Source organism: Sorex fumeus, unplaced genomic scaffold (assembly GCF_029834395.1).
Source record: "Sorex fumeus unplaced genomic scaffold, SorFum_2.1 ptg000200l, whole genome shotgun sequence".
NCBI classification, from domain to species: Eukaryota; Metazoa; Chordata; class Mammalia; order Eulipotyphla; family Soricidae; genus Sorex; species Sorex fumeus.
The window spans coordinates 142,887-431,244 of record NW_026606257.1 but is presented as its reverse complement, the minus strand read 5'-3'; the positions used below and the strand labels follow the sequence as shown (position 1 = coordinate 431,244).

The 288,358-nt window shown below is 49.3% G+C and overlaps 1 protein-coding gene across 2 annotated transcripts; it reads right to left on the bottom strand.

Moving 5' to 3' along the window:
• Positions 1-85,937: 85,937 nt before the first annotated feature.
• On the bottom strand, positions 85,938-279,880 carry LOC130017573 (testis-specific Y-encoded protein 3-like). Of its 2 annotated transcripts, none has more exons than XM_056108269.1 (7): positions 279,872-279,880; positions 95,748-96,026; positions 87,975-88,052; positions 87,724-87,835; positions 87,486-87,631; positions 87,306-87,390; positions 85,938-86,077 (listed from the first exon to the last, which is right to left on the bottom strand). In XM_056108269.1, the coding sequence occupies exons 1-7, from the start codon at positions 279,875-279,877 to the stop codon at positions 86,043-86,045; spliced, it is 741 nt and encodes a 246-aa protein (XP_055964244.1). In that variant the 5' UTR covers positions 279,878-279,880; the 3' UTR covers positions 85,938-86,042. The 2 variants fall into 2 exon arrangements, with proteins under 2 accessions (XP_055964244.1, XP_055964245.1); XM_056108270.1 differs by having other exon boundaries at positions 85,938-86,074.
• Positions 279,881-288,358: the final 8,478 nt, after the last annotated feature.

Below are 288,358 nucleotides of genomic sequence, written 5' to 3'. Positions count from 1 at the left end.
TCTGAATCTGCACTCCACGCAGGCTTTCGTTACACCACTGCTGAAAGTCGAAGTAATGCAATACTGGTTTTCAGTGGTCTGTTCACATTCGAAGCCGAGGCTTTTTACAGGCTATCCACTCAACACTGGTCAGCTCTTCATTTTCGTGTCCCCACAATCCAGATTTCAGAAATCATTGCAATCTCCACTACAGAATGTTCCATTCATTCACTGCGAGTCTGGAGTTTATCTGATTCTCCACTCCCGCCTGGTTAACATTACACCACTTGTGAATGTCCAAGTAAGCCAATGCTGGTTTTCAGAGGCCTGTTCATACTCGCAGCCGTGCTGTTTAATTGACAATTCACTCCACCCTGTTCAGCTCTTCATTGTCCCACCACACTACCAGCCTTCAGAAATCTTTGTTATCTCCACTACAGAATGTTCCATTCATTCACTGCGAATCTGGAATTCATCTGACTCTCAACTCCACGCAGGTTTTCATTACACCACTGTTGAATGTCCAAGTAACCCAATGCTGGTTTTCAGCGGCCTGTTCATATTCGCAGCCCTGCTGTTTACTTGGCTATCGATTCAAGCCTGGTCAGCTCTTCATTTTCCTGTCCACACAACACAGGCTTCAGAAATCATTGGAATCTCCTCTACAGAATGTTCCATTCATTCACTGCGAATGTGGAATTCAACTGACTCTCCACTCCATGCAGGTTTTCCTTACACCACTGATGAATGTCCAAGTAACCCAATGCTGGTTTTCAGCTGCATGTTCACACTCGCAGCCATGCTATACAATTGGCTTTCCACTAAATCCTGATTAGTTCTTGATTTTCCTTCCACACGACCCAGCCTTCAGAAATCGTTGGAATCTCCACTAGAGAATGTTCCATTCATTCACTGCGAATCTGGAATTCCTCTGAACCTCCACTCCCGGCAGGTTTTCGTTACACCACTGTTGAATGTCCAAGTAACCCAATGTTTTAAGTGTTTTCTTCACAAGCGCAGTGGTGCTGTTCAATTGGCTATCCACTCAACCCTGGCCAGCTCTACATTTTCCTGTCCACACCACAGAGACTGGAGAAATCATTGTTATCTCCACTACAGAATGTTCCATTCATTCACAGCGAATCTGGAATTCATCTGAATCTCCACTCCCGGCAGGTTTTCGTGACACCACTGGTAAATATCCAAGTAAGCCAATGCTGGTTTTAAGTGGCCTGCTCATACTCTCAGCCGTGCTGTTCAATTTGCTATCCACTCAACCCTCTTCAGCTCCATTTTCCTGTCCACATAACCCAAACTTCAGAAACAATTGGTATCTCCTCCACAGAATGTTCCATTCATTGACGGCAAATCTGAAATTCATCTAATTCTCAACTCCCGTCAGGTTTTCGTTACACCACTTGTGAATGTCCAATTAAGCCAAAGCTGGTTTTCAGTGGCCTGTTCTTACTACGAGACGTGCTGTTCATTTGGCTATCCATTCCACCCTGTTCAGCTCTACATTTTCGTGTCCACAAAACCCAGCCTTCAGAAATCATTGGAATCACCACTAGAGAATGTTCCGTTCATTCACTGCGAATCTGGAATTCATCTGAATCTCCACTCCCGGCAGGTTTTCATTGCACCACTGCTGAATGTTCAAGTAACGCAATGATGGTTTTCAGCGGTCTATTCACACTCGAACCCGTGCTGTTCACGGTCTAGCGACTCAACACTGGTGAGTTCTTCTTTTTCCAGTTCAGACAATACAAACCTCAGAAACCATTGCAATCTACACTACAGAATGTTTCATTCATTCAGGCGAATCTTGAATTCATCTTGTTCTCCACTCCCAGCAGGTTTTCGTTTCACCACTGGTGAATGTCCAAGCAACCCAAGGCTGGTTTCAGCTGCGTGTTAACACTCGCAGCCGTGCTGTTCAATTGGCTATCCAGTGAACGCTGGTTAGCTCTTGATTTTCCTTCCACACACCGAGCCTTCAGAAATCATTCTTATCTCCACTTCAGAATGTTCCATTCGTTCCCTGCGAATCTGGAATTCCTCTGACTCTCCACACCAGGCAGATTTTCCTAACAACACTGGTGAATGACCAGGTAATCCAATGCTGGTTTTCAGCGGCTGTTCACACTCACAGCCTTGCTGTTCAATTGGCAATCCAGTCAAACCTAGTCAGCTCTTCATTTTCCTGTCCGCACAACCCAGCGTTCAGAAATCATTGGAATCTCTACTACAGAAATTTCCATTCATTCACTGTGAATCTGGAAATACTCTGAATCTGCATTCCAGGAAGGCTTTCGTTACACCACTGATGAATGTCCAAGTAATGCAATGCTGCTTCTTAGTGGTCTGTTCACACTCGAAACCGTGCTGTTCATTGGCTATCCACTCAATATCGGTCAGCTCTTCAATATCCTGTCCAGACTATCCAGATTCCTAAATGTTGGCAATCACCACTACAGAATGTTCCATTCAATCACGCGAATCTGGAATTCATCAGAGTCTCCACTCCTGGAAGGTTTTCGTGACACCACTGGTAAATGTCCAAGGAAGACAATGCTGGTTTTAAGCCGCCTGCTAACACACTCAGCCGTGCTGTTCAATTTGCTATCCACCCAACCCTATTCAGCTCTACATTTTCCTGTCCTCATAACCCAACCTTCAGAAATAATTGGTATCTCCTCCACAGAATGTTCCGTTCATTCACTGTGAATCTTAAATTCATCTGACTCTCAACTCCCGGCGGGTTATCGTTACACCACTTGTGAATGTCCAAGTAAGCCAATGCTGGTTTTCAGTGGCCTGTTCATACTAAGAGACGTGCTGTTCATTTGGCTATCCACTCCACCCTGTTCAGCTCTACATTCTCGTGTCCACAAAACCCAGCCTTCAGAAATCATTGGAATCACCACTAGAGAATGTTCCATTCATTCACTGCGAATCTGGAATTCATCTGAACCTCCACTCCTGGCAGGTTTTCGTTACGCCACTGGTGAATGTCCAAGTAACTCAATACTGGTTTTCAGAGGCATGTTCAACTCGCAGAAGTGCTGTTCAATTGGCTATCCACTCAACATGTTTTGCTCCTCATTTTCCTGTGCACACAACCCAGACTTCAGAAATCATTGTAATCTCCACTACAGGATGTTCCATTCATTCACTGGGAATCTGGAATTCATCTGAATCTGCACTCCACGCAGGCTTTCGTTACACCACTGCTGAAAGTCGAAGTAATGCAATACTGGTTTTCAGTGGTCTGTTCACATTCGAAGCCGAGGCTTTTTACAGTAAAGGCTATCCACTCAACACTGGTCAGCTCTTCATTTTCGTGTCCCCACAATCCAGATTTCAGAAATCATTGCAATCTCCACTACAGAATGTTCCATTCATTCACTGCGAATCTGGAATTCATCTGACTCTCAACTCCACGCAGGTTTTCATTACACCACTGTTGAATGTCCAAGTAACCCAATGCTGGTTTTCAGCGGCCTGTTCATATTCGCAGCCCTGCTGTTTACTTGGCTATCGATTCAAGCCTGGTCAGCTCTTCATTTTCCTGTCCACACAACACAGGCTTCAGAAATCATTGGAATCTCCTCTACAGAATGTTCCATTCATTCACTGCGAATGTGGAATTCAACTGACTCTCCACTCCATGCAGGTTTTCCTTACACCACTGATGAATGTCCAAGTAACCCAATGCTGGTTTTCAGCTGCATGTTCACACTCGCAGCCATGCTATACAATTGGCTTTCCACTAAATCCTGATTAGTTCTTGATTTTCCTTCCACACGACCCAGCCTTCAGAAATCGTTGGAATCTCCACTAGAGAATGTTCCATTCATTCACTGCGAATCTGGAATTCCTCTGAACCTCCACTCCCGGCAGGTTTTCGTTACACCACTGTTGAATGTCCAAGTAACCCAATGTTTTAAGTGTTTTCTTCACAAGCGCAGTGGTGCTGTTCAATTGGCTATCCACTCAACCCTGGCCAGCTCTACATTTTCCTGTCCACACCACAGAGACTGGAGAAATCATTGTTATCTCCACTACAGAATGTTCCATTCATTCACAGCGAATCTGGAATTCATCTGAATCTCCACTCCCGGCAGGTTTTCGTGACACCACTGGTAAATATCCAAGTAAGCCAATGCTGGTTTTAAGTGGCCTGCTCATACTCTCAGCCGTGCTGTTCAATTTGCTATCCACTCAACCCTCTTCAGCTCCATTTTCCTGTCCACATAACCCAAACTTCAGAAACAATTGGTATCTCCTCCACAGAATGTTCCATTCATTGACGGCAAATCTGAAATTCATCTAATTCTCAACTCCCGTCAGGTTTTCGTTACACCACTTGTGAATGTCCAATTAAGCCAAAGCTGGTTTTCAGTGGCCTGTTCTTAGTACGAGACGTGCTGTTCATTTGGCTATCCATTCCACCCTGTTCAGCTCTACATTTTCGTGTCCACAAAACCCAGCCTTCAGAAATCATTGGAATCACCACTAGAGAATGTTCCATTCATTCACTGCGAATCTGGAATTCATCTGAATCTCCACTCCCGGCAGGTTTTCATTGCACCACTGCTGAATGTTCAAGTAACGCAATGATGGTTTTCAGCGGTCTATTCACACTCGAACCCGTGCTGTTCACGGTCTAGCGACTCAACACTGGTGAGTTCTTCTTTTTCCAGTTCAGACAATACAAACCTCAGAAACCATTGCAATCTACACTACAGAATGTTTCATTCATTCAGGCGAATCTTGAATTCATCTTGTTCTCCACTCCCAGCAGGTTTTCGTTTCACCACTGGTGAATGTCCAAGCAACCCAAGGCTGGTTTCAGCTGCGTGTTAACACTCGCAGCCGTGCTGTTCAATTGGCTATCCAGTGAACGCTGGTTAGCTCTTGATTTTCCTTCCACACACCGAGCCTTCAGAAATCATTCTTATCTCCACTTCAGAATGTTCCATTCGTACCCTGCGAATCTGGAATTCCTCTGACTCTCCACACCAGGCAGTTTTTCCTAACAACACTGGTGAATGACCAGGTAATCCAATGCTGGTTTTCAGCGGCTGTTCACACTCACAGCCTTGCTGTTCAATTGGCAATCCAGTCAAACCTAGTCAGCTCTTCATTTTCCTGTCCACACAACCCAGCGTTCAGAAATCATTGGAATCTCTACTACAGAAATTTCCATTCATTCACTGTGAATCTGGAAATAATCTGAATCTGCATTCCAGGAAGGCTTTCGTTACACCACTGATGAATGTCCAAGTAATGCAATGCTGCTTCTTAGTGGTCTATTCACACTCGAAACCGTGCTGTTCATTGGCTATCCACTCAATATCGGTCAGCTCTTCAATATCCTGTCCAGACTATCCAGATTCCTAAATGTTGGCAATCACCACTACAGAATGTTCCATTCAATCACGCGAATCTGGAATTCATCAGAGTCTCCACTCCTGGAAGGTTTTCGTGACACCACTGGTAAATGTCCAAGGAAGACAATGCTGGTTTTAAGCCGCCTGCTAACACACTCAGCCGTGCTGTTCAATTTGCTATCCACCCAACCCTATTCAGCTCTACATTTTCCTGTCCTCATAACCCAACCTTCAGAAATAATTGGTATCTCCTCCACAGAATGTTCCGTTCATTCACTGCGAATCTTAAATTCATCTGACTCTCAACTCCCGGCGGGTTATCGTTACACCACTTGTGAATGTCCAAGAAAGCCAATGCTGGTTTTCAGTGGCCTGTTCATACTAAGAGACGTGCTGTTCATTTGGCTATCCACTCCACCCTGTTCAGCTCTACATTCTCGTGTCCACAAAACCCAGCCTTCAGAAATCATTGGAATCACCACTAGAGAATGTTCCATTCATTCACTGCGAATCTGGAATTCCTCTGAACCTCCACTCCTGGCAGGTTTTCGTTACGCCACTGGTGAATGTCCAAGTAACTCAATACTGGTTTTCAGAGGCATGTTCAACTCGCAGAAGTGCTGTTCAATGGGCTATCCACTCAATATTGGTCAGCTCTTCATTTTCCTCTCCACACAAACCAGCCTTCAGAAATCATTGGGCTCTCCACTACAGACTGTTCCATTCATTCACTGCGATTCTGCAATTCATCTGACTCTCCGCTCCAGGCAGGTTTTCATTACAGCACTGGTGAATGACCAAGTAATCCAATGCTGGTTTTCAGCCGCCTTTTCACACTCGCAGTGTGCTGTTCAATTGTCTATCCACTCAAACCTGGTCAGCCTTTCATTTTCTTTTCCACAATATCAGACTTCAGAAATCATTGGAATCGCCAGTACAGAATGTTCCATTCATTCACTGCCAATCTGGAATTCATCTGAATCTGCACTCCAGGTAGGCTTTCATTACACCACTTATGAATGTCCAAGTAACACAATGCTGGTTTTCAGCGGTCTGTTCACACTCTAAGCCCTGCTTTTTACTGGGTATCCACACAACTGTGGTCAGCTCTTCATTTTCATGTCCAAACAATCCAGACTTGAGAAATCATTGCAATCTCCAGTACAGAATGTTCCATTCATTCACTGCGAATCTGGAATTCAACTGAATCTCCACTACCTGCAGATTTATCTTACACCACTTGTGAATGTCCAAGTAAAACAATGCTGGTTTTCAGAGGCCTGTTCATGTTCGCAGTCGTGCTGTTCAATTGGCTATCCACTCAACCTGTTTTGCTCCTCATTTTCCTGTGCACACAACCCAGCCTTCAGAAATCATTGTAATCTCCACTACAGGATGTTCCATTCATTCACTGGGAATCTGGAATTCATCTGAATCTGCACTCCACGCAGGCTTTCGTTACACCACTGCTGAAAGTCGAAGTAATGCAATACTGGTTTTCAGTGGTCTGTTCACATTCGAAGCCGAGGCTTTTTACAGTAAAGGCTATCCACTCAACACTGGTCAGCTCTTCATTTTCGTGTCCCCACAATCCAGATTTCAGAAATCATTGCAATCTCCACTACAGAATGTTCCATTCATTCACTGCGAGTCTGGAGTTTATCTGATTCTCCACTCCCGCCTGGTTAACATTACACCACTTGTGAATGTCCAAGTAAGCCAATGCTGGTTTTCAGAGGCCTGTTCATACTCGCAGCCGTGCTGTTTAATTGACAATTCACTCCACCCTGTTCAGCTCTTCATTGTCCCACCACACTACCAGCCTTCAGAAATCTTTGTTATCTCCACTACAGAATCTTCCATTCATTCACTGCGAATCTGGAATTCATCTGACTCTCAACTCCACGCAGGTTTTCATTACACCACTGTTGAATGTCCAAGTAACCCAATGCTGGTTTTCAGCGGCCTGTTCATATTCGCAGCCCTGCTGTTTACTTGGCTATCGATTCAAGCCTGGTCAGCTCTTCATTTTCCTGTCCACACAACACAGGCTTCAGAAATCATTGGAATCTCCTCTACAGAATGTTCCATTCATTCACTGCGAATGTGGAATTCAACTGACTCTCCACTCCATGCAGGTTTTCCTTACACCACTGATGAATGTCCAAGTAACCCAATGCTGGTTTTCAGCTGCATGTTCACACTCGCAGCCATGCTATACAATTGGCTTTCCACTAAATCCTGATTAGTTCTTGATTTTCCTTCCACACGACCCAGCCTTCAGAAATCGTTGGAATCTCCACTAGAGAATGTTCCATTCATTCACTGCGAATCTGGAATTCCTCTGAACCTCCACTCCCGGCAGGTTTTCGTTACACCACTGTTGAATGTCCAAGTAACCCAATGTTTTAAGTGTTTTCTTCACAAGCGCAGTGGTGCTGTTCAATTGGCTATCCACTCAACCCTGGCCAGCTCTACATTTTCCTGTCCACACCACAGAGACTGGAGAAATCATTGTTATCTCCACTACAGAATGTTCCATTCATTCACAGCGAATCTGGAATTCATCTGAATCTCCACTCCCGGCAGGTTTTCGTGACACCACTGGTAAATATCCAAGTAAGCCAATGCTGGTTTTAAGTGGCCTGCTCATACTCTCAGCCGTGCTGTTCAATTTGCTATCCACTCAACCCTCTTCAGCTCCATTTTCCTGTCCACATAACCCAAACTTCAGAAACAATTGGTATCTCCTCCACAGAATGTTCCATTCATTGACGGCAAATCTGAAATTCATCTAATTCTCAACTCCCGTCAGGTTTTCGTTACACCACTTGTGAATGTCCAATTAAGCCAAAGCTGGTTTTCAGTGGCCTGTTCTTACTACGAGACGTGCTGTTCATTTGGCTATCCATTCCACCCTGTTCAGCTCTACATTTTCGTGTCCACAAAACCCAGCCTTCAGAAATCATTGGAATCACCACTAGAGAATGTTCCATTCATTCACTGCGAATCTGGAATTCATCTGAATCTCCACTCCCGGCAGGTTTTCATTGCACCACTGCTGAATGTTCAAGTAACGCAATGATGGTTTTCAGCGGTCTATTCACACTCGAACCCGTGCTGTTCACGGTCTAGCGACTCAACACTGGTGAGTTCTTCTTTTTCCAGTTCAGACAATACAAACCTCAGAAACCATTGCAATCTACACTACAGAATGTTTCATTCATTCAGGCGAATCTTGAATTCATCTTGTTCTCCACTCCCAGCAGGTTTTCGTTTCACCACTGGTGAATGTCCAAGCAACCCAAGGCTGGTTTCAGCTGCGTGTTAACACTCGCAGCCGTGCTGTTCAATTGGCTATCCAGTGAACGCTGGTTAGCTCTTGATTTTCCTTCCACACACCGAGCCTTCAGAAATCATTCTTATCTCCACTTCAGAATGTTCCATTCGTTCCCTGCGAATCTGGAATTCCTCTGACTCTCCACACCAGGCAGATTTTCCTAACAACACTGGTGAATGACCAGGTAATCCAATGCTGGTTTTCAGCGGCTGTTCACACTCACAGCCTTGCTGTTCAATTGGCAATCCAGTCAAACCTAGTCAGCTCTTCATTTTCCTGTCCACACAACCCAGCGTTCAGAAATCATTGGAATCTCTACTACAGAAATTTCCATTCATTCACTGTGAATCTGGAAATACTCTGAATCTGCATTCCAGGAAGGCTTTCGTTACACCACTGATGAATGTCCAAGTAATGCAATGCTGCTTCTTAGTGGTCTGTTCACACTCGAAACCGTGCTGTTCATTGGCTATCCACTCAATATCGGTCAGCTCTTCAATATCCTGTCCAGACTATCCAGATTCCTAAATGTTGGCAATCACCACTACAGAATGTTCCATTCAATCACGCGAATCTGGAATTCATCAGAGTCTCCACTCCTGGAAGGTTTTCGTGACACCACTGGTAAATGTCCAAGGAAGACAATGCTGGTTTTAAGCCGCCTGCTAACACACTCAGCCGTGCTGTTCAATTTGCTATCCACCCAACCCTATTCAGCTCTACATTTTCCTGTCCTCATAACCCAACCTTCAGAAATAATTGGTATCTCCTCCACAGAATGTTCCGTTCATTCACTGCGAATCTTAAATTCATCTGACTCTCAACTCCCGGCGGGTTATCGTTACACCACTTGTGAATGTCCAAGTAAGCCAATGCTGGTTTTCAGTGGCCTGTTCATACTAAGAGACGTGCTGTTCATTTGGCTATCCACTCCACCCTGCTCAGCTCTACATTCTCGTGTCCACAAAACCCAGCCTTCAGAAATCATTGGAATCACCACTAGAGAATGTTCCATTCATTCACTGCGAATCTGGAATTCCTCTGAACCTCCACTCCTGGCAGGTTTTCGTTACGCCACTGGTGAATGTCCAAGTAACTCAATACTGGTTTTCAGAGGCATGTTCAACTCGCAGAAGTGCTGTTCAATGGGCTATCCACTCAATATTGGTCAGCTCTTCATTTTCCTCTCCACACAAACCAGCCTTCAGAAATCATTGGGCTCTCCACTACAGACTGTTCCATTCATTCACTGCGATTCTGCAATTCATCTGACTCTCCGCTCCAGGCAGGTTTTCATTACAGCACTGGTGAATGACCAAGTAATCCAATGCTGGTTTTCAGCCGCCTTTTCACACTCGCAGTGTGCTGTTCAATTGTCTATCCACTCAAACCTGGTCAGCCTTTCATTTTCTTTTCCACAATATCAGACTTCAGAAATCATTGGAATCGCCAGTACAGAATGTTCCATTCATTCACTGCCAATCTGGAATTCATCTGAATCTGCACTCCAGGTAGGCTTTCATTACACCACTTATGAATGTCCAAGTAACACAATGCTGGTTTTCAGCGGTCTGTTCACACTCTAAGCCCTGCTTTTTACTGGGTATCCACACAACTGTGGTCAGCTCTTCATTTTCATGTCCAAACAATCCAGACTTGAGAAATCATTGCAATCTCCAGTACAGAATGTTCCATTCATTCACTGCGAATCTGGAATTCAACTGAATCTCCACTACCTGCAGATTTATCTTACACCACTTGTGAATGTCCAAGTAAAACAATGCTGGTTTTCAGAGGCCTGTTCATGTTCGCAGTCGTGCTGTTCAATTGGCTATCCACTCAACCTGTTTTGCTCCTCATTTTCCTGTGCACACAACCCAGCCTTCAGAAATCATTGTAATCTCCACTACAGGATGTTCCATTCATTCACTGGGAATCTGGAATTCATCTGAATCTGCACTCCACGCAGGCTTTCGTTACACCACTGCTGAAAGTCGAAGTAATGCAATACTGGTTTTCAGTGGTCTGTTCACATTCGAAGCCGAGGCTTTTTACAGGCTATCCACTCAACACTGGTCAGCTCTTCATTTTCGTGTCCCCACAATCCAGATTTCAGAAATCATTGCAATCTCCACTACAGAATGTTCCATTCATTCACTGCGAGTCTGGAGTTTATCTGATTCTCCACTCCCGCCTGGTTAACATTACACCACTTGTGAATGTCCAAGTAAGCCAATGCTGGTTTTCAGAGGCCTGTTCATACTCGCAGCCGTGCTGTTTAATTGACAATTCACTCCACCCTGTTCAGCTCTTCATTGTCCCACCACACTACCAGCCTTCAGAAATCTTTGTTATCTCCACTACAGAATGTTCCATTCATTCACTGCGAATCTGGAATTCATCTGACTCTCAACTCCACGCAGGTTTTCATTACACCACTGTTGAATGTCCAAGTAACCCAATGCCGGTTTTCAGCGGCCTGTTCATATTCGCAGCCCTGCTGTTTACTTGGCTATCGATTCAAGCCTGGTCAGCTCTTCATTTTCCTGTCCACACAACACAGGCTTCAGAAATCATTGGAATCTCCTCTACAGAATGTTCCATTCATTCACTGCGAATGTGGAATTCAACTGACTCTCCACTCCATGCAGGTTTTCCTTACACCACTGATGAATGTCCAAGTAACCCAATGCTGGTTTTCAGCTGCATGTTCACACTCGCAGCCATGCTATACAATTGGCTTTCCACTAAATCCTGATTAGTTCTTGATTTTCCTTCCGCACGACCCAGCCTTCAGAAATCGTTGGAATCTCCACTAGAGAATGTTCCATTCATTCACTGCGAATCTGGAATTCCTCTGAACCTCCACTCCCGGCAGGTTTTCGTTACACCACTGTTGAATGTCCAAGTAACCCAATGTTTTAAGTGTTTTCTTCACAAGCGCAGTGGTGCTGTTCAATTGGCTATCCACTCAACCCTGGCCAGCTCTACATTTTCCTGTCCACACCACAGAGACTGGAGAAATCATTGTTATCTCCACTACAGAATGTTCCATTCATTCACAGCGAATCTGGAATTCATCTGAATCTCCACTCCCGGCAGGTTTTCGTGACACCACTGGTAAATATCCAAGTAAGCCAATGCTGGTTTTAAGTGGCCTGCTCATACTCTCAGCCGTGCTGTTCAATTTGCTATCCACTCAACCCTCTTCAGCTCCATTTTCCTGTCCACATAACCCAAACTTCAGAAACAATTGGTATCTCCTCCACAGAATGTTCCATTCATTGACGGCAAATCTGAAATTCATCTAATTCTCAACTCCCGTCAGGTTTTCGTTACACCACTTGTGAATGTCCAATTAAGCCAAAGCTGGTTTTCAGTGGCCTGTTCTTAGTACGAGACGTGCTGTTCATTTGGCTATCCATTCCACCCTGTTCAGCTCTACATTTTCGTGTCCACAAAACCCAGCCTTCAGAAATCATTGGAATCACCACTAGAGAATGTTCCATTCATTCACTGCGAATCTGGAATTCATCTGAATCTCCACTCCCGGCAGGTTTTCATTGCACCACTGCTGAATGTTCAAGTAACGCAATGATGGTTTTCAGCGGTCTATTCACACTCGAACCCGTGCTGTTCACGGTCTAGCGACTCAACACTGGTGAGTTCTTCTTTTTCCAGTTCAGACAATACAAACCTCAGAAACCATTGCAATCTACACTACAGAATGTTTCATTCATTCAGGCGAATCTTGAATTCATCTTGTTCTCCACTCCCAGCAGGTTTTCGTTTCACCACTGGTGAATGTCCAAGCAACCCAAGGCTGGTTTCAGCTGCGTGTTAACACTCGCAGCCGTGCTGTTCAATTGGCTATCCAGTGAACGCTGGTTAGCTCTTGATTTTCCTTCCACACACCGAGCCTTCAGAAATCATTCTTATCTCCACTTCAGAATGTTCCATTCGTTCCCTGCGAATCTGGAATTCCTCTGACTCTCCACACCAGGCAGATTTTCCTAACAACACTGGTGAATGACCAGGTAATCCAATGCTGGTTTTCAGCGGCTGTTCACACTCACAGCCTTGCTGTTCAATTGGCAATCCAGTCAAACCTAGTCAGCTCTTCATTTTCCTGTCCACACAACCCAGCGTTCAGAAATCATTGGAATCTCTACTACAGAAATTTCCATTCATTCACTGTGAATCTGGAAATACTCTGAATCTGCATTCCAGGAAGGCTTTCGTTACACCACTGATGAATGTCCAAGTAATGCAATGCTGCTTCTTAGTGGTCTGTTCACACTCGAAACCGTGCTGTTCATTGGCTATCCACTCAATATCGGTCAGCTCTTCAATATCCTGTCCAGACTATCCAGATTCCTAAATGTTGGCAATCACCACTACAGAATGTTCCATTCAATCACGCGAATCTGGAATTCATCAGAGTCTCCACTCCTGGAAGGTTTTCGTGACACCACTGGTAAATGTCCAAGGAAGACAATGCTGGTTTTAAGCCGCCTGCTAACACACTCAGCCGTGCTGTTCAATTTGCTATCCACCCAACCCTATTCAGCTCTACATTTTCCTGTCCTCATAACCCAACCTTCAGAAATAATTGGTATCTCCTCCACAGAATGTTCCGTTCATTCACTGCGAATCTTAAATTCATCTGACTCTCAACTCCCGGCGGGTTATCGTTACACCACTTGTGAATGTCCAAGTAAGCCAATGCTGGTTTTCAGTGGCCTGTTCATACTAAGAGACGTGCTGTTCATTTGGCTATCCACTCCACCCTGTTCAGCTCTACATTTTCGTGTCCACAAAACCCAGCCTTCAGAAATCATTGGAATCACCACTAGAGAATGTTCCATTCATTCACTGCGAATCTGGAATTCATCTGAACCTCCACTCCTGGCAGGTTTTCGTTACGCCACTGGTGAATGTCCAAGTAACTCAATACTGGTTTTCAGAGGCATGTTCAACTCGCAGAAGTGCTGTTCAATGGGCTATCCACTCAATATTGGTCAGCTCTTCATTTTCCTCTCCACACAAACCAGCCTTCAGAAATCATTGGGCTCTCCACTACAGACTGTTCCATTCATTCACTGCGATTCTGCAATTCATCTGACTCTCCGCTCCAGGCAGGTTTTCATTACAGCACTGGTGAATGACCAAGTAATCCAATGCTGGTTTTCAGCCGCCTTTTCACACTCGCAGTGTGCTGTTCAATTGTCTATCCACTCAAACCTGGTCAGCCTTTCATTTTCTTTTCCACAATATCAGACTTCAGAAATCATTGGAATCGCCAGTACAGAATGTTCCATTCATTCACTGCCAATCTGGAATTCATCTGAATCTGCACTCCAGGTAGGCTTTCATTACACCACTTATGAATGTCCAAGTAACACAATGCTGGTTTTCAGCGGTCTGTTCACACTCTAAGCCCTGCTTTTTACTGGGTATCCACACAACTGTGGTCAGCTCTTCATTTTCATGTCCAAACAATCCAGACTTGAGAAATCATTGCAATCTCCAGTACAGAATGTTCCATTCATTCACTGCGAATCTGGAATTCAACTGAATCTCCACTACCTGCAGATTTATCTTACACCACTTGTGAATGTCCAAGTAAAACAATGCTGGTTTTCAGAGGCCTGTTCATGTTCGCAGTCGTGCTGTTCAATTGGCTATCCACTCAACCTGTTTTGCTCCTCATTTTCCTGTGCACACAACCCAGCCTTCAGAAATCATTGTAATCTCCACTACAGGATGTTCCATTCATTCACTGGGAATCTGGAATTCATCTGAATCTGCACTCCACGCAGGCTTTCGTTACACCACTGCTGAAAGTCGAAGTAATGCAATACTGGTTTTCAGTGGTCTGTTCACATTCGAAGCCGAGGCTTTTTACAGGCTATCCACTCAACACTGGTCAGCTCTTCATTTTCGTGTCCCCACAATCCAGATTTCAGAAATCATTGCAATCTCCACTACAGAATGTTCCATTCATTCACTGCGAGTCTGGAGTTTATCTGATTCTCCACTCCCGCCTGGTTAACATTACACCACTTGTGAATGTCCAAGTAAGCCAATGCTGGTTTTCAGAGGCCTGTTCATACTCGCAGCCGTGCTGTTTAATTGACAATTCACTCCACCCTGTTCAGCTCTTCATTGTCCCACCACACTACCAGCCTTCAGAAATCTTTGTTATCTCCACTACAGAATGTTCCATTCATTCACTGCGAATCTGGAATTCATCTGACTCTCAACTCCACGCAGGTTTTCATTACACCACTGTTGAATGTCCAAGTAACCCAATGCTGGTTTTCAGCGGCCTGTTCATATTCGCAGCCCTGCTGTTTACTTGGCTATCGATTCAAGCCTGGTCAGCTCTTCATTTTCCTGTCCACACAACACAGGCTTCAGAAATCATTGGAATCTCCTCTACAGAATGTTCCATTCATTCACTGCGAATGTGGAATTCAACTGACTCTCCACTCCATGCAGGTTTTCCTTACACCACTGATGAATGTCCAAGTAACCCAATGCTGGTTTTCAGCTGCATGTTCACACTCGCAGCCATGCTATGCAATTGGCTTTCCACTAAATCCTGATTAGTTCTTGATTTTCCTTCCACACGACCCAGCCTTCAGAAATCGTTGGAATCTCCACTAGAGAATGTTCCATTCATTCACTGCGAATCTGGAATTCCTCTGAACCTCCACTCCCGGCAGGTTTTCGTTACACCACTGTTGAATGTCCAAGTAACCCAATGTTTTAAGTGTTTTCTTCACAAGCGCAGTGGTGCTGTTCAATTGGCTATCCACTCAACCCTGGCCAGCTCTACATTTTCCTGTCCACACCACAGAGACTGGAGAAATCATTGTTATCTCCACTACAGAATGTTCCATTCATTCACAGCGAATCTGGAATTCATCTGAATCTCCACTCCCGGCAGGTTTTCGTGACACCACTGGTAAATATCCAAGTAAGCCAATGCTGGTTTTAAGTGGCCTGCTCATACTCTCAGCCGTGCTGTTCAATTTGCTATCCACTCAACCCTCTTCAGCTCCATTTTCCTGTCCACATAACCCAAACTTCAGAAACAATTGGTATCTCCTCCACAGAATGTTCCATTCATTGACGGCAAATCTGAAATTCATCTAATTCTCAACTCCCGTCAGGTTTTCGTTACACCACTTGTGAATGTCCAATTAAGCCAAAGCTGGTTTACAGTGGCCTGTTCTTACTACGAGACGTGCTGTTCATTTGGCTATCCATTCCACCCTGTTCAGCTCTACATTTTCGTGTCCACAAAACCCAGCCTTCAGAAATCATTGGAATCACCACTAGAGAATGTTCCATTCATTCACTGCGAATCTGGAATTCATCTGAATCTCCACTCCCGGCAGGTTTTCATTGCACCACTGCTGAATGTTCAAGTAACGCAATGATGGTTTTCAGCGGTCTATTCACACTCGAACCCGTGCTGTTCACGGTCTAGCGACTCAACACTGGTGAGTTCTTCTTTTTCCAGTTCAGACAATACAAACCTCAGAAACCATTGCAATCTACACTACAGAATGTTTCATTCATTCAGGCGAATCTTGAATTCATCTTGTTCTCCACTCCCAGCAGGTTTTCGTTTCACCACTGGTGAATATCCAAGCAACCCAAGGCTGGTTTCAGCTGCGTGTTAACACTCGCAGCCGTGCTGTTCAATTGGCTATCCAGTGAACGCTGGTTAGCTCTTGATTTTCCTTCCACACACCGAGCCTTCAGAAATCATTCTTATCTCCACTTCAGAATGTTCCATTCGTTCCCTGCGAATCTGGAATTCCTCTGACTCTCCACACCAGGCAGATTTTCCTAACAACACTGGTGAATGACCAGGTAATCCAATGCTGGTTTTCAGCGGCTGTTCACACTCACAGCCTTGCTGTTCAATTGGCAATCCAGTCAAACCTAGTCAGCTCTTCATTTTCCTGTCCACACAACCCAGCGTTCAGAAATCATTGGAATCTCTACTACAGAAATTTCCATTCATTCACTGTGAATCTGGAAATACTCTGAATCTGCATTCCAGGAAGGCTTTCGTTACACCACTGATGAATGTCCAAGTAATGCAATGCTGCTTCTTAGTGGTCTGTTCACACTCGAAACCGTGCTGTTCATTGGCTATCCACTCAATATCGGTCAGCTCTTCAATATCCTGTCCAGACTATCCAGATTCCTAAATGTTGGCAATCACCACTACAGAATGTTCCATTCAATCACGCGAATCTGGAATTCATCAGAGTCTCCACTCCTGGAAGGTTTTCGTGACACCACTGGTAAATGTCCAAGGAAGACAATGCTGGTTTTAAGCCGCCTGCTAACACACTCAGCCGTGCTGTTCAATTTGCTATCCACCCAACCCTATTCAGCTCTACATTTTCCTGTCCTCATAACCCAACCTTCAGAAATAATTGGTATCTCCTCCACAGAATGTTCCGTTCATTCACTGCGAATCTTAAATTCATCTGACTCTCAACTCCCGGCGGGTTATCGTTACACCACTTGTGAATGTCCAAGTAAGCCAATGCTGGTTTTCAGTGGCCTGTTCATACTAAGAGACGTGCTGTTCATTTGGCTATCCACTCCACCCTGTTCAGCTCTACATTTTCGTGTCCACAAAACCCAGCCTTCAGAAATCATTGGAATCACCACTAGAGAATGTTCCATTCATTCACTGCGAATCTGGAATTCCTCTGAACCTCCACTCCTGGCAGGTTTTCGTTACGCCACTGGTGAATGTCCAAGTAACTCAATACTGGTTTTCAGAGGCATGTTCAACTCGCAGAAGTGCTGTTCAATGGGCTATCCACTCAATATTGGTCAGCTCTTCATTTTCCTCTCCACACAAACCAGCCTTCAGAAATCATTGGGCTCTCCACTACAGACTGTTCCATTCATTCACTGCGATTCTGCAATTCATCTGACTCTCCGCTCCAGGCAGGTTTTCATTACAGCACTGGTGAATGACCAAGTAATCCAATGCTGGTTTTCAGCCGCCTTTTCACACTCGCAGTGTGCTGTTCAATTGTCTATCCACTCAAACCTGGTCAGCCTTTCATTTTCTTTTCCACAATATCAGACTTCAGAAATCATTGGAATCGCCAGTACAGAATGTTCCATTCATTCACTGCCAATCTGGAATTCATCTGAATCTGCACTCCAGGTAGGCTTTCATTACACCACTTATGAATGTCCAAGTAACACAATGCTGGTTTTCAGCGGTCTGTTCACACTCTAAGCCCTGCTTTTTACTGGGTATCCACACAACTGTGGTCAGCTCTTCATTTTCATGTCCAAACAATCCAGACTTGAGAAATCATTGCAATCTCCAGTACAGAATGTTCCATTCATTCACTGCGAATCTGGAATTCAACTGAATCTCCACTACCTGCAGATTTATCTTACACCACTTGTGAATGTCCAAGTAAAACAATGCTGGTTTTCAGAGGCCTGTTCATGTTCGCAGTCGTGCTGTTCAATTGGCTATCCACTCAACCTGTTTTGCTCCTCATTTTCCTGTGCACACAACCCAGCCTTCAGAAATCATTGTAATCTCCACTACAGGATGTTCCATTCATTCACTGGGAATCTGGAATTCATCTGAATCTGCACTCCACGCAGGCTTTCGTGACACCACTGCTGAAAGTCGAAGTAATGCAATACTGGTTTTCAGTGGTCTGTTCACATTCGAAGCCGAGGCTTTTTACAGGCTATCCACTCAACACTGGTCAGCTCTTCATTTTCGTGTCCCCACAATCCAGATTTCAGAAATCATTGCAATCTCCACTACAGAATGTTCCATTCATTCACTGCGAGTCTGGAGTTTATCTGATTCTCCACTCCCGCCTGGTTAACATTACACCACTTGTGAATGTCCAAGTAAGCCAATGCTGGTTTTCAGAGGCCTGTTCATACTCGCAGCCGTGCTGTTTAATTGACAATTCACTCCACCCTGTTCAGCTCTTCATTGTCCCACCACACTACCAGCCTTCAGAAATCTTTGTTATCTCCACTACAGAATGTTCCATTCATTCACTGCGAATCTGGAATTCATCTGACTCTCAACTCCACGCAGGTTTTCATTACACCACTGTTGAATGTCCAAGTAACCCAATGCCGGTTTTCAGCGGCCTGTTCATATTCGCAGCCCTGCTGTTTACTTGGCTATCGATTCAAGCCTGGTCAGCTCTTCATTTTCCTGTCCACACAACACAGGCTTCAGAAATCATTGGAATCTCCTCTACAGAATGTTCCATTCATTCACTGCGAATGTGGAATTCAACTGACTCTCCACTCCATGCAGGTTTTCCTTACACCACTGATGAATGTCCAAGTAACCCAATGCTGGTTTTCAGCTGCATGTTCACACTCGCAGCCATGCTATACAATTGGCTTTCCACTAAATCCTGATTAGTTCTTGATTTTCCTTCCACACGACCCAGCCTTCAGAAATCGTTGGAATCTCCACTAGAGAATGTTCCATTCATTCACTGCGAATCTGGAATTCCTCTGAACCTCCACTCCCGGCAGGTTTTCGTTACACCACTGTTGAATGTCCAAGTAACCCAATGTTTTAAGTGTTTTCTTCACAAGCGCAGTGGTGCTGTTCAATTGGCTATCCACTCAACCCTGGCCAGCTCTACATTTTCCTGTCCACACCACAGAGACTGGAGAAATCATTGTTATCTCCACTACAGAATGTTCCATTCATTCACAGCGAATCTGGAATTCATCTGAATCTCCACTCCCGGCAGGTTTTCGTGACACCACTGGTAAATATCCAAGTAAGCCAATGCTGGTTTTAAGTGGCCTGCTCATACTCTCAGCCGTGCTGTTCAATTTGCTATCCACTCAACCCTCTTCAGCTCCATTTTCCTGTCCACATAACCCAAACTTCAGAAACAATTGGTATCTCCTCCACAGAATGTTCCATTCATTGACGGCAAATCTGAAATTCATCTAATTCTCAACTCCCGTCAGGTTTTCGTTACACCACTTGTGAATGTCCAATTAAGCCAAAGCTGGTTTTCAGTGGCCTGTTCTTACTACGAGACGTGCTGTTCATTTGGCTATCCATTCCACCCTGTTCAGCTCTACATTTTCGTGTCCACAAAACCCAGCCTTCAGAAATCATTGGAATCACCACTAGAGAATGTTCCATTCATTCACTGCGAATCTGGAATTCATCTGAATCTCCACTCCCGGCAGGTTTTCATTGCACCACTGCTGAATGTTCAAGTAACGCAATGATGGTTTTCAGCGGTCTATTCACACTCGAACCCGTGCTGTTCACGGTCTAGCGACTCAACACTGGTGAGTTCTTCTTTTTCCAGTTCAGACAATACAAACCTCAGAAACCATTGCAATCTACACTACAGAATGTTTCATTCATTCAGGCGAATCTTGAATTCATCTTGTTCTCCACTCCCAGCAGGTTTTCGTTTCACCACTGGTGAATGTCCAAGCAACCCAAGGCTGGTTTCAGCTGCGTGTTAACACTCGCAGCCGTGCTGTTCAATTGGCTATCCAGTGAACGCTGGTTAGCTCTTGATTTTCCTTCCACACACCGAGCCTTCAGAAATCATTCTTATCTCCACTTCAGAATGTTCCATTCGTTCCCTGCGAATCTGGAATTCCTCTGACTCTCCACACCAGGCAGATTTTCCTAACAACACTGGTGAATGACCAGGTAATCCAATGCTGGTTTTCAGCGGCTGTTCACACTCACAGCCTTGCTGTTCAATTGGCAATCCAATCAAACCTAGTCAGCTCTTCATTTTCCTGTCCACACAACCCAGCGTTCAGAAATCATTGGAATCTCTACTACAGAAATTTCCATTCATTCACTGTGAATCTGGAAATACTCTGAATCTGCATTCCAGGAAGGCTTTCGTTACACCACTGATGAATGTCCAAGTAATGCAATGCTGCTTCTTAGTGGTCTGTTCACACTCGAAACCGTGCTGTTCATTGGCTATCCACTCAATATCGGTCAGCTCTTCAATATCCTGTCCAGACTATCCAGATTCCTAAATGTTGGCAATCACCACTACAGAATGTTCCATTCAATCACGCGAATCTGGAATTCATCAGAGTCTCCACTCCTGGAAGGTTTTCGTGACACCACTGGTAAATGTCCAAGGAAGACAATGCTGGTTTTAAGCCGCCTGCTAACACACTCAGCCGTGCTGTTCAATTTGCTATCCACCCAACCCTATTCAGCTCTACATTTTCCTGTCCTCATAACCCAACCTTCAGAAATAATTGGTATCTCCTCCACAGAATGTTCCGTTCATTCACTGCGAATCTTAAATTCATCTGACTCTCAACTCCCGGCGGGTTATCGTTACACCACTTGTGAATGTCCAAGTAAGCCAATGCTGGTTTTCAGTGGCCTGTTCATACTAAGAGACGTGCTGTTCATTTGGCTATCCACTCCACCCTGTTCAGCTCTACATTTTCGTGTCCACAAAACCCAGCCTTCAGAAATCATTGGAATCACCACTAGAGAATGTTCCATTCATTCACTGCGAATCTGGAATTCCTCTGAACCTCCACTCCTGGCAGGTTTTCGTTACGCCACTGGTGAATGTCCAAGTAACTCAATACTGGTTTTCAGAGGCATGTTCAACTCGCAGAAGTGCTGTTCAATGGGCTATCCACTCAATATTGGTCAGCTCTTCATTTTCCTCTCCACACAAACCAGCCTTCAGAAATCATTGGGCTCTCCACTACAGACTGTTCCATTCATTCACTGCGATTCTGCAATTCATCTGACTCTCCGCTCCAGGCAGGTTTTCATTACAGCACTGGTGAATGACCAAGTAATCCAATGCTGGTTTTCAGCCGCCTTTTCACACTCGCAGTGTGCTGTTCAATTGTCTATCCACTCAAACCTGGTCAGCCTTTCATTTTCTTTTCCACAATATCAGACTTCAGAAATCATTGGAATCGCCAGTACAGAATGTTCCATTCATTCACTGCCAATCTGGAATTCATCTGAATCTGCACTCCAGGTAGGCTTTCATTACACCACTTATGAATGTCCAAGTAACACAATGCTGGTTTTCAGCGGTCTGTTCACACTCTAAGCCCTGCTTTTTACTGGGTATCCACACAACTGTGGTCAGCTCTTCATTTTCATGTCCAAACAATCCAGACTTGAGAAATCATTGCAATCTCCAGTACAGAATGTTCCATTCATTCACTGCGAATCTGGAATTCAACTGAATCTCCACTACCTGCAGATTTATCTTACACCACTTGTGAATGTCCAAGTAAAACAATGCTGGTTTTCAGAGGCCTGTTCATGTTCGCAGTCGTGCTGTTCAATTGGCTATCCACTCAACCTGTTTTGCTCCTCATTTTCCTGTGCACACAACCCAGCCTTCAGAAATCATTGTAATCTCCACTACAGGATGTTCCATTCATTCACTGGGAATCTGGAATTCATCTGAATCTGCACTCCACGCAGGCTTTCGTTACACCACTGCTGAAAGTCGAAGTAATGCAATACTGGTTTTCAGTGGTCTGTTCACATTCGAAGCCGAGGCTTTTTACAGGCTATCCACTCAACACTGGTCAGCTCTTCATTTTCGTGTCCCCACAATCCAGATTTCAGAAATCATTGCAATCTCCACTACAGAATGTTCCATTCATTCACTGCGAGTCTGGAGTTTATCTGATTCTCCACTCCCGCCTGGTTAACATTACACCACTTGTGAATGTCCAAGTAAGCCAATGCTGGTTTTCAGAGGCCTGTTCATACTCGCAGCCGTGCTGTTTAATTGACAATTCACTCCACCCTGTTCAGCTCTTCATTGTCCCACCACACTACCAGCCTTCAGAAATCTTTGTTATCTCCACTACAGAATGTTCCATTCATTCACTGCGAATCTGGAATTCATCTGACTCTCAACTCCACGCAGGTTTTCATTACACCACTGTTGAATGTCCAAGTAACCCAATGCTGGTTTTCAGCGGCCTGTTCATATTCGCAGCCCTGCTGTTTACTTGGCTATCGATTCAAGCCTGGTCAGCTCTTCATTTTCCTGTCCACACAACACAGGCTTCAGAAATCATTGGAATCTCCTCTACAGAATGTTCCATTCATTCACTGCGAATGTGGAATTCAACTGACTCTCCACTCCATGCAGGTTTTCCTTACACCACTGATGAATGTCCAAGTAACCCAATGCTGGTTTTCAGCTGCATGTTCACACTCGCAGCCATGCTATACAATTGGCTTTCCACTAAATCCTGATTAGTTCTTGATTTTCCTTCCACACGACCCAGCCTTCAGAAATCGTTGGAATCTCCACTAGAGAATGTTCCATTCATTCACTGCGAATCTGGAATTCCTCTGAACCTCCACTCCCGGCAGGTTTTCGTTACACCACGGTTGAATGTCCAAGTAACCCAATGTTTTAAGTGTTTTCTTCACAAGCGCAGTGGTGCTGTTCAATTGGCTATCCACTCAACCCTGGCCAGCTCTACATTTTCCTGTCCACACCACAGAGACTGGAGAAATCATTGTTATCTCCACTACAGAATGTTCCATTCATTCACAGCGAATCTGGAATTCATCTGAATCTCCACTCCCGGCAGGTTTTCGTGACACCACTGGTAAATATCCAAGTAAGCCAATGCTGGTTTTAAGTGGCCTGCTCATACTCTCAGCCGTGCTGTTCAATTTGCTATCCACTCAACCCTCTTCAGCTCCATTTTCCTGTCCACATAACCCAAACTTCAGAAACAATTGGTATCTCCTCCACAGAATGTTCCATTCATTGACGGCAAATCTGAAATTCATCTAATTCTCAACTCCCGTCAGGTTTTCGTTACACCACTTGTGAATGTCCAATTAAGCCAAAGCTGGTTTTCAGTGGCCTGTTCTTACTACGAGACGTGCTGTTCATTTGGCTATCCATTCCACCCTGTTCAGCTCTACATTTTCGTGTCCACAAAACCCAGCCTTCAGAAATCATTGGAATCACCACTAGAGAATGTTCCATTCATTCACTGCGAATCTGGAATTCATCTGAATCTCCACTCCCGGCAGGTTTTCATTGCACCACTGCTGAATGTTCAAGTAACGCAATGATGGTTTTCAGCGGTCTATTCACACTCGAACCCGTGCTGTTCACGGTCTAGCGACTCAACACTGGTGAGTTCTTCTTTTTCCAGTTCAGACAATACAAACCTCAGAAACCATTGCAATCTACACTACAGAATGTTTCATTCATTCAGGCGAATCTTGAATTCATCTTGTTCTCCACTCCCAGCAGGTTTTCGTTTCACCACTGGTGAATGTCCAAGCAACCCAAGGCTGGTTTCAGCTGCGTGTTAACACTCGCAGCCGTGCTGTTCAATTGGCTATCCAGTGAACGCTGGTTAGCTCTTGATTTTCCTTCCACACACCGAGCCTTCAGAAATCATTCTTATCTCCACTTCAGAATGTTCCATTCGTTCCCTGCGAATCTGGAATTCCTCTGACTCTCCACACCAGGCAGATTTTCCTAACAACACTGGTGAATGACCAGGTAATCCAATGCTGGTTTTCAGCGGCTGTTCACACTCACAGCCTTGCTGTTCAATTGGCAATCCAGTCAAACCTAGTCAGCTCTTCATTTTCCTGTCCACACAACCCAGCGTTCAGAAATCATTGGAATCTCTACTACAGAAATTTCCATTCATTCACTGTGAATCTGGAAATACTCTGAATCTGCATTCCAGGAAGGCTTTCGTTACACCACTGATGAATGTCCAAGTAATGCAATGCTGCTTCTTAGTGGTCTGTTCACACTCGAAACCGTGCTGTTCATTGGCTATCCACTCAATATCGGTCAGCTCTTCAATATCCTGTCCAGACTATCCAGATTCCTAAATGTTGGCAATCACCACTACAGAATGTTCCATTCAATCACGCGAATCTGGAATTCATCAGAGTCTCCACTCCTGGAAGGTTTTCGTGACACCACTGGTAAATGTCCAAGGAAGACAATGCTGGTTTTAAGCCGCCTGCTAACACACTCAGCCGTGCTGTTCAATTTGCTATCCACCCAACCCTATTCAGCTCTACATTTTCCTGTCCTCATAACCCAACCTTCAGAAATAATTGGTATCTCCTCCACAGAATGTTCCGTTCATTCACTGCGAATCTTAAATTCATCTGACTCTCAACTCCCGGCGGGTTATCGTTACACCACTTGTGAATGTCCAAGTAAGCCAATGCTGGTTTTCAGTGGCCTGTTCATACTAAGAGACGTGCTGTTCATTTGGCTATCCACTCCACCCTGTTCAGCTCTACATTTTCGTGTCCACAAAACCCAGCCTTCAGAAATCATTGGAATCACCACTAGAGAATGTTCCATTCATTCACTGCGAATCTGGAATTCCTCTGAACCTCCACTCCTGGCAGGTTTTCGTTACGCCACTGGTGAATGTCCAAGTAACTCAATACTGGTTTTCAGAGGCATGTTCAACTCGCAGAAGTGCTGTTCAATGGGCTATCCACTCAATATTGGTCAGCTCTTCATTTTCCTCTCCACACAAACCAGCCTTCAGAAATCATTGGGCTCTCCACTACAGACTGTTCCATTCATTCACTGCGATTCTGCAATTCATCTGACTCTCCGCTCCAGGCAGGTTTTCATTACAGCACTGGTGAATGACCAAGTAATCCAATGCTGGTTTTCAGCCGCCTTTTCACACTCGCAGTGTGCTGTTCAATTGTCTATCCACTCAAACCTGGTCAGCCTTTCATTTTCTTTTCCACAATATCAGACTTCAGAAATCATTGGAATCGCCAGTACAGAATGTTCCATTCATTCACTGCCAATCTGGAATTCATCTGAATCTGCACTCCAGGTAGGCTTTCATTACACCACTTATGAATGTCCAAGTAACACAATGCTGGTTTTCAGCGGTCTGTTCACACTCTAAGCCCTGCTTTTTACTGGGTATCCACACAACTGTGGTCAGCTCTTCATTTTCATGTCCAAACAATCCAGACTTGAGAAATCATTGCAATCTCCAGTACAGAATGTTCCATTCATTCACTGCGAATCTGGAATTCAACTGAATCTCCACTACCTGCAGATTTATCTTACACCACTTGTGAATGTCCAAGTAAAACAATGCTGGTTTTCAGAGGCCTGTTCATGTTCGCAGTCGTGCTGTTCAATTGGCTATCCACTCAACCTGTTTTGCTCCTCATTTTCCTGTGCACACAACCCAGCCTTCAGAAATCATTGTAATCTCCACTACAGGATGTTCCATTCATTCACTGGGAATCTGGAATTCATCTGAATCTGCACTCCACGCAGGCTTTCGTTACACCACTGCTGAAAGTCGAAGTAATGCAATACTGGTTTTCAGTGGTCTGTTCACATTCGAAGCCGAGGCTTTTTACAGGCTATCCACTCAACACTGGTCAGCTCTTCATTTTCGTGTCCCCACAATCCAGATTTCAGAAATCATTGCAATCTCCACTACAGAATGTTCCATTCATTCACTGCGAGTCTGGAGTTTATCTGATTCTCCACTCCCGCCTGGTTAACATTACACCACTTGTGAATGTCCAAGTAAGCCAATGCTGGTTTTCAGAGGCCTGTTCATACTCGCAGCCGTGCTGTTTAATTGACAATTCACTCCACCCTGTTCAGCTCTTCATTGTCCCACCACACTACCAGCCTTCAGAAATCTTTGTTATCTCCACTACAGAATGTTCCATTCATTCACTGCGAATCTGGAATTCATCTGACTCTCAACTCCACGCAGGTTTTCATTACACCACTGTTGAATGTCCAAGTAACCCAATGCTGGTTTTCAGCGGCCTGTTCATATTCGCAGCCCTGCTGTTTACTTGGCTATCGATTCAAGCCTGGTCAGCTCTTCATTTTCCTGTCCACACAACACAGGCTTCAGAAATCATTGGAATCTCCTCTACAGAATGTTCCATTCATTCACTGCGAATGTGGAATTCAACTGACTCTCCACTCCATGCAGGTTTTCCTTACACCACTGATGAATGTCCAAGTAACCCAATGCTGGTTTTCAGCTGCATGTTCACACTCGCAGCCATGCTATACAATTGGCTTTCCACTAAATCCTGATTAGTTCTTGATTTTCCTTCCACACGACCCAGCCTTCAGAAATCGTTGGAATCTCCACTAGAGAATGTTCCATTCATTCACTGCGAATCTGGAATTCCTCTGAACCTCCACTCCCGGCAGGTTTTCGTTACACCACTGTTGAATGTCCAAGTAACCCAATGTTTTAAGTGTTTTCTTCACAAGCGCAGTGGTGCTGTTCAATTGGCTATCCACTCAACCCTGGCCAGCTCTACATTTTCCTGTCCACACCACAGAGACTGGAGAAATCATTGTTATCTCCACTACAGAATGTTCCATTCATTCACAGCGAATCTGGAATTCATCTGAATCTCCACTCCCGGCAGGTTTTCGTGACACCACTGGTAAATATCCAAGTAAGCCAATGCTGGTTTTAAGTGGCCTGCTCATACTCTCAGCCGTGCTGTTCAATTTGCTATCCACTCAACCCTCTTCAGCTCCATTTTCCTGTCCACATAACCCAAACTTCAGAAACAATTGGTATCTCCTCCACAGAATGTTCCATTCATTGACGGCAAATCTGAAATTCATCTAATTCTCAACTCCCGTCAGGTTTTCGTTACACCACTTGTGAATGTCCAATTAAGCCAAAGCTGGTTTTCAGTGGCCTGTTCTTACTACGAGACGTGCTGTTCATTTGGCTATCCATTCCACCCTGTTCAGCTCTACATTTTCGTGTCCACAAAACCCAGCCTTCAGAAATCATTGGAATCACCACTAGAGAATGTTCCATTCATTCACTGCGAATCTGGAATTCATCTGAATCTCCACTCCCGGCAGGTTTTCATTGCACCACTGCTGAATGTTCAAGTAACGCAATGATGGTTTTCAGCGGTCTATTCACACTCGAACCCGTGCTGTTCACGGTCTAGCGACTCAACACTGGTGAGTTCTTCTTTTTCCAGTTCAGACAATACAAACCTCAGAAACCATTGCAATCTACACTACAGAATGTTTCATTCATTCAGGCGAATCTTGAATTCATCTTGTTCTCCACTCCCAGCAGGTTTTCGTTTCACCACTGGTGAATGTCCAAGCAACGCAAGGCTGGTTTCAGCTGCGTGTTAACACTCGCAGCCGTGCTGTTCAATTGGCTATCCAGTGAACGCTGGTTAGCTCTTGATTTTCCTTCCACACACCGAGCCTTCAGAAATCATTCTTATCTCCACTTCAGAATGTTCCATTCGTTCCCTGCGAATCTGGAATTCCTCTGACTCTCCACACCAGGCAGATTTTCCTAACAACACTGGTGAATGACCAGGTAATCCAATGCTGGTTTTCAGCGGCTGTTCACACTCACAGCCTTGCTGTTCAATTGGCAATCCAGTCAAACCTAGTCAGCTCTTCATTTTCCTGTCCACACAACCCAGCGTTCAGAAATCATTGGAATCTCTACTACAGAAATTTCCATTCATTCACTGTGAATCTGGAAATACTCTGAATCTGCATTCCAGGAAGGCTTTCGTTACACCACTGATGAATGTCCAAGTAATGCAATGCTGCTTCTTAGTGGTCTGTTCACACTCGAAACCGTGCTGTTCATTGGCTATCCACTCAATATCGGTCAGCTCTTCAATATCCTGTCCAGACTATCCAGATTCCTAAATGTTGGCAATCACCACTACAGAATGTTCCATTCAATCACGCGAATCTGGAATTCATCAGAGTCTCCACTCCTGGAAGGTTTTCGTGACACCACTGGTAAATGTCCAAGGAAGACAATGCTGGTTTTAAGCCGCCTGCTAACACACTCAGCCGTGCTGTTCAATTTGCTATCCACCCAACCCTATTCAGCTCTACATTTTCCTGTCCTCATAACCCAACCTTCAGAAATAATTGGTATCTCCTCCACAGAATGTTCCGTTCATTCACTGCGAATCTTAAATTCATCTGACTCTCAACTCCCGGCGGGTTATCGTTACACCACTTGTGAATGTCCAAGTAAGCCAATGCTGGTTTTCAGTGGCCTGTTCATACTAAGAGACGTGCTGTTCATTTGGCTATCCACTCCACCCTGTTCAGCTCTACATTTTCGTGTCCACAAAACCCAGCCTTCAGAAATCATTGGAATCACCACTAGAGAATGTTCCATTCATTCACTGCGAATCTGGAATTCCTCTGAACCTCCACTCCTGGCAGGTTTTCGTTACGCCACTGGTGAATGTCCAAGTAACTCAATACTGGTTTTCAGAGGCATGTTCAACTCGCAGAAGTGCTGTTCAATGGGCTATCCACTCAATATTGGTCAGCTCTTCATTTTCCTCTCCACACAAACCAGCCTTCAGAAATCATTGGGCTCTCCACTACAGACTGTTCCATTCATTCACTGCGATTCTGCAATTCATCTGACTCTCCGCTCCAGGCAGGTTTTCATTACAGCACTGGTGAATGACCAAGTAATCCAATGCTGGTTTTCAGCCGCCTTTTCACACTCGCAGTGTGCTGTTCAATTGTCTATCCACTCAAACCTGGTCAGCCTTTCATTTTCTTTTCCACAATATCAGACTTCAGAAATCATTGGAATCGCCAGTACAGAATGTTCCATTCATTCACTGCCAATCTGGAATTCATCTGAATCTGCACTCCAGGTAGGCTTTCATTACACCACTTATGAATGTCCAAGTAACACAATGCTGGTTTTCAGCGGTCTGTTCACACTCTAAGCCCTGCTTTTTACTGGGTATCCACACAACTGTGGTCAGCTCTTCATTTTCATGTCCAAACAATCCAGACTTGAGAAATCATTGCAATCTCCAGTACAGAATGTTCCATTCATTCACTGCGAATCTGGAATTCAACTGAATCTCCACTACCTGCAGATTTATCTTACACCACTTGTGAATGTCCAAGTAAAACAATGCTGGTTTTCAGAGGCCTGTTCATGTTCGCAGTCGTGCTGTTCAATTGGCTATCCACTCAACCTGTTTTGCTCCTCATTTTCCTGTGCACACAACCCAGCCTTCAGAAATCATTGTAATCTCCACTACAGGATGTTCCATTCATTCACTGGGAATCTGGAATTCATCTGAATCTGCACTCCACGCAGGCTTTCGTGACACCACTGCTGAAAGTCGAAGTAATGCAATACTGGTTTTCAGTGGTCTGTTCACATTCGAAGCCGAGGCTTTTTACAGGCTATCCACTCAACACTGGTCAGCTCTTCATTTTCGTGTCCCCACAATCCAGATTTCAGAAATCATTGCAATCTCCACTACAGAATGTTCCATTCATTCACTGCGAGTCTGGAGTTTATCTGATTCTCCACTCCCGCCTGGTTAACATTACACCACTTGTGAATGTCCAAGTAAGCCAATGCTGGTTTTCAGAGGCCTGTTCATACTCGCAGCCGTGCTGTTTAATTGACAATTCACTCCACCCTGTTCAGCTCTTCATTGTCCCACCACACTACCAGCCTTCAGAAATCTTTGTTATCTCCACTACAGAATGTTCCATTCATTCACTGCGAATCTGGAATTCATCTGACTCTCAACTCCACGCAGGTTTTCATTACACCACTGTTGAATGTCCAAGTAACCCAATGCCGGTTTTCAGCGGCCTGTTCATATTCGCAGCCCTGCTGTTTACTTGGCTATCGATTCAAGCCTGGTCAGCTCTTCATTTTCCTGTCCACACAACACAGGCTTCAGAAATCATTGGAATCTCCTCTACAGAATGTTCCATTCATTCACTGCGAATGTGGAATTCAACTGACTCTCCACTCCATGCAGGTTTTCCTTACACCACTGATGAATGTCCAAGTAACCCAATGCTGGTTTTCAGCTGCATGTTCACACTCGCAGCCATGCTATACAATTGGCTTTCCACTAAATCCTGATTAGTTCTTGATTTTCCTTCCACACGACCCAGCCTTCAGAAATCGTTGGAATCTCCACTAGAGAATGTTCCATTCATTCACTGCGAATCTGGAATTCCTCTGAACCTCCACTCCCGGCAGGTTTTCGTTACACCACTGTTGAATGTCCAAGTAACCCAATGTTTTAAGTGTTTTCTTCACAAGCGCAGTGGTGCTGTTCAATTGGCTATCCACTCAACCCTGGCCAGCTCTACATTTTCCTGTCCACACCACAGAGACTGGAGAAATCATTGTTATCTCCACTACAGAATGTTCCATTCATTCACAGCGAATCTGGAATTCATCTGAATCTCCACTCCCGGCAGGTTTTCGTGACACCACTGGTAAATATCCAAGTAAGCCAATGCTGGTTTTAAGTGGCCTGCTCATACTCTCAGCCGTGCTGTTCAATTTGCTATCCACTCAACCCTCTTCAGCTCCATTTTCCTGTCCACATAACCCAAACTTCAGAAACAATTGGTATCTCCTCCACAGAATGTTCCATTCATTGACGGCAAATCTGAAATTCATCTAATTCTCAACTCCCGTCAGGTTTTCGTTACACCACTTGTGAATGTCCAATTAAGCCAAAGCTGGTTTTCAGTGGCCTGTTCTTACTACGAGACGTGCTGTTCATTTGGCTATCCATTCCACCCTGTTCAGCTCTACATTTTCGTGTCCACAAAACCCAGCCTTCAGAAATCATTGGAATCACCACTAGAGAATGTTCCATTCATTCACTGCGAATCTGGAATTCATCTGAATCTCCACTCCCGGCAGGTTTTCATTGCACCACTGCTGAATGTTCAAGTAACGCAATGATGGTTTTCAGCGGTCTATTCACACTCGAACCCGTGCTGTTCACGGTCTAGCGACTCAACACTGGTGAGTTCTTCTTTTTCCAGTTCAGACAATACAAACCTCAGAAACCATTGCAATCTACACTACAGAATGTTTCATTCATTCAGGCGAATCTTGAATTCATCTTGTTCTCCACTCCCAGCAGGTTTTCGTTTCACCACTGGTGAATGTCCAAGCAACGCAAGGCTGGTTTCAGCTGCGTGTTAACACTCGCAGCCGTGCTGTTCAATTGGCTATCCAGTGAACGCTGGTTAGCTCTTGATTTTCCTTCCACACACCGAGCCTTCAGAAATCATTCTTATCTCCACTTCAGAATGTTCCATTCGTTCCCTGCGAATCTGGAATTCCTCTGACTCTCCACACCAGGCAGATTTTCCTAACAACACTGGTGAATGACCAGGTAATCCAATGCTGGTTTTCAGCGGCTGTTCACACTCACAGCCTTGCTGTTCAATTGGCAATCCAGTCAAACCTAGTCAGCTCTTCATTTTCCTGTCCACACAACCCAGCGTTCAGAAATCATTGGAATCTCTACTACAGAAATTTCCATTCATTCACTGTGAATCTGGAAATACTCTGAATCTGCATTCCAGGAAGGCTTTCGTTACACCACTGATGAATGTCCAAGTAATGCAATGCTGCTTCTTAGTGGTCTGTTCACACTCGAAACCGTGCTGTTCATTGGCTATCCACTCAATATCGGTCAGCTCTTCAATATCCTGTCCAGACTATCCAGATTCCTAAATGTTGGCAATCACCACTACAGAATGTTCCATTCAATCACGCGAATCTGGAATTCATCAGAGTCTCCACTCCTGGAAGGTTTTCGTGACACCACTGGTAAATGTCCAAGGAAGACAATGCTGGTTTTAAGCCGCCTGCTAACACACTCAGCCGTGCTGTTCAATTTGCTATCCACCCAACCCTATTCAGCTCTACATTTTCCTGTCCTCATAACCCAACCTTCAGAAATAATTGGTATCTCCTCCACAGAATGTTCCGTTCATTCACTGCGAATCTTAAATTCATCTGACTCTCAACTCCCGGCGGGTTATCGTTACACCACTTGTGAATGTCCAAGTAAGCCAATGCTGGTTTTCAGTGGCCTGTTCATACTAAGAGACGTGCTGTTCATTTGGCTATCCACTCCACCCTGTTCAGCTCTACATTTTCGTGTCCACAAAACCCAGCCTTCAGAAATCATTGGAATCACCACTAGAGAATGTTCCATTCATTCACTGCGAATCTGGAATTCCTCTGAACCTCCACTCCTGGCAGGTTTTCGTTACGCCACTGGTGAATGTCCAAGTAACTCAATACTGGTTTTCAGAGGCATGTTCAACTCGCAGAAGTGCTGTTCAATGGGCTATCCACTCAATATTGGTCAGCTCTTCATTTTCCTCTCCACACAAACCAGCCTTCAGAAATCATTGGGCTCTCCACTACAGACTGTTCCATTCATTCACTGCGATTCTGCAATTCATCTGACTCTCCGCTCCAGGCAGGTTTTCATTACAGCACTGGTGAATGACCAAGTAATCCAATGCTGGTTTTCAGCCGCCTTTTCACACTCGCAGTGTGCTGTTCAATTGTCTATCCACTCAAACCTGGTCAGCCTTTCATTTTCTTTTCCACAATATCAGACTTCAGAAATCATTGGAATCGCCAGTACAGAATGTTCCATTCATTCACTGCCAATCTGGAATTCATCTGAATCTGCACTCCAGGTAGGCTTTCATTACACCACTTATGAATGTCCAAGTAACACAATGCTGGTTTTCAGCGGTCTGTTCACACTCTAAGCCCTGCTTTTTACTGGGTATCCACACAACTGTGGTCAGCTCTTCATTTTCATGTCCAAACAATCCAGACTTGAGAAATCATTGCAATCTCCAGTACAGAATGTTCCATTCATTCACTGCGAATCTGGAATTCAACTGAATCTCCACTACCTGCAGATTTATCTTACACCACTTGTGAATGTCCAAGTAAAACAATGCTGGTTTTCAGAGGCCTGTTCATGTTCGCAGTCGTGCTGTTCAATTGGCTATCCACTCAACCTGTTTTGCTCCTCATTTTCCTGTGCACACAACCCAGCCTTCAGAAATCATTGTAATCTCCACTACAGGATGTTCCATTCATTCACTGGGAATCTGGAATTCATCTGAATCTGCACTCCACGCAGGCTTTCGTGACACCACTGCTGAAAGTCGAAGTAATGCAATACTGGTTTTCAGTGGTCTGTTCACATTCGAAGCCGAGGCTTTTTACAGGCTATCCACTCAACACTGGTCAGCTCTTCATTTTCGTGTCCCCACAATCCAGATTTCAGAAATCATTGCAATCTCCACTACAGAATGTTCCATTCATTCACTGCGAGTCTGGAGTTTATCTGATTCTCCACTCCCGCCTGGTTAACATTACACCACTTGTGAATGTCCAAGTAAGCCAATGCTGGTTTTCAGAGGCCTGTTCATACTCGCAGCCGTGCTGTTTAATTGACAATTCACTCCACCCTGTTCAGCTCTTCATTGTCCCACCACACTACCAGCCTTCAGAAATCTTTGTTATCTCCACTACAGAATGTTCCATTCATTCACTGCGAATCTGGAATTCATCTGACTCTCAACTCCACGCAGGTTTTCATTACACCACTGTTGAATGTCCAAGTAACCCAATGCCGGTTTTCAGCGGCCTGTTCATATTCGCAGCCCTGCTGTTTACTTGGCTATCGATTCAAGCCTGGTCAGCTCTTCATTTTCCTGTCCACACAACACAGGCTTCAGAAATCATTGGAATCTCCTCTACAGAATGTTCCATTCATTCACTGCGAATGTGGAATTCAACTGACTCTCCACTCCATGCAGGTTTTCCTTACACCACTGATGAATGTCCAAGTAACCCAATGCTGGTTTTCAGCTGCATGTTCACACTCGCAGCCATGCTATACAATTGGCTTTCCACTAAATCCTGATTAGTTCTTGATTTTCCTTCCACACGACCCAGCCTTCAGAAATCGTTGGAATCTCCACTAGAGAATGTTCCATTCATTCACTGCGAATCTGGAATTCCTCTGAACCTCCACTCCCGGCAGGTTTTCGTTACACCACTGTTGAATGTCCAAGTAACCCAATGTTTTAAGTGTTTTCTTCACAAGCGCAGTGGTGCTGTTCAATTGGCTATCCACTCAACCCTGGCCAGCTCTACATTTTCCTGTCCACACCACAGAGACTGGAGAAATCATTGTTATCTCCACTACAGAATGTTCCATTCATTCACAGCGAATCTGGAATTCATCTGAATCTCCACTCCCGGCAGGTTTTCGTGACACCACTGGTAAATATCCAAGTAAGCCAATGCTGGTTTTAAGTGGCCTGCTCATACTCTCAGCCGTGCTGTTCAATTTGCTATCCACTCAACCCTCTTCAGCTCCATTTTCCTGTCCACATAACCCAAACTTCAGAAACAATTGGTATCTCCTCCACAGAATGTTCCATTCATTGACGGCAAATCTGAAATTCATCTAATTCTCAACTCCCGTCAGGTTTTCGTTACACCACTTGTGAATGTCCAATTAAGCCAAAGCTGGTTTTCAGTGGCCTGTTCTTACTACGAGACGTGCTGTTCATTTGGCTATCCATTCCACCCTGTTCAGCTCTACATTTTCGTGTCCACAAAACCCAGCCTTCAGAAATCATTGGAATCACCACTAGAGAATGTTCCATTCATTCACTGCGAATCTGGAATTCATCTGAATCTCCACTCCCGGCAGGTTTTCATTGCACCACTGCTGAATGTTCAAGTAACGCAATGATGGTTTTCAGCGGTCTATTCACACTCGAACCCGTGCTGTTCACGGTCTAGCGACTCAACACTGGTGAGTTCTTCTTTTTCCAGTTCAGACAATACAAACCTCAGAAACCATTGCAATCTACACTACAGAATGTTTCATTCATTCAGGCGAATCTTGAATTCATCTTGTTCTCCACTCCCAGCAGGTTTTCGTTTCACCACTGGTGAATGTCCAAGCAACCCAAGGCTGGTTTCAGCTGCGTGTTAACACTCGCAGCCGTGCTGTTCAATTGGCTATCCAGTGAACGCTGGTTAGCTCTTGATTTTCCTTCCACACACCGAGCCTTCAGAAATCATTCTTATCTCCACTTCAGAATGTTCCATTCGTTCCCTGCGAATCTGGAATTCCTCTGACTCTCCACACCAGGCAGATTTTCCTAACAACACTGGTGAATGACCAGGTAATCCAATGCTGGTTTTCAGCGGCTGTTCACACTCACAGCCTTGCTGTTCAATTGGCAATCCAGTCAAACCTAGTCAGCTCTTCATTTTCCTGTCCACACAACCCAGCGTTCAGAAATCATTGGAATCTCTACTACAGAAATTTCCATTCATTCACTGTGAATCTGGAAATACTCTGAATCTGCATTCCAGGAAGGCTTTCGTTACACCACTGATGAATGTCCAAGTAATGCAATGCTGCTTCTTAGTGGTCTGTTCACACTCGAAACCGTGCTGTTCATTGGCTATCCACTCAATATCGGTCAGCTCTTCAATATCCTGTCCAGACTATCCAGATTCCTAAATGTTGGCAATCACCACTACAGAATGTTCCATTCAATCACGCGAATCTGGAATTCATCAGAGTCTCCACTCCTGGAAGGTTTTCGTGACACCACTGGTAAATGTCCAAGGAAGACAATGCTGGTTTTAAGCCGCCTGCTAACACACTCAGCCGTGCTGTTCAATTTGCTATCCACCCAACCCTATTCAGCTCTACATTTTCCTGTCCTCATAACCCAACCTTCAGAAATAATTGGTATCTCCTCCACAGAATGTTCCGTTCATTCACTGCGAATCTTAAATGCATCTGACTCTCAACTCCCGGCGGGTTATCGTTACACCACTTGTGAATGTCCAAGTAAGCCAATGCTGGTTTTCAGTGGCCTGTTCATACTAAGAGACGTGCTGTTCATTTGGCTATCCACTCCACCCTGTTCAGCTCTACATTCTCGTGTCCACAAAACCCAGCCTTCAGAAATCATTGGAATCACCACTAGAGAATGTTCCATTCATTCACTGCGAATCTGGAATTCCTCTGAACCTCCACTCCTGGCAGGTTTTCGTTACGCCACTGGTGAATGTCCAAGTAACTCAATACTGGTTTTCAGAGGCATGTTCAACTCGCAGAAGTGCTGTTCAATGGGCTATCCACTCAATATTGGTCAGCTCTTCATTTTCCTCTCCACACAAACCAGCCTTCAGAAATCATTGGGCTCTCCACTACAGACTGTTCCATTCATTCACTGCGATTCTGCAATTCATCTGACTCTCCGCTCCAGGCAGGTTTTCATTACAGCACTGGTGAATGACCAAGTAATCCAATGCTGGTTTTCAGCCGCCTTTTCACACTCGCAGTGTGCTGTTCAATTGTCTATCCACTCAAACCTGGTCAGCCTTTCATTTTCTTTTCCACAATATCAGACTTCAGAAATCATTGGAATCGCCAGTACAGAATGTTCCATTCATTCACTGCCAATCTGGAATTCATCTGAATCTGCACTCCAGGTAGGCTTTCATTACACCACTTATGAATGTCCAAGTAACACAATGCTGGTTTTCAGCGGTCTGTTCACACTCTAAGCCCTGCTTTTTACTGGGTATCCACACAACTGTGGTCAGCTCTTCATTTTCATGTCCAAACAATCCAGACTTGAGAAATCATTGCAATCTCCAGTACAGAATGTTCCATTCATTCACTGCGAATCTGGAATTCAACTGAATCTCCACTACCTGCAGATTTATCTTACACCACTTGTGAATGTCCAAGTAAAACAATGCTGGTTTTCAGAGGCCTGTTCATGTTCGCAGTCGTGCTGTTCAATTGGCTATCCACTCAACCTGTTTTGCTCCTCATTTTCCTGTGCACACAACCCAGCCTTCAGAAATCATTGTAATCTCCACTACAGGATGTTCCATTCATTCACTGGGAATCTGGAATTCATCTGAATCTGCACTCCACGCAGGCTTTCGTTACACCACTGCTGAAAGTCGAAGTAATGCAATACTGGTTTTCAGTGGTCTGTTCACATTCGAAGCCGAGGCTTTTTACAGGCTATCCACTCAACACTGGTCAGCTCTTCATTTTCGTGTCCCCACAATCCAGATTTCAGAAATCATTGCAATCTCCACTACAGAATGTTCCATTCATTCACTGCGAGTCTGGAGTTTATCTGATTCTCCACTCCCGCCTGGTTAACATTACACCACTTGTGAATGTCCAAGTAAGCCAATGCTGGTTTTCAGAGGCCTGTTCATACTCGCAGCCGTGCTGTTTAATTGACAATTCACTCCACCCTGTTCAGCTCTTCATTGTCCCACCACACTACCAGCCTTCAGAAATCTTTGTTATCTCCACTACAGAATGTTCCATTCATTCACTGCGAATCTGGAATTCATCTGACTCTCAACTCCACGCAGGTTTTCATTACACCACTGTTGAATGTCCAAGTAACCCAATGCTGGTTTTCAGCGGCCTGTTCATATTCGCAGCCCTGCTGTTTACTTGGCTATCGATTCAAGCCTGGTCAGCTCTTCATTTTCCTGTCCACACAACACAGGCTTCAGAAATCATTGGAATCTCCTCTACAGAATGTTCCATTCATTCACTGCGAATGTGGAATTCAACTGACTCTCCACTCCATGCAGGTTTTCCTTACACCACTGATGAATGTCCAAGTAACCCAATGCTGGTTTTCAGCTGCATGTTCACACTCGCAGCCATGCTATACAATTGGCTTTCCACTAAATCCTGATTAGTTCTTGATTTTCCTTCCACACGACCCAGCCTTCAGAAATCGTTGGAATCTCCACTAGAGAATGTTCCATTCATTCACTGCGAATCTGGAATTCCTCTGAACCTCCACTCCCGGCAGGTTTTCGTTACACCACTGTTGAATGTCCAAGTAACCCAATGTTTTAAGTGTTTTCTTCACAAGCGCAGTGGTGCTGTTCAATTGGCTATCCACTCAACCCTGGCCAGCTCTACATTTTCCTGTCCACACCACAGAGACTGGAGAAATCATTGTTATCTCCACTACAGAATGTTCCATTCATTCACAGCGAATCTGGAATTCATCTGAATCTCCACTCCCGGCAGGTTTTCGTGACACCACTGGTAAATATCCAAGTAAGCCAATGCTGGTTTTAAGTGGCCTGCTCATACTCTCAGCCGTGCTGTTCAATTTGCTATCCACTCAACCCTCTTCAGCTCCATTTTCCTGTCCACATAACCCAAACTTCAGAAACAATTGGTATCTCCTCCACAGAATGTTCCATTCATTGACGGCAAATCTGAAATTCATCTAATTCTCAACTCCCGTCAGGTTTTCGTTACACCACTTGTGAATGTCCAATTAAGCCAAAGCTGGTTTTCAGTGGCCTGTTCTTACTACGAGACGTGCTGTTCATTTGGCTATCCATTCCACCCTGTTCAGCTCTACATTTTCGTGTCCACAAAACCCAGCCTTCAGAAATCATTGGAATCACCACTAGAGAATGTTCCATTCATTCACTGCGAATCTGGAATTCATCTGAATCTCCACTCCCGGCAGGTTTTCATTGCACCACTGCTGAATGTTCAAGTAACGCAATGATGGTTTTCAGCGGTCTATTCACACTCGAACCCGTGCTGTTCACGGTCTAGCGACTCAACACTGGTGAGTTCTTCTTTTTCCAGTTCAGACAATACAAACCTCAGAAACCATTGCAATCTACACTACAGAATGTTTCATTCATTCAGGCGAATCTTGAATTCATCTTGTTCTCCACTCCCAGCAGGTTTTCGTTTCACCACTGGTGAATGTCCAAGCAACCCAAGGCTGGTTTCAGCTGCGTGTTAACACTCGCAGCCGTGCTGTTCAATTGGCTATCCAGTGAACGCTGGTTAGCTCTTGATTTTCCTTCCACACACCGAGCCTTCAGAAATCATTCTTATCTCCACTTCAGAATGTTCCATTCGTTCCCTGCGAATCTGGAATTCCTCTGACTCTCCACACCAGGCAGATTTTCCTAACAACACTGGTGAATGACCAGGTAATCCAATGCTGGTTTTCAGCGGCTGTTCACACTCACAGCCTTGCTGTTCAATTGGCAATCCAGTCAAACCTAGTCAGCTCTTCATTTTCCTGTCCACACAACCCAGCGTTCAGAAATCATTGGAATCTCTACTACAGAAATTTCCATTCATTCACTGTGAATCTGGAAATACTCTGAATCTGCATTCCAGGAAGGCTTTCGTTACACCACTGATGAATGTCCAAGTAATGCAATGCTGCTTCTTAGTGGTCTGTTCACACTCGAAACCGTGCTGTTCATTGGCTATCCACTCAATATCGGTCAGCTCTTCAATATCCTGTCCAGACTATCCAGATTCCTAAATGTTGGCAATCACCACTACAGAATGTTCCATTCAATCACGCGAATCTGGAATTCATCAGAGTCTCCACTCCTGGAAGGTTTTCGTGACACCACTGGTAAATGTCCAAGGAAGACAATGCTGGTTTTAAGCCGCCTGCTAACACACTCAGCCGTGCTGTTCAATTTGCTATCCACCCAACCCTATTCAGCTCTACATTTTCCTGTCCTCATAACCCAACCTTCAGAAATAATTGGTATCTCCTCCACAGAATGTTCCGTTCATTCACTGCGAATCTTAAATTCATCTGACTCTCAACTCCCGGCGGGTTATCGTTACAACACTTGTGAATGTCCAAGTAAGCCAATGCTGGTTTCCAGTGGCCTGTTCATACTAAGAGACGTGCTGTTCATTTGGCTATCCACTCCACCCTGTTCAGCTCTACATTCTCGTGTCCACAAAACCCAGCCTTCAGAAATCATTGGAATCACCACTAGAGAATGTTCCATTCATTCACTGCGAATCTGGAATTCCTCTGAACCTCCACTCCTGGCAGGTTTTCGTTACGCCACTGGTGAATGTCCAAGTAACTCAATACTGGTTTTCAGAGGCATGTTCAACTCGCAGAAGTGCTGTTCAATGGGCTATCCACTCAATATTGGTCAGCTCTTCATTTTCCTCTCCACACAAACCAGCCTTCAGAAATCATTGGGCTCTCCACTACAGACTGTTCCATTCATTCACTGCGATTCTGCAATTCATCTGACTCTCCGCTCCAGGCAGGTTTTCATTACAGCACTGGTGAATGACCAAGTAATCCAATGCTGGTTTTCAGCCGCCTTTTCACACTCGCAGTGTGCTGTTCAATTGTCTATCCACTCAAACCTGGTCAGCCTTTCATTTTCTTTTCCACAATATCAGACTTCAGAAATCATTGGAATCGCCAGTACAGAATGTTCCATTCATTCACTGCCAATCTGGAATTCATCTGAATCTGCACTCCAGGTAGGCTTTCATTACACCACTTATGAATGTCCAAGTAACACAATGCTGGTTTTCAGCGGTCTGTTCACACTCTAAGCCCTGCTTTTTACTGGGTATCCACACAACTGTGGTCAGCTCTTCATTTTCATGTCCAAACAATCCAGACTTGAGAAATCATTGCAATCTCCAGTACAGAATGTTCCATTCATTCACTGCGAATCTGGAATTCAACTGAATCTCCACTACCTGCAGATTTATCTTACACCACTTGTGAATGTCCAAGTAAAACAATGCTGGTTTTCAGAGGCCTGTTCATGTTCGCAGTCGTGCTGTTCAATTGGCTATCCACTCAACCTGTTTTGCTCCTCATTTTCCTGTGCACACAACCCAGCCTTCAGAAATCATTGTAATCTCCACTACAGGATGTTCCATTCATTCACTGGGAATCTGGAATTCATCTGAATCTGCACTCCACGCAGGCTTTCGTTACACCACTGCTGAAAGTCGAAGTAATGCAATACTGGTTTTCAGTGGTCTGTTCACATTCGAAGCCGAGGCTTTTTACAGGCTATCCACTCAACACTGGTCAGCTCTTCATTTTCGTGTCCCCACAATCCAGATTTCAGAAATCATTGCAATCTCCACTACAGAATGTTCCATTCATTCACTGCGAGTCTGGAGTTTATCTGATTCTCCACTCCCGCCTGGTTAACATTACACCACTTGTGAATGTCCAAGTAAGCCAATGCTGGTTTTCAGAGGCCTGTTCATACTCGCAGCCGTGCTGTTTAATTGACAATTCACTCCACCCTGTTCAGCTCTTCATTGTCCCACCACACTACCAGCCTTCAGAAATCTTTGTTATCTCCACTACAGAATGTTCCATTCATTCACTGCGAATCTGGAATTCATCTGACTCTCAACTCCACGCAGGTTTTCATTACACCACTGTTGAATGTCCAAGTAACCCAATGCCGGTTTTCAGCGGCCTGTTCATATTCGCAGCCCTGCTGTTTACTTGGCTATCGATTCAAGCCTGGTCAGCTCTTCATTTTCCTGTCCACACAACACAGGCTTCAGAAATCATTGGAATCTCCTCTACAGAATGTTCCATTCATTCACTGCGAATGTGGAATTCAACTGACTCTCCACTCCATGCAGGTTTTCCTTACACCACTGATGAATGTCCAAGTAACCCAATGCTGGTTTTCAGCTGCATGTTCACACTCGCAGCCATGCTATACAATTGGCTTTCCACTAAATCCTGATTAGTTCTTGATTTTCCTTCCGCACGACCCAGCCTTCAGAAATCGTTGGAATCTCCACTAGAGAATGTTCCATTCATTCACTGCGAATCTGGAATTCCTCTGAACCTCCACTCCCGGCAGGTTTTCGTTACACCACTGTTGAATGTCCAAGTAACCCAATGTTTTAAGTGTTTTCTTCACAAGCGCAGTGGTGCTGTTCAATTGGCTATCCACTCAACCCTGGCCAGCTCTACATTTTCCTGTCCACACCACAGAGACTGGAGAAATCATTGTTATCTCCACTACAGAATGTTCCATTCATTCACAGCGAATCTGGAATTCATCTGAATCTCCACTCCCGGCAGGTTTTCGTGACACCACTGGTAAATATCCAAGTAAGCCAATGCTGGTTTTAAGTGGCCTGCTCATACTCTCAGCCGTGCTGTTCAATTTGCTATCCACTCAACCCTCTTCAGCTCCATTTTCCTGTCCACATAACCCAAACTTCAGAAACAATTGGTATCTCCTCCACAGAATGTTCCATTCATTGACGGCAAATCTGAAATTCATCTAATTCTCAACTCCCGTCAGGTTTTCGTTACACCACTTGTGAATGTCCAATTAAGCCAAAGCTGGTTTTCAGTGGCCTGTTCTTACTACGAGACGTGCTGTTCATTTGGCTATCCATTCCACCCTGTTCAGCTCTACATTTTCGTGTCCACAAAACCCAGCCTTCAGAAATCATTGGAATCACCACTAGAGAATGTTCCATTCATTCACTGCGAATCTGGAATTCATCTGAATCTCCACTCCCGGCAGGTTTTCATTGCACCACTGCTGAATGTTCAAGTAACGCAATGATGGTTTTCAGCGGTCTATTCACACTCGAACCCGTGCTGTTCACGGTCTAGCGACTCAACACTGGTGAGTTCTTCTTTTTCCAGTTCAGACAATACAAACCTCAGAAACCATTGCAATCTACACTACAGAATGTTTCATTCATTCAGGCGAATCTTGAATTCATCTTGTTCTCCACTCCCAGCAGGTTTTCGTTTCACCACTGGTGAATGTCCAAGCAACCCAAGGCTGGTTTCAGCTGCGTGTTAACACTCGCAGCCGTGCTGTTCAATTGGCTATCCAGTGAACGCTGGTTAGCTCTTGATTTTCCTTCCACACACCGAGCCTTCAGAAATCATTCTTATCTCCACTTCAGAATGTTCCATTCGTTCCCTGCGAATCTGGAATTCCTCTGACTCTCCACACCAGGCAGATTTTCCTAACAACACTGGTGAATGACCAGGTAATCCAATGCTGGTTTTCAGCGGCTGTTCACACTCACAGCCTTGCTGTTCAATTGTCAATCCAGTCAAACCTAGTCAGCTCTTCATTTTCCTGTCCACACAACCCAGCGTTCAGAAATCATTGGAATCTCTACTACAGAAATTTCCATTCATTCACTGTGAATCTGGAAATACTCTGAATCTGCATTCCAGGAAGGCTTTCGTTACACCACTGATGAATGTCCAAGTAATGCAATGCTGCTTCTTAGTGGTCTGTTCACACTCGAAACCGTGCTGTTCATTGGCTATCCACTCAATATCGGTCAGCTCTTCAATATCCTGTCCAGACTATCCAGATTCCTAAATGTTGGCAATCACCACTACAGAATGTTCCATTCAATCACGCGAATCTGGAATTCATCAGAGTCTCCACTCCTGGAAGGTTTTCGTGACACCACTGGTAAATGTCCAAGGAAGACAATGCTGGTTTTAAGCCGCCTGCTAACACACTCAGCCGTGCTGTTCAATTTGCTATCCACCCAACCCTATTCAGCTCTACATTTTCCTGTCCTCATAACCCATCCTTCAGAAATAATTGGTATCTCCTCCACAGAATGTTCCGTTCATTCACTGCGAATCTTAAATTCATCTGACTCTCAACTCCCGGCGGGTTATCGTTACACCACTTGTGAATGTCCAAGTAAGCCAATGCTGGTTTTCAGTGGCCTGTTCATACTAAGAGACGTGCTGTTCATTTGGCTATCCACTCCACCCTGTTCAGCTCTACATTCTCGTGTCCACAAAACCCAGCCTTCAGAAATCATTGGAATCACCACTAGAGAATGTTCCATTCATTCACTGCGAATCTGGAATTCCTCTGAACCTCCACTCCTGGCAGGTTTTCGTTACGCCACTGGTGAATGTCCAAGTAACTCAATACTGGTTTTCAGAGGCATGTTCAACTCGCAGAAGTGCTGTTCAATGGGCTATCCACTCAATATTGGTCAGCTCTTCATTTTCCTCTCCACACAAACCAGCCTTCAGAAATCATTGGGCTCTCCACTACAGACTGTTCCATTCATTCACTGCGATTCTGCAATTCATCTGACTCTCCGCTCCAGGCAGGTTTTCATTACAGCACTGGTGAATGACCAAGTAATCCAATGCTGGTTTTCAGCCGCCTTTTCACACTCGCAGTGTGCTGTTCAATTGTCTATCCACTCAAACCTGGTCAGCCTTTCATTTTCTTTTCCACAATATCAGACTTCAGAAATCATTGGAATCGCCAGTACAGAATGTTCCATTCATTCACTGCCAATCTGGAATTCATCTGAATCTGCACTCCAGGTAGGCTTTCATTACACCACTTATGAATGTCCAAGTAACACAATGCTGGTTTTCAGCGGTCTGTTCACACTCTAAGCCCTGCTTTTTACTGGGTATCCACACAACTGTGGTCAGCTCTTCATTTTCATGTCCAAACAATCCAGACTTGAGAAATCATTGCAATCTCCAGTACAGAATGTTCCATTCATTCACTGCGAATCTGGAATTCAACTGAATCTCCACTACCTGCAGATTTATCTTACACCACTTGTGAATGTCCAAGTAAAACAATGCTGGTTTTCAGAGGCCTGTTCATGTTCGCAGTCGTGCTGTTCAATTGGCTATCCACTCAACCTGTTTTGCTCCTCATTTTCCTGTGCACACAACCCAGCCTTCAGAAATCATTGTAATCTCCACTACAGGATGTTCCATTCATTCACTGGGAATCTGGAATTCATCTGAATCTGCACTCCACGCAGGCTTTCGTTACACCACTGCTGAAAGTCGAAGTAATGCAATACTGGTTTTCAGTGGTCTGTTCACATTCGAAGCCGAGGCTTTTTACAGGCTATCCACTCAACACTGGTCAGCTCTTCATTTTCGTGTCCCCACAATCCAGATTTCAGAAATCATTGCAATCTCCACTACAGAATGTTCCATTCATTCACTGCGAGTCTGGAGTTTATCTGATTCTCCACTCCCGCCTGGTTAACATTACACCACTTGTGAATGTCCAAGTAAGCCAATGCTGGTTTTCAGAGGCCTGTTCATACTCGCAGCCGTGCTGTTTAATTGACAATTCACTCCACCCTGTTCAGCTCTTCATTGTCCCACCACACTACCAGCCTTCAGAAATCTTTGTTATCTCCACTACAGAATGTTCCATTCATTCACTGCGAATCTGGAATTCATCTGACTCTCAACTCCACGCAGGTTTTCATTACACCACTGTTGAATGTCCAAGTAACCCAATGCCGGTTTTCAGCGGCCTGTTCATATTCGCAGCCCTGCTGTTTACTTGGCTATCGATTCAAGCCTGGTCAGCTCTTCATTTTCCTGTCCACACAACACAGGCTTCAGAAATCATTGGAATCTCCTCTACAGAATGTTCCATTCATTCACTGCGAATGTGGAATTCAACTGACTCTCCACTCCATGCAGGTTTTCCTTACACCACTGATGAATGTCCAAGTAACCCAATGCTGGTTTTCAGCTGCATGTTCACACTCGCAGCCATGCTATACAATTGGCTTTCCACTAAATCCTGATTAGTTCTTGATTTTCCTTCCGCACGACCCAGCCTTCAGAAATCGTTGGAATCTCCACTAGAGAATGTTCCATTCATTCACTGCGAATCTGGAATTCCTCTGAACCTCCACTCCCGGCAGGTTTTCGTTACACCACTGTTGAATGTCCAAGTAACCCAATGTTTTAAGTGTTTTCTTCACAAGCGCAGTGGTGCTGTTCAATTGGCTATCCACTCAACCCTGGCCAGCTCTACATTTTCCTGTCCACACCACAGAGACTGGAGAAATCATTGTTATCTCCACTACAGAATGTTCCATTCATTCACAGCGAATCTGGAATTCATCTGAATCTCCACTCCCGGCAGGTTTTCGTGACACCACTGGTAAATATCCAAGTAAGCCAATGCTGGTTTTAAGTGGCCTGCTCATACTCTCAGCCGTGCTGTTCAATTTGCTATCCACTCAACCCTCTTCAGCTCCATTTTCCTGTCCACATAACCCAAACTTCAGAAACAATTGGTATCTCCTCCACAGAATGTTCCATTCATTGACGGCAAATCTGAAATTCATCTAATTCTCAACTCCCGTCAGGTTTTCGTTACACCACTTGTGAATGTCCAATTAAGCCAAAGCTGGTTTTCAGTGGCCTGTTCTTACTACGAGACGTGCTGTTCATTTGGCTATCCATTCCACCCTGTTCAGCTCTACATTTTCGTGTCCACAAAACCCAGCCTTCAGAAATCATTGGAATCACCACTAGAGAATGTTCCATTCATTCACTGCGAATCTGGAATTCATCTGAATCTCCACTCCCGGCAGGTTTTCATTGCACCACTGCTGAATGTTCAAGTAACGCAATGATGGTTTTCAGCGGTCTATTCACACTCGAACCCGTGCTGTTCACGGTCTAGCGACTCAACACTGGTGAGTTCTTCTTTTTCCAGTTCAGACAATACAAACCTCAGAAACCATTGCAATCTACACTACAGAATGTTTCATTCATTCAGGCGAATCTTGAATTCATCTTGTTCTCCACTCCCAGCAGGTTTTCGTTTCACCACTGGTGAATGTCCAAGCAACCCAAGGCTGGTTTCAGCTGCGTGTTAACACTCGCAGCCGTGCTGTTCAATTGGCTATCCAGTGAACGCTGGTTAGCTCTTGATTTTCCTTCCACACACCGAGCCTTCAGAAATCATTCTTATCTCCACTTCAGAATGTTCCATTCGTTCCCTGCGAATCTGGAATTCCTCTGACTCTCCACACCAGGCAGATTTTCCTAACAACACTGGTGAATGACCAGGTAATCCAATGCTGGTTTTCAGCGGCTGTTCACACTCACAGCCTTGCTGTTCAATTGGCAATCCAGTCAAACCTAGTCAGCTCTTCATTTTCCTGTCCACACAACCCAGCGTTCAGAAATCATTGGAATCTCTACTACAGAAATTTCCATTCATTCACTGTGAATCTGGAAATACTCTGAATCTGCATTCCAGGAAGGCTTTCGTTACACCACTGATGAATGTCCAAGTAATGCAATGCTGCTTCTTAGTGGTCTGTTCACACTCGAAACCGTGCTGTTCATTGGCTATCCACTCAATATCGGTCAGCTCTTCAATATCCTGTCCAGACTATCCAGATTCCTAAATGTTGGCAATCACCACTACAGAATGTTCCATTCAATCACGCGAATCTGGAATTCATCAGAGTCTCCACTCCTGGAAGGTTTTCGTGACACCACTGGTAAATGTCCAAGGAAGACAATGCTGGTTTTAAGCCGCCTGCTAACACACTCAGCCGTGCTGTTCAATTTGCTATCCACCCAACCCTATTCAGCTCTACATTTTCCTGTCCTCATAACCCAACCTTCAGAAATAATTGGTATCTCCTCCACAGAATGTTCCGTTCATTCACTGCGAATCTTAAATTCATCTGACTCTCAACTCCCGGCGGGTTATCGTTACACCACTTGTGAATGTCCAAGTAAGCCAATGCTGGTTTTCAGTGGCCTGTTCATACTAAGAGACGTGCTGTTCATTTGGCTATCCACTCCACCCTGTTCAGCTCTACATTCTCGTGTCCACAAAACCCAGCCTTCAGAAATCATTGGAATCACCACTAGAGAATGTTCCATTCATTCACTGCGAATCTGGAATTCCTCTGAACCTCCACTCCTGGCAGGTTTTCGTTACGCCACTGGTGAATGTCCAAGTAACTCAATACTGGTTTTCAGAGGCATGTTCAACTCGCAGAAGTGCTGTTCAATGGGCTATCCACTCAATATTGGTCAGCTCTTCATTTTCCTCTCCACACAAACCAGCCTTCAGAAATCATTGGGCTCTCCACTACAGACTGTTCCATTCATTCACTGCGATTCTGCAATTCATCTGACTCTCCGCTCCAGGCAGGTTTTCATTACAGCACTGGTGAATGACCAAGTAATCCAATGCTGGTTTTCAGCCGCCTTTTCACACTCGCAGTGTGCTGTTCAATTGTCTATCCACTCAAACCTGGTCAGCCTTTCATTTTCTTTTCCACAATATCAGACTTCAGAAATCATTGGAATCGCCAGTACAGAATGTTCCATTCATTCACTGCCAATCTGGAATTCATCTGAATCTGCACTCCAGGTAGGCTTTCATTACACCACTTATGAATGTCCAAGTAACACAATGCTGGTTTTCAGCGGTCTGTTCACACTCTAAGCCCTGCTTTTTACTGGGTATCCACACAACTGTGGTCAGCTCTTCATTTTCATGTCCAAACAATCCAGACTTGAGAAATCATTGCAATCTCCAGTACAGAATGTTCCATTCATTCACTGCGAATCTGGAATTCAACTGAATCTCCACTACCTGCAGATTTATCTTACACCACTTGTGAATGTCCAAGTAAAACAATGCTGGTTTTCAGAGGCCTGTTCATGTTCGCAGTCGTGCTGTTCAATTGGCTATCCACTCAACCTGTTTTGCTCCTCATTTTCCTGTGCACACAACCCAGCCTTCAGAAATCATTGTAATCTCCACTACAGGATGTTCCATTCATTCACTGGGAATCTGGAATTCATCTGAATCTGCACTCCACGCAGGCTTTCGTGACACCACTGCTGAAAGTCGAAGTAATGCAATACTGGTTTTCAGTGGTCTGTTCACATTCGAAGCCGAGGCTTTTTACAGGCTATCCACTCAACACTGGTCAGCTCTTCATTTTCGTGTCCCCACAATCCAGATTTCAGAAATCATTGCAATCTCCACTACAGAATGTTCCATTCATTCACTGCGAGTCTGGAGTTTATCTGATTCTCCACTCCCGCCTGGTTAACATTACACCACTTGTGAATGTCCAAGTAAGCCAATGCTGGTTTTCAGAGGCCTGTTCATACTCGCAGCCGTGCTGTTTAATTGACAATTCACTCCACCCTGTTCAGCTCTTCATTGTCCCACCACACTACCAGCCTTCAGAAATCTTTGTTATCTCCACTACAGAATGTTCCATTCATTCACTGCGAATCTGGAATTCATCTGACTCTCAACTCCACGCAGGTTTTCATTACACCACTGTTGAATGTCCAAGTAACCCAATGCCGGTTTTCAGCGGCCTGTTCATATTCGCAGCCCTGCTGTTTACTTGGCTATCGATTCAAGCCTGGTCAGCTCTTCATTTTCCTGTCCACACAACACAGGCTTCAGAAATCATTGGAATCTCCTCTACAGAATGTTCCATTCATTCACTGCGAATGTGGAATTCAACTGACTCTCCACTCCATGCAGGTTTTCCTTACACCACTGATGAATGTCCAAGTAACCCAATGCTGGTTTTCAGCTGCATGTTCACACTCGCAGCCATGCTATACAATTGGCTTTCCACTAAATCCTGATTAGTTCTTGATTTTCCTTCCACACGACCCAGCCTTCAGAAATCGTTGGAATCTCCACTAGAGAATGTTCCATTCATTCACTGCGAATCTGGAATTCCTCTGAACCTCCACTCCCGGCAGGTTTTCGTTACACCACTGTTGAATGTCCAAGTAACCCAATGTTTTAAGTGTTTTCTTCACAAGCGCAGTGGTGCTGTTCAATTGGCTATCCACTCAACCCTGGCCAGCTCTACATTTTCCTGTCCACACCACAGAGACTGGAGAAATCATTGTTATCTCCACTACAGAATGTTCCATTCATTCACAGCGAATCTGGAATTCATCTGAATCTCCACTCCCGGCAGGTTTTCGTGACACCACTGGTAAATATCCAAGTAAGCCAATGCTGGTTTTAAGTGGCCTGCTCATACTCTCAGCCGTGCTGTTCAATTTGCTATCCACTCAACCCTCTTCAGCTCCATTTTCCTGTCCACATAACCCAAACTTCAGAAACAATTGGTATCTCCTCCACAGAATGTTCCATTCATTGACGGCAAATCTGAAATTCATCTAATTCTCAACTCCCGTCAGGTTTTCGTTACACCACTTGTGAATGTCCAATTAAGCCAAAGCTGGTTTTCAGTGGCCTGTTCTTACTACGAGACGTGCTGTTCATTTGGCTATCCATTCCACCCTGTTCAGCTCTACATTTTCGTGTCCACAAAACCCAGCCTTCAGAAATCATTGGAATCACCACTAGAGAATGTTCCATTCATTCACTGCGAATCTGGAATTCATCTGAATCTCCACTCCCGGCAGGTTTTCATTGCACCACTGCTGAATGTTCAAGTAACGCAATGATGGTTTTCAGCGGTCTATTCACACTCGAACCCGTGCTGTTCACGGTCTAGCGACTCAACACTGGTGAGTTCTTCTTTTTCCAGTTCAGACAATACAAACCTCAGAAACCATTGCAATCTACACTACAGAATGTTTCATTCATTCAGGCGAATCTTGAATTCATCTTGTTCTCCACTCCCAGCAGGTTTTCGTTTCACCACTGGTGAATGTCCAAGCAACCCAAGGCTGGTTTCAGCTGCGTGTTAACACTCGCAGCCGTGCTGTTCAATTGGCTATCCAGTGAACGCTGGTTAGCTCTTGATTTTCCTTCCACACACCGAGCCTTCAGAAATCATTCTTATCTCCACTTCAGAATGTTCCATTCGTTCCCTGCGAATCTGGAATTCCTCTGACTCTCCACACCAGGCAGATTTTCCTAACAACACTGGTGAATGACCAGGTAATCCAATGCTGGTTTTCAGCGGCTGTTCACACTCACAGCCTTGCTGTTCAATTGGCAATCCAGTCAAACCTAGTCAGCTCTTCATTTTCCTGTCCACACAACCCAGCGTTCAGAAATCATTGGAATCTCTACTACAGAAATTTCCATTCATTCACTGTGAATCTGGAAATAATCTGAATCTGCATTCCAGGAAGGCTTTCGTTACACCACTGATGAATGTCCAAGTAATGCAATGCTGCTTCTTAGTGGTCTGTTCACACTCGAAACAGTGCTGTTCATTGGCTATCCACTCAATATCGGTCAGCTCTTCAATATCCTGTCCAGACTATCCAGATTCCTAAATGTTGGCAATCACCACTACAGAATGTTCCATTCAATCACGCGAATCTGGAATTCATCAGAGTCTCCACTCCTGGAAGGTTTTCGTGACACCACTGGTAAATGTCCAAGGAAGACAATGCTGGTTTTAAGCCGCCTGCTAACACACTCAGCCGTGCTGTTCAATTTGCTATCCACCCAACCCTATTCAGCTCTACATTTTCCTGTCCTCATAACCCAACCTTCAGAAATAATTGGTATCTCCTCCACAGAATGTTCCGTTCATTCACTGCGAATCTTAAATTCATCTGACTCTCAACTCCCGGCGGGTTATCGTTACACCACTTGTGAATGTCCAAGTAAGCCAATGCTGGTTTTCAGTGGCCTGTTCATACTAAGAGACGTGCTGTTCATTTGGCTATCCACTCCACCCTGTTCAGCTCTACATTCTCGTGTCCACAAAACCCAGCCTTCAGAAATCATTGGAATCACCACTAGAGAATGTTCCATTCATTCACTGCGAATCTGGAATTCCTCTGAACCTCCACTCCTGGCAGGTTTTCGTTACGCCACTGGTGAATGTCCAAGTAACTCAATACTGGTTTTCAGAGGCATGTTCAACTCGCAGAAGTGCTGTTCAATGGGCTATCCACTCAATATTGGTCAGCTCTTCATTTTCCTCTCCACACAAACCAGCCTTCAGAAATCATTGGGCTCTCCACTACAGACTGTTCCATTCATTCACTGCGATTCTGCAATTCATCTGACTCTCCGCTCCAGGCAGGTTTTCATTACAGCACTGGTGAATGACCAAGTAATCCAATGCTGGTTTTCAGCCGCCTTTTCACACTCGCAGTGTGCTGTTCAATTGTCTATCCACTCAAACCTGGTCAGCCTTTCATTTTCTTTTCCACAATATCAGACTTCAGAAATCATTGGAATCGCCAGTACAGAATGTTCCATTCATTCACTGCCAATCTGGAATTCATCTGAATCTGCACTCCAGGTAGGCTTTCATTACACCACTTATGAATGTCCAAGTAACACAATGCTGGTTTTCAGCGGTCTGTTCACACTCTAAGCCCTGCTTTTTACTGGGTATCCACACAACTGTGGTCAGCTCTTCATTTTCATGTCCAAACAATCCAGACTTGAGAAATCATTGCAATCTCCAGTACAGAATGTTCCATTCATTCACTGCGAATCTGGAATTCAACTGAATCTCCACTACCTGCAGATTTATCTTACACCACTTGTGAATGTCCAAGTAAAACAATGCTGGTTTTCAGAGGCCTGTTCATGTTCGCAGTCGTGCTGTTCAATTGGCTATCCACTCAACCTGTTTTGCTCCTCATTTTCCTGTGCACACAACCCAGCCTTCAGAAATCATTGTAATCTCCACTACAGGATGTTCCATTCATTCACTGGGAATCTGGAATTCATCTGAATCTGCACTCCACGCAGGCTTTCGTGACACCACTGCTGAAAGTCGAAGTAATGCAATACTGGTTTTCAGTGGTCTGTTCACATTCGAAGCCGAGGCTTTTTACAGGCTATCCACTCAACACTGGTCAGCTCTTCATTTTCGTGTCCCCACAATCCAGATTTCAGAAATCATTGCAATCTCCACTACAGAATGTTCCATTCATTCACTGCGAGTCTGGAGTTTATCTGATTCTCCACTCCCGCCTGGTTAACATTACACCACTTGTGAATGTCCAAGTAAGCCAATGCTGGTTTTCAGAGGCCTGTTCATACTCGCAGCCGTGCTGTTTAATTGACAATTCACTCCACCCTGTTCAGCTCTTCATTGTCCCACCACACTACCAGCCTTCAGAAATCTTTGTTATCTCCACTACAGAATGTTCCATTCATTCACTGCGAATCTGGAATTCATCTGACTCTCAACTCCACGCAGGTTTTCATTACACCACTGTTGAATGTCCAAGTAACCCAATGCCGGTTTTCAGCGGCCTGTTCATATTCGCAGCCCTGCTGTTTACTTGGCTATCGATTCAAGCCTGGTCAGCTCTTCATTTTCCTGTCCACACAACACAGGCTTCAGAAATCATTGGAATCTCCTCTACAGAATGTTCCATTCATTCACTGCGAATGTGGAATTCAACTGACTCTCCACTCCATGCAGGTTTTCCTTACACCACTGATGAATGTCCAAGTAACCCAATGCTGGTTTTCAGCTGCATGTTCACACTCGCAGCCATGCTATACAATTGGCTTTCCACTAAATCCTGATTAGTTCTTGATTTTCCTTCCACACGACCCAGCCTTCAGAAATCGTTGGAATCTCCACTAGAGAATGTTCCATTCATTCACTGCGAATCTGGAATTCCTCTGAACCTCCACTCCCGGCAGGTTTTCGTTACACCACTGTTGAATGTCCAAGTAACCCAATGTTTTAAGTGTTTTCTTCACAAGCGCAGTGGTGCTGTTCAATTGGCTATCCACTCAACCCTGGCCAGCTCTACATTTTCCTGTCCACACCACAGAGACTGGAGAAATCATTGTTATCTCCACTACAGAATGTTCCATTCATTCACAGCGAATCTGGAATTCATCTGAATCTCCACTCCCGGCAGGTTTTCGTGACACCACTGGTAAATATCCAAGTAAGCCAATGCTGGTTTTAAGTGGCCTGCTCATACTCTCAGCCGTGCTGTTCAATTTGCTATCCACTCAACCCTCTTCAGCTCCATTTTCCTGTCCACATAACCCAAACTTCAGAAACAATTGGTATCTCCTCCACAGAATGTTCCATTCATTGACGGCAAATCTGAAATTCATCTAATTCTCAACTCCCGTCAGGTTTTCGTTACACCACTTGTGAATGTCCAATTAAGCCAAAGCTGGTTTTCAGTGGCCTGTTCTTACTACGAGACGTGCTGTTCATTTGGCTATCCATTCCACCCTGTTCAGCTCTACATTTTCGTGTCCACAAAACCCAGCCTTCAGAAATCATTGGAATCACCACTAGAGAATGTTCCATTCATTCACTGCGAATCTGGAATTCATCTGAATCTCCACTCCCGGCAGGTTTTCATTGCACCACTGCTGAATGTTCAAGTAACGCAATGATGGTTTTCAGCGGTCTATTCACACTCGAACCCGTGCTGTTCACGGTCTAGCGACTCAACACTGGTGAGTTCTTCTTTTTCCAGTTCAGACAATACAAACCTCAGAAACCATTGCAATCTACACTACAGAATGTTTCATTCATTCAGGCGAATCTTGAATTCATCTTGTTCTCCACTCCCAGCAGGTTTTCGTTTCACCACTGGTGAATGTCCAAGCAACCCAAGGCTGGTTTCAGCTGCGTGTTAACACTCGCAGCCGTGCTGTTCAATTGGCTATCCAGTGAACGCTGGTTAGCTCTTGATTTTCCTTCCACACACCGAGCCTTCAGAAATCATTCTTATCTCCACTTCAGAATGTTCCATTCGTTCCCTGCGAATCTGGAATTCCTCTGACTCTCCACACCAGGCAGATTTTCCTAACAACACTGGTGAATGACCAGGTAATCCAATGCTGGTTTTCAGCGGCTGTTCACACTCACAGCCTTGCTGTTCAATTGGCAATCCAGTCAAACCTAGTCAGCTCTTCATTTTCCTGTCCACACAACCCAGCGTTCAGAAATCATTGGAATCTCTACTACAGAAATTTCCATTCATTCACTGTGAATCTGGAAATAATCTGAATCTGCATTCCAGGAAGGCTTTCGTTACACCACTGATGAATGTCCAAGTAATGCAATGCTGCTTCTTAGTGGTCTGTTCACACTCGAAACAGTGCTGTTCATTGGCTATCCACTCAATATCGGTCAGCTCTTCAATATCCTGTCCAGACTATCCAGATTCCTAAATGTTGGCAATCACCACTACAGAATGTTCCATTCAATCACGCGAATCTGGAATTCATCAGAGTCTCCACTCCTGGAAGGTTTTCGTGACACCACTGGTAAATGTCCAAGGAAGACAATGCTGGTTTTAAGCCGCCTGCTAACACACTCAGCCGTGCTGTTCAATTTGCTATCCACCCAACCCTATTCAGCTCTACATTTTCCTGTCCTCATAACCCAACCTTCAGAAATAATTGGTATCTCCTCCACAGAATGTTCCGTTCATTCACTGCGAATCTTAAATTCATCTGACTCTCAACTCCCGGCGGGTTATCGTTACACCACTTGTGAATGTCCAAGTAAGCCAATGCTGGTTTTCAGTGGCCTGTTCATACTAAGAGACGTGCTGTTCATTTGGCTATCCACTCCACCCTGTTCAGCTCTACATTTTCGTGTCCACAAAACCCAGCCTTCAGAAATCATTGGAATCACCACTAGAGAATGTTCCATTCATTCACTGCGAATCTGGAATTCCTCTGAACCTCCACTCCTGGCAGGTTTTCGTTACGCCACTGGTGAATGTCCAAGTAACTCAATACTGGTTTTCAGAGGCATGTTCAACTCGCAGAAGTGCTGTTCAATGGGCTATCCACTCAATATTGGTCAGCTCTTCATTTTCCTCTCCACACAAACCAGCCTTCAGAAATCATTGGGCTCTCCACTACAGACTGTTCCATTCATTCACTGCGATTCTGCAATTCATCTGACTCTCCGCTCCAGGCAGGTTTTCATTACAGCACTGGTGAATGACCAAGTAATCCAATGCTGGTTTTCAGCCGCCTTTTCACACTCGCAGTGTGCTGTTCAATTGTCTATCCACTCAAACCTGGTCAGCCTTTCATTTTCTTTTCCACAATATCAGACTTCAGAAATCATTGGAATCGCCAGTACAGAATGTTCCATTCATTCACTGCCAATCTGGAATTCATCTGAATCTGCACTCCAGGTAGGCTTTCATTACACCACTTATGAATGTCCAAGTAACACAATGCTGGTTTTCAGCGGTCTGTTCACACTCTAAGCCCTGCTTTTTACTGGGTATCCACACAACTGTGGTCAGCTCTTCATTTTCATGTCCAAACAATCCAGACTTGAGAAATCATTGCAATCTCCAGTACAGAATGTTCCATTCATTCACTGCGAATCTGGAATTCAACTGAATCTCCACTACCTGCAGATTTATCTTACACCACTTGTGAATGTCCAAGTAAAACAATGCTGGTTTTCAGAGGCCTGTTCATGTTCGCAGTCGTGCTGTTCAATTGGCTATCCACTCAACCTGTTTTGCTCCTCATTTTCCTGTGCACACAACCCAGCCTTCAGAAATCATTGTAATCTCCACTACAGGATGTTCCATTCATTCACTGGGAATCTGGAATTCATCTGAATCTGCACTCCACGCAGGCTTTCGTTACACCACTGCTGAAAGTCGAAGTAATGCAATACTGGTTTTCAGTGGTCTGTTCACATTCGAAGCCGAGGCTTTTTACAGGCTATCCACTCAACACTGGTCAGCTCTTCATTTTCGTGTCCCCACAATCCAGATTTCAGAAATCATTGCAATCTCCACTACAGAATGTTCCATTCATTCACTGCGAGTCTGGAGTTTATCTGATTCTCCACTCCCGCCTGGTTAACATTACACCACTTGTGAATGTCCAAGTAAGCCAATGCTGGTTTTCAGAGGCCTGTTCATACTCGCAGCCGTGCTGTTTAATTGACAATTCACTCCACCCTGTTCAGCTCTTCATTGTCCCACCACACTACCAGCCTTCAGAAATCTTTGTTATCTCCACTACAGAATGTTCCATTCATTCACTGCGAATCTGGAATTCATCTGACTCTCAACTCCACGCAGGTTTTCATTATACCACTGTTGAATGTCCAAGTAACCCAATGCCGGTTTTCAGCGGCCTGTTCATATTCGCAGCCCTGCTGTTTACTTGGCTATCGATTCAAGCCTGGTCAGCTCTTCATTTTCCTGTCCACACAACACAGGCTTCAGAAATCATTGGAATCTCCTCTACAGAATGTTCCATTCATTCACTGCGAATGTGGAATTCAACTGACTCTCCACTCCATGCAGGTTTTCCTTACACCACTGATGAATGTCCAAGTAACCCAATGCTGGTTTTCAGCTGCATATTCACACTCGCAGCCATGCTATACAATTGGCTTTCCACTAAATACTGATTAGTTCTTGATTTTCCTTCCACACGACCCAGCCTTCAGAAATCGTTGGAATCTCCACTAGAGAATGTTCCATTCATTCACTGCGAATCTGGAATTCCTCTGAACCTCCACTCCCGGCAGGTTTTCGTTACACCACTGTTGAATGTCCAAGTAACCCAATGTTTTAAGTGTTTTCTTCACAAGCGCAGTGGTGCTGTTCAATTGGCTATCCACTCAACCCTGGCCAGCTCTACATTTTCCTGTCCACACCACAGAGACTGGAGAAATCATTGTTATCTCCACTACAGAATGTTCCATTCATTCACAGCGAATCTGGAATTCATCTGAATCTCCACTCCCGGCAGGTTTTCGTGACACCACTGGTAAATATCCAAGTAAGCCAATGCTGGTTTTAAGTGGCCTGCTCATACTCTCAGCCGTGCTGTTCAATTTGCTATCCACTCAACCCTCTTCAGCTCCATTTTCCTGTCCACATAACCCAAACTTCAGAAACAATTGGTATCTCCTCCACAGAATGTTCCATTCATTGACGGCAAATCTGAAATTCATCTAATTCTCAACTCCCGTCAGGTTTTCGTTACACCACTTGTGAATGTCCAATTAAGCCAAAGCTGGTTTTCAGTGGCCTGTTCTTACTACGAGACGTGCTGTTCATTTGGCTATCCATTCCACCCTGTTCAGCTCTACATTTTCGTGTCCACAAAACCCAGCCTTCAGAAATCATTGGAATCACCACTAGAGAATGTTCCATTCATTCACTGCGAATCTGGAATTCATCTGAATCTCCACTCCCGGCAGGTTTTCATTGCACCACTGCTGAATGTTCAAGTAACGCAATGATGGTTTTCAGCGGTCTATTCACACTCGAACCCGTGCTGTTCACGGTCTAGCGACTCAACACTGGTGAGTTCTTCTTTTTCCAGTTCAGACAATACAAACCTCAGAAACCATTGCAATCTACACTACAGAATGTTTCATTCATTCAGGCGAATCTTGAATTCATCTTGTTCTCCACTCCCAGCAGGTTTTCGTTTCACCACTGGTGAATGTCCAAGCAACCCAAGGCTGGTTTCAGCTGCGTGTTAACACTCGCAGCCGTGCTGTTCAATTGGCTATCCAGTGAACGCTGGTTAGCTCTTGATTTTCCTTCCACACACCGAGCCTTCAGAAATCATTCTTATCTCCACTTCAGAATGTTCCATTCGTTCCCTGCGAATCTGGAATTCCTCTGACTCTCCACACCAGGCAGATTTTCCTAACAACACTGGTGAATGACCAGGTAATCCAATGCTGGTTTTCAGCGGCTGTTCACACTCACAGCCTTGCTGTTCAATTGGCAATCCAGTCAAACCTAGTCAGCTCTTCATTTTCCTGTCCACACAACCCAGCGTTCAGAAATCATTGGAATCTCTACTACAGAAATTTCCATTCATTCACTGTGAATCTGGAAATAATCTGAATCTGCATTCCAGGAAGGCTTTCGTTACACCACTGATGAATGTCCAAGTAATGCAATGCTGCTTCTTAGTGGTCTGTTCACACTCGAAACCGTGCTGTTCATTGGCTATCCACTCAATATCGGTCAGCTCTTCAATATCCTGTCCAGACTATCCAGATTCCTAAATGTTGGCAATCACCACTACAGAATGTTCCATTCAATCACGCGAATCTGGAATTCATCAGAGTCTCCACTCCTGGAAGGTTTTCGTGACACCACTGGTAAATGTCCAAGGAAGACAATGCTGGTTTTAAGCCGCCTGCTAACACACTCAGCCGTGCTGTTCAATTTGCTATCCACCCAACCCTATTCAGCTCTACATTTTCCTGTCCTCATAACCCAACCTTCAGAAATAATTGGTATCTCCTCCACAGAATGTTCCGTTCATTCACTGCGAATCTTAAATTCATCTGACTCTCAACTCCCGGCGGGTTATCGTTACACCACTTGTGAATGTCCAAGTAAGCCAATGCTGGTTTTCAGTGGCCTGTTCATACTAAGAGACGTGCTGTTCATTTGGCTATCCACTCCACCCTGTTCAGCTCTACATTTTCGTGTCCACAAAACCCAGCCTTCAGAAATCATTGGAATCACCACTAGAGAATGTTCCATTCATTCACTGCGAATCTGGAATTCATCTGAACCTCCACTCCTGGCAGGTTTTCGTTACGCCACTGGTGAATGTCCAAGTAACTCAATACTGGTTTTCAGAGGCATGTTCAACTCGCAGAAGTGCTGTTCAATGGGCTATCCACTCAATATTGGTCAGCTCTTCATTTTCCTCTCCACACAAACCAGCCTTCAGAAATCATTGAGCTCTCTACTACAGACTGTTCCATTCATTCACTGCGATTCTGCAATTCATCTGACTCTCCGCTCCAGGCAGGTTTTCATTACAGCACTGGTGAATGACCAAGTAATCCAATGCTGGTTTTCAGCCGCCTTTTCACACTCGCAGTGTGCTGTTCAATTGTCTATCCACTCAAACCTGGTCAGCCTTTCATTTTCTTTTCCACAATATCAGACTTCAGAAATCATTGGAATCGCCAGTACAGAATGTTCCATTCATTCACTGCCAATCTGGAATTCATCTGAATCTGCACTCCAGGTAGGCTTTCATTACACCACTTATGAATGTCCAAGTAACACAATGCTGGTTTTCAGCGGTCTGTTCACACTCTAAGCCCTGCTTTTTACTGGGTATCCACACAACTGTGGTCAGCTCTTCATTTTCATGTCCAAACAATCCAGACTTGAGAAATCATTGCAATCTCCAGTACAGAATGTTCCATTCATTCACTGCGAATCTGGAATTCAACTGAATCTCCACTACCTGCAGATTTATCTTACACCACTTGTGAATGTCCAAGTAAAACAATGCTGGTTTTCAGAGGCCTGTTCATGTTCGCAGTCGTGCTGTTCAATTGGCTATCCACTCAACCTGTTTTGCTCCTCATTTTCCTGTGCACACAACCCAGCCTTCAGAAATCATTGTAATCTCCACTACAGGATGTTCCATTCATTCACTGGGAATCTGGAATTCATCTGAATCTGCACTCCACGCAGGCTTTCGTTACACCACTGCTGAAAGTCGAAGTAATGCAATACTGGTTTTCAGTGGTCTGTTCACATTCGAAGCCGAGGCTTTTTACAGGCTATCCACTCAACACTGGTCAGCTCTTCATTTTCGTGTCCCCACAATCCAGATTTCAGAAATCATTGCAATCTCCACTACAGAATGTTCCATTCATTCACTGCGAGTCTGGAGTTTATCTGATTCTCCACTCCCGCCTGGTTAACATTACACCACTTGTGAATGTCCAAGTAAGCCAATGCTGGTTTTCAGAGGCCTGTTCATACTCGCAGCCGTGCTGTTTAATTGACAATTCACTCCACCCTGTTCAGCTCTTCATTGTCCCACCACACTACCAGCCTTCAGAAATCTTTGTTATCTCCACTACAGAATGTTCCATTCATTCACTGCGAATCTGGAATTCATCTGACTCTCAACTCCACGCAGGTTTTCATTACACCACTGTTGAATGTCCAAGTAACCCAATGCCGGTTTTCAGCGGCCTGTTCATATTCGCAGCCCTGCTGTTTACTTGGCTATCGATTCAAGCCTGGTCAGCTCTTCATTTTCCTGTCCACACAACACAGGCTTCAGAAATCATTGGAATCTCCTCTACAGAATGTTCCATTCATTCACTGCGAATGTGGAATTCAACTGACTCTCCACTCCATGCAGGTTTTCCTTACACCACTGATGAATGTCCAAGTAACCCAATGCTGGTTTTCAGCTGCATGTTCACACTCGCAGCCATGCTATACAATTGGCTTTCCACTAAATCCTGATTAGTTCTTGATTTTCCTTCCACACGACCCAGCCTTCAGAAATCGTTGGAATCTCCACTAGAGAATGTTCCATTCATTCACTGCGAATCTGGAATTCCTCTGAACCTCCACTCCCGGCAGGTTTTCGTTACACCACTGTTGAATGTCCAAGTAACCCAATGTTTTAAGTGTTTTCTTCACAAGCGCAGTGGTGCTGTTCAATTGGCTATCTACTCAACCCTGGGCAGCTCTACATTTTCCTGTCCACACCACAGAGACTGGAGAAATCATTGTTATCTCCACTACAGAATGTTCCATTCATTCACAGCGAATCTGGAATTCATCTGAATCTCCACTCCCGGCAGGTTTTCGTGACACCACTGGTAAATATCCAAGTAAGCCAATGCTGGTTTTAAGTGGCCTGCTCATACTCTCAGCCGTGCTGTTCAATTTGCTATCCACTCAACCCTCTTCAGCTCCATTTTCCTGTCCACATAACCCAAACTTCAGAAACAATTGGTATCTCCTCCACAGAATGTTCCATTCATTGACGGCAAATCTGAAATTCATCTAATTCTCAACTCCCGTCAGGTTTTCGTTACACCACTTGTGAATGTCCAATTAAGCCAAAGCTGGTTTTCAGTAGCCTGTTCTTACTACGAGACGTGCTGTTCATTTGGCTATCCATTCCACCCTGTTCAGCTCTACATTTTCGTGTCCACACAACCCAGCGTTCAGAAATCATTGGAATCTCTACTACAGAAATTTCCATTCATTCACTGTGAATCTGGAAATACTCTGAATCTGCATTCCAGGAAGGCTTTCGTTACACCACTGATGAATGTCCAAGTAATGCAATGCTGCTTCTTAGTGGTCTGTTCACACTCGAAACCGTGCTGTTCATTGGCTATCCACTCAATATCGGTCAGCTCTTCAATATCCTGTCCAGACTATCCAGATTCCTAAATGTTGGCAATCACCACTACAGAATGTTCCATTCAATCACGCGAATCTGGAATTCATCAGAGTCTCCACTCCTGGAAGGTTTTCGTGACACCACTGGTAAATGTCCAAGGAAGACAATGCTGGTTTTAAGCCGCCTGCTAACACACTCAGCCGTGCTGTTCAATTTGCTATCCACCCAACCCTATTCAGCTCTACATTTTCCTGTCCTCATAACCCAACCTTCAGAAATAATTGGTATCTCCTCCACAGAATGTTCCGTTCATTCACTGCGAATCTTAAATTCATCTGACTCTCAACTCCCGGCGGGTTATCGTTACACCACTTGTGAATGTCCAAGTAAGCCAATGCTGGTTTTCAGTGGCCTGTTCATACTAAGAGACGTGCTGTTCATTTGGCTATCCACTCCACCCTGTTCAGCTCTACATTTTCGTGTCCACAAAACCCAGCCTTCAGAAATCATTGGAATCACCACTAGAGAATGTTCCATTCATTCACTGCGAATCTGGAATTCCTCTGAACCTCCACTCCTGGCAGGTTTTCGTTACGCCACTGGTGAATGTCCAAGTAACTCAATACTGGTTTTCAGAGGCATGTTCAACTCGCAGAAGTGCTGTTCAATGGGCTATCCACTCAATATTGGTCAGCTCTTCATTTTCCTCTCCACACAAACCAGCCTTCAGAAATCATTGGGCTCTCCACTACAGACTGTTCCATTCATTCACTGCGATTCTGCAATTCATCTGACTCTCCGCTCCAGGCAGGTTTTCATTACAGCACTGGTGAATGACCAAGTAATCCAATGCTGGTTTTCAGCCGCCTTTTCACACTCGCAGTGTGCTGTTCAATTGTCTATCCACTCAAACCTGGTCAGCCTTTCATTTTCTTTTCCACAATATCAGACTTCAGAAATCATTGGAATCGCCAGTACAGAATGTTCCATTCATTCACTGCCAATCTGGAATTCATCTGAATCTGCACTCCAGGTAGGCTTTCATTACACCACTTATGAATGTCCAAGTAACACAATGCTGGTTTTCAGCGGTCTGTTCACACTCTAAGCCCTGCTTTTTACTGGGTATCCACACAACTGTGGTCAGCTCTTCATTTTCATGTCCAAACAATCCAGACTTGAGAAATCATTGCAATCTCCAGTACAGAATGTTCCATTCATTCACTGCGAATCTGGAATTCAACTGAATCTCCACTACCTGCAGATTTATCTTACACCACTTGTGAATGTCCAAGTAAAACAATGCTGGTTTTCAGAGGCCTGTTCATGTTCGCAGTCGTGCTGTTCAATTGGCTATCCACTCAACCTGTTTTGCTCCTCATTTTCCTGTGCACACAACCCAGCCTTCAGAAATCATTGTAATCTCCACTACAGGATGTTCCATTCATTCACTGGGAATCTGGAATTCATCTGAATCTGCACTCCACGCAGGCTTTCGTTACACCACTGCTGAAAGTCGAAGTAATGCAATACTGGTTTTCAGTGGTCTGTTCACATTCGAAGCCGAGGCTTTTTACAGGCTATCCACTCAACACTGGTCAGCTCTTCATTTTCGTGTCCCCACAATCCAGATTTCAGAAATCATTGCAATCTCCACTACAGAATGTTCCATTCATTCACTGCGAGTCTGGAGTTTATCTGATTCTCCACTCCCGCCTGGTTAACATTACACCACTTGTGAATGTCCAAGTAAGCCAATGCTGGTTTTCAGAGGCCTGTTCATACTCGCAGCCGTGCTGTTTAATTGACAATTCACTCCACCCTGTTCAGCTCTTCATTGTCCCACCACACTACCAGCCTTCAGAAATCTTTGTTATCTCCACTACAGAATGTTCCATTCATTCACTGCGAATCTGGAATTCATCTGACTCTCAACTCCACGCAGGTTTTCATTACACCACTGTTGAATGTCCAAGTAACCCAATGCCGGTTTTCAGCGGCCTGTTCATATTCGCAGCCCTGCTGTTTACTTGGCTATCGATTCAAGCCTGGTCAGCTCTTCATTTTCCTGTCCACACAACACAGGCTTCAGAAATCATTGGAATCTCCTCTACAGAATGTTCCATTCATTCACTGCGAATGTGGAATTCAACTGACTCTCCACTCCATGCAGGTTTTCCTTACACCACTGATGAATGTCCAAGTAACCCAATGCTGGTTTTCAGCTGCATGTTCACACTCGCAGCCATGCTATACAATTGGCTTTCCACTAAATCCTGATTAGTTCTTGATTTTCCTTCCACACGACCCAGCCTTCAGAAATCATTGGAATCTCCACTAGAGAATGTTCCATTCATTCACTGCGAATCTGGAATTCCTCTGAACCTCCACTCCCGGCAGGTTTTCGTTACACCACTGTTGAATGTCCAAGTAACCCAATGTTTTAAGTGTTTTCTTCACAAGCGCAGTGGTGCTGTTCAATTGGCTATCCACTCAACCCTGGCCAGCTCTACATTTTCCTGTCCACACCACAGAGACTGGAGAAATCATTGTTATCTCCACTACAGAATGTTCCATTCATTCACAGCGAATCTGGAATTCATCTGAATCTCCACTCCCGGCAGGTTTTCGTGACACCACTGGTAAATATCCAAGTAAGCCAATGCTGGTTTTAAGTGGCCTGCTCATACTCTCAGCCGTGCTGTTCAATTTGCTATCCACTCAACCCTCTTCAGCTCCATTTTCCTGTCCACATAACCCAAACTTCAGAAACAATTGGTATCTCCTCCACAGAATGTTCCATTCATTGACGGCAAATCTGAAATTCATCTAATTCTCAACTCCCGTCAGGTTTTCGTTACACCACTTGTGAATGTCCAATTAAGCCAAAGCTGGTTTTCAGTGGCCTGTTCTTACTACGAGACGTGCTGTTCATTTGGCTATCCATTCCACCCTGTTCAGCTCTACATTTTCGTGTCCACAAAACCCAGCCTTCAGAAATCATTGGAATCACCACTAGAGAATGTTCCATTCATTCACTGCGAATCTGGAATTCATCTGAATCTCCACTCCCGGCAGGTTTTCATTGCACCACTGCTGAATGTTCAAGTAACGCAATGATGGTTTTCAGCGGTCTATTCACACTCGAACCTGTGCTGTTCACGGTCTAGCGACTCAACACTGGTGAGTTCTTCTTTTTCCAGTTCAGACAATACAAACCTCAGAAACCATTGCAATCTACACTACAGAATGTTTCATTCATTCAGGCGAATCTTGAATTCATCTTGTTCTCCACTCCCAGCAGGTTTTCGTTTCACCACTGGTGAATGTCCAAGCAACGCAAGGCTGGTTTCAGCTGCGTGTTAACACTCGCAGCCGTGCTGTTCAATTGGCTATCCAGTGAACGCTGGTTAGCTCTTGATTTTCCTTCCACACACCGAGCCTTCAGAAATCATTCTTATCTCCACTTCAGAATGTTCCATTCGTTCCCTGCGAATCTGGAATTCCTCTGACTCTCCACACCAGGCAGATTTTCCTAACAACACTGGTGAATGACCAGGTAATCCAATGCTGGTTTTCAGCGGCTGTTCACACTCACAGCCTTGCTGTTCAATTGGCAATCCAGTCAAACCTAGTCAGCTCTTCATTTTCCTGTCCACACAACCCAGCGTTCAGAAATCATTGGAATCTCTACTACAGAAATTTCCATTCATTCACTGTGAATCTGGAAATACTCTGAATCTGCATTCCAGGAAGGCTTTCGTTACACCACTGATGAATGTCCAAGTAATGCAATGCTGCTTCTTAGTGGTCTGTTCACACTCGAAACCGTGCTGTTCATTGGCTATCCACTCAATATCGGTCAGCTCTTCAATATCCTGTCCAGACTATCCAGATTCCTAAATGTTGGCAATCACCACTACAGAATGTTCCATTCAATCACGCGAATCTGGAATTCATCAGAGTCTCCACTCCTGGAAGGTTTTCGTGACACCACTGGTAAATGTCCAAGGAAGACAATGCTGGTTTTAAGCCGCCTGCTAACACACTCAGCCGTGCTGTTCAATTTGCTATCCACCCAACCCTATTCAGCTCTACATTTTCCTGTCCTCATAACCCAACCTTCAGAAATAATTGGTATCTCCTCCACAGAATGTTCCGTTCATTCACTGCGAATCTTAAATTCATCTGACTCTCAACTCCCGGCGGGTTATCGTTACACCACTTGTGAATGTCCAAGTAAGCCAATGCTGGTTTTCAGTGGCCTGTTCATACTAAGAGACGTGCTGTTCATTTGGCTATCCACTCCACCCTGTTCAGCTCTACATTTTCGTGTCCACAAAACCCAGCCTTCAGAAATCATTGGAATCACCACTAGAGAATGTTCCATTCATTCACTGCGAATCTGGAATTCCTCTGAACCTCCACTCCTGGCAGGTTTTCGTTACGCCACTGGTGAATGTCCAAGTAACTCAATACTGGTTTTCAGAGGCATGTTCAACTCGCAGAAGTGCTGTTCAATGGGCTATCCACTCAATATTGGTCAGCTCTTCATTTTCCTCTCCACACAAACCAGCCTTCAGAAATCATTGGGCTCTCCACTACAGACTGTTCCATTCATTCACTGCGATTCTGCAATTCATCTGACTCTCCGCTCCAGGCAGGTTTTCATTACAGCACTGGTGAATGACCAAGTAATCCAATGCTGGTTTTCAGCCGCCTTTTCACACTCGCAGTGTGCTGTTCAATTGTCTATCCACTCAAACCTGGTCAGCCTTTCATTTTCTTTTCCACAATATCAGACTTCAGAAATCATTGGAATCGCCAGTACAGAATGTTCCATTCATTCACTGCCAATCTGGAATTCATCTGAATCTGCACTCCAGGTAGGCTTTCATTACACCACTTATGAATGTCCAAGTAACACAATGCTGGTTTTCAGCGGTCTGTTCACACTCTAAGCCCTGCTTTTTACTGGGTATCCACACAACTGTGGTCAGCTCTTCATTTTCATGTCCAAACAATCCAGACTTGAGAAATCATTGCAATCTCCAGTACAGAATGTTCCATTCATTCACTGCGAATCTGGAATTCAACTGAATCTCCACTACCTGCAGATTTATCTTACACCACTTGTGAATGTCCAAGTAAAACAATGCTGGTTTTCAGAGGCCTGTTCATGTTCGCAGTCGTGCTGTTCAATTGGCTATCCACTCAACCTGTTTTGCTCCTCATTTTCCTGTGCACACAACCCAGCCTTCAGAAATCATTGTAATCTCCACTACAGGATGTTCCATTCATTCACTGGGAATCTGGAATTCATCTGAATCTGCACTCCACGCAGGCTTTCGTGACACCACTGCTGAAAGTCGAAGTAATGCAATACTGGTTTTCAGTGGTCTGTTCACATTCGAAGCCGAGGCTTTTTACAGGCTATCCACTCAACACTGGTCAGCTCTTCATTTTCGTGTCCCCACAATCCAGATTTCAGAAATCATTGCAATCTCCACTACAGAATGTTCCATTCATTCACTGCGAGTCTGGAGTTTATCTGATTCTCCACTCCCGCCTGGTTAACATTACACCACTTGTGAATGTCCAAGTAAGCCAATGCTGGTTTTCAGAGGCCTGTTCATACTCGCAGCCGTGCTGTTTAATTGACAATTCACTCCACCCTGTTCAGCTCTTCATTGTCCCACCACACTACCAGCCTTCAGAAATCTTTGTTATCTCCACTACAGAATGTTCCATTCATTCACTGCGAATCTGGAATTCATCTGACTCTCAACTCCACGCAGGTTTTCATTACACCACTGTTGAATGTCCAAGTAACCCAATGCTGGTTTTCAGCGGCCTGTTCATATTCGCAGCCCTGCTGTTTACTTGGCTATCGATTCAAGCCTGGTCAGCTCTTCATTTTCCTGTCCACACAACACAGGCTTCAGAAATCATTGGAATCTCCTCTACAGAATGTTCCATTCATTCACTGCGAATGTGGAATTCAACTGACTCTCCACTCCATGCAGGTTTTCCTTACACCACTGATGAATGTCCAAGTAACCCAATGCTGGTTTTCAGCTGCATGTTCACACTCGCAGCCATGCTATACAATTGGCTTTCCACTAAATCCTGATTAGTTCTTGATTTTCCTTCCACACGACCCAGCCTTCAGAAATCGTTGGAATCTCCACTAGAGAATGTTCCATTCATTCACTGCGAATCTGGAATTCCTCTGAACCTCCACTCCCGGCAGGTTTTCGTTACACCACTGTTGAATGTCCAAGTAACCCAATGTTTTAAGTGTTTTCTTCACAAGCGCAGTGGTGCTGTTCAATTGGCTATCCACTCAACCCTGGCCAGCTCTACATTTTCCTGTCCACACCACAGAGACTGGAGAAATCATTGTTATCTCCACTACAGAATGTTCCATTCATTCACAGCGAATCTGGAATTCATCTGAATCTCCACTCCCGGCAGGTTTTCGTGACACCACTGGTAAATATCCAAGTAAGCCAATGCTGGTTTTAAGTGGCCTGCTCATACTCTCAGCCGTGCTGTTCAATTTGCTATCCACTCAACCCTCTTCAGCTCCATTTTCCTGTCCACATAACCCAAACTTCAGAAACAATTGGTATCTCCTCCACAGAATGTTCCATTCATTGACGGCAAATCTGAAATTCATCTAATTCTCAACTCCCGTCAGGTTTTCGTTACACCACTTGTGAATGTCCAATTAAGCCAAAGCTGGTTTTCAGTGGCCTGTTCTTACTACGAGACGTGCTGTTCATTTGGCTATCCATTCCACCCTGTTCAGCTCTACATTTTCGTGTCCACAAAACCCAGCCTTCAGAAATCATTGGAATCACCACTAGAGAATGTTCCATTCATTCACTGCGAATCTGGAATTCATCTGAATCTCCACTCCCGGCAGGTTTTCATTGCACCACTGCTGAATGTTCAAGTAACGCAATGATGGTTTTCAGCGGTCTATTCACACTCGAACCCGTGCTGTTCACGGTCTAGCGACTCAACACTGGTGAGTTCTTCTTTTTCCAGTTCAGACAATACAAACCTCAGAAACCATTGCAATCTACACTACAGAATGTTTCATTCATTCAGGCGAATCTTGAATTCATCTTGTTCTCCACTCCCAGCAGGTTTTCGTTTCACCACTGGTGAATGTCCAAGCAACGCAAGGCTGGTTTCAGCTGCGTGTTAACACTCGCAGCCGTGCTGTTCAATTGGCTATCCAGTGAACGCTGGTTAGCTCTTGATTTTCCTTCCACACACCGAGCCTTCAGAAATCATTCTTATCTCCACTTCAGAATGTTCCATTCGTTCCCTGCGAATCTGGAATTCCTCTGACTCTCCACACCAGGCAGATTTTCCTAACAACACTGGTGAATGACCAGGTAATCCAATGCTGGTTTTCAGCGGCTGTTCACACTCACAGCCTTGCTGTTCAATTGGCAATCCAGTCAAACCTAGTCAGCTCTTCATTTTCCTGTCCACACAACCCAGCGTTCAGAAATCATTGGAATCTCTACTACAGAAATTTCCATTCATTCACTGTGAATCTGGAAATACTCTGAATCTGCATTCCAGGAAGGCTTTCGTTACACCACTGATGAATGTCCAAGTAATGCAATGCTGCTTCTTAGTGGTCTGTTCACACTCGAAACCGTGCTGTTCATTGGCTATCCACTCAATATCGGTCAGCTCTTCAATATCCTGTCCAGACTATCCAGATTCCTAAATGTTGGCAATCACCACTACAGAATGTTCCATTCAATCACGCGAATCTGGAATTCATCAGAGTCTCCACTCCTGGAAGGTTTTCGTGACACCACTGGTAAATGTCCAAGGAAGACAATGCTGGTTTTAAGCCGCCTGCTAACACACTCAGCCGTGCTGTTCAATTTGCTATCCACCCAACCCTATTCAGCTCTACATTTTCCTGTCCTCATAACCCAACCTTCAGAAATAATTGGTATCTCCTCCACAGAATGTTCCGTTCATTCACTGCGAATCTTAAATTCATCTGACTCTCAACTCCCGGCGGGTTATCGTTACACCACTTGTGAATGTCCAAGTAAGCCAATGCTGGTTTTCAGTGGCCTGTTCATACTAAGAGACGTGCTGTTCATTTGGCTATCCACTCCACCCTGTTCAGCTCTACATTTTCGTGTCCACAAAACCCAGCCTTCAGAAATCATTGGAATCACCACTAGAGAATGTTCCATTCATTCACTGCGAATCTGGAATTCCTCTGAACCTCCACTCCTGGCAGGTTTTCGTTACGCCACTGGTGAATGTCCAAGTAACTCAATACTGGTTTTCAGAGGCATGTTCAACTCGCAGAAGTGCTGTTCAATGGGCTATCCACTCAATATTGGTCAGCTCTTCATTTTCCTCTCCACACAAACCAGCCTTCAGAAATCATTGGGCTCTCCACTACAGACTGTTCCATTCATTCACTGCGATTCTGCAATTCATCTGACTCTCCGCTCCAGGCAGGTTTTCATTACAGCACTGGTGAATGACCAAGTAATCCAATGCTGGTTTTCAGCCGCCTTTTCACACTCGCAGTGTGCTGTTCAATTGTCTATCCACTCAAACCTGGTCAGCCTTTCATTTTCTTTTCCACAATATCAGACTTCAGAAATCATTGGAATCGCCAGTACAGAATGTTCCATTCATTCACTGCCAATCTGGAATTCATCTGAATCTGCACTCCAGGTAGGCTTTCATTACACCACTTATGAATGTCCAAGTAACACAATGCTGGTTTTCAGCGGTCTGTTCACACTCTAAGCCCTGCTTTTTACTGGGTATCCACACAACTGTGGTCAGCTCTTCATTTTCATGTCCAAACAATCCAGACTTGAGAAATCATTGCAATCTCCAGTACAGAATGTTCCATTCATTCACTGCGAATCTGGAATTCAACTGAATCTCCACTACCTGCAGATTTATCTTACACCACTTGTGAATGTCCAAGTAAAACAATGCTGGTTTTCAGAGGCCTGTTCATGTTCGCAGTCGTGCTGTTCAATTGGCTATCCACTCAACCTGTTTTGCTCCTCATTTTCCTGTGCACACAACCCAGCCTTCAGAAATCATTGTAATCTCCACTACAGGATGTTCCATTCATTCACTGGGAATCTGGAATTCATCTGAATCTGCACTCCACGCAGGCTTTCGTGACACCACTGCTGAAAGTCGAAGTAATGCAATACTGGTTTTCAGTGGTCTGTTCACATTCGAAGCCGAGGCTTTTTACAGGCTATCCACTCAACACTGGTCAGCTCTTCATTTTCGTGTCCCCACAATCCAGATTTCAGAAATCATTGCAATCTCCACTACAGAATGTTCCATTCATTCACTGCGAGTCTGGAGTTTATCTGATTCTCCACTCCCGCCTGGTTAACATTACACCACTTGTGAATGTCCAAGTAAGCCAATGCTGGTTTTCAGAGGCCTGTTCATACTCGCAGCCGTGCTGTTTAATTGACAATTCACTCCACCCTGTTCAGCTCTTCATTGTCCCACCACACTACCAGCCTTCAGAAATCTTTGTTATCTCCACTACAGAATGTTCCATTCATTCACTGCGAATCTGGAATTCATCTGACTCTCAACTCCACGCAGGTTTTCATTACACCACTGTTGAATGTCCAAGTAACCCAATGCCGGTTTTCAGCGGCCTGTTCATATTCGCAGCCCTGCTGTTTACTTGGCTATCGATTCAAGCCTGGTCAGCTCTTCATTTTCCTGTCCACACAACACAGGCTTCAGAAATCATTGGAATCTCCTCTACAGAATGTTCCATTCATTCACTGCGAATGTGGAATTCAACTGACTCTCCACTCCATGCAGGTTTTCCTTACACCACTGATGAATGTCCAAGTAACCCAATGCTGGTTTTCAGCTGCATGTTCACACTCGCAGCCATGCTATACAATTGGCTTTCCACTAAATCCTGATTAGTTCTTGATTTTCCTTCCACACGACCCAGCCTTCAGAAATCGTTGGAATCTCCACTAGAGAATGTTCCATTCATTCACTGCGAATCTGGAATTCCTCTGAACCTCCACTCCCGGCAGGTTTTCGTTACACCACTGTTGAATGTCCAAGTAACCCAATGTTTTAAGTGTTTTCTTCACAAGCGCAGTGGTGCTGTTCAATTGGCTATCCACTCAACCCTGGCCAGCTCTACATTTTCCTGTCCACACCACAGAGACTGGAGAAATCATTGTTATCTCCACTACAGAATGTTCCATTCATTCACAGCGAATCTGGAATTCATCTGAATCTCCACTCCCGGCAGGTTTTCGTGACACCACTGGTAAATATCCAAGTAAGCCAATGCTGGTTTTAAGTGGCCTGCTCATACTCTCAGCCGTGCTGTTCAATTTGCTATCCACTCAACCCTCTTCAGCTCCATTTTCCTGTCCACATAACCCAAACTTCAGAAACAATTGGTATCTCCTCCACAGAATGTTCCATTCATTGACGGCAAATCTGAAATTCATCTAATTCTCAACTCCCGTCAGGTTTTCGTTACACCACTTGTGAATGTCCAATTAAGCCAAAGCTGGTTTTCAGTGGCCTGTTCTTACTACGAGACGTGCTGTTCATTTGGCTATCCATTCCACCCTGTTCAGCTCTACATTTTCGTGTCCACAAAACCCAGCCTTCAGAAATCATTGGAATCACCACTAGAGAATGTTCCATTCATTCACTGCGAATCTGGAATTCATCTGAATCTCCACTCCCGGCAGGTTTTCATTGCACCACTGCTGAATGTTCAAGTAACGCAATGATGGTTTTCAGCGGTCTATTCACACTCGAACCCGTGCTGTTCACGGTCTAGCGACTCAACACTGGTGAGTTCTTCTTTTTCCAGTTCAGACAATACAAACCTCAGAAACCATTGCAATCTACACTACAGAATGTTTCATTCATTCAGGCGAATCTTGAATTCATCTTGTTCTCCACTCCCAGCAGGTTTTCGTTTCACCACTGGTGAATGTCCAAGCAACGCAAGGCTGGTTTCAGCTGCGTGTTAACACTCGCAGCCGTGCTGTTCAATTGGCTATCCAGTGAACGCTGGTTAGCTCTTGATTTTCCTTCCACACACCGAGCCTTCAGAAATCATTCTTATCTCCACTTCAGAATGTTCCATTCGTTCCCTGCGAATCTGGAATTCCTCTGACTCTCCACACCAGGCAGATTTTCCTAACAACACTGGTGAATGACCAGGTAATCCAATGCTGGTTTTCAGCGGCTGTTCACACTCACAGCCTTGCTGTTCAATTGGCAATCCAGTCAAACCTAGTCAGCTCTTCATTTTCCTGTCCACACAACCCAGCGTTCAGAAATCATTGGAATCTCTACTACAGAAATTTCCATTCATTCACTGTGAATCTGGAAATACTCTGAATCTGCATTCCAGGAAGGCTTTCGTTACACCACTGATGAATGTCCAAGTAATGCAATGCTGCTTCTTAGTGGTCTGTTCACACTCGAAACCGTGCTGTTCATTGGCTATCCACTCAATATCGGTCAGCTCTTCAATATCCTGTCCAGACTATCCAGATTCCTAAATGTTGGCAATCACCACTACAGAATGTTCCATTCAATCACGCGAATCTGGAATTCATCAGAGTCTCCACTCCTGGAAGGTTTTCGTGACACCACTGGTAAATGTCCAAGGAAGACAATGCTGGTTTTAAGCCGCCTGCTAACACACTCAGCCGTGCTGTTCAATTTGCTATCCACCCAACCCTATTCAGCTCTACATTTTCCTGTCCTCATAACCCAACCTTCAGAAATAATTGGTATCTCCTCCACAGAATGTTCCGTTCATTCACTGCGAATCTTAAATTCATCTGACTCTCAACTCCCGGCGGGTTATCGTTACACCACTTGTGAATGTCCAAGTAAGCCAATGCTGGTTTTCAGTGGCCTGTTCATACTAAGAGACGTGCTGTTCATTTGGCTATCCACTCCACCCTGTTCAGCTCTACATTTTCGTGTCCACAAAACCCAGCCTTCAGAAATCATTGGAATCACCACTAGAGAATGTTCCATTCATTCACTGCGAATCTGGAATTCCTCTGAACCTCCACTCCTGGCAGGTTTTCGTTACGCCACTGGTGAATGTCCAAGTAACTCAATACTGGTTTTCAGAGGCATGTTCAACTCGCAGAAGTGCTGTTCAATGGGCTATCCACTCAATATTGGTCAGCTCTTCATTTTCCTCTCCACACAAACCAGCCTTCAGAAATCATTGGGCTCTCCACTACAGACTGTTCCATTCATTCACTGCGATTCTGCAATTCATCTGACTCTCCGCTCCAGGCAGGTTTTCATTACAGCACTGGTGAATGACCAAGTAATCCAATGCTGGTTTTCAGCCGCCTTTTCACACTCGCAGTGTGCTGTTCAATTGTCTATCCACTCAAACCTGGTCAGCCTTTCATTTTCTTTTCCACAATATCAGACTTCAGAAATCATTGGAATCGCCAGTACAGAATGTTCCATTCATTCACTGCCAATCTGGAATTCATCTGAATCTGCACTCCAGGTAGGCTTTCATTACACCACTTATGAATGTCCAAGTAACACAATGCTGGTTTTCAGCGGTCTGTTCACACTCTAAGCCCTGCTTTTTACTGGGTATCCACACAACTGTGGTCAGCTCTTCATTTTCATGTCCAAACAATCCAGACTTGAGAAATCATTGCAATCTCCAGTACAGAATGTTCCATTCATTCACTGCGAATCTGGAATTCAACTGAATCTCCACTACCTGCAGATTTATCTTACACCACTTGTGAATGTCCAAGTAAAACAATGCTGGTTTTCAGAGGCCTGTTCATGTTCGCAGTCGTGCTGTTCAATTGGCTATCCACTCAACCTGTTTTGCTCCTCATTTTCCTGTGCACACAACCCAGCCTTCAGAAATCATTGTAATCTCCACTACAGGATGTTCCATTCATTCACTGGGAATCTGGAATTCATCTGAATCTGCACTCCACGCAGGCTTTCGTGACACCACTGCTGAAAGTCGAAGTAATGCAATACTGGTTTTCAGTGGTCTGTTCACATTCGAAGCCGAGGCTTTTTACAGGCTATCCACTCAACACTGGTCAGCTCTTCATTTTCGTGTCCCCACAATCCAGATTTCAGAAATCATTGCAATCTCCACTACAGAATGTTCCATTCATTCACTGCGAGTCTGGAGTTTATCTGATTCTCCACTCCCGCCTGGTTAACATTACACCACTTGTGAATGTCCAAGTAAGCCAATGCTGGTTTTCAGAGGCCTGTTCATACTCGCAGCCGTGCTGTTTAATTGACAATTCACTCCACCCTGTTCAGCTCTTCATTGTCCCACCACACTACCAGCCTTCAGAAATCTTTGTTATCTCCACTACAGAATGTTCCATTCATTCACTGCGAATCTGGAATTCATCTGACTCTCAACTCCACGCAGGTTTTCATTACACCACTGTTGAATGTCCAAGTAACCCAATGCCGGTTTTCAGCGGCCTGTTCATATTCGCAGCCCTGCTGTTTACTTGGCTATCGATTCAAGCCTGGTCAGCTCTTCATTTTCCTGTCCACACAACACAGGCTTCAGAAATCATTGGAATCTCCTCTACAGAATGTTCCATTCATTCACTGCGAATGTGGAATTCAACTGACTCTCCACTCCATGCAGGTTTTCCTTACACCACTGATGAATGTCCAAGTAACCCAATGCTGGTTTTCAGCTGCATGTTCACACTCGCAGCCATGCTATACAATTGGCTTTCCACTAAATCCTGATTAGTTCTTGATTTTCCTTCCACACGACCCAGCCTTCAGAAATCGTTGGAATCTCCACTAGAGAATGTTCCATTCATTCACTGCGAATCTGGAATTCCTCTGAACCTCCACTCCCGGCAGGTTTTCGTTACACCACTGTTGAATGTCCAAGTAACCCAATGTTTTAAGTGTTTTCTTCACAAGCGCAGTGGTGCTGTTCAATTGGCTATCCACTCAACCCTGGCCAGCTCTACATTTTCCTGTCCACACCACAGAGACTGGAGAAATCATTGTTATCTCCACTACAGAATGTTCCATTCATTCACAGCGAATCTGGAATTCATCTGAATCTCCACTCCCGGCAGGTTTTCGTGACACCACTGGTAAATATCCAAGTAAGCCAATGCTGGTTTTAAGTGGCCTGCTCATACTCTCAGCCGTGCTGTTCAATTTGCTATCCACTCAACCCTCTTCAGCTCCATTTTCCTGTCCACATAACCCAAACTTCAGAAACAATTGGTATCTCCTCCACAGAATGTTCCATTCATTGACGGCAAATCTGAAATTCATCTAATTCTCAACTCCCGTCAGGTTTTCGTTACACCACTTGTGAATGTCCAATTAAGCCAAAGCTGGTTTTCAGTGGCCTGTTCTTACTACGAGACGTGCTGTTCATTTGGCTATCCATTCCACCCTGTTCAGCTCTACATTTTCGTGTCCACAAAACCCAGCCTTCAGAAATCATTGGAATCACCACTAGAGAATGTTCCATTCATTCACTGCGAATCTGGAATTCATCTGAATCTCCACTCCCGGCAGGTTTTCATTGCACCACTGCTGAATGTTCAAGTAACGCAATGATGGTTTTCAGCGGTCTATTCACACTCGAACCCGTGCTGTTCACGGTCTAGCGACTCAACACTGGTGAGTTCTTCTTTTTCCAGTTCAGACAATACAAACCTCAGAAACCATTGCAATCTACACTACAGAATGTTTCATTCATTCAGGCGAATCTTGAATTCATCTTGTTCTCCACTCCCAGCAGGTTTTCGTTTCACCACTGGTGAATGTCCAAGCAACGCAAGGCTGGTTTCAGCTGCGTGTTAACACTCGCAGCCGTGCTGTTCAATTGGCTATCCAGTGAACGCTGGTTAGCTCTTGATTTTCCTTCCACACACCGAGCCTTCAGAAATCATTCTTATCTCCACTTCAGAATGTTCCATTCGTTCCCTGCGAATCTGGAATTCCTCTGACTCTCCACACCAGGCAGATTTTCCTAACAACACTGGTGAATGACCAGGTAATCCAATGCTGGTTTTCAGCGGCTGTTCACACTCACAGCCTTGCTGTTCAATTGGCAATCCAGTCAAACCTAGTCAGCTCTTCATTTTCCTGTCCACACAACCCAGCGTTCAGAAATCATTGGAATCTCTACTACAGAAATTTCCATTCATTCACTGTGAATCTGGAAATACTCTGAATCTGCATTCCAGGAAGGCTTTCGTTACACCACTGATGAATGTCCAAGTAATGCAATGCTGCTTCTTAGTGGTCTGTTCACACTCGAAACCGTGCTGTTCATTGGCTATCCACTCAATATCGGTCAGCTCTTCAATATCCTGTCCAGACTATCCAGATTCCTAAATGTTGGCAATCACCACTACAGAATGTTCCATTCAATCACGCGAATCTGGAATTCATCAGAGTCTCCACTCCTGGAAGGTTTTCGTGACACCACTGGTAAATGTCCAAGGAAGACAATGCTGGTTTTAAGCCGCCTGCTAACACACTCAGCCGTGCTGTTCAATTTGCTATCCACCCAACCCTATTCAGCTCTACATTTTCCTGTCCTCATAACCCAACCTTCAGAAATAATTGGTATCTCCTCCACAGAATGTTCCGTTCATTCACTGCGAATCTTAAATTCATCTGACTCTCAACTCCCGGCGGGTTATCGTTACAACACTTGTGAATGTCCAAGTAAGCCAATGCTGGTTTTCAGTGGCCTGTTCATACTAAGAGACGTGCTGTTCATTTGGCTATCCACTCCACCCTGTTCAGCTCTACATTTTCGTGTCCACAAAACCCAGCCTTCAGAAATCATTGGAATCACCACTAGAGAATGTTCCATTCATTCACTGCGAATCTGGAATTCCTCTGAACCTCCACTCCTGGCAGGTTTTCGTTACGCCACTGGTGAATGTCCAAGTAACTCAATACTGGTTTTCAGAGGCATGTTCAACTCGCAGAAGTGCTGTTCAATGGGCTATCCACTCAATATTGGTCAGCTCTTCATTTTCCTCTCCACACAAACCAGCCTTCAGAAATCATTGGGCTCTCCACTACAGACTGTTCCATTCATTCACTGCGATTCTGCAATTCATCTGACTCTCCGCTCCAGGCAGGTTTTCATTACAGCACTGGTGAATGACCAAGTAATCCAATGCTGGTTTTCAGCCGCCTTTTCACACTCGCAGTGTGCTGTTCAATTGTCTATCCACTCAAACCTGGTCAGCCTTTCATTTTCTTTTCCACAATATCAGACTTCAGAAATCATTGGAATCGCCAGTACAGAATGTTCCATTCATTCACTGCCAATCTGGAATTCATCTGAATCTGCACTCCAGGTAGGCTTTCATTACACCACTTATGAATGTCCAAGTAACACAATGCTGGTTTTCAGCGGTCTGTTCACACTCTAAGCCCTGCTTTTTACTGGGTATCCACACAACTGTGGTCAGCTCTTCATTTTCATGTCCAAACAATCCAGACTTGAGAAATCATTGCAATCTCCAGTACAGAATGTTCCATTCATTCACTGCGAATCTGGAATTCAACTGAATCTCCACTACCTGCAGATTTATCTTACACCACTTGTGAATGTCCAAGTAAAACAATGCTGGTTTTCAGAGGCCTGTTCATGTTCGCAGTCGTGCTGTTCAATTGGCTATCCACTCAACCTGTTTTGCTCCTCATTTTCCTGTGCACACAACCCAGCCTTCAGAAATCATTGTAATCTCCACTACAGGATGTTCCATTCATTCACTGGGAATCTGGAATTCATCTGAATCTGCACTCCACGCAGGCTTTCGTTACACCACTGCTGAAAGTCGAAGTAATGCAATACTGGTTTTCAGTGGTCTGTTCACATTCGAAGCCGAGGCTTTTTACAGGCTATCCACTCAACACTGGTCAGCTCTTCATTTTCGTGTCCCCACAATCCAGATTTCAGAAATCATTGCAATCTCCACTACAGAATGTTCCATTCATTCACTGCGAGTCTGGAGTTTATCTGATTCTCCACTCCCGCCTGGTTAACATTACACCACTTGTGAATGTCCAAGTAAGCCAATGCTGGTTTTCAGAGGCCTGTTCATACTCGCAGCCGTGCTGTTTAATTGACAATTCACTCCACCCTGTTCAGCTCTTCATTGTCCCACCACACTACCAGCCTTCAGAAATCTTTGTTATCTCCACTACAGAATGTTCCATTCATTCACTGCGAATCTGGAATTCATCTGACTCTCAACTCCACGCAGGTTTTCATTACACCACTGTTGAATGTCCAAGTAACCCAATGCTGGTTTTCAGCGGCCTGTTCATATTCGCAGCCCTGCTGTTTACTTGGCTATCGATTCAAGCCTGGTCAGCTCTTCATTTTCCTGTCCACACAACACAGGCTTCAGAAATCATTGGAATCTCCTCTACAGAATGTTCCATTCATTCACTGCGAATGTGGAATTCAACTGACTCTCCACTCCATGCAGGTTTTCCTTACACCACTGATGAATGTCCAAGTAACCCAATGCTGGTTTTCAGCTGCATGTTCACACTCGCAGCCATGCTTCAGACTATCAAGATGACATGTGAGATCACTCATAATTCTTTGCTATGTGCCTTTAGAAATTTTAGTTACCAAAAGTCTCAGAGATCAAATAAAACCACTGGTAGGATAAGTTTTGCAACCAATTTATAACTCTAGAAACTCATATTTTAAAATAAACATGAACCTGTTTTTATGTACCACATTATTTCAACTCACAAGATTTTCTGGGTCAAATATCCTAATCCAATGCAGATACAAATATCTACATTGATATAACAGCATAAAACCTTTGAACCACCAATTAATATAAAACATGATAAAACCCTCTTTGACTTAATTTCAATAGTTCTTTTACCTTATTTAAAATAATGAGCTTTCTACACCAGATACTTTTAACAATTCCATAAGAATACAAACATGCTTTCAGACACATAAAAAGTCCTTTGTTTTTTTTTAACCAAACTTTGATATTAGCATAAGAAAATACTTGTATTGCCACTGTTTATGGAAACATAAGAAAACTTTATTTTGATGCCTTCTGTACCTCTGTTCTTTGGAATTTAGCAGCTAAATTTCTCATTACAATTGGCTGAGGAATTTTCCAGCTAAATTCCTCCTTACAATTGGCTGAGGCTTGTAAGATAAAGCCTTGCATTCTCTGAACTCTTATTTCACTTTAGTTTCAGGCTCTAGTTCCACAACTTTTCTAGATAGTACAGATTCTTAAGCTCAAAAGGATTTCAACTGTTACTAATCATTAATGTTCTTCTAATGAGAAATCTAGATTGAGAATTCTGCTTTCTCTGTAGGCTCAAACTTCTGATAAGAAATCTTCGTTTAAACCTTGTCTAGCAAGTTCCAAAAACAACTGTATTCCTTAAATCACTGAGTTGCCTATCACTGACTACTCTAGAATTTATACTTCTGATTTCAACCTGGTTCCAGCACTGGAGTGTTCCACACAGACAGACCGACAGACCGACAGACAGACAGACAGACAGACAGACAGACAGGCAGGCAGGCAGGCAGGCAGGCAGGCAGACAGACACGCAGCAAGCAGGCAGGCAGACAGACAGACAGACAGACAGACAATGAACTGACTAAAGACGACCACAAGTCTGCAGTTGATGGATCGATCTGATCCTTCAAAAATGGAAGGGAGAAAACTGATGGACTGAGAAAGGAAGGGCAGTCCCCAGAGCAAAGAAGCCCTGTGGGCCGATTGGGAACACTGCTCCCCGTTTCCCAGCCTAACCAGACAGTCTCCTGTTTGTTAAAAAATGGGTCAAGAAAGCGCACTTGTTGATATAAGCGGGCAAAATAAACTATGACAAAGCAGTGGAAACCTAAGGTTTTCAGATGTTACCAAATTTTGATCAAGGCTAGTTCTGAGGCAAGGAGCTGGTATCTTCTTACCAGACATAGGGATAGGCTGCATTAGTGACACACTTCTTTGTTTCTGATATCAAACAGTTAATCATATGATATTGCATTTCCCTGTCTCCTCTGCTTTGATAATCCTATTTCTTTGTTTACCTGCAAAGATCTGACTGCAAGATGATCCGGTAATGCAAACTGCCATTCACTGGCCATCTTTCCCCAAGTTCTAGCTTATACTCAGGCCACGTGGTGTTACAGTGGTCAACAAGACACTTCTTATTTAAACTACCTAGTTGCGGGCTCTTCCGGTGTTTTAACGAGCAACTCAAAAGAGAATACTTAGGTACTGATATAGAATTTCCCATATCTCCTAAGTTTCAGTAATAACCCATGAAAGGGAGAGAAAAGAAAAATCTAGGTAGAATAATTCCTTAGCAAGCTCTCCTCCTAATAGTTGATCCCAAGGGGCTTTGTCCCCTTCTTAAGTGTTGTGGTTCTAGAGAGTGTGCAGACATGCCCACAACTGCATGCCAGCCCATAGTGTTGTGGTTCTAGAGAGAGCGTGGACACGACCAAAACTGCATGCCGGCCCATAGTGTTGTGGTTCTTGAGAGTACGCGGACATGACCACAACTGCATGCTGGCCCATCAGAAAAATCTCTCCAGAAAGAACGTCTCCTTTAGAGAGTTCTGTGTCACACCAGGTATCCCTGGGGCCTGCCTTCCGGGCATCCACACGACCATGGCTTGTGGAGCCATACCTAGAGTGCCATGGGTTTCCAAGAAGCCTATTAAGGGGAGAAGAGAAAGGTTTTGCCTTTCTTGCTTGCCACATATTCCAATGCTCCCTGCTGACTTACTTTCTTCCACAAACTTTGTGCCTGTTTTTTTACCTTTTTTTTTTTGCCTCACTTTGCCTAGGGCTAAACCTGCTGACTGCCTCCATTAGCGTCTGAATTGACCTCTAGCTGATTCTGCTGGACTGCTTGGGGAAAGGAATTTCTACCTATAAATTGATCGGCCTTAGTTTCCCAGGATCTTCACACTATTGGGCTTTCCTCTCTTTCCTCCCATAGTGGATGGTGAAGGAGACAGACAAAGGAGGGGTGCCTCTTTGCAGAGACCATTCAGATGCTTGCCTGGCCGGTGGAGAACTTAGCCTTTGTGGTTCAGCGTTGTGACTTGCGACCAGCAGCTATGCCAGTGCCACGATTGACCATATGTTCTCTGAGGAATCGCAGGCAGCCCACTTGAGCTCTGTGACTTTAAGAGTGCCAGGTCATGGAGCTACAAAATCACGCCTGATAGGAGGACCTATCAGGGTGCTCATACACACATATTGACACAGATGTTATCACATTCCTCGCCCTTCCCCCCCTAGAGATTTCCGAGGGAGCATACCTCCACAGCAGATTTTCCACAGATTACCTCCTTCCTCGTGAATTTCTTCACTGCCAGTCCCTTCGTGGTCGCCATCTGATGTCGGTGGACCCCACAGGTGATGTATGTGAAGCGGGGAGGAGAAAGACAGTCACTTTCTCCCCACCTGCCTCTGCCACCCGGGACCCAGGGTTACTGGGTTCTTGTCTCGCCACACAGAAAGGAGTTTCAGGTGTAGACAAGCAGTGAAACAAATAGATTTTATTTGGAGGATTTTTATGTGCGGAGGGGCAGAGAGAGATAGAGAGTGAGAGAGAGAAAGAGAGAGAGAGGAAAGAGAGAGAAACATACTCAAGAGAGAACACAGGCTTCTCGAAGGGCTGAGAAGGCCTCTACACACATACCAGCATTAGACATGAAAGCAAGAAAGTACACATCTCAAGAGGGGAGATGCGGGCAACACATGTACTGGGGCACCACATGTGCTCAGCCACGTGGGCGTAAGCACAAATGGGCTCAGGCAGCATATGCATGCCCTTCCTTTGTTCAAGGTGGCCTTTCTAGGGTTTCTCCAGCCTGTCCCCATGTGGGGCCTCTTCCCAGGTAAAAGTCTGTTGCTAAGGAGCTTACCAGGGAGGTCCAAAAAGAGGAATTTCATGGGGAGGCCTATATCCTGAGGGTCTGCGGATAGTCTTATCAGACCTTTGCTTTCTGTATCCACAAGTTGGGTCATTCCTAGAATTCTTCTTCCATGAAACTTTGCTTCATAGCAAAGGGCCTTTCTCTATCTCCCCACCTACATTAAGCTGAAGGTTTTGATGGTGAGAACCTTGTCAGAGCATAAAGAAGAGGACAGGTAAATCAACTATCCTTGAAACTCGACCATCAAATCCCACCTGTGAAAGCATTGCTTGCAGGCAGAAGACTTTTCTTGCAAAAGTCCATTTCATGTGCGGCTCTTTATATCATGAAAGTACAGCTGGTCACTCTTGATGAAATATAAGTGGCTTTCACTTTTTTCTGGGCAGAAAGACCATTATGGAGCTAATCAGGGAAGCCCCATCTCTGTTATAACAGAGCCATTCTTTGCTCAATGTTCAGATACAGCTCCCTGGAGGGGGTTTGCAGCATATTTCCAGTGTGCTCTGAATTTTTGTTTCGCCTCATTGCATAGGCTGATAAACAGCATCTAGAAAATGTTCAGTGTCTGTGGGGTTCCATATAGGGTAAACAATCATGCCCAAAATAAAGGGAAATTCTCATTTGCAGTGTTCATGAGGAAAATGTGTATCAGCTTAATGTCCACTAGAAATCTTTAGCTTAAAGAATCTTGCACAAATGTCTCAATCCCAGCAATTTTTTCATTGCTGTCAACATGGTAATGAAGCAAGCTACTGAAATATAGCAGGTATATAGGGAAAGCCACCTTCCATCCCCAATCTCATCTCATCATGCATTTTTTGTTCCACCAGCCCTAAGGATTTAAGGGCCCACCCTGTTGATACAGGAACTAAAGCCTGATAAGACTTTTATCTGGCATCAACACAGGCCCAAAGGATCCCGGACCCACCCTCAGAGAGAAGCTCCAGCAGGAACAAAAGCCAGGGAATGAATACCAAAGAAGGCCATGAACAGCCATCCTAGCAACAGATCTAGGAAGGAAGGTCCCATTTAGGGCAGCTTGAGAGAAAAAAAAACCTATAAAAGCCAAGTTGAACAAAGGAAGCACACACATATGCTACCTGAAATAATGTGTTACTGTTGTGGTAAGTGGTGCCTGAGCATGTTTATCACTCACATGTCTCCTCTTGAGATATGTGCTTTCATACTTTACTGCCAAGGTGTGTACCAGGCTTCTCTTGGCTCTGGAGAAACTTGTATTCTCTCTTGAACACCTCTCTCTCTTTCTCTCTCTCTTTCTCTCTCTCTCTTTCTCTCTCCCTCGCCCTACCCCCTCCCTCCCTTTTTCTCTCTCACTCACTTTCTCTCTCTCCCTTAGAGCTTCTAAATAAAACCTGTTATAATTTACTGCTCCTCTCCTCCTGAAATTCTCTATGAGAGGCAAAGATGATGTACCCAAAGGTGTAGGTAAGGTCTAGAACTGACTTTCCTTTCCTGCAAAGAGGCTCAGAGCAGACTCAGTGATCCTAGATCCTGTAGTGGCAAGAGGTGCATAGAATGAAAATGGCAGACTTTTCTTCTCCTCTGGCACCTCTCCACTCCCCACTTCACATAAATCACCCAAGGACACTCACCAGCATCAGTACTAAGGGAAAATCGGTGTGTACAATAAAAAATGTACTCCCTAGACCACATGGCCTCTATGGTCAAGAGGGGAACATTACTCAACAAAGAAAACTATTACTCTACCAAAGAAAACAAATAAATAATTCCACACTTGGCAAAACAGCAATGCCTCTTGAGGGAAATCAAGCAATGAGTCATTTTGATTTATTGTGATTTTCTTTGTTTGCTCCTCAAAAAAGTTTCTTTTCCCTTGGTCTTAGTTGCCCAGCTTCAGGCTTATCTTTACTACGTTTTTCCCCATGCTCCATAATGCTCTCTCTCCTTGCAAATGGCAAAGTATTTCATGGAAGTTGTTTATATCCTATTTCTGAAAGGCTGATTATCTGAGGAAATGTGTGTGTGTGTGTCTGTGTATGTGTGTATAGACCAATACGTAAAGGAACATGATGGTCAGAAGTAAAACAGTTGATGCCATGATGATCACCTCCAATGGAAAAAACATGGGTGGATCACGTTTGTGAAGATTCACATTTTAGAACACTACTTATCAGAACATATTCTTGAATGTACCCTATGTCCCAGGGAATCTCCAAAATTCCCACTGGCCTTCCTCTTATTTCATCTTCCTAATCCCAGTGTGATGTACCCAGGAAAACCGTGTTTGCCTCTCTCATGCTGGCTTCAGTATGACTGGTTCCTGGTATACCGGAGAGACTCAGCATTCCCATGGACTGAAAATTTCTGAGTACCAAATATAAGGGAACATACAATGTATTAGATGGAACTCATGCCAACCCAGATGCAATGAACTCAACAAAAGAGGCCTACTTGGAGCATTAGGTTTATTTGTTTGCAGATATATCCAAATTTCTATATGAGATCTCAGTTCTCCTCTTATGCTGCAGACACGAGATCCACGCTCACTGTAGATGATTCATCTTCTCACGTAGCCTCTTACATTTTCCACTGCTTTAGGAAAAAGGGTGATTAATATCCTAATATCTTCAAAGATTCTGCATACACACACACACGCACACAGAATATACAGGCTTATTCATTCACTCACACTTCTCTGTATGGTTAGTACTTTGTTTTCCAGGACCATGTCCAGGCACCCTGGCCCTTTTCCCATTGGTAATCGTTCAGATTTTCTCCACTTCTGTAAAAGGCCTGAAAGAGGCCTCTATTATCTTTGTTTTATGACCAGTTTTCTAATAATGTTTATGGGAATGAAGGAGCAAACCAGAGAAATTTCAAAGAATTACTTTGAAGGCCAAAATGTAAGACATGGGGTCAAGTGGGTCAGCCTCTTCCTAGAGATTCGGACCCTCCTGAAAAAGCTGGAAGGTGGCTTGCTTCATTTATTTATTTGATTATTTTAAAATATTATTAAGTGCCATGGTTTATAGAGTTATTCACTGATAGGGCTTAAGTATACTATGTTCCAGCACCAAACTCATCACCAGTGTCATCTTCCTGCCGCCAGGGTTCCCCTCTACCCTCCGCCTGCCATTTAAAGACTCATTTTTGGTCAAATTTATACTATAGGACTCCAGCCTACCACCTTAACAGGCACAATTTTAAGCTTGGTGGCTGAAGTTTGGATCTCCAGTTTTTAATGTTGTAATCTCTGTGGTATGGATTTTTAGCCACAGCACTCCTTTACACCACACCAATGTACTTGGATACCCTTGGTCCCTGTTCCTCATTGCTTCCCTTCTATCCTTGAGTTTATACCTTCTACGTCTCTCTTTCCTTCACCCTAAACTCTGGAGCAAGGGTGATTTAAGCAATCTCTAGATTGCTTGCCAAACATTTCATTCAGGAGGTTAGCACTAATACATGATTTGAAATTTAAGGGAGTGGCAGAAAGACTGAGGGTATAAATGATATCCAGGTAAAGGTAGCTCAGGAAAGGGGATGGGGGAGTTACAATTCATCTTTCAGTGAGTGACTGAATGAATGTTCATGATGCCACCCATCTCTGGTGAGTCAGAGTCTGCACTATAAACTCTCCTTTAGTCAATTTACACTACAGGACTCCAGATCTCCAGTTTTCAGTGTTTCTGACTAATTTTCCCAAACTAAAAGACCAGATGTGAACAACTTAGATGCTCTGAAACTTACTTTCATAGTATAGGATGGTGCCTTAGTTTCCAGCTCACGTATTTCAACACACATCCCAAGAGATGCTCACCTGCCCTTCTCACACTTGCTTGTACTGGTATCCTCTTCTTTAGGTAGTACTGCAGAGGCTTGGGCCACAGGTCCTTACTGATGATCTGGTAAAGCAACACAGGCAGGTCAGGATTCAGAACCCAACCATGGTGGGTTAGGGGGAAAAGAAAAAAAGAATAAAGGGTGAAAGAAATACCACCTCTGCTATTCGGGTAGATCCTACAATGCTGTGGTCGTAGAACCAGCTGAAGAAGTTAAGGCTGCAGTTGTGGTGCCTGTGTCTATAAGCCCTGTGTTCATAACCATGGCACCACTGAATTGGAGTGGAATGAGATGGCCTCAGTCCTACATGAAGAATAATGTAGATCAGGGGCAAATCATTTTATTCCCTTGGCATAGAACACATTCCACCTACAACACCATGAAGTCCTTCTTACCACTAATGCCACTGACATACTCCTTGACAATTACATCATTCCGGAAATAGATGTTCATCCTAAAGAACAATGAGATCTTGCAGCAGCCATTGGGATACCTCTGTTCATCCACCTGGTGGAACAAAAAGGAATTGTGAAATCTTGTAGAAAATCTTGCCCTCAATGTATTCAACTCTGAATTGTCCCTCTTCCTTACTGTCGCACTCCCCACCCACAATCTCCACTCTCCGTTGCCATTTCTCTGGTCTGACCTGTAAATTAAACATGTAGCCTAGTAAGTCTTGATCTTGATAACTGATCATGACAGTCATATCACGGTGGTTCACAAACTGACTAAGTTAAGGAGCTTTCCAGTGCTGTACATAAAAGAACCAGGCAACAGGTTAGGTAGAAATTCATCAAAACCTCAATAAGATTAAATCTTACATTCTCCCAGCATTTGGTTTGAATCTCCAAATTGATTGAATGCCTCAGCCTTGTTAGAGCATGTCTGAGCATACTCTTCAACTCTTCGGGGGAGGTTTCCAGGCAGGGTACACTTCTACTCTTATAATAATCACTGTTCATCCTTTGTGCACACCATATAAATATGCAGATGTTCTGCTAGTCACTGCATGATAATGGAAGGACAGAATAGCTTTTTAAATTTTGTATTTGGGGAAGGGACACCGAGCATTACTTCTATGACAGGGCTAGATGGGCATTAAGGACCCAATACGGAGACCTTGGACTGCAGGCTCGGCGGACCCAGGGACAGAGCTTCTTGCTTGCTCCCACCACCACAGGTGACAAAGGGATTCTAATCAGGAGCCCCACCCTACCCTGCCCTGTCTACTTCCATCAACCACCCAGGGATCGAATTGTGCACAGGAGACCCACCCTACCCAGATAAATACCCCACTGGCAGATTTCCACTCTCGACACTACTTCCACTACAGAGACATCACCACACTCCAGGACGCTTTCCGGACCCGCGCGGCAGCTCCGGCCGAGACCCATGCACAACTGAAGACCCACAGAACAAGATAAGTGGAACTCTCTGAGACCTTGGACTCCAGGCTCGGCAGACCCAGGGACAGAGCTTCTTGCTTGCTCCCACCACCACAGGTGACAAAGGGATTCTAATCAGGAGCCCCACCCTACCCTGCCCTGTCTGCTTCCATCAACCACCCAGGGATCGAATTGTGCACAGGAGACTCACCCTACCAAGATAAATACCCCACTGGCAGATTTCCACTCTCGACACTACTTCCACTACCCAGCCGTCGCCACACTCCAGGATGCTTTCCGGACCCGCGCGGCAGCTCCGAGACCCACGCACAACTGAAGACACACAGAACAAGATAAGTGGAACTCTCTGAGACCTTGGACTCCAGGCTCGGCGGACCCAGGGACAGAGCTTCTTGCTTGCTCCCACCACCACAGGTGACAAAGGGATTCTTATCAGGAGCCCCACCCTACCCTGCTCTGTCTGCTTCCATCAACCACCCAGGGATCGAATTGTGCACAGGAGACCCACCCTACCCAGATAAATACCCCACTGGCAGATTTCCACTCTCGACACTACTTCCACTACCCAGCCGTCGCCACACTCCAGGACGCTTTCCGGACCCGCGCAGCAGCTCCGGCCGAGACCCACGCACAACTGAAGACCCACAGAACAAGATAAGTGGAACTCTCTGAGACCTTGGACTCCAGGTTCGGCGGACTCAGGGACAGAGCTTCTTGCTTGCTCCCACCACCACAGGTGACAAAGGGATTCTAATCAGGAGCCCCACCTACCCTGCCCTGTCTGCTTCCATCAACCACCCAGGGATCGAATTGTGCACAGGAGACCCACCCTACCCAGATAAATGCTCCACTGGCAGATTTCCACTCTCGACACTACTTCCACTACCCAGCCGTCGCCACACTCCAGGATGCTTTCCGGACCCGCGCGACTGCTCCGGCCGAGACCCACGCACAACTGAAGACCCACAGAACAAGATAAGTGGAACTCTCTGAGTCCTTGGACTCCAGGCTCGGCGGACCCAGGGACAGAGCTTCTTGCTTGCTCCCACCACCACAGGTGACAAAGGGATTCTAATCAGGAGCCCCACCCTACCCTGCCCTGTCTACTTCCATCAACCACCCAGGGATCGAATTGTGCACAGGAGACCCACCCTACCCAGATAAATACCCCACTGGCAGATTTCCACTCTCGACACTACTTCCACTACAGAGACATCACCACACTCCAGGACGCTTTCCGGACCCGCGCGGCAGCTCCGGCCGAGACCCATGCACAACTGAAGACCCACAGAACAAGATAAGTGGAACTCTCTGAGACCTTGGACTCCAGGCTCGGCAGACCCAGGGACAGAGCTTCTTGCTTGCTCCCACCACCACAGGTGACAAAGGGATTCTAATCAGGAGCCCCACCCTACCCTGCCCTGTCTGCTTCCATCAACCACCCAGGGATCGAATTGTGCACAGGAGACTCACCCTACCCAGATAAATACCCCACTGGCAGATTTCCACTCTCGACACTACTTCCACTACCCAGCCGTCGCCACACTCCAGGATGCTTTCCGGACCCGCGCGGCTGCTCCGGCCGAGACCCACGCACAACTGAAGACACACAGAACAAGATAAGTGGAACTCTCTGAGTCCTTGGACTCCAGGCTCGGCGGACCCAGGGACAGAGCTTCTTGCTTGCTCCCACCACCACAGGTGACAAAGGGATTCTAATCAGGAGCCCCAACCTACCCTGCCCTGTCTGCTTCCATCAACCACCCAGGGATAGAATTGTGCACAGGAGACCCAACCTACCCAGATAAATACCCCACTGGCAGATTTCCACTCTCGACACTACTTCCACTACCCAGCCGTCGCCACACTCCAGGACGCTTTCCGGACCCGCGCGGCAGCTCCGGCCGAGACCCACGCACAACTGAAGACCCACAGAACATGATAAGTGGAACTCTCTGAGACCTTGGACTCCAGGCTCGGCGGACCCAGGGACAGAGCTTCTTGCTTGCTCCCACCAACACAGGTGACAAACGGATTCTAATCAGGAGCCCCACCCTACCCTGCCCTGTCTGCTTCCATCAACCACCCAGGGATCGAATTGTGCACAGGAGACCCACCCTACCCAGATAAATACCCCACTGGAAGATTTCCACTCTCGACACTACTTCCACTACCCAGCCGTCGCCACACTCCAGGACGCTTTCCGGACCCGCGCGGCAGCTCAGGCCGAGACCCACGCACAACTGAAGACCCACAGAAAAAGATAAGTGGAACTCTCTGAGACCTTGGACTCCAGGCTCGGCGGATCCAGGGACAGAGCTTCTTGCTTGCTCCCAACACCAAAGGTGACAAAGGGATTCTAATCAGGAGCCCCACCCTACCCTGCCCTGTCTGCTTCCATCAACCACCCAGGGATCGAATTGTGCACAGGAGACTCACCCTACCCAGATAAATACCCCACTGGCAGATTTCCACTCTCGACACTACTTCCACGACCCAGCCGTCGCCACACTCCAGGACGCTTTCCGGACCCGCGCGGCAGCTCCGGCCGAGACCCACGCACAACTGAAGACCCACAGAACAAGATAAGTGGAACTCTCTGAGACCTTGGACTCCAGGCTCGGCGGACCCAGGGACAGAGCTTCTTGCTTGCTCCCACCACCACAGGTGTCAAAGGGATTCTAATCAGGAGCCCCACCCTACCCTGCCCTGTCTGCTTCCATCAACCACCCAGGGATCGAATTGTGCACAGGAGACCCACCCTACCCAGATAAATACCCCACTGGCAGATTTCCACTCTCGACACTACTTCCACTACCCAGCCGTCGCCACACTCCAGGACGCTTTCCGTATCCGCGCGGCAGCTCTGGCCGAGACCCACGTACAACTGAAGACCCACAGAACAAGATAAGTGGAACTCTCTGAGACCTTGGACTCCAGGTTCGGCGGACCCAGGGACAGAGCTTCTTGCTTGCTCCCACCGCCACAGGTGACAAAGGGATTCTAATCAGGAGCCCCACTCTACCCTGCCCTGTCTGCTTCCATCAACCACCCAGGGATCGAATTGTGCACAGGAGACTCACCCAACCCAGATAAATACCCCACTGGCAGATTTCCACTCTCGACACTACTTCCAATACCCAGCCGTCGCCACACTCCAGGACGCTTTCCGGACCCGCGCGGCAGCTCCGGCCGAGACCCATGCACAACTGAATACCCACAGAACAAGATAAGTGGAACTCTCTGAGACCTTGGACTCCAGGCTCGGCAGACCCAGGGACAGAGCTTCTTGCTTGCTCCCACCACCACAGGTGACAAAGGGATTCTAATCAGGAGCCCCACCCTTCCCTGCCCTGTCTGCTTCCATCAACCACCCAGGGATCGAATTGTGCACAGGAGACCCACCCTACCCAGATAAATACCCCACTGGCAGATTTCCACTCTCGACACTACTTCCACTACCCAGCCGTCGCCACACTCCAGGACGCTTTCTGGATCCGTGCGGCCGCTTCTGGCCGCGCGACACATCATAAGACACTAAATACCCATCTTCTGGAATTGTCGTACCATATTTGATAGGGTTCAAATATGGCAACACCTACAAGGGTGATTAGAGGTCACCCCAAGAGCCTCTCTACCTCTCGGAAAGACTGGCAATCTACCAAGAGTATTTCTCCCGCACGGAAGAGCCTGGCAAGCTATCCGCTGTGTATTCGATATGCCAAAACCAGTAACTACAACTGGTCTCATTCACCTGACCCTGAAGGCTTCAACGACAAGGCAGCACTGAGAAGGATGAGAAAGGAGAGGCCGACAAAATCTCAAGGCCGACCTAGGCTGCCACAACGAAGGAATTCAAAAATGATCGTCTGTACTTTCAATGCACGTACGCTAGCATCAGATGCATCCATCGAGGACCTGATGGTACAAGCGCGAATGATCAAGTACGACATCATTGGTCTGACCGAGACAAGAAGGCACGAATCTCACCATGCCGTTTTCGACACCGGAGAAGAATTGTTCCTCGGAACATGCGAAAAAAGAGGTGTTGGAGGCGTCGGTGTCCTTGTCAACACAAACTTGGCCAAGAGCATTGATTCATTCGAATGCCTAACAACCCGAATCGGACGTTTACATTTGAATAGATGTGGCTCACTGCCTGCAGTTTCTATCTTCGTTGTCTACGCACCAACATCTCATTATGATGAAAGAGAAATCGAGAAGTTCTACATGGAGCTAGAGAAGTTCTTTAAAGTAGACCACACCTTCTACAAGATCATTGTGGGTGATTTTAATGCCAAGATAGGACCGAGAAGATCAGCTGAAGAACTTCACATCGGGACCCATGGCCTAGAATGGAACAAACAGGGTGAGAGACTGTCTGAGTTCATCATGTCGACCAAGACCATTCATGGTAACTCACAGTTCCAGAAGGCAGAATCTAAACGATGGACATGGGAGTCTCCCGGTGGACGATTCCACAACGAAATAGACCACATCATATTCAATCGACGGTTTTGCCTGACTGATGTCGCTGTTGTCCCAAAATTTCGAACGGGATCTGACCACCGTCTCCTTCGTGCAAAATTCTACTTCACAGAGCGGGGAGAAAGGGCTGCAAAGTCCAAAAAGAGAACTCCCAGAATGACCACCAACTGGGAACTCTTTGGTACTATTGCGGCAACATGGGAAGATGCCATTGTTGACAACATTGACGAGGAATACGATCGACTGGTTCAGCACCTCCATGAATGTGCGAGGAACGCCAAGAGAGAGGTAGCCACAAAAAGTCGCCTATCTTCGAAAACTCTTGAGCTAATTCGCCAGCGTGGTTTGGCGCATGCCTCAGGCAACCGCAAGCTAACGTCCGAGCTCGCAAAGCAGTGCAGAGATGCGATCAAGGAAGACCTCAAAGAGAGAAGAGCAGAAGTACTGGTAGATGCGGCAGAAGCCGGGAAAAGTATTCGTAACGCCCGCCTGTCCTTCGCCAACTACAAGACCAAGATGACTGCCCTCCGACGTCCTGATGGATCCATCACATCCTCCAGAACGGCAATGGAGAAGATTATCCATGACTTCTACTCAAATCTCTTCGATAGCCATGTCCACTTGCCGACATACCAAATTCCACAGGATGGGTATATTGTTCCTAACGTTCTCCCTTCCAAAATCCGACACGCCATTTCGTTGGGAAAGAAGCAAACAGCACCCGGCCCAGACAAGGTCAGACCTGAATACCTGAAGAACCTGCCGTCAGTACTCATCAATACACTGGCTCGGCTCTTCACTCGCTACCTGTCTGCATGCAAGGTTCCGTCCCAATGGAAAACCAGCAGGACCATACTACTGTTCAAGAAGGGAGACATCCATGACATTGGCAACTATCGCCCGATCTGCCTATTGTCTGTCATCTACAAGCTGTTCACTCGAGTCATCCTGAATAGTATTGGCAGAACACTAGATGAAGGACAACCATGCGAGCAAGCCGGGTTCCGCAAAGGATTCAGCACCATCGACCATATCCACACGGTAACCAAGCTCATTGAGGTTTCTCGGGAGTTCAAGATGCCGCTCTGCTTAACGTTCATTGATTTAAAGAAGGCCTTTGATTCTGTTGAGACGGAAGCGGTCCTTGAAGCCCTAGCCAATCAGGGCATTCAAGCCCAATACATCAGGATCCTCCGTGAGCTGTATTGCGGATTCACTACCAGGATCTCACCATTCTACAAAGAAGTGATCGTTGATGTCAAGAGAGGGGTGCGGCAGGGTGATACCATTTCACCAAAACTCTTCAGTGCCACCCTCCAGAACATCATGCGACGACTGGAATGGTAAGGAATGGGAGTGAAGATAGATGGTCGGCAACTACACCACCTCCGCTTTGCTGATGACATTGTTTTAATAACACCAAACATCAGCCAAGCGGCACAAATGCTGGCCGACTTTGACCGTGAGTGTGGAAAGGTAGGACTACAGCTGAATCTTACGAAGACAATGTTTATGAGAAACAGCCTTGTTCCTGACGCCCCATTCGCTCTCAATGGAACGACCATCTCCGAATGCAACAGCTATGTGTACCTAGGTTGAGAGGTCAACATGACAAATGACCTGGCACCCGAGCTGCGCAGGAGGAAGAGAGCGGCTTGGAACGCCTTCAAGAACGTCGAAGAAATAGCTAAGAGGACGAAGAACCTCCGGCTCCGGGCACATCTCTTTGATTCCACTGTTCTTCCTGCATTAACATATGCCTCAGAGACCTGGGCCCTACGCAAACAAGATGAGAACGCCATTCAGGTCTCCCAAAGAAGAATAGAAAGAGCTATGCTTGGAATATCACGTTTCACTCAAATGAGAGAACGAATCCGGAGTTCTGACATCCGTCGACGATCAAGGATCAGGGACGCTGTCTCATATGCCAAGGTGTCGAAAATCAGATGGGCTGGTCACGTAATGATATTTAAAGATGACCGTTGGACTAGAGCTGTTACTGATTGGATTCCACGGGATGTCAAGAGACCGCGTGGCCGCCCACCTACCAGATGGTCAGACTTCTTTGTCAAGATCATGAACGATCGGTTTGAGGCCCTCCATGTTCCCGGAGCGAAGAGATGCCATTGGGATACACTAGCACGCGACAGGAACAAATGGAGACGTTACTGGCGCCCGCTCGAGCAAATCAACGACTAACGGGAAGTTAAGTGATTAAGTGATTAAGTGATGGCAGCAAGAATCCCCAGTGAAGCTGATCATATGAAGAACACCTCGTATCCATCCACACACTCTACTTTGGAATTATGAAGGGGACGTCTACTTTCCTTCCCCCAACAGGATTTTCTTGCGATTTCTATGCCGATTGTCAAGGCTCCCCCAGCATATCATGTTCAGAGGACCATGAGTGTCAGCACAATACACTTGATTTCCATAACCATTCTAGGCCTCCCAGAAGCACCTCTCACATTTCTTTATGCTATCCTTGCCATACTGGTGTCCCTGTAACTGCAAATTAAGGATACAACTTTGGTCCAGAAACCCGGGATGCTCTGGATAATGGTGCTTCTGTGTTCCAGGATGGGCAGGAGTCTCTGGCTCATTTTAAGCTTGAGACTGTTGAAGGTCCTGCTGGATTGCTTATTCACAAGCTCCAGTTCTAACTGAAGAGACTGCAGTGCCTCCAGTGAGGGTTGCTGGATCAAGCATCCCAGTGCAGGTTTCTCTTTCTGCTCCGCTTCTGGCTGTTCCTTAGGTTGCTGAATTGTTATCATCCTTCTCTCAGGCTCTTCAGCTGCTCCTGCCTGTGCAAAGACCACATAGTCTTTAGCTACTCTAAGTTCTAGATCCCTTTTGCTCCCTGGTATTTGGATGTTTGCAGAACATTCAAACAGAAGAAAGGCTCCACCATATCCCAAATTCCTCAAGTCCTGCGTGATTTCCAGGCTACTTCTCAGCCTAAGGCAACTGGAATTTCTGCATGCCCATAACAAGACTTACCTAGCCTCACTTACCATGAGGTTCTGGCTATGAGAATGGCAGTAGCTATAGCATCACAAGACAGTGAAAGCAGCAGTCCACAAGGCTAGGACAAGGATCCAAATCTGTAAAGCTATGAGAGCGAATTCCTGCTGCCCAGGTGAGTGGGGAGAGGAAGACATGGCCTGAAGTAGTAAGCCTTAAACTTGATCAAAAAGAGTCTTGCACTTCCCCCAGACAATCATCACCCATCAGGCTAAAAAGAGCTTAGCACCATGCACATTCCTGCCCGCACTCAAAGGAACCAATTATCTGTCTCCCTATCCATTTTGCCTGCTAGGGAATAGAGTCTCCAGGAAAGCACCTGGATCATTTTACCTTATTTCATTCCCACTGCTAACTCTCTGATTGGTCACGGAGATCCTTGCATCCAATATCTAGTCATCGTATTCTCCAGCATTTCTCCCAAAACTACACGTGTGACTTGGGAGATAATACATGCCGAAGCTGTATGTTGCGATGGTCATCACTTTTTTCTAGGACAGCAATGCTGTATTTCTAATATTTGCTCCATTCAATTGATTTATGTCATGAAGCATGTGCATCTATTTCTTTCTCTTTATTTCTCTGTATGGACCAGAAGGTAATCAGCAGATATCTAGAAAACCACCATTTACCATCCATAAATTAATAATCCCTATAAAGATGGAAATGTCAGTGAAGTGCACAGAGTGAGAGTAGATAGCCACTAGGTTTCCAAATGACCAGCTATTTATAATGCTGTTCTAAACACTAAAATGCACATATCTTCTGACCACATCAACCAACCTTACCTAGGATACTTTCCTGCAACAGAGGAAACAGTACTAATGAACTTGAAGGCTTTACCTCTATACAACCATAACAGCATGAGAAAAGAGTGCAAATATCCACTACAAGGAGAGGACGAAGAAAAGAGTCCCATATTCTCAACATGGGTTACCCACAAATATGATCTCTCTGATAAAGAATTCCGAGGATGTTCAAGGAAAGCAAGAATCAATGGAGCAGACATCCAAAAAACTAAAGGAAGAAATAAAAAAAAATAGTGGAATACAGTCAAAAACCACCATCAACCGACCTTATTCAGAATCCTTTCCCACGATAACAGGAAAAAGTGCTAGTAAATTCCAGGGCAAGACAACCAAAACAACATGAAGAAACAGCGCAAATTTCCACTACAAGGAGAGGATGAAGGAAAGAGTCCCGAATGCTCAACCGGGATTAACCACAAATGTGCACGCTCTGATAAAGAATACTGAGATGAAATGCAGAGGATGTTCAAGGAACTACTCAAAGAATCAATGGAGGAGATATGCAGAAAACTAATGGAACAAATGAAAGAAACAGTAGAACGGGTAGTCGAGAAAATACAGGAAGAAATGAGAGCAGAAATTTAAAAAAAACTACAAAAAGGAGTGTCACAAATAAAGGATTCGGTAGAGGAAATGAAAAACTCGGTAGATTCCCTCAGCAGTAGGATGAATACAGCTGAAGACAGGATCAGCGAGCTTGAAGATGAGCAACGGAAATCACAGAGATGGGGAAAGTCGTCGAAACAGCCCTAAGGAGAATCAGTGACCTAGGTGATGAAGCCAAGAGGAACAACATTAGAATCATTGGAGTAATAGAAGGACAGGGAGGCAACCCCAATGAAAAAACCAAAGTCAAAGAAATCATTGCTGAAAAGTTCCCAGAAATAAATAATGCAGACATACAGATCCGAGAAGCCAGTGGGTGACACCTAAAAGAGACCCTAATAAAAAAACACTTCAAGGCATATTATAGTAAGAATGATGGATGATGTGGACAGAGACTCAATACTGCAAGCAGCAAGGTCAAAGAAGAAAAAAAAAACAGCAGCTCAGGAAATAATGCACCAATCAAGAGAACCAGAGTGGCCAAATGAATACAGAAATTGAAACCAATATTCTGCTGTCTACAAGAGACTCATCTGAACAGTCACCAAACACAGACTCAAAGTTAAAGGATGGAAAACAATCCTGCAGCAAAAAGCTCTTAGAAAAGCTGGGTTGGCCAAACTAGTATCCAACAACATAAATTTCAGGTTGAAAAAGATTAGTCGGGATAGCAAAGGCCATTCTCTATTTATCAAGGGATACGTGCAACAGGAAGAAATCATACACTTAAATGTATACACACCTAATGGGGGACCAGCTAATTACTTAAGAGAACTGCTTACAGATTTTAAGGAGGACATTGCTAGCAACAGAATAGTAGTTGAAAACTTCAACATCGCCTGACCACCTCTGGATAGATCAACAAGAACAAAACTCAACCAGGAAACATTGGCTTTGAAGAAAGAAGTAGAAGAGAGAGGGCTCATAGACCTAGACAGGGCTTTACACCCCAAAAAAGAAAGAATACGCATTCTTCTGCAGTGCACGGAACATTTTCTAAAGTAGACCATAGACCTAGACCTTGTGCTAGATCACAAAACATGCCTCAACAAAATCAGGAAGATAGAAATTGTATCAATTATCTTTTCAGACCACGATGCACTGAAGATAAAAGTGAATCACACAAAGACACCGAGAAAAAAAAATCAAACAACCGGAAATTAAGCAACTCAGAGTTCAACAATGAGTAGGTCAGGAAAAACGTCAAGGAAGAAATCAAAAGACACCTGGATACAAATGGGAATAAAGACACGAGTTACCAGAACCTATGGGACACAGCTAAAGCTGTGTTAAGAGGAAAGTTAAAGCTTTGCAAGCACTCCTAGGAAAGAAGATACTTGACTTCACAACTCAGGAAAAAGACCAACCAAAGAAAGCCCAACCCGGATGACAGAAAGAAATAATAAAACTTAGAGAAGTTATTAACCATATGGAAACCCAGAAAACAATTTGTTTGGTCAATGAAACCAAGGGATGGTTCTTTGACAAAATAAACAAGATTGACAAACCACTAGCAAGACTCAAAAAGAAAGAGTGAAAAAACCCTAAGAAACGAATCAGTAATGAAAAATGAGACATCACAACAGAAACCAATGATATTCAAAAGATCATCAGAGACTACTCTGAGAGTCTGTATGCCATGAAACAAGAGAACCTAGAAGAATGGAAGAATTCGTGGATTCCCTCAATCTCCCAAGACTGAGCAAGAAGACTTGGAATACTTGAATAGACCCATTCTTATCAAGAAAATTGAAACCATAATCAAGTCTTCACAAAATAAAAGCCAAAGCCTTGATGGATTCACAAGCGAATTCTTCCAAATATTTAAAGAAGACCTGTTTCCAGTTCTTCTCAAGCTTTCCAAAGAAAGCTGAAAAAAACAGAAACTCTCCCAAACAGTTTATGTAAGGCACATATCTCCCAAAAACGAAAAGCAAACAAAGATACAGGGTGTTGTGAGGGCCCTCCCAGGGTGGGAGAAGCATGCTAAAAGTAGTCGATAGACCAAACATGATTGCCACTCAAAGCCTCTCTTGCAAAACACAGTACCCAAAACAAGAGAGGGAGAACAAGGGGGAATACCCTGCCACAGAGGCAGGATGGGACGGGGGGGGATGAGGGTGGGGGGGATGCTGGGACCCATGGGGATGGATGACGGGCACTGGTGGAGGTATGGGGACTTGATCATTGTATAACTGAAACCCAAGCACAAAATTTGTAAGCCTATAACTGTACCTCATGGTTTTTCACAAATAAAAAAAAGAAAAAAAATAAATAAAATAAAATAAAGATACTACTAACAAAGAAAATTATGGGCCAATATCTCTGAAGAACATCGATGCGAAGATTCTCAACAAAATATTAGCAAATAGAGTCCAACAACTCGTCAAAAAAGATCATACACCACGATTAATCCTGGGGATGCAAGGGCGGTTTAACATTGGGAACTCAATCAACATAATCCATCATATCATCAACAACAAAAAGATAAAAACCATATGATCATATCAATAGATGCAGAGAAAGCATTTGACAAGATCCAACACCGTTTATGATGAAAACTCTCACCAAAATGGGAGTAGAAGGAACTTTTCTCAAGATAGTCAAAGCCATCTATCCACAATGGGGAAAAACTAAGGGCCTTCAAGGACAAGACAAGGATGCCCATTCCCTCCACTTCAGTTCAATACAGTACTGGAAGTACTTGCAATAGCAGTTAGGCAAGAAAAAGATATTAAGCGCATCCAGATAGAAAAGGAAGAAATCAAACGCTCTCTCACTCTTTTCCGAATGATACTATATCTCGAGAATCCTAAATCATCTACCAAGAAACTCCTAGAAACGATAGATTTGTACAGTAATGTCGCAGGCATTAAAATCAATACCCCAAAATCCACAACCTTCCTATACACAAATGAGACAGAGGAAAGAGATATTCAAAAAGCAATCCAATTCACAATCGTGCCTCAGAAAATCAAGAACCCGGAATTAGCCTAACTAATGAGGTAAAGGACCTCTACAGAGATACATACAAAATACTATTCAGGAAATAAATAGGACACCCAAGAATAGTAGAAATAAGTACCAAGAGGTTTGCTCCATGGCTTGGAAGCTGGACTCACATGCTGGGGAAAAAGGCAGCTCAGAGAGAGAAGGGAACAAGTGTGGCTGGAGGTCCCTCTTGGAATGGGAGATATGTGCTGAACATAGATTATAGATCAAACATAATGGTGACAAAATACCTCTACTGCAAAACACAACACCCAAAAGGAGAGAACAAAGGGAATGCACTGCCACAGCGGTGGGGTGGGGTGGCAGGGGTTGGAGGGATACAGGATCATCAGTGGTGGAGAATGGGCACCATTGTGGAGGGGTGGGTACTCGAGCACTATCTGACTCAAACACAAGCACGAAAGTATGTAAATCTCTAATTGTACTTCATGGTGATTCACCATTAAAAATTATAAAAAAATAAAATTTAGTAGATTAAAATTATTTACAAGAAAACTAAGGTTCCCCATGGTAAAAGGTGTAAAAGTTACTCATGAATGTCATAATTTTCTTGGAAAATTGTGCCCTGGGACAAATTTCAGAAAAAATACTGACAAAACTGACGCTAGCACTAATAAGGTTGACAAAAATTTCTCAAAAATTCTGATTTAGCAGTATTTCCAAGAAAAAAATACTACTTAAGAAACATTAGTGTATCACAATTAAAAATAATAATTATATTTATTTAAATATGTAATAATTATTGCATGTTGTAGATTATTATTATATAAATATGTGCACTACTTTAATGTAATAAAATGGCATATGTTAAATGTTTTACATATATATGCCACATTACACAATTTTAATACGTTACAATTAATAACAAATTAGAGATTATTATAATTAACAGATAAGTATTGAGATTTAAGAAATAAACAAGTATTACTAATAGAGTGCAACAGTTCCATGCCTAATCTGAAACATGGGATATCGAATCCCTAAATCTTATTTTAGTCACACAGAATGCCCTAAACTACTGGAACTTTGGATGAGAGCAAAGAGGAACCATCCATTACATTGTAAGGGCAAAGATTCTTTAAAAAACATTGAATCTCAGGTCATGGAATCTTCAAATTTTTAATTTAATGTGCTTTAAAATGCGTTAGTAAACTTGACCCTTTTGTACATTTTTAGGTCAAACACAGCATTGTTCAAGGCTTACTCATGCCATGGCTTGGAGGATCATATGCAGTGATGGAACAGAACCCAGGTTTGCTGCGAGAGTGCAAGTGCAAATTTTGGATATGCTCAATTTACCTATATTTATGTAACCCCAATGTTCCCAATGTTCTCCCTTCCGAAATCCAACATGTCATCTCAACGATAAAGAAACAAAGATCACCTGGTCCAGACAAGATCAGACCTGAACACCTGAAGAACTTACCATCAGTACTCAACAACACACTGGTTCGGCTCTTCACACGCTACCTGTCTGAATGCAAGGTTCCATCCCAATGGAAAACCAGCAGGACTGTACTACTGTACAAAAAGGGAGACATCCACGACATTGGCAACTATCGCCCAATCTGCCTATTGTCCGTCATCTACAAACTGTTCACTAGAGTCATCCTGAATAGGATTAGCAGAACACTAGATGAAGGACAACCTTGTGAACAAGCCGGATTCCGAAAAGGATCCAATACCATCGACCATATCCTCACAATTACTAAGCTCATTGAGGTTTCTCAGGAGTTCAAGATGCTGCTCTGTCTAATGTTCATTGATTTAAAGAAGACCTTTGATTCTGTTGAGACGGAAGCAGTCATAGAAGCCCTCGCCAATCAGGGCATACAAACTCAATACATCAGGATCCTTTGTGAATTCTATTACGGATTCACTACCTGGATCTCACCATTCTACAAAGAAGTAATCATCCATGTCAAGAGAGGGGTTCAGAAGGGTGATACCATTTCACCAAAATTCTTCAGTGCCACCCTCGAGAACATCATGCGATGACTGGAATGGGAAGGTATGGGAGTGAATGTGGAAAGCTGGCCCTTTAACTGACCAAGGGCCTACGTGCCTGTGCTATGTCTGGTTATCTTGGGCTATGCGACCCTGCACAAGTGGGTCCTGACTAGTGCAAATCTGGTACTGCGTCTGCTCTGACCGCAGCCTATAAACTATGTATGGTTGTCTAAAAGAAAACATTTGTCACAGCTAGACCAAGAATAAGAAGTAAATGACACTGACGAATCAAGCACATGAAACATGTAGTTTTTGTAACTCTGCTAACAATATATGATATGACCTAGTGATGTAATTGCCTCCTGTGATGTAAGCATAGTTTCCTGCATCGTAAAGTATATAATACCCCTGCTGCCCTGAATAAAGTCCTATCTTGTCCTGTCTCTTTATCTCTATTTCTAAACTGTACTATGTCTCTTGTGTCTTGTGTCTTCATTCGGTTGGTCCCTCCTTGAACCTACGGATCCTAGGGCCACCTCCACGGGCCGGAGAGTGTTCTGGCGGGGCCCCCCCGCAACAGGCGCCCAACGTGGGGAGGTGTCTGGGAGACGACTGCTGAACTCCCCTTCAGGAAGCGGTGGCCACTGAGACGCACGGAAACCTAAGTGCGCACCTAATCTGGAAGTCCCTGTCTCATGATCAAAGATGAATAGGGCAGCATCAAGGGGAGAATTGAGTGCTCAGTCTCATAGAAGGTGTATGAGACAGTCACTGGGTTGGATAAGGCCCCCCCAAGCCTCTTTGTTGTGTCCTCTGTGGAATGTGTGTGTGAGTGAGTGAGGGGTCAGAGGTGCCCTCGCCTCTGATTCGAGTCTGAGGTTCCATGGCTGGGTCACCCTAATGGTTCCTGAAAGGCTAAGGAATCCGAGTGGGTTGTCTGCGATTCCACCGGAAACATGGTCCATGGTGGTGCTGACTTAGACATTGGCCGCAAGTCACCTTTGGCTGATCTACTAGGGCTGAGTTTCCCACTGGCCAGATGAGTACCTGAGTGGGCCCTTTTGTCGGGCATACCCCGTGTCTTGCGTCAGTTTCCCCTGGGTATTCGCATGGGGGTTAGCCTTCCAGTGACCCATCTCCAGTCTCGTCTCTACTCATGATTTTTCTTTTCTGCCTTCTAGTCCTCCTGTCTGTGTCACAATTGAGTGTTCAGTCTCATATGAGGTATATGAGACAGTCACTGGGTTGGATAAGGCTCCCCTGCGCTCCTTTGTCGTGTCCTTTGTGGAATGTGTGTGTGAGTGAATGAGCGGTCAGAGGTGTCCTCGCTTCTGATTCGAGTCTGAGGTTCCATGGCGGGGGCACCATTAAGGTCCCCGAAAAGGCTACGTAATCCGATTGGGTTGTCAGTGGTCCCACGGGAAACATATGGTCTACGGTGGTGCTAACTTAGACGTCTGTCGTAAGTCACCTTTGGCTGATCCACTACGGCTAAATTTCCCACCGGCCAGACCAGCACCTGAGTGGGCCCCTTTGTCGGGCCTCCACTGTGTCTTGCATCTGTTTCCCCTGGGTATTTTCATTGGGGGTTAGCCTTCCAGTGACCCATCTCCTGTCTCGTCTCTATTCATGTTTTTTCTTTTCTACATTCTAGTCCTCCTGTCTGTGTCACAATTGAGTGTTCAGTCTCATATGAGGTATATTAGACGATCACTGGGTTGGATAACGCTCCCCTGCGCTCCTTTGTCGTGTCCTCTGTGGAATGTGTGTGTGAGTGAATGAGCAGTCAGAGGTGTCCTCGCTTCTGATTCGAGTCTGTGGTTCCACAGCTGGGGCATCCTTAAGGTCCCCAAAAAGGCTACGGAATCCGATTGGGTTTTCTGTGTTCCCATGGGAAACATATGGTCTACGGTGGTGCTGACTTAGACGTCAGCCGTAAGTCACCTTTGGTTGATCCATTACGGCTAAATTTCCCACCGGCCAGACAAGCACCTGAGTGGGCCCCTTTGTCGGGCCTCCCCGGTATCTCACGTCGGTTTCTCCCAGGTATTCACGCAGGGGAAAGCCTTCCAGTGACCCATCTATGTCGCGTCCTCTTTCTCTTTCAAGTGAGTGTACTTCTCTTTCTTTTTTCTCTGTAGTTTTCTCTTTTTCCCTCTTTTGTTCACTATTGTCCCTTGGTCTGCCGTCAGTAGTCATGGGACAGACCCTGACTAAGAGGGAATTATTTAAGACTTCCCGTAAACATCACAGGAGTCAAGTTAAAGAAAAAGGACCTTATCGGTTTCTTTCCTCTTCTTGAAAATGTGTGTATAAGAAATGCTGGGGCCGTGTGGGAGACTGCAAAATCCCCGCCCTGACCTTTTCCTATTAGAACCTTATCAATGAATGCTGCAGGCAGTGAGCCACATCTATTCAAATGTAAACGTCCGATTCAGTTTGTTAGGCATTCAAATGAATCAATGGTCTTGTCCAAGTTTGTATTGACAAGGACACCGATTCCTCCGACACCTCTTTTATCGCATGTTCCCAGGAACAATTCTTCTCCAGTGTCGAAAACGGCATGGTGAGATTTGTGCCTTCTTGTCTCGGTCAGACCAATGATGTTGTACTTGATCATTCGCGCTCGTACCATCAGGTCCTCGATGGATGCATCTGATACTAGTGTACGTGCATTGAAATTACAGACTACCAAGATCTCACCATTCTACAAAGAAGTAATCATCCATATCAAGAGAGGGGTTCAACAGGGTGATACCACTTCACCAAAACACTTCAGTGCCACCCTCGATAACATCATGCGACGACTGGAATGGGAAAACATGGGAGTGAAGATAGATGGTCGGCAACTACACCACCTCCGCTTTGCTGATGACATCGTTCTAATAATACCAAACATCAGCCAAGCGGCACAAATGCTGAACGACTTTGACCGTGAATGTGGAAAGGTTTGACTACAGCCGAATCTTACGAAGACAATGTTTATGAGAAACAGCCTTGTTCCTGACGCTCCATTCGCTCTTAACGGAACCACCATCTCCGAATGCAACAGTTATATATACCTAGGTCGAGAAATCAACATGATGAATGAACTGGCACCTGAGTTGCGCAGGAGGAAGAGAGCGGCTTGGAATGCCTTCAAGAGCATTGAAGAAATAACTAAGAGGACAAAGAACCTCCAGCTACGAGCACACCTCTTCGAATCCACTGTCCTTCCTGCATTAACATATGCCTCAGAGCCCAGGGCCCTACGAAAACAGGATGAGAACGCTATTCGGGTCTCTCAAAGAGGAATCGATTGAACTATGCTTGGATATCACGATTCACTCAAATGAGAGATAGAGTCCGGAGTTCTGATCTTTGTCAATGCTCAAGAATCAGGGACGCTGTCTCATTTGCCAAGACATCAAAAATCAGATGGGCTGAACACGTAATGAGGTTTACAGACAACCGCTGGACTAGAGCCATTACTGACTGGATTCCACGGGACATCAAAAGATCACGTGGACGCCCACCTATAAGATGGTCAGACTTCTTCGTCAAGACCCTGAATGATCGGTTTGAGGCTCTGAATGTTCCTAGAACGAACAGATAACATTGGGCTATGCTAGCACGCAACCGGGATGAATGGAGACGTTACTGGCACCCGCTCGAATAAATCGATGAATAACGGGGATTAAGTGATAAGTGATTACCCGGATCTCACCATTCTATAAAGAAGTAATCATCCATGTCAAGATAGGGTTTCGGAAGGGTGATACCATTTCACCAAAATTCTTCAGTGCCACCCTCGAGAACATCAGGTGATGACTGGAATGGGAAGGTATGGGAGTGAATGTGGGAAGCTGGCCCTTTACCTGACCAAGGGCCTACGTGCCTGTGCTATGTCTGGTTATCTTGGCCTATGAGACCCTGAACAAGTGGGTCCTGACTAGTGCAAATCTGGTACTGTGTCTGCTCTGACCGCAGCCTATAAAATATGTATGGTTGTCTAAAAGAAAACACTTGTCACAGCTAGCCCAAGAATAAGAAGTAACTGACACTGACTAATCAAGCACATGAAACATGTAGTTTTTGTAACTCTCCTAACAATATATGATATGACCTAGTGATGTAATTGCCTCCTGTGATGTAAGCATAGTTTCCTGCGTCGCAAAGTATATAATACCCCTGCTGCCCTGAATAAAGTCCTATCTTGTCCTGTCTCTTTATCTCTCTTTCTAAACTGTACTCTGTCTCTTGTGTCTTGTGTATTCATTCGGTTGGTCCCTCCTTGAACCGACGGATCCTAGGGCCACCTTCATGGGACGGAGAGTGTTCTGGCAGGGCCCCCCCGCAACAGGCGCCCAATGTGGGGCGGTGTCTGGGAGACAAATGCCGAACTCCCCTTCAGGAAGCAGTGGCCACCGGGACGCATGGAAACGTAAGTGCGTGCCTAATCTGGAAGTCCCTGTCTCGTGATCGAGGATGAGTAGGGCAGCATCAAGGGGAGAATTGAGTGTTCAGTCTCATAGAAGGTGTATAAGACAGTCATTGGGTTGGATAAGGCCCCCGCCAAGCCCCTTTGTTGTGTCCTCTGTGGAATGTGTGTGTGAGTGAGTGAGGGGTCAGAGGTGTCCTCGCCTCTGATTCGAGTCTGAGGTTCCATGGCTGGGGCACCCTAATGGTTCCTGAAAAGCTAAGGAATCCAAGTGGGCTGTCTGCGATTCCACGGGAAACAAGGTCTATGGTGGTGCTGACTTAGACGTCGGCCGCAAGTCACCTTTGGCTGATCCACTAGGGCTAAGTTTCTACTGGCCAGACGAGTACCTGAGTGGGCCCCTTTGTCGGGCCTCCCCCGTGTCTTGCGTCTGTTTCCCCTGGGTATTCGCATGGGGGTTAGCCTTCCAGTGACCCATCTCCAGTCTCGTCTCTATTCATGTTTTTTTCTTTTCTGCCTTCTAGTCCTCCTGTCTGTGTCACAATTGAGTGTTCAGTCTCATATGAGGTATATGAGACGATCACTGGGTTGGATAAGGCTCCCCTGCGCTCCATTGTCGTGTCCTTTGTGGAATGTGTGTGTGAGTGAATGAGCGGTCAGAGGTGTCCTCGATTCTGATTCGAGTCTGTGGTTCCACGGCTGGGGCACCCTTCATTCATTCATTCATTCATTCATTCATCATCCTGTTAATCGTCGATTGCCTCGAGCAGGCCCCAGTAACGTCTCTTTCATCCTAGCCCTGAGATTATATTCAAGGCTTTTTAGGAGAATGAGACCCATCATTGTTACTGGTATTTGGCATATTTGGTGCGCCACGGGGAGTTTGCCAGACTCTGCCCTGTGGGCAGGCTATATTCGATAGCCTGCAAGTTTGTCCAGATGTTCTGATATATATATATCTGACATATTTATATATAGTCAGATATTACCGACTGGAAGAAAAGATGAAGTCATCTTGATTTCAGTCGAATTGAAATCAGCCATTTGCTGCTACCTGCATGGATTTGGAGAACACCACACTGAGTGAAGCCAGTAAAAAAGGGACAGATTCCGCAGGATCTCTCATCTGTGAGATATAAAGACACATAGTGGGGGGACAACATGCCCAAATAAGGGGCTGGAGAGAGAGCATAGTCGGGAGGGCATCTGCCTTGCTTGCAAATGATTGGGGTTTGATCCCCAATCCCCAACCTGTGATTCTCAAGCATAGAGCCAGCAGTTACCACTGAGTATCACCGGCTGTGGCCCCAAGCTAACACCCTTAAGGTGCCCGAAAAGGCTACGGAATCCGATTGGGTTGTCTGTGGTCCCACGGGAAACATATGGTCTACAGTGGTGCTGACTTAGACGTCAGCCGTAAGTCACCTTTGGCTGATCCACTATGGCTAAATTTCCCACCGGCCAGACCAGCACCTGAGTGGGCCCCTTTTCCGGGCCTTCCCTGTGTCTCACGTCTGTTTCTCCCAGGTATTCACGCTGGGGAAAGCCTTCCATTGACCCATCTGTGTCGCGTCTTCTTTCTCTTTCAAGTGAGTGTCCTTCTCTTTCTTTTTCCTCCTCTGTAGTTTTCTCTTTTTCCCTCTTTTGTTCATTATTGTCCCTTGGTCTGCCGTCAGTAGTCATGGGACAGACCCTAACTAAGTGGGAATTATTTAAGACTTCCCGTAAACATCACAGGAGTCAAATTAAAGAAAAAGGACCTTACCGATTTCTTTCCTCTTCTTGAAAATGCGTGTATAAGAAATGCTGGGGCCGTGTGGGAGACTGTAAAATCCCTGCCCTGACGTTTTCCTATTGGAACCTTACCAATGAATGCTGCAGGCAGTGAGCCACATCTATTCAAATGTAAACATCCGATTCCAGTATTTAGGCATTCGAATGAATCAATGCTCTTGGTCAAGTTTGTGTTGACAAGGACACTGATTCCTCCAACACCTCTTTTATCGCATGTTCCCAGGAACAATTCTTCTCCAGTGTCGAAAATGGCATGGTGAGATTCGTGCCTTCTTGTCTAGGTCAGACCAATGATGTTGTACTTGATCATTCGCGCTTGTACCATCAGGTCCTCGATAGATGCATCTGATGCTAGCATACATGAATTGAAAGTACAGACGATCATTTTTTCTACCTTCGTTGTGGCAGCCTAGGATGGCCTTGAGATTTTGTCGGCCTCTCCTTTCTCATCCTTCTCAGTGATGCCATGTCGGTGCAGACTTCAGGGTAAGGTGAATGAGACCAGTTGTAGTTACTGGTTTTTGCATATTGAATACGCAATGGATAGCTTGCCAGGCTGTACCGTGCGGGCAGAAAACTCTCGGTAGTTTGCCAGTCTTTCGGAGAGAGATAGAGGTTTTCGGGTCGACCTCTAAATCACCCTTGTAGGTGCTACCATATTTGAAGCCTATCAAATATGCAGCAAAAATTCCTGAAGATGGTTGTTTAGTGTCTTATGATATGTTGCACGGATGCGAGGTGGCTGTGCTAGTCCGGAAAGTGACCTGGAGTTTGGCGACGGCTGGGAAGTGGAGGTAGTGTGGATAGTGGAATTCTGCCAGTTGGGTATTTCTCTGACTAGGGTAGGTCTTCTGTGCGCAATTCGATCCCTGGGTGGTTGATGGAAGCAGACAGGTCACGGTAGGGTGGGGCTACTGATTAGAATCCCTTTGTCACCTGTGGTTGGTGGGAGCAAGCAGAGAAACTCTGTCCCTGGATCCACCGAGCCTGGAGTCCAAGGTCTCAGAGAGTTCTGCTTATCTTCTTCTGTGGGTCTTCAGTCGTGCGTGAGTCTTGGCTAGAGCTGCCACGCGGGTCCGGAAAGCGTTCTGGAGTGTGGCGACGGCTGGGTAGTGGAAGTAGTGTCTACGCACCAACATCCAATTATGATGAAGGAGAAATTGAGAAGTTCTATATGGAGCTGGAGAAGTTCTATAAAGAAGACCATACCTTCTACAATATCATTGTGGGTGATTTTAATGGCTAGATAGGACCAAGAAGATCAGCTGAAGAACTTCACATCGGGACCCATGGCCTAGAATGGAACGAACAGGGTGAGAGACTCTATGAGTTCATAATGTCGACCAAGACCATCCATGGTAACTCACAGTTCCAGAAGGAAGAATCTAAACGATGGACATGAGATTCTCCCGGTGGACGATTTGACAACGAAATAGACCACATCATATTCAATTAACGGTTTTTTCCAGACCGTTTTCGCTGTTGTCCCAAAATTTCGAATGGGATCGGACAACAGTCTCCTTCGTGCAAAATTCTACTTCACAGAGCGGGGAGAAAGGGCTGCAAAGTTTAAAAAGAGAACTCCCAGAACGACCACCAACTGGGAAATCTTGGGCACTATTGCAGCATATGGGAAGATGTCATTGTGGACAACATTGACGAGTAATACGATCGACTGGTTCAGCACCTCCATGAATGTGGGAGGAACGCCACGAGAGAGATAGCCACAAAAAATCCCCTATCTTGAGCTAATTCGCCAGCGTGGTTTGGCACATGCCTCAGGCAATCGCAAGCTAAGGTCCAAGCTCGCAAAGCAGTGCAAAGATGCGATCAAGGAAGACCTCAAAGAGAAAAGAGCAGAAGTAATGGTAGATGCGGCAGAAGCCGGGAAAAGTATTCGTAATGCCCGCCTGTCCTTCGCCAACTACAAGACCAAGATGATTGCCCTTTGACGTCCTGATGGATCCATAACATCCTCCAGAACGGCAATGGAGAAGATTATCCATGACTTCTACTCAAATCTCTTCGATAGCCATGTCCACTTGCCGACATACCAAATTCCAGAGGATGGATATGTCGTTCCCAACGTTCTCCCTTCCTAAATCTGACATGCCATTTCGTTGGTAAAGAAACAAACAGCCCCTGGCCCAGACAAGGTCAGATCTCAGCACCTGAAGAACCTGCCATCAGTACTCATCAATACACTGGCTCGGCTCTTCACTCGCTACCTGTCTGAATGCAAGGTTCCGTCCCAGTGGAAAACCAGCAGGACCGTACTACTGTTCAAGAAGGGAGATATCCATGACATTGGCAACTATCGTCCGATCTGCCTATTGTCTGTCATCTACAAGTTGTTCACTCCAGTTATCCGAAATAGGATTGGCAGAACACTAGATGAAGGACAACCATGCGAGCAAACCGGGTTCCGCAAAGGATTCAGCACCATCGACCATATCCGCACGATGACCAAGCTCATTGAGGTTTCTCAGGAGTTCAAGATGCCGCTCTGTTTAACGTTCATTGATTTAAAGAAGGCCTTTGATTCTGTTGAGACATAAGCGGCCATTGAAGCCTTAGCCAATCAGGGCATTCATGCCCAATACATCAGGATCCTCCGTGAGCTGTATTGTGGATTCACTACCAGGATCTCACCATTCTACAAAGAAGTGATCGTTGATGTCAAGAGAGGGGTGCGGCAGGGTGATACCATTTCACCCGAACTCTTCAGTGCCACCCCGAGAACATCATGCAACGATTGGAATGGGAAGGAATGGGAGTGATATAGGTGGTCGTAAACTACACCACCTATGCTTTGCTGATGACATTGTTTTAATAACACCAAACATCAGCTCAGTGGCACAAATGCTGGCTGACTTTGACCGAGAGTGTGGAAAGGCAGGACTACAGCTGAATCTTACTAAGACAATGTTCATGAGAAACAGCCTCGTTCCTGAAGCCCCATTCGTTTTCAACGGTACGACCATCTCCGAATGCAACAGCTACGTGTACCTAGGTCAAGAAGTCAGCATGACAAATGACCTGGCACCCGAGCTGCGCAGGAGGAAGATAGCGGCTTGGAACCCCTTCAGGAATGTGGAAGAAACAGCTAAGAGGACGAAGAACCTCTGGCTCCGGGCACATCTCTTTGATTCCACTGTTCTTCCTGCATTAACATATGCCTCAGAGACCTGGGTCCTACGCAAGCAAGATGAGAACGCTATTTAGGTCTCCCAAAGAAGTATAGAAAGAGCTATGCTTGTAATATCACGTTTCACTCAAATGAGAGAAAGAATCCGGAGTTCTGACATCCGTCGACGATCAAGAATCAGGGACGCTCTCATTTGCCAAGGTGTCAAAAATCAGATGGGCTGGTCACGTAATGAAATTTAAAGACGAACGCTGGACTAGAGCTTTTACTGACTGGATTCCAGGGGATCTCAAAAGACCGCATGGCCGCCCGCCTACCAGATGGTCAGACTTCTTCGTCAAGATCATAAACGATCGATTTGAGGCTCTTCATGTTCCCAGAGCGAACAGATGCCATTGGGCTACACTAGCACGCAACAGGGACAAATGGAGACGTTACTGGCGCCCGCTCGTGCAAATCGACGACTAACGGGAAGTTACGTGATTAAGTGATCAATGAATGCTGGAACCGTGTGGGAGAAAATCCCAGTCCTGGCCTTTTCCTACTGGCAATGAGACATAGAGACATTTTTAAAGGGTTACCACCCCTCTGCTCCACATTCCCGCAGCCCTTCTCAGTCTCTCTCTATCCCCTTCCTCCCTTCAGTCCAAATTTGTTTTGCGTGGCCTGGTTATTTGGCCAAAATTTCTCCCTCTCACTTTCTCAGTCACTTTCTTAGCTCTTTAACCCTGTTTCCCTTTCCCAGAGGTTCCTTCCTGCTGGCATGGGTCGAGCACTTAAAAGCCACTAGGGTGCTCGCCTCTAGAAGTCTCCCGTGACAGGATGAGGGGGTCACAGCCACGATTCCCAGAATAAAATTGCGTCCCCCGCAGAATAAAAAACTGTTCATCATTAGGTACTCGTTGGTTAAGCACATCCACATCTCCACATTTGAAAACGCCGCCTTTCACTCTCCCTCTCCCTCCTTTCTTATTAACGGACAGTGGGAAGTTCGCTTATAATAAAAAAATAAAAAAAGATTTTAAAAAAATAATTAATTAAAAAAATAAAATAACCTGGGTCCGTGTGGGGGAGTGCCTGAATGAAGCGCTGCTAATTAGCAACTTGATGTGCCCCTCCGCTAGTAACTCTCCCCTTATGAGCCTCCACAGGAATTCAGGTGTCCTTAGCTGTAAATCACAGGGAGGTTGGGAGACGAGGAAGATAAACCAGATGTCTGAGTTATGAGATACCCACTAGTCACAATGCCCATGATTTGGAGGCATATTCTCTGGGACATATTCATCTGATCTGGAAAACCTGGCACCAGGAGAAGACTTGGAGGAACTAAAAACCCTCCGGAGGTGAAAATCACGTGTACGCCCTTTGGTCAAGTTTGGGAATCCCAGTGTGACTGTGGTGAGTGTGGTGCACACCAGTGTGAGAGGAGGACCGGTCCGAGAGAGTGTAGGAGTGTGATCTGTGCGTGTGTCCGCAGTGTGTGTATTGTCTTGTTATCTTTTTCCTAGTTCTGTTTATTAAGATTGTTTAACATGGGTCAGAAACGATCGACCCCCAAAGTTTTAATTCTTGATCACTTCTCTGAGATCCACAGGAAAGCTCAGGATCTGGGCTTGAGGGTCAAGAAAGGTAAGTTTGGCATTTATTGTTCATCAGAATGGCCTTCCTTTGGTGTGGATTGGCCCCCATACGGTTCGTTCTCACCAAACCTTGGGACTCCAGTAAAGGAGGTAATCTGTGGAAAATCTGCTGTGAAGGTATGCTCCCGTGGAAATCTCTAGGGGACATGGAGAAGGAAAGTGTTAACCTCTGTGTGAATGGTCTCTGCAAAAAGGCACCCTTCCTTTGTCTGCTTTGCATCACCATCCACTATGAAAAGGATGGGAGAAAAACCCACTATTAAGAAACACTCTGGGAAATTAAGGCAGAACAATTTCCAGGCATGAGATCCTTCTCCCCACCCAGTCTCAGTCTAACTAGAAGAAGATCAGCTAGAGTTAAATTAAAATGCTAATGAAGGCAGTTCAGATGTAAGGTACAGAGAATTAAAGGGTAAAAGGCAGGTTAGAGGCCTGAGAAGAGCTGCAAGGCAGCAAAAAGTGATACGCTGGAAAGAGGCAGCAAGCTAAGAAAGGCAGAACTGTTTTTTAAGAAGCAGAGTTTTTAAGACCATGGCACTATGTTCAGCGGGCATACAGCTGTGGGTCTGCCCAACTCCAGGCCTACCCAGGTGGAGACATGCAAATCCAATGAGCCTCTGAGTAAAGGCCAACTTACAGGGGGTTAGAGTCCCCTTGGGAGAAGCCAAAGTGATAGACCTGGAGAAAAGTTTTGCCAAGGAACCATCCTTTTTCATAGATTATTGCTCCGCAATTAGATAAACAACCTAGGAGCTTCCAACTAGGTAGTTTAGATAAAGAGTATCTTGTTGACCTCTGTAACACCATGTGGCCTGAGTATTGTGGGGAAAGATAATCAGTGAATGGCAGTTTGCATTCCCAGATTATTTTGGAGTCAGATCTTTGCAGGTAACAAAAGAAATAGGAGTATCAAAGCAGCGGAGGTAGGAAAATGCACGATCTTATGATTAACTCTTTGACATCAGAAACAAAGAAGTGTGTCACTAGGCAGCCTATCCCCATATCTGATAAGAATCTCCCGGCCTCAGAATTAACCTTGGCCACAATAAGGTAACATCTTTGTCATAGATTATTTTACCGGCTTATATCAACAAAAACGCTTTCTTGACCATTTTTAACAAGCAGGAGACTGGCTGGTCAGGCTGGGAAATGGGGAGCAGTGTTCCCAATCGGCTGGTAAGATTTCTTCGCCCTAGGGACTGTTCCTTTGTTTCTCTGTCCATCAGTTTCTCCCTGTCATCTTTTGAAGGGTCAGATCGATCGATCAACTGCAGATGTGTGCACATGTACGTGTGGTGTTTTAGTCAGCTCATTGTCTGTCTGTCTGTCTGTCTGTCTGTCTATGTGAACACTCAAGTGTTAAAACCAGGCTGATATCAGAAGTAGAAATTCTCAAGAAGTCAGTGATATGCAACCCAGTGATTTAAGAATTGCAGTTGTTTTTGGAACCTGTCAGACAAGGGTTAAATGAAGATTTCTTATCAGAAGGATGAGCCTACAGAGAAAGAAGAATTCTCAATCTAAATTTCTTGTTAGAAGAACATTAATGATTACATGATTATTAACAGTTGAAATCCATTTGAACTTAAGAATCTGTAATATCTAAAAGAGCTATGGAGCCAGAGTCTGAAACTAAAGTGAAATAAAGTTCAGGGAATGCAAGACTTTATCTTACAAGCCTCAGCCAATTGTAATAAGGAATTTAGCTGTTTCATAAACAACAGAGGTACAGAAGGCGTAAAAATACACAACGATTTCTTATGGTTACATAAACATTGACAGTCCAAGTATTATTTTCTATGACAATATCAAAGGTTTTTTTTCTGTGTCTGAAAACATGTTTGTATTCTTGTGGAATTGTTAAAAGTATCTGATGTAGAGAGCTCATGATTTTAAATAACTAAGGTATAAGAACTATTGAAATTAAGCCAAAGAAGGTTTTATCATGTTTTATAAAATTTGATTGTTCATAGGTCTCATGCTGTTATGTTACTGTATATATTTTTATCTGCATTGGATTAGAATATTTGACCTAGAAAATCTTGTAAGTTAAAATAACTATGACACATGAAACAGGTTCAAAAAGTAATGGTTTAGTTTAAACATGAGTTTCTAGAGTTATAAAATTGGTTGCAAACTTTGTCCTACCAGTGCTCTATCTGATCTCTGAGACTCCTGGTAACTAAAATTTCTAGAACTACTAACAGTTTTAAAGTGGGTTAATCTCAGATATCAGCCTGTCCAGTGCTTGAAAGTACATGATACTATTTTTATAACTTTATTTCATGCAAAGTCTTGTCACCAGGTATCAACCTGGCCCTGTTCTTCAGAAAGCGTTGTACACAAGTGTGAAATACTTAATGTTTTACAATAATCTATAAGTGATTTACTCTTTTTTATTTGTGTTTTCCTGGAAATCAGAATTTTAAGATGTCTTCTGGTTAATTTCTAATGTAAAGTGATCTTTTGCCCAGTGGATATACATTGTAAGAGTTTTAATTATGAGCTTTTTAAAGGCCTTTTGAATATTTATGGAAGCACTGCAGAGTACAGTTTTGTCATGTTAAGATAAGGTCTGCACTACGCAGGTTGTCCCCTTTATTTTGTACTACCCAACTTCCACCCTTTATGATGACTGTTCCCCGTGCCTCACTCCGCCGATTCCCAGCGAGCCTGTCTCCGCCATTACCATTGCCATCCTGTTCACCCTTGGCCTTGCGGGCGCCGGTACAGGCATTGCCCCCCTGGCTTCTCAGCACTCTGGACTAGCTACGCTTTAAGCCACTGTGGATGCCGATTTAGAGAGCCTTGAATAATCCATCTCTCACCCCGAGGATTCGCTGACGTTTCTTTTGGAGTTTGCTCTTCAAAACCGTCGAGGACTGGATTTGCTCTTTATGAAATAGGGGGATTGTGTGCTGCCTTGGGGGCCGAGTGTTGCCTTTATGTGAACCACAGTAGAGTGATTAAAAACTCCATGGGATAACTAAGGGAAGTTTTGGAGCAGAGACGACAGGAACGTGAGTCTTCTAGCTCTGGGTGGGCCATGCACTCTCTACTCCCTTACCTGTTGCCACTCTTGGGTCCCCTGACTGCCCTTTTATTAATTGCTATTGTGGGCCCCTGGATTTTTAACCAGATTACCTTTTGTTAGACAACAGACAGCTTCTCTATCTGCCAACCTCATACAAGTGCAATACTACCACCTGGCAATGGAAGATGCTTCCCTGCACTATGCAGCCTACTGTAGAGGATGGTTCACGGGTCGTGGTTAGTTGGAACCAACCTTGAGTTGTTTATGGCCAGCTACCCCGCCCTTCTCTGATCTGACACTCTGGGTACGAAAGAGACGGACTTTACCCTATTCCATTTTTGTTCAGCCGCTAGGTATCTGGCAAAGCACTGCAAGGGAGGCCTCATGGCTGCTTTCGACTCCCTGTGGAGTACACTGGGCCTACATGGAGGTTTCCTCAGCCTAGACTGGCCTTTTTCCGCAGCTCCCCTCCGCTAGTAGGGTGAGCAGGGGAAATAGACTTTATTTACTCTCCTCCCCTCCACAAATCAGAGGTCTTCTTGATATCCTGGAAGGGTCCAGTCAATGCTCCCCCTAGCTGGCATCTTTTATAATAAATGAAGGGGGAGATGTGGGAAGCTGGCCGTTTAATTGACCAAGGACCTACGTGCCTGTGCTATGTATGGTTATTTTGACCTATGTGACCCTGAACAAGTGGGTCCTGACTAGTGCAAATCTGGTACTGCGTCTGCTCTGACCGCAGACTATGAGCTATGTATGGATGTCTAAAAGAAAACATTTGTCACGGCTAGCCCAAGAATAAGAAGTAACTGACACTGACTAATCAAGCACATAAAACATGTAGTTTTTGTAACTCTCCTAACAATATATGATATGACCTAGTGATGTAATTGCCTCCTGTGATGTAAGCATAGTTTCCTGCGTCACAAAGTATATAATACCCCTGGTGCCCTGAATAAAGTCCGGTCCTGTCCTGTCTCTTTATCTCTGTTTCTAAACTGTACTCTGTCTCTTATGTCTTATGTCTTCATTCTGTTGGTCCCTCCTTGCACCTACGGATCCTAGGGCCACCTCCACGGGCCGGAGAGTGGTCTGGCGAGGCCCCCCCGCAAGTGAAGATAGTTGGTCGGCAACTACACCACCTCCACTTTGCTGATGACATCGTTCTAATAACACCAAACATCAGCCAAGCGGCACAAATGCTGACTGACTTTGACCGTGAATGTGGAAAGGTCGGACTACAGCTGAATCTTATGAAGACAATGTTTATGAGCAACAGCCTTGTTCCTGGCGCTCCATTCTCTCTCCATGGAACCACCATCTCCGAATGCAATATTTATATATACCTAGGTCAAGAAATCAACATGATGAATGACCTGGCACCTGAGTTGCGCAGGAGGAAGAGAGCGGCTTGGAATGCCTTCAAGAGCATTGAAGAAATAACTAAGAGGACAAAGAACCTCCAGCTATAGCACACCTCTTCGAATCCACTGTCCTTCCTGCATTAACATAAGCCTCAGAGACCTGGGCCCTACAAAAACAGGATGAGAACGCTATTCGGGTCTCTCAAAGAGGAATCAAAAGAGCTATGCTTGGAATAGCACGATTCACTCAAATGAGAGATAGAATCCGGAGTTCCGATCTCCGTCAATGCTCAAGAATCAGGGACACTGTATCATTTGTCAAGGCATCAAAAATCAGATGGTCTGGACATGTAATGAGGTTTACAGACAACGGCTGGACTAGAGCCATTAATGATTGGATTACACGGGACATCAAAAGATCGTGTGGACGCCCACCTACAAGATGGTCAGACTTCTTCCTCAAGGCCCTGAATTATCGGTTTGAGGCTCTGCATATTCCTAGAACGAACAGATGCCATTGGGCTACGCTAGCACACAACCGGGATGAATGGAGACGTTACTGGCACCCGCTCGAGTAAATCGATGTATAACTGGGATTAAGTGATTAAGTGATAAATGTTGTAACCCCAACAACGTCCAGGATCCAGAGACTATAATACCAAGCTACCGGAAGAGAACAAAGCAGAGTGTCCTATCCCCATGCCTGACTATCCTCACCAGGGTCCGACAACTGAAGACCTCTAGGACAGAGGCAAAGCCATGCTGAGACCACTCTCCACATGCTTAGATGAGCCTTACGCATGAAGGAACCAGCAGAGGAACCCAGGTGTGCGGGACCTGGGGCTGAGATCTACAAGGCTTCTCGGTTTCGGACTAGGCCTTCCAGTAGCTAGACACTTACACCCACCACTGCCATGAAACTCCATCAATGGCCAGGATCCAGAGACTATAACACCAAGCCCCCAGAAGAGAACAAAGCAAAGTCTCCTACGTCAGATCCTGATTGTCCTCACCAGGGCCTGACAGATGAAGATCAGATGAAGATCTTAGGGACTCAGCCAAAGCCATGCTGAGACCACTCTCCACACACTTGTATGAGCCTCACACATGAAGGAACCAGCAGAGGAACCCAGGTGTGCGGGACCCGCGGCTGAGATCTCCAAGCCTGCTCGGATGGGGACTAGGCTTTCAGTAGCTAGACAGTTACACCCACCACTGCCGTGTAACCCCATCAACGGCCAGGATCCAGAGACTATAAAACCAAGCTCCCCACGTGACTGCTTCTTCTCTAGTTCTCGCTCTCAGAGAACCCGGCAGGCTACTGTGTTATACCAGCACACGTGCCTGAATAGGAACACCTGTAAAGTTTATTTGTGTTGTCAGGCTACCTAGAACATCCCAACCACATGGCAGAGCCTGGCAAGCTATCCATGGTGTATTCAATATACCAAATCTAGTAAATACACTGTGTCTCATTACCCAGACCCTGAACACGGCAGTGTTGAGATGGATGTGGAAGGAGAGGCTGATAAAATCTCAAGGCTGAACTAGGCTGCAAAAATGAAGAATGACAAAAATGACTGTCTGTATTTTCAATGCATGTACGCTGGCATCTGAAGCATCCATCACAGACCTGATGGTACACGCGCAAAAGCTCAAGTACGACATCATTGGTCTGACCGAGACGAAAAGGCATCATTTGCATCACGCCGTTTTCAACACTGGAGAAGAACTGTTCCTTGTAACACGCAACAAAAGAGGTGTTGGTGGTGTCGGTGTCCTTGTCTACACTAACTTTGCCATGAGCATTGATTCAGTTGAATGACTAACAACCCGAATCGAACGATTGCACTTGAATAGATCTGGCTCACTGCTGGCAGTTTCTATCTTCATTCTCTACACACCAACATCCAATTATGATAAAGGAGAAATTGAGAAGTTCTAAGTGGAGCTGGAGAAGTTCTATAAAGAAGACCACACCCTCTAAAAGACCATTATCGATAATTTTAATGCCAAGATAGGACCGAGAAGATCAGTCAAAGAACTCCACATAGGGACCCATGACCTAGAATGGAATGAACAGGGTGACAGACTGTCTGAGTTCATCATGTTGACCAAGATCATCCACGGTAACCCACAGTTCCAAAAGGCCGATCTAAATGTTGGATATTGGAGTCTCCCCGTGGATGGTTCCACAACAAAATTGACCACATCATATTCAATCAACGGCTTTGCCTGACTGATGTCGCTGTTATACCAAAATTCCAAAGCAGATTGCATCACCATCTCCTTCGTGCAAAATTCTACTTCACAGAGTCGGCAGAAAGGAATGCAAAGTTTAAGAAGAGAACTCCCAGAACGATCACCAACTGGGAGCTCTTTGGCTCTGTTGCGGCAACATGGGAAGATGCCGTCATTGACAACATTGATGAGGAATACGATCGACTGGTTCAACACTTCCATGATTGTGTGAAGAATACCAAGTGACAGATGATCAAAAATAAATGCCTGTCTTAGAAAATTCTTAAGTTTATCCACCAATGTGGCCTGGCACATGCCTCAAGCAACCACAGAGAATGTCCGAGCTCTCAAAGAATGCAGAGAAGCAATCAAGGAAGTTCTCAAAGAGAGAAGAGCGGTAGTGCTGGTTGATGTGGCAGAAGCCGGAAAAAGCATTCCCAATGCCCTTCTGTCCTTCAACAACTACAAGACCAAGATGACTGCCCTTCGACGTCCTGATGGATCTATCACATCTTCCAGAAGAGCAATAGAGAAGATTATTCATGACTTCTACTCCCACATAGAAGTTTAATAGCCACGTCCACCTGCTCACATACCAAATACTTCAGAATGAATATGTCATTCCCAACTTTCTCCCTTCCAAAATCTAACACGCCATCTCATCAGCAAAGAAACAAAGAGTACCTGGCCCAGACAAGGTCAGACCTGAACACCTGAAGAACCTACCAAGAGTACTCAACAATACACTGGCTCGGCTCTTCGTACGCTCCCTGTCTGAATGCAAGGTTCCATCCCAATAGAAAACCAGCAGGACTGTACTACTATACAAGACCGTACTAAATCCATGACATTGACAACTATTGCTCAATCTACCTACTGTCTGGCATCTACAAGCTGTTCACTTGAGTCATCATGAATAGGATTGGTAGAACACTAGATGAAGGACAACCATGAGAACAAGGTGGGGGTTCACAAAGGATTCAGCATAATTGACCATGTCCACACGATAGAGAAGATCACTGAGGTTTCACGGGAGTTCACGGTGCCATTCTGTCTGACGTTTATTGATTTAAAGAAGGCCTTTCATTCTGTTGAGACAGAAGTGGTCATCAAAGCCCTAGACAATCAGGGCGTTCAAACTCAATACATCAGGATCCTCCAAGACCTGTATTACGTATTCACTACCAGGATCTCACCATTCTACAAAGAAGTGATCATCGATGTCAAGAAAGGGGTTTGGCAAGGTCTTACTATTTCACCAAAACTCTTCAGTGCCACCTGGGAGAACGTCATGCGACAATTGGAATGGGAAGGAATGGGAGTGACGATAGAGGGTTGGCAACTACACCACCTCCGCTTTGCTGATGATCATTTTAGTAACACCAAACATTAGTCAAGCAACACAAATGCAGACCGAATTCGACTGTGAGTGTGCAAAGGTCACATTACAACTGAATCTCACAAAGACAATGTTCATGAGAAAGAGTCTTGTTCCTGATCTTCCATTCACTCTCAATGGAACGACCATCTCCGAATGCAACAGTTATGTGTACCTAGGTCGAGAAGTCAACATGACGAATGACCTGGCATCTGAGTTACATAGGAGGAAGAGAGTGGCTTTGAATGCCTTCAAGAGCATCGGGAAATAACTAGGAGGATGAAGAACCTCCAGCTCTGAGCACATCTCCTCGATTCCACTGTTGTTTATGCATTAACATACGCCTCAGCGACCTGGGCCCTATGAAAACAGGATGAGAACGCTATTCAGGTCTCTCAAAGAGGAATCAAAAGAGCTATGCTTGGAGTATCACGTTTCACTCAAATGAGGGAAAGAATCCGGAGTTCCGACCTCCATCAACACGCAAGAATCAGGGACGCTGTCCTGTTTGCGAAGGCATCAAACATCAGATGGGCTGGACACGTAATGAGATTTAGAGACGACTGCTGGACTAGAGCCATTACCGACTGGATTCCATGGGATGTCAAAAGATTGCATGGCCACCCACCTATGAGATGGTCAGCCTTCTTCCTCAAGAACCTGAACGATGGGAGCAATACCGGGACCCGTGGTGGTGGAAAATGGGCACTGGTGGAGGGATTGGTACTTGATCATTTATAACTGAAACCCAAGCACAAAAATTTGTAAGTCTTCAACTGCACTTCATGGTGTTTCACTGATAAAAATAATTAAAAAAGAAATGTCAAAAATAAATAAATATAATAAAAATGCAAAAAAATAAAATTAAATAAAATAAGCAAAAAAAAAGACCCTGAACGATCATTTTGAGGCTCTTTGTGTCTGAGAACGTGCCGATGCCATTGGGTTATGCTGGCACACAAACGGGATGAACGAGCTGTTACTGGCACCCGCTAAAGCAATTCGATGAGTAAGGGGATATTAAGTGATCAAGTGATCAATTTACCTGAATAGCAGGGTAATGGAAAACAATGCATAATGTAGGGGGGATGCCTAGATTATCCTAGAACCTGGTCTGACAATCTAAGGAGAGTAGACGGAAGAAAGTGGGGGTAGTGAGAAGCAAGCAGATGGAGGGTAGCAGAGGGAGGGAGTAGCGGGTAAGGGTCCCAGACACATTGGCGGTGAAGAGGTGTAACTATGTATCTGAAACATACAACCCAGAGACCTGAAAGGAGATCCAAACTGCAATAACCTAACTCTCCATTCACTTACTTATAGAAGACCCTGAAGCTTAACTCTTCACCACGTCTGTGTTTCTGCAAGGAGCCTTTAATTTCATCAAACTTTAGCTACCTGCTACCAGTTTCAGTCAGTCATGTTCACTCTTTTGTCCCTGGGACAAGAATTGAGATCTCTAGGACCCTATGGAAGAAACTCGTTCCTGCACTAATGCCTTGCATATTGTGAAAAATACAATGAACTCAAGTTTGACTGACACTGCAGGATCCATTAAACACCATCAGGAGTGATGCTTCAGTAAACGAAAGGGTGTAGTCTCCGGGTGGTTACTTATTTTATTATTATCTGAGTATCTTCCCAAATACACAAGCCAAGAAAGTAGTTAACCATAAAACAAGTGAAGTTTTCAAGTCTTCCAAAAGGAGACCAGAAGATATAATAAGTGAGACAGTATTATTTTAATTTTGAATGAAAAAAAGTAAAGCTAACTGTAATGGCTGGCTTCAAACAATTTCGCTATCACCATAAAAAGCATATGAATATGTTTCTGTTAATGCATTTACAATTCAGTGAATAGAACATATTTTTATGATCATGGAATTATGATTTATACATAAGTATATTCTTATAGATGAAAAGTAATCAAGAATTGTTTAGATATCAATGGTATAAATCCTGCAGTAAAATGAAGTTGAATCTGAACATTTTGAGATTTATGAAGATAATGCAACTTAAATACCCAAATCACAAATACATCCAACTTCACTTATACATCAGACTCCAAGTCACAAAGAAATGATAAACCAGTAGAAGAAGCAAGGTTTCTCCATTTATAGAGAGAGGAGAAGTCAAAATTAGAGTCATCATTGAAAATCTCTAAGTGAGGGACTAAATGTGTTATAGGACAAAACAAATAAATTTCCAGGCAATTTGACTGATGATGTAAAATGTTTACAAAGTAATTCTGACGAGAGTTATTTAGAGAGCAAATAAACTCTCTGCAACTTGGCACAACCTGCATCAACACTGCAGCAGAAATTGGCATCAGTAAAAATTAGTTGTGGTACCCCCAAGATAGTGCAAAGGGAAGAGCACAGACTTTGCATGGGAAAAGCCTGGTTTGGAACCCGTTGGAGGAAAGATCCGTCAAATACCAAAGGGATCTGAGCCTTCATTTGCAGCAGCAAACCAGGTGTAGCCCCTAGGCACTGCTGAGTGTGATCCCAAAACAAGAAGTAACCCACTTGAGAGGGAATATAAAGATTTGAAAAGATGTATTTGGTTGGTAGATCACTGACAGTGATGGTGGGATTAGAACAGTAATATAAGGTCGTTGAAGCTATGCTGTGAAAACTTTGAGTATTAAAATAAAATAAAAAAAATTATACCTGATGAATACAGATGCAAATATCCTCAACAAAATGCTAGCAAAGAGAATCTAATGACTCATCAAAAAAAATCCACCACCAGAAAGTAGGATTCATCCCAGGGTTGCAAGGACAGTTGAACATTTTCAAGTCAATCAACATAACACACCATATAGCAATAAAAGGAAAGATAAAACCATTGGATCATATCAATAAATGTAGAGAAGGCATTTTACAACATCCAGCACCCATTTATGATAAAACTCTCAGTAGCAAAATGAAAGTCGAAGGAACTTTCCTCAATATAGTCAAAGTTATCGACTAAAAGTCGACAGCAAGCATTATTCTCAATGGGGAAACACTAAAAGCCTTCCCTCTAAGATCGGAAATAAGACAGGTTTGCTCACTCTCACCACTTCTATTCAATATAGTAATGGAAGTGCTTCTCATAGTAGTTAGGCAAGAAAAAGATACCGAGAGCATCCAGACAGGAAAGGAAAAAGTTAGGCTATCACTATTTGCAGATGATATGATATTATACTTAGGAAATCCTAAAGGCTGTATGTAAAACTCCTAGTGACAATAATTTTGTATAGCACAGTAGCAGGTTACAAAATCAATACCCAAAAGTCAATGGCTTTCCTAATACAAATAATGAAAGAAATATTTTAAAAAATACCATTCACAATAGTGTCTCAGAAAACCAAATATCTGTTGGTGGGAATGCAGACTAGTCCGGCCTTTCTGGGAAACAATATGGATATTCCTTTAAAAACCGGAAAGGGAACTTCCATATGATTCTGCAATAGCACTTTTGGGAATGTATAACAAAAGTGCAAAAAATAAAGTAAAAATGACATCTAAACCTGTACATCTGTATGTTCATTGCAGAACTGTTCACAATAGCCAGAATCTGGAAACAACACAAATGCCCAAGAACAGACGATTGATTAAAGAAATTTTGTTATATCTACACAATGGAATACTATGCAGCTATTAGGAGAGATGAAGTCATGAAATTTCTTTAGAAGCGGATGGACATATAGAGTATCATGCTTAGTGAAATGAGTCAGAAAAAGAGAGAGACATAGGAATGCACTCATTTGCGGAACCTAAAATAAGACTATATGAGACTGACCCCCAAGGACAATAGACTCAAGGGCCCCATATTGCTCCAGAGTTGGAAGCTTGTCTCATGAGTTGGGAGAGAAGGCAGCTAGAATAGAGAAGGGATCAATAAAACAATGATAGTTGGAGGGATCTATCGGGATGGGAGATGTATGCTGAAAGTAGATAAAGGACCAAACATGATATCTGCTCAGTATCTGTAATGCAAACCATAATACCCCAAAATAGAGAGTTTTGGGGGAAATTATCTGCCATGGAGGCAGGGGGTGGGTTCTAAAGTTGGGTATACTGGGACATTGGTGGTGGAAAATATGCAGTGATGGAGGGATGGGTGTTTGATCATTGTATGATTGAAACTTAACATGAAATCTTTGTAGCTGTATCTCATGGTGATTCAATAAAAAAAGAAAGAAAAAAGAAGGAAGGAAAGAGAGAGGAAGGAAGGAAAAAAGGAAGGAAGGAAGGAAGGAAGGAAGGAAGGAAGGAAGGACGGAAGGAAGAACGGAAGGAAGGAAGGAGGGAAGGAAGAAAAAAAGAAAGAAAGAAAGAAAGAAAGAAAGAAAGAAAGAAAGAAAGGAAGAAAGGAAGAAAGAAAGGAAGAAAGAAAATAAGAGCCTGGAATAAGCTTAAATCAAAAGGTGAAGGACCTATACATAAAAAACAATAAAACACTGCTTTAAGAAATAAAAGTGGACACTAGGAAATGGAGACATACATCTCCTCATGGATTGGGAGGATTAACATTGTCAAAATGGCAATATTCCCGAAATTGTTATACAGATTCAATACAGTGCTTATAAGGATATCCATGACATTTTTCAAAGAGATAGACAAAACACTCCTGAAATTCATATAGAATAGCAACCCCTCACGAATAGCTAAAGCAATCCTTAGGAAAAAAGAATATGGTTGGCAAAACCGTCCCCAATTCTAAACTCATCCTACAAAGCAGTAGTAATTAAAACAGCATGGTATTGGGCTAGAAACATACCCGCAGAACAATGAAACAGAGTTAAATATTCTGACACAGCCTCTCAAATAAATGATCACTTCTATCTTTGAAAAAGGAGCACGAGATATGAAGTGCAGCAAAGAAAACCTCTCCAGCAAGTGGAGCTGGGAAAACTGCAAAACTGCATGCAAAAAAAAAAAAAAGAATTCAGACATCTGTCTAAGATCAAGTACAAAATTTAGATCAAAAGACCAAACATGATGGCCATTTACTCCCTGTATTGCAAGCTAAAATACCCAATAGGACAAGGAGAGTGAAACAATATTTCACTCCCTGCTTCAGAGGGAGGAGGTAGGAGGATTTGGAGGAAGTGGGATGGCAGGAGGGATATTGGAAAAATTGGTAGTGGAGAATAGGCACTGGGTACTCGATCAATATATGACTGAAACTTAATCATGAAAGTTTGTAAGTCTAACTGTATCTCACAGCGATTTATTAAAAATATTTTTAAACAATTAAATAAAGAAATAAATGTTTGAAAGAAAATAAAAGTGGATTAAAGACCTCAGTATCAGATTTTATCAGACAGTATCAGACAGCATTATGAATCCATAGGTGCATACATGGAGGAAAAGGTAGGCAGAGCCCTCCAAGTACTGAAACTAAAGGCATCTTTAAGAATAAAAAAGCACCTGGCAGGAGCAATAGCACAGCGTGTAGGGCGTTTGCCGTGCATGCGCCTGACCTGGGTTCTATCCCCGGCATCCTATATGGTGCTCCAAGCACCGCCAGGAGTGATTCCTGAGTGCAGAGCCTGGAATGACCCCTGAACATGTTACTCAAAAAGCAAAAGAAAAAAAAGAAAAACGAATAAAAACACCTGACCAAGCAAGTGGACAAACATAAACAAATGGGTCTACATTAAACTATAAAGTTTCTGCACCTCAAAAGAAACAGTGACCAAACTATAGAGAGCCCACAGAACGGGAAAAATTATTTACCCAGTATACATTAGATAGGGACTAAGTATCCAGGATATTCAAGACACTGGTAGAACTTTACAAGGTAAAAAACCTCAAACCCCATAAGAAAAATGGGGAGAAAAAATGAAACAGAAACTTTAAAAAAAATAAATTCAAATGGCCAAAAGACACATGAAAAAAATGCTCTACATTGCTGATCAGGACCAGAACCAGCCACCATCATGCTGAGACTATTCTCCACATGCATGAAGGTACTGGCAGAGGAACACAGGCATGCAGCTTACTGGAGCTGAGATCTCCAAGCCTTCTCGGAACGGAGCTGTGCATCCTCCACCCAGATCCTCCATGTTCCAGTGGGCAGGGGTCACACCCACCAACTGGCCCCCTGGCGCCTTGTAATTCCATCAATGGCCAAGACCCAGAGACCATAAAACCCAGCTCCCAGAAGAGAACAGCGCAGTGTCTCCTGCCCCCGTGCCTGGCTGTCCTCGCCAGGGCCCTTGGAGGGGAGCGGGTTGAGTTTTCCTCTCGCCCCAACCAGGGCTCCGGCAGCCAAAGATCTCCAGAAGCAGAGAAGCAGCCACCACCATGCTGAGACCACTCTCCACATTCACGAAGGTACCAGCAGAGGAACAATGGCATGTGGGTCCCGGGGCTGCAAGCCTGCTCCAATCAGGGCTGAACATCCTCCACCCAGATACTCCATATTCCTCCACTCAGATCCTCCATATTCCAATAGGCAGTGGTCACACCCACCAACCGGCCCCCTGGCCCTTGTAATCCCATCAATGGCCAAGACCCAGAGACTATAAAATCCAGCTCCCGGAAGTGCGGGGCGGCCGCATTTGCAGCCACGTGACATCTTTTTATCTCATTCTTACTTTGGAAAAACTGGCAGGCTACTGAATGTAACCTGCCCACATGGCAGAGTCTGGCAAACTCCCCGTGGTGTACCCAATATGCCAAATACCAGTAACAATGATGGGTCTCATTCTCCTAAACCTGAAAGATCCTTGAATATGGCACTTCTAAAAAAAATCTCAAAGCTAGATGAAGGAGACATTACTGGGGCCTGCTCGAGGCTATCGAAGAACAACAGGATCGTAGTGATCATGATCGTGATCGCTGATCATCAGGGAGATGCAAATCAAAACAACAATAAGGAATCATCTTACCCCACAGAAACTGGCACACATCATTAAGAACAAAAGCAATCAGTGCTTGCATGGATGTGGGGAGAAAGCGACGCATATTCATTGTTAGTGGCAATGCCAACTGGTCCAGCCTTTTGGAAAACAATACGGACATTCTTCCAAAAACTAGAAATTGAGCTTCCATATTCCCCAGCAATACCACTCCTGGAGATATATTCTAAGGTGCAAAAATATATATACAAGTAGAAATGACATTTACCCTTGAATGTTTATTGCAGCAGATTACAATAGAATCTGGAAAATAAAAAATTGAGTGACAGAGACAAATGACTGGTTTAAGAGACTTTGGTACGTGTACACAATGAATACTATGCAGCTGTTAGAAGAAATGAAATCGTGAAATTCTCATATAAGCGGATGCATATGGAGAGATTCATGCTAAGTGAAATCAGTCAAAAATTGAGGGACATACGTAGAAGGACTGCACTCATTTGTGGAATATAGAGTAGAATATAAGACTAACACCTTAGGACAGTAGCGATAAAGGCCAGGAGGATCACACCATAGTTTGGAAGCTGGCCCCTCATTCTGGGGGAAAAGAAGAAGGAACCACTGAATAAATGATGATTGGAGAGTTTTCCTGGGATGGGAATTGTGTGCTGAAAGCAGACAAAGGATCAAATACGTTGACCTCTTACTGTCTATATTGCTGATCATAATGCCCAAAAGTCGAGAGAGAGTAAGAAGGACTGTACCTGCCACAGAGGCAGGGAGTGGCAAGTGGGACACTGGGAACAATGTTGGAAAATGTGCACTGGTGGAGGGATAGGTACTTACACATTGTGACTGAAATGTAATGGAATGGGAATGAAAGTTTGTAATGGAATAGGAATGCAAGTTTATAACTAAGTTTATAACTATCTCAGGGTAAGCCAATAAAACTTATTTTAAAAAATATAGGATACCAGATGTACCTCATGGTGTTTCACTAATAAAAATTTTTAAAAAATTAAAGTCTTGTTATTAAAAATTATATAGGATGCCAGCTGAACAAAGAACAAAGTACTAGGTAAATTCTTTTGAAACAAACAAAATGAGATACTATGTAACACCTTTAAGAATCACCTGCAAAGATCAGAAAAAATGTCATCAAGGTGCGGATGAATGGACTGGCCTGTATTCTTATGATGGCAATATGAAAATAGTAAGGCAAACTCACAGTTTATTCAAAAAAGAACCTAGTCTATGGTTCAGCAATCCCGCTCCCTAGGTTTCTAATCAAAAGACAGCATCTCAAAATGTTATCTGGAGAGGATACCAGCATTTCCTCTCCAAGGGCACTGTCCCAGATTATGCTGTATTCCATGTGATAAAGAAATTGATATCTGTATACTAAAAGCACACATTTATACAAAATAAAGTATTTAATAATCCTCAGGCATTATAAAATTAATTTATGTGGCTTTATACGTGATGGTGCCCAACGTTTACTGCTGGCTCTGTGCTCAGGGATCACTCGTTTGAGGTATGGTATGTGGTGCCCCGGGATCGAACCTGAGCTGGCCGCCATGCAAGGTGGCCACTTGCATCTCTCCAGCCCCCAAATTGAATAAACAAAAGCAAAGAGGAGGGAGGGTGGGTGGGAAAAGGGGAGGTATACCGGGAATATTGGTGGTGGGGAATGTGTACTGGTGGAGAGATGGGTGTTTGATCATTGTGTGATTGTAACCCAAACATGAAAGTTTATAACTATCTCATGGTGATTTTAATAAAATTTTTTTAAAAAGCAAAAAGAAGCACACTGCATCAGATATACAAGCCAAAAAATAACGACAGATACAGTATAATATTATCTTAGACAGACGCAAGGCAAACCAAAGCAATATAGAAACAGATATTTTGGGAAAATTAGACCAAAGCAAAAATAGGACCACTGCCTCAGGTCTGATTGAAGACAAAGAAGGATTGGGTAACTGAATGGGTAGTGGTTCAATGGATTCCATTGGAGGAATGAGAAATGATAGCACGTGAAGAGAGTGATGGGCAGTGGTTGGACATGCACAATTTATGTAAATTAAGTGAATATACTTAAAGCAAGTGAAAAAAGCAGAACACACTTAGTTGTTTAAATTACTGTCTGCTGAATAAAATGATAATATTAATAGGATAACCAGACAAATACTTCAGAGGAAATCTAAAACACAAATAAGGAAAACTATATTTATGTTTGTAAGTTCTCAGAAAAAAGCATCCAAGCCATTGAAAACAATGTGCCAAAAAAGCATTTTCTCTTTTATACTTATAGACCACTTTTTTGCCAGTCAAACCAAAAGAGAAAATGATCTCAGTCATTTTGAAAATAAGTATTAATAATAATTATTTTCAATTTACTGAAGACTATCACTTGCCCCAGTGCTGGAGCGAAAGCACAGCGTGTAGGGCGTTTGCCTTGCATGAGGCCAACCCAGGATTGATTTCTCCGTCTCTCTCGGAGAGCCCAGCAAGATACCGAGAGTATCCCGTGCACACAGCAGAGCTTGGCAACCTCCCCTTGGCATATTGTAGAAGTCAAAAACAGTAACAAGTCTCCCAATGGAGACTGGTGGCTGCTCAAGCAAATCGATGAACAATGGGAGGACAGCACTACAGTGCTATCACTTGCCCCCAAATGCTTAAGACAAGGAAACCACGTTCTGCTTACGTGATCACCAATAGCCCTTCTTCACACACTATTTCAGTCCCTTAGTGACTCCTATCCTGGATATTAGCTTAAGCTATTGGAGAAAACATGTATAATAAGGACATAAAGCAGTTAATAATATATTCATTTTCCCTTTATTTTATTTTATTATTTTTTCAGTTGTAGATTTACAATTTTTTGTGCTTTGGTTTCAATTATACAATGATCAGATACCCATCCAACCACCAGTGCCCATTTTCCACAACCATGGATAATATCCCACCCCCCATCCCCCCATCCCCCCCTGCCTCTGTGGCAGGCAATCCCCTGTGATCTCTCTCTCCTTTTGGGTGTTGTGGTCTGCAAAAGAGGAAATGAGTGGCAAACATGTTCAGTCCATAGTCTACTTTCGACATGCATCTCCCCTCCTGGGAGGATCCTCCAAACATCCTTTATTTGGTGCTCCCTTCTCTATCTGAACTGCCCTTTCCTCTAGGATACCCGGCTGGCCTCTAAGTTATGGAGTACTCCTCCTGGTGCTGATCTCAGCTATTCTTGGGTATTAATCTCATACTTTGTTATTTTATATCCCCCAGATGAATGCAATATTTCTATGTCTATCTCTCTCTTTCTGACTCATTTCGCTTTGCATGATACTTTCCATATTGTACCACTTGTATGTAAATTTCATGACTTCATCTTTTCTAACAGCTACATAGTACTCCATTGTGTAGATGTACCAAAGTTTCTTTAACCAGTCATCTGTTCAGGTTTCTTCCAGTTTCTGGCTATTGTAAAGAGTGCTGCAATGAACAAACAAGTGAAGATGTCACTTCGACTATACATTTTTGCCTCTCTGGGATATATTCCCAGGAGTGGTATTGCTGGGTCAAATGGGAGCTCAATTTCTAATTTTTTGAGAATCGTCCATACTGTTTTCCAGAAGGGCTGAACCAGTGGACAATCCCACCAACAGTGAAGGAGGGTCCCTTTCTCGCCACATCCACACCAGCATCGAGTGCTTTTGTTCTTTTGAATGTGGGCCAGTCTCTGAGGTGTGAGATGGTATCTCATTGTGGTTTTGACTGCATCTCCCTGATGATTAATCATGTAGAGCATTTTCTCATGTGCTTTTTTGCCATTCGGATTTCTTCTTTGAGAAAGTTTCTGTTCATTTCATTGCCCCATTTTTGGATGGGGTTGGATGTTTTCTTCTTGTGGAGTTTAACCAGTATTTTGTATATCCTGGATATCAACCCCTTGTCAGATGTGTATTCGGTGAATATCCTTTCCCATTCTGTAGACTGTCTTTGTATTTTGAGCACTGTCTCTTTGGAGGTGCAGAAGCTTCTTAGTTTAAGATAGTCCCATTTATCTATCTCTGTTTTCACTTGCTCGGCCAGTGGCGTGGCATCTTTGAAGATACCATTAGCTTCAATGTCATGGAGGGTTTTGCCAACTTTATCTTCAATGTACCTTTTGGTTTCTGGTCTGATGTTGAGGTGTTTAGTCCATTTTGATCTTACTTTTGTACATGGTGTTAGGCAGAGTTCTGAGCCTATTTTTTTGCATGTAGCCGTCCAGTGATGCCAACACAATTTATTAAAGAGGCTTTCCTTACTCCACTTCACATTACTTGCACCTTTATCAAAGATTAGATGATCATATGATTGAGGGGAGATGTCAGTGGATTCAACCCTGTTCCATTGGTCTGCAGTTCTGCCTTTGTTCCAGTACCATGCTGTTTTAATTATTACTGCTTTGTAGTACAGTTTGAAGTTAGGGAGGTTGATTCATCCCATTTTCTTTTTCCCAAGAATTGCTTTAGCTATTCGTGGGGGCTTATTGTTCCATAAAAATTTCAGGTTTGTTTGCTCCGTTTCTTTGAAGAATGTCATGGGTATCCTTATAGGGATTGCATTGAATTTATACAATGCTTTCGGTAGTATTGCCATTTTGACAATGTTAAGTCTCCCGACCCATGAGCAGGGGATATCTTTCCATTTCCTCATGTCCTCTTTTATTTCCTGAAGTAGCGTTTTGTATTTTTCTTTGTACAGGTCCTTTACTTCCTTAATTAAGCTGAATCCTAGGTACTTGATTTTCTGGGGCACAATTGTGAACGGGATTGATTTTTTCATGTTGCTTTCTTCTCTCTCACTGTTTGCGTATAGGAAAGCCATGGACTTTTGGGTATTGATTTTATAACCTGCAACTTTACTATACGAGTCTATAGTTTCTAGGAGTTTTTTTGGTGGAGGTTATTGGGTTCTCTAAGTAGAGTATCATATCATCTGCGAACAGTGAGAGCTTGATTTCTTCCTTTCCTACCTGAATGCCCTTAATATCTTTTCCCTGCCTAATCGCTATTGCAAGTACTTCCAGTACTATATTGAACAGCAGTGGAGAGAGTGGGCATCCCTGTCTCGTTCCTGAACTTAGAGGGAAGGCTCTCAGTTTTTCCACATTGAGGATGATGCTTGCTGTACGCTTGTGGTAGATGGCTTTAATTATGTTGATGAAGGTCCCCTCTATACCCATTTTGGCTAGGGTTTTCATCATAAAGGGGTGCTGGATCTTATCAAATGCTTTCTGTGCATCTATTGATATGATCATGTGCTTTTTATCTTTTCTTTTGTTGATATGGTGGATTGTTTTGATTGATTTCCGAAAGTTAAACCATCCTTGCATCCCTGGGATGAATCCTACTTGGTTATGGTGTATGATCTTTTTGATGAGTAGTTGGATTCTATTTGCTAGTAGTTTGTTGAGGATCTTTGCATCTGTGTTCATCAGGGATATCGGACTGTAATTCTCTTTCATTGTGGTAACTCTGTCTGCTTTTGGTATCAGTGTGATATTTGCTTCGTAGAAACTGTTCGGAAGTGTTTTTGATATTTCAATTTCGTGGAAAAGCTTAAAGAGCATTGGGAGTAAGTCCTCTAAAGATTTGGAAGAATTCACTAGTGAATCCATCCGGGCCAGGACTTTCGTGATTGGGGAGACTTTTTATTACCATTTCAATTTCCCTGATGGTGATAGGTCTGTTCAGGTATTCCATGTCTTCTTGGTTCAGCCTTGGGAGTCTTTAGGAGTCTAGGAATTTATCCATTTTCTCGAGGTTTTGATGTTCCGTGGCATAAAGCTTCTCAAAGTACTCCCTGAGGATCCTCTGAATTTCCGTGGTTTCTGTTGTAATGACCCCCTTTTCATTTCTGATTCGGTTTATTAGGGTTTTCTCTCTCCCTTTCTTTGTGAGTTTTGCTAGCGGCTTATCAATCTTGTTAATTTTCTCGAAGAACCAGCTCTTGGTTTCATTGATCTTTCGGATTGTTTTTTGGGTTTCCATCTCGTTAATCTCTGCTCTGAGTTTAATTAGTTCCTTTCTCCTGTTCGGGTTGTGCTCCTTTTTTGGTCCTTCTCCAAGCTCTTAAGCTGTGAGGTTAGGTTACTTATGTGTGCTCGCTCCTCCTTCCTGAGGAATGCTTGTAGAGCTATAAACTTTCCTCTTAATACAGCCTTTGCTGTGTCCCATAAGTTTTGGTAACTCGTGTTCTCATTTTCATTCATTTCTAGGAATCTTTTGATTTCCTCTTTGATTTCCTGTCTAATATACTCGTTGTTCAATAGTGCACTGTTTAATTTCCAGGTGTTTGACTTAGTTTTCTGATTTTGTGTGTGATTTACTTCTAATTTCAGCGCATTATGGTCTGTGAAGATTGTTGATACAATTTCTACCTTCTTAATTTTATGGAGGCATGTTTTGTGGCTCAGCATGTGGTCTATCTTGGAGAATGTTCCATGTACGCTTGAGAAGAATGTGTATTCAGCTTTTTGTGGATGAAGTGTCCTGTATATATCTACTAAGTCCCTTTCTTCCATTGTTTCCCTCAAATGAAGTATGTCCTTGCTAAGCTTGAGTCTGGTTGATCTATCAAGAGGTGACAAAGCAGTGTTGAAGTCTCGCACTAGTATTGTGTTGCTATAGATGTTTTTTTCCAAATCTATGAGTAGTTGTTTTAAGTACTTTGCTGGTCTCTCATTAGGTGCATATACATTTATTATTGTAAGTTCTTCCTGTTGTACAGATCCTTTGATCAATAAGAAATGGTCTTCACTGTCTCTTATGACCTTCCTCACTCTGAAATCGATGTGGTCTGATATAAGGATGGCTACCACAGCTTTATTATGGGAGCTGTTTGCCTGTAGGATTGTTTTCCAGCCTTTGACTCTGAGTCTGTGTTTGCTTTGACTATTGAGATGCGTTTCTTGCAGGCAGCAGAATGTTGGTTTCAATTTTCTAATCCATCCTGCCACTCTATGTCTTTTAATTGGTGCGTTTAGCACATTGACATTGAGAGAGATTATTGTTATGGGATTTTGTCCCATTGTTCTGTTAAAATTTGGTGTATTTGAGGGGCCTTTCTTGCCTTAAAGTAGCCCATTTAGTTGTTCTTGTAACCATGGTTTTGAGTCTGTGAAGTTCCTGAGCTGTTGTTTGTCTGTGAAACTGTGTGTTGTTCCTTCTATTATGAGTGAGAGTCTTGCTGGGAAAAGTATTTTTGGGGAGGCATTTATTTCATTGAGTTTTTTCACTATGTCCCACAACTGTTTTCAGGCCATGAGGGTTTCATCAGAAAAATCAGCTGTGAATTTTAAGGATGCTCCTTTGTAAGAAATTTCTTTCTTCGATCTTGCTGCTTTCAGAATTTTGTCTCTGTCTAAGGTTTTGGTCACTTTGATCAGAATGTGTCTTGGGGTATTTTTATTCGGATTTCTTCTAGCTGGTACCCTTCGGGCCTCCTGAATGTGGTCACAAGTTTTCTTCAGCTCTGGAAACATTGTAGCAATGACGTCTTTGACAGTTTCTTCTTCATCAAGGTTTCTTCCTGTATCTCTGGGGCTCCAATAATTCTTATGTTACCCCTCTTGGCTTCATCACGATATTCACTTGTCAGCTGTTCACGAATTGTGAGTCTCTTTTCCATTTTCTGCTCTTTTCTGGAGAGTCTCTGAACTTCATCTTCAAGCTCACTGATTCTGTTCTCAGCAGCTGTTACTCTGCTGCTGAGGCCTTCCACTGAGTTTTTCAATTTGCCTAGCAGGTTTTTCACGTCTGATATTTCTGTTTGCATTTTTCTCATTTCTGCCTTCAAATCCTCTTGTCTTTTTTTTGGCATTGTTTTCCAGTGTTTCTTTTAGTTCCCTAAGCGTCCCAAGTAGCTCCCTTCTGAATTCCTTGTCAGAGAGGTTGTCTAACACTATGGTACGGTTGGTGTCTTCTTGAGTAGCCTTTTCAATAAGAAAGTTCGGTGGGATTTTGCGTTGCTTTACCATTATGAGAGGTGTGGTTTAGTCCTTCACGTTCACTTGTGAAGGGGTAGAAAACCGGCTTTATGTGGGCTGGATCTAGCTGCGCATGACCAAGTAGGGTCTCAGCCTCCTGGGAGCGGGCGGTACCTGTTTGGGATTGGAGATGTTCAGCTTTGTTGGCCAGAGCTGCGTCTCTGTGCCCGTTCAGCGCAGTTCAGGGATTGAAAACCGGCTATCTAGGGGCTGGATCTAGCTGCGCATGCCCAAATAGGGTCCCAGGCCCCTGGGGGTGGTTTGTACATGTTTGGAGTTGGTGCCTTTCAGCTTTGCTTGCCAGAGCTGTGCCTCTGTGCCCATGCCACGCAGATCAGGGGTTGAAAACCGGCTTTCAAGGGGCTGGATCTAGCTGCGAATGCCCAAAGAGGTTCCCAGGCCCTTGGGGCGGGAAATACCTCTTTGGATTTGGAGCCGTTCAGCTTTCTTGTGTAGAGCTGCGCCTCTGTGCCTGTCCCACTCAGATCAGTTGTTGAAAACCGGCTTTCTAGGGGCTGGATCTAGCTGCGCATGCCCAAAAATGGTCCCAGGGACCTGGGGGCGGGTTGTACCTATTTGGAATTGGAGCCGGTCAGCTTTGTTGCCCAGAGCTGCGCCTCTGTGCCCGTCCCACGCAGATAAGGGGTTGAAAACCGACTTTCTAGGGGCTGGATCTAGCTGCGCATGCACAAAGAGGGTCCAAGGACCTTGGGGGCGGGCTGTTCCTGTTTGGAATTGGAGCCGTTCAGCTTTGTTGCCCAGAGCTGCGCCTCTGTGCCCGTTCCACGCAGTTCAGGGTTTTAAAACCGGCTACCTAGGGGCTGGATCTAACTGCGAACACCAAAGAGGGTCCCAGGCCCTTGGGGGCGGGCTGTAACTGTTTGCAATTGGAGCCATTCAGCTTTGTTGCCCAGAGTTGCACCTCTGTGCCCGTCCCACGCAGATCAGTGGTTGAAAACCGGCTTTCTAGGGGCTGGATCTAGCTGCGCATGCCCAAAGAGGGTCCAAGGACCTTGGGGGCGGGCTGTACCTGTATGAAATTGGAGCCGTTCAACTTTGTTGCCTAGAGCTGCGCCTTTGTACCCGTCCTACGCAGATCATGGGTTGATAACCGGCTTTCTAGGGACTAGATCTAGCTGCGAATGCCCAAAGAGGTTCCCAGGACCTGGGGGAGGGCTATATCTCTTTGGAATTGGAGCCGTTCAGCTTTGTTGCGCATAGTTGCGTTTTTATGCCCATACAACAAAGACCAGGGGTTGAAAACCGGCTTTCTAGGGGCTGGATCTTGCTGAGCATGTCTAAAGAGGGTCCCAGGCCCTTGTGGGTGGGCTGTACCTGTTTGGAATTAGAGCCGTTTCACTTTGTTGCCTAGAGCTGCGCCTCTGTGCCCATTCCGGGAAGATCATGGGTTGAAAACCGGCTTTATAGGGGATGGATATAACTGCTCATGCCCAAAGAGGGTCCCATGCACTTGGGGGCGGGCTGTACCTGTTTGGAATTGGAGCCGTTCAGCTTTGTTGCCCAGAGCTGTGCCTCGGTGGCCCTTCCCACGCAGATCAGGGTTTGAAAACCAGCTTTCTAGGGGCTGGATCTAGCTGCGCATACCCAAAGAGGATCCGAGGACCTTGGGGGCGGGCTGTACCTGTTTCGAATTGGAGCCGGTCAGATTTGTTGCCCAGATCTGCGGTTATGTGCCCGTCTCACGCAGATCTGGAGTTGAAAACCGGCTTTATATGGGCTGGACCTAGCTGTGCATCCCCAAGAAGAGTCTCAGGCCTTTGGGGGCAGGCTGTACCTGTTTAGGATTGGAGCCGTTCAACATTGTTGCCCAAAGCTGCACCTCTGTGCCCATCCCACGTAGATCACTGGTTGAAAACCGGCTTTTAGGGGCTGGATGTAGCTGCGCATGCCCAAACAGAGTGCGAGGCCCTTGGGGAAGGGCTATAACTGTTTGGAATTGGAGCCGTTCAGCTTTGTTGCCCAGAGCTGCGCCTCTGTGCCCGTCCCACGCAGATCAGGGATAGAAAACCGGCTCTCTAGGGGCATGCCAAAAGAGGGTCCCAGGCCCTTGGGGGCGGGCTGTACCTGTTTGGAATTGGAGCCGTTTAGTTTTTGTTGCGCAGAGCTGTGCCTCTATTCCCTTCCCACGCAGATCAGGGGTTGAAAACCGGCTTTCTAGGGGCTGGATCTTGCTGCGCATGCCCAAATAGGGTACCAGGCCATTGGGGAGGGCTGTTCCTGTTTGGAATTGGAGTCGTTCAACTTTGTTGCCCAGAGCTGCGCCTCCTTGCCCATTCCCGGCAGATCAGGTGTTGAAAACCGGCTTTCTAGAGGCTGGATCTAGCTGCGCATGCCCAAAGAGAGTGCGAGGCCCTTAGGGACGGGCTATTCCTGTTTGGAATTGGAGCCGTTCAGCATTGTTGCGCAGAGCTGCGCTTCTGTGCCCATCCCACGCACATCAGGGGTTGAAAACCGGCTTTCTAGGGGCTAGATCTAGATGCGCATGCACAAAGAGGGTCCCAGGCACTTGTGCGCGGGCTATACCTGTTTGGAATTGGAGCCTTTCAGATTTATTGCCCAGAACTGCGCCTCGGTGCCCGTCCCACACAGATCAGGGGTTGAAAACCGGTTTTCTAGGGGCTGGGTCTAGCTGCGCATGCCCAAAGAGGGTCCCAGGCACTTGGGGTGGGGTTGTACCTGATTGGAATTGGAGCCGTTCAGCTTTGTTTCCCTGAGCTGCGCCTCTGTGCCCGTCCCACAGAGATCAGGGGTTGAAAACCAGCTTTCTAGTGGATGGTTCTAGCTGCGCATGCCCAAAGAGTGTCCCAGGCCCTTGGGCGAGGGCTGTACCTGTTTGGAATTGGAGCCGTTCAGATTTGTTGCCTAGAGCTGTGCTTCTGTGCCCATCCCATGCAGATCAGTGGTTGAAAACCGTCTTTCTACAGCTGGATCTTCCTGCGCATGCCCAAAGAGGGTCCCAGGCCCCTGGGGTTGGGCTATTCCTGTTTGGAATTGGAGCCGTACAGCTTTGTTGCCCAGAGCTGGGCCTCTGTGCCCGTACCACGCAGATCAGGGGTTGAAAACCAGCTTTCTAGGGATTGGATCTAGCTGCGCATGACCAAAGAGAGTCCCAGGGCCCTGGGGGCGGGCTGTACCTGTTTGGAATTAGAGCCATTTATATTTGTTGCACACAGCTGCGCCTCTGTGCCCGTTCCACAAAGATTCTGGGTTGAAAACCGGCTTACTAGGGTATGGATCTTGCTGCGCATGCTCAAATAAGATACCAGGGTCTTGGGGGTGGGCTGTACCTGTTGGGAATTGGAGCCGTTCAGCTTTGTTGCCCAGAGCTGCGCCTCTGTTCCCGTCCCGGGCAGATCAGGGGTTGAAAACCGGCTTCCTAGGGGCTGGATCTAGCTGCTCATGCCAAAAGAGGGTCCCAGGCACTTTCAGTCGGGTTGTATCTGTTTGGAATTGGAGCCGTTCAGCTTTGTTACCCAGAGCTGCGCCTCGTTAACCGTCCCACGAAGATCAGGGGTTGAAAAACAGCTTTTTAGGGGCTAGATCTAGCTTCGCATTCCCAAACAAGGTACAAGGACCTTGGGGGCTGGCTGTCCCTCTTTGGAATTGGAGCCCTTCAGCTTTGTTGCCCAGAGCTGCACCTCTGTGCCCGTCCACGCAGATCAGGTGTTTGAAACCAGCTTTCTAGGGGCTGGATCTAGCTGCGCATGCCCGAAGAGGGTCACAGGAACTAGGGGGCGGGCTGTTCCTGTTTGGAATTGGAGCCGTTCAGCTTTGTTGCCCAGAGCTGCGCCACTTTGCCTGTCCCACGCAGTTCAGGGTTTGAAAACAGGCTTTCTAGGGACTGGATCTAGCTGTGCACGCCAAAGAGGTTCCCACGCCCATGGGGGCGGGATGTACCTGTTTGAAATTGGAGCCGTTCAGATTTGTTGCCCAGAGCTGCACCTCTGTGCCCATCCCACTCAGATCTGGAGTTTGAAACCAACTTTCTAGGGGCTGGATCTAGCTGCGCATGCCCAAAGAGGGTCCCAGGAACTTGGGTGCGGGCTGTACCTGTTTGGAATCGGAGCCGTTCTGCTTTGTTGCACAGAGCTGCGCCTCTGTGCCTGTCCCTCACAGATCAGAGGTTGAAAATTGGCTTTCTAGGGGCTGGATCTAGCTGAGCCTGCACAAAGAGGGTCCCAGGCCCTTGGGGGCTGGCTGTACCTGTTTGGAATTGGAGCCGTTCAGATTGGCTTGCCAGAGCTGCACCTCTGTGACCGTTCCACGCAGATAAGGGGTTGAAAACCGGCTTTCAAGGGGCTGGATCTAGATGTGCATGCCCAAAGAGGATTCCAGGCGCTTGGGGGCTGGCTGTACCAGTTTGGAATTGGAGCCGTTCAACTTTGTTGCGCAGAGCTGCCACTCTGTGCCCGTCCCGCGCAGATAAGTGGTTGAAAACCGGCTTTCTAGGGGATGGATCTATCAGCGCATGCCCAAGAGGGTCCCAGGACCTTGGGACGGGCTGTACCTGTTTGGAATTGGAGCCGTTCAGCTTTGTTGCCCACAGCTGCGCCTCTGTGCCTGTCGCACGCAGATCTGAGGTTCAAAACCGGCTTTCTATGGGCTGGATCTATCTGTGCATGCCCAAGTAGGGTCCCGGGGCCTTGAGGGCGGACTGTACCTGTTCGGGATTGGAGCCGTTCAGTTTGTTGCCCAGAGCTGCGCCTCTTGCCCGTCACACGCAGATCAGTGTTTGAAACCGGGTTTTTATAGGCTTTATACAGCTGCGCATGCCCAAAGATGGTACCAGGCCCTTGGGTTCGGGCTGTACCTGTTTGGAATTGGAGCCGTTCAGCTTTGTTGCCCAGAGCTGCCCCTATGTGCCCGTCCCATGCAGATCAGGGGTTGAAAAACGGCTTTCTAGGGGCTGGATCTAGCTGTGAATGCCAAAAGGGGGTCCCAGGCCCTTGCGGGTGGGCGGTACCTGTTTGCAATTGGAGCCGTTCAGCTTTGTTGCCCAGAGCTGCGCCTCTGTGCCCGTACCACGCAGATCAGGGGTTGAAAACCGGCTTTCTAGGGGCTGGATCTTGCTGCGCTTGCCCAAAGAGGGTCCCAGGCCCTAGGGGGTGGGCTGTACCTGTTTGGAATTGGAACCTTTCAGCATTGTTGCCTAGTGCAGCGCCTCTGTGCCCATCCCGGGCAGATCAGGGGTTGAAAACCGGTTTTCTAGGGGCTGGATCTAGCTGCGCATGCCCAAAGAGGGTAACAGGACCTTGGGGGCGGGCTGTACCTGTTTGGAATTGGAGCCGGTCAGCGTTTTTACCCAGAGCTGCACCTCTGTGCCCGTCCCACGCAGAACACGGGTTTGAAACCAGCTTTTTAGGGGCTGGATCTAGCTGTGCATGCCCAAAGATGGTCCCAGGAAATTGGGGGCCGGCTGTACCTGTTTGGAATAGGAGCCGTTCAGTTTTGGTGCACAGAGCTGAGCCTCTGTGCCCGTCCAACGCAGATCAGGGGTAGAAAACCCGTTTTCTAGGGGATGGATCTAGCTGCGCATGCCCAAAGAGGGTCCCAGGCCCTTGGCTGCGGGCTGGACCTCTTTGGAATTGAAGCCGTACAGCTTTGTTGCCCAGAGCTGCGCCTCTGTGCCCGTCCCACGCAGAACAGGGGTTGAAAACCAGCTTTCTAGGGGCTGGATCTAGCTGTGCATGCCTAAAGAGTGTCCCAGGCCCTTGGGGGCGGGCTGTACCTGTTTAGAATTGGAGCCGTTCAGCTTTATTTCCCACTGCTGCGCTACTGTGCCCGTCGCACACAGATCTGGGGTAGAAAACCGGCTTTCTATCGCCTGGATCTAGCTGCGCATGCCCAAGTAGTGTACCAGGCCCTTGGGGGCGGACTGAACCTGTTTGGGATTGGAGCCGTTCAGCTTTGCTAACCAGACCTTCGCCTCTGTGCCTTTTCCACGCAGATCAGGAGTTGAAAACCGGCGTTCAAAAGGCTGGATGTAGATGCACATGCCCATAGAGAGTCCCAGGCTAAAGGGGGCGGGCTTTACCTGTTCGGAATTGGAGCCTTTCTGCATTGTTGCCCAGTGCTGCGCCTCTGTGCCCGTCCCGGGCAGATCAGGGGTGGAAAACCGATTTCTAGGGGCTGGATCTAGCTGCGCATGCCCAAAGAGGGTCCCAGGCCCTTGGCCGCGGGCTGTACCTGTTTGGAATTGGAGCCGTTCAGCTTGGCTTGCCAGAGCTGCGCCTCTTTTCCCGTTCCACGCAGATCAGGGGTTGAAAACCGGCATTCTATGGGCTGGATCTCGTTGAGCATGCCCAAAGACGGTCCCAGGCCGTTGAGGGCTGGCTGTATCTGTTTGGAATTGGAGCCGTTCAGTTTGTTGCGCAGAGCTGCGCCTCTGTGCCCATCCCATGCAGATCAGGGGTTGAAAACCGGCTTTCTATGGGCTGGATCTAGCTGTGAATGCCAAAAGAGGGTCCCAGGCCCTTTCGGGCGGGCGGTACCTGTTTGCAATTGGAGCCGTTCAGCTTTGTTTCCCTGAGCTGCACCTCTGTGCCCGTCCCACAGAGATCAGGGGTTGAAAACCAGCTTTCTAGTGGATGGATCTAGCTGCGCATGCCCAAAGAGTGTCCCAGGCCCTTGGGCGAGGGCTGTACCTGTTTGGAATTGGAGCCGTTCAGATTTGTTGCCTAGAGCTGTGCTTCTGTGCCCATCCCACGCAGATCAGTGGTTGAAAACCGTCTTTCTACGGCTGGATCTTCCTGCGCATGCCCAAAGAGGGTCCCAGGCCCCTGGGGTTGGGCTATTCCTGTTTGGAATTGGAGCCGTACAGCTTTTGTTGCCCAGAGCTGGGCCTCTGTGCCCGTACCACGCAGATCAGGGGTTGAAAACCAGCTTTCTAGGGATTGGATCTAGCTGCGCATGACCAAAGAGAGTCCCAGGCCCCTGGGGGCGGGCTGTACCTGTTTGGAATTAGAGCCATTTATATTTGTTGCACACAGCTGCGCCTCTGGGCCCGTTCCACAAAGATTCTGGGTTGAAAACCGGCTTACTAGGGTATGGATCTTGCTGCGCATGCTCAAATAAGATACCAGGGTCTTGGGGGTGGGCTGTACCTGTTGGGAATTGGAGCCGTTCAGCTTTGTTGCCCAGAGCTGCGCCTCTGTTCCCGTCCCGGGCAGATCAGGGGTTGAAAACCGGCTCCCTAGGGGCTGGATCTAGCTGCGCATGCCAAAAGAGGGTCCCAGGCACTTTAAGTCGGGTTGTATCTGTTTGGAATTGGAGCCGTTCAGCTTTGTTACCCAGAGCTGCGCCTCGTTGCCCGTCCCACGAAGATCAGGGGTTGAAAAACGGCTTTTTAGGGGCTAGATCTAGCTTCGCATTCCCAACCAAGGTACAAGGACCTTGGCGGCGGGCTGTCCCTCTTTGGAATTGGAGCCCTTCAGCTTTGTTGCCCAGAGCTGCACCTCTGTGCCCGTCCACGCAGATCAGGTGTTTGAAACCAGCTTTCTAGGGGCTGGATCTAGCTGTGCATGCCCAAAGAGGGTCACAGGAACTAGGGGGCGGGCTGTTCCTGTTTGGAATTGGAGCCGTTCAGCTTTGTTGCCCAGAGCTGCGCCACTTTGCCTGTCCCACGCAGTTCAGGGTTTGAAAACAGGCTTTCTAGGGACTGGATCTAGCTGTGCACGCCAAAGAGGTTCCCAGGCCCATGGGGGCGGGATGTACCTGTTTGGAATTGGAGCCGTTCAGATTTGTTGCCCAGAGCTGCACCTCTGTGCCCATCCCACTCAGATCTGGAGTTTGAAACCAACTTTCTAGGGGCTGGATCTAGCTGCGCATGCCCAAAGAGGGTCCCAGGAACTTGGGTGCGGGCTGTACCTGTTTGGAATCGGAGCCGTTCTGCTTTGTTGCACAGAGCTGCGCCTCTGTGCCTGTCCCTCACAGATCAGGGGTTGAAAATTGGCTTTCTAGGGGCTGGATCTAGCTGAGCCTGCACAAAGAGGGTCCCAGGCCCTTGGGGGCTGGCTGTACCTGTTTGGAATTGGAGCCGTTCAGATTGGCTTGCCAGAGCTGCACCTCTGTGACCGTTCCACGCAGATAAGGGGTTGAAAACCGGCTTTCAAGGGGCTGGATCTAGATGTGCATGCCCAAAGAGGATCCCAGGCGCTTGGGGGCTGGCTGTACCAGTTTGGAATTGGAGCCGTTCAACTTTGTTGCGGAGAGCTGCCACTCTGTGCCTGTCCCGCGCAGATAAGTGGTTGAAAACCGGCTTTCTAGGGGATGGATCTAGCAGCGCATGCCCAAGAGGGTCCCAGGACCTTGAGATGGGCTGTACCTGTTTGGAATTGGAGCCGTTCAGCTTTGTTGCCCACAGCTGCGCCTCTGTGCCCGTCGCACGCAGATCTGAGGTTCAAAACCGGCTTTCTATGGGCTGGATCTATCTGTGCATGCCCAAGTAGGGTCCCGGGGCCTTGGGGGCGGACTGTACCTCTTCGGGATTGGAGCCGTTCAGCTTTGTTGCCCAGAGCTGCGCCTCTTGCCCGTCACACGCAGATCAGTGTTTGAAACCGGGTTTCTATAGGCTTTATACAGCTGCGCATGCCCAAAGATGGTACCAGGCCCTTGGGTGCGGGCTGTACCTGTTTGGAATTGGAGCCGTTCAGCTTTGTTGCCCAGAGCTGCCCCTATGTGCCCGTCCCATGCAGATCAGGGGTTGAAAAACGGCTTTCTAGGGGCTGGATCTAGCTGTGAATGCCAAAAGGGGGTCCCAGGCCCTTGCGGGCGGGCGGTACCTGTTTGCAATTGGAGCCGTTCAGCTTTGTTGCCCAGAGCTGTGCCACTGTGCCCGTCCCACAGAGATCAGTGGTTGAAAACCAAATCTCTAGTGGATGGATCTAGCTGTGCATGCCCAAGGAGTGTCCCAGGCCCTTGGGGGAGGGCTGTACCTGTTTGGAATGGAGCCGTTCAGATTTGTTGCCTAGAGCTGCGCCTCTGTGCCCGTCCCACGCAGATCAGTGGTTGAAAACCAGCTTTCTAGGGGCTGGATCTAGCTGCGCATGCCGAAAGAGTGTCCCAGGCTCTTGGCTGCGGGCTGTAACTTTTTGGAATTGAAGCCGTACAGCTTTGTTTCCCAGAGCTGCACTTTTGTGCCTGTCCCTCGCAGATCTGTGGTTGAAAACCGGTTTTCTAGTGGCTGGATCTAGCTGCGCATGCCCATGTAGGGTACCAGGCCCTTGGGGGCGGACTGTTCCTTATTGGGATTGGAGCCGTTCAGCTTTGCTTACCAGAGCTGTGCCTCTGTGCCTTTTCCACGCAGATCAGGAGTTGAAAACCGGCTTTCAAGAGGCTGGATGTACCTGCACATGCCCATAGAGAGTCCAAGGTTCCAGGGGGCGGGCTTTACCTGTTCAGAATTGGAGCCTTTCTGCATTGTTGCCCAGTGCTGCGCCTCTGTGCCCGTCCCGGGCAGATCAGGGGTGGAAAACCGGCTTTCTAGGGGCTGGATCTAGATGAGCATGCCAAAAGCGGATCCCAGGCCCTTGGGGGCGGGCTGTACCTATTTGGTATTGGAGCGGTTCAGCTTCGCTTGCCAGAGCTGTGCCTCTGTGCCCGTTCCACGCAGATCAGGGGTTGAAAACCGGCTTTTTACGGGCTGGATCTAGATGAGCATTCCCAAAGCGGATCACAGGCCCTTGGGGGCGGGCTATACCAGTTTGGAATTGGAGCCATTCAGATTCGTTGCGCAGAGCTGCACCTCTGTGCCCGTCCCACGCAGATCAGAGGTTGAAAACCGGCTTTCTAGGAGCTGGATCTAGCTGCGCATGCCCAAAGAGGGTCCCAGGCCCTTGGGGGCGTGCTGTACCGGTTTGGAATTGGAACCGTTCAGCTTTTTTGCCCACAGCTCCGCCTCTGTGCCCGTTGCACGCAGATCTGGGGTTGAAAACCGGCATTCTATGGGCTGGATCTAGCTGAGCATGCCCAAAGACGGTCCCAGGCCATTGAGGACGGGCTGTATCTGTTTTGAATAGGAGCCGTTCAGCTTTGTTGTTCAGAGCTGCGCCTCTGTGCCCGTCCCATGTAGATCAGGGGTTGAAATCCGGCTTTCTAGGGGTTGGATCTAGCTGTGAATGCCAAAAGAGGGTCCCAGGCACTTGCGGGCGGGCGGTACCTGTTTGCAATTGGAGCCGTTCAGCTTTGTTGCCCAGAGCTGCGCCTCTTGCCCGTCACACGCAGATCAGTGTTTGAAACCGGGTTTCTATAGGCTTTATACAGCTGCGCATGCCCAAAGATGGTACCAGGCCCTTGGGTGCGGGCTGTACCTGTTTGGAATTGGAGCCGTTCAGCTTTGTTGCCCAGAGCTGCCCCTATGTGCCCGTCCCATGCAGATCAGGGGTTGAAAAACGGCTTTCTAGGGGCTGGATCTAGCTGTGAATGCCAAAAGGGGGTCCCAGGCCCTTGCGGGCGGGCGGTACCTGTTTGCAATTGGAGCCGTTCAGCTTTGTTGCCCAGAGCTGTGCCACTGTGCCCGTCCCACAGAGATCAGTGGTTGAAAACCAAATCTCTAGTGGATGGATCTAGCTGTGCATGCCCAAGGAGTGTCCCAGGCCCTTGGGGGAGGGCTGTACCTGTTTGGAATGGAGCCGTTCAGATTTGTTGCCTAGAGCTGCGCCTCTGTGCCCGTCCCACGCAGATCAGTGGTTGAAAACCAGCTTTCTAGGGGCTGGATCTAGCTGCGCATGCCGAAAGAGTGTCCCAGGCTCTTGGCTGCGGGCTGTAACTTTTTGGAATTGAAGCCGTACAGCTTTGTTTCCCAGAGCTGCACTTTTGTGCCTGTCCCTCGCAGATCTGTGGTTGAAAACCGGTTTTCTAGTGGCTGGATCTAGCTGCGCATGCCCATGTAGGGTACCAGGCCCTTGGGGGCGGACTGTTCCTTATTGGGATTGGAGCCGTTCAGCTTTGCTTACCAGAGCTGTGCCTCTGTGCCTTTTCCACGCAGATCAGGAGTTGAAAACCGGCTTTCAAGAGGCTGGATGTACCTGCACATGCCCATAGAGAGTCCAAGGTTCCAGGGGGCGGGCTTTACCTGTTCAGAATTGGAGCCTTTCTGCATTGTTGCCCAGTGCTGCGCCTCTGTGCCCGTCCCGGGCAGATCAGGGGTGGAAAACCGGCTTTCTAGGGGCTGGATCTAGATGAGCATGCCAAAAGCGGATCCCAGGCCCTTGGGGGCGGGCTGTACCTATTTGGTATTGGAGCGGTTCAGCTTCGCTTGCCAGAGCTGTGCCTCTGTGCCCGTTCCACGCAGATCAGGGGTTGAAAACCGGCTTTTTACGGGCTGGATCTAGATGAGCATTCCCAAAGCGGATCACAGGCCCTTGGGGGCGGGCTATACCAGTTTGGAATTGGAGCCATTCAGATTCGTTGCGCAGAGCTGCACCTCTGTGCCCGTCCCACGCAGATCAGAGGTTGAAAACCGGCTTTCTAGGAGCTGGATCTAGCTGCGCATGCCCAAAGAGGGTCCCAGGCCCTTGGGGGCGTGCTGTACCGGTTTGGAATTGGAACCGTTCAGCTTTTTTGCCCACAGCTCCGCCTCTGTGCCCGTTGCACGCAGATCTGGGGTTGAAAACCGGCATTCTATGGGCTGGATCTAGCTGAGCATGCCCAAAGACGGTCCCAGGCCATTGAGGACGGGCTGTATCTGTTTTGAATAGGAGCCGTTCAGCTTTGTTGTTCAGAGCTGCGCCTCTGTGCCCGTCCCATGTAGATCAGGGGTTGAAATCCGGCTTTCTAGGGGTTGGATCTAGCTGTGAATGCCAAAAGAGGGTCCCAGGCACTTGCGGGCGGGCGGTACCTGTTTGCAATTGGAGCCGTTCAGCTTTGTTGCCCTGAGCTGCGCCTCTGTGCCCGTCCCACAGAGATCAGGGGTTGAAAACCAGCTTTCTAGTGGATGGATCTAGCTGCGCATGCCCAAAGAGTGTCCCAGGCCCTTGGGGGCGGACTGTACCTGTTTGGAATTGGAGCCCTTCAGCTTTGTTGCCCAGAGCTGCGCCTCTGTGCCGGTCCCATGCAGATAATTGGATGAAAACCGGCTTTCTCGGGGCTGGGTATAGCTGCGCATACCCAATGCGGGTCCCAGGCACTTGGGGGCGGACTGTACCTGTTTGGAATTCGAGCTGTTCAGCTTTGTTGCCTAGAGATGCGCCTCTGTGCCCATCTCACGCAGATCAGGTGTTGAAAACCGACTTTCTAGGGGCTGGATCTAGCTGCACATGCCTAAAGATGGTTCCAGGCCCTTGGGGGCGGGCTGTACCTGTTTGGAATTGGAGCCGTTCAACTTTGCTGCCCAGAGCTGCACTTTTGTGCCCGTCCCACGCAGATCAGGGGTTGAAAACCAGCTTTCTAGGGGCTGGATCTAGCAGCGCATGCCCAAGAGGGTCCCAGGCCCTTGGGACGGGCTGTACCTGTTTGGAGTTGGAGCCGTTCAGCTTTGTTGCCTAGAGATGCGCCTCTGTGCCCATCTCACGCAGATCAGGTGTTGAAAACCGACTTTCTAGGGCCTGGATATTGCTACCCATGTCCAAAGAGGGACCCAGGCCCTTGGGCACGGGCTATACATGTTTGGAATTGCAGCCGTTCAGCTTTGTTGCCTAGAACTGCGCCTCTGTGCCCGTCCCACGCAGATCACAGGTTGAAAACCAGCTTTCTAGGGGCTGGATCTAGCAGCGCATGCCCAAGAGGGTCCCAGGCCCTTGGGACGGGCTGTACCTGTTTGGAGTTGGAGCCGTTCAGCTTTGTTGCCCACAGCTGCGCCTCTGTGCCCGTCGCACGCAGATCTGAGGTTCAAAACCGGCTTTCTATGGGCTGGATCTAGCTGTGCATGCCCAAGTAGGGTCCCGGGGCCTTGGGGGCGGACTGTACCTCTTCGGGATTGGAGCCATTCAGCTTTGTTGCCCAGAGCTGCACCTCTTGCCCGTCACACGCAGATCAGTGTTTGAAACCGGGTTTCTATAGGCTTTTTCCAGCTGCGCATGCCCAAAGAGGGTACCAGGCCCTTGGGTGCCGTCTGTACCTGTTTGGAATTGGAGCCGTTCAGCTTTGTTGCCCACAGCTGCGCCTCTGTGCTCGTCACATTCAGATCTGGTGTTGAAAACCGGCTTCCTATGGCCTGGATCTAGCTGTGCATGCCCAAGTAGGGTACCAGGCCCTTGGGGGCGGACTGTACCTGTTTGGGATTGGAGCCGTTCAGCTTTGCTTACCAGAGCTGCGCCTCTGTGCCTTTTCCATGCAGATAAGGAGTTGAAAACCGGCGTTCAAAAGGCTGGATGTAGCTGCACATGCCCATAGAGAGTCCCAGGCTCCAGGGGGCGGGCTTTACCTGTTCGGAATTGGAGCCTTTCTGCATTGTTGCCCAGTGCTGCGCCTCTGTGCCCGTCCCGGGCAGATCAGGGGTTGAAAACCAGCTTTCTAGGGGTTGGATCTAGCTGCGAATGCCGAAAGAGAGTCCCAGGCCCCTGGGGGCGGGCTGTACCTGTTAGGAATTAGAGCCATTTATATTTGTTGCACAGAGCTGCGCCTCTGTGCCCGTTCCACAAAAATTCTGGGTTGAAAACCGGCTTACTAGGGTATGGATCTTGCTGCGCATGCTCAAATAAGATCCCAGGGTCTTGGGGGTGGGCTGTACCTGTTTGGAATTGGAGCCGTTCAGCTTTGTTGCCCAGAGCTGCGCCTCTGTTCCCGTCCCGGGCAGATCAGGGGTTGAAAACCGGCTCCCTAGGGGCTGGATCTAGCTGTGCATGCCAAAAGAGGGTCCCAGGAACTTTAAGTCGGGTTGTACCTGTTTGGAATTGGAGCCGTTCAGCTTTGTTACCCAGAGCTGCGCCTCATTGCCCGTCCCACGAAGATCAGGGGTTGAATAACAGCTTTTTAGGGGATAGATCTAGCTTCACATTCCCAAACAAGGTACAAGGACCTTGGCGGCGGGCTGTCCCTCTTTGGAATTGGAGCCCTTCAGCTTTGTTGCCTAGAGCTGCACCTCTGTGCCCGTCCACGCAGATCAGGGGTTTGAAACCAGCTTTCTAGGGCCTGGTTCTAGCTGCGCATGCCCAAAGAGGGTCACAGGAACTAGGGGGCGGGCTGTTCCTGTTTGGAATTGGAGCCGTTCAGCTTTGTTGCCCAGAGCTGCGCCACTTTGCCTGTCCCACGCAGTTCAGGGTTTGAAAACAGGCTTTCTAGGGACTGGATCTAGCTGTGCACGCCAAAGAGGTTCCCAGGCCCATGGGGGCGGGATGTACCTGTTTGGAATTGGAGCCGTTCAGATTTGTTGCCCAGAGCTGCACCTCTGTGCCCATCCCACTCAGATCTGGAGTTTGAAACCAACTTTCTAGGGGCTGGATCTAGCTGCGCATGCCCAAAGAGGGTACCAGGAACTAGGTTGCGGGCTGTACCTGTTTGGAATCGGCGCCGTTCTGCTTTGATGCACAGAGCTGCGCCTCTGTGCCTGTCCCTCGCAGATTAGGGGTTGAAAATTGGCTTTCTAGGGGCTGGATCTAGCTGAGCCTGCCCAAAGAGGGTCCAAGGCCCTTGGGGGCTGGCTGTACCTGTTTGGAATTGGAGCCGTTCAGCTTGGCTTGACAGAGCTGCGCCTCTGTGACCGTTCCACGCATATCAGGGGTTGAAAACCGGCTTTCAAGGGGCTGGATCTAGATGTGCATGCCCAAAGAGGATCCCAGGCCCTTGGGGGCTGGCTGTACCAGTTTGGAATTGGAGCCGTTCAACTTTGTTGCGCAGAGCTGCCACTCTGTGCCCGTCCAGCGCAGATAAGTGGTTGAAAACCGGCTTCTAGGGGCCGGATCTATCAGCGCATGCCCAAGAGGGTCCCAAGGCCCTTGGGACGGGCTGTACCTGTTTGGAATTGGAGCCGTTCAGCTTTGTAGCCCGCAGCTGTGCCTCTGTGCCCGTCGCACGCAGATCTGAGGTTCAAAACCGGCTTTCTATGGGCTGGATCTAGGTCTGCATGCCCAAGTATGGTCCCGGGGCCTTGGGGGCGGACTGTACCTGTTCGAGATTGGAGCCGTTCAGCTTTGTTGCCCAGAGCTGCGCCTCTTGCCCGTCACACGCAGATCAGTGTTTGAAACCGGGTTTCTATAGGCTTTATACAGCTGCGCATGCCCAAAGATGGTACCAGGCCCTTGGGTGCGGGCTGTACCTGTTTGGAATTGGAGCCGTTCAGCTTTGTTGCCCAGAGCTGCCCCTATGTGCCCGTTCCATGCAGATCAGGGGTTGAAAAACGGCTTTCTAGGGGCTTGATCTAGCTGTGAATGCCAAAAGGGGGTCCCAGGCCCTTGCGGGCGGGCGGTACTTGTTTGCAATTGGAGCCGTTCAGCTTTGTTGCCCAGAGCTGCGCCACAGTGCCCGTCCCACAGAGATCAGGGGTTGAAAACCAAATTTCTAGTGGATCTAGCTGCGCATGCCCAAAGAGTGTCCCAGGCCCTTGGGGGAGGGCTGTACCTGTTTGGAATGGAGCCGTTCAGATTTTTGCCTAGAGTTGCGCCTCTGTGCCCGTCCCACACAGATCAGTGGTTGAAAACCGGCTTTCTTGGGGCTGGATCTAGCTGCGCATGCCCAATGAGTGTCCCAGGCTCTTGGCTGTGGGCTGTAACTTTTTGGAATTGAAGCCGTACAGCTTTGTTGCCCAGAGCTGCGCTTCTGTGCCTGTCCCTCGCAGATCTGTGGTTGAAAACCGGCTTTCTAGTGGCTGGATCTAGCTGCGCATGCCCAAGTAGGGTACCAGGCCCTTGGGGGCGGATTTTACCTGTTTGGGATTGGAGCCGTTCCGCTTTGCTTACCAGAGCTGCGCCTCAGTGCCTTTTCCACGCAGATCAGGATTTCAAAACCGGCTTTCAAGAGGCTGGATGTAGCTGCTCATGCCCATAGAGAGTCCCAGGCTCCAGGGGGCGGGTTTTACGTTTTCGGAATTGGAGCCTTTCAGCTTTTTTGCCCACAGCTGCGCCTCTGTGCCCGTTGCACGCAGATCTGGGGTTGAAAACCGGCATTCTATGGGCTGGATCTAGCTGAGCACGCCCAAAGACGGTCCCAGGCTGTTGAGGGCGGGCTGTATCTGTTTTGAATTGGAGCCGTTCAGCTTTGTTGCGCAGAGCTGTGCCTCTGTGCCCGTCCCAAGCAGATCAGGGGTTGAAATCCGGCTTCCTAGGGGCTGGATCTAGCTGTGAATGCCAAAAGAGGGTCCCAGGCCCTTGCGGGCGGGCGGTACCTGTTTGCATTTGGAGCCGTTCAGCTTTGTTTCCCTGAGCTGCGCGTCTGTGCCCGTCCCACAGAGTTCAGGGGTTGAAAACCAGCTTTCTAGTGGATGGATCTAGCTGCGCATGCCCAAAGAGTGTCCCAGGCCGTTGGGGGCGGGCTGTACCTGTTTGGAATTGGAGCCGTTCAACTTTGTTGCCCAGAGCTGGGGCTCTGTGCCCGTACAACGCAGATCAGGGGTGGAAAACCAGCTTTCTAGGGGTTTGATCTAGCTGCGCATGCGCAAAGAGAGTCCCAGGCCCCTGGGGGCGGGCTGTATCTGTTTGGAATTAGAGCCATTTATCTTTGTTGCACAGAGCTGCGCCTCTATGCCCGTTCCACAAAGATTCTGGGTTGAAAACCGGCTTACTAGATGATGGATCTTGCTACGCATGCTCAAATAAGGTCCCAGGGTATTGGGTGTGGGCTGTACCTGTTTGGAATTGGAGCCGTTCAGCATTGTTGCCCAGAGCTGCGCCTCTGTTCCCGTCCCGGGCAGATCAGGGGTTGAAAACCGGCTTTCTAGGGGCTGGATCTAGCTGCACATGAAAAAAGAGGGTCCCAGGGACTTTAAGTCGGGTTGTACCTGTTTGGAATTGGAGCCGTTCAGCTTTGTTACCCAGAGCTGCGCCTCTGTGCCCGTCCCACGAAGATCAGGGGTTGAAAACCAGCTTTTTAGGGGCTGGATCTAGCTTCGCATTCCCAAACAAGGTACAAGGACATTGGGGGTGGGCTGTTCCTGTTTGGAATTGGAGCCCTTCAGCTTTGTTGCCCAGAGCTGCGCCTCTATGCCCGTCCCACGAAGATCAGGGGTTTGAAACCAGCTTTCTAGGGACTCGATCTAGCTCTACACGCCAAAGAGATTCCCAGGCCCTTGGGGGCGGGCTGTACCTGTTTGGAATTGGAGCCGTTCAGCTTTGTTGCCCAGAGCTGCACATCTGTGCCCATCCCACGCAGATCTGGAGTTTGAAACCCACTTTCTAGGGGCTGTATCTAGCTGCGCATGCCCAATGAGGGTCCCAGGAACTTGGGGGCGGTCTGTACCTGTTTAGAATTGGAGCCGTTCTGCTTTTTTGCACAGAGCTGCGCCTCTGTGCCTGTCCGTCGCAGATCAGGGGTTGAAAATCGGCTTTCTAGGTGCTGGATCTAGCTGAGCATGCACAAAGCGGGTCCCAGGCCCTTGGGGGCTGGCTGTATCTGTTTGGAATTGGAGCCGTTTAGCTTGGCTTGCCAGAGCTGCGCCTCTGTGACTGTTCCACGCAGATCAGGGGTGGAAAACCGGCTTTCAAGGGGCTGGATCTAGATGTGCATGCCCAAAGAGGATCCCAGGCCGTTGGGGGCTGGCTGTACCAGTTTAGAATTGGAGCCGTTCAACTTTGATGCGCAGAGCTGCAACTCTGTGCCTGTCCCGCGCAGATAAGTGGTTGAAAACCGGCTTTCTAGGGGCTGGATCTAGCAGCGCATGCCCAAGAGGGTCCCTGGCCCTTGGGACGGGCTGTACCTGTTTGGAATTGGAGCCGTTCAGCTTTGTTGCCCTCAGCTGCGCCTCTGTGCCCGTCGCACGCAGATCTGGGTTCAAAACCGGCTTTCTATGGGCTGGATCTAGCTGTGCATGCCCAATTAGGGTCCCGGGCCCTTGGGGGCGGACTGTTCCTGTTCGGGATTGGAGCCGTTCAGCTTTGTTGCCCAGAGCTCCGTCTCTGTGCCCGTCACACGCAGATCAGTGTTTGAAACCGGGTTTCTATAGGCTTTATCTAGCTGCGCATGCCCAAAGAGGGTACCAGACCCTTTGGTGCGGGCTGTACCTGTTTGGAATTGGATTTGTTCAGCTATGTTGCCCAGAGCTGCCCCTATGTGCCCGTCCCATGCGGATCAGGGGTTGAAAACTGGCTTTCTAGGGGCTAGATCTAGCTGTGAATGCCAAAAGGAGGTCCCAGGCCCTTGCGGGCGGGCGGTACCTTTTTGCAATTGGAGCCGTTCAGCTTTGTTGCCCAGAGCTCCGCCACTGTGCCCGTCCCACAAAGATCAGGGTTTGAAAACCAAATTTCTAGTGGATGGATCTAGCTGCGCATGCCCAACGAGTGTCCCAGGTCCTTGGGGGAGTGCTGTACCCGTTTGGAATTGGAGCCGTTCAGATTTGTTGCCTAGAGCTGCGCCTCTGTGCCCGTCCCACACAGATCAGTGGTTGAAAACCGGCTTTCTAGGGGCTGGACCCAGCTGCGCATGCCAAAGAGGGTCCAAGAAACATGGTGGCGGGCTGTACCTGTTTGGAATTGGAGGCGAGCAGCTTTGCTGCCCAGAGCGGCACCTCTTTGCCCGTACCATGCAGATCAGGGGGTGACACCCGGCTTTCTATGGGCTGGATCTAGCTGGTCATGCCCTTACAGGTTCCCAGGCCCTGGGGGCAGGCTATACCTCTTTGGAATTGGAGCCGTTCAGCTTTGTTGTGCAAAGCAGAGCCTCTGTGCCCGTCCCACGCAGATCAGGGTTTGAAAACCGGCTTTCTAGGGGCTAGATCTAGCTGAGCATGCCCAAAGAGGGTCCCAGGCCCTTGGGGGCGTGCTATACCTGTTTGGAATGGGAGCCGTTCAGCTTTGTTGCGCAGAGCTGCTCATTTGTGCCCGTCCCAAGCAGATCAGGGTTTGAAAACCGGCTTTCAAGGGGCTGGATCTAGTTGAGCATGCCCAAAGAGGATCCCAGGCCCTTGGGGGCGGGCTGTACCTGTTTGGAATGGGAGCCGTTCAGCTTTGTTGCGCAGAGCTGCACCTCTGTGCCCGTCCCACGCAGACCCAGGGTTGAAAACCGGCTTTCGAGGGGCTGGGTCTAGCTGCGCATGCCCAAGTAGGGTACCAGGCCCTTGGGGGCGGACTGTACCTGTTTGGGATTGGAGCCGTTCAGCTTTGCTTACCAGAGCTGCGCCTCTGTGCCTTTTCCACGCAGATCGGGAGTTGAAAACCGGCTTTCAAGAGGCTGGATGTAGCTGCTCATGCCCATAGAGAGTCCCAGGCTCCAGGGGGCGGGCTTTACCTGTTCGGAATTGGAGCGTTTCTGCATTGTTGCCCAGTGCTGCGCCTCTGTGCCCGTCCCGGGCAGATCAGGGGTGGAAAACCGGCTTTCTAGGGGCTGGATCTAGCTGAGCATGCCCAAAGAGGGTCCCAGGCCCTTGGGGGCGGGCTGTACCTGTTTTGAATTGGAGCCGTTCAGCTTGGCTTGCCAGAGCTGCGCATCTGTGCCCGTTCCACGCAGATCAGGGGTTGAAAACCGTCATTCTATGGGCTGGATCTAGCTGAGCATGCCCAAAGACGGTCCCAGGCCATTGAGGGCTGGCTGTATCTGTTTGGAATTGGAGCCGTTCAGCTTGGCTTGCCAGAGCTGCGCATCTGTGCCCGTTCCACGCAGATCAGGGATTGAAAACCGGCATTCTATGGGCTGGATCTAGTTGAGCATGCCCAAAGACGGTCCCAGGCCGTTGAGGGCTGGCTGTATCTGTTTGGAATTGAAGCCGTTCAGCTTTGTTGCGCAGAGCTGCGCCTCTGTGCCCGTCCTACAGAGATCAGGGGTTGAAAACCAGCTTTCTAGTGGATGGATCTAGCTGCGCATGCCCAAAGAGTGTCCCAGGCCCTTGGGGGAGGGCTGTACCTGTTTGGAATTGGAGCCGTTCAGATTTCTTGCCTAGAGCTGTGCCTCTGTGCCCGTCCCACGCAGATCAGTGGTAGAAAACCGGCTTTCTAGGGGCTGGATCTTCCTGCGCATGCCCAAAGAGGGTCCCAGGCCCTTGGGGTTGGGCTAGTCCTGTTTGGAATTGGAGCCGTACAGCTTTGTTGCCCAGAGCTGGGCCTCTGTGCCCGTACCACGCAGATCAGTGGTTGAAAACCAGCTTTCTAGGGGTTGGATCTAGCTGCGCATGCCCAAAGAGAGTCCTACGCCCCTGGGGGCGGGCTGTACCTGTTTGGAATTAGAGCCATTTATCTTTGTTGCACAGAGCTGCACGTCTGTGCCCGTTCCACAAAGATTCTGGGTTGAAAACCGGCTTACTCGATGATGGATCTTGCTGCGCATGCTCAAATAAGGTCCCAGGGTATTGGGGGTGGGCTGTGCCTGTTTGGAATTGGAGCCGTTCAGCTTTGTTGCCCAGAGCTGCGCCTCTGTTCCCGTCCCGGGCAGATCAGGGGTTGAAAACCGGCTTTCTAGGGGCTGGATCTAGCTGCGCATGCCAAAAGAGGGTCCCAGGCACTTTAAGGCGGGTTGTACCTGTTTGGAATTGGAGCCGTTCAGCTTTGTTGCCCAGAGCTGCGCCTCTGTTCCCATCCCACGCAGATCAGTGGTTGAAAACCGGCTTTCTAGGGGCTGGACCTAGCTGCGCATGCCAAAGTTGGTCCAAGAAACATGGTGGCGGGCTGTACCTGTTTGGAATTGGAGCCGTACAGCTTTGTTGCCCAGAGCTGCGCCTCTTTGCCCGTACCATGCAGATCAGGGGGTGACACCCGGCTTTCTATGGATTGGATCCAGCTGCGCATGCCCATAGAGGTTCCCAGGCCCTGGGGGCAGGCTATACCTCTTTGGAATTGGAGCCGTTCAGCTTTGTTTCGCAGAGCTGAGACTCTGTGCCCGTCCCACGCATATCAGGGGTTGAAAACCGGCTTTCTAGGGGCTAGATCTAGCTGAGCATGCCCAAAGAGGGTCCCAGGCACTTGGGGGAGTGCTATACCTGTTTGGAATGGTATCCGTTTAGCTTTGTTGCGCAGAGCTGCACATCTGTGCCCGTCCCACGCAGACAAGGGGTTGAAAACCGGCTTTCGAGGGGCTGGATCTAGTTGAGCAGGCCCAAAGGGGATCCCAGGCCCTTGGGGGCGGGCTGTACCTGTCTGGAATGGGAGCCGTACAGCTTTTTTTGCCCAGAGCTGCGCCTCTGTTCAAGTCCCGGGCAGATCAGGGGTTGAAACCCGGCTTTCTAGGGGATAGATCTAGCTGCGCATGCCAAAAGAGGGTCCCGGGCACTTTAAGGCGGGTTGTACCTGTATGGAATTGGAGCCGTTCAGCTTTGTTACCCAGAGCTGCGCCTCGTTGCCCGTCCCACGAAGATCAGGGGTTGAAAACCAGCTTTTTAGGGGCTGGATCTAGCTTTGCATTCCCAAACAAGGTACAAGGACCTTGGGGGCGGGCTGTCGCTGTTTGGAATTGGAGCCCTTCAGCTTTGTTGCCCAGAGCTGCACCTCTGTGCCCGTCCCACGCAGATCAGGGGTTTGAAACCAGCTTTCTAGGGACTGGATCTAGCTGTGCACGCCAAAGTGGTTCACAGGCCCTTGGGGTCGGGCTATACCTATTTGGAATTGAGCCATTAAGCATTGTTGCCCAGAGCTGCACCTCTGTGCCCATCCCACGCAGATCTGTAGTTTGAAACCAACTTTCTAGGTGCTGGATCTAGCTGCGCATGCCCAAAGAGGGTCCCAGGAACTTGGGGGCTGGCTGTACCTGTTTGGAATCAGAGCCGTTCTGCTTTGTTTCACAGAGCTGCGCCTCTCTGCCTGTCCCTTGCAAATAAGGGGTTGAAAATCGGCTTTCTAGGGTCTGAATCTAGCTGCGCATGCACAAAGAGGGTCCCAGGCCCTTGGGGGCTGGCTGTATCTGTTTGGAATTGGAGCCGTTCAGCTTGGCTTGCCAGAGCTGCGCCTCTGTGACCGTTCCACGCAGATCAGGGGTTGAAAACCGGCTTTCTAGGGGCTTGATCTAGCAGCGCATTCCCAAGATGGTCCCAGGCCCTTGGGATGGGCTGTACCTGTTTGGAATTGGAGCCGTTCAGCTTTGTTGCCCACAGCTGCGACTCTGTGCCCGTCGCACGCATATCTGTGGTTCAAAACCGGCTTACTATGGGCTGGATCTAGCTGCGTATGCCCAAGTAGGGTCCCGGGCCCTTGGGGGCGGACTGTGCCTGTTCGGGATTGGAGCCGTTCAGCTTTGTTGCCCAGAGCTGCGCCTCTGTGCCCGTCACACGCAGATCAGTGTTTGAAACCGGGTTTCTATAGGCTTTATCTAGCTACACATGCCCAAAGAGGGTACTAGGCCCTTGGGTGCGGGCTGTACCTGTTTGGAATTGGAGCCATTCAGCTTTGTTGCGCAGAGCTGCACACCTGTGCCCGTCCCACGCAGACAAGGGGTTGAAAACCGGCTTTCTAGGGGCTGGATCTAGCTGTGAGTTGCAAAAGGGGATCCCAGGCCCTTGCGGGCGGGCGGTACCTGTTTGCAATTGGAGCCGTTCAACTTTGTTGCACAGAGCTGCGCCATTGTGCCCGTCCCACAGAGATCAGGTGTTGAAAACCAAATTTCTAGTGGATTGATCTAGCTGCGCATGCCCAAAGTGTGTCCCAAGCCCTTGGGGGTGGGCTGTACCTGTTTGGAATTGGAGCCGTTCAGATTTGTTGCCTAGAGCTGCGCCTCTTTGCCCGTCCCACGCAGATCAGTGGTTGAAACCCGGCTTTCTAGGGGCTGGACCTAGCTGCGCATGCCAAAGAGGGTACAAGAAACATGTTGGCGGGCTGTACCTGTTTGGAATTGGAGCCGTACAGCTTTGTTGCCCAGAGCTGCGCCTCTTTGCCCGTACCATGCAGATCAGGGTTTGACACCCGGCTTTCTATGGGCTGGATCTAGCTGGGCATGCCCATAGAGGTTCCCAGGACACTGGGGGCGGGCTGTACCAGTTTGGAATTGGAGCCGTTCAGTTTTCTTGTTCAGAGCTGCACCACTGTGCCCGTCCCCTGCAGATCAGGGGTTGAAAACCGGCTTTCAAGGGGCTGGATCTAGTTGAGCATGCCCAAAGAGGATCCCAGGCCCTTGGGGGCGGGCTGTACCTGTTTGGAATTGGAGCCGTTCAGTTTTGTTGTTCAGAGCTGCACCTCTGTGTCCGTCCCATGCAGATCAGGGGTTGAAAATCAGCTTTTTAGGGGCTGGATCTAGATGCGCATGCCCAAATAGGGTCACAGGAACAAGGGCGCGGGCTGTTACTGTTTGGAATTGGAGCCGTTCAGCTTTGTTGCCCAGAGCTGCGCCTCTGTGGCTGTCCCACGCAGTTCAGGGGTTGAAAACCGGCTTTCTAGGGGCTGGATCTAGCTGCGCATGCCAAAAGAGGGTCCAAGGCTCTTGGCTGCGGGCTGTAACTTTTTGGAATTGAATCCGTAAAGCTTTGTTGCCCAGAGCTGCGCCTCTGTGCCTATCCCTCGCAGATCTGTGGTTGAAAACCGGCTTTCTAGTGGCTGGATCTAGCTGCGCATGCCCAAGTAGTGTACCAGGCCCTTGGGGGCGGGCTGTACCTGTTTTGAATTGGAGCCGTTCAGCTTGGCTTGCCAGAGCTTCGCTTCTGTGCCCATTCCACGCAGATCAGGGGTTGAAAACCGGCTTTCTACGGGCTGGATCTAGATGAGCATGCCCAAAGAGGATCCCAGGCACTTGGGGGAGGGCTGTACCAGTTTGGAGTGGGAGCCGTTCAGCTTTGTTGCCCAGAGCTGCGCGTCGTTTCCCGTCCCACGCAGATCAGTGGTTGAAAACCGGCTTTCTAGTGACTCGATCTAGCTGCGCATGCCCAAAGAGGGTCCCAGGCCCTTCGGGGCGGACTGTACCTGTTTGGAATTGGAGCCGTTCAGGTTGGCTTGCCAGAGCTGCGACTCTGTGCCCGTTCCACGCAGATCAGGGGTTGAAAACTGGCTTTCAAGGGGCTGGATCTAGATGAGCATGCCTAAATAGGATCCCAGGCCCTTGGGGGCGGGCTGTACCAGTTTGGCATTGGCGCCGTTTAGCATTGTTGCGCAGAGCTGCACATCGGTGCTTGTTCCACGCAGATCAGGAGTTGAAAACCGGCTTTCTAGGGGCTGGATCTAGCTGCGCATGCCCAAAAAGGGTCCCAGGCGCTTGGGGGCGGGCTGTACCTTTTTGGAATAGGAGCCGTTCAGCTTTTTTTGCCCACAGCTGCGCTTCTGTGCCCGTCGCACGCAGATCTGGGGTTGAAAACCGGCATTCTATGCGCTGGATCTAGCTAAGCATGCCCAAAATGGGTCCCAGGCCCTTGGCGGCGGGCTGTACCAGTTTGGCATTGGCACCGTTTAGCTTTGTTGCGCAGAGCTGCACCTCTGTGCCCGTCCCACGCAGATCAGGGGATGAAAACTGGCTAATAAGGGGCTGGATCTAGCTGCGCATGCCAAAGAGGGTCCCAGGTCCCTGGGGGCAGGCTGTACCTGTTTGGAAATAGAGACATTTATCTTTGTTGCTCAGAGCTGCGCCTCTGTGCCCGTTCCACAAAGATCAGGGGTTGAAAACTGGCTTACTACGGGCTGGATCTTGCTGTGCATGCCCCAATAAGGTCCCAGGGTCTTGGGTGTGGGCTGTAACTGTTTGGAATTAGAGACGTTCAGCTTTGTTGCCCAGAGCTGCGCCACTTTTCCCGTCCCGGGCAGATCAGGGGTTGAAAAACGGCTTTCTAGAGGCTGGATCTAGCTGTGCATGCCCAAAGAGGGTCCCAGGCACTTTAAGGCGGGCTGTACCTGTTTGGAATTGGAGCCGTTCAGCTTTGTTACCCAGAGCTGCGCCTCGTTGCCCGTCCCACGAAGATCAGATGTTGAAAATCTGCTTTTTAGGGGCTGGACCTAGCTGCGCATGCCAAAGAGGATCCAAGAAACTTGGTGGCGGGCTGTACCTGTTTGGAATTGGAGCCGTACAGCTTTGTTACCCAGCGCTGCGCCTCTTTGCCCGTACCATGCAGATCAGGGGTTGACACCCGGCTTTCTAGGGGCTGGATCTAGCTGTTCATGCCCATAGAGGTTCCCAGGTCCTGGGGGCAGGCTATACCTCTTTGGAATTGGAGCCGTTCAGCTTTGTTGCGCAGAGCTGAGCCTCTGTGCCCGTCCCACGCAGATCAGGGGTTGAAAACCGGCTTTCTAGGGGCTAGATCTAGCGGAGCATGCCCAAAGAGGGTCCCAGGCCCTTGGGGTCGTGCTAAACCTGTTTGATATTGGAGCCGTTCAGCTTTGTTGCGCAGAGCTGCACCTTGTGCCCGTCCCACGCAAATCAGGGGTTGAAAACCGGCTTTCGAGGGGCTGGATCCAGTTGCGCATGCCCAAAGTGGGTCCCAGGCCCTTGGGGGCGAGCTGTACCTGTTTGGAATTGGAGCCGTTCAGCTTGGCTTGCCAGAGCTGCGCCTCTGTGCCCGTTTCACGCAGATCAGGATTTGAAAACCGGCTTTCAAGGGGCTGGATCTAGATGAGCATGCCCAAAGAGGATCCCAGGCCCTTGGGGGCGGACTGTACCAGTTTGGAATTAGAGCCGTTCAGCTTTTTTGCGCAGAGCTGCACCTCTGTGCCGTCCCACGCAGAACAGTGGCTCAAAACCGGCTTTCTTGGGGCTAGATCTAGCTGAGCATTCCAAAGTGGGTCCCAGGCCCTTGGGGGCGGGCTGTACCTGTTTGGAATTGGAGCCGTTCAGCTTTGTTACCCACAGCTGCGCCTCTGTGCCTGTCGCATGCAGATCTGGGCTTGAAAACTGGATTACTATGGGCTGGGTCTAGCTGCGCATGCCCAAGTATGGTCCCAGGCCCATGGGGGCGGACTGTATCTGTTCGGGATTGGAGCCGTTCTGCTTTATTGCCCAGAGATGCGCCTCTGTGCCCATCCCGGGCAGATCAGGGGATGAAAACCGGCTTTCTAGAGGCTTGATCTAGCGGTGCATGCAAAAAGAGGGTCCCAGGCCTTGGGGGCGGGCTTTACCTGTTCAGAATTGAAGCCTTTCTTCTTTGTTGCCCAGTGTTGCGCCTCTGTGCCCGTCCCAGGCATATCAGGGGTTGAAAACCGATTTTCTAGGGGCTGCATCTAACTGCGCATGCCCAAATAGGGTCCCAGAAAATAGGAGGCGAGCTGTACCTGTTTGGAATTGGAGCCGTTCAGCTTTGTTGCCCAGAGCTGTGCCTCAGTGCCCGTCCCACGCAGATCAGAGGTTGAAAACCAGCTCTCTAGGGGCTGGATCTAGCTGCGCATGCCCAAAGAGGGTAACAGGACTTGGGGGCGGGCCCTACCTGTTTGGAATTGGAGCCGTTCAGCTTTTTTGCCCAGAGCGGCACCTCTGTGTCCGTCCCACGCAGATCACGGGTCTGAAACCAGCTTTCTAATCGGCTGGATCTAGCTGCGCAAGCCCAAAGAAGGTTCCAGGAACTTGGGGGCGGGCTGTACGTGTTTGGAATTGGAGCCGTTCTGCTTTGTTGCACAGAGCTGCGCCTCTGTGCCCGTCCCACGCAGATCAGGGGTTGAAAACCGGCTTTCTAGGGGCTAGATCTAGCTGCGCATGCCTAAATAGGGTCCCAGGCTCTTGGGGGTCGCTGTACCTGTTTAGAATTTGAGCTGTTCAGCTTTGTTGCCCAGAGCTGCGCCTCGGTGCCTGTCCCACGCAGACAGGGGTTAAAAACCAGCTTTCTAGTGCCTGGATCTAGCTGCGCATGCCCAAAGAGTGTCCTAGGCCCTTGGGGGCGGGCTGTACATGTTTGGATTTGGAGACGTTCTGCTTTGTTGCCCAGAGCTGCGCCTCTGTGCCTGTCCCATGCAGATCTTGGATTGAAAACTGGCTTTCTAGAGGCTGGATCTAGCTGCGCATGCCCAAAGAGGGTCACAGGCCCTTGGGGGCGGGCTGTACCTGTTTGGAATTGGAGCCGTTCAGCTTGGCTTGCCATAGCTGTGCATCTGTGCCCGTTCCACGCAGATCAGGGGTTGAAAACCGGCTTTCTAGGGGCTGGATCTAGATGAGCATGCCCAAAGAGGATCCCAGGCCCTTGGGGGCGGACTTTACCAGTTTGGAATTGGAGCCGTTCAGCTTTGTTTCGCAGAGCTGCACCTCTGTGCCCGTCCCACGCAGATCATGGTTTGAAAAGCGGCTTTCTAGGGGCTGGATCTAGCTGTGCATGCGCAAAGAGTGTCCCAGGCCTTTTGGTGGCGTGCTGAACCTATTTGGAATTGGTGTCGTTCAGGTTTTTTGCCCAAAGCTGCGCCTCTGTGCCCGTCACACGCAGATCTGGGGTGGAAAACCAGCAATCTATGGGCTGGATCTAGCTGTGCATGCCCAAAGAGGGTACGAGGCTGTTGAGGGCAGGCTGTATCTGTTTGCAATTGGAGCCGTTCAGCTTTGTTGCGCAGAGCTGCGCCTCTGTGCCCGTCCCACGCAGATCAGGGGTTGAAAACCAGCTTTCTAGGGGCTGAATCTAGCTGTGAATGTAAAAATAGGGTCCCAGGCCCTTGCGGGCAGGCGGTACCTGTTTGCAATTGGAGCCGTTCAGCATTGTTGCCCAGAGCTGCGCCTCTGTGCCCGTCCCACGCAGGTCAGTGGTTGAAAACCGGCTTTCTACGGGCTGGATCTAGCTCCGCATGCCTAAAGAGAGTCCCAGGCCCCTGGGGGCGGGCTGTATCTGTTTGGAATTAGAGCCATTTATCTTTGTTGCATAGAGCTGCGCCTCTGTGCCCGTTCCACGCATATCAGGGGTTGAAAACCGGCTTACTAGGGGATGGATCTTGCTGCGCATGCCCAAATAAGGTCCCAGGGTCTTGGGGGTGGGCTGTAATGTTTGGAATTGGAGCCGTTCAGCTTTGTTGCCCAGAGCTGCGCGTCTTTTCCCGTCCTGGGCAGACCAAGGTTTGAAAACCGGCTTTCTAGGGGCTGGATCTAGCTGCGTATGCCCAAAGAGGGTCCCAGGCATTTTAAGGCGGGCTGTACCTGTTTGGAATTGGAGCTGTTCAGCTTTGTTACCCAGAGCTGCGCCTCGTTGCCCGTCCCACGAAGATCAGGGGTTGAAAACCAGCTTTTTAGGGGCTGGATCTAGCTTCGCATGCCCAAACAAGTTACAAGGACCTTGGGGGCGGGCTGTACCTGTTTGGAATTGGAGCCGTTCAGCATTGTTGTCCACAGCTGCACCTATGTGCCCGTCCCACGCAGATCAGGGGTTTGAAACCAGCGTTCTAGGGGCTGGATCTAGCTGTGCATGTCCAAAGAGGGTCATAGTAACTAGGGGGTGGGTTGTTCCTGTTTGGAATTGGAGCCGTTCAGCTTTGTTGCCCAGAGCTGCTCCTCTGTGCCGTCCCACATATATCAGGGGTTGAAAACCAGCTTTCTAGTGGATGGATCTAGCTGCTCATGCCCAAAGAGTGTCCCAGGCCCTTGGGGGAGGGCTGTACCTGTTTGGAATTGGAGCCGTTCAGCTTGTTGCCCAGAGCTGCGTCTCTCTGCCCGTCCCATGCAGATCAGTGGTTGAAAACCTGCTTTCTAGGGTCTGGACCTAGCTGCGCATGGCAAAGAGGGTCCAAGAAACTTGGTGGCGGGCTGTACCTGTTTGGAATTGGAGCAGTACAGCTTTTTTGCCCAGAGCTGCGCCTCTTTGCCCGTACCATGCAGATCAGGGGTTGACACCCGGCTTTCTAGGGGCTGGATCTAGCTGGGCATGCCCATAGAGGATCCCAGAACCTGGGGGCAGGCTATGACTCTTTGGAATTGGAGTCGTTCAGATTTGTTGCGTAGAGCTGAGCCTCCGTGCCCGTCCCACGCAGATCAGGGGTTGAAAACCGTCTTTCTATGGGCTAGATCTAGCTGAGCATGCCCAAAGAGGGTCCAAGGCCCTTGGGGGCGTGCTATACCTGTTTGGAATTGGAGCCGTTCAGCTTTGTTGTGCAGAGCTGCACTTCTGTGCCCGTCCCACGCAGATCAGGGGTTGAAAACCGGCTTTCTAGGGGCTGGATCTAGCTGCGCATGCCCAAAGAGGGTCCCAGGCCCTTGGGGGCGGGATGTACCTGTTTGGAATTGGATCCCTTCAGCTTCGCTTGACAGAGCTGCGCCTCTGTGCCCGTTCCACGCATATCAGGTTTGGAAAACAGGCTTTCAAGGGGCTGGATCTAGATGAGCATGCCCAAAGAGGGTCCCAGGCGCTGGGGGCGGGCTGTACATTTTTGGAATTGGAGCCATTCAGCTTTGTTGCGCAGAGCTGCACCTCTCTGCCCATTCCACAAAGATCAGGGGTTGAAAACTGGATTACTACAGGCTGAATCTTGCTGCGCATGCCCAAACAAGGTACAAGGACCTTGGGGGCGGGCTGTACCTGTTTGAAATTGGAGCCGTTCAGCTTTGTTGCCCAGAGCTGCACCTCTGTGCCTGTCCCACGCAGTTCAGGGTTTGAAAACAGGCTTTCCAGGGACTGGATCTGGCTGCGCACGCCAAAGAGGTTCCCAGGCACTTGGGGGCGGGCTGTACCTGTTTGGAATTGGAGCCGTTCTGCTTTGTTGTCCAGAGCTACGCCTCTGAGCCTGTCCCGCGCAGGTCAGGGTTTGAAAACCAGCTTTCTAGCGGCTGGAGCTAGCTCCGCATGCCCATAAATGATCTCAGGCCATTGGGGGCGGGCTGTACCTGTTTGGAATTGAAGCCGTTCAGCTTTGTTGCCCAGAGCTGCGCCTCTTTGCCCTTCCACGCAGATCAGGAGTTTGAAACCAACTTTCTAGGGGCTGGATCTAGCTGCGCATTCCCAAAGAGGTTCCCAGGCCATTGGCGGCGGGTTGTACCTGTTTGGAATTGCAGCCGGTCAGGTTTGCTTGCCAGAGCTGCGCCTCTGTGACCGTTCCACGCAGATCAGGGGTTGAAAATCGGCTTTCAAGGGGCTGGATCTAGCAGCGCATGCCCAAAGAGGGTCCCAGGCCCTTGGGGCGGGCTGTACCTGTTTGGAATTTGAGCCGTTCAGGTTTGCTGCCCACAGCTGCGCCTCTGTGCCCGTCGCATGCAGATCTGGGGTTGAAAACTCACTTTCTATGGGCTGGATCTAGCAGCGCATGCCCAAGTAGGGTCCCGGCCCCATGGGGGCGGACTGCACCTGTTCGGGATTGGAGCCGTTAAGCTTTTTTGCCCAGGGCTGCGCATCTCTGCCCGTCACACGCAGATCAGTGTTTGAAACCGGGTTTCTAGGGGCTGGATCTAGCTGCGCATGCCCAAGGAGGGTCCCAGTCTCCAGGGTGCGGGCTGTACCTGTTTGGAATTGGAGACGTTCTGCTTTCTTACCCAGAGCTGCGCGTCTGTGCCTATCCTGGGCAGATCAGGGGATGAAAACCGGCTTTCTAGGGGCTGGATCTAGCAGTGCATGCCCAAAGAGGGTCCCAGGCCCTTGAGTGCGGGCTGTACCTGTTTGAAATTGTAGCCGTTCAGCTTTGTTGCCCAGAGCTGCGCCTCTGTGCCCGTAACACACAGATCAGGGGTTGAAAACCAGCTTTTTAGGGGCTGGACCTAGCTGCGCATGCCAAAGAGGGTCCAAGAAACTTGGTGGCGGGCTGTACCTGTTTGGAATTGGAGCCGTACAGCTTTCTTGCCCAGAGCTGCGCCTCTTTGCCTGTACCATGCAGATCAGGGGTTGACACCCGGCTTTCAAGGGGCTGGATCTAGCTGGGCGTGCCCATAGAGGTTCCAAGGCCCTGGGGGCAGGCTATACATCTTTGGAATTGGAGCCGTTCAGCTTTGTTGCGCAGAGCTGCACCTCTGTGCCCGTCCACGCAGATCAGGGGTTGAAAACCGGCTTTCTAAGGGCTAGATCTAGCTGAGAATGCCCAAAGAGGGTCCCAGGCCCATGGGGGCGTGCTATACCAGTTTGGAATTGGAGCCGTTCACCTTTGTTGCGCAGAGCTGGACCTCTGTGCCCGTCCCATGCAGATCAAGGGTTGAAAACCGGCTTTCTAGGGGCTGGATCTAGCTGCGCATGCCCAAAGAGGGTCCCAGGCACTTTGGGGCGGGCTGTACCTGTTTGGAATTGGAGCCTTTCAGCTTTGCTTGCCAGAGTTGCGCCTCTGTGCCCGTTCCACACAGATCAGCGGTTGAAAACCGGCTTTCAAGGGGCTGCATCTAGATGAGCATGCCCAAAGAGGATCCTATGCCCTTGGGGGCGGGCTGTACCAGTTTGGAATTGGAGCCGTTCAGCTTTGTTGCGCAGAGCTGCACCTCTGTGCCCGTCCCATGCAGATCAGGGTTTGAAAACCGGCTTTCTAGGGGCTGGATCTAGCTGTGCATGCCCAAAGAGGGTCCCAGGCCCCTGGGGGCGGGCTATACCTGTTTGGAATTAGATTCATTTATCTTTGTTGCCCAGAGCTGCCCCTCTGTGCCCGTGCCACAAAGATCAGCGGTTGAAAACCGGCTTACTAGGGGCTGGATCTTGCTGCGCATGCCCAAGTAAGGTCCCAGGGTCTTGGGGGTGGGCTGTACCTGTTTGGAATTGGAGCCGTTCAGCTTTGTTGCCCAGAGCTGCGCCTCTGTTCCCGTCCCGGGCAGATCAGGGGTTGAAAACCGGCTTTCTAGGGGCTGGATCTAGCTGCGCATGCCCAAAGAGGGTCCCAGGCACTTGAAGGCGGGCTGTACCTCTTTGGAATTGGAGCCGTTCAGCTTTGTTACCCAGAGCTGCGCCTCTTTGCCCGTCCCACGAAGATCAGTGGTTGAAAATCAGCTTTTTACGGGCTGGATCTAGCTTCGCATGCCCAAACAAGTTAGAAGGACCTTGGGGGCGGGCTATACCTGTTTGGAATTGGAGCCGTTCAGCATTGTTGTCCACAGCTGCACCTCTGTGCCCGTCCCACGCAGATCAGGGGTTTGAAACCAGCTTTCTTGGGGCTGTATATAGCTGCGCATGCCCATAGAGGGTCACAGTAACTAGGGGGTGGGCTGTTCCTGTTAGTTATTGGAGCCGTTCAGATTTGTTTCCCAGAGCTGCGCCTCTGTTCCCGTCCCGGGCAGATCAGGGGTTGAAAACAGGCTTTCTAGGGACTGGATGAGCTACGCACGCCAAAGAGGGTCCCAGGCCCTTGGAGGCGGCTGTACCCGTTTGGAATTGGAGCCACTCTCCTTTGTTGCCCTGAGCTACGCTTCTGTGCCCGTCCCACGCAGATCAGGGATTGAAAACCGGCTTTCTAGGGGCTGGATCTAGCTGCGCATGCCCAAAGAGGGTCCCAGGCCCTTGGCTGCGGGCTGTAACTTTTTGGAATTGAAGCCGTACAGCTTTGTTGCCCAGAGCTGCTCCTCTGTGCCTGTCTCTCGCAGATCTGTGGTTGAAAACCGGCTTTGTCGGGCCTGTATCTAGCTGTGCATGCCCAAAGAGGGTCCCTGGCCCTTGGGGGCGGGCTGTACCTGTTACGAATTGGAGCCGTTCAGCTTTGCTTTCCAGAGCTGCGCCTCTGTGACTGTTCCACGCAGATCAGGGGTTGAAAACCGGCTTTCAAAGGGCTGGTTCTAGATGTGCATGCCCAAAGAGGATTCCAGGCCCTTGGGGGCTGGCTGTACCAGTTTGGAATTATAGCCGTTCAGCTTTGTTGCCCAGAGCTGCGCCTCTGTGACCGTCCCACGCAGATCAGGTGTTGAAAACCAGCTTTCTATGGGCTGGACCTAGCTGCGCATGCCAAAGATGGTCCAAGAAACTTGGTGGCGGGCTGTACCTGTTTGGAATTGGAGCCGTACAGCTTTGTTGCCCAGAGCTGCGCCTATTTGACCGTATCATGCAGATCAGGGGTTGACACCCAGCTTTCTAGGGGCTGAATCTAGCTGTGCATGCCCACAGAGGTTCCCAGGCCCTGGGGGCAGGCTATACCTCTTTGGAATTGGAGCCGTTCAGCATTGTTGCGCAGAGCTGAGACTCTGTGCCCGTCGCACGCAGATCAGGGGTTGAAAACCGGCTTTCTAGGGGCTAGATCTAGCTGTGCATGCCAAAAAGGGGTCCCACGCCCTTGCGGGCGGGCAGTACCTGTTTGGAATAGGAGCCGTTCAGCTTTTTTGCCCACAGCTGCGCCTCTGTGCATGTCCCACGCAGATCAGGGGTTGAAAACCGGCTTTCTAGGGGCTGGGTCTAGTTGCGCATGCACATAGAGGGTCCCAAGCCCTTGGGGGCGGGCTGTACCTGTATCGAATTGGAGCCGTTCAGCTTGCCTTGGAGAGCTGCGCCTCTGTGCCCGTTCCACGCACATCAGGGGTTGAAAACCGGCTTTCAAGGGGCTGGATCTAGATGAGCATGCCCAAAGAGGATCCCAGGCTCTTGGGGGCGGGCTATACCAGTTTGGAATTGGAGCCGTTCAGCTTTGTTGCACAGAGCTGCACCTCTGTGCCTGTCCCACGCGGATCCCGGGTTGAAAACCGGCTTTATAGGGGCTGGATCAATCTGCGCAGGCCCAAATAGGGTCCCAGGCGCTTGGGGGCGGGCTGTAACTGTTTGGAATAGGAGCCGTTCAGCTTTTTTGCCCACACCTGCTCCTCTGTGCCCGTCGCATGCAGATCTGGGGTTGGAAACCGGCATTCTGCGGCCTGGATCTAGCTGAGCATGCCCAAAGAGGGTCCCAGGCCGTTGAGGGCGGGCTCTGTATGTTTGGAATTGGAGCCGTTCAGCTTTGTTGCGCAGAGTTGCACCTCTGTGCCCGACCCATGCAGATCAGGGGTTGAAAACTTGCTTTCTAGGGGCTGGATCTAGGTGTGAATGCCGAAAGCGGGTCCCAGGCCCTTGCGAGCGGGCGGTACCTGTTTGCAATTGGAGCCGTTCAGATTTGTTGCCCAGAGCTGCGCCTCTGTGCCCGTCCCACAGAGATCAGGGGTTGAAAACGAGCTTTCTAGTGGATGGATCTAGCTGCGCATGCCCAAGGAGTGTCCCAGGCCCTTAGGGGAGGGCTGTACCTGTTTGGAATTGGAGCCGTTCAGCTGTGTTGCCTAGAGCTGCGCCTCTGTGCCGGTCCCTCGCAGATCAGTGGTTGAAAACCGGCTTTCTAGGGGCTGAATCTTCCTGCGCATGCCCATAGAGTGTCCCAGGCCCTTGGGGTTGGGCTATACCTGTTTGGAATTGGAGCCGTACAGCTTTGTTGCCCAGAGCTGCGCCTCTTTGCCCGTACAACGCAGATCAGGGGTTGAAAACCGGCTTTCTATGGGCTGGATCTAGCTGTGCATGCCCAAATAGAGACCCAGGCCCGTGGGGGCGGGCTGTACCTGTTTGGAATTAGAACCATTTATCTTTGTTGCACAGAGCTGCGCCTCTGTGCCTGTTCCACAAAGATCAGGGGTTGAAAACCGGCTTTCTAGGAGGTGATTCTAGCTGCACATGCCCAAATTGGGTCCCAGGCTCTTGGGGGCGGGCTGTACCAGTTTGGAATAGGAACCGTTCAGCTTTTTTGCCCACACCTGCGCCTCTCTGCCCGTCGCACGCAGATCTGGCGTTGAAAACCGGCATTCTATGGACTGGATATAGCTGAGAATGCACAAAGAGGGTCCCAGGCCGTTGAGGGCGGGCTCTGTATGTTTGGAATTGGAGCTGTTCAGCTTTGTTGCCCAGAGCTGCGCCTCTCTGCCCGTCCCATGCAGATCAGGGGTTGAAAACCGGCTTTCTTGGGGCTGGATCTAGCTGCGCAAGCCCAAAGAGGGTCCCAGGAACTTGGGGGCGGGCTATACCAGTTTGGAATTGGAGCCGTTCAGCTTTATTGCACAGAGCTGCGTCTCTGTGCCCTTCCCACGCAGATCAGGTGTTGAATACCGGCTTTCTAGGGGCTGGATCTAGCTGCGCATGCCCAAAGAGGGTCCCAGGCCCTTGGGGGTTGTGCTGTACCTCTTTGGAATTGGAGCCGTTCAGCTTTTTTGCCCACAGCTGGAACTCTGTGCCCGTCGCACGCAGATCTGCGGTTGAAAACCGGCATTCTGTGGGCTGGATCTAACTGAGCATGCCCAAAGACGGTCCCAGGCCGTTGAGGGCTGGCTGTATCTGTTTGGAATTGGATCCGTTCAGCTTTGTTACCCAGAGCTGCACCTCGTTGCCCGTCCCACGAAGATCAGGGGTTGAAAACCAGCTCTTTAGGGGCTGGATCTAGCTTCGCATGCCCAAACAAGGTACAAGGACCTTGGGGGCGGGCTGTCCCTGTTTGAAATTGGAGCCGTTCAGCTTTGTTGCCCAGAGCTGCACCTCTGTTCCCGTCCCACGCAGATCAGGGGTTTGAAAGCAGCTTAAAAGGGGCTGGATCTAGCAGCGCATGCCCAAAGAGGGTCACAGGAACTAGGAGGCGGGCTGTTCCTCTTTGGAATCGGAGCCGTTCTGCTTTGTTGCACAGAGCTGCGCCTCTGTGCCTGTCCCTCGCAGATCAGGGGTTGAAAACTGGCTTTCTGGGGGCTGGATCTAGCTGTGCACGCCAAAGAGGTTCCCAGGCCCTTGGGGGCAGGCTGTACCTGTTTGGAATTAGAGCCCTTCAGCTTTGTTGCCCAGAGCTGCACCTCTTTGCCCTTCCCACGCGGATCTGGAGTTTGAAACCAACTTTCTAGGGGCTGGATCTAGCTGCGCATGCCCAAAGAGGGTCCCAGGAACTTGGGGGCGGGCTGTACCTGTTTGGAATCGGAGCCGTTTTGCTTTGTTGCACAGAGCTGCGCCTCTGTGCCTGTCCCTCGCAGATCAGGGGTTGAAAACTGGCTTTCTAGGGGCTGGATCTAGATGTGCATGCCCAAAGAGGATCCCAGGCCCTTGGGGGCTGGCTGTATCAGTTTGGAATTGGAGCACTTCAGCTTTGTTGCGCAGAGCTGCCACTATATGCCCGTCCCGCTCAGATAAGTGGTTGAAAACCGGCTTTCTAAGGGCTGGATCTGGCAGCGCATGCCCAAGTGTGTCCCAGGCCCTTGAGACGGGTTATACCTGTTTGGAATTGGAGCCGTTCAGCTTTGTTGCCCAGAGCTGCACCTCTGTGCCCTTCCCACGCGGATCTGGAGTTTGAAACCAACTTTCTAGGGGCTGGATCTAGATGAGCATGCCCAAAGAGGATCCCAGGCCCTTGGGGGCGGGCTGTACCAGTTTGGAATTGGAGCCATTCAGCTGTGTTGCGCAGAGCTGCACCTCTGTGCTCGTCCCTTGCAGAACAGGGGTTAAAAACCGGCTTTCTAGGGGCTGTATCTAGCTGCGCATGCCCAAAGACGGTCCCAGGCCCCTGGGCGCGGGTTGTACCTGTTTGGAATTAGAGCCTTCATCTTTGTTGCACAGAGCTACGCCACTGTGCCCGTTCCACAAAGATCAGGGGTTGAAAATCAGCTTTTTAGGGGCTGGATCTAGCTGTGCATGCCCAAATAGGGTCCCAGGCTCTTGGCTGCGGGCTGTACCTGTTTGGAATTGAAGCCGTACAGCTTTGTTGCCCAGAGCTGCGCCTCTGTGCCCGTCCCTCGCAGATCTGTGGTTGAAAACCGGCTTTCTAGTCGCTGGATCTAGCTGCGCATGCCCAAGTAGGGTACCAGGCCCTTGGGGGCGGGGTGTACCTGTTTGGAATTGGAGCCGTTCAGCTTGGCTTGCCAGAGCTGCGCATCTGTGCCCGTTCCACGCAGATCAGGGGTTGAAAACCGGCTTTCTACGGGCTGGACCTAGATTAGCATGCTCAAAGAGAATCCCAGGCCTTGGGGGCAGGCTGTACCAGTTTGGAATTGGAGCACTTCAGCTTTGTTGTGCAGTGCTGCACCTCTGTGCCCGTCCCACGCAGATCAGGGGTTGAAAACCGGCTTTCTAGGGGCTGGATCTAGCTGCGCATGCCCAAAGAGGGTCCCAGGCCCTTGGGGCGGGCTGTACCAGTTTGGAATTGGAGCCGTTCAGCTTTGTTGCGCCGAACTGCACCTCTGTGCCCGTCCCATGTAGATCAGGGGTTGAAAACAGGCTTTCTAGGGGCTGGATCTAGCTGCGCATGCCCAAAGAGAGTCCCAGGTCCCTGGGGGCGGGCTGTACCTGTTTGGAATTAGAGCCATTTATCTTTGTTGCTCAGAGCTGCGCCTCTGTGCCCCTTCCACAAAGATCAGGGGTTGAAAACTGGCTTACTAGGGACTGGATCTTGCTGCGCATGCCCAAATAAGGTCCCAGGGTTTTGGGGGTGGGCTGTACCTGTTTGGAATTGGAGCCGTTCACTTTGTTGTCCAGAGCTGCGCCTCTTTTCCCGTCCAGGGCAGATCAGGGATTGAAAAGCGGCTTTCTAGGGGCTGAATCTAGCTGTGCATGCCCAATGAGGGTCCCAGGCACTTTAAGGCGGGCTGTACCTGTCTGGAATTGGAGCAGTTCAGCTTTGTTACCCAGAGCTGCACCTCGTTGCCGGTCCCACGAAGATCAGGTGTTGAAAATCTGCTTTTTAGTGGCTGGTCCAAGAAATTTGGTGGCGGGCTGTACCTGTTTGGAATTGGAGCCGTACAGCTTTGTTGCCCAGAGCTGCGCCTCTTTGCCGGTACCACGCAGGTCAGGGGTTGACACCCGGCTTTCTAGGGGCTGGATCTAGCTGTTCATGCCCATTGAGGTTCCCAGGCCCAGGGGGCAGGCTATACGTCTTTGCAATTGGAGCCGTTCAGCTTTGTTGCGCACAGCTGAGCCTCTGTGCCCGTCCCACGCATATCAGGGGTTGAAAACCGGCTTTCTAGGGGCTGGATCTAGCTGCGCATGTCCAAAGAGGGTCCCAGGTCCCTGGGGGTGGGCTGTACCTGTTTGGAATTAGAGCCATTTATCTTTGTTGCTCAGAGCTGCGCCTCTGTGCCCCTTCCACAAAGATCATGGGTTGAAAACTGGCTTACTAGGGACTGGATCTTGCTGCGCATGCCCAAATAAGGTCCCAGGGTTTTGGGGGTGGGCTGTAACTGTTTGGAATTGGAGCCGTTCAGCTTTGTTGCCCAGAGCTGCGCCTCTTTTCCTGTCACGGGCAGATCAGGGGTTGAAAAGCAGCTTTCTAGGGGCTGGATCTAGGTGTGCATGCCCAATGAGGGTCCCAGGCACTTTAAGGCGGGCTGTACCTGTTTGGAATTGGAGCTGTTCAGCTTTGTTACCCAGAGCTGCGCCTCGTTTCCCGTCCCACGAAGATCAGGTGTTGAAAATCTGCTTTTTAGTGGCTGGTCCAAGAAACTTGGAGGCGGGCTGTACCTGTTTGGAATTGGAGCCGAACAGCTTTGTTCCCCAGAGCTGCGCCTCTTTGCCCGTACCATGCAGGTCAGGGGTTGACACCCGGCTTTCTAGGGGCTGGATCTAGCTTTTCATGCCCATAGAGGTTCCCAGACCCAGGGGGCAGGCTATACGTTTTTGCAATTGGAGCCGTTCAGCTTTGTTGCGCACAGCTGAGCCTCTGTGCCCGTCCCACGCAGATCAGGGGTTGAAAACCGGCTTTCTAGGGGCTGGATCTAGCTGAGCATGCCCAAAGAGGGACCCAGGCCCTTGGGGGCGTGCTATACCTGTTTGGAATTGGAGCCGTTCAGCTTTCTTGAGCAGAGCTGCAGCTTGTGCCCGTCCCACGCAGATCAGGGGTTGAAAACCGGCTTTCTAGGGGCTGGATCTAGCTGCGCATGCCCAAAGAGGGTCCCAGGCCCTTGGGGGCGGGCTGTACCTGTTTGGAATTGGAGCCGTTCAGCTTGGCTTGCCAGAGCTGCGCCTTTGTGCCCGTTCCACGCAGATCAGGTGTTGAAAACCGGCTTTCAAGGGGCTGGATCTAGATGAGCATGCCCAAAGAGGACCCCAGGCCCTTGGGGGCGGGCTGTACCAGTTTGGATTTGGTGCCGTTCAGCTTTTTTGCGCAGAGCTGCACCTCTGTGCCCCTCCCACGCAGATCAGGGGTTGAAAACCGGCTTTCTAGGGGCTAGATCTAGCTGAGCATGCCCAAAGTGGGTTCCAGGCCCTTGGGGGCGGGCTGTACCTGTTTGGAATTGGAGCCGTTCAGCTTTATTTTCCACAGCTGCGCAACTGTGCCCGTCGCACGCAGATCTGAGGTAGAAAACCGGCTTTCTATGGCCTTGATCTAGCTGCGCATGCCCAAGTAGGGTCCCAGTCCCTTGGGGGTGGAATGTACCTGTTTGGGATTGGAGTCGTTCAGCTTTGCTTACCAGAGCTGCGCCTCTGTGCCTTTTCCACACATATCAGGTGTTGAAAACCGGCTTTCAAGAGGCTGGATGTAGCTGCACATGCCAAAGAGAGTCCCAGGCTCCAGGGGTGGGCTTTACCTGTTCGGAATTGGAGCCTTTCTGCTTTGTTGCTCAGTGCTGCGCCTCTGTGCCCGTCCCGGGCAGATCAGGGGTTTAAAACCCGTTTTCTAGGAGCTGGATCTAGCTGTGCATGCCCAAATAGGGTCCAAGGCTATTAGAGGCGAGCTCTACCTGTTTGGAATTGGAGCCGTTCAGCTTTGTTGCCCAGAGCTGCTCGTCGGTGCCCGTCCCACGCAGATCAGGGGTTGAAAACCAGCTCTCTAGTGTCTGGATCTAGCTGCGCATGCCCAACGAGGGTAACAGGAACTTGGGGGCGGGCTCTACCTGTTTGGAATTGGAGCCGATCAGCTTTTTTGCCCAGAGCTGCACCTCTGTGCCTGTCCCACGCAGATCACGGGTCTGAAACCAGCTTTCTAGGGGCTAGATCTAGCTGCGCATGCCCAAAGAAGGTCCCAGGACCTTGGGCGCGGGCTGTACCTGTTTGGAATTGGAGTCGTTCAGCTTTTTTGCCCAGAGCTGCACCTCTGTGCCCGTCCCACGCAGATCACGGGTTTGAAACCAGCTTTCTAGGGGATGGATCTAGCTGCGCATGCCTAAAGAATGTCCCAGGACCTTGGGCGCGGGCTGTACCTGTTTGGAATTGGAGCCATTCAGCTTTATTGCCCACAGCTGCGCCTCTGTGCCCGTCGTACGCAGATCTGGGGTTGAAAACTGGATTACTATGTGCTGGATCTAGCTGAGCATGCCCAAGTAGGGTCAAGGGCGCATGGGGGCGGACTGTACCTGTTCGGGATTGGAGCCATTCTCCTTTGTTGCCCAGAGCTGCGCCTCTGTGCCCGTCCCGGGCAGATCAGGGGATGAAAACCGGCTTTCTAGGGGCTGGACCTAGCGGTGCATGCCCAAATAGGGTCCCAGGCCCTTGGGGGCGGGCTGTACCTGTTTGGAATTGGAGCCGTTCAGCTTTGTTGCCGAGAGCTGCGAATCTCTTCCCGTCCCACGCATATCAGGGGTTGAAAACCAGCTTTCTATGGGCTGGACCTAGCTGCTCATGCCAAAGAGGGTCCAAGAAACTTGGTGGCTGGGTGAACCTGTTTGGAATTGGAGCCGTACAGCTTTGTTGCCCAGCGCTGCGCCTCTTTGCCCGTACTATGCAGATCTGGGTTTGAAAACCAGCTTTCTAGGGGCTGGACCTAGCTGATCATGACAAAGAGGGTCCAAGAAACTTGGTGGCGGTTTGAACCTGTTTGGAATTGGAGCTGTTCAGCATTGTTGCGCAGAGCTGCACCTCTGTGCCCGTCCAACGCAGAACAGAGGTTGAAAACCGTCTTTCTAGGGGCTGTATCAAGCTGCGCATGCCCAAAAGGGTCCCAGGCCCTTGGGGACGTGCTGTACCTGTTTGGAATTGGAGCCGTTCAGCTTGCCTTGGAGAGCTGCGTCTCTGTGCCCATTCCACGCCGATCAGGGGTTGAAAACCGGCTTTATAGGGGCTAGATCTAGCTGAGCATGCCCAAAGAGGGTCCCAGGCCCTTGTGGGCGTGCTATACCTGTTTGGAATTGGAGCCGTTCAGCTTTGTTGCGCAGAGCTGCACCTCTGTGCCCGTGCCACGCAGATCAGGGGTTGAAAACCGGCTTTCTAGGGGCTGCGTCTAGCTGCGCTGGCCCAAAGAGGGTCCCAGGCGCTTGGGGGCGGGCTGTACCTGTTCGGAATAGGAGCCGTTCAGCTTTTTTGCCCACAGCTGCGCCTCTGTGCCCGTCCCACAGAGATCAGGGGTTGAAAACGAGCTTTCAAGTGGATGGATCTAGCTGTGCATGCCCAAAGAGTGTCCCAGGCCCTTAGGGGAGTGCTGTACCTGTTTGGAATTGGAGCCGTTCAGCTTTGTTGCCCAGAGCTGCTCCTCGGTGCCCGTCCCACGCAGATCAGGGGTTGAAAACCAGCTCTCTAGTGTCTGGATCTAGCTGCGCATGCCCAACGAGGGTAACAGGACCTTGGGGGCGGGCTCTACCTGTTTGGAATTGGAGCCGATCAGCTTTTTTGCCCAGAGCTGCACCTCTGTGCCTGTCCCACGCAGATCACGGGTTTGAAACCAGCTTTCTAGGGGCTGGATCTAGCTGCGCATGCCCAAAGAATGTCCCAGGAACTTGGGCGAGGGCTGTACCTGTTTGGAATTGGAGTCGTTCAGCTTTTTTGCCCAGAGCTGCACCTGTGTGCCCGTCCCACGCAGATCACGGGTTTGAAACCAGCTTTCTAGGGGATGGATCTAGCTGCGCATGCCTAAAGAAGGTCCCAGGACCTTGGGCGCGGGCTGTACCTGTTTGGAATTGGAGCCGTTCAGCTTTATTGCCCACAGCTGCGCCTCTGTGCCCGTCGCACGCAGATCTGGGGTTGAAAACTGGATTACTATGGGCTGGTTCTAGCTGAGCATGCCCAAGTAGGGTCAAGGACGCATGGGGGCGGACTGTACCTGTTCGGGATTGGAGCCATTCTCCTTTGTTGCCCAGAGCTGCGCCTCTGTGCCCGTCCCGGGCAGATCAGGGGATGAAAACCGGCTTTCTAGGGGCTGGATCTAGCGGTGCATGCCCAAATAGGGTCCCAGGCCCTTGGGGGCGGGCTGTACCTGTTTGGAATTAGAGCCATTTATCTTTGTTGCACAGAGCTGCGCCTCTGTGCCTGTTCCACAAAGATCAGGGGTTGAAAACCGGCTTTCAAGGGGCTGGATCTAGCTGCGCATGCCCAAAGAGGGTCCCAGGCACTTGAAGGCGGGCTGTACCTGTTTGGAATTGGAGGGATTCAGCTTTGTTGCCCAGACCTGCGCCTCTGTGCCCGTCCCACGCAGATCAGGGGTTGAAATCCAGCTTTCTAGTTGCTGGACCTAGCTGCGCATGCCAAAGTGGGTCCAAGAAACTTGGTGGCGGGCTGTACCTGTTTGGAATTGGAGCCGTACAGCTTTGTTGCCCAGAACTGCGCCTCTTTGCCCGTACCATGTAGATCAGGGGTTGACACCCGGCTTTCTAGGGACTGGATCAATGGGCATGCCCATAGAGGTTCCCAGGCCCTGGGGGCAGGCTATATCTCTTTGGAATTGGAGCCGTTCAGCTTTGTTGCACAGAGCTGCACCTCTGTGCCCGTCGCACGCAGATCTGGGGTTGAAAACCGGCATTCTATGGGCTGGATCTAGCTGAGAATGCACAAAGAGGGTCCCAGGCAATTGAGGGCGGGCTGTATCTGTTTGGAATTGGAGCCGTTCAGCTTTGTTGCCCAGAGCTGCGCCTCTGTGCCCGTCCCACAGAGATCAGGGGTTTAAAACCTGCTTTCTAGTGGATGGATCTAGCTGCGCATGCCCAAAGATTGTCCCAGGCCCTTGCGGGAGGGTTGTACCTGTTTGGAATTGGAGCCGTTCAGCTTTGTTGCCTAGAGCTGCGCCTCTGTGCCCGTCCCACGCAGATCAGTGGTTGAAAACCGGCTTTCTAGTGGCTGGATCTTCCTTCGGATGCCCATAGAGGGTCCCAGGACCTTGGGGTTGGGCTATACCTGTTTGAAATTAGAGCCATTTATCTTTATTGAACAGAGCTGCGCCTCTGTCCCTGTTCCACAAAGATCAGGGGTTGAAAACCGGCTTACTATGGGCTGGATCTTGCTGCGCATGCCAAAGAAGGTACCAGGGTCTTCGGGGTGGGCTATACCTGTTTGGACTTGGAGCCGTTCAGCTTTGTTGCCCAGAGCTGCGCCTCTGTGCCCGTCCCGGGCAGATCAGGGGATGAAAACCGGCTTTCTAGGGGCTGGACCTAGCGGTGCATGCCCAAATAGGGTCCCAGGCCCTTGGGGGCGGGCTGTACCTGTTTGGAATTGGAGCCGTTCAGCTTTGTTGCCGAGAGCTGCGAATCTCTTCCCGTCCCACGCATATCAGGGGTTGAAAACCAGCTTTCTATGGGCTGGACCTAGCTGCTCATGCCAAAGAGGGTCCAAGAAACTTGGTGGCTGGGTGAACCTGTTTGGAATTGGAGCCGTACAGCTTTGTTGCCCAGCGCTGCGCCTCTTTGCCCGTACTATGCAGATCTGGGTTTGAAAACCAGCTTTCTAGGGGCTGGACCTAGCTGATCATGACAAAGAGGGTCCAAGAAACTTGGTGGCGGTTTGAACCTGTTTGGAATTGGAGCTGTTCAGCATTGTTGCGCAGAGCTGCACCTCTGTGCCCGTCCAACGCAGAACAGAGGTTGAAAACCGTCTTTCTAGGGGCTGTATCAAGCTGCGCATGCCCAAAAGGGTCCCAGGCCCTTGGGGACGTGCTGTACCTGTTTGGAATTGGAGCCGTTCAGCTTGCCTTGGAGAGCTGCGTCTCTGTGCCCATTCCACGCCGATCAGGGGTTGAAAACCGGCTTTATAGGGGCTAGATCTAGCTGAGCATGCCCAAAGAGGGTCCCAGGCCCTTGTGGGCGTGCTATACCTGTTTGGAATTGGAGCCGTTCAGCTTTGTTGCGCAGAGCTGCACCTCTGTGCCCGTGCCACGCAGATCAGGGGTTGAAAACCGGCTTTCTAGGGGCTGCGTCTAGCTGCGCTGGCCCAAAGAGGGTCCCAGGCGCTTGGGGGCGGGCTGTACCTGTTCGGAATAGGAGCCGTTCAGCTTTTTTGCCCACAGCTGCGCCTCTGTGCCCGTCCCACAGAGATCAGGGGTTGAAAACGAGCTTTCAAGTGGATGGATCTAGCTGTGCATGCCCAAAGAGTGTCCCAGGCCCTTAGGGGAGTGCTGTACCTGTTTGGAATTGGAGCCGTTCAGCTTTGTTGCCCAGAGCTGCTCCTCGGTGCCCGTCCCACGCAGATCAGGGGTTGAAAACCAGCTCTCTAGTGTCTGGATCTAGCTGCGCATGCCCAACGAGGGTAACAGGACCTTGGGGGCGGGCTCTACCTGTTTGGAATTGGAGCCGATCAGCTTTTTTGCCCAGAGCTGCACCTCTGTGCCTGTCCCACGCAGATCACGGGTTTGAAACCAGCTTTCTAGGGGCTGGATCTAGCTGCGCATGCCCAAAGAATGTCCCAGGAACTTGGGCGAGGGCTGTACCTGTTTGGAATTGGAGTCGTTCAGCTTTTTTGCCCAGAGCTGCACCTGTGTGCCCGTCCCACGCAGATCACGGGTTTGAAACCAGCTTTCTAGGGGATGGATCTAGCTGCGCATGCCTAAAGAAGGTCCCAGGACCTTGGGCGCGGGCTGTACCTGTTTGGAATTGGAGCCGTTCAGCTTTATTGCCCACAGCTGCGCCTCTGTGCCCGTCGCACGCAGATCTGGGGTTGAAAACTGGATTACTATGGGCTGGTTCTAGCTGAGCATGCCCAAGTAGGGTCAAGGACGCATGGGGGCGGACTGTACCTGTTCGGGATTGGAGCCATTCTCCTTTGTTGCCCAGAGCTGCGCCTCTGTGCCCGTCCCGGGCAGATCAGGGGATGAAAACCGGCTTTCTAGGGGCTGGATCTAGCGGTGCATGCCCAAATAGGGTCCCAGGCCCTTGGGGGCGGGCTGTACCTGTTTGGAATTAGAGCCATTTATCTTTGTTGCACAGAGCTGCGCCTCTGTGCCTGTTCCACAAAGATCAGGGGTTGAAAACCGGCTTTCAAGGGGCTGGATCTAGCTGCGCATGCCCAAAGAGGGTCCCAGGCACTTGAAGGCGGGCTGTACCTGTTTGGAATTGGAGGGATTCAGCTTTGTTGCCCAGACCTGCGCCTCTGTGCCCGTCCCACGCAGATCAGGGGTTGAAATCCAGCTTTCTAGTTGCTGGACCTAGCTGCGCATGCCAAAGTGGGTCCAAGAAACTTGGTGGCGGGCTGTACCTGTTTGGAATTGGAGCCGTACAGCTTTGTTGCCCAGAACTGCGCCTCTTTGCCCGTACCATGTAGATCAGGGGTTGACACCCGGCTTTCTAGGGACTGGATCAATGGGCATGCCCATAGAGGTTCCCAGGCCCTGGGGGCAGGCTATATCTCTTTGGAATTGGAGCCGTTCAGCTTTGTTGCACAGAGCTGCACCTCTGTGCCCGTCGCACGCAGATCTGGGGTTGAAAACCGGCATTCTATGGGCTGGATCTAGCTGAGAATGCACAAAGAGGGTCCCAGGCAATTGAGGGCGGGCTGTATCTGTTTGGAATTGGAGCCGTTCAGCTTTGTTGCCCAGAGCTGCGCCTCTGTGCCCGTCCCACAGAGATCAGGGGTTTAAAACCTGCTTTCTAGTGGATGGATCTAGCTGCGCATGCCCAAAGATTGTCCCAGGCCCTTGCGGGAGGGTTGTACCTGTTTGGAATTGGAGCCGTTCAGCTTTGTTGCCTAGAGCTGCGCCTCTGTGCCCGTCCCACGCAGATCAGTGGTTGAAAACCGGCTTTCTAGTGGCTGGATCTTCCTTCGGATGCCCATAGAGGGTCCCAGGACCTTGGGGTTGGGCTATACCTGTTTGAAATTAGAGCCATTTATCTTTATTGAACAGAGCTGCGCCTCTGTCCCTGTTCCACAAAGATCAGGGGTTGAAAACCGGCTTACTATGGGCTGGATCTTGCTGCGCATGCCAAAGAAGGTACCAGGGTCTTCGGGGTGGGCTATACCTGTTTGGACTTGGAGCCGTTCAGCTTTGTTGCCCAGAACTGCGCCTCTCTGCCCGTCCCGGTTAGATCAGGGGTTGAAAACCGGCTTTCTAGGGGCTGGATCTAGCTGGGCATGCGCAAAGAGGGTCCCAGGCACTTGAAGGCGGGCTGTACTTGTTTGGAATTGGAGCCTTTCAGCTTTGTTACCCAGAGCTGCACCTCTGTACCTGTCCCACGCAGTTCAGGGGTTGAAAATAGGCTTTCTAGTGACTGGATCTAGCTGCGCAAGCCAAAAATGTTGCCAGGCACTTGGGGGCGGGCTGTACCTGTTTGAAATTGGAGCCGTTCTTCTTTGTTGCACAGAGCTGCGCCTCTGTGCCTGTTCCACAAAGATCAGGGGTTGAAAACCGGCTTTCAAGGGTTAGGATCTAGCTGCGCATGCCCAAAGAGGGTCCCAGGCACTTGAAGGCGGGCTGTACCTGTTTGGAATTGGAGGGATTCAGCTTTGTTGCCCAGAGCTGCGCCTCTGTGCCCGTCCCACGCAGATCAGGGGTTGAAATCCAGCTTTCTAGTTGCTGGACCTAGCTGCTCATGCCAAAGTGGGTCCAAGAAACTTGGTGGCGGGCTGTACCTGTTTGGAATTGGAGCCGTACAGCTTTGTTGCCCAGAACTGCGAGTCTTTGCCCGTACCATGTAGATCAGGGGTTGACACCCGGCTTTCTAGGGGCTGGATCAATGGGCATGCCCATAGAGGTTCCCAGGCCCTGGGGGCAGGCTATATCTCTTTGGAATTGGAGCCGTTCAGCTTTGTTGCGCAGAGCTGCACCTCTGTGTCCGTCGCACGCAGATCTGGGGTTGAAAACCGGCATTCTATGGGCTGGATCTAGCTGAGAATGCACAAAGAGGGTCCCAGGCAATTGAGGGCGGGCTGTATCTGTTTGGAATTGGAGCCGTTCAGCTTTGTTGCCCAGAGCTGTGCCTCTGTGCCCGTCCCACAGAGATCAGGGGTTGAAAACCTGCTTTCTAGTGGATGGATCTAGCTGCGCATGCCCAAAGATTGTCCCAGGCCATTGCGGGAGGGTTGTACCTGTTTGGAATTGGAGCCGTTCAGCTTTGTTGCCTAGAGCTGCGCCTCTGTGCCCGTCCCACGCAGATCAGTGGTTGAAAACTGGCTTTCTAGTGGCTGAATCTTCCTTCATATGCCTATAGAGGGTCCCAGGAACTTGGGGTTGGGCTATACCTATTTGGAATTAGAGCCATTTATCTTTATTGAACAGAGCTGCGCCTCTGTCCCTGTTCCACAAAGATCAGGAGTTGAAAACCGGCTTACTATGGGCTGGATCTTGCTGCGCATGCCAAAGAAGGTACCAGGGTCTTCGGGGTGGGCTATACCTGTTTGGACTTGGAGCCGTTCAGCTTTGTTGCCCAGAGCTGCGCCTCTCTGCCCGTCCCGGTTAGATCAGGGGTTGAAAACCGGCTTTCTAGGGGCTGGATCTAGCTGCGCATGCGCAAAGAGGGTCCCAGGCACTTGAAGGCGGGCTGTACCTGTTTGGAATTGGAGCCTTTCAGCTTTGTTACCCAGAGCTGCACCTCTGTACCTGTCCAACGCAGTTCAGGGGTTGAAAATAGGCTTTCTAGTGACTGGATCTAGCTGCGCAAGCCAAAAATGTTGCCAGGCACTTGGGGGCGGGCTGTACCTGTTTGGAATTGGAGCCGTTCTTCTTTGTTGCCCAGAGCTACGCCTCTGTGTCCGTCCCGCGCAGATCAGGGGTTGAAAACCGGCTTTCTAGCGGCTGGATCTAGCTGCGCATGCCCAAAAAGGGTCCCAGGTCCTTGGGGGCGGGCTGAACCTGTCTGGAATTGAAGCGGTTCATCTTTGTTGCCCAGAGCTGCACCTCTGTGCCCTTTCCACGCAGAACAGGAGTTTGAAACCAACTTTCTAGGGGCTGGATCTAGCTGCGCATGACCAAAGAGGGTCCCAGGAACTTGGGGGCGGGCTGTACCTGTTTGGAATTGGAGCCGTTCTGCTTTGTTGCACAGAGCTGCCCCTCCGTGCCCGTACCACGTAGATCAGGGGTTCAAAACCGGCTTTCTAGGGACTGGATCTAGCTCCGCATGCCCAAAGTGGGTCCCAGGCACTTGGCTGCGTGCTGTAACTTTTGCAATTGAAGCCGTAGACCTTTGTTGCCCAGAGGTGTGCCTCTGTGCCTGTCCCTCGCAGATCTGTGGTTGAAAACCAGCTTTCTAGTGGCTGGATCTATCTGCGCATGCCCAAATAGGGTCCCAGGCCCTTGGGGGCGGGATGTACCTGTTTGGAATTGGAGCCGTTCAGCTTTGCTTGCCAGACCTGCGCCTTTGTGACCGTTCCACGCAGATCAGGGGTTGAAAACCAGCTTTCAAGGGGGTGGATCTAGTTGTGCACGCACAAATAGGATCCCAGGTCCTTGGGGGCTGGCTGTACCAGTTTGGAATTGGAGCCGTTCAGCTCTGTTGCGTAGAGCTGCCACTCTGTGCCCGTCCCACGCAGATCAGTGCTTGAAAACCTGCTTTCTGCGGGCTGGATTTAGCTGCGCATGCCCAAAGATGATCCCAGGAACTTGGGGGCGGGCTGTACCTGTTTGGAATTGGAGCCGTTCTGCTTTTTTGCCCAGAGCTGCGCATCTGTGCCCGACCCGGGCAGATCAGGGGATGAAAACCGGCATTCTAGGGGCTGGATCTAGCAGCGCATGCCCAAAAAGGGTCCCAGGCCTTTGGGAGCGGGCTGTTCCTGTTTGGAATTGGAGCCATTCAGCTTTGTTGCCCAAAGCTCCGCCTCTGTGCCCGTCCCACGCAGATCAGGGGTTGAAAACCAGCTTTCTAGGGGCTGGATCTAGCTGCGCAGGACCAAAGAGGGTCCCAGGCGCTTGGGGGCGGGCTGTACCTGTGTGGAATAGGAGCCGTTCAGCTTTTTTGCCCACAGCTGCGTCTCTGTGCCCGTCGCACGCAGATCTGGGGTTGGAAACCGGCATTCTATGGGCTGGATCTAGCTGCGCATGCCCAAGTAGGGTCCCGGGCTCTTTGGGGCGGACTGTACCGGTTCGGGATTGGAGCCGTTCAGCTTTTTTGCCCAGAGATGCGCGTCTGTGCCCATCACACGCAGATCAGTGTTTGAAACCCGGCTTTCTAGGGGCTGGATCTAGCTGTGCATGCCAAAAGAGGGTCCCAGGCCCTTTTTGGGCAGGCTGTACCTGTTTGGAATCGGAGCCGTTCAGCTTTTTGCCCAGAGCTGCGCCTCTGTGCCCGTCCCACGAAGATCAGGGGTTGAAAACCAGCTTTCTAGGGGCTGGATCTAGCTGCGCATGACCAAAGAGGGTCCCAGGCCCTTGGCGGTGGGTTATACCTGTTTGGAATTGGAGACGAACAGCATTGTTGCCCACAGTAGCGCCTCTGTGGCCGTCCCACGCAGAACAGGGGTTGAAAACCGGCTTTCTAGGGGCTGGATCTATCTGTGCATGCCCAAAGAGAGTCCCAGGCCCCTGGGGGTGGGCTTTACCTGTTTGGAATTAGAGCCATTTAGGCTTGTTGCGCAGAGCTGCGCCTCTGTGCCCATTTAACAAAGATCAGGGGTTGTAAAACGGCTTACTAGGGGCTGGATCTTGCTGCGCATGCCCAAATAGGGTCTCAGGTTCTTGGTGGTGGGCTGTACCTGTTTGGAATTGGAGCCGTTCACCTTTGTTGCCCTGACCTGCGCCTCGGTGCCCGTCCCACGCAGATCAGGGTTTGAAAACCAGCTTTCTAGGGCCTGGATCTAGCTGCACATGCCCAAAGCGGGTCCCAGGCCCACGGGGGCGTGCTGTACCCGTTAGGAATTGGAGCCGTTCAGCTTTGCTTACCAGAGCTGCGCCTCTGTGCCTGTTCCACGGAGATCAGGAGTTGAAATCCAGCTTTCAAGGGGCTGGATGTAGCTGCACATACCCAAGGAGAGTCCCAGTCTCCTGGGGGCGGGCTGTACCTGTTCGGAAATGGAACCTTTCTGCCTTTTTGCCAAGAGCTGCGCCTCTGTGCCCGTCCCACACAGATCAGGGGTGAAAACCGGCTTTCTAGGGGCTGGATCTAGCTGCGCATGCCCAAAGCGGGTCCCAGGCCCTTGGGGGTGTGTTATACCTGTTTGGAATTGGAGCCGTTCAGCTTTGTTGCCCAGAGCTGCGCCTCTGTGCCCATCCCACGCAGATCAGGGGTTGAAAACCAGCTTTCTAGGGGCTGCATGTAGCAGCGCTTGCCCAAAGAGGGTCCAAGGAACTTGGGGGCGGGCTGTACCTGTTTGGAATTGGAGCCGTTCAGCTTTGCTGCCTAGAGCTTCACATCTGTGCCCATCCCACGCAGATCAGGGGTTGAAAACCGGCTTTCTAGGGGCTGGATCTTGCTGCGAATGCCCAAGGAGGGTCCCAGGCATCTGGGGGCGGGCTGTACCAGTTTGGAATTGGAGCCGTTCAGCTTTGTTGCGCAGAGCTATGCCTCTGTGCCCGTCCCACGCTGATCAGGGATTGAAAACCGGCTTTCTAGTGGCTGGATCTAGCTGCGCATGCCCAAAGAGAGTCCCAGACCCTTGGGGTCGGGTTGTACCTGTTTGAAATTGGAGCCGTTCAGCTTTGTTGCCCACAGCTGCGCCTCTGTGCCCGTCGCACACAGATCTGGGGTTGAAAACCGGCTTTGTATAGGCTGGATCTAGCTGCGCATGCCCAAGTAGGGTCCCAGGCCCTTGGGGGCGGACTGTACCTATTTGGGGTTGCCGCCGTTCAGCTTTGTTGCCCAGAGCTGCGCCTCTCTGCTCGTCCCACGCAGATCAGTGTTTGAAAACCGGCATTCTAGGGGCTGGATCTAGCTGCGCATGCCCAAAGAGCGTCCCAGGCCGCAGGGGGCGGGCTGTACCTGTTTGGAATTGGAGCCGTTCTGCTTTGTTGCCCAGAGCTGCACCTCTGTGCCCTCTCCAAGCAGATCAGGGGTTGAAAACCGGGTTTCTAGGGGCTGGATGTAGCTGCGCACGCCAAAGCGATTCCCAGGCCCTTGGGGGCAGGCTGTACCTCTTTGGAATTGGAGCTGTTCAGATTTGTTGCCCAGAGCTTCGCCTCTCGGCCTGTCCAACGCAGATCAGTGGTTGAAGACCAGCTTTCTAGGGGCTGGACCTAGCTGTGCATGCCCAAAAAGGGTCCCAGGATCTTGGGAGCTTGCTGTACCTGTTTGGAATTGGAGCCGTTCTGGTTTGTTGCCCAGAGCTGCGAATCTGTGCCCGTCCCACGCAGATCAGGGGTTGAAAACCGGCTTTCTAGGGGGTGGATCTTGCTCTGCTTGCACAAAGTGCGTCCCAGGCACTTGGAGGCGGGCTGTACCTGTTTGGAATTGGAGCCATTCAGATTTTTTGCCCACAGCTGCGCCTCTGTGCCCGTCGCACGCAGATCTGGGGTTGAAAACCGGCATTCTTTGGGCTTGATCTAGCTGAGCATGCCCAAAGAGGGTCCCAGGCACTTGAAGGCGGGCTGTACCTGTTTGGAATTGGAGCCTTTCAGCTTTGTTACCCAGAGCTGCACTTCTGTGCCTGTCCCACGCAGATCAGGGATTGAAAACAGGCTTTCTAGTGACTGGATCTAGCTGCGCAAGCCAAAAAGGTTCCAAGGCCCTTGGGGGCGGGCTGTACCTGTTTGGAATTGGAGCCGTTCTGCTTTGTTGCCCAGAGCTACACCTCTGTGCCTGTGCCGCGCAGATCAGGGGTTGAAAACCGGCTTTCTAGCGGCTGGATCTAGCTGTGCATGCCCAAAAAGGGTCCCAGGCCCTTGGGGGCGGGCTGTACCTGTTTGGAATTGAAGCGGTTCACCTTTGTTGTCCAGAGCTGCACCTCTGTGCCATTTCCACGCAGAACAGGAGTTTGAAACCAACTTTCTAGGGGCTGGATCTAGCTGCGCATTACCAAAGAGGGTCCCAGGAACTTGGGGGCGGGCTGTACCTGTTTGGAATTGGAGCTGTTCTGCTTTGTTGCACAGAGCTGCCCCTCCGTGCCCGTCCCACGCAGATCAGGGGTTCAAAACCGGCTTTCTAGGGACTGGAACTAGCTGCGCATGCCCAAAGTGGGTCCCAGGCACTTGGCTGCGGGCTGTAACTTTTTGGAATTGAAGCCGTAGACATTTGTTGCCCAGAGGTGCGCCTCTGTGCCTGTCCCTCGCAGATCTGTGGTTGAAAACCGGCTTTCTAGTGGCTGGATCTATCTGCGCATGCCCAAATAGGGTCCCAGGCCCTTGGGGGCGGGCTGTACCTGTTTGGAATTGGAGCCGTTCAGCTTTGCTTGCCAGAGCTGCGCCTCTGTGACCGTTCCACGCAGATCAGGGGTTGAAAACCAGCTTTCAAGGGGCTGGATCTAGATTGCATGCCCAAATAGGATCCCAGGCCCTTGGGGGCTGGCTGTACCAGTTTGGAATTGGAGCCGTTCAGCTTTGTTGCGTAGAGCTGCCACTCTGTGCCCGTCCCACGCAGATCAGTGCTTGAAAACCGGCTTTCTAGGGGCTGGATCTAGCAGCGCATGCCCAAAGAGGGTCCCAGGCCCTTGGGAGCAGGCTGTATCTGTTTGGAATTGGAGCCGTTCAGCTTTGTTGCCCAGAGCTGCGCTTCTGTGCCCGTCCCACGCAGATCAGGGGTTGAAAACCAGCTTTCTAGGGGATGGACCTAGGTACGCATGCCAAAGAGAGTCCAAGAAACTTGGTGGCGGGCTGCACCTGTTTGGAATTGGAGCCGTACAGCTTTGTTGCCCAGAGCAGCGCCTCATTGCCCGTACCACGCAGATCAGGGGTTGACACCCGGCTTTCTATGGGCTGGATCTAGCTGCGCATGCCCAAGTAGGGTCCCGGGCCCTTGGGGGCGGACTGTACCTGTTCGGAAATGGAGCCATTCAGCTTTTTTGCCCAGAGCTGCGCCTCTGTGCCCGTCCCACGAAGATCAGGGGTTGAAAACCAGCTTTCTAGGGGCTGGATCTAGCTGCGCATGCCCAAAGAGGGTCCCAGGCCCTTGGGGGTGGGTTATACCTGTTTGGAATTGGAGCCGTACAGCTTTGTTACCCAGAGCTGCGCCTCTTTTTCCGTACCACGCAGAACAGGGGTTGAAAACCGGCTTTCTAGGGGCTGGATCTAACTGCGCATGCCCAAACAGAGTCCCTGGCCCCTGGTTGTGGGCTTTACCTGTTTGGAATTAGAGCCATTTAGGCTTGTTGCGCAGAGCTGCGCCTCTGTGCCCATTCAACAAAGATCAGGGGTTGAAAAACGGCTTACTAGGGGCTGGATCTTGCTGCGCATGCCCAAATAGGGTCTCAGGCTCTTGGTGGTGGTCTGTACCTGTTTGGAATTGGAGCCGTTCACCTTTGTTGCCCTGACCTGCGCTTCGGTGCCCGTCCCACGCAGATCAGGGGTTGAAAACCAGCTTTCTAGGGCCTGGATCTAGCTGCGCATGCCCAAAGAGGGTCCCAGGCCATGGGGGCGAGCTGTACCCATTAGGAATTGGAGCCATTCAGCTTTGCTTACCAGAGCTGCGCCTCTGTGCCTGTTCCACGCAGATCAGGAGTTGAAATCCGGCTTTCAAGGGGCTGGATGTAGCTGCACATGCCCAAAGAGAGTCCCAGGCTCCAGGGGGCGGGCTGTACCTGTTCGGAATTGGAACCTTTCTGCTTTTTTGCCAAGAGCTGCGCCTATGTGCCCCTCCCACGCAGATCAGGGGTTGAAAACCGGCTTTCTAGGGGCTGGATCTAGCTGCGCATGCCCAAAGAGGGTCCCAGGCCCTTGGGGGTGTGTTATACCTGTTTGCAATTGGAGCCGTTCAGCTTTGTTGCCCAGAGCTGCGCATCTGTGACCGTCCCGGGCAGATCAGGGGATGAAAACCGGCGTTCTAGGGGCTGGATCTAGCAGCGCATGCCCAAAGAGGATCCCAGTCACTTGGGAGCGGGCTGTAACTTTTTGGAATTGAAGCCGTAGACCTTTCTTGCCCAGAGGTGCGCCTCTGTGCCTGTCCCTCGCAGACCTGTGGTTGAAAACCGGCTTTCTGGTGGCTGGATCTAGCAATGCATGCCCAAAGAGGGTCCCAGTCCCTTGGGAGCGGGCTGTACCTGTTTGGAATTGGAGCCGTTCAGCTTTATTGCCCAGAGCTGCGCCTCTATGCCCGTCCCACGCAGATCAGGGGTTGAAAACCAGCTTTCTAGGGGCTGGACCTAGCTGCGCATCCCAAAGAGGGTCCAAGAATCTTGGTGGCGGGCTGTACCTGTTTGGAATTGGAGCCGTACAGCTTTGTTGCCCAGAGCTGCGCCTCATTGCCCGTTCCACGCAGATCATGGGTTGACACCCGGCTTTCTATGGGCTGGAACTAGCTGCGCATGCCCAAGTAGGGTCCCGGCCCTTGGTGGCGGACTGTACCTGTTCGGGATTTGAGCCGTTCAGCTTTTTTGCCCAGAGCTGTGCCTCTGTGCCCGTCACACGCAGATCAGTGTTTTAAACCCGGCTTTCTAGGGACTGGATCTAGCTGTGCATGCCAAAAGAGGGTCCCAGGCCCTTGTGGGCAGGCTATACCTGTTTGGAATCGCAGCCGTTCAGCTTTTTGCCCAGAGCTGCGCCTCTGTGCCCGTCCCACGTAGATCAGGGGTTGAAAACCAGCTTTCTAGGGGCTGGATCTAGCTGCGCATGCCCAAACAGGGTCCCAGGCCCTTGGGGGTGTGTTATACCTGTTTGGAATTGGAGCCGTACAGCTTTGTTGCCCAGAGCTGCGCCTCTGTTTCCGTACCACGCAGAACAGGGGTTGAAAACCGGCTTTCTAGGGGCTGGATCTATCTGCGCATGCCCAAACAGAGTCCCAGGCCCCTGGGAGTGGGCTTTACCTGTTTGGAATTAGAGCCATTTAGGCTTGTTGCGCAGAGCTGCGCCTGTGTGCCCATTCAAGAAAGATCAGGGCTTGAAAAACGGCTTACTAGGGGCTGGATCTTGCTGCGCATGCCCAAATAGGGTCTAAGGCTCTTGGTGGTGGGCTGTACCTGTTTGGAATTGGAGCCGTTCAGCTTTGTTGCCCAGACCTGCGCCTCGGTGCCCGTCCCACGCAGATCAGGGGTTGAAAACCAGCTTTCAAGGGGCTGGGTCTAGCTGCGCATGCCCAAAGAGGGTCCCAGGCCCATGGGGGCGGGCTGTACCCGTTAGGAATTGGAGCCGTTCAGCTTTGCTTACCCGAGCTGCGCCTCTGTAACTGTTCCACAAAGATCAGGAGTTGAAATCCGGCTTTCAAGGGGCTGGATGTAGCTGCACATGCCCAAAGAGAGTCCCAGGCTCCAGGGGGCGGGCTGTACCTTTTTTCGGAATTGGAACCTTTCTGCTTTTTTGCCAAGAGCTGCGCCTCTGTGCCCGTCCCACGCAGATCAGGGGTTGAAAACAGACTTTTTAGTGGCTGGATCTGGCTGCGCATGCCCAAAGAGGGTCCCAGGCCTTTGCGGGTGGGTTATACCTGTTTGAAATTGGGGCCGTTTAGCTTTGTTGCCCAAAGCTGCGCCTCTGTGCCCGTCCCACGCAGATCAGGGGTTGAAAACCAGCTTTCTAGGGGCTGGATGTAGCAGCGCATGCCCAAAGAGGGTCCAAGGAACTTGGGGGCAGGCTGTACCTGTTTGGAATTGGAGCCGTTCAGCTTTGCTGCCTAGAGCTTCACATCTGTGCCCATCCCACGCAGATCAGGGGTTGAAAACCGGCTTTCTAGGGGCTGGATCTTGCTGCGAATGCCCAAAGAGCGTCCCAGGCTCCTGGGGGCGGGCTGTACCAGTTTGGAATTGGAGCCGTTCAGCTTTGTTGTGCAGAGCTGCGCTTCTGTGCCCGTCCCACGCAGATCAGGGATTGAAAACCGGCTTTCTAGGGGCTGGATCTAGCTGCGCATGCCCATGGAGGGTCCCAGGCCCTTGGGGTTGGGCTATATCTGTTTGGAATTGGAGCCGTACAGCTTTGTTGCCCGGATATGCGCCTCTGTGCCCGTAACACGCAGATCAGGGGTTGAAAACCGGCTTTCTAGGGGCTGGATCTAGCTGCGCATGCCCAAAGAGAGTCCCAGGCTCCTTGGGACGGGCTGTACCTGTTTGGAATTAGAGCCATTTATCTTTGTTGCACAGAGCTGCGCCTCTGTGCCCGTCCAACGCAGATCAGTGTTTGAAAACCGGCTTTATAGGGGCTGGATCTTGCTGCGCATGCCCAAATAGTGGAACAGGACCTAGGGGGCGGGCTGTACCTGTTTGGACTTGGAGCCGTTCAGCTTTGTTGGCCAGAGCTGCACCTCTATGCCCGTCCCACGCCGATCAGGGGTTTGAAACCAGCTTTCTAGGAGCTGGATCTAGCTTCGCATGCCCAAACAGGGTCCCAGGAACTGGGGCGCGGGCTGTTCCTGTTTGGAATTGGAGCCGTTCAGCTTTGTTGCCCAGAGCTGCGCCTCTATGCCTGTCCCCCGCAGATCTATGGTTGAAAACCGGCTTTTTAGGGACTGGATCTAGCTGCTCACGCCAAAGAGGTTCTCAGGCCCTTAGGGGCGAGCTGTACCTGTTTGGAATTGGAGCCGTTCTGCTTTGTTGCCCAGAGCTATGCCTCTGTGCCCGTCCCGCACAGATCAGGGATTGAAAACCGGCTTTCTAGTGGCTGGATCAAGCAGCGCATGCCCAAAGAGGGTCCCAAGCCCTTTGCTGCGGGCTGTAACTTTTTGGAAATGAAGCCGTACAGCTTTGTTGCCCAGAGCTGCGCCTCTATGCCTGTCCCCTGCAGATCTATGCTTGAAAACCGGCTTTCTAGGGGCTGGATCTAGCTGCGCATGCCCAAAGATGGTCCCAGGCCCTTGGGGGCGGGCTGTACCTGTTTGGAATTGGAGCCGTTCAGCTTTGCTTGCCAGAGCTGAGCCTCTATGACCATTCCAAGCAGATCAGGGGTTGAAAACCGGCTCTCAAGGGGCTGGATCTAGATGTGCATGCCCAAAGAGGATCCCAGGCCCTTGGGGCCTGGATGTACCAATTTGGATTTGGAGCCGTACAGCGTTGTTGTGCAGAGTTGCCACTCTGTGCCCGTCCCACGCATATCAGGGGTTGAAAACCGGCTTTCTAGGGGCTGGATCTAGCAGTGCATGAAAAAAGAGGGGCCCAGTCCTTGGGTCGGGCTGTACCTGTTTGGAATTGGAGCCGTGCAGCTTTGTTGCCCACAGCTGCGCCTCTGTGCCCGTCGAACGCAGACGTGGTGTTGAAAACTGAGTTTTTATGGGCTGGATCTAGCTGCGCATGCCCAAAGAGGGCCCCAGGAACTTGGGGGCGCTCTGTACCTGTTTGGAATTGGAGCCGTTCTTCTTTGTTGCACAGAGCTGTGCCTCTGTGCCCGTCCCGGGCAGATCAGGGGATGAAAACCGGCTTTCTATGGGCTGGATCTAGCAGTGCATGCCCAAAGAGGGTCCCAAGCCCTTGGGTGCGGGCTCTACCTGTTTGAAATTGGAGCCGTTCAGCTTTGTTGCCCAGAGCTGCGCCTCTGTGCCCGTCCCGGGCAGATCAGGGGATGAAAACCGGCTTTCTAGGGGCTGGATCTAGCGGCGAATGCAAAGAGGGTCCCAGGGCCTTGGGTGCAGGCTGTACCTGTTTGGAATTGGAGCCGTTCAGCTTTGTTGCCCAGAGCTGCTCCTCGGTGCCCGTCCCACGCAGATCAGGGGTTGAAAACCAGCTCTCTAGGGGCTAGATCTAGCTGAGCATGCCCAAAGAGGTTCCCAGGCCCTTGGGGGCGTGCTATACCTGTTTGGAATTGGAGCCGTTTAGCTTTGTTGCGCAGAGCTGCACCTCTGTGCCCGTCCCACGCAGATCTATGGTTGAAAACCGGCTTTCTAGGGGCTGGATCTAGCTGCGCATGCCCAAAGAGGGTCGCAGGCCCTTGGGGGCGGGCTGTACCTGTTTGGAATTGGAGCCGTTCAGCTTGGCTTGCCAGAGCTGCGCCTCTGTGCTGTTCCTCGTAGATCAGGTGTTGAAAACCGGAATTCTATGGGCTGGACCTCGCTGCGCATGCCAAAGAGGGTCCAAGAAACTTGGTGGCGGGCTGTACCTGTTTGGAATTTGAGCCGTACAGCTTTGTTGCCAAGAGCTGCGCCTCTGTGCCCGTACCACGCAGATCAGGGGTTGAAAACCGGCTTTCTAAGGGTGGGACCTAGCTGTGCATGCCCAAAGAGAGTCCCAGGCCCCTGGGGGCGGGCTGTACCTGTTTGGAATTAGAGCCATTTATCTTTGTTGCACAGAGCTGCGCCTCTGTGCCTGTTCCACAAAGATCAGGGGTTGAAAACCGGCTTACCAGGGAATGGATCTTGCTGCGCATGCCCAAATAAGGTCCCAGGGTCTTGGGGGTGGGCTGTACCTGTTTGGACTTGGAGCCGTTCAGCTTTGTTGCCCAGAGCTGCGCCTCTGTGCCCGTCCCGGGCAGATCAGGGGTTGAAAACCGGCTTTCTATGGCCTGGATCTAGCTGCGCATGCCCAAAGAGGGTCCCAGGCACTTGAAGGCGGGCTGTACCTGTTTGGAGTTGGAGCCGTTCAGCTTTGTTGCCCAGAGCTGCTCCTCGGTGCCCGTCCCACGCAGATCAGGGGTTGAAAACCAGCTCTCTAGGGGCTAGATCTAGCTGAGCATGCCCAAAGAGGTTCCCAGGCCCTTGGGGGCGTGCTACACCTGTTTGGAATTGGAGCCGTTTAGCTTTGTTGCGCAGAGCTGCACCTCTGTGCCCGTCCCACGCAGATCTATGGTTGAAAACCGGCTTTCTAGGGGCTGGATCTAGCTGCGCATGCCCAAAGAGGGTCGCAGGCCCTTGGGGGCGGGCTGTACCTGTTTGGAATTGGAGCCGTTCAGCTTGGCTTGCCAGAGCTGCGCCTCTGTGCTGTTCCTCGTAGATCAGGGGTTGAAAACCGGAATTCTATGGGCTGGACCTCGCTGCACATGCCAAAGAGGGTCCAAAAAACTTGGTGGCGGGCTGTACCTGTTTGGAATTGGAGCCGTACAGCTTTGTTGCCAAGAGCTGCGCCTCTGTGCCCGTACCACGCAGATCAGGGGTTGAAAACCGGCTTTCTAAGGGTGGGACCTAGCTGTGCATGCCCAAAGCGAGTCCCAGGCCCCTGGGGGCGGGCTGTACCTGTTTGGAATTAGAGCCATTTATCTTTGTTGCACAGAGCTGCGCCTCTGTGCCTGTTCCACAAAGATCAGGGGTTGAAAACGGGCTTACCAGGGAATGGATCTTGCTTCGCATGCCCAAATAAGGTCCCAGGGTCTTGGGGGTGGGCTGTACCTGTTTGGACTTGGAGCCGTTCAGCTTTGTTGCCCAGAGCTGCGCCTCTGTGCCCGTCCCGGGCAGATCAGGGGTTGAAAACCGGCTTTCTATGGCCTGGATCTAGCTGCGCATGCCCAAAGAGGGTCCCAGGCACTTGAAGGCGGGCTGTACCTGTTTGGAATTGGAGCCTTTCAGCTTTGTTACCCAGAGCTGCGCCTCGTTGCCCGTCCCACGAAGATCAGGGGTTGAAAACCAGCTTTTGTAACCATGGTTTTGAGTCTACGAAGTTCCTGAGCTGTTGTTTGTCTGTGAAACTGTGTGTTGTTCCTTCTATTATGAATGAGAGTCTTGCTGGGAAAAGTATTTTGGGGGAGGCATTTATTTCATTGAATTTTTTTACTATGTCCCACCACTGTTTTCGGGCCATGAGGGTTTCATCAGAAAAATAAGCTGTGAATTTTAAGGATGCTCCTTTGTAAGAGATTTCTTTCTTCGATCCTGCTGCTTTCAGAATTTTGTCTCTGTCTAAGGTTTTGGTCATTTTGATCAGAATGTGTCTTGGGGTATTTTTATTCGGATTTCTTCTAGCTGGTACCCTTCGGGCCTCCTGAATGTGGTCACAAGTTTTCTTCAGCTCTGGAAATGTTGTAGCAATGATTTCTTTGACAGTTTCTTCTTCATCGAGGTTTTCTTCCTGTCCCTCTGGGACTCCAATAATTCTTATGTTACCCCTCTTGGCTTCATCACGATCTTCTCTTGCCATCTGTTCCCGAATTGTGAGTCTCTTTTACATTTTCTGCTCTTTTCTGGAGAGTCTCTGAACTTCATCTTCGAGCTCACTGATTCTGTTCTCAGCAGCTGTTACTCTGCTGCTGAGGCCTTCCACTGAGCTTTTGAGTCGCCTACGAGATTTTTCAGGTCTGACATTTCTGATTGCATTTTCCTCATTTCTGCCTTCAGATCCTCTTGTCTTCTATTGGCATTGGTTTCCATTGTTTCTTTTTATTCCCTAAGCATCCTAAGTAGCTCCCTTCTGAATTCCTTGTCAGAGAGGTTGTCTAACACTACAGTACTGTTGGTGTCATCTGGGCTAGACTCTTCAATATGAAAGTTTGGTGAGCTTTTGCGTTGCTTTACCATTGTGAGAGGTGTGGTTTAGTCCTTCACGTTCACTGTTACTATTCTGCTTTGATATGCAGTGTGAGTTAAGATAGGCTTATGAGTTATTGGCTACTGTGTTTCTAGTGGCTGAGCTAAAATAGAGAAGATCCATCTAAGAAGTTAGCTTATGGTTCCTATGGCATATGTAGTGGGAAAATATTTCCCACTAACGCGGCCGCGGCTCCGGAAAGAGTCCCTGGCACTAGGCGAGGAGTTGGGAAACTCTCCTGTTTGGAATTGAAGCTGTTCAGCTTTGTTGCCCAGAGCTGGGCCTCTGTGCCCGTCCCACGCAGATCAGGGGTTGAAAATCGGCTGTCTAGGGGCTGTTTCTAGCTGCGCGTGCCAAGAGAGGGACCCGAGCCCTTGGGGGCAGGCTGTACCTGTTGGAATTGGAGCCGTTCAGCTTTGTTGAGCAGGAATACCTGAACAGACCTATCACCATCAAGGAAATTGAAATGGTAATAAAAAGTCTCCCCAAGCACAAAAGTCCTGGCCCGGATGGATTCACTAGTGAATTCTTCCAAATCTTTAAAGAGGACTTACTCCCGATGCTCTTTAAGCTTTTCCACGAAATTGAAATATCAAAAACACTTCCGAACAGTTTCTACGAAGCAAATATCACACTGATACCAAAAGCAGACAGAGATACCACAAAGAAAGAGAATTACAGGCTGATATCCCTGATGAACACAGATGCAAAGATCCTCAACAAACTACTAGCAAATAGAATCCAACTACTCATCAAAAAGATCATACACCATGACCAAGTAGGATTCATCCCAGGGATGCAAGGATGGTTTAACATTCGGAAATCAATCAACATAATCCACCATATCAACAAAAGAAAAGATAAAAAGCATATGATCATATCAATAGATGCAGAGAAAGCATTTGATAAGATCCAGCACCCCTTTATGATGAAAACCCTAGCCAAAATGGGTATAGAGGGGACCTTCCTCAACATAATTAAAGCCATCTACCACAAGCCTACAGCAAGCATCATCCTCAATGGGGAAAAACTGAGAGCCTTCCCTCTAAGATCAGGGACGAGACAGGGATGTCCACTCTCTCCACTGCTGTTCAATATAGTACTGGAAGTACTTGCAATAGCGATTAGGCAGGAAAAAGATATTAAGGGCATTCAGGTAGGAAAGGAAGAAATCAAGCTCTCATTATTCGCAGATGATATGATACTCTACTTAGAGAACCCAATAACCTCCACCTAAAAACTCCTAGAAACAATAGACTCGTATAGTAAAGTTGCAGGTTATAAAATCAATACCCAAAAGTCCATGGCTTTCCAATACGCAAACAGTGAGAGAGAAGAAAGCAACATGAAAAAAACAATCCCGTTCACAATTGTGCCCCAGAAAATCAAGTACCTAGGAATCAGCTTAACTAAGGAAGTAAAGGACCTGTACAAAGAAAACTACAAAACGCTACTTCAGGAAATAAAAGAGGACATGAGGAAATGGAAAGATATCCCCTGCTCATGGGTCGGGAGACTTAACATTGTCAAAATGGCAATACTACCAAAAGCATTGTATAAATTCAATGCAATCCCTATAAGGATACCCATGACATTCTTCAAAGAAATGGAGCAAACACTCCTGAAATTTATATGGAACAATAAGCCCCCACGAATAGCTAAAGCAATTCTTGGGAAAAAGAAAATGGGAGGAATCAACCTCCCGAACTTCAAACTGTACTACAAAGCAGTAATAATTAAAACAGCATGGTACTGGAACAAAGGCAGAACTGCAGACCAATGGAACAGGGTTGAATACACTGACATCTCTCCTCAATCATATGCTCATCTAATCTTTGATAAAGGTGCAAGTAATGTGAAGTGGAGTAAGGAAAGCCTCTTTAATAAATTGTGTTGGCATCACTGGACGGCTACATGCAAAAAATAGGCTCAGAACTCTGCCTAACACCATGTACAAAAGTAAGATCAAAATGGATTAAAGACCTCAACATCAGACCAGAAATCATAAGGTACATTGAAGATAAAGTTGGCAAAACCCTCCATGACATTGAAGCTAATGGTATCTTCAAAGATGCCACGCCACTGGCCGAGCAAGTGAAAACAGAGATAGATAAATGGGACTATCTTAAACTAAGAAGCTTCTGCACCTCCAAAGAAACAGTGACCAAAATACAAAGACAGTCTACAGAATGGGAAAGGATATTCGCCGAATACACATCTGACAAGGGGTTGATATCCAGGATATACAAAATACTGGTTAAACTCCACAAGAATAAAACATCCAACCCCATCCAAAAATGGGGCAATGAAATGAACAGAAACTTTCTCAAAGAAGAAATCCGAATGGCAAAAAAGCACATGAGAAAATGCTCTACATAATTAATCATCAGGGAGGTGCAGATCAAAACCACAATGAGATACCATCTCACACCTCAGAGACTAGCCCACATTCAAAAGAACAAAAGCAACCGTTCAGCTTTCTTGCCTAGAGCTGCACCTCTGTGCCCGTCCCAAGCAGATCAGTGGTTGAAAACCGGCTTTCTAGGGGCTGGATCTTCCTGCGCATGCCCATAGAGGGTCCCAGGCCCTTGGGGTTGGGCTATACCTGTTTGGAATTAGAGCCATTTATCTTTGTTGCACAGAGCTGCGCTTTTTTGCCTGTTCCAGAAAGATCAGGGGTTGGAAACCAGCTTACTACTGGCTGGATCCTGCTGCGCATGCCCAAATAAGGTCCCAGGGTCTTGGGGGTGAACTGTCCCTGTTTGGACTTGGAGCCGTTCAACTTTGTTGCCCAGAGCTGCGCCACTGTGCCCATCCCGGGCAGATCAGGAGTTGAAAACCGGCTTTCTAGGGGCTGGATCTAGCTGCGCATGCCCAAAGAGGGTCCCAGGCACTTGAAGGCGGGCTGTTCCTGTTTGGAATTGGAGCCGTTCAGCTTTGTTACCCAGAGATGCGACTCGTTGCACGTCCCACGAAGATCAGGCGTTGAAAACCAGCTTTTTAGGGGCTGGATCTAGCTTCGCATGCCCAAACAATGTAACAGGACCTTGGGGGCGGGCTGTACCTGTTTGGAATTGTAGCCGTTCAGCTTTGGTGCCCAGAGTTGCGCCTCTGTGCCTGTCTCTTGCAGATCTGTGGTTTAAAACCGGCTTTCTAGGGGTTTGATCTAGCTGCGCATGCCCAAAGAGGGTCCCAGGCCCTTGGGGGCTGGCTTTACCTGTTTGGAATTTGAGCCGTTCAGCATTGTTGCGCAGAGCTGCCACTCTGTGCCCGTTCCATGCAGATCAGGGGTTGAAAACCGTCTTTCTAGGGGCTGGATCTAGCAGTGCATGCCAAAAGAGGATCCCAGGCACTTGGGGCGGGCTGTACCTGTTTGGAATTGGAGCCGTTCAGCTTTGTAGCCCACAGCTGCGCATCTGTGCCCGTCGCATGCAGATCTGTGGTTGAAAACTGGCTTTCTATATGTTGGATCTAGCTGTGCATGCCCAAAGAGGGTCCCAGGAACTTGGGGGCGGTCTGTACCTGTTTGGAATTGGAGCCGTTCTGCTTTGTTGCCCAGAGCTGCGCCTCTGTGCCCGTTCCTCGCAGATCAGGGGTTGAAAACCAACTTTCAAGGAGCTGGATCTAGCTGCGCATGCTCAAATAGGGTCCCAGCCGCTTGGGGGCGGGCTGTACCTGTTTGGAATAGGAGCCTTTCAGCTTTTTTGCCCAAAGCTGCGCCTCTGTTCCCGTCGCACGCAGATCTGGGGTTGAAAACCGGCATTCTATACGTTGGATCTAGCTGAGAATGCCCAAAGTGGGTCCCAGGCCATTGAGGGCGGGCTGTGTCTGTTTGGAATTGGAGCCGTTCAGCTTTGTTGCGCAGAGCTGCGCCTCTGTGCCTGTCCCATGAAGATCAGGGGTTGAAAACCGGCTTTCTGGGGGCTGGATCTAGCTATGAATGCCAAACGGGTGTCCCAGGCCCTTGCGGTCGGGCGGTACCTGTTAGCAATTGGAGCCGTTCAGCTTTGTTGCCCAGAGCTGCGTTCTGTGCCCGTACCACAGAGATCAGGGATTGAAAACCAGCTTTCTAGTGGAAGGATCTAGCTGCGCATGCCCAAAACGTGTCCCAGGCCCCTGGGGGAGGGCTGTTCCTGTTTGGATTTGGAGCCATTCAGCTTTGTTACCCAGAGCTGCGCCTCTGTGCCCTTCCCACGTAGATCAGTGGTTGAAAACCGGCTTTCTAGGGGCTGGATCTTCCTGCACATGCCCATAGAGGTTCCCAGGCCATAGGGGTTGGGCTATACCTGTTTGGAATTAGAGACGTAGAGCTTTGTTGCCCAGAGCTGCGCCTCTGTTCCCGTACCACGCAGACCAGGGGTTGAAAACCGGCTTTCTAGGGGCTTGATCTAGCTGCGCATGCCCAAAGAGAGTCCCAGGCCCCTGGGGGCGGGCTGTACCTGTTTGGAATTAGAGCCATTTATCTTTGTTGCACAGAACTGCGCCTCTGTGCCTGTTCCACAAAGATCAGGGTTTGAGAACCGGCTTACCAGCGGCTGGATCTTACTGGGCATGCCCAAATAAGGTCCCAGGGTCTTGGGGGTGGGCTGTACCTGTTTGGACTTGGAGCCGTTCAGCTTTGTTGCGCAGAGCTGCGCCTATGTGCCCGTCCCGGGCAGATCAGGGGTTGAAAACCGGTTTTCTAGGGGCTGGATCTAGCTGCGCATGCCCAATTAAGGTACCAGGACCCTGGGGGCGGGCTGTACCTGTTTGGACTTGGAGCCGTTCAGCTTTGTTGCCCAGAGCTGCGCCTCTGTGCCCGTCCCGGGCAGATCAGGGGTTGAAAACCGGCTTTCTATGGCCTGGATCTAGCTGCGCATGCCCAAAGAGGGTCCCAGGCACTTGAAGGCGGGCTGTACCTGTTTGGAATTGGAGCCGTTCAGCTTTGTTGCCCAGAGCTATGCCTCTTTGCCCGTCCCACAGTGATCAGGGGTTGAAAACCGGCTTTCTAGGGGCTGGATCTAGCTGCGCATGCCCAAAAAGGGTCCGAGGCCCTGGGGGTGGGCTGTGCCTGTTTGGAATTGACGCCGTTCAGCTTTGTTGCCCAGAGATGCACCTCTGTGCCCTTCCCACGCAGATCAGGAGTTAGAAACCAACTTTCTAGGGGCTGGATCTAGCTGCGCATGCCCAAAGAGGGTCCCAGGAACTTGGCGGCGGGCTTTACCTGTTTGGAATTCGAGCCGTTCTCCTTTGTTGCACAGAGTAGCCCCTCCTTGCCCTTCCCACGCAGATCTGTGGTTGAAAACCGGCTTTGTAGGGGATGGATCTAGCTGCGCATGTCCAAAGAGGGTCCCAGGCCCTTGGAGCGGGCTGTAGCTGTTTGGAATTGGAGCCGTTCAGCTTTATTGCCCACAGCTGCGCATCTGTGCCCATCGCACGCAGATCTGGGGTTGAAAACTGGCTTTTTTGGCTGTATCTAGCTCCGCATGCCCAAGTAGGGTCCCGGGTCCTTGGGGGCCGACTGTATCTATTTGGGATTGGAGCCGTTCAGCTTTGTTCCCCAGAGCTGCGCCTCTGTGCTCGTCCCACGCAGATTAGTGTTTGAAAACCGGCATTCTAGGGGCTGGATCTTGCTGCGCACGCCAAAGCGGGTCCCAGGCCCTTGGGGGCGGGCTGTACCTGTTTGGAATTGGAGCCGTTCAGATTTGTTGCCCAGAGCTGCGCCTCTGTGCCCGTCCAATGCAGATCAGGGGTTGAAGACCAGCTTTCTAGGGGTCGGACCTAGCTGTGCATGCCCAAAAAGGGTCCAAGGAAATTTGGGGCGGGTGTACCTGTTTGGAATTGTAGCCGTTCATCTTTGTTGCCTAGAGCTGCGCTTCTTTGCCCGTCCAACGCAGAACAGGGTTTTGAAACCAGATTTCTAGGGGCTGGATCTAGCAACGCATGCCCAAAGAGGGTCCCAGGACCTTGGGAGCGGGCTGTATCTGTTTGGAATTGGAGCTGTTCTGGTTTGTTGCCCAGAGCTACGCCTCTTTGCCCGTCCACGCAGATCAGGGGTTAAAAACCGTCTTTCTAGGGGCTGGATCTTGCTGCGCATGCCCAAAGAGGGTCCCAGGCTCTTGGAGGCGGTCTGTACCTGTTTGGAATTGGAGCCGTTCAGCTTTGTTGCCCAGAGCTGCGCCTCGGTACCCGTCCCACGCAGATCAGGGGTTGAAAACCCGCTTTCTAGGGGCTGGATCTGGCTTCGCATGCCCATAGAGGGTAACACGACCTTGGGAGCGGGCTGTACCTGTTTGGAATTGGAGCCGTTCAGCTTTGTTGCCCAGAGCTGCACCTCTGTGCCAGTCCCACGCAGATCAGGGTTTGAAACCAGCTTTCTAGGGTCTGGATCTAGTTGCGCATGCCCAAAGAGGGTCCCAGGCTCTAGGAGGCGGGCTGTACCTGTTTGGAATTGGAGCCATTCTGCTTTGTTGCCCAGAGCTGCGTCTCTATGCCCGTGCCACGCAGATCAGGTGTTTAAAACCGGCTTTCTAGGGGATGGATCTAGCTGCGCATGCCCAAAGACGGTCCCTAGGGGATGGATCTAGCTGCGCATGCCCAAAGACGGTCCCAGGACCCTGGGGGCTGGCTGTACCTGTTTCGAATTGAAGCCGTTAAGCTTTGTTGCCCAGACCGGCACCTCTGTGCCCGTCACTCGCAGATCTGGCATTGTAAACCATCTTTCTAGGGGCTGGGACTAGCTGTGCATGCCCATAGAGGGTCCCAGGACCTTGGGGGCGGGCTGTACCTGTTTGGGATTGGAGCCGTTCAGCTTTGTTGCCCAGAGCTGCGCCTCTGTGCCCGTTCCTCGCAGATCAGTGTTTGAAAACCGGCATTCTAGGGGCTGGATCTAGCTTCGCATGCCCAAAGAGGGTCCCAGGCCCTTGGGGGTGGGTTATACCTGTTTGGAATTGGAGTCGTTCACCTTTGTTGCCCAGAGCTGTGCCTCTATGCCCGTCGATCGCAGGTCTGGGGTTGAAAACCGGCTTTCTATGGGCTGGATCAAGCTGCGCATGCCCAAATAGGGTCCCAGGTCTTTGGGGGCGGACTGTACCTGTTTGGGATTGGAGCCGTTCAGATTTGTTGCCCAGAGCTGCGCCTTTGTGCTCGTCCCACGCTGAGCAGTGTTTGAAAACCGCATTTTCGGGGCTGGATCTAGCTACGCATGCCTAAAGAGGGTCCCAGGCTCCAGGGGGCGGGCTGTACCTGTTTGGAATTGGATCCATTCTGCTTTGTTGCCCAGAGCTGCGCCGCTGTGCCCTTTCCACGCAGTTCAGGGGTTGAAAACCGGGTTTCTAGGGGCTGGATCTAGCTGAACACGCCTAAGAGGGTCCCAGGTCCTTGGGGGCGGGCTGTACCTGTTTGGAATTGGAGCCGTTCACCTTTGTTGCCCAGAGTTGTGCCTCTGTGCCCGTCCCACGCAGATCACGGGTTGAAAACCAGCTTTCTAGGGGCTGGACCTAGCTGCGCATGCCGAAAAAGGGTCCAAGGGACTTGGGGGCGGGCTGAACCTGTTTGGAATTGGAGCCGTTAATCTTTGTTGCCTAGAACAGCGCCTTTGTGCCCGTCTCACGCAGATCAGGGGTTGAAAACCAGCTTTCTAAGGCTGGATCTAGCTGTGCATGCCCATAGAGGGTCCCAGGCTCCAGGGGGCGGGCTGTACCTGTTTGGAATTGGAGCCATTCTGCTTTGTTGCCCAGAGCTGCACCTCTGTGCCCGTCCCACGCAGACCAGGATTTGAAACCAACTTTCTAGGGACTGGATCTAGCTGCGCAGGCCCAAAGAGGGTCCCAGGAACTTGGGGGCGGGCTGTACCTGTTTGGAATTGAAGCCGTTATGCTTTGTTGCACAGAGCTGCGACTCTGTGCCTGTCCCTCACAGATCTGTGGTTGAAAACCGGCTTTCTAGGGGCTGGATTTAGCTGTGCATGCCAAAAGAGGTCCCAGACCGTTGGGGGCGGGCTGTACCTGATTGGAATTGAAGCCGTACAGCTTTGTTGCCCAGAGCTGCGACTCTGTGCCTGTCCCTCACAGATCTGTGGTTGAAAACCGGCTTTCTAGGGGCTGGATCTAGCTGTGCATGCCCAAAGAGGGTCCCAGGCCCATGGGGGCGGGCTGTACCTGTTTGGAATTGGAGTTGTTCAGCTTTGCTTGCCAGAGCTGCGCCTCGGTGCCCGTCCCACGCAGATCAGGGGTTGAAAACCGGTTTTCAAGGCCCTGGATTTAGATGAGAATGCCCAAAGAGGATCCCAGGCCCTGGGGGCGGGCTGTACCAGTTTGAAATTGGAGCTGTTCAGCTTTGTTGCGCAGAGCTGCGCCTCTGTGCCCGTCCCACGCAGATCAGGGGTTGACACCCGGCTTTCTAGGGGCTGGGTCTAGCTGGGCTTAACCATAAAGGTTCCCAGGCGCTGGGGGCAGGCTATAACACTTTGCAATTGGAGCCCTTCAGCTTTGTTGTGCAGACCTGAGCCTCTGTGCCCGTCCCTCGCAGATCCGGGGTTGAAAACCGGCTTTCTAGGGGCTGGATCTAGCTGCGCATGCCCATAGAGGTTCCCAGGCCCTTGGGGTTGAGCGATACCTGTTTGGAATTGGAGCCGTTCAGCTTTGTTGCCTAGAGCTGCGCCTCTGTGCCTGTCCCACGTAGATCAGTGGTTGAAAACCGGCTTTCTAGGGGCTGGATCTTCCTGCGCATGCCCATAGAGGTTCCCAGGCACTAGGGGTTGGGCGATACCTGTTTGGAATTGGAGCCGTACAGCTTTGTTCCCCAGAGCTGCGCCTCTGTGCCCGTACCACGCAGATCAGGGGTTTAAAACCGGCTTTCTAGGGGCTGGATCTAGCTGCGCATGCCCAAAGAGCGTCGCAGGCCCCTGGGGGCGGGCTGTACCTATTTTGAATTAGAGCCATTTATCTTTGTTGCACAGAGCTGCGCCTCTGTGCTTGTTCCACAAAGATCAGGGGTTGAGAACCGTCTTACCAGCGGCTGGATCTTACTGGGCATGCCCAAATAAGGTCCCAGGGTCTTGGGGGTGGGCTGTACCTGTTTGGACTTGGAGCCGTTCAGCTTTGTTGCCCAGAGCTGCGCCTATGTGCCCGTCGCGGGCAGATCAGGGGTTGAAAACCGGCTTTCTAGGGGCTGGATCTAGCTGCGCATGCCCAAAGAGGGTCCCAGGCACTTGAAGGCGGGCTGTTCCTGTTTGGAATTGGAGCCGTTCAGCTTTGTTACCCAGAGATGCGACTCGTTGCACGTCCCACGAAGATCAGGGGTTGAAAACCAGCTTTTGTGGGGCTGGATCTAGCTTCGCATGCCCAATTAAGGTACCAGGACCTTGGGGGCGGGCTGTACCTGTTTGGAATTGGAGCCGTTTAGCTTTGTTGCCGAGAGCTGCACCTCTGGGCCCGTCCCACGCAGATCAGGGGTTTGATACCAGCTTTCTAGGTACTGGATCTGGCTGCGCAAGCCAAAAGTGGATCCCAGGAACTAGGGGGCGGGCTGTTCCTGATTGGAATTGGAGCCGTTCAGCTTTGTTGGCCAGAGCTGCAGCTCTGTGCCTGTCCCACGCAGTTCAGGGGTTGAAAACAGCCTTTCTAGGGACTGGATCTAGCTGTGCACGCCAAAGAGGTTCCCACGCCCTTGGTTGAGGGCTGTACCTGTTTGGAATTGGAGCCATTCTGCCTTGTTGCCCAGAGCTAAGCCTCTTTGCCCGTCCCACAGTGATCAGGGGTTGAAAACCGGCTTTCTAGGGGCTGAATCTAGCTGCGCATGCCCAAAAAGGGTCCGAGGCCTTGGGGGTGGGCTGTGCCTGTTTGGAATTGAAGCCGTTCAGCTTTGTTGCCCAGAGATGCACCTCTGTGCCCTTCCCACGCAGATCAGGAGTTTGAAACCAACTTTCTAGGGGCTGGTTCTAGCTGCGCATGCCCAAAAAGGGTCCCAGGAACTTGGGGGCGGGCTTTACCTGTTTGGAATTGGAGCCGTTCTGCTTTGTTGCACAGAGTTGCCCCTCGGTGCCCGGGTCACGCAGATCAGGGGTTGAAAACCGGCTTTCAAGAGGCTGGATCTAGATGTGCATGCCCAAAGAGGATTCCAGGCAATTGGGGGCTGGCTGTACCTGTTTGGAATTGGAGCCGTTCAGCTTTGTTGCGCAGATCTGCCACTCTGTGCCCGTCCCACGCAGATCAGGTGTTGAAAACTGGCTTTCTAGGGGCTGGATCTAGCAGCGCATGCCCAAAGAGGGTCCCAGGCCTTTGGGGCGGGCTGTAACTGTTTGGAATTGGAGCCGGTCACCTTTGTGGCCCACAGCTGCGCCTCTGTGCCCGTCGCACACAGATCTGGGGTTGAAAACTGGCTTTCTATGGGCTGTATCTAGCTGCGCATGCCCAAGTAGGGTCCGGGGCCATTGGGGGCGGACTGTACCTGTTCGGGATTGGAGCTGTTCAGCTTTGTTGCCCAGAGCTGCTCCTCTGTGCCCTTCACACGCAGATCAGTGTTTGAAACCGGCTTTCTAGGGGATGGATCTAGCTGAGCATGCCCAAAGAGGGTCCCATTAACTTGGGGGCGGGCTGTACCTGATTCGAATTGGAGCCGTTCAGCTTTCTTGCCTAGAGCTGCACCTCTGTGCCCGTCCCAAGCAGATCAGTGGTTGAAAACCAGCTTTCTAGGGGCTGGATCTTCCTGCGCATGCCCATAGAGGGTCCCAGGCCCTTGGGTTGGGCTATACCTGTTTGGAATTAGAGCCATTTATCTTTGTTGCACAGAGCTGCAACTCCTTGCCTGTTCCACAAAGATCAGGGGTTGAAAACCAGCTTACTACTGGCTGGATCTTGCTGCGCATGCACAAGTAAGGTCCCAGGGTCCTGGGGGTGGGCTGTACCTGTTTGGACTTGGAGCCGTTCAACACTGTTGCCCAGAGCTGCGCCTCTGTGCCAGTCCCGGGCAGATCAGGTGTTGAAAACCGGCTTTCTAGGGGCTGGATCTAGCTGCGCATGCCCAAAGAGGGTCCCAGGCACTTGAAGGCGGGCTGTACCTGTTTGGAATTGGAGCCGTTCAGCTTTGTTACCCAGAGCTGCGCCTCGTTGCCCGTCCCACGAAGATCAGGGTTTGAATACCAGCTTTTTAGGGGCTGGATCTAGCTTCGTAAGCCCAAACAAGGTAACAGGACCTTGGGGGCGGGCTGTACCTGTTTGGAATTGGAGCCGTTCAGCTTTGTTGCCCAGAGCTGCACCTCTGTGTCAGTCCCACGCAGATAAGGGGTTTGAAACCAGCTTTTCTTGGGGCAGGATCTAGCTGCGCATGCCCAAAAAGGGTCCCAGGAACAAGGGGGCGGGCTGTTCCTGTTTGGAATTGGAGCCGTTCAGCTTTGTTGGCCAGAGCTGCGCCTCTGTGCCTGTCCCACGCAGTTCAGGGGTTAAAAACAGGCTTTCTAGGGATTGGATCTAGCTGCGCACGCCGAAGTGGTTCCCAGTCCCTTGGGGGCGGGCTGTACCTGTTTGGAATTGGAGCAGTTCTGCTTTGTTGCCCAGAGCTACGCCTCTGTGCCCGTCCCGCGCAGATCATTGGTTGAAAACAGGCTTTCTAGCGGCTGTATCTAGCTTTGCATGCCCAATAAGGGTACCAGGCCCTTGGGTGCCGGCTGTACCTGTTTGGAATTGAAGTCGTTCAGTTTTGTTGCCCAGAGCTGCGACTCTGTGCCTGTCCCTCACAGATCTGTGGTTGAAAACCGGCTCTCTAGGGGCTGGATCTAGGTGTGCATGCCCAAAGAGCGTCCCAGGCCCTTGGGGGCGGGCTGTACATGTTTGGAATTGGAGTTGTTCAGCTTTACTTGCCAGAGCTGCGCCTCTGTGCACGTTCCACGCAGATCAGGGGTTGAAAACCGGTTTTCAAGGTCCTGGATTTAGATGAGCATGACCAAAGAGGATCCCAGGCCCTTGGGGGCGGGATGTACCAGTTTGGAATTGGAGCTGTTCAGCTTTGTTGTGCAGAGCTGCGCCTCTGTGCCCGTCCCACGCAGATCAGTGTCTGAAACTGGCTTTCTAGGGGCTGGATCTAGCAGCGCATGCAAAAAGAGGGTCCCAGGCCCTTGGGTGCGGGCTGTACCTGTTTGGAATTGGAGCCGTTCAGCTTTGTTGCCCAGAGCTGCTCCTCTGTGCCCGTCCCACGCAGATCAGGGGTTGACACCCGGCTTTCTAGGGGCTGGGTCTAGCTGGGCATGCCCATAAATGTTCCCAGGCCCTGGGGGCAGGCTATAACTCTTTGGAATTGGAGCCGTTCTGCTTTGTTGCGCAGAGCTGAGCTTCTGTGCCCGTCCCACGCAGATCAGGGGTTGAAAACCGGCTTTCTAGGGGCTAGATCTAGCTGAGCATGCCCAAAAAGGGTCCGAGGCCCTTAGCGGTGGGCTGTGCCTGTTTGGAATTGACGCCGTTCAGCTTTGTTGCCCAGAGATGCACCTCTGTGCCCGTCCCACGCAGATCAGGGGTTGAAAACCGGCTCTCTAGTGGCTATATCTAGCTGCGCATGCCCAAAGAGGGTCCCAGGCCCTTGGGGGCGGGCTGTACCTGTTTGGAATTTGAGCCTTTCAGCTTCGCTTACCAGAGCTGCGCCTCTGTGCCCGTTCCTCGCAGATCAGGGGTTGAAAACCGGCTTTCAAGGAGCTGGATCTAGCTGCGCATGCCCAAAGAGGGTCCCAGCCGCTTGGGGGCGGGCTTTACCTGTTTGGAATAGGAGCCTTTCAGCTTTTTTGCCCACAGCTGCGCCTCTGTGCCCGTCGCACGCAGATCTGGGGTAGAAAACCGGCATTCTATGGGCTGGACCTAGCTGAGCATGCCCAAAGAGGGTCCCAGGCCGTTGAGCGCGGGCTGTATCTGTTTGGAATCGAGCCGTTCACCTTTGTTGCGCAGAGCTGCGCCTCTGTGCCTGTCCCATGCAGATCAGGGGTTGAAAACCGGCTTTCTAGGGGCTTGACCTAGCTATGAATCCCAAAAGTGGGTACCAGGCCCTTGCGGGCGGGCGTTACCTGTTAGCAATTGGAGCCGTTCAGCTTTGTTGCCCAGAGCTGCACCTCTGTGCCCGTCCCACAGAGATCAGGGGTTGAAAACCAGCTTTCTAGTGGATGGACATAGCTGCGCATGCCCAAAAAGTGTCCCAGGCCCTAGGGGTTGGGCTATACCTGTTTGGAATTGGAGCTGTACAGCTTTGTTGCCCAGAGCTGCGCCTCTGTGCCCGTACCACGCAGATCAGGGGTTGAAAACCGGCTTTCTAGGGGCTGGATCTAGCTGCGCATGCCCAAAGAGAGTCCCAGGCCCCTGGGGGCGGGCTGTACCTGTTTGGAATTAGAGCCTTTTATCTTTGTTGCACACAGCTGCGCCTCTGAGCTTGTTCCACAAAGATCAGGGGTTGAGAACCGGCTTACCAGCGGCTGGATCTTACTGGGCATGCCGAAATAAGGTCCCAGGGTCTTGGGGGAGGGCTGTACCTGTTTGGACTTGAAGCCGTTCAGCTTTGTTGCGCAGAGCTGCGCCTATGTGCCCGTCCCGGGCAGATCAGGGGTTGAAAACCGGCTTTCTAGGTGCTGGATCTAGCTGCGCATGCCCAAAGAGGGTCCCAGGCACTTGAAGGCGGGCTGTACCTGTTTGAAATTGGAGCGATTCAGCTTTGTTACCCAGAGCTACGACTCGTTGCCCGTCCCACGAAGATCAGGGGTTGAAAACCAGCTTTTGAGGGGCTGGATCTAGCTTCGCATGCCCAATTAAGGTACCAGGACCTTGGGGGCGGGCTGTCCCTGTTTGAAATTGGAGCCGTTCAGCTTTGTTGCCCAGAGCTGCACCTCTGGGCCCGTCCCACGCAGATCAGGGGTTTGAAACCAGCTTTCTAGGTACTGGATCTAGCTGCGCATGCCCAAAGAGGGTCCCAGGAACTAGGGGGCAGGCTGTTCCTGTTTGGAGTTGGAGCTTTTCAGCTTTGTTGGCCAGAGCTGCAGCTCTGTGCCTGTCCCATGCAGTTCAGGTGTTGAAAACAGCCTTTCTAGGGACTGGATCTAGCTGCGCACGCCAAAGAGTTTCCCAGGCCCTTGGGTGCGGGCTGTACCTGTTTGGAATTGGAGCCGTTCTGCTTTGTTGCCCAGAGCTACGCCTCTTTGCCCGTCCCACAGTGATCAGGGGTTGAAAACCGGCTTTCTAGGAGCTGGATCTAGCTGCGCATGCCCAAAAAGGGTCCGAGGCCCTTGGGGGTGGGCTGTGCCATTTTGGAATTGAAGCCGTTCAGCTTTGTTTCCCAGAGATGCACCTCTGTGCCCTTCCCACGCAGATCAGGAGTTTGAAACCAACTTTCTAGGGGCTGGATCTAGCTGCGCATGCCCAAAGAGGATCCCAGGAACTTGGGGACGGGCTTTACCTGTTTGGAATTGGAGCCGTTCAGCTTTGTTGCACAGAGCTGCCACTCTGTGCCCGTCCCACGCAGATCAGGAGTTGAAAACTGGCTTTCTAGGGGCTGGATCTAGCAGCGCATGCCCAAAGAGGGTCCCAGGCCCTTGGGGCGGGCTGTACCTGTTTGGAATTGGAGCCGTTCACCTTTGTTGTCCACAGCTGCGCCTCTGTGCCTGTCGCACGCAGATCTGGGGTTGAAAACTGGCTTTCTATGGGCTGAATCAAGCTGCGCATGCCCAAGTAGGGTCCCGGGCCATTGGTGGCGGACTGTACCTGTTCGCGATTGGAGCTGTTCAGCTTTGTTGCCCAGAGCTGCGCCTCTGTGCCCGCCACACGCAGATCAGTGTTTGAAACCGGCTTTATAGGGGCTGAATCTAGCTGCGCATGCCCAAAGAGGGTCCCATTAACTTGCGGGCGGGCTGTACCTGTTTGGAATTGGAGCCGTTCAGATTTCTTGCTTAGAGCTGCACCTCTGTGCCCGTCCCAAGCAGATCAGTGGTTAAAAACCGGCTTTCTAGGGGCTGGATCTTCCTGCGCATGCCCATAGAGGGTCCCAGGCCCTTGGGGTTGGGCTATACCTGTTTGGAATTAGAGTCATTTATCTTTGTTGCCCAGAGCTGCGCCTCTGTGCCTGTTCCACAAAGATCAGGGGTTGAAAACCAGCTTACTACTGGCTGGATCTTGCTGCGCATGCCCAAGTAAGGTCCCAGGGTCTTGGGGGTGGGCTGTACCTGTTTGGACTTGGAGCCGTTCAACATTGTTGCCCAGAGCTGCGCCTCTGTGCCCGTCCCGGGCAGATCAGGTGTTGAAAACCGGCTTTCTAGGGGCTGGATCTAGCTGCGCATGCCCAAAGAGGGTCCCAGGCCCTTGGGGGTGGGCTGTACCTGTTTGGAATTGGAGCTGTTCAGCTTTGTTGCCCAGAGCTGCGCCTCTGTCCCCGTCCAATGCAGATCAGGGGTTGAAAACCGGCTTTCTAGGGGCTGGGTCTAGCTGCGCATGCCCAAAGAGGGTCCCAGGCACTTGAAGGCGGGCTGTACCTGTTTGGAATTGGAGACGTTCAGCTTTGTTACCCAGAGCTGCGCCTCGTTGCCCGTCCCACGAAGATCAGGGGTTGAATACCAGCTTTTTAGGGGCTGGATGTAGTTTCATAAGCCCAAAAAAGGTAACAGGACCTTGGGGGCGGGCTGTACCTGTTTGGAATTGGAGCCGTTCAGCTTTGTTGCCCAGAGCTGCACCTCTGTGCCCGTCCGACGCAGATAAGGGGTTTGAAACCAGCTTTCTACGGGAAGGATCTAGCTGTGCATGCCCAAAGAGCGTCCCAGGAACTAGGGGGCGGTTGCTCCTGTTTGGAATTGGAGCCGTTCAGCTTTGTTGGCCAGAGCTGCGCCTCTGTGCCTGTCCCACGCAGTTCAGGGGATAAAAACAGGCTTTCTAGGGACTGGATCTAGCTGCGCACGCCGAAGTGGTTCCCAGTCCCTTGGGGGCGGGCTGTACCTGTTTGGAATTGGAGCAGTTCTGCTTTGTTGCCCAGAGTTACGCCTCTGTGCCCGTCCCGCGCAGATCAGGGGTTGAAAACCGGCTTTCTAGCGGCTGTATCTAGCTGCTCATGCACAATAAGGGTAACAGGCCCTTGGGGGCGGGCTGAACCTGTTTGGAATTGAATCCGTTCAGCTTTGTTCCCCAGAGCTGCGACTCTGTGCCTGTCCCTCAAAGATCCGTGGTTGAAAACCGGCTTTCTAGGGGCTGGATCTAGCTGTGCATGCCCAAAGAGGTTCCCAGGCCCTTGGGGGCTGGCTGTACCTGTTTGGAATTGGAGTTGTTCATCTTTGCTTGCCAGAGCTGCGCCTCTGTGCACATTCCACGCAGATCAGGGGTTGAAAACCGGTTTTCAAGTTCCTGGATTTAGATGAGTATGCCCAAAGAGGATCCCAGGCCCTTTGGGGCGGGCTGTACCAATTTGGAATTGGAGCTGTTCAGCTTTGTTGCGCAGAGCTGCGCCTCTGTGCCCGTCCCACGCGAATCAGTGTCTGAAAACTGGCTTTCTAGGAGTTGGATCTAGCTGCGCATGCCCAAAGAGGGACCCAGGCTCCAAGGGGCGGGCTGTACCTGTTTGGAATTGGAGCCGTTCTGCTTTGTTGCCCAGAGCTGCGCCTCTGTGCCCGTCCCAGGCAGATCAGGGGATGAAAATCGGCTTTCTAAGGGCTGGGTCTAGCTGGGCATGCCCATAAAGGTTCCCAGGCCCTGGGGGCAGGCTATAACTCTTTGGAATTGGAGCCGTTCAGCTTTGTTGCGCCGAGCTGAGCCTCTGTGCCCGTCCCACGCAGATCAGGGGTTGAAAACCGGCTTTCTAGGGGCTAGATCTAGCTGAGAATGCTCAAAGGGGATCCCAGATACTTGGGGGCGTGGTATACCAGTTTGGAATTGAAGCCGTTCAGCTTTGTTGCGCAGAGCTGCACCTATGTGCCCGTCCCACGCAGATCAGGGGTTGAAAACCGGCTTTCTAGGGGCTGGATCTAGCTATGCATGCCCAAAGAGGGTCCCAGGCCCTTGGGGGCGGGCTGTACCTGTTTGGAATTTGAGCCTCTCAGCTTCCCTTGCCATAGCTGCGCCTCTGCCCATTCCTCGCAGATCAGGGGTTGAAAACCGGCTTTCAAGGAGCTGGATCTAGCTGCGCATGCCCAAAGAGGGTCCCAGCCGCTTGGGGGCGGGCTGTACCTGTTTGGAATAGGAGCCTTTCAGCTTTTTTGCCCACAGCTGCGCCTCTGTGCCCGTCGCACGCAGATCTGGGGTAGAAAACCGGCATTCTATGGGCTGAATCTAGCTGAGCATGCCAAAGAGTGTCCCAGGCCGTTGAGGGCGGGCTGTGTCTGTTTGGAATTGGAGCCGTTCAGCTTTGTTGCTCAGCGCTGCGCCTCTGTGCCTGTCCCATGCAGATCAGGGGTTTGAAAACAGGCTTCTTGGGGCTGGATCTATCTATGAATGCCAAAAGGGGGTCCCAGGCACTTGCGGGCGGGTGGTACCTGTTAGCAATTGGAGCCGTTCAGCTTTGTTGCCCAGAGCTGCGCCTCTGTGCCCGTCCCACGTAGATCAGTGGTTGAAAACCGGCTTTCTAGGGGCTGGATCTTCCTGCGCATGCCCATAGAGGTTCCCAGGCACTAGGGGTTGGGCTATACCTGTTTGGAATTGGAGCCGTACAGCTTATTTGTCCAGAGCTGCACCTCTGTGCCCGTACCACGCAGATCAGGGGTTGAGAACCGGCTTTCTAGGGGCTGGATCTAGCTGCGCATGCCCAAAGAGAGTCCCAGGCCCCTGGGGGCGGGCTGTACCTGTTTGCAATTAGAGCCATTTATCTTTGTTGCACACAGCTGCGCCTCTGTGCTTGTTCCACAAAGATCAGGGGTTGAGAACCGGCTTACCAGCGGCTGGATCTTACTGGGCATGCCCAAATGAGGTCTCAGGGTCTTGGGGGTGGGCTGTACCTGTTTGGACTTGTAGCCGTTCAGCTTTGTTGCCCAGAGCTGCGCCTATGTGCCCGTCGAGGGCAGATCAGGGGTTGAAAACCGGCTTTCTAGGGGCTGGATCTAGCTGCGCATGCCCAAAGAGGGTCCCAGGCACTTGAAGGCGGGCTGTACCCGTTTGAAATTGGAGCCGTTCAGCTTTGTTACCAAGAGCTGCGACTCGTTGCCCGTCCCACGAAGATCAGGGGTTGAAAACCAGCTTTTGAGGGGCTGGATCTAGCTTCGCATGCCCAATTAAGGTACCAGGAGCTTGGGGGCGGGCTGTACCTGTTTGGAATTGGAGCCGTTCAGCTTTGTTACCCAGAGCTGCACCTCTGGGCCCGTCCCACGCAGATCAGGGGTTTGAAACCAGCTTTCTAGGTACTGGATCTAGCTGGGCATGCCCAAAGAGGGTCCCAGGAACTAGGGGGCAGGCTGTTCCTGTTTGGAATTGGAGCCGTTCAGCTTTGTTATCTAGAGTTGCAGCTCTGTGCCTGTCCCACGCAGTTCAGGGGTTGAAAACAGCCTTTCTAGGGAATGGATCTAGCTGCGCACGCCAAAGAGGTTCCCAGGCCCTTGGGTGCGGGCTGTACCTGTTTGGAATTGGAGCCGTTCTGCTTTGTTGCCCAGAGCTACGCCTCTTTGCCCGTCCCACAGTGATCAGGGGTTGAAAACCGGCTTTCTAGGGGCTGGATCTTCCTGCGCATGCCCATAGAGGTTCCCAGGCCCTAGGGGTTGGGCTATACCTGTTTGGAATTGGAGCCGTACAGCTTTTTTGCCCAGAGCTGCGTCTCTGTGCCCGTACCTCGCAGATCAGGGGTTGAAAACAGCCTTTCTAGGGACTGGATCTAGCTGCACACGCCAAAGAGGGTTCCAGGAACTTGGGTGCGGGCTGTACCTGTTTGGAATTGGATCCATTCTGCTTTGTTGCACAGAGTTGCCCCTCCGTTCCCGTCCCACGCAGATCAGGGGTTGAAAACCGTCTTTCTAGGGGCTGGATCTAGCTGTGCATGCCCAAAGAGGGTCCCAGGCCCTTGGCTGCGGGCTGTAAGTTTTTGGAATTGAAGCCGTAGACCTTTGTTGCCGAGAGCTGCGCCTCTGTGCCTGTCCCTCGCAGATCTGTGGTTGAAACCCGGCTTTGTAGGGGCTGGATCTAGCTGCGCATGCCCAAATAGGGTCCCAGGCCCTTGGGGCGGGCTGTACCTGTTTGGAATTGGAGCCGTTCAGCTTTGTTGCCCACAGCTGCGCATCTGTGTGTTTCGCACGCAGATCTGGGGTTGAAAACTGGCTTTTTTGGCTGGATCTACCTCCGCATGCCCAAGTAGGGTCCCGGGTCCTTGGGGGCGGACTGTACCTATTTGCGATTGGAGCCGTTCAGCTTTGTTCCCCAGAGCTGGGCGTCTGTGCTCGTCCCACGCAGATTAGTGTTTGAAAACCGGCATTCTAGGGGCTGGATCTAGCTGCGCACGCCAAAGCGGGTCCCAGGCACTTGGGGGCGGGCTGTACCTGTTTGGAATTGGAGCCATTCAGCTTTGTTGCCCAGAGCTGTGCCTCTGTGCTCGTACTACGCAGATCAGTGTTTGAAAACCGGCATTCTAGGGGCTGGATCTAGCTGCCCATGCCCAAAGAAGATCCAAGGCCCTTGGGGGTGGGTTATACCTGTTTGGAATTGGAGTCGTTCAGCTTTTTTGCGCAGAGCTGAGCCTCTGTGCCCGTCGCACGCAGGTCTGGGGTTGAAGACCATCTTTCTAGGGGCTGGACCTAGCTGTGCAAGCCCAAAAAGGGTCCAAGGAAATTTGGGGCCGGTGTACCTGTTTGGAATTGGAGACGTTCATCTTTGTTGCCTACAGCTGCGCTTCTTTGCCCGTCCAACGCAGAACAGGGGTTTGAAACCAGATTTCTTGGGGCTGGATCTAGCTGCGCATGCGCAAAGAGGGTCCCAGGACCTTAGGAGCGGGCTGTGCCTGTTTGGAATTGGAGCCGTTCAGCTTTGTTGCCCAGAGCTGCGCCTCGGTGCCCGTCCCACGCAGATCAGGGGATGAAAACCAGCTTTCTAGGGGCTGGATCTAGGTGCACATGCCCATAGAGGGTAACAGGACCTTGGGAGCGGGCTGTACCTGTTTGGAATTGGAGCCGTTCAGCTTTGTTGCCCAGAGCTGCACCTCTGTGCCCGTGCCACGCAGATTAGGGTTTGAAACCAGCTTTCTAGGGTCTGGATCTAGTTGCGCATGCCCAAAGAGGGTCCCAGGCTCTTGGAGGCGGGCTGTACCTGTTTGGAATTGGAGCCGTTCAGCTTTGTTGCCCAGAGCTGCGCTTCGGTGCCCGTCCCATGCAGATCAGGGGTTGAAAACCAGCTTTCTAGGGGCTGGTTCTAGCTGTGCATGCCCATAGAGGGTAACAGGACCTTGGGAGCGGGCTGTACCTGTTTGGAATTGGAGCCGTTCAGCTTTGTTGCCCAGAGCTGCGCCTCTGTGCCCGTCCCACGCAGATCAGGGGTTTAAAACCGGCTTTCGAGGGGATGGATCTAGCTGCGAATGCCCAAAGACGGTCCCAGGCCCCTGTGGACTGGCTGTACCTGTTTCGAATTGAAGCCGTTAAGCTTTGTTGCCCAGACCTGCGCCTCTGTGCCTGTCCCTCGCAGATCTGGCACTGTAAACCGTCTTTCTAGGGGCTGGGTCTATCTGCGCATGCCCATAGAGGGTCCCAGGACCTTGGGAGCGGGCTGTACATGTTTGGAATTGGATCCGTTCAGCTTTGCTTGCTAGAGCTGCGCCTCTGTGCACGTTTCACGCAGATCAGGGGTTGAAAACCGGCTTTCAAGGGGCTGGATCTAGCTGAGCATGCCCAAAGAGGATACTAGGCCCTTGGGGGCGGGCTGTACCTGTTTGGGATTGGAGCCGTTCAGCTTTGTTGCCCAGAGCTGCGCCTCTGTGCTCGTACTACACAGATCAGTGTTTGAACACCGGAATTCTAGGGGCTGGATCTAGCTGCGCATGCCCAAAGAGGGTCCCAGGCACTTGGGGGTGGGTTATACCTGTTTGGAATTGGAGTCGTTCAGCTTTGTTGCGCAGAGCTGAGCCTCTGTGCCCGTCGCACGCAGGTCTGGGGTTGAAAACTGGCTTTCTATGGGCTGGATCTAGCTGCGCATGCCCAAGTAGGGTCCCAGGTCCTTGGGGGCGGACTGTACCTGTTTGGGATTGGAGCCGTTCAGCTTTGTTGCCCAGAGCTGCGCCTTTGTGCTCGTCCCACGCAGATCATTGTTTGAAGACCGGCATTTTCGGGGCTGGATCTAGTTGCGCATGCCCAAAGAGGGTCCCAGGCTCCAGGGGGCGGGCTGTACCTGTTTAGAATTGGAGCCATTCTGCTTTCTTGCCCAGAGCTGCGCCTCTGGGCCCTTTCCACGCAGTTTAGGGGTTGAAAATCGGGTTTCTAGGGGCTAGATCTAGCTGCGCACGCCTAAGAGGGTCCCAGGCCCTTGGGGGCGGGCTGTACCTGTTTGGAATTGGAGCCGTTCAACTTTGTTGCCCAGAGCTGTGCCTCTGTGACCGTCCCACGCAGATCACGGGTTGAAAACCAGCTTTCTAGGGGCTGGACCTAGCTGCGCATGCCGAAAAAGGGTCCAAGGAACTTGGCGGCGGGCTGTACCTGTTTGAAATTGGAGCTGTTAATCTTTGATGCCTAGAGCAGCGCCTTTGTGCCCGTCCCATGCAGATCAGGGGTTGAAAACCAGCTTTCCAGGGGCTGTACCTAGCTGGGCATGCCCAAAGAGTGTCCCAGGCCCTGGGGGAGTGCTGACCTGTTTGGAATTGGAGCCGTTCAGCTTTGTTGCCCAGAGCTTCGCCTCTGTGCCCGTCCCACAGTGATCAGAAGTTGATAACGAGCTTTCTAGGGGCTGGATCTAGCTTCGCATGCCGAAAAATCGTAACAGGAACTTGGGGGCGGGCTGTACCTGTTTGCAATTGGAGCCCTTCAGCTTTGTTGCCCGGAGCTGCACATCTGTGCCCGTCCCACGCAGACCAGGATTTTGAAACCAACTTTCTAGGGAATGGATCTAGCTGCGCAGGCCCTAAGAGGGTCCCAGGCACTTGGGGGCGGGCTGTACCTTTTTGGAATTGGAGCCGTTCAGCTTTGTTGCCCAGAGCTGCGCCTCTGTGCCCGTCCCACGTAGAACCGCGGTTGAAAACCAGCTTTCTAGGGGCTGGACCTAGCTGCACATGCCAAAGAGGTTCCAAGGAACTTAGGGGCCGGCTGTATCTGTTTGGAATTGGAGCCGTACAGCATTGTTGCCCAGAGCTGCGCCTCTTTGCCCATACCACGCAGGTCAGGGATTCTCAACCGGCTTTCTAGGGGCTGGATCTAGCTGCGTATGCCCATAGAGGTTCCCAGGCCCTGGGGGCAGGCTATACCTCTTTGGAATTGGAGCCGTTCAGCTTTGTTGCGCAGAGGTGCGCCTCTGTGCCCGTTCCACGCAGATCAGGGCTTGTAAAACGGCTTTCTAGGCGCTGGATCTAGCTGAGCATGCCCAAAGACGGTCCCAGGCCATTGAGGGCGGGCTATATCTGTTTGAAATTGGAGCCGTTCAGCATTGTTGCGCAGAGCTGCGCCTCTGTGTCCTTCCCATGCAGATCAGGGGGTTCCCAGGCCCTTGGGAGCGGGCTGTATCTGTTTGGAATTGGAGCCGTTCTGCTTTGTTGCCCAGAGCTACGCCTCTTTGCCCGTCCCACAGTGATCAGGGGTTGAAAACGAGCTTTCTAGGGGCTGGATCTAGCTTCGCATGCCGAAAGAACGTACCAGGAACTTGGGGGCGGGCTGTACCTGTTTGGAATTGGAGCCCTTCAGCTTTGTTGCCCAGAGCTGCACCTCTGTGCCCGTCCCACGCAGACCAGGATTTTGAAACCAACTTTCTAGGGGCTGGATGTACCTGCGCAGGCCCAAAGAGGGTCCCATGAACTTGGGGGCGGGCTGTACCTGTGTGGAATTGGAGCCGTTCTGTTTGTTACACAGAGCTGCGCCTCCTTGCCCATCCCACAAAGATCAGGAGTTGAAAACCGGCTTTTTTAGGGGCTGAATTTAGCTGTGCATGCCAAAAGAGGGTCCCAGGCCCTTGGGGGCGGGCTGTACCAGTTTGGAATTGGAGCCGTTCAACTTTGTTGCCCAGAGCTGCGCCTCTGTGCCCTTCCCATGCAGATCAGGGGTTGAAAACCGGCTTTCTAGTGGTTGGATCAAGCTGTGAATGCCAAAAGAGGGTCCCAGGTACTTGCGGGCGTGCGGTACCTGTTTGGAATTGGAGACATTCAGCTTTGTTGCCCATAGATGCGCCTCTGTGTCCGTCCCTCAGAGATCAGGGGTTGAAAACCAGCTTTCTAGTGGCTGGATCAAGCTGCGCATGCCCAAAGAGTGTCCCAGGCCCTTGGGGGAGGGCTGCACCTGTTTGGAATTGGAGCCTTTCAGCTTTGTTGCCCAGAACTGCGCCTCTGTGCACATCCCATGCGGATCAGGGGTTGAAAACCGGCTTTCTAGGGTCTGGTTCTAGCTGTGTATGCCCAAAGAGGGCCCCAGGACCTTGGGAGCGGGCTGTACCTCTTTGGAATTGGAGCCGTTCAGCTTTGTTGCGCAGAGCTGCGCCTCTTTGCCCGTCCCACGCAGATCAGGGGTTGAAATCCGGCTTTCTATGGGCTGCATCTTGCTGTGCATGCCCAAAGAGGGTCCCAGGCCCTTGGGGGTGGGCTGTACCTGTTTGGAATTGGAGCCGTTCAGCTTTGTTGCCCAGAGCTGCGCCTCTCTGCCCGTCACACGCAGATCAGGGGTTAAAAACTGGATTACTAGGGACTGGATCTAGCTGTGCATGCCCAAATAGGGTCCCAGGCCCTTGGGGGCAGGCTGTACCTATTTGGAATTGGAGCCGTTCAGCTTTGTTGTCCAGAGCTTCGCCTCTGTGCCCGTGCCACGCAGATCAGGGTTTGAAACCGGCTTTCTAGGAGCTGGATCTTGCTGCGCATGCCCAAAGAGGGTCCCAGGCCCATGGGGTGTGGTATACCTGTTTGGAATTGGAGTCATTCAGCTTTGTTGCGCAGAGCTGCGCCTCTGTGCCCGTCACACGCAGATCAGGGGTTTAAAACCGGCTTTCTAGGGGCTGGATCTAGCTGTGCATGCCCAAAGAGGGTCCCAGGCCTTTGGGGGCGGGCTGTACCTGTTTGGAATTTGAGCCTTTCAGCTTTGTTGCCCTGAGCTGCGCCTCCGTGCCCGTTCCACACAGATCTGGGGTTGAAAACCGGCTTTTTAGGGGCCGGTTCTAGCTGTGCATGCCCAAGGAGGGTCCCAGGCCTTTTGGGGCGTGCTGTACCTGTTTGGAATTGGAGCTTTTCAGCTTTGTTGCCCAGAGCTGCGCCTCTGTGCCCGTTCTACGCAGATCAGGGGTTGAAAACCGGCTTTCTAGGGGCTGGTTCTAGCTGCGTATGCCGAAAGAGGGTCCAAGGAACTTGTGGGCGGGCTATACCTGTTTTGAATTGGAGCCTTTCAGCTTTGTTGCCCAGAACTGCGGCTCTGTGCACATCCCATGCAGATCAGGGTTTGAAAACCGGCTTTCTAGGGGCTGGTTCTATCTGAATATGCCCAAAGAGGGTCCGAGGACCTTGGGGGCGGGCTGTACCTGTTTGGAATTGGAGCCGTTCAGCTTTTTTGCCCAGAGCTGCGCCTCTGTGCCCATCTCATGCAGATCAGGTGTTGAAAACCAGCTTTCTAGGGGCTGGATCTAGCTGTGCATGCCCAAAGAGGGTCCCAGGCCCTTGGGGACGAGCTGTACCTGTTTGGAATTGGAGCCGTTCAGCTTTGTTGCACAGAGAGGCGCCTCTGTGCCTGTCCCACGAAGATCAGGGGTTGAAAACTGGCTTTCTAGAATCTGGATCTAGCTGTGCATGCCCAAAGAGGGTCCCAGGCCCTTTGGGGCGGGCTGTACCTATTTCGAATTGGAGCCGTTCAGCTTGGTTGCACAGAGAAGCACCTCTGTGCCCGTCCCACTAAGATCAGGGGTTGAAATCCGGCTTTCTATGGGCTGGATCTTGCTGTGCATGCCCAAAGAGGGTCCCAGGCCCTTGGGGGTGGGTTGTACCTGTTTGGAATTGGAGCCGTTGAGCTTTGTTGCCTAGAGCTGCGCCTCTGTGCCCATCCCAAGCAGATCAGTGTTTGAAAACCGGCTTTCAAGGGGCTGGATCTTGCTGCGCATGCCCAAAGAGTGTCCCAGGCCCTTGGGGGCGGGCTTTTCCTGTTTGGAATAGGAGCCGTTCAGCTTTGTTGCCCAGAGCTGCGAATCTGTGCCTGTCCCATGCAGTTCAGGGGTTGAAAACCGGCTTTCTAGGGACTGGATCTAGCTGCGCACGCCAAAGAGGTTCCCAGGCCCTTGGGGGCGGGCTGTACTTGTTTGGAATTGGAGCCGTTCTGCTTTGTTGCGCAGAGCTAAGCCTTTGAGCCCGTCCTGCGCAGATCAGGGGTTGAAAACCGGCTTTCTAGGTGCTGGATCTAGCTGCGCATGCTGAAACAGGGTCCAGCACCTCGGGGGCGGTGTGTACCTGTGGAATTGGAGCTGTTTAGCTTTGTTGCCCAAAACTTTGCCTCTTTGCCTATCCCATGAAGATCAGCGGTTGAAAACCGGCTCTCTAGTGGCTGGATCTAGCTGAGCTTGCCCAAAGAGGGTCCCAGGCACTTGGGGGCGGGCTGTACCTCTTTAGAATTGGAGCCGTTTAGCTTTGTTGCCCAGAGCTGCGCCTCGGTGCCCGTCCCATGCAGATCAGGGGTTGAAAACCTGCTTTCTAGGGGCTGGATCTAGCTGTGAATGCCCAAAGTGGGTCCCAGGCCCTTGGGGGCGGGCTGTACCTGTTTGGATTTGGAGCGGTTCAGCTTTGTTGCCCAGAGCTGCACATCTGTGCCCGATCTACGCAGATCAGGGGTTGAAAACCGGCTTTCTAGGCGCTGGATCTAGCTGTGAATGCCCAAAAAGGGTCCCAGGCACTTGGGGGCATGCTGTACCTGTTTGGAATTGAAGCCATTCAGCGTTGTTGCCCAGAGCTGTGCCTCTGTGCCCGTCCCACACAGATCAGGGGTTAAAAACCGGCTTACTAGTAGCTGGATAAATCTGAGTATGCCAAAACAGGGTCCCAGGCCCTTGGGGGCGGGCTACACTTGTTTGAAATTGGAGCCCTTCAAATTTGTTGCCAAGAGCTCCGCGTCTGTGCCCGTCCCACGCATTTCACGGGTTTGAAACTAGCTTTCTAGGGGCTGGATCTAGCTGCATATGCCTAAATAGGGTCCCAGGCCATTGGGGGCGGACTGTTCCTGTTTGGAATTGGAGCTGTTCAACTTTGTTGCACAGGGAAGCGCCACTTTGCCCGTCCGACGAAGATCAGGGGTTGAAAACCGGCTTTCTAGGATCTGGATCTTGCTGTGCATGCCCAAAGAGGGTCCCAGGCCCTTGGGGGCGGGCTGTACCTGTTTGGAATTGGAGCCGTTCAGCTTTGTTGCCCAGAGCTGCGCCTCTGTGCCCGTTCCACCCAGATCAGGGGTTGAAAACCGGCTTTCTGAGGACTGTTCCTAGCTGCGAATGCCGAAAGAGGGTCCAAGGAACTTGGGGGCGGGCTGTACCTGTTTTGAATTGGAGCCTTTCAGCTTGGTTGCCCAGAACTGCGCCTCTGTGCACATCCCATGCAGATCAGTTGTTGAAAACCGGCTTTCTAGGGGCTGATTCTAGATGTGTATGCCCAAAGAGGGACCCAGGATCTTGGGGGCGGGCTGAACCTCTTTGGAATTGGAGCCCTTCAGCTTTGTTGCGAAGAGCTGCGCCTCTTTGCCCGTCCCACGCAGATCAGGGGTTGAAATCCGGCTTTCTATGGGCTGCATCTTGCTGTGCATGCCCAAAGAGGGTCCCAGGCCCTTGGGGGTGGGCTGTACCTGTTTGGAATTGGAGCCGTTCAGCTTTGTTGCCCAGAGCTGCGCCTCTGTGCCCGTCACATGCAGATCAGGGGTTAAAAACTGGATTACTAGGGACTGAATCTAGCTGTGCATGCCCAAAGAGGATCCCAGCCCCTTGGGGGCAGGCTGTACCTAATTGGAATTGGAGCCGTCCAGCTTTGTTGTCCAGAGCTTCGCCTCTGTGCCCGTGCCACGCAGATCAGGATTTGAAACCGGCTGTCTAGGAGCTGGATCTTGCTGCGCATGCCCAAAGAGGGTCCCAGGCCCATGGGGTGTGGTATACCTGTTTGGAATTGGAGTCATTCAGCTTTGTTGCGCAGAGTTGCGCCTCTGTGCCCGTCACACGCAGATCAGGGGTTTAAAACCGGCTTTCTAGGGGCCTGATCTAGCAGTGCATGCCCAAAGAGGGTCCCAGGCCTTTGAGGGCGGGCTGTACCTGTTTGGAATTTGAGCCTTTCAGCTTTGTTGCCCTGATCTGCGCCTCCGTGCCCCTTCCACACAGATCTGGGGTTGAAAACCGGCTTTCTAGGGGCCGATTCCAGCTGTGCATGCCCAAAGAGGGTCCCAGGCCTTTTTGGGCGGGCTGTACCTGTTTGGAATTGGAGCTTTTCAGCTTTGTTGCCCAGAGCTGCGCCTCTGTGCCAGTTCCACGCAGATCAGGGGTTGAAAACCGGCTTTCTAGGGGCTGGTTCTAGCTGCGTATGCCGAAAGAGGGTCCAAGGAACTTGTGGGCGGGCTGTACCTGTTTTGAATTGGAGCCTTTCATCTTTGTTGCCCAGAACTGCGGCTCTGTGCACATCCCATGCAGATCAGGGGTTGAAAACCGGCTTTCTAGGGGCTGGTTCTATCTGTGTATGCCCAAAGAGGGTCCGAGGACCTTGGGGGCGGGCTGTACCTGTTTGGAATTGGAGCCGTTCAGCTTTTTTGCCCAGAACTGCGCCTCTGTGCCCATCTCATGCAGATCAGGTGTTGAAAACCAGCTTTCTAGGGGCTGGATCTAGCTGCGCATGCCCAAAGAGGGTCCCAGGCCCTTGGGGACGGGCTGTACCTGTTTGGAATTGGAGCCGTTCAGCTTTGTTGCACAGAGAGGCGACTCTGTGCCCGTCCCACGAAGATCAAGGGTTGAATACTGGCTTTCTAGGATCTGGATCTAGCTGTGCATGCCCTAAGAGGGTCCCAGGCCCTTGGCGGCGGGCTGTACCTGTTTGGATTTGGAGCTGTTCAGCTTTGTTGCACAGAGAAGCACCTCTGTGCCCATCCCACTAAGATCAGGGATTGAAAACATGCATTCATGGAGCTGGATCTTGCTGTGCATGCCCAAAGAGGGTCCCAGGACCTTGGGGTGTGGTATACCTGTTTGGAATTGGAGTCATGCAGCTTTGTTGCGCAGAGCTGCGCCTCTGTGCCCGTCACACGCAGATCAGGGGATTAAAACCGGCATTCTAGGGGCTGGATTTAGCTGTGCATGCCCAAAGAGGGTCCCAGGCCTTTGGGGGCGGGCTGTACCTGTTTGGAATTTGAGCCTTTCAACTTTGTTGCCCAGAGCTGCGCCTCGGTGCCCCTTCCACACAGATCTGGGGTTGAGAACCGGCTTTCTAGGGGTAAGTTCTAGCTGTGCATGCCCAAAGAGGGTCCCAGGCCTTTGGGGGCGGGCTGTACCTGTTTGGATTTGGAGCTTTTCAGCTTTGTTGCCCAGAGCTGCGACTCTGTGCCCGTTCCACGCAGATTAGGGGTTGAAAACCGGCTTTCTACGGGCTGGTTCTAGCTGCGTATTCCGAATGAGGGTCCAAGGAACTTGTGGGCAGGTTGTACCTGTTTTGAATTGGAGCCTTTCAGCTTTGTTGCCCAGAACTGCGCATATGTGCACATCCCATGCAGATCAGGGGTTGAATACCGGCTTCCTAGGGGCTGGTTCTAGCTGTGTATGCCCAAAGAGGGTCCCAGGACCTTGGGGGCGGACTGTACCTGTTTGGAAATGGAGCCGTTCAGCTTTGTTGCGCAGAGCTGCGCATCTTTGCCCGTCTCACGCAGATCCGGGGTTGAAATCCGGCTTTCTATGGGCTGGATCTTGCTGTGCATGCCCAAAGAGGGTCCCAGGCACTTGGGGGTGGGCTGTACTTGTTTGGAATTGAAGCCGTTCAGCATTGTTCCTCAGAGCTGCGCCTCTGTGCCCGTCACACGCAGATCAGGTGTTAAAAAATGGATTACTAGGGACTGTATCTAGCTGTGCATGCCCAAAGAGGGTCCCACGACTTTGGGGGCCGAATGTACCTGTTTGGAATTGGAGCTTTTCAGCTTTGATGCCCAGAGCTGCGATTCTGTGCCGGTTCCACGCAGATCAGGGGTTGAAAACCGGATTTCTATGGGCTGGTTCTAGATTCGTATGCCGAAAGAGGGTCCAAGGAAATTCGGGGCGGGCTGTACCTGTTTTGAAATGGAGCCTTTCAGCATTGTTGCCAAGAACTGCGCCTCTGTGCACATCCCATGCAGATAGGGGTTGAAACCCGGCTTTCTAGGGGCTGGTTCTAGCTGTGTATGCCCAAAGAGGGTCCCAGGACCTTGGCGGCCGGCTGTACCTGTTTGGAAATTGAGCCATTCAGCTTTCTTGAACAGAACTGCGCCTCTGTGACCATCCCATGCAGATCAGGGGTTGAAAACCAGCTTTCCAGGGGCTGCATCTAGCTGCGCATGCCCAAAGAGGGTCCAAGGCCCTTGGGGACGGGCTGAACCTGTTTGGAATTGGAGCCGTTCAGCTTTGTTGCAGAGAGAAGCGCCTCTGTGCCCTTCCCACGAAGATCAGGGGTTGAAAACCGGCTTTCTAGGATCTGGATCTAGCTTTGCATGCCCAAAGAGGGTCCCAGGCCCTTGGGGGCGGGCTGTACCTGTTTGAAATTGGAGCAGTTCACCTTTGTTGTGCAGAGCTGTGACTCTGTGCCCATCCCATGCAGGTCAGGGGTTGAAAACCGGCTTTCTAGAGGCTGGATCTAGCTGCGCATGCCCAAAGAGGGTCCCACGCCCTTGGGGGCGGGCTGTACCTGTTTGGAATTGGAGCCGTTCAGCTTTGTTGCCCAGAGCTGCGCCTCTGTGCCCGTCACACGCAGATCAGGGGTTAAAAACTGGATTACTAGGGACTGGATTTAGCTGTGCATGCCCAAAGAGGGTCCCAGGCCCTTGGAGGCGGGCTGTACCTATTTGGAATTGGAGCTTTTCAGCTTTTTTGCCCAGAGCGGCGCCTCTGTGCCCGTTCCACGCAGATCAGGGTTTGAAAACCGGCTTTCTACGGGCTGGTTCTAGCTGCGTATGCCGAAAGAGGGTCCAAGGAACTTGGGGACGGGCTGTACCTGTTTTGAATTGGAGCCTTTCAGCTTTGTTGCCCAGAACTGCGCCTCTGTGCACATCCCATGCAGATCAGGGGTTGAATCCGGCTTGCTAGGGGCTGGTTCTAGCTGTGTATGACCAAAGAGGGTCCCAGGACCTAGGGGGCGGGCAGTACCTGTTTGGAATTGGAGCCGTTCTGCTTTGTTGCGCAGAGCTGCGCGTCTTTGCCCGTCCCACGCAGATCAGGGGTTGAAATCCGGCTTTCTATGGGCTGGATCTTGCTGTGCATGCCCAAAGAGGGTTCCAGGCCCTTGGGGGTGGGCTGTACCTGTTTGGAATTGGAGCCGTTCACCTTTGTAGCGCAGAGCTGCGCCTCTTTGCCCGTCCCACGCAGATCACTGGTTGAAATCCGGCTTTCTATGGGCTGGATCTTGCTGTGCATGCCCAAAGAGGGTCCCAGGCCCTTGGGGATGGGCTCTACCTGTTTGCATTTGGAGCCGTTCAGCTTTGTTGCCCAGAACTGCGCCTCTGTGCACATACAATGCAGATCAGGGGTTGAAAACCGGCTTTCTAGGGGCTGGTTCTAGCTGTGTATGCCCAAAGAGGGTTCCAGGACGTTGGGGGCGGGCTGTGTCTGTTTGGAATTGGAGCCGTTCAGCTTTGTTGCCCCGAAATGCGCCTCTGTGCCCATCCCATGCAGATCAGGGGTTGAAAACCGGCTTTCTAGGGGTTGGATCTAGCTGCGCATGCCCGAAAAGGGTCCCAGGCCCTTGCGGGCAGGCTCTACCTGTATGGAATTGGAGCCGTTCAGCTTTGTTGCCCAGAGCTGCGCCTCTGTGCCCGTCCAATGCAGATCAGGGGTTGAAAATCCGCTTTCGAGGGGCTGGATCTAGCTGCGCATGCCCAAAGACGATCCCAGGCCCTTGGGGGCGGGCTGTACCTGTTTGGAATTGGAGCCGTTCAGCTTTGTTGCACAGAGAAGCACCTCTGTGCCCATCCCACGGAGATCAGGGGTTGAAAACCGGCTTCCTAGGGGCTGGATCTAGCTGTGCATGCCCAAAGAGGGTCCCAGGCCCTTGGGGGCGGGCTGTACCTATTTCGAATTGGAGCCGGTCACCTTTGTTGCGCAGAGCAGCCCCTCTTTGCCCGTCCCACACAGATCAGGGGTTGAAATCCTGCTTTCTATGGGCTGGATCTTTCTGTGCATGCCCAAAGAGGGTCCCAGGCCCTTGGGGATGGGCTGTACCTGTTTGGAATTGGAGCCGTTCAGCTTTGCTGCCCAGAGCTGTGCCTCTCTGCCCGTCACACGCAGATCAGGGGTTAAAAACTGGATTACTAGGGACTGGATCTAGCTGTGCATGCCCAAAGAGGGTCCCAGGCCCTTGGGGGCAGGCTGTACCTATTTGGAATTGGAGTCATTCAGCTTTGTTGTCCAGAGCTTTGCCACTGTGCCCGTGCCACGCAGATCAGGGTTTGAAAACCGGCTTTCTTGGAGCAGGATCTTGCTGTGCATGCCCAGAGAGGGTCCCAGGCCCTTGGAGTGTGGTATACCTGTTTGGAATTGGAGTCATTCAGCTTTGTTGCGCAGAGCAGCGCCTCTGTGCCCGTCACACGCAGATCAGGGGTTGAAAACCTGCTTTCTAGGGGCTGGATCTAGCTGTGAATGCCCAAAGAGGGTCCCAGGCACTTGGGGGCGGGCTGTACCTGTTTGGATTTGGAGCGGTTCAGCTTTGTTGCCCAGAGCTGCACATCTGTGCCCATCCCACGCAGATCAGGTGTTGAAAACCGGCTTTCTGGGCGCTGGATCTAGCTGTACATGCCCCAAGATGGACCCAGGCACTTGGGGGCAGGCAGTACATGTTTGGAATTGAAGATATTCAGCGTTGTTGCCCAGAGCTGTGCCTCTGTGCCCGTCCCACACATATCAGGGGTTAAAAACCGACTTACTAGTGGCTGGATCTATCTGAGTGTGCCAAAACAGGGTCCCAGGCCCTTGGGGGCGGCTATACTTGTTTGGAATTGGAGCTGTTCAACTTTGTTTCCCAGAGCAGCGCCTTTGTGGCCATCCCACGCATTTCACGGGTTTGAAACCAGCTTTCTAGGGGCTTGATCTAGCTGCACATGCCTAAAGAGGGTCCCAGGCCATTGGGTGCGGGCTGTTCCTGCTTAGAATTGGAGCCGTTCAACTTTGTTGCACAGGGAAGCGCCTCTTTGCCCGTCCCACGAAGATCAGGGGTTGAAAACCGGCTTTCTAGTATCTGGATCATGCTGCGCATGCCCAAAGAGGATTCCAGGAACTTGCGGGTGGGCTGTACCTGTTTGGAATTGGAGCCACTCAGCTTTTTTGCATAGAGAAGCGCTTCTGTGCCTGTCCCACGAAGATCAGGGGTTGAAAACCGGCTTTCTAGGATCTGGATCTAGCTGTGCATGCCCAAAGAGGGTCCCAGGACCTTGGGGGCGGGCTGTACCTGTTTGGAATTGGAGCCGTTCGGCTTTGTTGCCCAGAGCTGCGCCTCTGTGCCCGTCACACGCAGATCAGGGGTTAAAAACTGGATTACTAGGGACTGGATCTTGCTGTGCATGCCCAAAGAGGGTCCCAGGCCCTTGGGGGTGGGCTGTACCTGTTTGGAATTGGAGCCGTTCAGCTTTGTTGCCCAGAGCTGCGCCTCTGTGCCCGTCACACTAAGATCAGGGATTGAAAACAGGCATTCATGGAGCTGGATCTTGCTGTGCATGCCCAAAGATGGTCCCAGGCCCTTGGAATGTGGTATACCTGTTTGGAATTGGAGTCATTCAGCTTTGTTGCGCAGAGCTGCGCCTCTATGCCCGTCACACGCAGATCAGGGGTTTAAAACCTGCTTTCTGGGGGCTGGATCTAGCTGTGCATGCACAAAGAGGGTCCCAGGCCTTTGGGGGCGGGCTGTACCTGTTTGGAATTTGAGCCCTTCAGTTTTGTTGCCCAGAGCTGCGCGTCTGTGCCCCTTCCACACAGATCTGGGGTTGAAAACCGGCTTTCTAGGGGCCGGTTCTATCTGTGCATGCCCAAAGAGGGTCCCAGGCACTTGGGGGCAGGCTGTACCTGTTTGGAAATGAAGCCATTCAGCGTTGCTGCCCAGAGCTGTGCCTCTGAGACCGTCCCACACAGATCCGGGGTTAAAAACCGGCTTACTGGTGGCTGGATCAATCTGAGCATGCCAAAACAGGGTCCCATGCCCTTGGGGGCGGGCTACACTTGTTTGAAATTGGAGCCCTTCAACTTTGTTGCCCAGAGCTCCGCCTCTGTACCCGTCCCACGCATTTCACGGGTTTGAAACCAGCTTTCTAGGGACTGGATCTAGCTGCACATGCCTAAAAAGGGTCCCAGGCCATTGGGGGCGGGCTGTTCCTGTTTGGAATTAGAGCCGTTCAACTTTGTTGCACAGGGAAGCGCCTCTTTGCCCGTCCCACGAAGACCAGGGGTTGAAAACCGGCTTTCTAGGATCTGGATCTTGCTGTGCATGCCCAAAGAGGGTCCCAGGCCCTTGGGGGCGGGCTGTTCCTACTTCGAATTGGAGCCATTCACCTTTGTTGCGCAGAGCTGCGCCTCTTTGCCCGTGCCACGCAGATCAGGGTTTGAAACCGGCTTTCTAGGAGCTGGATCTTGCTGCGCATGCCTAAAAAGGGTCCCAGGCCATTGGGAGCGGGCTGTTCCTGTTTGGAATTGGAGCCGTTCAACTTTGTTGCACAGGGAAGAGCCTCTGTGCCGTGCCACGCAGATCAGGGTTTGAAACCGGCTTTCTAGGAGCTGGATCTTGCTGCACATGCCCATAGAGGGTCCCAGGCCCATGGAGTGTGGCATACCTGTTTGGAATTGGAGTCATTCAGCTTTGTTGCGCAGAGCTGCGCCTCTGTGCCCGTCACACGCAGATCAGGGGTTTAAAACCGGCTTTCTAGGGGCTTGATCTAGCTGTGCATGCCCAAAGAGGGTCCCAGGCCTTTGGGGGCGGGCTGTACCTGTTTGGAATTTGAGCCTTTCAGCTTTGTTGCCCAGAGCTGCGCCTCTGTGCCCGTTCCACGCAGATCAGGGTTTGAAAACCGGCTTTCTAGGGGCTGGTTCTAGCTGCGTATGCCGAAAGAGGATCCAAGGAAATTGTGGGCGGGCTGTACCTGTTTTGAATTGGAGCCTTTCAGCTTTGTTGCCCAGAACTGCGCCTCTGTGCACATCCCATGCAGATCAGGGGTTGAAAACCGGCTTTCTAGGGGCTGGTTCTAGCTGTGTATGCCCAAAGAGGGTCCGAGGACCTTGGGGGCGGGCTGTACCTGTTTAGAATTGGAGCCGTTCAGTTTTGTTGCCCAGAACTGCGCATCTGTGCCCATCCCATGCAGATCAGGGGTTGAATACCGGCTTTCTAGGGGCTGGTTCTAGCTGTGTATGCCCAAAGAGGGTCCGAGGACCTTGGGAGCGGGCTGTACCTGTTTAGAATTGGAGCCGTTCAGCTTTGTTGCCCAGAACTGCGCCACTGTGTCCATCCCATGCAGATCAGGGGTTGAATACCAGCTTTCTAGGGGCTGGATCTAGCTGCGCATGCCCAAAGAGGGTCCCAGGCCCTTGGGGACGGGCTGTACCTGTTTGGAATTTGAGCCGTTCAGCTTTGTTGCACAGAGAGGCGCCTCTGTGCCCGTCCCACGCAGATCAGGGGTTGAAATCCGGCTTTCTATGGGCTGGATCTTGCTGTGCATGCCCAAAGAGGGTCCCAGGCCCTTTGGGGTTGGCTGTACCTGTTTGGAATTGGAGCCTTTCAGCTTTGTTGCCCAGAGCTGCGCCTCTGTGCCCGTCACACGCAGATCAGGGGTTTAAAACTGGATTACTAGGGACTGGATCTTGCTGTGCATGCCCAAAGTGGGTTCCAGGCCCTTGGGGGCGGAATGTACCTATTTGGAATTGGAGCCGTTCAGCTTTGTTGTCCAGAGCTTCACCTTTGTGCCCATGCCACGCAGACCAGCGTTTGAAAACCGGCTTTCTAGGAGCTGGATCTTGCTGCGCATGCCCAAAGAGGGTCCCAGGCCCTTGTGCTGTGGTATACCTGTTTGGAATTGGAGTCATACAGCTTTGTTGCGCAGAGCTGCGCCTCTGTGCCCGTCACACTCAGATCAGGGGTTTAAAACCGGCTTTCTAGGGGCTGGATCTAGCTGTGCATGCCCAAAGATGGTCCCAGGCCTTTGGTGGCGGGCTGTACCTGTTTGGAATTTGAGCCTTTCAGCTTTGTTGCCCAGAGCTGCGCCTCTGTGCCCCTTCCACACAGATCTGGGGTTGAAAAATGGGTTTCTAGGGGCCGGTTCTAGCTGTGCATGCCCAAAGAGGGTCCCACGCCTTTGGGGGCGGGCTGTACCTGTTTGGAATTGGAGCTTTTCAGCTTTGATGCCCAGACCGGCGCGTCTGTGCCCGTTCCACGCAGATCAGGGGTTAAAAACCGGCTTTCTACGGGCTGGTTCTAGCTACGTATGCCTAATGAGGGTCCAAGGAACTTGTGGGCGGTCTGTACTGTTTTGAATTGGAGCCTTTCAGCTTTGTTGCCCAGAACTGCGCATCTGTGCACATCCCATGCAGATCAGGGGTTGAAAACCGGTTTCCTAGGGCTGATTCTAGCTGTGTATGCCCAAAGGGGGTCCCAGGACCTTGGGAGCGGGCTGTACCTGTTTGGAAATGGAGCCGTTCAGCTTTGGTGCGCAGAGCTGCGCCTCTTTGCCCGTCCCATTCAGATCCGGGGTTGAAATCCGGCTTTCTATGGGCTGGATCTTGCTGTGCATGCCCAAAGAGGTTCCCAGGCCCTTGGGGGTGGGCCGTACTTGTTTGGAATTGAAGCCGTTCAGCTTTGTTGCCCAGAGCTGCGCCTCTGTGTCCGTCATACGCAGATCAGGGGTTAAAAACTGGATTACTAGGGACTGTATCTAGCTGTGCATGCCCAAAGAGGGTCCCAGGCCTTTGGGGGCGGGCTGTACCTGTTTGGAATTGGAGCTTTTCAGCTTTGTTGCCCAGAGCTGCGACTCTGTTCCGGTTCCACGCAGATCAGGGGTTGAAAACAGTCTTTCTATGGGCTGGTTCTAGCTGCGTATGCTGAAAGAGGGTCCAAGGAACTTTGGGGCGGGCTGTACCTGTTTTGAAATGGAGCCTTTCAGCTTTGTTGCCAAGAACTGCGCCTCTCTGACCATCCCATGCAGATCAGGAGTTTAAAACCGGCTTTCTAGGAGATGATTCTAGCTGTGTATTCCCAAAGAGTGTCCCAGGCCCTTGGGGGCGGGCTGTACCTGTTTGGAATTGGAGCCGTTCAGCTTTTTTGCACAGAGAAGCACCTCTGTGCCCGTCCCACGAAGATCAGGGGTTGAAAACCGGCTTCCTAGTGGCTGGATCTAGCTGTGCATGCCAAGAGGTCCCAGGCCCATGGGGGCGGGCTGTACCTATTTCGAATTGGAGCTGGTCACCTTTGTTGCGCAGAGCTGCGCTTCTTTGCCCGTCCCACGCAGATCAGGGGTTGAAATCCGGCTTTCTATGGGCTGGATCTTGCTGTGCATGCCCAAAGAGGGTCCCAGGCCCTTGGGGATGGGCTGTACCCGTTTGGAATTGGAGCCGTTCAGCTTTATTGCCCAGAACAGTGCCTCTGTGCACATACCATGCAGATCAGGGGTTGAAAGTCGGCTTTCTAGGGGATGGGTCTAGCTGTGTATGCCCAAAGAGGGTCCCAGGACCTTGGGGGCTGGCTGTACCTGTTTGGAATTGGAGCCGTTCAGCTTTGTTGCCCAGAAATGCGCCTCTGTGCCCATCCCATGCAGATCAGGGGTTGAAAACCTGCTTTCTAGGGGCTGGATCTAACTGCGCATGCCCAAAGAGGGTCCCAGGCCCTTGGAGGCTGGCTGTACCTGTTTGGAATTGGAGCCGTTCAGCTTTGTTGCACAGAGAAGCGCCTTTTTGCCCGTCACACGAAGATCAGGGGTTGAAAACCGGCTTCCTAATATCTGGATCTTGCTGCGCATGCCCAAAGAGGATCCCAGGAACTTGCGGGTGGGCTGTACCTGTTTGTAATTGGAGCCTTTCAGCTTTGTAGCACAGAGAAGCGCTTCTGCGCCCGTCCCACGAAGATCAGGGGTTGAAAACCGGCTTTCTAGGATCTGGATCGAGCTGTGCATGCCCAAAGAGGGTCCCAGGCCCTTGGGGGCGGGCTGTACCTGTTTGGAATTGGAGCCGTTCAGCTTTGTTGCCCAGAGCTGCGCCTCTGTGCCCGTCACACGCAAATCAGGGGTTAAAAACTGGATTACAAGGGACTGGATCTTGCTGTGCATGCCCAAAGAGGGTCCCAGGCCCTTGGGGGTGGGCTGTACCTGTTTGAAATTGGAGCCGTTCAGCTTTGTTGCCCAGAGCTGCGCCACTGTGCCCGTCACACGCAGATAAGGGGTTAAAAACTGGATTACTAGGGACTGGATCTAGCTGCGCATATCCAAAGAGGGTCCCAGGCCCGTGGGGGCGGGCTGTACCTATTTGGAATTGGAGCTTTTCAGCTTTGTTGCCCAGAGCGGCGCCTCTTTGCCCGTTCCACGCAGATCAGGGGTTGAAAACCGGCTTTTTACCGCCTGGTTCTAGCTGCGTATGACGAAAGAGGGTCCAAGGAACCTGGGGGCGTTCTGTACCAGTTTTGAATTGGAGCCTTTCAGCGTTGTTGCCCAGAACTGCGCCTCTGTGCACATCCCATGCAGATCAGGGGTTGAAAACCGGCTTTCTAGGGGCTCGTTCTAGCTGTGTATGACCAAAGAGGGTCCCAGGACCTTGGGGGCGGGCTGTACCTGTTTGGAATTCGAGCCGTTCAGCTTTGTTGTGCAGAGCTGCGCCTCTTTACCCATCCCACGCAGATCAGGGGTTGAAATCCGGCTTTCTATGGGCTGGATCTTGCTGTGCATGCCCAAAGAGGGTCCCAGGCCCTTGGAGGTGTGCTGTACCTGTTTATAATTGGAACCATTCAGCTTTGTTGCCCAGAGCTGCGATTCTATGCCCGTCACACGCAGATCAGTGGTTAAAAACTGGATTACTAGGGACTGGATCTAGCTGTGCAAGCCCAAAGAGGGTCCCAGGCCCTTGGGGGCAGGCTGTACCTATTTGGAATTGGACCCCTTCAGCTTTGTTGTCCAGAGCTTCGCCTCTGTGCCCGTGCCACGCAGATCAGGGTTTGAAAACCGGCTTTCTAGGAGCTGGATCTTGCTGCGCATGCCCAAAGAGGGTCCCAGGACCTTGGGATGTGGTATACCTGTTTGGAATTGGACTCATTCAGCTTTGTTGCGCAGAGCTGCGCCTCTGCGCCCGTCACACGCAGATCAGGGGTTTAAAACCGGCTTTCTAGGGGCTGGATCTAGCTGTGCATGCCCAAAGAGGGTCCCAGGCCTTTGGCGGCGGGCTGTACCTGTTTGGAATTTGAGCCTTTCAGCTTTTTTGCCCAGAGCTGCGCCTCTGTGCCCCTTCCACACAGATCTGGGGTTGAAAACCGGGTTTCTAGGGGCTGGTACTAGCTGTATATGCCCAAAGAGGGTCCCAGGACCTTGGGAGAGGGCTGTACCTGTTTGGAAATGGAGCCGTTCAGCTTTGGTGCGCAGAGCTGCGCCTCTTTGCCCGTCCCATGCAGATCCAGGGTTGAAATCCGGCTTTCTATGGGCTGAATCTTGCTGTGCATGCCCAAAGAGGGTCCCAGGCCCTTGGGGGTGGGCTGTACTTGTTTCGAATTGAAGCCGTTCAGCTTTCTTGCCCAGAGCTGCGCCTCTGTGCCCATCATACGCAGATCAGGGGATAAAAACTGGATTACTAGGGACTGTATCTAGCTGTGCATGCCCAAAGAGGGTCCCAGGCCTTTGGGGGCGGGCTGTACCTGTTTGGAATTAGAGCTTTTCAGCTTTGTTGCCCAGAGCTGCGACTCTGTGCCGGTTCCACGCACATCAGGGGTTGAAAACCGTCTTTCTATGGGCTGGTTCTAGCTTCGTATGCTGAAAGAGGGTCCAAGGAACTTTGGGGCGGGCTGTACCTGTTTTGAAATGGAGCCTTTCAGCTTTGCTGCCAAGAACTGTGCCTCTGTGACCATCCCATACAGATCAGGAGTTGAAAACCGGCTTTCTAGGGGATGGTTCTTGCTGTGTAAGCCCAAAGAGGGTCCCTGGACCTTGGGGGCGGGCTGTACCTGTTTGGAAATGGAGCCATTCAGCCTTCTTGCCCAGAACTGCGCCTCTGTGCCCATCCCATGCAGATCAGGGCTTGAAAACCAGCTTTCAAGGGGCTGGATCTAGCTGCGCATGCCCAAAGAGGGTCCCAGACCCTTGGGGGCGGGCTGTACCTGTTTGGAATTGGAGCCGTTCAGCTTTTTTGCACAGAGAAGCACCTCTGTGCCCGTCCCACGAAGATCAGGGGTTGAAAACCGTCTTCCTAGGGGCTGGATCTAGCTGTGCATGCCCAAAGAGGGTCCCAGGCCCTTGGGGGCGGGCTGTACCTATTTCGTATTGGAGCCGGTCACCTTTTTTGCACAGAGCTGCGCCTCTTTGCCCGTCCCACGCAGATCAGGGGTTGAAATCCGGCTTTCTATGGGCTGGATATTGCTGTGCATGCCCAAAGGGGACCCCAGGCCCTTGGGGATGGGCTGTACCCATTTGGAATTGGAGCCGTTCAGCTTTCTTGCCCAGAACAGCGCCTCTGTGCATATACCATGCAGATCAGGGGTTGAAAGCCGGCTTTCTAGGGGCTGGGTCTAGCTGTGTATGCCCAAAGAGGGTCCCAGGACCTTGGGGGCGTGCTGTACCTGTTTGGAATTGGAGCCGTTCAGCTTTCTTGCCCAGAAATGCGCCTCTGTGCCCATCCCATGCAGATCAGGGGTTGAAAACCGGCTTTCTAGGGGCTGGATCTAACTGCGCATGCCCAAAGAGGGTCCCAGGCCCTTAGGGGCTGGCTGTACCTGTTTAGAATTGGAGCCGTTCAGCTTTGTTGCACAGAGAAGCGCCTCTTTGCCCGTCCCACGAAGATCAGGGGTTGAAAACCGGCTTTCTAGGATCTGGATCTAGCTGTGCATGCCCAAAGAGGGTCCCAGGCCCTTGGGGGCGGGCTGTACCTGTTTGGAATTGGAGCCGTTCAGCTTTGTTGCCCAGAGCTGCGCCTCTGTGCCCGTCACACGCAGATCAGGGGTTAAAAACTGGATTACTAGGGACTGGATCTTGCTGTGCATGCCCAAAGAGGGTCCCAGGCCCTTGGGGGTGGGCTGTACCTGTTCGGAATTGGAGCCGTTCAGCTTTGTTGCCCAGAGCTGTGCCTCTGTGCCCATCACACGCAGATCAGGGGTTAAAAACTGGATTACTAGGGACTGGATCTAGCTGTGCATGCCCAAAGAGGGTCCCAGGCCCTTGGGGGCGGGCTGTACCTATTTGGAATTGGAGCTTTTCAGCTTTGTTGCCCAGAGCGGCGCCTCTGTGCCAGTTCCACGAAGATCAGGGGTTGAAAACCGGCTTTCTATGGGCTGGTTCTAGCTGCGTATGACGAAAGAGGGTCCAAGGAACTTGGGGGCGGGCTGTACCAGTTTTGAATTGGAGCCTTTCAGCTTTGTTGCCCAGAACTGCGCCTCTGTGCACATCCCATGCAGATCAGGGGTTGAAAATCGGCTTTCTAGGGGCTGGTTCTAGCTGTGTATGGACAAAGAGGGTCCCAGGACCTTGGGGGCAGGCTGTACCTGTTTGGAATTCGAGCCGTTCAGCTTTGTTGTGCACAGCTGCGCCTCTTTACCCGTCCCACGCAGATCAGGGGTTGAAATCCGGCTTTCTATGGGCTGGATCTTGCTGTGCATGCCCAAAGAGGGTCCCAGGCCCTTGGGGGTGGGCTGTACCTGTTTGCAATTGGAACCATTCAGCTTTGTTGCCCAGAGCTGCGACTCTATGCCCGTCACACGCAGATCAGTGGTTAAAAACTGGATTACTAGGGACTGGATCTAGCTGTGCATGCCCAAAGAGGGTCCCAGGCCCTTGGGGGCAGGCTGTACCTATATGGAATTGGAGCCATTCAGCTTTGTTGTCCAGAGCTTCGCCTCTGTGCCCGTGCCACGCAGATCAGCGTTTGAAAACCGGCTTTCTAGGAGCTGGATCTTGCTGCGCATGCCCAAAGAGGGTCCCAGGACCTTGGGATGTGGTATGCCTATTTGGAATTGGAGTCATTCAGCTTTGTTGAACAGAGCTGCGCCTCTGTGCCCGTCACACGCAGATCAGGTGTTTAAAACCGGCTTTCTAGGGGCTGGATCTAGCTGTGCATGCCCAAAGAGGGTCCCAGGCCTTTGGGGGCGGGCTTTACCTGTTTGAAATTTGAGCCCTTCAGCTTTGTTGCCCAGAGCTGCGCGTCTGTGCCCCTTCCACACAGATCTGGGGTTGAAAACCGGCTTTCTAGGGGCCGGTTCTAGCTGTGCATGCCCAAAGAGGGTCCCAGGCACTTGGGGGCGGGCTGTACCTCTTTGGATTGGAGCCGTTTAGCTTTGTTGCCAAGAGCTGCGCCTCTGTGCCCGTCCCACGCAGGTCAGGGGTTGAAAACCTGCTTTCTAGGGGCTGGATCTAGCTGCGTACGCTGAACGAGGGTCCAAGGAACTTGGGGGCAGGCTGTACCTGTTTTGAAATGGAGCCTTTCAGCTTTATTGCCAAGAACTGCGCCTCTGTGCACATCCCATGCAGATCAGTGGTTGAAAACCGGTTTTCTGGGGAATGGTTCTAGCTGTGTATGCACAAAGAGGGTCCCTGGACCTTGGGGGCGGGCTGTACCTCTTTGGAAATGGAGCCATTCAGCTTTCTTGCCCAGAACTGAACCTCTATGCCCATCCCATGCAGATCAGTGGTTGAAAACCAGCTTTCTAGGGGCTGGATCTAGCTGCGCATGCCCAAAGAGGGTCCCAGGCCCTTGGAGCCGGGCTGTACCTGTTTGGAATTGGAGCCGTTCAGCTCTTTTGCACAGAGAAGCACCTCTGTGCCCGTCCCCCGCAGATCAGGGGTTGAAAACCTGCTTCCTAGGGGCTGGATCTAGCTGTGCATGCCCAAAGAGGGTCCCAGGCCCTTGGTGGCGGGCTGTACCTATTTCGAATTGGAGCCGGTCACCTTTGTTGCGCAGAGCTGCGCCTCTATGCCCGTCCCACGCAGATCAGGGGTTGAAATCCGGCTTTCTATGGGCTGGATCTTGCTGTGCATGCCCAAAGAGGGTCCCAGGCCCTTGGGGATGGGCTGTACCCGTTTGGAATTAGAGCCGTTCAGCTTTGTTGCCCAGAACTGCGCCTCTGTGCACATACCATGCAGATCAGTGGTTGAAAACCGGCTTTCTTGTGGCTGGTTCTAGCTGTGTATGCTCAAAGAGGGTCCCAGGACATTGGGGACGGGCTGTACCTGTTTGGAATTGGAGCCGCTCAGCTTTGTTGCCCAGAGCTGCGCCTCTGTGCCCGTCACACGCAAATCAGGGGTTAAAAACTGGATTAGAAGGGACTGGATCTTGCTGTGCATGCCCAAAGAGGGTCCCAGGCCCTTGGGGGTGGGCTGTACCTGTTTGAAATTGGAGCCGTTCAGCTTTTTTGCCCAGAGCTGCGCCTCTGTGCCCGTCACACGCAGATCAGGGGTTAAAAACTGGATTACTAGGGACTGGATCTAGCTGTGCATATCCAAAGAGGGTCCCAGGCCCGTGGGGGCGGGCTGTACCTATTTGGAATTGGAGCTTTTCAGCTTTGTTGACCAGAGCGGCGCCTCTGTGCCCGTTCCACGCAGATCAGGGGTTGAAAACCGGCTTTCTACGGCCTGGTTCTAGCTGCGTATGACGAAAGAGGGTCCAAGGAACCTGGGGGCATGCTGTACCAGTTTTGAATTGGAGCCTTTCAGCGTTGTTGCCCAGAACTGCGCCTCTGTGCACATCCCATGCAGATCAGGGGTTGAAAACCGGCTTTCTAGGGGCTGGTTCTAGCTGTGTATGCACAAAGAGGGTCCCAGGACCTTGGGGGCGGGCTGTACCTGTTTGGAATTCGAGCCGTTCAGCTTTGTTGTGCAGAGCTGCGCCTCTTTACCCGTCCCACGCAGATCAGGGGTTGAAATCCGGCTTTCTATGGGCTGGATCTTGCTGTGCATGCCCAAAGAGAGTCCCAGGCCCTTGGAGGTGGGCTGTACCTGTTTATAATTGGAACCATTCAGCTTTGTTGCCCAGAGCTGCGATTCTATGCCCGTCACACGCAGATCAGTGGTTAAAAACTGGATTACTAGGGACTGGATCTAGCTGTGCATGCCCAAAGAGGGTCCCAGGCCCTTGGGGGCAGGCTGTACCTATTTGTAATTGGAGCTGTTCAGCTTTGTTGTCCAGAGCTTCGCCTCTGTGCCCGTGCCACGCAGATCAGGGTTTGAAAACCGGGTTTCTATGAGCTGGATCTTGCTGCGCATGCCCAAAGAGGGTCCCAGGACCTTGGGATGTGGTATACCTGTTTGGAATTGGAGTCATTCAGCTTTGTTGCGCAGAGCTGCGCCTCTGTGCCCGTCACACGCAGATCAGGTGTTTAAAACCGGCTTTCTAGGGGCTGGATCTAGCTGTGCATGCCCAAAGAGGGTCCCAGGCCTTTGGGGGCGGGCTGTACCTGTTTGGAATTTGAGCCCTTCAGCTTTGTTGCCCAGAGCTGCGCGTCTGTGCCCCTTCCACACAGATCTGGGGTTGAAAACCGGCTTTCTAGGGGCCGGTTCTAGCTGTGCATGCCCAAAGAGGGTCCCAGGCACTTGGGGGCGGGCTGTACCTCTTTGGATTGGAGCCGTTTAGCTTTGTTGCCAAGAGCTGCGCCTCTGTGGCCGTCCCACGCAGGTCAGGGGTTGAATACCTGCTTTCCAGGGGCTGGATCTAGCTGTGAATGCTCAAATTGGGTCCCAGGCCCTTGGGGGCGGGCTGTACCTGTTTGAATTTGGAGCGGTTCAGCTTTGTTGCCCAGAGCTGCACATCTGTGCCCATCCCACGCAGATCAGGGGTTGAAAACCGGCTTTCTAGGCGCTGGATCTAGCTGTGAATGCCCAAAAAGGGTCCCAGGCACTTGGGGGTAGGCTGTACCTGTTTGGAATTGAAGCCATTCAGCGTTGTTGCCCAGAGCTGTGCCTCTGTGCCCGTCCCACACAGATCCGGGGTTAAAAACCGGCTTACTGGTGGCTGGATCAATCTGAGCATGCCAAAACAGGGTCCCAGGCCCATGGGGGCGGGCTACACTTGTTTGAAATTGGAGCCCTTCAACTTTGTTGCCCAGAGCTCCGCCTCTGTGCCCGTCCCACGCATTTCACGGGTTTGAAACCTTCTTTCTCGGGGCTGGATCTAGCTGCACATGCCTAAAGAGGGTCCCAGGCCATTGGGGGCGGGCTGTTCCTGTTTGGAATTGGAGCCGTTCAACTTTGTTGCACAGGGAAGCGCCTCTTTGCCCGTTCCACGAAGATGAGGTGTTGAAAACCGGCTTGCTAGGATCTGGATCTTGCTGTGCATGCCCAAAGAGCGTCCCAGGCCCTTGGGGGCGGGCTGTACCTATTTCGAATTGGAGCCATTCACCTTTGTTGCGCAGACCTGCGCCTCTTTACCCGTGCCACGCAGATCAGGGTTTGAAACCGGCTTTCTAGGAGCTGGATCTTGCTGCGCATGCCTAAAAAGGGTCCCAGGCCATTGTGGGCGGGCTGTTCATGTTTGGAATTGGAGCCGTTCAACTTTGTTGCACAGGGAAGCTCCTCTGTGCCCGTGCCACGCAGATCAGGGTTTAAAACCGGCTTTCTAGGAGCTGGATCTTGCTGCGCATGCCCAAAGAGGGTCCCAGGCCTATGGGGTGTGGTATACCTGTTTGGAATTGGAGTCATTCAGCTTAGTTGCGCAGAGCTGCTCCTCTGTGCCCGTCACACGCAGATCAGGGGTTTAAAACCGGCTTTCTAGGGGCTGGATCTAGCTGTGCATGCCCAAAGAGGGTCCCAGGCCTTTGGCGGCGGGCTGAACCTGTTTGGAATTTGAGCCTTTCAGCTTTTTTGCCCAGAGCTGCGCCTCTGTGCCCCTTCAACACAGATCTGGGGTTGAAAACCGGGTTTCTAGGGGCCGGTTCTAGCTGTGCATGCCCAAAGAGGGTCCCAGGCCTTTGGGGGCGGGCTGTACCTGTTTGGAGTTGGAGCTTTTCAGCTTTGATGCCCAGAGCGGTGCCTCTGTGCCCGTTCCACGCAGATCAGGGGTTGAAAACCGGCTTTCTACGGGCTGGTTCTAGCTGCGTATGCCTAATGAGGGTCCAAGGAACTTGTGGGCGGGCTGTACCTGTTTTGAATTGGAGCCTTTCAGCTTTGTTGCCCAGAACTGCGCATCTGTGCACATCCCATGCAGATCAGGGGTTGAAAACCGGCTTCCTAGGGGCTGGTTCTAGCTGTGTAAGCCCAAAGAGGGTCCCTGGACCTTGGGGGCGGGCTGTACCTGTTTGGAAATGGAGCCATTCAGCCTTCTTGCCCAGAACTGCGCCTCTGTGCCCATCCCATGCAGATCAGGGGTTGAAAACCAGCTTTCTAGGGGCTGGATCTAGCTGCGCATGCCCAAAGAGGGTCCCAGACCCTTGGGGGCGGGCTGTACCTGTTTGGAATTGGAGCCGTTCAGCTTTTTTGCACAGAGAAGCACCTCTGTGCCCGTCCCACGAAGATCAGGGGTTGAAAACCGTCTTACTAGTGGCTGGATCTAGCTGTGCATGCCCAAAGAGGGTCCCAGGCCCTTGGCGGCGGGCTGTACCTATTTCGAATTGGAGCCGGTCACCTTTTTTGCACAGAGCTGCGCCTCTTTGCCCGTCCCACGCAGATCAGGAGTTGAAATCCGGCTTTCTATGGGCTGGATCTTGCTGTGCATGCCCAAAGAGGGTCCCAGGCCCTTGGGGATGGGCTGTACCCATTTGGAATTGGAGCCGTTCAGCTTTCTTGCCCAGAACAGCGCCTCTGTGCACATACCATGCAGATCAGGGGTTGAAAGCCGGCTTTCTAGGGGCTGGGTCTAGCTGTGTATGCCCAAAGAGGGTCCCAGGACCTTGGGGGCGTGCTGTACCTGTTTGGAATTGGAGCCGTTCAGCTTTGTTGCCCAGAAATGCGCCTCTGTGCCCATCCCATGCAGATCAGGGGTTGAAAACCGGCTTTCTAGGGGCTGGATCTAACTGCGCATGCCCAAAGAGGGTCCCAGGCCCTTGGGGGCTGGCTGTACCTGTTTAGAATTGGAGCCGTTCAGCTTTGTTGCACAGAGACGCGCCTCTTTGCCCATACCACGAAGATCAGGGGTTGAAAACCGGCTTTCTAGGGGCTGGATCTAGCTGTGCATGCCCAAAGAGGGTCCCAGGCCCTTGGGGGCGGGCTGTACCTATTTGGAATTGGAGCTTTTCAGCTTTGTTGCCCAGAGCGGCGCCTCTGTGCCAGTTCCACGAAGATCAGGGGTTGAAAACCGGCTTTCTATGGGCTGGTTCTAGCTGCGTATGACGAAAGAGGGTCCAAGGAACTTGGGGGCGGGCTGTACCAGTTTTGAATTGGAGCCTTTCAGCTTTGTTGCCCAGAACTGCGCCTCTGTGCACATCCCATGCAGATCAGGGGTTGAAAACCGGCTTTCTAGGGGCTGGTTCTAGCTGTGTATGGACAAAGAGGGTCCCAGGACCTTGGGGGCAGGCTGTACCTGTTTGGAATTCGAGCCGTTCAGCTTTGTTGTGCACAGCTGCGCCTCTTTGCCCGTGCCACGCAGATCAGGGGTTGAAATCCGGCTTTCGATGGGCTGGATCTTGCTGTGCATGCCCAAAGAGGGTACCAGGCCCTTGGGGGTGGGCTGTACCTGTTTGGAATTGGAACCATTCAGCTTTGTTGCCCAGAGCTGCGACTCTATGCCCGTCACACGCAGATCAGGGGTTAAAAACTGGATTACTAGGGACTGGATCTAGCTGTGCATGCCCAAAGAGGGTCCCAGGCCCTTGGGGGCAGGCTGTACCTATATGGAATTGGAGCCATTCAGCTTTGTTGTCCAGAGCTTCGCCTCTGTGCCCGTGCCACGCAGATCAGCGTTTGAAAACCGGCTTTCTAGGAGCTGGATCTTGCTGCGCATGCCCAAAGAGGGTCCCAGGACCTTGGGATGTGGTATGCCTGTTTGGAATTGGAGTCATTCAGCTTTGTTGCGCAGAGCTGCGCCTCTGTGCCCGTCACACGCAGATCAGGTGTTTAAAACCGGCTTTCTAGGGGCTGGATCTAGCTGTGCATGCCCAAAGAGGGTCCCAGGCCTTTGGGGGCGGGCTGTACCTGTTTGGAATTTGAGCCCTTCAGCTTTGTTGCCCAGAGCTGCGCGTCTGTGCCCCTTCGACACAGATCTGGGGTTGAAAACCGGATTTCTAGGGGCCGGTTCTAGCTGTGCATGCCCAAAGAGGGTCCCAGGCACTTGGGGGCGGGCTGTACCTCTTTGGATTGGAGCCGTTTAGCTTTGTTGCCAAGAGCTGCGCCTCTGTGCCCATCCCACGCAGGTCAGGGTTTGAAAACCTGCTTTCTAGGGGCTGGATCTAGCTGCGTATGCTGAACGAGGGTCCAAGGAACTTGGGGGCGGGCTGTACCTGTTTTGAAATGGAGCCTTTCAGCTTTGTTGCCAAGAACTGCGCCTCTGTGCACATCCCATGCAGATCAGTGGTTGAAAACCGGTTTTGTGGGGAATGGTTCTAGCTGTGTATGCCCAAAGAGGGTCCCTGGACCTTGGGGGCGGGCTGTACCTCTTTGGAAATGGAGCCATTCAGCTTTCTTGCCCAGAACTGTACCTCTGTGCCCATCCCATGCAGATCAGTGGTTGAAAACCAGCTTTCTAGGGGCTGGATCTAGCTGCGCATGCCCAAAGAGGGTCCCAGGCCCTTGGAGCCGGGCTGTACCTGTTTGGAATTGGAGCCGTTCAGCTTTTTTGCACAGAGAAGCACCTCTGTGCCCGTCCCCGGAAAGATCAGGGGTTGAAAACCGGCTTCCTAGGGGCTGGATCTAGCTGTGCATGCCCAAAGAGGGTCCCAGGCCCTTGGGGGCGGGCTGTACCTATTTCGAATTGGAGCCGGTCACCTTTGTTGCGCAGAGCTGCGCCTCTATGCCCGTCCCACGCAGATCAGGGGTTGAAATCCGGCTTTCTATGGGCTGGATCTTGCTGTGCATGCCCAAAGAGGGTCCCAGGCCCTTGGGGATGGGCTGTACCCGTTTGGAATTAGAGCCGTTCAGCTTTGTTGCCCAGAACTGCGCCTCTGTGCACATACCATGCAGATCAGTGGTTGAAAACCGGCTTTCCTGTGGCTGGTTCTAGCTGTTTATGCCCAAAGAGGGTCCCAGGACATTGGGGACGGGCTGTACCTGTTTGGAATTGGAGCCGCTCAGCTTTGTTGCCCAGAGCTGCGCCTCTGTGCCCGTCACACGCAAATCAGGGGTTAAAAACTGGATTACAAGGGACGGGATCTTGCTGTGCATGCCCAAAGAGGGTCCCAGGCCCTTGGGGGTGGGCTGTACCTGTTTGAAATTGGAGCCGTTCAGCTTTTTTGCCCAGAGCTGCGCCTCTGTGCCCGTCACACGCAGATCAGGGGTTAAAAACTGGATTACTAGGGACTGGATCTAGCTGTGCATATCCAAAGAGGGTCCCAGGCCCGTGGGGGCGGGCTGTACCTATTTGGAATTGGAGCTTTTCAGCTTTGTTGCCCAGAGCGGCGCCTCTCTGCCCGTTCCACGCAGATCAGGGGTTGAAAACCGGCTTTCTACGGCCTGGTTCTAGCTGCGTATGACGAAAGAGGGTCCAAGGAACCTGGGGGCGTGCTGTACCAGTTTTGAATTGGAGCCTTTCAGCGTTGTTGCCCAGAACTGCGCCTCTGTGCACATCCCATGCAGATCAGGGGTTGAAAACCGGCTTTCTAGGGGCTGGTTCTAGCTGTGTATGCACAAAGAGGGTCCCAGGACCTTGGGGGCGGGCTGTACCTGTTTGGAATTCGAGCCGTTCAGCTTTGTTGTGCAGAGCTGCGCCTCTTTACCCGTCCCACGCAGATCAGGGGTTGAAATCCGGCTTTCTATGGGCTGGATCTTGCTGTGCATGCCCAAAGAGGGTCCCAGGCCCTTGGAGGTGGGCTGTACCTGTTTATAATTGGAACCATTCAGCTTTGTTGCCCAGAGCTGCGATTCTATGCCCGTCACACGCAGATCAGTGGTTAAAAACTGGATTACTAGGGACTGGATCTAGCTGTGCATGCCCAAAGAGGGTCCCAGGCCCTTGGGGGCAGGCTGTACCTATTTGGAATTGGAGCCGTTCAGCTTTGTTGTCCAGAGCTTCGCCTCTGTGCCCGTGCCACGCAGATCAGGGTTTGAAAACCGGCTTTCTAGCAGCTGGATCTTGCCGCGCATGCCCAAAGAGGGTCCCAGGACCTTGGGATGTGGTATACCTGTTTGGAATTGGAGTCATTCAGCTTTGTTGCGCAGAGCTGCGCCTCTGTGCCCGTCACACGCAGATCAGGTGTTTAAAACCGGCTTTCTAGGGGCTGGATCTAGCTGTGCATGCCCAAAGAGGCTCCCAGGCCTTTGGGGGCGGGCTGTACCTGTTTGGAATTTGAGCCCTTCAGCTTTGTTGCCCAGAGCTGCGCGTCTGTGCCCCTTCCACACAGATCTGGGGTTGAAAACCGGCTTTCTAGGGGCCGGTTCTAGCTGTGCATGCCCAAAGAGGGTCCCAGGCACTTGGGGGCGGGCTGTACCTCTTTGGATTGGAGCCGTTTAGCTTTGTTGCCAAGAGCTGCGCCTCTGTGGCCGTCCCATGCAGGTCAGGGGTTGAATACCTGCTTTCCAGGGGCTGGATCTAGCTGTGAATGCTCAAAGTGGGTCCCAGGCCCTTGGGGGCGGGCTGTACCTGTTTGAATTTGGAGCGGTTCAGCTTTGTTGCCCAGAGCTGCACATCTGTGCCCATCCCACGCAGATCAGGGGTTGAAAACCGGCTTTCTAGGCGCTGGATCTAGCTGTGAATGCCCAAAAAGGGTCCCAGGCACTTGGGGGTAGGCTGTACCTGTTTGGAATTGAAGCCATTCAGCGTTGTTGCCCAGAGCTGTGCCTCTGTGCCCGTCCCACACAGATCCGGGGTTAAAAACCGGCTTACTGGTGGCTGGATCAATCTGAGCATGCCAAACCAGGGTCCCAGGCCCTTGGGGGCGGGCTACACTTGTTTGAAATTGGAGCCCTTCAACTTTGTTGCCCAGAGCTCCGCCTCTGTGCCCGTCCCACGCATTTCACGGGTTTGAAACCTTCTTTCTAGGGGCTGGATCTAGCTGCACATGCCTAAAGAGGGTCTCAGGCCATTGGGGGCGGGCTGTTCCTGTTTGGAATTGGAGCCGTTCAACTTTGTTGCACAGGGAAACGCCTCTTTGCCCGTCCCACGAAGATGAGGTGTTGAAAACCGGCTTGCTAGGATCTGGATCTTGCTGTGCATGCCCAAAGAGCGTCCCAGGCCCTTGGGGGCGGGCTGTACCTATTTCGAATTGGAGCCATTCACCTTTGTTGCGCAGAGCTGCGCCTCTTTACCCGTGCCACGCAGATCAGGGTTTGAAACCGGCTTTCTAGGAGCTGGATCTTGCTGCGCATGCCTAAAAAGGGTCCCAGGCCATTGTGGGCGGGCTGTTCATGTTTGGAATTGGAGCCGTTCAACTTTGTTGCACAGGGAAGCTCCTCTGTGCCCGTGCCACGCAGATCAGGGTTTAAAACCGGCTTTCTAGGAGCTGAATCTTGCTGCGCATGCCCAAAGAGGGTCTCAGGCCTATGGGGTGTGGTATACCTGTTTGGAATTGGAGTCATTCAGCTTAGTTGCGCAGAGCTGCTCCTCTGTGCCCGTCACACGCAGATCAGGGGTTTAAAACCGGCTTTCTAGGGGCTGGATCTAGCTGTGCATGCCCAAAGAGGGTCCCAGGCCTTTGGCGGCGGGCTGTACCTGTTTGGAATTTGAGCCTTTCAGCTTTTTTGCCCAGAGCTGCGCCTCTGTGCCCCTTCCACACAGATCTGGGGTTGAAAACCGGGTTTCTAGGGGCCGGTTCTAGCTGTGCATGCCCAAAGAGGGTCCCAGGCCTTTGGGGGCGGGCTGTACCTGTTTGGAGTTGGAGCTTTTCAGCTTTGATGCCCAGAGCGGTGCCTCTGTGCCCGTTCCACGCAGATCAGGGGTTGAAAACCGGCTTTCTACGGGCTGGTTCTAGCTGCGTATGCCTAATGAGGGTCCAAGGAACTTGTGGGCGGGCTGTACCTGTTTTGAATTGGAGCCTTTCAGCTTTGTTGCCCAGAACTGCGCATCTGTGCACATCCCATGCAGATCAGGGGTTGAAAACCGGCTTCCTAGGGGCTGGTTCTAGCTGTGTATGCCCAAAGAGGGTCCGAGGACCTTGGGAGCGGGCTGTACCTGTTTGGAAATGGAGCCGTTCAGCTTTGGTGCGCAGAGCTGCGCCTCTTTGCCCGTCCCATGCAGATCCGGGGTTGAAATCCGGCTTTCTATGGGCTGGATCTTGCTGTGCATGCCCAAAGAGGGTCCCAGGCCCTTGGGGGTGGGCTGTACTTGTTTGGAATTGAAGCCGTTCAGCTTTCTTGCCCAGAGCTGCGCCTCTGTGCCCATCATACGCAGATCAGGGGATAAAAACTGGATTACTAGGGACTGTATCTAGCTGTGCATGCCCAAAGAGGGTCCCAGGCCTTTGGGGGCGGGCTGTACCTGTTTGGAATTAGAGCTTTTCAGCTTTGTTGCCCAGAGCTGCGACTCTGTGCCGGTTCCACGCACATCAGGGGTTGAAAACCGTCTTTCTATGGGCTGGTTCTAGCTGCGTATGCTGAAAGAGGGTCCAAGGAACTTGGGGGCGGGCTGTACCTGTTTTGAAATGGAGCCTTTCAGCTTTGTTGCCAAGAACTGTGCCTCTGTGACCATCCCATACAGATCAGGAGTTGAAAATCGGCTTTCTAGGGGATGGTTCTAGCTGTGTAAGCCCAAAGAGGGTCCCTGGACCTTGGGGGCGGGCTGTACCTGTTTGGAAATGGAGCCATTCAGCCTTCTTGCCCAGAACTGCGCCTCTGTGCCCATCCCATGCAGATCAGGGGTTGAAAACCAGCTTTCTAGGGGCTGGATCTAGCTGCGCATGCCCAAAGAGGGTCCCAGACCCTTGGGGGCGGGCTGTACCTGTTTGGAATTGGAGCCGTTCAGCTTTTTTGCACAGATAAGCACCTCTGTGCCCGTCACACGAAGATCAGGGGTTGAAAACCGTCTTCCTAGGAGCTGGATCTAGCTGTGCATGCCCAAAGAGGGCCCCAGGCCTTTGGGGGCGGGCTGTACCTATTTCGAATTGGAGCCGGTCACCTTTTTTGCACAGAGCTGCGCCTCTTTGCCCGTCCCACGCAGATCTGGGGTTGAAATCCGGCTTTCTATGGGCTGGATCTTGCTGTGCATGCCAAAAGAGGGTCCCAGGCCCTTGGGGATGGGCTGTACCCGTTTGGAATTGGAGCCGTTCAGCTTTCATTCCCAGAACAGCGCCTCTGTGCACATACCATGCAGATCAGGGGTTGAAAGCCGGCTTTCTAGGGGCTGGGTCTAGCTGTGTATGCCCAAAGAGGGTCCCAGGACGTTGGGGGCGGGCTGTACCTGTTTGGAATTGGAGCCGTTCAGCTTTGTTGCCCAGAAATGCGCCTCTGTGCCCATCCCATGCAGATCAGGGGTTGAAAACCGGCTTTCTAGGGGCTGGATCTAACTGCGCATGCCCAAAGAGGGTCCAAGGCCCTTGGGGGCTGGCTGTACCTGTTTAGAATTGGAGCCGTTCAGCTTTGTTGCACAGAGAAACGCCTCTTTGCCCGTCCCACGAAGATCAGGGGTTGAAAACCGGCTTTCTAGGATCTGGATCTAGATGTGCATGCCCAAAGAGGGTCCCAGGCCCTTGGGGGCGGGCTGTACCTGTTTGGAATTGGAGCCGTTCAGCTTTGTTGCCCAGAGCTGCGCCTCTGTGCCCGTCACACGCAGATCAGGGGTTAAAAACTGGATTACTAGGGACTGGATCTTGCTGTGCATGCCCAAAGAGGGTCCCAGGCCCTTGGGGGTGGGCTGTACCTGTTGGGAATTGGAGCCGTTCAGCTTTGTTGCCCAGAGCTGCGCCTCTGTGCCCATCACACGCAGATCAGGGGTTAAAAACTGGATTACTAGGGACTGGATCTAGCTGTGCATGCCCAAAGAGGGTCCCAGGCCCTTGGGGGCGGGCTGTACCTATTTGGAATTGGAGCTTTTCAGCTTTGTTGCCCAGAGCGGCGCCTCTGTGCCAGTCCACGAAGATCAGGGGTTGAAAACCGGCTTTCTATGGGCTGGTTCTAGCTGCGTATGACGAAAGAGGGTCCAAGGAACTTGGGGGCGGGCTGTACCAGTTTTGAATTGGAGCCTTTCAGCTTTGTTGCCCAGAACTGCGCCTCTGTGCACATCCCATGCAGATCAGGGGTTGAAAACCGGCTTTCTAGGGGCTGGTTCTAGCTGTGTATGGACAAAGAGGGTCCCAGGACCTTGGGGGCAGGCTGTACCTGTTTGGAATTCGAGCCGTTCAGCTTTGTTGTGCACAGCTGCGCCTCTTTGCCCGTGCCACGCAGATCAGGGGTTGAAATCCGGCTTTCTATGGGCTGGATCTTGCTCTGCATGCCCAAAGAGGGTCCCAGGCCCTTGGGGGTGGGCTGTACCTGTTTGGAATTGGAACCATTCAGCTTTGTTGCCCAGAGCTGCGACTCTATGCCCGTCACACGCAGATCAGGGGTTAAAAACTGGATTACTAGGGACTGGATCTAGCTGTGCATGCCCAAAGAGGGTCCCAGGCCCTTGGGGGCAGGCTGTACCTATATGGAATTGGAGCCATTCAGCTTTGTTGTCCAGAGCTTCGCCTCTGTGCCCGTGCCACGCAGATCAGCGTTTGAAAACCGGCTTTCTAGGAGCTGGATCTTGCTGCGCATGCCCAAAGAGGGTCCCAGGACCTTGGGATGTGGTATGCCTGTTTGGAATTGGAGTCATTCAGCTTTGTTGCGCAGAGCTGCGCCTCTGTGCCCGTCACACGCAGATCAGGTGTTTAAAACCGGCTTTCTAGGGGCTGGATCTAGCTGTGCATGCCCAAAGAGGGTCCCAGGCCTTTGGGGGCGGGCTGTATGTGTTTGGAATTTGAGCCCTTCAGCTTTGTTGCCCAGAGCTGCGTGTCTGTGCCCCTTCCACACAGATCTGGGGTTGAAAACCGGCTTTCTAGGGGCCGGTTCAAGCTGTGCATGCCCAAAGAGGGTCCCAGGCACTTGGGGGCGGGCTGTACCTCTTTGGATTGGAGCCGTTTAGCTTTGTTGCCAAGAGCTGCGCCTCTGTGCCCGTCCCACGCAGGTCAGGGGTTGAAAACCTGCTTTCTAGGGGCTGGATCTAGCTGCGTATGCTGAACGAGGGTCCAAGGAACTTGGGGGCGGGCTGTACCTGTTTTGAAATGGAGCCTTTCAGCTTTGTTGCCAAGAACTGCGCCTCTGTGCACATCCCATGCAGATCAGTGGTTGAAAACCGGCTTTCTGGGGAATAGTTCTAGCTGTGTATGCCCAAAGAGGGTCCCTGGACCTTGGGGGCGGGCTGTACCTCTTTGGAAATGGAGCCATTCAGCTTTCTTGCCCAGAACTGCGCCTCTGTGCCCATCCCATGCAGATCAGTGGTTGAAAACCAGCTTTCTAGGGGCTGGATCTAGCTGCGCATGCCCAAAGAGGGTACCAGGCCCTTGGAGCCGGGCTGTACCTGTTTGGAATTGGAGCCGTTCAGCTTTTTTGCACGGAGAAGCACCTCTGTGCCCGTCCCCCGAAGATCAGGGGTTGAAAACCGGCTTCCTAGGGGCTGGATCTAGCTGTGCATGCCCAAAGAGGGTCCCAGGCGCTTGGGGGCGGGCTGTACCTATTTCGAATTGGAGCCGGTCACCTTTGTTGCGCAGAGCTGCGCCTCTATGCCCGTCCCACGCAGATCAGGGGTTGAAATCCGGCTTTCTATGGGCTGGATCTTGCTGTGCATGCCCAAAGAGGCTCCCAGGCCCTTGGGGATGGGCTGTACCCGTTTGGAATTAGAGCCGTTCAGCTTTGTTGCCCAGAACTGCGCCTCTGTGCACATACCATGCAGATCAGTGGTTGAAAACCGGCTTTCTTGTGGCTGGTTCTAGCTGTGTATGCCCAAAGAGGGTCCCAGGACATTGGGGACGGGCTGTACCTGTTTGGAATTGGAGCCGCTCTGCTTTGTTGCCCAGAGCTGCGCCTCTGTGCCCGTCACACGCAAATCAGGGGTTAAAAACTGGATTACTAGGGACTGGATCTAGCTGTGCATGCCCAAAGAGGGTCCCAGGCCCTTGGAGGTGGGCTGTACCTGTTTATAATTGGAACCATTCAGCTTTGTTGCCCAGAGCTGCGATTCTATGCCCGTCACACGCAGATCAGTGGTTAAAAACTGGATTACTAGGGACTGGATCTAGCTGTGCATGCCCAAAGAGGGTCCCAGGCCCTTGGGGGCAGGCTGTACCTATTTGGAATTGGAGCCGTTCAGCTTTGTTGTCCAGAGCTTCTCCTCTGTGCCCGTGCCACACAGATCAGGGTTTGAAAACCGGCTTTCTAGGAGCTGGATCTTGCTGCGCATGCCCAAAGAGGGTCCCAGGACCTTGGGATGTGGTATACCTGTTTAGAATTGGAGTCATTCAGCTTTGTTGCGCAGAGCTGCGCCTCTGTGCCCGTCACACGCAGATCAGGTGTTTAAAACCGGCTTTCTAGGGGCTGGATCTAGCTGTGCATGCCCAAAGAGGGTCCCAGGCCTTTGGGGGCGGGCTGTACCTGTTTGGAATTTGAGCCCTTCAGCTTTGTTGCCCAGAGCTGCGCGTCTGTGCCCCTTCGACACAGATCTGGGGTTGAAAACCGGCTTTCTAGGGGCCGGTTCTAGCTGTGCATGCCCAAAGAGGGTCCCAGGCACTTGGGGGCGGGCTGTACCTCTTTGGATTGGAGCCGTTTAGCTTTGTTGCCAAGAGCTGCGCCTCTGTGGCCGTCCCATGCAGGTCAGGGGTTGAATACCTGCTGTCCAGGGGCTGGATCTAGCTGTGAATGCTCAAAGTGGGTCCCAGGCCCTTGGGGGCGGGCTGTACCTGTTTGAATTTGGAGCGTTTCAGCTTTGTTGCCCAGAGCTGCACATCTGTGCCCATCCCACGCAGATCAGGGGTTGAAAACCGGCTTTCTAGGCGCTGGATCTAGCTGTGAATGCCCAAATAGGGTACCAGGCACTTGGGGGTAGTCTGTACCTGTTTGGAATTGAAGCCATTCAGCGTTGTTGCCCAGAGCTGTGCCTCTGTGCCCGTCCCACACAGATCCGGGGTTAAAAACCGGCTTACTGGTGGCTGGATCAATCTGAGCATGCCAAAACAGGGTCCCAGGCCCTTGGGGGCGGGCTACACTTGTTTGAAATTGGAGCCCTTCAACTTTGTTGCCCAGAGCTCCGCCTCTGTGCCCGTCCCACGCATTTCACGGGTTTGAAACCTTCTTTCTAGGGGCTGGATCTAGCTGCACATGCCTAAAGAGGGTCCCAGGCCATTGGGGGCGGGCTGTTCCTGTTTGGAATTGGAGCCGTTCAACTTTGTTGCACAGGGAAGCGCCTCTTTGCCCGTCCCACGAAGATGAGGTGTTGAAAACCGGCTTGCTAGGATCTGGATCTTGCTGTGCATGCCCAAAGAGCGTCCCAGGCCCTTGGGGGCGGGCTGTACCTATTTCGAATTGGAGCCATTCACCTTTGTTGCGCAGAGCTGCCCCTCTTTACCCGTGCCACACAGATCAGGGTTTGAAACCGGCTTTCTAGGAGCTGGATCTTGCTGCGCATGCCTAAAAAGGGTCCCAGGCCATTGTGGGCGGGCTGTTCATGTTTGGAATTGGAGCCGTTCAACTTTGTTGCACAGGGAAGCTCCTCTGTGCCCGTGACACGCAGATCAGGGTTTAAAACCGGCTTTCTAGGAGCTGGATCTTGCTGCGCATGCCCAAAGAGGGTCCCAGGCCTATGGGGTGTGGTATACCTGTTTGGAATTGGAGTCATTCAGCTTAGTTGCGCAGAGCTGCTCCTCTGTGCCCGTCACACGCAGATCAGGGGTTTAAAACCGGCTTTCTAGGGGCTGGATCTAGCTGTGCATGCTCAAAGAGGGTCCCAGGCCTTTGGCGGCGGGCTGTACCTGTTTGGAATTTGAGCCTTTCAGCTTTTTTGCCCAGAGCTGCGCCTCTGTGCCCCTTCCACACAGATCTGGGGTTGAAAACCGGGTTTCTAGGGGCCGGTTCTAGCTGTGCATGCCCAAAGAGGGTCCCAGGCCTTTGGGGGCGGGCTGTACCTGTTTGGAGTTGGAGCTTTTCAGCTTTGATGCCCAGAGCGGTGCCTCTGTGCCCGTTCCACGAAGATCAGGGGTTGAAAACCGGCTTTCTACGGGCTGGTTCTAGCTGCGTATGCCTAATGAGGGTCCAAGGAACTTGTGGGCGGGCTGTACCTGTTTTGAATTGGAGCCTTTCAGCTTTGTTGCCCAGAACTGCGCATCTGTGCACATCCCATGCAGATCAGGGGTTGAAAACCGGCTTCCTAGGTGCTGGTTCTAGCTGTGTATGCCCAAAGAGGGTCCCAGGACCTTGGGAGCGGGCTGTACCTGTTTGGAAATGGAGCCGTTCAGCTTTGGTGCGCAGAGCTGCGCCTCTTTGCCCGTCCCATGCAGATCCGGGGTTGAAATCCGGCTTTCTATGGGCTGGATCTTGCTGTGCATGCCCAAAGAGGGTCCCAGGCCCTTGGGGATGGGCTGTACTTGTTTCGAATTGAAGCCGTTCAGCTTTCTTGCCCAGAGCTGCGCCTCTGTGCCCATCATACGCAGATCAGGGGATAAAAACTGGATTACTAGGGACTGTATCTAGCTGTGCATGCCCAAAGAGGGTCCCAGGCCTTTGGGGGCGGTCTGTACCTGTTTGGAATTAGAGCTTTTCAGCTTTGTTGCCCAGAGCTGCGACTCTGTGCCGGTTCCACGCACATCAGGGGTTGAAAACCGTCTTTCTATGGGCTGGTTCTAGCTGCGTATGCTGAAAGAGGGTCCAAGGAACTTGGGGGCGGGCTGTACCTGTTTTGAAATGGAGCCTTTCAGCTTTGTTGCCAAGAACTGTGCCTCTGTGACCATCCCATACAGATCAGGAGTTGAAAACCGGCTTTCTAGGGGATGGTTCTAGCTGTGTAAGCCCAAAGAGGGTCCCTGGACCTTGGGGGCGGGCTGTACCTGTTTGGAAATGGAGCCATTCAGCCTTCTTGCCCAGAACTGCGCCTCTGTGCCCATCCCATGCAGATCAGGGGTTGAAAACCAGCTTTCTAGGGGCTGGATCTAGCTGCGCATGCCCAAAGAGGGTCCCAGACCCTTGGGGGCGGGCTGTACCTGTTTGGAATTGGAGCCGTTCAGCTTTTTTGCACAGAGAAGCACCTCTGAGCCCGTCCCACGAAGATCAGGGGTTGAAAACCGGCTTTCTATGGGCTGGATCTTGCTGTGCATGCCCAAAGAGTGTCCCAGGCCCTTGGGGGCGGGCTGTACCTATTTCAAATTGGAGTCGGTCACCTTTTTTGCGCAGAGCTGCGCCTCTTTGCCCGTCCCACGCAGATCAGGGGTTGAAATCCGGCTTTCTATGGGCTGGATCTTGCTGTGCATGCCCAAAGAGGGTCCCAGGCCCTTGGGGATGGGCTGTACCCGTTTGGAATTGGAGCCGTTCAGCTTTCTTGGCCAGAACAGCGCCTCTGTGCACATACCATGCAGATCAGGGGTTGAAAGCCGGATTTCTAGGGGCTGGGTCTAGCTGTGTATGCCCAAAGAGGGTCCCAGGCCCTTGGGGGGGGGATTTACCTGTTTGGAATTGGAGCCGTTCAGCTTTGTTGCCCAGAGCTGCGCCTCTGTGCCCATCACACGCAGATCAGGGGTTAAAAACTGGATTACTAGGGACTGGATCTTGCTGTGCATGCCCAAAGAGGGTCCCAGGCCCTTGGGGGTGGGCTGTACCTGTTCGGAATTGGAGCCGTTCAGCTTTGTTGCCCAGAGCTGCGCCTCTGTGCCCATCACACGCAGATCAGGGGTTAAAAACTGGATTACTAGGGACTTGATCTAGCTGTGCATGCCCAAAAATGGTCTCAGGCCCTTGGGGGCGGGCTGTACCTATTTGGAATTGGAGCTTTTCAGCTTTGTTGCCCAGAGCTGCGCCTCTGTGCCCATCACACGAAGATCAGGGGTTGAAAACTGGATTACTAGGGACTGGATCTAGCTGTGCATGCCCAAAGAGGGCCCCAGGCCCTTGGGGGTGGGCTGTACCTGTTTGGAATTGGAACCATTCAGCTTTGTTGCCCAGAGCTGCGACTCTATGCCCGTCACACGCAGATCAGGGGTTAAAACTGGATTACTAGGGACTGGATCTAGCTGTGCATGCCCAAAGAGGGTCCCAGGCCCTTGGGGGCAGGCTGTACCTATATGGAATTGGAGCCATTCAGCTTTGTTGTCCAGAGCTTCGCCTCTGTGCCCGTGCCACGCAGATCAGCGTTTGAAAACCGGTTTTCTAGGAGCTGGATCTTGCTGCGCATGCCCAAAGAGGGTCCCAGGACCTTGGGATGTGGTATGCCTGTTTGGAATTGGAGTCATTCAGCTTTGTTGCGCAGAGCTGCGCCTCTGTGCCCGTCACACGCAGATCAGGTGTTTAAAACCGGCTTTCTAGGGGCTGGATCTAGCTGTGCATGCCCAAAGAGGGTCCCAGGCCTTTGGGGGCGGGCTGTATGTGTTTGGAATTTGAGCCCTTCAGCTTTGTTGCCCAGAGCTGCGTGTCTGTGCCCCTTCCACACAGATCTGGGGTTGAAAACCGGCTTTCTAGGGGCCGGTTCTAGCTGTGCATGCCCAAAGAGGGTCCCAGGCACTTGGGGGCGGGCTGTACCTCTTTGGATTGGAGCCGTTTAGCTTTGTTGCCAAGAGCTGCGCCTCTGTGCCCGTCCCACGCAGGTCAGGGGTTGAAAACCTGCTTTCTAGGGGCTGGATCTAGCTGCGTATGCTGAACGAGGGTCCAAGGAACTTGGGGGCGGGCTGTACCTGTTTTGAAATGGAGCCTTTCAGCTTTGTTGCCAAGAACTGCGCCTCTGTGCACATCCCATGCAGATCAGTGGTTGAAAACCGGCTTTCTGGGGAATGGTTCTAGCTGTGTATGCCCAAAGAGGGTCCCTGGACCTTGGGGGCGGGCTGTACCTCTTTGGAAATGGAGCCATTCAGCTTTCTTGCCCAGAACTGCGCCTCTGTGCCCATCCCATGCAGATCAGTGGTTGAAAACCAGATTTCTAGGGGCTGGATCTAGCTGCGCATGCCCAAAGAGGGTCCCAGGCCCTTGGAGCCGGGCTGTACCTGTTTGGAATTGGAGCTGTTCAGCTTTTTTGCACAGAGAAGCACCTCTGTGCCCGTCCCCCGAAGATCACGGGTTGAAAACGGGCTTCCTAGGGGCTGGATCTAGCTGTGCATGCCCAAAGAGGGTCCCAGGCCCTTGGGGGCGGGCTGTACCTATTTCGAATTGGAGCCGGTCACCTTTGTTGCGCAGAGCTGCGCCTCTATGCCCGTCCCACGCAGATCAGGAGTTGAAATCCGGCTTTCTATGGGCTGGATCTTGCTTTGCATGCCCAAAGAGGGTTCCAGGCCCTTGGGCATGGGCTGTACCCGTTTGGAATTAGAGCCGTTCAGCTATGTTGCCCAGAACTGCGCCTTTGTGCACATACCATGCAGATCAGTGGTTGAAAACCGGCTTTCTTGTGGCTGGTTCTAGCTGTGTATGCCCAAAGAAAGTCCCAGGACATTGGGGACAGGCTGTACCTATTTGAAATTGGAGCCGTTCAGCTTTTTTGCCCAGAGCTGCGCCTCTGTGCCCGTCACACGCAGATCAGGGGTTAAAAACTGGATTACTAGGGACTGGATCTAGCTGTGTATATCCAAAGAGGGTCCCAGGCCCGTGGGGGCGGGCTGTACCTATTTGGAATTGGAGCTTTTCAGCTTTGTTGCCCAGAGCGGCGCCTCTGTGCCTGTTCCACGCAGATCAGGGGTTGAAAACCGGCTTTCTACGGCCTGGTTCTAGCTGCGTATGACGAAAGAGGGACCAAGGAACCTGGGGTCGTGCTGTACCAGTTTTGAATTGGAGCCTTTCAGCGTTGTTGCCCAGAACTGCGCCTCTGTGCACATCCCATGCAGATCAGGGGTTGAAAACCGGCTTTCTAGGGGCTGGTTCTAGCTGTGTATGCACAAAGAGGGTCCCAGGACCTTGGGGGCGGGCTGTACCTGTTTGGAATTCGAGCCGTTCAGCTTTGTTGTGCAGAGCTGCGCCTCTTTACCCGTCCCACGCAGATCAGGGGTTGAAATCCGGCTTTCTATGGGCTGGATCTTGCTCTGCATGCCCAAAGAGGGTCCCAGGCCCTTGGGGGTGGGCTGTACCTGTTTGGAATTGGAACCATTCAGCTTTGTTGCCCAGAGCTGCGACTCTATGCCCGTCACACGCAGATCAGGGGTTAAAAACTGGATTACTAGGGACTGGATCTAGCTGTGCATGCCCAAAGAGGGTCCCAGGCCCTTGGAGGTGGGCTGTACCTGTTTATAATTGGAACCATTCAGCTTTGTTGCCCAGAGCTGCGCCTCTGTGCCCGTCACACGCAGATCAGGGGTTAAAAACTGGATTACTAGGGACTGGATCTAGCTGTGCATATCCAAAGAGGGTCCCAGGCCCGTGGGGGCGGGCTGTACCTATTTGGAATTGGAGCTTTTCAGCTTTGTTGCCCAGAGCGGCGCCTCTGTGCCTGTTCCACGCAGATCAGGGGTTGAAAACCGGCTTTCTACGGCCTGGTTCTAGCTGCGTATGACGAAAGAGGGTCCAAGGAACCTGGGGGCGTGCTGTACCAGTTTTGAATTGGAGCCTTTCAGCGTTGTTGCCCAGAACTGCGCCTCTGTGCACATCCCATGCAGATCAGGGGTTGAAAACCGGCTTTCTAGGGGCTGGTTCTAGCTGTGTATGCACAAAGAGGGTCCCAGGACCTTGGGGGCGGGCTGTACCTGTTTGGAATTCGAGCCGTTCAGCTTTGTTGTGCAGAGCTGCGCCTCTTTACCCGTCCCACGCAGATCAGGGGTTGAAATCCGGCATTCTATGGGCTGGATCTTGCTGTGCATGCCCAAAGAGGGTCCCAGGCCCTTGGGGGTGGGCTGTACCTGTTTGGAATTGGAACCATTCAGCTTTGTTGCCCAGAGCTGCGACTCTATGCCCGTCACACGCAGATCAGTGGTTAAAAACTGGATTACTAGGGACTGGATCTAGCTGTGCATGCCCAAAGAGGGTCCCAGGCCCTTGGAGGTGGGCTGTACCTGTTTATAATTGGAACCATTCAGCTTTGTTGCGCAGAGCTGCGATTCTATGCCCGTCACACGCAGATCAGTGGTTAAAAACTGGATTACTAGGGACTGGATCTAGCTGTGCATGCCCAAAGAGGGTCCCAGGCCCTTGGGGGCAGGCTGTACCTATTTGGAATTGGAGCCGTTCAGCTTTGTTGTCCAGAGCTTCGCCTCTGTGCCCGTGCCACGCAGATCAGGGTTTGAAAACCGGCTTTCTAGGAGCTGGATCTTGCTGCGCATGCCCAAAGAGGGTCCCAGGACCTTGGGATGTGGTATACCTGTTTAGAATTGGAGTCATTCAGCTTTGTTGCGCAGAGCTGCGCCTCTGTGCCCGTCACACGCAGATCAGGTGTTTAAAACCGGCTTTCTAGGGGCTGGATCTAGCTGTGCATGCCCAAAGAGGGTCCCAGGCCTTTGGGGGCGGGCTGTACCTGTTTGGAATTTGAGCCCTTCAGCTTTGTTGCCCAGAGCTGCGCGTCTGTGCCCCTTTGACACAGATCTGGGGTTGAAAACCGGCTTTCTAGGGGCCGGTTCTAGCTGTGCATGCCCAAAGAGGGTCCCAGGCACTTGGGGGCGGGCTGTACCTCTTTGGATTGGAGCCGTTTAGCTTTGTTGCCAAGAGCTGCGCCTCTGTGGCCGTCCCATGCAGGTCAGGGGTTGAATACCTGCTTTCCAGGGGCTGGATCTAGCTGTGAATGCTCAAAGTGGGTCCCAGGCCCTTGGGGGCGGGCTGTACCTGTTTGAATTTGGAGCGGTTCAGCTTTGTTGCCCAGAGCTGCACATCTGTGCCCATCCCACGCAGATCAGGGGTTGAAAACCGGCTTTCTAGGCGCTGGATCTAGCTGTGAATGCCCAAAAAGGGTCCCAGGCACTTGGGGGTAGTCTGTACCTGTTTGGAATTGAAGCCATTCAGCGTTGTTGCCCAGAGCTGTGCCTCTGTGCCCGTCCCACACAGATCCGGGGTTAAAAACCGGATTACTGGTGGCTGGATCAATCTGAGCATGCCAAAACAGGGTCCCAGGCCCTTGGGGGCGGGCTACACTTGTTTGAAATTGGAGCCCTTCAACTTTGTTGCCCAGAGCTCCGCCTCTGTGCCCGTCCCACGCATTTCACGGGTTTGAAACCTTCTTTCTAGGGGCTGGATCTAGCTGCACATGCCTAAAGAGGGTCCCAGGCCATTGGGGGCGGGCTGTTCCTGTTTGGAATTGGAGCCGTTCAACTTTGTTGCACAGGGAAGCGACTCTTTGCCCGTCCCACGAAGATGAGGTGTTGAAAACCGGCTTGCTAGGATCTGGATCTTGCTGTGCATGCCCAAAGAGCGTCCCAGGCCCTTGGGGGCGGGCTGTACCTATTTCGAATTGGAGCCATTCACCTTTGTTGCGCAGAGCTGCGCCTCTTTACCCGTGCCACGCAGATCAGGGTTTGAAACCGGCTTTCTAGGAGCTGGATCTTGCTGCGCATGCCTAAAAAGGGTCCCAGGCCATTGTGGGCGGGCTGTTCATGTTTGGAATTGGAGCCGTTCAACTTTGTTGCACAGGGAAGCTCCTCTGTGCCCGTGCCATGCAGATCAGGGTTTAAAACCGGCTTTCTAGGAGCTGGATCTTGCTGCGCATGCCCAAAGAGGGTCCCAGGCCTATGGGGTGTGGTATACCTGTTTGGAATTGCAGTCATTCAGCTAAGTTGCGCAGAGCTGCTCCTCTGTGCCCGTCACACGCAGATCAGGGGTTTAAAACCGGCTTTCTAGGGGCTGGATCTAGCTGTGCATGCCCAAAGAGGGTCCCAGGCCTTTGGCGGCGGGCTGTACCTGTTTGGAATTTCAGCCTTTCAGCTTTTTTGCCCAGAGCTGCGCCTCTGTGCCCCTTCCACACAGATCTGGGGTTGAAAACCGGGTTTCTAGGGGCCGGTTCTAGCTGTGCATGCCCAAAGAGGGACCCAGGCCTTTGGGGGCGGGCTGTACCTGTTTGGAGTTGGAGTTTTTCAGCTTTGATGCCCAGAGCGGTGCCTCTGTGCCCGTTCCACGCAGATCAGGGGTTGAAAACCGGCTTTCTACGGGCTGGTTCTAGCTGCGTATGCCTAATGAGGGTCCAAGGAACTTGTGGGCGGGCTGTACCTGTTTTGAATTGGAGCCTTTCAGCTTTGTTGCCCAGAACTGCGCATCTGTGCACATCCCATGCAGATCAGGGGTTGAAAACCGGCTTCCTAGGGGCTGGTTCTAGCTGTTTATGCCCAAAGAGGGTCCCAGGACCTTGGGAGCGGGCTGTACCTGTTTGGAAATGGAGCCGTTCAGCTTTGGTGCGCAGAGCTGCGCCTCTTTGCCAGTCCCATGCAGATCCGGGGTTGAAATCCGGCTTTCTATGGGCTGGATCTTGCTGTGCATGCCCAAAGAGGGTCCCAGGCCCTTGGGGGTGGGCTGTACTTGTTTCGAATTGAAGCCGTTCAGCTTTCTTGCCCAGAGCTGCGCCTCTGTGCCCATCATACGCAGATCAGGGGATAAAAACTGGATTACTAGGGACTGTATCTAGCTGTGCATGCCCAAAGAGGGTCCCAGGCCTTTGGGGGCGGGCTGTACCTGTTTGGATTTAGAGCTTTTCAGCTTTGTTGCCCAGAGCTGCGACTCTGTGCCGGTTCCACGCACATCAGGGATTGAAAACCGTCTTTCTATGGGCTGGTTCTAGCTGCGTATGCTGAAAGAGGGTCCAAGGAACTTGGGGGCGGGCTGTACCTGTTTTGAAATGGAGCCTTTCAGCTTTGTTGCCAAGATCTGTGCCTCTGTGACCATCCCATACAGATCAGGAGTTGAAAACCGGCTTTCTAGGGGATGGTTCTAGCTGTGTAAGCCCAAAGAGGGTCCCTGGACCTTGGGGGCGGGCTGTACCTGTTTGGAAATGGAGCCATTCAGCCTTCTTGCCCAGAACTGCGCCTCTGTGCCCATCCCATGCAGATCAGGGGTTGAAAACCAGCTTTCTAGGGGCTGGATCTAGCTGCGCATGCCCAAACAGGGTCCCAGGCCCTTGGGGGCGGGCTGTACCTGTTTGGAATTGGAGCCGTTCACATTTGTTGCGTAGAGCTGCGCCTCTTTGCCCGTCCCACGCAGATCAGGGGTTGAAAACTGGATTAATAGGGACTGGAACTAGCTTTGCATGCCCAAAGAGGGTCCCAGGCCCTTGGGGGTGGGCTGTACCTGTTTGGAATTGGAGCCGTTCAGCTTTGTTGCCCAGAGCTGCGCCTCTGTCCCCGTCCAATGCAGATCAGGGGTTGAAAACCTGCTTTCTAGGTGCTGGATCTAGCTGTGAATGCCCAAACAGGGTCCTAGGACCTTGGGGGCGGGCTGTCCCTGTTTGGATTTGGAGCGGTTTAACTTTTTTGCCCAGAGCTGCACATCTGTGCCCATCCCACGCAGATCAGGGGTTGAAAACCAGCTTTCTAGGCGCTGGATCTAGCTGTGAATGCCCAAAGAGGGTCCCAGGCACTTGGGGGCAGGCTGTACCTGTTTGGAATTGAAGCCATTCAGCGTTGTTGCCCAGAGCTGTGACTCTGTGCCCGTCCCACACAGATCAGGGGTTAAAAACCGGCTTACTAGTGGCTGGATCTATCTGAGCATGCCAAAACAGCGTCCCAGGCCCTTGGGGGCGGGCTACACTTGTTTGGATTTGGAGCCATTCAACATTGTTTCCCAGATCTGCGCCTCTGTGCCCGTCCCACGCATTACACGGGTTTGAAACCAGCTTTCTAGGGGCTGGATCTAGCTGCACATGCCTAAAGAGGGTCCCAGGCCATTGGGGGCGGGCTGTTCCTGTTTGGAATTGGAGCCGTTCACCTTTGTTGCACAGAGAAGCACCTCTTTGCCCTTCCCACGAAGATCAGGGGTTGAAAACCGGCTTTCTAGGATCTGGATCTTGCTGCGCATGCCCAAAGAGGGTCCCAGGAACTTGCGGGTGGGCTGTACCTGTTTGGAATTGGAGCCGTTCAGCTTTGTTGCACAGCGAAGCGCCTCTGTGCCCGTGCCACGAAGATCAGGGGTTGCAAACCGGCTTTCTAGGATCTGGATCTAGCTGTGCATGCCCAAAGAGGGTCCCAGGCCCTTGGGGTCGGGCTGTACCTGTTTGGAATTGGAGCCGTTCACCTTTGTTGCGCAGAGCTGCGCCTCTTTGCCCGTCCCACCCAGATCAGGGGTTGAAATCCGGCTTTCTGTGGGCTGGATCTTGCTGTGCATGCCCAAAGAGGGTCCCAGCACTTGGTGGTGGGCTGTACCTGTTTGGAATTGAAGCCGTTCAGCTTTGTTGCCCAGAGCTGCGCCTCTGTGCCCTTCACACTCAGATCAGGGGTTAAAAACTGGATTACTAGGGACTGGATCTAGCTGTGCATGCCAAAAAAGGGTCCCAGGGCCTTGGGGGCAGGCTGTACCTATTTGGAATTGGAGCCGTTCAGCTTTGTTGCCAGAGCTTCGCCTCTGTGCCCGTGCCACGCAGATCAGGGTTTGAAAACCGGCTTTCTAAGAGCTGGATCTTGCTGCGCATGCTCAAAGAGGGTCCCAGGCCCTTGGGGTGTGGTATACCTGTTTGGAATTGGAGTCAATCAGCTTTGTTGCTCAGAGCAGCGCCTCTGTGCCCGTCAAACGCAGATCAGGGGTTTAAAACCGGCTTTCTAGGGGCTGGATCTAGCTGTGCATGCCCAAAGAGGGTCCCAGGCCTTTGCGGGCGGGCTGTACCTGTTTGGAATTTGAGCTTTTCAGCATTGTTGCCCAGAGCTACGCCTCTGTGCCCCTTCCACACAGATCTGGGGTTAAAAACCGGCTTTCTAGGGGCCGGTTCTAGCTGTGCATGCCCAAAGAGGGTCCCAGGACTTTGGGGGCAGGCTGTAACTGTTTGGAATAGGAGCTTTTCAGCTTTGTTGCCCAGAGCAGCGCCTCTGTGCCCGTTCCATTCAGATCAGGGGTTGAAATCCGGCTTTCTACGGGCTGGTTCTAGCTGCGTATGCCAAAAGAGGGTCCAAGGAACTGGGGGGCGGGCTGTACCTGTTTTGAATTGGAGCCTTTCAGCTTTGTTGCCCAGAACTGTTCCTCTGTGCACATCCCATGCATATCAGGGGTTGAAAACCGGCTTTCTAGGGGCTGGTTGTAGCTGTGTATGCCCAAAGAGGGTCCCAGGACCTTGGGGGCGGGATGTACCAGTTTGGAATTGGAGCCGTTCAGCTTTGTTGTCCAGAGCTTCGCCTCTGTGCCCATGCCACTCAGATCAGGGTTTGAAAATCGGCTTTCTAGGACCTGGATCTTGCTGTGCATGCCCAAAGAGGGTACGAGGCCCTTGGGGTGTGGTATACCTGTTTGGAATTGGAGTCATTCAGCTTTGTTGCGCAGAGCTGTGCCTCTGTGCCCGGCACACGCAGATCAGGGGTTTAAAACCGGCTTTCTAGGGGCTGGTTCTAGATGTGTATGCCCAAAGAGGGTCCCAGGACCTTGGGGGCGGGCTGTACCTGTTTGGAATTGGAGCCGTTCAGCTTTGTTGCCCAGAGCTGCGATTCTGTGCCCGTCCAATGCAGATCAGGTGTTGAAAACCAGCTTTCTAGGGGCTGGATCTAGCTGCGCATGCCCAAAGAGGGTCCCAGGCCCTTGGGGTCGGGCTGTACCTATTTGGAATTGGAGCCGTTCAGTTTTGTTGCCCAGAGCTGCGCCTCTTTGCCCGTCCCAAGCAGATCAGGGGTTGAAAACCAGCTTTCTAGGGGCTGGATCTAGCTGCGCATGCCCAAAGAGGGTCCCAGGCCCTTGGGGACGGGCTGTACCTGTTTGGAATTGGAACCATTCAGCTTTGTTGCCCAGAGCTGTGACTCTATGCCCGTCACACGCAGATCAGGGGTTAAAAACTGGATTACTAGGGACTGGATCTAGCTGTGCATGCCCAAAGACGGTCCCAGGTCCTTGGGGGCAGGCTGTATCTATTTGGAATTGGAGCCGTTCAGCTTTGTTGTCCAGAGCTTCGCCTCTGTGCCCGTGCCACGCAGATAAGGGTTTGAAAACCGGCTTTCTAGGAGCTGGATCTTGCTATGCATGCCCAAAGAGGGTCCCAGGCCTTTGGGGGCGGGCTGTACCGGTTTGGAATTTGAGCCCTTCAGCTTTGTTGCCAGAGCTGCGCCTCTGTGCCCCTTCCACACAGATCTGGGGTTGAAAACCGGCTTTCTAGGGGCCGGTTCTAGCTGTGCATGCCCAAAGAGGGTCCCAGGCCGTTGCGGGCGGGCTGTACCTGTTTGGAATTGGAGCTTTTCAGCTTTGTTGCCCAGAACTGCGCCTCTGTGCCCGTTCCACTCAGATCAGGGGTTGAAAACCGGCTTTCTACGGGCTGGTTCTAGCTGCATATGCCGAAAGAGGGTCCAAGGAACTTGGGGGCGGGCTGTACCTGTTTTGAATTGGAGCCTTTCAGCTTTGGTGCCCAGAACTGCACCTCTGTGCACATCCCATGCAGATCAGGGGTTGAAAACCGGCTTTCTCGGGGCTGGTTCTATCTGTGAATGCCCAAAGACGGTCCCAGGCACTTGGGGGCAGGCTGTACCTGTTTGGAATTGAAGCCATTCAGCGTTGTTGCCCATAGCTGTGTCTCTGTGCCCGTCCCACACAGATCAGGGGTTAAAAACCGGCTTACTAGTGGCTGGATCTATCTGAGCATGCCAAAACAGGGTCCCAGGCCCTTGGGGGCGGGCTATACTTGTTTGGAATTGGAGCCGTTCAACATTGTTTCCCAGAGCTGCGCCTCTTTGCTCGTCCCACGCATTTCACGGGTTTGAAACCAGCTTTCTAGGGGCTGGATCTAGCTGCACATGCCTAAAGAGGGTCCCAGGCCATTGGGGGCGGGCTGTTCCTGTTTGGAATTGGAGCCGTTCACCTTTGTTGCACAGAGAAGCGCCTCTTTGCCCTTCCCACGAAGATCAGGGGTTGAAAACCAGCTTTCAAGGATCTGGATCTTGCTACGCATGCCCAAAGAGGGTCCCAGGAACTTGCGGGTGGGCTGTACCTGTTTGGAATTGGAGCCGTTCAGCTTTGTTGCACAGAGAAGCGCCTCTGTGCCCGTCCCACGAAGATCAGGGGTTGCAAACCGGCTTTCTAGGATCTGGATCTAGCTGTGCATGCCCAAAGAGGGTTCCAGGCCCTTGGGGGCGGGCTGTACCTGTTTGGAATTGGAGCCGTTCACCATTGTTGCGCAGAGCTGCGCATCTTTGCCCATCCCACCCAGATCAGGGGTTGAAATCCGGCTTTCTATGGGCTGGATCTTGCTGTGCATGCCCAAAGAGGGTCCCAGGCCCTTGGGGGTGGGCTGTACCTGTTTGGAATTGAAGCCGTTCAGCTTTGTTGCCCAGAGATGCGCCTCTGTGCCCGACACACGCAGATCAGGCGTTAAAAACTGGATTACTAGGGACTGGATCTAGCTGTGCATGCCCAAAGAGGGTCCCAGGCCCTTGGGGGCAGGCTGTTCCTATTTGGAATTGGAGCCGTTCAGCTTTGTTGTCCAGAGCTTCGCCTCTGTGCCCGTGTCACGCAGATCAGGGTTTGAAAACCGGCTTTCTAGGAGCTGGATCTTGCTGCGCATGCCCAAAGAGGGTCCCAGGCCCTTGGGGTGTGGTATACCTGTTTGGAATTGGAGTCATTCAGCTTTGTTGCGCAGAGCTGCGCCTCTGTTCCCGTTCCACGCAGATCAGGGGTTGAAAACCGGCTTTCTACGGGCTGGTTCTAGCTGCATATGCCGAAAGAGGGTCCAAGGAACTTGGGGGCGGGCTGTACCTGTTTTGAATTGGAGCCTTTCAGCTTTGGTGCCCAGAACTGCACCTCTGTGCACATCCCATGCAGATCAGGGGTTGAAAACCGGCTTTCTAGGGGCTGGTTCTAGCTGTGTATGCCCAAATAGGTCCCATGACCTTGGGGGCGGGCTGTACCTGTTTGGTATTGGAGCCGTTCACCTTTGTTGCCCAGAACTGCGCCTCTGTGCCCATCCCATGCAGATTAGGGGTCGAAAACCGGCTTTCTAGGGGCTGGATCTAGCTGCGCATGCCCAAAATGGGTCCCAGGCCCTTGGGGGCGGGCTGTACCTGTTTGGAATTGGAGCCGTTCAGCTTTGTTGCCCAGAGCTGCACCTCTGTGCCCGTCCAATGCAGATCAGGGGTTGAAAACCAGCTTTCTAGGGGCTGGATCTAGCTGCGCATGCCCAAAGAGGGTCCCAGGCCCTTGGGGTCGGGCTGTACCTATTTGGAATTGGAGCCGTTCAGCTTTGTTGCCCAGAGCTGTGCCTCTTTGCCCGTCCCAAGCAGATCAGGGGTTGAAAACCTGCTTTCTAGGGGCTGGATCTAGCTGCGCATGCCCAAAGAGGGTTCCAGGCCCTCGGGCGGGCTGTACCTGTTTGGAATTGGAGCCGTTCAGCTTTGTTGCCCAGAGCTGCGCTCAATAATATATTCATTTGATCTCAGTTTTATGTCACCACTAACATCTTAAGAAACAATGACAGTAATTTAATATGCATACACAGTACACTGGGCCACACAATCATTCACTTCCACAATTTCACTTTATAGATCAAATGTAGGAAGCAAACTTAAGATGAAAGGCAAAAGGAGAGAAAAATAAAGGAAAAAACTACTCACCAATTTCAAAGTTTTTTTATATAAAAAATTAGCAAGATAACACAGTTTTCTTTTGATAACTGTATCCTTGTTTCTCTGATTTAATTGTAGACAAAGGTACACAAGAGAAAGTTATTGACTCATCAGCTTCACTATTTTGCAAGTTCATAAAAATTCAGTAAAAAATAAAGATTCGGAAAGTAAGGACCAGAGAAACCGATCCAGGTTCAATTTGTGGCACCACACTCAGATTCTGAACTTCAGTAATGTCTCCAATTTCCTTTTTTTTTTCGTATGGGTGCTTCTATATGTCTCATCTTCTTATGAGTTTTGTTATTTTTATCTGATATTATTAAATTTTGTTTACAATACTAGAGAAGTGGAATTGTTTTATATGATATAAATCATTTACTATATTATTGATATATTAATTATTTCCAGGAAATAGCAGAGGTCATTTTATGATCAGATTAGTTACCAGTATATGGTCTCCAAGGAACAGTGACTTTAAACCTGGAACCCCCCCTCCAATACTGCAGGGTGGGAGTCCAGGGCACTCCCACTCTGCCAGGGTGGTCCATTGTATTCTTGTGCCCTTTTACTGAACCACGTGGTCTGGTGATTGGCAAGTATTCACTGGTTCAGCTTCCTGGATCTCCTGGAAACTACGTGGAAGAGCCCCAAAATTCTGGGGGAAAAATTAGTTTGCTGTAGTATCTATCTATTACCTGGTTTCCACAGAGTTATCAGTGATGATTTTGAGATTCAAAATAACTACATCGACCTCATCAAAATGTCAAAGACCGTTTTATCACTAGATGGACTTTTAGTCCATCTCATCCTTCCACCATATGTACTGGTATTTGAGTGTCAGGTATTTATCATTATTTGATACTGCATATACCCTCCTACTCTTTCTATAATACCACAGTTGAGTGACATCATCTAGTTTTTGTACATCTTCTCTTCAATTGCTTCACTTAAATGATATCCTGCAGACCCATACAAGTTGCGGCAAACTGTAAGGTTTTATATTTTCCTAGAGCTACATTATATTCCAATATACATATAAGACAAGAATTATTTAAGTCAATTTTTTATAGGTCATTTGGGTTGTTTCCATATCCAGGTATTTATACATCGAGCTGCAATGAACCTAAGTGTGTTCCTATCTTTTTAAATTTCCCCTTGTGCATTTTGGGGATAATTGTCAGAAAGCGGGCTCTTGGGTAAAACTGGAATTCCATTATTACTCTTCAAAAATCCCCATACTGTCTTCCATGAAGTCTAAATCAGAAGAGATTCCAACCAAAAATGAATGTGTATTCCTTTTTAAAGTCATATCCCACCAACACTTGTTTCTAGATTTTTGTTTATCTGCTTGCTTGGGGGCCACACATTGTGATATTGAGAGGTTACTTCTAGCTCTTAGCGCTCAGAAATCACTCCCAGCAGTGTTCAGGGATTCAGGGATATGGGATGCCAGGGATTGAACCTAGACTGGCTGGAATACAGGGTAAACACCCTACTTGCTGTACTATAGCTCTAGATACATGCTATTTTCACTGATAATGAACTCCTTTTTACAGATATAGATGATATATATATATAGAGAGAAATAGATATAGATAGATATGTTGATGATTAGACCGTTCTCTGATGCATGGTGTGCAAATATTGTGGTAGAGTTCATTTTTATTTTAGCCTGCTTCTTTTACTATTTGAAGATACTGCTTATGTCACATTATCCTGAGAAAATGTCTACCCTTTATGAATTCTTACATAAACACAAGATATTAATCTAGTTCCATTTATTATTTGTAGAGCTCTCTAGTTTTCCCAACATCATATCTAAAAGAGGAATTCCTCACTTTGTTCACCCAGTTCATTTGTTTGGGTGTGAAAGGCTGCATTCCAGTGATTCACGGTCCTGATTTCTATGAGTCTACAAGATAATTTAAAGTTAAAAAATGAAATACCTTCACCTTAATCTCTCTCAGAATTCTGTTGACTATTTGGAAAAGTTTATAATTCTATAAATATTTTAGTGGCATTCTATTCAAGTCCTTGAAAAATTCCATCAGCACAGATTTTACTGAATCTGTTATAATACATTGAAAAAGATAATTATCATGATGTTAATCATGTTAGTCAAGGGGAAAGGAGTATTCTCCTGTTTCCTGCCTGATGTCAGCAGAAAATGTGGTTTTCAACATGAAGATGTTTATCTACAGGTTAGCTCAAGTAAACTATGCTAGGGACATGGTACCACCAGCAGGTCAATCCGTGCCTGTGAGGCGAGTGCATCAGAAGCCTGATGGTGCCTTCAGACTTCCAGATACCCCAAAATTGCTGCTGTGTCTTTGGCCAGACTCCAAAAACTTGGATCAAAGTTTACTAAGAAGCAAACGGCCAAAAGTTAGGTATGTGGGAGACACACCCACAAAACACCTCTAGCTCAGCTATATAAATGGAGACATGGCCTCTCTGGTTCCTGATCAAACTGCTTAATGGCCATGATCCCAGAGACTCAGAAACTAATCTCAAAATCCAGCGGCTTTTGGCAGAAATGCATTCAGTCCTTGCAGTAGGTTACTGGCACTGGGCCAACCCAGGTGGGAATAGGTTTCATGCCTTAGCCTGTTCCCCCTGGCGGCCCAATGGCCGCCATCATACAGAGGCCACTCACAGTCAGGTTTGGGCCTGCTCTGACGAGATATGTAGGACCTCACGGGAAGGGGATGGAACTGGCCCTTTCCTCCCGACCTCAATGAGATCCTGAGTCACCACCCTTGAACAGCCTTTCTGGCTCCTGATAAAGGTGCTTAATGACCACGATCCCAGAGACTCAGAAACAAATCTCCAACCTCAGTGGCTTTTAGCAGAAATGCATCCAGACTGTGCAGTAGGTTACTGTCGCCTGGTTACACCAGGGGGAAAAGGGTGTTGTCTGACCACCTGCTCCCCCTTGGTGGTTTGGTGGCTGCCATCCACCAGAGGCCATTGGAGAGTCAGGTTTGAGCCCACAGTGACAGACACGAGGAGCCTCATGGGATGGGGATGAAGCCAGTCCTTCCCCCCACACTCTAATGAGACCCTGAATCGCCACCCACGAACAGCCTCTCTGGCTCCTGATCAAGCTGCTTAACAGTTGTCATTCAAGAGACTCAGAAACAAATCTTGAGACCCAGCGGCTTTTGGCAAATATGTGTCTGGACCCTGCAGTTTGTTACTGTCGCCGTGCCACCCCAGGAGAAAAAAGGTGCTGTTCCTTCGTCTGCTACCCCTTGGACGCTTGGTGGCTGCCATCCTCCAAAGGCCATTGACAGTCAGTTTTGGGCCTGCAGTGACAAGACACGTGGGGCCTCACGTGATGGAGATGGAGCTGCCCTTTACTACCCGTCCCAATGACACCCTGTGTCGCCACCCACAAATGGTCTTTCTGGCTCCTGATCAAGCTGCTTAACAGCAATGATCCTAGAGACTCAGAAACAAATCTTGAAACCCAGCTGCCTTTGGCAGAAAGGTGTCAGATGCCTGAAGTGAGTCACCAGCATTGGGTCAGCCCAGGTGGAAATGTGTTTTGTGACTTGGCCTATTTCCCCTGATGGCCCAGTGGCCGCCACACTCCAGAGGCCACTGGACAGTATGGGCCCTCAGTGACAAGAAACATAGGGTCTCACGGTATGGGTATGGAGCCGGTCCTTTCTTCCCCACCCTGAGACCCCATATTGCCGCACACAAACAGCCTCTATGGCTCCTGATCAAGCTGCTTAATGGCCATGCTCCCGAAGACTCAGAAACAAATCTCAAAACCCAGCAGCTTTTGGCAGAAAAGCGGCTGGACCGCGTAGTAGGTTACTGTCGCTGGGCCACCCCAGGGGGGAAAGGGTATTGTCCCTCCCCCTGCTCTCACTTGGTGGTTCAGCGGCCATCATCCTCCAGAGGCCACAGGAGAGTCAGGTTTGGGACTGCAGTGACGAGACACATGGGACCTCATGGGAAGGAGACTGAGCCAACCTTTTCCTCCCCGTCCCAACAAGACCCCAAGTCGTCTCCCATGAACAACCTTTCTGGCTCCTTATCAAGCCGCTTAATGGCCATGGTCCCAGAGACCCAGCAGCAAATCTCGGAACCCAGCAGGTTTTGGTAGAAAACCCTCCAGATTTAAGTGTTAAAACTTTGGAATTTCAAAATTACGCAGCCACTACTGCACCCATGCTATATCATATGATATTCATAATCAGCAATAGAAAACAAATTGTCTACTATTGCCTTTTCAGCAGATCTAAGTGTTGGGATAAAATCCCAAACAATTATGGTGGGCCTGGTGTCAAAATATTGAATGTGATCAAAGTAGAGAGAGAGTAATGTAGAAATCATCTGCCCCACAGGTAGGGGGAAGGTGTGGGATGGCGGTATACTGGGGCTGTTGTGGGTGGAGATTGTGCACTTGTGAAGGTACAGGTGTTTCATTGTATGACCCAAGACTTAGACCCAAAAACTTTGTAACTCCTCTCACAGTGATCCAATAAATAAAATTATAAAAAATTTTCAAAAAGTAAGGTGGAGGTCATGCCCAATTCAATCATCTAATCAGTGGCTAAATATATAGCAGTACTCCTACATAAAAAAGTAAACTATGCTACTCATTCATTACTTAGATACCTTTTTAGTTATGTTTTGTTTCATAAGTTTTCTGAACACTAAATGGTAATAGAAAAAAAGGAGGAAATAAAGAGGTATATAAAGGTCAGCTTGACCAAATTTGAAAAATGTCTCCCCTGCTCATGGAAAAATATACATCCCAAAATGAATCACATACAGAATCCTGTAAGATCCCACTGAAAAAGGACACCTTGGAGCTCAAACGGTTTTACTTTAGCAGGGAACACCATAGGAATAATCATTTCTATGACTGAATAAAAATTCAAAGAGCAGAAGCTTTCCCTCTGAAGCAGAGACTTATCTGGAGCAGTGACCAACATCCTGGAATAACTCCGAGGTGTGAAGATATACGGAACATTACCCAGACAACATCAGACAGCTTGTTCAAAACTAATCTGACACCCAAATCTACAATTTTATTCTTAAAATTCTGGAATGCTAGACAAAAGGCCTTCCAGGACAAAAATATCTGTGTACTTGAATCAGGGGCAAGCTTCAAATAGGTAGCCTCAGAAAAATTTGTTCACTGTGATCCAGTCAAGACAGAGGTTATGTTCTGTGTCTGTGACGTTTTGAATTTCTTAAGAATCCCTTCCCCCGCAGGTTCGAATTCCTCCTGGCAGAGGACCCATCCATTGTTGCACTGAACAATAGAAAACGTCAATTCAGGTCTCAGGATGCTGCCAAATTTAAAAACACCTTGATGATAACTATCATTCATTGTTACCTGGCAATTTTGCAGGTCCTGTAAACACAGCAATAAGTTTGGGTTCCACAATACCTTGCACAGGCACCATGTTGGGTGCGTGATTTTTTAACAAGAAAGAGTTATCATTCAGACGTTTTCTCTGTCACTGATACACCTCAAACTAGACCAGAACGTGGTCTACAAATTCCCCTTCCTTCCTACAGTTGATCTATAAAATGAAATTGTGGTAGTGAATGTTCATGTGGCCCAGTGCACTCTATATGCTTACTAAATTTCTTCCACTGTTGTTTTCTTACATTCTATTGAAAATAGAATAAATTAAAAAAATTTTAAATTATTAAACAAAGCATTTTAATATTTAATCATCTAATATTTGTTAATTATTTTGAAAATATATTAAAATTATTTCAATTTAGTTAAAAGTAATTAGCTGCAAATTAGAAAGCACAGCTAAAAGACCGATCAACACCAACCGACCATTTTACCATTTCTTTTCTTTTTATTCAAAGAAATTCCATGTATAGTTGTTTTTTTTTAATTCTCATTACAAATTACGTATGATTTTAATAATTCAATTCCCATTTCCCTAAAACAAAAAAATTTAAATTAGCATTCTTCAAAGTGATATTTTCATATACTTATCAATCATTATACTGTTTTTCATAATTCAGATTCAGAAATGCACAATTCATATTTAAAACAAAATAGAAGGGGTATGGTGTCACCAGCAGGTCAATCTGTACCTGTGAAGCGAGTGCATCAGAAGCCTGATGGTGACTTCAGACTTCCAAACACCCCAAAATTGCGGCTGTCCCTTTGGCCAGACCCCCCAAAACTGCGGCAAATTTACCAAGAAAGTAAATGGCCTAAAGGTAGGCATGTGGGAGACACACCCACCAACCACTACTGGCTCAGCTATATAATTGGAGGCATGGCCTCTCTGGCTCCTAAATGAACTGCTTAATGACCATGATCCCAAAGACTCAGAAACAAATCTCGAAACCCAACAGCTTCTGGCAGAAATGCGTCCAATTCTGACAGTAGGTTACAGGCGCTGGGCCACCTAAGGTGGGAAAAGGTTTTGTGCCTTGGCGTGTTCCCCCTGGTGGCCCAGTGGCCACCATCCTCCAGAAGCCACTAGACAGTAAGGTTTGGCCCCGCAGTGATGAGACACGTGGGGCCTCACAGGATGGGGGTGGAGCCGTCCCTTTCCTCCCCGTCCCAACTAGACCCTGAGTCGCTGGCCACGAATGGCCTCTATGGCTCCTGATCAAACTGCTTAACCGCCATCATCCCAGATACTCAGAAACAAATCTAGAAACCCAGCGGCTTTTGGCAGAAATTCGTCCGGATCCCACAGAAGAATAATGTCGTCGAGCCACCCCAGGAAAAAGGGTGCTGTCCCTCTGCCTGCTCCCCCTTGGCAGCTCAGTGGCCGCCATCTTCCTGAGGCCATTGAAGAATCAGGTTTGGGCCTGCAGTGACGAGACATGGTGGGCCTCACGGGATGGGTGTGGAGCCAGCCATTTCTCTCTCACTACAATGAGACCCTGAGTAACCACCCACTAATGGCCTCTCTGGCTCCTAATCAAGCTGCTTAAATGGCCATGATCCGAGAGACTCAGAAACAAATCTGAAACCCAGCAGCTTTTGGCAGAAATGTGTCCGGACCATGCAGTCAGCTACTATCGCCGGGACACCCCGGGGGGGGAAGGGTGCTATCCCTCCACCTGCTCCCCCCTTGGTGGTTCAGTGGCAAAATTCTGCCAGAGGCCATTGGAGAGTCAGGTTTGGGTGACAAGAGATGTGGGGCCTCACTGGATGGGAGTGGAGACGGCCCTTTCCTCCCGGTCTCAATGGGACCCCGAGTAGCTGCCCACGAATGGCCTTTCTCACTCCTGATCAAACTGATTAACGGCCAGGATCCAAGAGACTCAGGAAGAAATCTTGGAACCCACCAGGTTTTGGCAGAAATCCCTCCAGATTTACTTGTTAAAATTTTGGAATTTCAAAACCGTGCAGCCACTAATGCAGTCACGTGACATCATATGTTATTCATAACCAGCAATAGAAAACAAATTGTCTACTGTTGCCCTTTCAGCAGATCTAGCGTTGGGATAAAATCCCAAATAATAATGGTGGATCTGGTGTTAAAATATTGAATGCAATCAAAGTATAGAGAAAGTAATGTGGAAATCATCTGCCTCACAGGTAGGGGGAGGGCATGGGATAGGAGTATATTGGGGTTTTTGGATGTGAAGAATGGGTACTGGTGAAGGTACAGGTGTTTCATTGTATGACCGCAACTTAAACCTGAAAGCTTTGTTAACTACTCTCATGATGATTCAATAAATAAAATTATAAAAACTGGGAAAAAAGAGAAAAAAGTAAGGTTGATTTCATGCTCAATTCAATCAGTAATTAGTGGCTGAATAAGTAGCAGTATTCCTACATAAATAAATAAATAAAATAGAATTTGCCTAATTTTCTACTTTTTGTAGTCTAAAATGAAGGCATTCAAAATTTCAGAACATGGCATGTCTTGATCACGTAAATAGTTCAGTAATAAGAGAATTAAAATAACTGAAATGTGCAGCGTAACTTAACACATAATTCAGGCACTAAAACTAAATTAAGTATTTAATATAATTTTAAGCTTCCTTCACCGGTCTCATTTCAAATTCTACAGCTCATACTTATTTTTATTTCAACATACTACCTTCCTAGCTGTTTTTTTTTTCTGGAGAAATGTGACATCATGGCTTACAAAGTTGTTCATAATACACTTGTTCCAAGAATTCAATGTTCCACCAACACCAATCCCACCACCAGATGTTACCATCATTCCACCACTATCCCCAGGTTTCCACCCACACTCCAAAACCCGCCCCTTCCTTAATGGCACAAAATAATTTACTTTACAGTGCATGTTAAAACAAAATGGTAAACGGAATTATCAAAAAATCTTTCAAGTAAAATTTGTGAAAATCTTTGTGTCTATAATGGTGTTATTAAAGTCATTATCTGAAGGATTTACTGAGCTGTTACTGTATACTGTAGTTAGCTGAGCCTTCTGAATTACTGTTTATATTTCAGAGCTTAGTTGGCTTCTATGATACTTTTCTATCCCACTTGGTGTGCTCCAACTGGGATGTCAGGTGTCATGCAGCTCCAGGGACTGCAGACCTGGTTACTCTCTTTGATTCGTTCCAAGATTCGCAGTGAAACTGTAGGACTAGGCTATTTTTATGTGACACAGCATGCAGGATCCAGGTGTGGCTGCCGGGGCTTTTGAAAATTAACTGGGGTTAGAGGGAGGTTGACAACTTCAAAGACTATCTAGAGTCATGCTAAGCCAGTGTACCTGGGAGTTTTATCAGCTTGACATCTCCTGCAAGGTTAGTCTTCTTCTAGTTTTTTAAGAACAAGAAAATACCTGAGATTTATTTCGTATGCGGTATCTTAAAAATAGAACATTTCCTCACTACTATCAGCAGTGAGGAGTAGGATACAAACTAACACAGAGCTGAGTTGCACTGTCTCTGGCTCAACGCAGTTTTAAAATGTTAAAACATTATTTCCATTCAGGAGAGATAAAATGTAATATAAGTAAAGGCTTTATCACCTTAGGAGTTAGGATATAGTAAAGAATGGGTTATAAAGTTCATCTACCAAATAACATAATGTAGTTATATAAGAATATAGTAAAAAATAATAAAGATACAGCAGAGAATTGGTTATAAACTTCATGTACCAATTATTCAATGCATCCGTACCAAGTGGAAAATAATGCAGACAACTAAATGCAGAAGTTCTATCCAGGTAAAAGAAACATTTTCTATTTATCAAAAACTTTTTCTGGGGCTGGTACGATAGTACAGTGGGCAGGGCATTTGCCTTGCACGCGGCTGACCCAGGTCTGATTCCCAGCATCACATATGGTCCCCTGAGCACCAACAGAAGTAATTCCTGAGTGTAGAGCCAGGAGTAAATCCTGAGTATTCCTAAGTATGACCCAAAAAAACAAAAAAATAAGTAAATAAATAAAATTAAAAAAAAACTTTTTCTATTTCTGACCTATCAAAAAGAGAACAAAGATGAAGTATTGGGAGAGAGAGCTGGTTGGTGGATGTCCTCTCCCTTCGAGAGAGGGTACCCTGACTTCCCGTAATACTTGACTTGGTGGAGCAGCAGCAGAAAAGAAGACTTTTTAAAAACGAGCTGTGATAAAATCAATCACAATAAAGTTGAGTCGCTGCGAACCACATTTACTGAGCAACAGTGATCCAATCGAGATACTAGTGCCCTGCCCCTCCCCAATCCAAGTTAGGCAGAAGTACATGTGGTATTCAGAGCCAGCAGCCACTGGCCACTTGTTTATCTCCCCTTCCATATTCTGTAAGACCCAGAACTTCATCATCTCTGGGTCCTAGACTGAACTCTCATCCCGGCAGCCTGGCTACCCTCACACATTAGGTCAAAAGCCCAATATAATAGGCCCAACTCCAAACAACACCCTCACTCCCCCCGGCACATTCATAAAAATGGAGGTAAGCATAAGAAACAATACAATCCCAATATAAAAATAACAGTTCAGGCCAAAGAACACGTTCACTGAATCAGTACAAGAGGTGCCACACAAGGTATACAAGAGCACCAAGGAGAAAAGTACATCCTTGAAAGGAAAAGGAGAGAACACTATCCACTAAGCACTCCCAGAGTACTCCTTGAGAGTGAGGAGGGAGAGGGGATAACTGGTAGTGTACTGGAAGGTACCATCTGCAATCCTCCACAGGGACCATGGGAAAACAGCACAGAATTACCCTTCCCCCAACCACATGAGAATTGAAGATCAGCACCCTGAAGCCTAAACAAGGAATGCCAAGATGCATGAGCTGTCTAATAAAGAACTGAGAGATGAAAAAGTGAGGGTGTTCAATGAGCTCAAAGAAACAGTGGAATTCAATAAAATACAGGAGGATATGAGAGAAACCGTACAAGAGACAGCTAGCATGATACAGGAGGAAATGGGAGCAGAAATAAGAAAACTACAAACGTAAGTGTCATTCATAAAATAGTAGATGAAATAATAAAAAAAAACAGTGAGTGTCCTCAACAATGTCGGTCATCCTCAGCATCACTCAAGCATCAGTAATGGTAATGATGGTAATGAGCCAGTACATTATTTCTGTGCCAGTATCTAACACCTGAGTGGGCCACATGCAAGCCAAGGCCACTACCCATTGTACTATTTTGGCAACTCCCAATTTTTTTTTGTTTGTTTTTGGTTTTTTGGATCACACCCAACGACCCACAGGAGTTACTCCTGGTTTGTGCACTCAGGAATCACTCCGGGTGCTCGGGGTACCACGTGAGATGCTGTGAATGGAACCTGGGTCTGCGGTGCAAGGCAAATGCCCTGCCCTCTGTGCTATTTCTCCAGCCCCACTCCTGATTTGTTTTGAATAGACTGTACTGACTACAAACGCTTGGCGTAAAACTACGAATGTGACATTCTGAAATCACGATTCATTCAGAAGAGTGAAAAGGTGAAAAAAATTAAAATAAAAGTAAGAAGATGAACTAAAAGTAGCTCAAGGTCTTAAGTATTTGGGAGTGAAGCAACTGATCATTAAAATAAAACATATTAACAATATTGTAACAATTTTAGCAAAACCACATTCAAAATCAAAAGAGTAAGACTCGAGTTTTGAACGAAAAAATTGATCGCTTCATTAAAATGCTCAACAGAAGAAACTTTAGTTTTTTGTACACTATTTACGCAAAACAGACCACAGAAGCATTAACAGCAAACCTACACAAGCAAAATCAAAAAGGTCCAAATAACCCCACAGAAAGGAAAAAAACCAAAACGCTCATCTCTGAAACTTAATGATAAGAGCATTAAAAATTGCCTGCCTAAGACCGTATTTGAAAGGAGCACATTAAGCAACAATGAAGATTTCCTGGGCCCTGCGGGGAGCGCAAACCCACCGAAAGGAGTGTGGTTGAGGGAATCGGGAACCTGCGGAGCCGACGAATTAGGCTTGGCTTGGCCGAGAACAGGGCAGGTCACGCAGCCCGCCCTGCCCCTGCCCCTGCCCGGGCGTGCCTACCTGCTCCACCTGGTGCCTCAGCTGGAGCTGCGAATGCCCTGAGCGAAATTCCTAGAGCTTGCGTCCCGGGCCGCGTGCGGACTGGGGTGGGGGGTGAAGAGAGGGTGCTGCGACCCAGGCGCCCCAGCCACTGGGCGCCACCCAGCCGGGCCCGCCCCGGCCCGCGGAGCCCTGGCCCAAAGGCCGACCCAGTGATCAGCAGCCCGCAGGAGCCTCAAGGCCGCTCCACCCCGGAGCCCCCGAAGCCTGCCTGCCGCCCCTCGCTGCTCCTGCACTCCGCCCCCACGGCGATCCCCTGACGCCGTTTCTGACTGCTTCCCCGGGCCCAGGAGCGACCTCCATCCTCGCACACTCCATCCTCGCACATCCCTGAACGGCCAAGCTCTGCGGTGGACCTGCTGACGCTTCCAACATCAGGTGCCGCAACAGCACCTCCCGCGAGGAATACAGACCGCACGCGCGGTCCTCGGCGCATGCGCCCGCACACGCACGTCTCTCACCGTCCACCCACACACGCACACACACTTACACGCAGTCCCGTCAGCCCCTCCGCAGACTGCTCACGCACTGCGGAGACTGTTCACGTGAGCGTTTCTTGGTGGGTCCGAACGCACGCATGCAGGCCGACTCTTTTCCTGCGTGCTAGTGTTTCCAACAGTCTTATTTATTTTTACTGTTTAAATTTTGATTTAGATAGTGTGGTTTACAAACTGATTATAGTGCATGCAGTGTGATGCACTCCAGCCGCACCATGCTGTGACCCTGTCCCTCCACCCAACATTTTTTATTCCTGTGGTTGTTCTTGGGCTGGAGCAATAGCACAGTGGGTAAGGTGTTTGCCTTGCACACTGTCCGGCCGGGCTCGCTTCCTCCATCCCTCTTGGAGAGCCCAACAAGCTACTGGACAGTATCCTGCCCCCATGGTAGAGCCTGGCAAGCTCCCCGTGGTGTATTCAATGTGCCAAGCACAGTAACAAGTCTGACAGTGGAGGCGTTACTGGCACCCGCTCAAACAAATTGATGGACAGCGGGGCAACAGTGCTACCTACAGTGACTGTTGCGTCCTGCTGCTTCTCCTCTGACTTATTTTATATTCTTCGCATCTGAAGCCTGCACCCAAATAGGGGAGGGTTGGCTCTGAGTGTTTCGGATGTTGTTCAAGCGTTTAAATTGAGGATTCCCTCCCAGCTTCAACCTGACTCCTACAGTTGGTTTATTTTAATTGTAGTTTGGTGCCCATCACCAATAATGGGGCTAGTGATTTAGACATGTACAGTTACCTCACCCCTTCATCACGTCTAGCCCAAGACTTTTGGCCCTGTGTTAATCTGCACTGTTATTTCCGGACCTCCTCTTCTAGTTTCTCTCCTCCATTTTTCCTCCATTCTTGACACTTTTGTTTTTGTAATTGGAAGCGAATATGTTTCAAACCTTTGATAACGTCCATTTCCTAAACATGTTATTCCGTATGACATACATTTTGAGAATATTCAGTATTTGTCCTTATTATTCTGACTTCACTTAGCACGAAGTTCTGTCCAAATTGCAGCAAATTATGTGATTTCATCTATCATTGTGGCTACTCAATGTTCTTAAGTGCTTAATATACCATAACTTCATTGATGATTTTTCCCTTGTGAGCTATAACTCGGTAATTTAGTGTCCTGCAGTCACCATAGGTAAGTATTATCTAAATCATCCTTTACAATGATTTTTTTCTTTTTATTTACTTTTTTTGGGTCCTCACTGTATCACTGTCATCCTGTTGTTCATCGATTTCCTCACGCAGGCACCGGTAATGTCTCTATTCGTCTTAGCCCTGAGATTTTAGCAAGTGCTCCATTGGAGGCTCCTTCAGGGTCAGGGGAATGGGACTCATCATTGTTACTGGGTTTTGGCATATTTAATACACCATGGGAAGCTAAGTGTATAATATACACTTGTGGGCAGGATATACTCATAGCCTGTCGGGATCTCCAAGAGTGAGAATTGGATAACATGAGGTCTTAGTGTGGATAATAAGCAGTGGGATTTCTGGGTGATATGGTAGCTCAGTTTTTTAAAGGGATTTTTCCATATTGTTTTCCACAAGGGGGACAGCGTTCCCAACTTTCCCACCCTGAGACTACATAGTATGCCACTTTTTTCTTTTTTCGTTTTCTTTTTTTTATTGAATCACAGGGAGGTAGTTAATATCTTTCATGTTATACAATAATGCAATGTTCAAACACCATCCCTCCACTAGTGTACATTCCCCACCACCAATCTCCCCAATATACATCCCCTTTCCCACCCTCCCCCAGCCTCCCTAGCAGACAATTTCCCCCATACTCTCTCTTTAATTTGGGGCATTATGGTTTGCAATACAGATACTGAGAGGCCATCACTTTTGTTCCGTTAGATACTTTCTGCACACAGGTCCCATCTTGACTGATCCCTGCAACCACCATTGTCTTAGTGATCCCTTCTCTATTCTAGCTGCCTTTTCCCCCAGCTCATGAGCCAGGCTTTCAATTATGGAGAAATTTTTCTTGCCCTTGTGTCCACTGTTCTTGAATGTCAGTCTCCTGTTATGTTATTTTATACTCCACAAATAAGAGCAGTCCTACTATGTCTGTTCCATTCTTTCTGACTCATTTCACTTAGCGTGATACACTTCATGTTTACCCACTTCTAAGTAAATTTTATGACTCCATCTCTCCTAACAGATTAATATGCCACTTTTAAACCATTTTCCCACTAACACTGGTTGTTTTTCAGTTCTTTGATTTTGGGCTTGGAGGCAATATCTGGTGGTGCTCAGAGCTGGCATATGTGCTCATAATCACTTAATCACTTAATCCCCGTTATTCATCGATTTACTCAAGCGGTTGTCAGTAACGTCTTCATTCATCCCGGTTGCATGCTAGCGTAGCTCAATGGTTTCTCTTTGTTCTAGGAACATGCAGAGCCTCAAACCGATAATTCAGGGTCTTGACAAAGAAGTCTGACCATCTTGTAGGTGGGCGTCCACGTGATCTTTTGATGTCCCGTGGAATCCAATCAGTAATGGCTCTAGTCCAGCAGTTGTCTGTAAACCTCATTACGTGTCCAGCCCATTTGATTTTTTGATGTCTTGGCAAATGAGATAGCGTCCCTGATTCTTGAGCATTGACGAAGATCAGAACTCCGGATTCTATCTCTCATTTGAGTGAATCGTGATATTCCAAGCATAGCTCTTTTGATTCCTCTTTGAGAGACCCGAATAGTGTTCTCATCCTGTTTTCGTAGGGTCCAGGTCTCTGAGGCATATGTTAATGCAGGAAGAGCAGTGGAATCAAAGAGATGTGCTCGTAGCTGGAGGTTCTTTGTCCTTTTAGTTATTTCTTCAATGTTCTTGAAGGCATTCCAAGCCACTCTCTTCCTCCTGCGCAACTCAGGTGCCAGGTCATTCATCATGTTGATTTCTCGACCTAGGTATATATAACTGTTGCATTCGGAGATGGGGGTTCCGTTGAGAGCAAATGGAGCATCAGGAACAAGGCTGTTTCTCATAAACATTGTCTTCATAAGATTCAGCTGTTGTCTGACCTTTCCACATTCACGGTTAAAGTGTGCTCAGGTATAACTTCTAGAAATCCTTGGGAAGTCATATGCACTGCTAGAGTTGATTTTCACACACAGCAAGCACCTTACCCAGTGTTCTTTCTCAGTGGTTCCTCCAGGCCTTAAAATATACACTATACTTGCTGGTGTGAAGTGTCACCTAAATTTGGATTTCTTTGATAGTATGCGTTTATGAACACTTTTTCATATACTTACTGGCCATCCATCTGTATTCTTTAGTGTCTGATCATTTACTCTTCCTATTATTTTATTTATTTATTTATTTATTTTTTATTTTTGCTTTTTGGGTCACACCCAGCAATGCACAGGGGTTACTCCTGGGTCATGCACTCAGGAATTACTCCTGGCAGTGCTCAGGGGACCATATGGGATGCTGGTAATTGAATCCGGGTCAGCAGTTTGCAAGGAAAATGCCCTACCTGCTGTGCTATCACTCCAGCCCCACTCTCCCTATTATTTTAGATAGGGTTATTGAAATGTATTTCTGTTGATCTTTGTTGAGTGCCGTATATGGATATACTTATATATTGGATATTACCATTTTTTCAATGTATTGTGTGCAAATATGTTCTTCCATTCATTTAAGGTGTCTTAATATTAGACTGTATTTTCTTGTCATAGACAGTTTTTGGCAGTTAATAAATGATTTAAAAAAACTATGTCTATGAAGTGAAAATAGTTTCTTCAGTAAATAGAATTGTGAAAACCAAAGCTATGTAGCTACATGCAAACAAAGGGAAAAAAAGAAAAAAAGAAAATCTCAGACATTACATAAGTAAAATTGAAAGTGAATCAAAGACCTTAAGATTATAACAGATTTAATAGAATACAAAACACTCCATCGTTTGAACCTCAAAGTTGCTTTTTTTGTGATTCAGTTCCATTACCAAATATAACAAAACCAAAAAATAAATAGAACAATATCAAATAATGGTTCTGCAGAGCATAATAAGGAACAACAAGTGGTCAAAGTCATTAAAACTAAAGGTTATGTCTACAGAACTGAGCTATGGAGAAAGGAAGAAGAAGGGGATTGATGGGGTCCTTGGGGCACTTCTGGAGGGAAGCAGGTTACCTGATGATGGGTGTAGTATTAAATAATAAGTGTGTGGAAACTGTGATTAGAAGTACTTAAACCACAGTATCAATTAAAAAATGTTAAAATATTAAAAATTTAAAGTTTCTGCATGTAACTCTCTCATGAATCTATGTGAGATACACAATTAGGACAAGGTAAATAAAATACAAAAATAGATATTATTCATATTTGTAATAACTGTATTTCAAACAACTATTTTCAATACATATCAGTGACCTGAACTGCTCAATCAAAGAATATCTTGATGTACCAGCGAACAAATGATTCATCTGAACCATTATAATAACACAAGTTCAAAACAAAGGACTGGAAAAATATCTTATAAGATTAAAATAAATATGGCGAGTCCATATTTATGTCAGATGAAATCTACATTAAACTAAGGCAATAAAAGATGGAGATGTCCACTATTTAACAGGCATAAAAAGTATGCATCATTAAGACATAACACTCATTCACATATACACACCTGATGAAGGCACTTTAAGTCATGTAAGCAACTTTTATTCAGGCCTGAAGGAAAAGGTCAATGCGATATTTTATACAGTGGTTGGAGATTTCAGTACCACCAATCACTCTTAGATAAATCAACTGTACAGAGAATCAGCAGGAAAACAGAGAGACCCAGAGTAAAAATGGAAGAGGTAGACCCAATTGACACTTATAAAGTCCTCCATTCCACAACAGTGTGCCTATACCCTCCTTTACAGTGTGCATGAGACATTTGCTAGGGTCGACCACATACATATCATGCCAAGTCAGATTATACCACCTCAGACACAGTGTCCTGTTAAATAGAAGTTATCCATAAAGAGAAAATTGGGAAAAATTCAAACATCTGAAAGACATTTGAACAATACACTTTGTAAAAAACACTGGGTCAAAGAGGAAATTAAAGAGGTAGTAAAAATAATTCTTACACATAAATGAGAAATAAGATATGAGCAACCAGAATCTGAGACACCATAAAAAGTTTTTAGAGGGGAATTCTAAGACTCTCTATTAGAAAACAAGAATAAGTACAAGTGAATGAATTTATCCCAAGCGTCAACAAACTAGGAAAAAAGGGGGAACAAGGAGATTTTAAAGTAAGTAGAAGGAAAGAAAAAATGAACCTTGGCACAAATCAAAGTTGCAGGATAGTTGAAAAATACAAAAGATTAAAAAAAAGATTTTCTTAAAAATCAACAAAATTAACAACTGCCTAGCTAGACCTGTCACTGTCACTGCCGCTGTCATCCTTTTGATCTTCGATTTACTTGAGCGGGTGCCAGTAACGTCTCTATTCCTCCCAGCCCTGAGATTTTAGCAGCTTCTTTTTACTCGTCTTTTACCAATGATTGGAGGCTATTTCAGGGTCAGGGAAATGAAACCTATTGCTATTACTGTATTTGGCATATCGAATACATCATGGGGAACTTGCAAGGCTATTCCCATGGGGTCGGGATATTCTCGGTAGCTTGCTGGGTTCTCTGAGAGGCATAAATGGGTAAGGAGTGTCTTATAATGTGCCTGGTGCAGAGTCTGGTGGCATGGTTCTGGGAGCCTTCTTTTACACTCCTGTCTTGAAGGAGCATTCGTGAATTCTGGAGGGTGGCCGGTGAGGATATTATCTGGTGCTAGCAAGGTGTGGCTTATGGGTGTGATCCTGAGTCACCAGAAACTGGGGGAAGCAGGCAGAGGATCTCTGTTCTGGGTTTCATTGAGTCCAGAAAAGTTCCGCGTTATCTGTTTTCCATGGGACTTCATTCACGCGTGACACTCAGCCTGAGCATCTGGAAAGAGGCCTTGAGTGTTGCGGTGGTTAGGCTGTGGAGGTCGGCTGTTGGGGCTGGGTTCTTGGGGTGGGGAGGGCTCTCACCTGCCCCACTGTCTGGCGCAGAGTCTTAATTAGAACTTTTAAAAAAATAGAAAGCTATGATAAATCAGGAGTTAAAGAAGATGAATTATACCAAAAATCTCGTACTAAATATTATAAATGATTGGTATGGAAAAAGTTATGCCACTTATTTGGAAGTATGATGTAAATGGATACATTTCTCTGCATCCTTTAACTTTAAAACACTAGAACAGAAGTAGAAAATCTAAATATTACTATTATATTCATTAAATTAGAGAAAGTAATCAAAAATCTGTTCCTAATTTAAAAATCCCAGGGCCAGATGGGCTCCCGAGTGAGTTCTACCAAGTCTTCTAAGAGTGCCTATTATCTATCCATATTAAGCTCTTTCAATAAAAGAAAACATCCCTGTTTCTTTCAGAACTGGGTAGTTTCCAAATAGTTTCTATACAACAAAAACACCATGCTTCCAAAAAATGACAGAGATATTATTAGGAAAGAAATTTTGACCAATATCCCTGATGAGCAAAATTTCTCAATAAAATTTTGGTTCGTTGATTTAAACATGCATTTTATGTAACAACCAAGTTGGAATTACCCTTGAAATGCAATGAGTTTTAATATTCATTAATAATACGATAAACCACATAGATAAATGGGAAATTATACTTTTTGTTATAAAACATATAATCATCAAATGCAGAGAAACACTTGACTTAATTATAATCATCAAATGCAGAGAAACACTTGACTTAATTAAGCACGAGTTCATGATAAAAACCACCAACAATGTGGGAATTAAAGGAACTTAATATAATAATTGCCATTTATAATGGATGTATAAATAACGTCTATTAGTGGGAGTTGGAGTAGATAATGAAATCTTGTCAAGCACAAGGCAAAGATGTCTGCTTTCACCAGCGTTAGTATTCACAATACTGTAAATTCTATCCACAACAGTTACACAAGAAAGAGAAATGAAATGAATCTAAATTGGGGAAAAATTTTACTCATCACCAGTTGCAGAGGACATGGTAGTGTACATAGAAAAATTCTAAAGAGCACTTTGGTTGTACGTATGGTAGAGCAAACTCTAATAGCAACCCAATATGTATGAAAGAACAATATTGACCTTATTGTTAAAATTAAATAAATAATAACTTCATCAAAAAATTAATCAGGAGTCAGGTAATATAGTACAAGAGTGAGAATGCATTCTGGGTTTGATTTCCAGCATAGAATATTCCCTTGAGCATTTCAGAGTCAGTCCTGGAAGCCCCTTATGTACCTATGGATTCGAGAAACATGAACACCTTCATTTTGACCCTCGTATGATAGAGCTGTAACAGTGACTTTGCTTTATGGAACCACTCAACTTGCATAGAACCAGTGGCATGATTGGCTGAGTATCACAGGTGAGTCCCCTCATGTTACAGATCATTGCTTACAGGGTCTAAAAGGAGATACATTTATTAATTAAAACATGTATTAAATTAGAAATAAATATGATTTAAATGAAAACAAAATAAGTGTTATCTAAATAAATTGAGTATATATTGTCTAATCTAACAGAACAAATATACCTATAAATGATACATATGTTTACATAAATTCCTAAAATAACTGAGTAGAACTTAAATTTATACAACGTTACAAGTCAGATTTATTCAATGAAAATGAATATAATTTCAATAATTGTGTGAATATGGAATATAATAACATCCAATTGTTAGAATCATTTATTGGCTAAGAGAGAAAACAGGACATTTGATAAAATTTAATAGCTACCATCATCAATTGAATAGAGAATGCAATCACATATTTATGATAATAAACACATGCTTTTCAATAATGACAAGCATATATTCAGTAATTAATGAAAGAAAATAAATATAGCTTAAACAGAAATTATTCATTCACCAAAAGAGCAAAAAATGTTTTTAATAAAAACCACCACCGCTCCTCCACTGGTCTTCTCCCAAACCCAGGTCAGTTTATCCACTGGTATTTGAATTTGGCACTTGGATCTCTCCCTGCAAGTCCCCCAGGAGTCCTCTCGAACGTTGGGAGAAAAGCAGACCTGAGCCTCTGCCTCTCCTCTTCCTCTTCGTCCACCCAGCTGTACTGGTCTTCTCCCAAACCCAGGTCAGTTTATCCACCGATATTCGAACCTGGGACTTGGATCTCTCCCTGCAAAACCCCTAGGCGTCCTCACTGACCTTGGGAGAAAAGCAGCCCTGAGCCTCTACTTCTTCCTCTTTGTCCCCCAAATTGTGCT

Excerpts from the sequence above, each read along its gene's own strand:
- LOC130017573 (XM_056108269.1), bottom strand. Across the intron at positions 88,053-95,747 it reads CGGGTTTCTGGACCAAAGTT|TTTGTGAACCACCGTGATAT; the intron begins GTATCCTTAATT and ends TAACTTAGTCAG. Across the intron at positions 86,078-87,305 it reads AGCAAGTGTGAGAAGGGCAG|CAGTGGAAAATGTAAGAGGC; the intron begins GTGAGCATCTCT and ends TTTTTCCTAAAG.